Below are 288,358 nucleotides of genomic sequence, written 5' to 3' on the forward strand. Positions count from 1 at the left end.
TGGAGGTGAGAACATCTCTAATTATTTACATCAACAGGTGAAATTACTTCAGGATTACAAGCTGGAAACTCAATTGAGTCCCGTTACTTAATGAATGGCTCAAATCAAAATTAATGTCGGAAAGATTACAATCAATGGTTACAAAATGATGGGTGTGAGCAAAAATGTGGGTGTGATCCTCTGCTGGCTCAACACTTCCTCTGCTGGCTCAACAACCACCAAAGCGAAGAAGACCATCACACTCTTCTGCACGCCATAATTCAAAGAGGGATGATAAAAAGCAAGAGAAGAAAAAGGCGAGAAAGGGGACACCCTCTTCTCCATCTTCTTCATCCTCCTCCTCTTATGAAAGTGATGGTGAAGACAACGAAGATCAAGACAAGAAAAAGGCGAGAAAGAGGTCACCCTCTTCTCCACCTTCTTCAAATTCTTCACCTTCTGAAGAAAGTGATGGTGCAACCTTTGAACCATCAAAAAGAAGAGGCCACAGGAAATCCTATGCCGCATGGAAGAGGTCGTCCAAGTTGAAGAAATTCAAAGAGGGAGGGAAGAGCATCTCTTTCCTTACCTATGATGGTACCTTTGTGACCTTCAGTATTTAGGTCACATTATCTCTCAAGATGGCATCCAAATGGATCCATCAAAGTTAGAGGTAATAAAAGGATGGCCTAAACCAAGGAATCTTCATGAACTCATAAGCTTTATAGGTATGTGTGCATACTATAGACGCTTCATAGAAAAATTCTCACAAATTGAGGGACCATTACATGATCTAACAAAGAAAAACGTTAGGTATACATGGTCTGCTAAGGAGAACAATGCTTTCGAAAAGCTTAAAGAAAAGCTTATCTCTCAACCTGTGCCTACACTACCGCATCTCTCAAAACCATTTGAGGTCCAATGTGATGCTTGTGGTGATTGCCTTGGAGCTGTTTTGCTCCAAGAAGAGCAAGCCATAGGCTATGAGAGTCGAAGCCTCGACCCTGTTGAGCAAGCTCTACGCATATACAAAAAGAAACTCCTTGCAGTTCTACATGCCTTCGATTCATGGAAACACTATTTATTGGGGACTCCTTTCATTCTGCAAACGTATCACCAAAGTCTTAAGTACTTCATGACGCAGACCAAGCTCTCCGACAAACAAATGAGGTGGGTAAATTTTCTTTCACAATTTCATTTTCATATTGCTCACATTGCTGGCAAGCATAATCAAGTAGCTGATGCACTCTCAAGACGACCAAGAGTGAATGCAGTTTCCATAGGCACTCACAATGATCTATCTTCAATGATAGATGAGTACGCTATTGATCCCGATTTTAGAGATGTGATTTCAGCCCTTGCATTAGGGAGTAAAGAAGAACCATTTACTTTACAAGATGGTTATCTTCTCTATGGCAATAGACTATGCGTTACTAACTCACTACATGAGAAAGTAATGTATGAATCTCATGCTCCACCGTATGCGGGGCATAGAGGGATTCAGTCTACCTTAAAGGGAACTGAAACATATTTCTATTGGCCTACCATGAAAGTGAACATACAAGAGTATGTTTCTAAATGTGTGGTATGTTTCTAAATGTGTGGTATGCCAAAAGACAAAATTTGATAGAGGGAAGCAACTTGGATTGCTTCAACCCTTGTTAATCCGTAATTCACCATGGGAGAGCATATCCATGGATTTTATCTTTGGATTGCCTAACTCTATCCATGGGAATACGGGAATATGGACGATAGTAGACATGTTCAGTAAACAAGCTCATTTTATAGCTGTCAAAAAGACTATCAAAGCCCATCAAATGGAAACCCTCTTCATTTCACAAATTTTCAAGTACCATGGCTTGCCAATGTCTATAGTGTCGGATAGAGATCCTAGAATGACCAGTAATTTCTGGAAGGGTCTCTTTGAGAATTTAGGAACAAGGCTAAACTTCTCTTCGGCCTATCATCCACAAACGGATGGCCAAAGTGAAATAGCTAACCTAACAATTCTCGATCTACTAAAAGCCTATGTAAGGGAAGTAGATCAAAGATCCCAATGGGAGAAGTACTTACCCTTAGTGGAGTATGCTTACAATAACACTATACATACTTCCACGGGAAAAGCACCTTTCGAGGTAATTGAGGGAAGATCAAATAGTCCTTTTGCTACTTAAAGTACATGGGAAGATCTTCGCTGCAGATGAGTATAGCCGAGACCTACAAGAATCTTTTCAAAAGATTAAGGATGCTATCTCTATCTCGCAGCAAAGGCAAAAGGCTGCTGCTGACAAGCAAAGAAGAGCCCAAGGCTTTAAATAAAATGATTGGGTCTTATTAAAGTTTTCCAAGGCTCGATTATAGCACACGATGGGCAAGAATCCTACGGGCCACCAAAAGTACTATGCTAAACTAGCAAAAAGGTACTATGGTCCCTTCCAGATTCTTAGGCCAATCAATGAGATTGCCTATCAACTCAAGTTGCCCAATCATTGGCTCATACACAATGCTTTCCATGTGAGCCTATTAAAGCCTTACAAAGGAGAGCCACCTCAAGAACCAACTATTGAAGACCCACCGGAGATCAACGACCAAGAGGAGGTGCTGCAGCCCGAGTCCATTCTCCGACATGAAGACAAGGTACTAAGAGGCGGTAAGACTATCCGACGATATCGTATTAAGTTTAAGAATTATCCTTTTGAAGATGCTAGATGGATGCAAGGCATACAATTAAAGGATAACCTAAACCTTGTCAATGCTTACAATGCTTCCCAAGAGTAAGCAAATGTACAAAATGTTCAGAATGAACAAAGATTTCTTTTGTCTTATAAGACTCTCTTTTTCTTTATTGTGCACAAAAATGAAGCAGTATGCATGCTTAGATCAAGTTTGCGGAGACGGCGTCTCCCAAACACCAAGCACAGCTTGTCACTCTACTATGGAAGATTGATAGGACTAATGTGAAGACATGCTTGCGGCAGCCTCAGGCTCTGAAGTGCCAAATGGACTAGTCATCCATTGTGGAATGATGTCGTAGCGTAATATAGGGATCCTCTACCCGCTAAGAAAATGACTCATGAATATGCTTTATCTTCTCTACACCATAGTCGAGGACGACTATGATTTCAAGAGAGAGGTAATGTCATAATAATCAATATCTAATTCTCCTAAATGATTTTCTCATATTAAACTGATCATTTAATGTGGGGAAGTGCCAGGGGAGAAAAAGCTAGAATATTGGTTAAGCTAGCAGACCAGCCACTGTAGGGATCCAAAGGAGGGAAAATAGGGATCCAAAAGGGGGGCCATCTGCAAAGTAGCCATGTGCAACAATGGGGTAAATAGATCCTAAGATTCAGCCCATTAAGACTTGCAAAATGCTAAGGTTCCAAAATTCAAAGGTTGTGTCCAAAGGTCAACCTTAAGGGAATTGGATGCTTTGTGTGTGACCAAAAAAGTCTTTGTATATCCCTACATAGGAGGGGGCGAGCCTAGCATGTAGGGGATGAGAGAGAAAGCCACACACACACACACAAGCCCCCTTTACACAAAGGGAATGAGGGACACATGGCATCTCCCTAGGCCAGATGCCCACAAGGTGTACCCAATTCCTATTGGATGTCCTTGGAGGTGGACCAATGAGAATTAGGCTAGAGTAAATCTAGTTTAATTAATTTAAAAACACTTGATAAAAGAACCAATGAGAATTAAGTCCTCTAGAAGACTATTGGACAGTCTCCCAAGGGTTCCAATGAGCATTCAGCAGCCCAATGGCTTGCCTGATTCCTATTGGCCAGGAGGCAAAGGGGTCCAATGAGAGTTTAATTGAATTATTAATTAACCTAAAGCTCTCACAAAAGGGGAAAGGGGGACACATGTCAGAAGGCTATCACTTATGCTGCTTAATAGTTATTGGCTTGACTTGGGGAGGGCCAATGAGGGTTGAGCAAGAGAAAATAGCAAGAGGGCTCGCCCAAGAGAGAGAGGGGGGCTGATTTTTGGAAGGCATTATCACACACACACACTCACACAATCTCATGTGTGAAGAAAGAGAAGACTATCTCTTCCCAAGCTTTAATGGAGAGCTCATCACCTACTCCAAGCTTGTGAGATAGAAGCCGACATCGACACACTCTTGGCATGTGGATGCAAATCCAACCAAGAGCCAAGCTTCAATGCATGCTCATCTCCTCTACCAAGCTAAGTACTAAGCTAAGCTATGCTAATATGAGTGATTACGTGAGGAGATGTACATCTTTCTCGTAAGATACTCCTTCTTCCTCTCAATCTACTCTCATACCCTGCTAGCTCTCACCATCTTCGAAGGTGTGTGAGGTCTTGGGTCTGAGAACGGGGATAATTGATGTTGTGTTTGCTAAGTGTTTTGCTTAGTGCATGAAGCTTTCATCTTCATTGCACTAGCTAGTCTTGAAGGAACACAAAGAATTTTATTGTACAATGTCTCTCTTGATGGTAGAAACCATAATACAAAAGCCTTTTGGAGGGGGGACCGGCTCCATGCAAATCCGGTCCTCAACTGTTGTCAATTGCTTAATTTCTCTCTCTTTTTAAAGTATTGTTGATGCTATCTAACTAGGTGTTATGCTTTTTGTTGCTCTTTCCACCCAAGCACTCTTGTACTTCTCATTAGGAATCTATTCTAATGAAATTGCCCACTATGTTCATGCTAATTTCCGCTACACACAAGTTATTAGGCCATTAAATGTTACATTGGTATCAGAGCACAAGATTTCTCTGATAGAGTTAAAAATGTTAACAAAGTCTTTTTTTGTCTTATAAGACTCTCTTTTTCTTTATTGTGCACAAAATGAAGTAGTATGCATGCTTAGATCAAGTTTGTGGAGACGACGTCTCCCAAACACCAAGCAGAGCTTGTCACTCTACTATCGAATATTGATAGGACTAATGTGCAGACATGCTGCAAAAGACGTAAATACATGTATTTGGGAGCTTTCCAAAGTGGTTTCAAGTTTGAAAAACATGCAACGTGTACACATTGTGAATAGTCAGGTTCACGTGTACCAGTAGTCGGGCGCATGTACATGCTTGGATAGGGTATCAGGCCCTTGGATATGGTTCTTTGTTGCTTCTTTTAGATTATGTAATGTATTTGATCTTTCTAGAATGTGAATAATGCAAGTGGAAGGTGTGGGCACCCTCATCCTGCCCGAGAAGTTTGGCACATGCGGTAATTGTCTATTTGTGGTGCCTGATCTGTGGTGATGCGTGCACTGCCCTAGAAGTGATCAAAAATGGAATGTGGGGGTGTGGAAAATGAATTTGAGTATCAAGGATCAAGCGTACAAAATTTGGTGAATTTTGGAGTCCGTTTGAGGTTTCGCCTGCAAAAAATGGGGGGTCAAAATTGGCCAAAATGGGTCAAAAAAGGAAACAAAATGGGTAAAAAAGGGTGTGAAAAGGGGGTAAATTTCCACATCACTCACGGTGCCGTGAGTGTTCAAGATGAGAGAGAATTTTTGAAGCCGATTCTTATTACTTTTACCTCTCTGTGCGTGGGAGAAAGAAGGGTTCCTACAGGTGGTCTAGTGTTGTCCCATCGTGTTCGCGTCCTGTTTTTGAGTGTGTGGAGGAGTGAATGAGAGCTTTCTCTCTTCAATTTTGTACTTGGGAGATTCTATGGAAGTTTTGAGCTTTCCCTGGGGATGTGTGTGTGCGCGGAATTAAGGGAAAATGGTGCGGCTTTCTGCAAGACTATGTGACCCTGTATCGGTGCCATTAGGGTTGACACTACTCCAAAGAGTCCAACAAAGTGGAGTTTAGTGAAGGATTTGCAATGGTTTGAGAGAGGTCTTTTGTGGATGGAGCTTTTGATGGTTTTTCTTGTTTATTTGTGTCACCGTCAAGTGTAATTTCAAGTGTTGATCAACTCGACTCACCTTGTAGTGTCTGCCAGGCAGATAGGCATGGCCTTGTAGGTCGAGGTGTTTGGAGTTTTAATTTGAGCTTCTGGGTAGTATTTTTATTGATCTCTTGAGTGGTGGTGTGTGTGGGTTGGTATTTAAGTAAATTCCTTGTGTGGTGTTGAGTGGTCACTGGTTTGGGTGGTGTGAGTATGCGCACAACGTCTTCTGCCCCATCAACGACAACTCGGCAACATAGATAGAGTGTTCATCGACACTTGAAACAAACATAGACTAAATGGATCCATTTCTACGACCTTTAATCATGACAAGGCTGTTCTTGTAGATTAGCCAAGAAAACTTATTAAGAACTTTATTGTAGCCAAGATCATCCAATTGCCCTATAGAAAGCAAGCTCTTTGTAATCTTGGGCACATGTCTGACGTTCTATAACACAAAAATAGTGCCATTATGCATCTAAAATTTCACATCACAAATGCCAATAATGTCAGCTCATAGGAATCACCAAGATTGACTATGCCATGCATGGATGCATGGAGAAAAACCACTCTCTATGCGGTGTGACATGAAAACTTGCACCAGAATCAAGAATCCAATTCTGTGCATAACTCGTGTGAAACCAAAGCATCTGGAGTGAGATCTGAAGTGAAAATGAGAACATCTGAGGGATATGCTATCACCTCTGCATGAATCTCTATTGGCATAATGTTCATCACTATGGAGGAGGAGTATCTTCTACTACAGTGGTAGGTATGGGAGACTCAACCACATTGAGCTCCTCAATCTTTATCGTACTATTGCCTTTGCCAAAATTATCTTTTCCATGTTTTTTTTATCTCTTAAGAAATTGCAACAATCCTTTTTGCAATGGCCCTTCTTATGGCAATAGTAACACTCCACATTTTTGACATTGTGGTCTCTACTTGAGTTCCTGTTGTCTGCTAGGACTATGAGGATTTCCCTCTCTACTTTTGCTTTTGTATTTGTTCTTGTCACGGCCTCTTACCTTCATTGAACTGCCAACCATATATGCATCTCCATGACTAGAACTGTCAAGAGATTTACGTTGAATTTCTTAGTGAGCAACGCATTTGTGACGTCATTGAACACTAACTTTCCATTCAGAGCCGAATTGCTAATGGTTGTGCAAAAGATGTCCCATGAACTGGATAGAGAGCATAGCAAGAATATAGACTTGAGTTTGTTGTCAAACTCCGAGATGTCAACTGTCTGAACAAGAAGACTAGAACTGTCAAGAGATTTACATCAAATTTCTACAGTGAGCAACACATTTGTGACGTCATTGAACACTAACTTGCCATTCAAAGTCGAATTGCTAATGGCTGTGCAAAAGATGTCCCATGAACTGGGTAGAGAGCATAATAAGAATATAGACTTGAGTTTGTCGTCAAAATCCTTAAAGCCCTGAGATGTCAACTGATCCCAAAGTTCCTTGGTTGTTGTCTTCCGTTCCTTGGTTGTTGTCTTACCTATGATAGTGAAGAACACTAACTCGGCTAGATGTAGACATATCGTAGCCATGGCTCTTGCATCCAAAAGCTCCCACTAAGCTTGCGTTTAGTCATCTTTCATGTGCTCTTTCCACATGGTGAAGCTGCCCCTTTTTTCTGAAGAAGAAGCCGTCACCGACAAGAGGGTTTGAGGGGTGCCAAACTATGGTGAGAAGCTGCAAAAATTTGGGTAGAGTAACCTTTGTATCGGGAGTAAAATCTCAACCGAAATAGGCACAAAGCTGCCAACAATGAAAGTCACGACTCGCGTGGAGGAAATCCGGCAAAGTCTCCTTTGTATGAGGAGTCAAAACTCAACTAAAAATACACATAAATGTGCCAATTTCACTACTTGGGCATCATAAAACTGATACTTTCATTGCCAAAGTGATCGCCAACTCGGCATCAAAAGCATATGAAACCGTCTAGATATATTTTCTATGGCGAGGGTACCAAAAGTGGGGAACTCCAACTACCTGTCTCAACATTCGAGCACACCCCAACTCAAAGAAAATTTCATGCTAGTGACTCTCCAAAGGCTAATACAGACACAAATGGACTAGCCACAATCTCACAAAGGGCTCTTTTGGTCCGAGTGTCAGAAACGGTCGGGAAAAACTACCAAAATAGTCAAAAGTGGCTCCACATGTAGTACAGTGGGCAGTGTCCGCAACTCAGCTTACATGGGTGAACAGCGCTCAAACAAGAACCAAGAACTGCTGCATGCAATAAAAGTGATCCTTGAGAGGATATCTACTCTCAAAAAAGCTCAATAGCACTAGATGTGCTCGCACAAAAAAATGCATCTATCAACGCATCTGTCCGTACTGTCAAAAAGACTGCTAAATCGCCTGTGAAAGCGTTGTGTCTAGAAACCTGGAGAATCTATGTGTAAACCGATTGAAAAGCCTCCTGTAACCTGTAACCTGCGTGTCAATGTTGTTATGTGCGAATTTCCATCGCTGGTCAAAATTGCGCTAGTCGAATAGCCACCAAAGGTGTAGTAACTGAAAATCATGCCGTAGAGTGTGATCGATGCACTTGGTGCCAATGCCGGGTGTCACTCCTCTATGATAGAGGTACCTTACCCGTGCGTGTGGAAAGCACAGCTATCGATCATGAGAAAATGTCATCCGTGTGAAACCAATGTCAAGTCGGATATCGAGAAATCCACAACAATGTGTAAGGATGTCAAGCTGGTGCGCTAGAAATGATGTAGAGACGTCGAGGTTGTTAAGAGTCTGAGTCGATACCAAAAGTTGAAAGCAATGTCATCTTTTGCTGTCGGATGGAAGTGGCTAGCCAAGTAGCCATAGACGCCTATGCTCGAAGCCGCCTCCTGCCGGCAAACGAGAGTCTCCGATGTCGAGGAGAACGCCAAAAAATTGGGCGAAGCTGGGTGATGCTTGGGCTTCTCATCAAAGCTCTGTCTGACTCGATGCTTGCTTTCAAAGTCGATGTTGTCTCTCTATTCTCTCTCTTCACACTCTCTCTCTCTAAATCTCTCAAATCACATGGTCACTCTCTTTCACTCGCACTCTCTCTTGATTCTTCCGAGCCTCGTAGTTTTGTTGAATCCCAAGTCCAAGCTGGGTCAAGGTGTTAGCGTCTTGTGGTGGGAGCGTGGAAACAAAGCCTTGCACACAAGTTGTGAAAGTAAAAACTTTTGAATTGCCTGCTCTGTCAAAATCTAACAAGTTGCAGAGCGCTGCCTGGCAAGTATGACGGTAGGGGGAGGGGGAGTGTATACACACCACCCACTCGCTCCAAGTCTTCAAAACCCCTGCTCAATTTTGTAGGTCACGACCTTGTTCAACGCTACACGCCTGCCCAATTCGAATTTTCTACAGTATCTTTCCCTTGCTAATCTTGCAATGGCTTCGATTCCCCCCAATTTGCACCTGTAGCAATGATCACACGAGCTTTGACCTCCCTCGTCACTATATGGCACGGTTCTAGGCCAGAGGGGATCTAGGGCCCAAGTTTGGGGGTGTGAGGCGGCTTTAATCTCGGCCGTCGGATCACGCAGTGAACTGGGGGTGAACTCGGGGCAAAAATGGCACCCCAAGTTCACCCCCCTCCTAGTTCACCCCTAGTTCACCTGCCTTACGGGGTGTGGGTCGAACCTGGAACGTCTCGGTTGCCACACGAATGCTCTACCACCACGCTAGCGCGCGTCGATGTCCATGTTGGCATGACACATGATCACACCCTAGTTTAGGCGCCCCTAGTTCACCCTCAGTTCACCCACCCCTAGCTTATCCGCCCCTAGTTCACCGTTAGTTCACCCTCAGTTCACCCATCCCTAGTTCACCCCTAGTTCACTTTGTGATCCGATGGCGGAGATTAAAGCCACCTCGCGCCCCCAAATTTGGGCCCTAGATCCCCTCTGGCCTAGAACCGTGCCATATAGTGACGAGGCTTTTACCTCCTTTGTGGCTGACTCTATTGATTGCACGGACGAGGCTTAATTTTTGACAGTTGAAGCTAGCCCTGGTTCTTGGTCTTTTTTTTATATGCTCAGCTGCTTCTGGACTGCTTAGCTGCTTCTGGACTGCTTAGTTTTGCTTCGCTCACTATGCACACCGTGTTTGTGTGTGTTCAACAGAGCACACTGCCCTTGCTGCGCTTTCTAGCCCCGAATTCTCTCTCTTGCGGACCGCTATATGGCCGGCTGTCGAGCCTTATCCATTGGCTGATTCAGCCTTGATTTCTACTCAGTCCATATGTTGCTATGGCTGCTCCTAGCTTCTTATGTGATCTACTTCAGCTCTACAATCAGACCTCTTGACCACTCCACGATTGTCCTCAGCCACAATATGCTTCTAGTAGAGATGCAATCACTGCTTGTAAACCATTTGAGTTCAAAGTATGACCTTCACACATGGTATCTGCCCTTGCTTCCAATCTACTTCCATTGTGGTGGTGATCTGCTACACACACAAACCTTGATTTTCCATTCAATGTTGCTCCATTTATTACCAATCATAAGATGTGTGTGTGTGAGGAACTACGCACATGACAAATGGCTTTGGCATTTTGATTCTACTCTCTTTCGCTCCGATGTGCTTCCAATGCTTTTGAGAACACCGCCAAAGTACTAAGTCTTCTCTCTCCTTGTCTTGTTTTTAGATGGATCTTTTTAATTGTCTAAATGAACTCCCAAGTGATTTTGTACGAAAAGCCTTTTTCAACTATGTGGTCGGATTCAATATTCATTGGGGAGTTGAAGTGATTCGAGCTTCAAAGGGACTGGTTACCTTGTTCCGAACACTTATGTAGCATGGGAGTTGTATTTTGAAGCCCAACTTGAACATTGGACTCAAGTGCCTGGTAGGTATATGACGATCCACAAATCTAGGTCAAGGAAAATATCCAAGAAGGCGACATCAAAGTATAGGGATGTGTTCTTTACCTTAACCTATGCTCGCTTTTGGACATACCAAGTGAAGAGATCATTCTTAGCAAGAAGGCCCTCAAGTTGAATCAAAGATACAGCTTCTGTGAAAAAGTCATAATCAGAGTTTGGAAGAAGTCAAATAGCAGCAACCGTTTCTATTATGTACCTCAAGATTGGTTTAATAGAGTCCACGAACCTATTCTTAAATACAATCCTCAAAATATCACTATTACCTTTGATGAATATGAAAGGCCTAGATGCATTAGTGACTTTGCTTAGGCATATCCAATAGCAATGAACTTGAGTAGATATTTCTATAGAGATGATGTAACTGAATGACATGCTCATGTAAACTGCTTTAATGAAATACCGCCTACGGACACAAGGGGAAGAATGGTATGAGAAGGAGGATGTCAAATCTTACTGCACAAGTCGAAGTTCTAAACTTTGAAGCTCAATATGTAAACGAGTACAAGGGTAGAACCTTGATTATAGAAACCAGGAGTTGGTTCATAGGACCCTTTTGCGTTTATGTATATTATCATAAGCACCATGTATATTTTTTACTCTTACGGCTATATTTTTTTTTTAAAATATGATTCATGTTGTTTTCAGGTCATAATGTTTGGATTTTCTATTTTGTCATTCTAACTATCTTGAGTGATCAGTGTGTGTGTGTGTGTGTGTAGATGGCTGACATCTTACCTCGAGGGATATGACGAATATACTCTCTCTCCTTATGGTGGAAGAGCATATTCTTCAGCTAGGAGTGGAAGTGCAAGAACTTGTCATGACCACGCATGCTGAGAAAGAGAAGAGAAGGTTACTATCTATGGACTATATTGTGGGTAATACATTCCGAGCTTGGTACCAGTCTACTTCAAGAAACCCCAAATTTTGACCACCCAAATATAAACCCTCAACCGTTGGGATTATTGAATGGATTCAATCCAAGTTGGGAAAGAAGATCATTGTTACTAACCAGATCTTGTATATAAATGTTTATGAACTTACCTTGAGACTGACAAAGGAAAATTGGATGGCTAGGAACATACTTCCTTAGTAATGGCTATGGGATGTTTCAGCATTGTCATGTTCAATGTATGGGGCCGTCAATGCCAGACCAATGACCAACATTCCTTTAGTCCGGTACCTTGGAAGTTTTTCTTTGACTTGTTTGGAAAGTCCATAATCCACAATTCTCACCATGTAAAAATTTTGTACAATGCCTACAACAGACCCCAGTGCCTCACAGATTGCGCAAACGTACACATCTCTAATGGATGGGACACATCAAACGTGTTTCCTAAAGACTTTGCCTACTTTGACGATTACTTTGATTACAGAAAGGCAATAACTTACCACAAAATGGGAGTACATGTAACTAACCAATTACTTACTCAGTATTGGTTCGATTTCCATGCCACTGAGAAAATGTTTTAACCAAAGCTACAGAAGGATTATTGGGATCAATTGTTTGATATACTCAAAGAATGGGATATCTATGATCCATTGGTGGAAGGATGTCACAATGGCTACTTCTGGGTGCATTACATCAGAGCCATTAGAATTTATTAGAAACTTTCGAGACACTTGTAGCTTTTTGAAACCTGTTGACCGCTGGGTCAACAACACAACATAACTCAAGTTTCGTACCAAAGTCTTATCTTTTGTGAGTTATGAAATGCTACGGATTATGGCTATAAACGTCATTTGTAATGAGTAGTTATTCTAGTTTCAGAAGTCGGGGTGCAATGGCACTTCCAGATTGTAAATACAAAGCCATTTGACCCTTTCAACCCCATTTTTGGTTAAACCTAAGGTAGCCTTAGTATATAAGGTACCTAGGTCATTTTGTAAAGGAGACTTTTTATCATAATAAAAGATTTAGCGCTGCCGTCTACTGTGTGTGAGAGAGAAAGAGAGTGAGCGTGAGCTTTATCCTCTCGCTACGCCCGGCTCGCTCAACACATTGGAGATCCGACTGCACCATTTTTGTAGGCTCGAGGAGAGCTACGCGACAACACCAAGCATTCCACGCGAGACGAAGCGCACACGCCGACGCATCTACGAGCTATTTGTGGTCGTAAGTGTATCAAACGATGTCTGTTTTCTGCATGCTAGTAGTCTATAGAATCGTGGCGACATAAGCTACGCATAGGTACCCATAAATTTCAATTTCGGGCACTTTCAAAATTCAGCTCTGTCACCCTACGCATTTTCCGCAGATGGATTTAGAGTGAGGGTTTTGAGTGTAGAAGCTTAGGGACAGGTGTATCCTAGTGAGGGGATGGTGTTCTTTAAGTTTCGTACGATTCTGGCATGATTAGGTGAGTTACCTTCCGTATGTGTGTATGTGGCTAGGTGGTGTAGTTGAGAGCAGTGAGGTTCTTGATTGTGGTTTAGTTGGCCTTCCAGAGTGTTGTATGTGTAGGATGGTCTCAGCCTGACAAGCTAAAGAGATTTCTCCGTGTGCCTATCGTGTCATCTGTGTCCTCGATTGACATTATGTTGATCTAGGTAGTGTTTACATGCACTTCATGGGTGTGTGAGTCGCTCCTCCAACATTGGCGCCGCTGCCGGGGACACAAGGACCTAAGTAGGTTTCCTACTAACACTCGTGTGATGGTTGCTTGATTTAGTTTTGGCTAAAGAAAGCGTTTTTCTTAAGTGGATCCGGAAGAGGATATTCCGTGATCAAGTGGATAGCCAGGAAGCGTGTGTCTTGCTGAGGGTCTGCGACTAGATAGGTTTAGTTAGGATCTGTGGATTAGAGTAGTTGTTGGTGGTCGAGGGATTTGTGAGGTGATAAAAGCGTTTACTAGTCCGTGTGTGGCAGTGAAGCGTTTTTCTACTCATAGATGGAAAACCCCATATGATTTGTAGGAGTAGCTTTAGGTAAGTGATCCGATTCTGATCTAGAGCTATTCAGCACTGAATTATTTGCTAAAGTGCTTGATTGCATTTGAAATCACGGAAAAGTGTGCTTTTGAGGGTAAAAATGCATTAAACAAGCTTTTATGGATATTTTTGTATGACTGACTGATGCTCTGCATATAAAAGAGCATTTGCAAGGGTTCTGTGAAGAAAACCTGCAATTCTGTAAACATAGACATCCTACGCGTAGGATGTCTCAAGGGGGTTCTGGAGACCAAATTTGAAAATTCTGACTGCACCAGTGGGTTCAGAGGGTAGGGTTTACCCTATTTTCATATTGACTTGGGTGTTTTTCCCTATTTTTGTTGACCAAAAGCCAAAAGGCAGAGTCAGAAAACGTAAAATTTCAGAAAAGGCTTAAATTGAGTGATTTTTGCATGTATTTGCAATTGTGAAGCATACTTGCACTTGCTGAGAGCATAAGGAGGCATCAGGGACACTTCAGTCTAAAAAAATAAGCAGTAGACATCCTAAGCGTAGGATGTCTACAGGGTGATCTGGGCTTTTTTTTTGAAAATCTGAGGTTACCAGTGTGTTCAGAAGGTAGGTTTTACCCTATTTTCACCTGGAAAGGGGAACTTGACCATATCTTGATAGGATAAGACCAAAAGACGAAAATTGTCAGAGATCCTACCCAAATTGTGTCCAAGGCCTAATTTTGAGACCAAACCATAGGATGACTCCATAGGCATGTTCTAAATGTTGTATTGAGTGCATGTGATAAATTTCATCTCATTTGGGTCAGTGAAAGGAAGATTGAACAGACTTTAGCGTTTTTGGACAGACAAAAGGCAAGCATAGCTAGTTTTGGGGTCTTTTGACATCCAAATTAAAATCTAAGCATAGCATTGGGTTGCTGACATCAAGGGGAAGCTGTGGCTCAAGTTTGGGGCAATTCTAAGCACTTAGACATCCTACGCGTAGGATGTCTTCACCATGATTTATCACTCCAAATCAACCTCTGAGCATACCACATTGATCAGCACCTTAAGGAGAGTCTGTGGTTCAAATTTGGGGCAATTCTGAGTAGTTAGACATCCTATGCGTAGGATGTCTAAGGCATGATTTAGAGGCCAAATTCAAACTGTGGACATAGCAGGGTGTTGTATAGTCTTAGGCAAGCCTCTTAGGCAAGCCTCTTAGGCAAATTTGGTCCAATTTGGAGTTGATTTGACTTAGGCATTCATCAAAACAGACATCAGGCTTTTGGAACAGATTCTTGATCATTTGAGCAACCTATAGGTGTCAGAATCAAAAAGTAAAAATAGCTGTGAGCTTAACTTATGGTTCCTGCATTCATATGGCATCATGCAAGTACAGGAAAAAATGGGGGAGTCAGTACCAGATGCCGACTACGGGAAGTTTTTCCATGATGTGTATGCCAGATGTGGCAATCCACAGGCCAAGCATTTCTTTTTAATCTCTAATAATTGAAATGCTCACACTTGCAGGGAATTTGCTCTCTGGCTACTCTATGGTTCAATTATTTGGCCATGGGGTTCTTTTTGTAGGACTATTTCACTTAAGTATTGAACGAGGCTATTTGTCGTGATTACGTCAAGTTCGGGGTGGTCAACACTTGGAGTGGCCGCCACTATCGACAAATGACAGAGCAGGTGAAGTGCGACTCCAATGGGGCAGCCAGGGTTACTTGAAGCCAAGAGTATTTGGACTCGGCGACCGTGTATACATAATGTTTTTCTTTGTTAGGTCATGTAATGGTCCTGCTATTAGTGAGAACTTTTCTATGAAGCATCTATAGTATGCACACATACCTATAAAGCTTCTTAGTTCATGAAGTTTCCTTGGATTAGGCCATCCTTTTATTACCTCTAACTTTGATGGATCCATTTGGATGCCATCTTGAGACATAATGTGACCTAAATACTGAATCTCTTGTAGGAAAAACTCACTTTTCTTTCGATTAACATAAAGTTTATTCTCTCTTAAAACTTGAAATATTACCTAGAGGTGTTGCTTGTGTTAGTCTAGTGAATTAGAGTAGATGATAATATCATCAAAGAACACTCCAATAAAGGTTCGGTGAGGCTTGAATAGCTTCTCCATCAAGCGGTTGCATGTGGCTGGTGCATTGGTCAAGACAAAAGGTATGACAATGTATTTGTAAAGACCAAACGTAGGGCAAAATGCGGTCTTTACAATATCTTGATCAACTATCCTTATTTGATGTAAGCCACTTTTTAGGTCAATTCTACCAAAGTAGGTCGATCCTTGTAGCTTATCAAATAGGTCTTCTACCCGTGGAACGGGAAACCTATTTTTGATAGTGACCCTATTTAGTGCTCTATAGTTGACACACATGCGATATGTGTCGTCTTTCATTTGCACTAATAGCACGAGTGAACAAAATGGAGATGAGCTAGGCCTAGCCATGACCTTCTCAACTAACTCGTGCACTTGCTGCATAATCTCCTCTTGTTGAGCTTGAGAAACTCTATAAGGAGGTTTGTTAGGTGGTGTACTTCCTAGAAGAAGTTCAATTGCATGGTCATCATTGCCTCGTTTAGGAGGTAATTCACAAGGGATGTCATCAATAAAGACATCTTGAAATCCCTTGAGAAATTTGGATACCTCTAATTCTTTGTGATTGTTTATATTTTCTTTTGCTAAAGCATTAGGTTCATTTTGACATTCTTTAACAAAAATCATGTACACATAAATAGAGCTCTTTATTGACTTATTGAAAGCTTGCGTATGTACAATGGGTATGGTGTTACCCATCTCTTTGGCATCTATGTACATATCTTTTTCCCTAAACCTAAAGTAGATTTTCCTTTCAGAGAATTTAACATTGGCAGCCATGCTATCAAGCCACGGTGCCCCTAGGATTACATCCTCGTGCTTGAGAGGAGAGATAAAGAAGTCCTCTTTGTCCACATAGCTTTGGACATGGAGCCTCAATTTCCCGGTTAAGGGAGTGACTAAAGCTTCTTGCCCCTTGAAAGCACCATCTTCGGGTAGGACATCTCCCATCTCATAAGCTTGGATGCCTAGCTTGGTAGCTAACTCTGTGGATATGAAAATGTGAGTAGAACCAGGGTCAAAGAGAATAAAAGCATCATGTTCTCTTATCTTTCCTCAAGCATGGCATAGAGAAGATCCTTTGTGGTGAGCATCCTCTTCTTGGATTTTGACCAAGGTAGCTCTAGGAGGCTCATGGCGGGTGTTCTTTTGGGGACAAGCGCGGTACACATGCCCTTGCTCGCCACACTTGAAACAACGGTTATCCTTGCGATAACGCTCAAGATCTTCAAGAGAGAGTTTGTTTTTGCCTTTGTAAACTCCCTTCTCCTTAGCTTTGTTGTTATTGGAATTGCCCTTAGGAGACTTTTGGACATTGTCCTTCCCCTTAGGCTCATTGGAACCCTTGTTTTCCGTGGCCTTAAGATTTCTCTTAGCCCTTGTATGGAACTTGATTCGAGAAGCCACCATAGTATGGTGTATAACTGCAGATATAGTGCGTGGCCTTTGGGAGTTGACATACTCTGCCATTTCTTTAGTTAACCCCGCACAAAATTGTTGCTTTTTCTTTCCAAAATCCATCTTTTTAATGACGGTGGCTTTGAGATGTAAGTCCCAAAACTTGTCTACATATTAATGAATGGATTCGTAGGGAGAGAGCTTCAAGCTTCTCCATTCGGTGAGTACTTTTTCTTTGGCATTGGTGGCCAAAAACTGCTTCATAATGGAAGCTCTTAGAGCTTTCCATGTCCGTGGAGCTTCACTGTTGGCCCGTAGGCTAGACCACCATTGCCTGGCAGACTTTCTAAAGTGCATGGATACATGGTGTAGCTTAGAGGACTCCGTGAAGCCCTCATCTCCAAACGTCGCATTGAATTGTTGGATAAAGGCCAAGACTTTGTCCGTAGCACCAAAGGTGCCATCGTAGGTAAGGAAAGAGATGCTCTTTCCTCCCTCTTTGAACTTCTTGAGCTTGGACGACCTCTTCCACGTGGCGTAGGATTTCCTATGGCCTCTTACTTTTTATGGTTCAAAAGTTGCACCATCGCTTTCTTCAGAAGATGAAGAATTTGAGGAAGATGGAGAAGAGGGTGACCTCTTTCTTGCCTTTTTCTTGCCTTTGTGCTCCTTGTCTGCACCATCACTTTCTTCATAAGAGGAAGAGGATGAAGAAGATGGAGAAGAGGGTGATCTATTTCTCGCCTTTTTCTTCTCTTGCTTTTTATCATCCCTCTTTGAATTATGGTGTGGAGAGGTGTCTGATGGTCTTCTCCGTTTAGGAGGTGATGGAGAGCGTTTTTCCCGCCGTCTTCGTGGAGCCATCTCCGCCGAGGTGGCAGGAGACTCACTTCTTTCTCATTCCTTTGGTGGGGGCTCTTGAGTTCTCCTTTGAGAAGGGTGTGCATCATCAAGAAGCAAAATTTTGAGCCCTTCGTATGGATCCTCTTCTTCTTCCCGAATCCGAGAGAGGCCTCTTTTGGGAGTCTCGCAAGGAGGAATGTATGTAGGAGCAATGTGCAATAAGTGCTTCTAGACTTATCTCAGCAAGGGACCAAGAGGAGAGATGATTACATATCGATATGGGTCCAAAAGGAGGTAGTCTATCAAAGAGCAATGTGCATCTAATGATGCTTTAAAGACCTTAGAGTTAGCTTCATTAAAGACCTCCAAAGGTTAATGTTAAAAGTCCTTTGACCTTAGGTAAGCTAGGACCGAGCTTGAGGTGAGAACCCGACCTAAGCTTGAGGTGCTTGTCGTGCTTGATGACTAAGGTGCTTGTCATGCTTGATGACTAAGGTGCTTGAGGTGCTTGTCATACTTGATGAGGAAGGTGCTTCAGAAGCTTCTCATGCATGGGGGGTAAGGTTCTTGAGTCAAAAAGAGACCCTACAAAGGAGAGAAAATCCCCAAATTTAGGGGAATCTTTGACTTAACCTCCCACTCACCCAAAGGGCACCCCCTTTTTCAAGGGACACACGGACACATGTCAGGCTTTCCCTATGCTTAGCCACATGGGGTGCTGGAATCCTATTGGTTGGACTAAAGAGGGGTCCAATGAGCTTCTAGTTCAATTCAACAAATATCTAGATATTTCAAGCTCTCTCTCACAAAGGGGTAAGGAGGACACTTGTCTAAAGGCTACCCAGGTGCTTGAAATGCATTGTGCATGTGATTGGCTAGGATGAGAGGGGTCCAATGAGCTTCAAGCTTGAGCTAAAAAGAGGGATCGACCAAGGCAAGCAAGGGGTGTGCTTGGGGATATACACCCTCTCACACACTCATTTTTACAGATTCTCACTTGGTGAAAGTGGAGAAAATCCATCTCCTTCTCCAAGCTTATTGAGAAGTTGAGAGCCTACACCAACACTGTACCAAGTCTCTCTTGATGGGAGAAACTATAATACAAATGCCTATTGGAGGGGAGACGGGCTCCGCATGAATCCGGTCCTCAATGGTTGTCATGTTCTCTAAACTCTCTCTCTTGCAAAAGTATTGTTCATGCCAAGTTAACTAAGTACCATGTTTATGTTGCTACCATCAATTAAGTTCACCCGCTATGTTCACAAAGTAATCTCACAAAAGTGCTTTATCTAATTTCCTAATTCCGCTACTCTCATTGGTATCAGAGCATTTGGTTTCTCTTTTCTTTCTTAAGAAGAGAGGTCCTTAAAAAGCCTACTAACGGTTGATTTTGTTAATTATATTAGGGTAAGGGGGACTAGGATCTATTATCGGTTTTGTTTGAGCCCACAATGTGGGGTATGGTGCACGCCTCGAGAGATTTGGTCTTAATAGTGGAGTCTTTTTATACTTGCCTATGGCTTTACCATTATTGATCCATAAGAAGTCTGAAAGGAGCTATCCCTCAACAACTCTGCTATGTTAGACCCGCTCCACTACTCTTTATAATTAACCAATTCGAGCCATGGGTATAGATACTTAAGTGTCTATTTTCAAAGGCTAAGAGGAGTAGCAACTAAGGTTTTGAATTTCCAAAGAATACACTAAGTAAACACACAAATTTTGTTAACATGGCTGACAATAACCAAAAGAGTAGAATGAACATTGATAACTTTGGTTTTGCACATGAAGGTGCTAATGATGATGCCCCCATGTTTGTTACTTATGTTGTTACTAGGTTGCAACAAGCTATGGGCAACACTGCTTTGCAAGCCAAAATTACTCAATAACTTCGTGCTTATGGGATTTCCCTGCCTCTCCAAGAGGAGAGAGAACTTAGGAGGCCTCTTGATGAGACCCCTAAAAGAAGACTCTCTCCCATACGAGAGGAGGAATCGAAAGAACGAGAAATTAAAGAATCCCTAAGTTCCTCTGAAGATGTGGCTCCACGAAGATGGCGGGCTAAACGATCACCAACTCCTCCTAAGAGGAAACGATCAACCCATAGTCCTTCTCCTCGTCACTCTGAAAGGGAAGAGAGGAAACAAAGGAAGGAAAGGACAAGAAAGAGGTCACCCTCTTCTCCTTCGTCTTCACCTTCCTCCTCTTCAGACAAAAGCAATAGCTATTCTCCTAGAGAATACAAGAGGGGAGGACATCAAAAATCTTACCCTGCATAGCGAAGGTCCCAAAAGCTCAAGAAGTTCAAAGAGCGAGGAAAGAGTATCTCTTTCCTTACCCATGATGGCACCTTTGGTGCTACAAACAAATTATTGACCTTCATCTATTAATTTGATGCAGCCTTGATTTTTACTTGATTCAATAGTGATCTGCTTAAATCAATAAGAGGGAAATGTCAGGCTAACAGATGGGAAACTATCCAAGAAGGGGATCCATTCCAATGAAAATGAAGCATCGATTGGTGCTTTAGACGGATTCAAGTGGAAGAATTTTGCCATAGATGAGGTCTATTTACTCTACAAATGTAAGAAACTAGGCAACTAGGCTCTCTGGATCCTCCTCCCAACCTCCCTTTATAGGTGGGCTCCTAGCCCCTTGCCCTAGACGGATCCCCTGTCCACACTGCCTAGCCCGGCCCTTGGCTGTAGTCCTTGCCTAGCCTAGTTCTTAGGGTACAGGACCCGTGTCTTGACATTACTTCCCCCTTAAGGAAGAGTTTTCGTCCTCGAAAACACAAGTAGTAACATCTTCTTAAGAATATTGGTGTTTTATTGACGTCCCATAAGTGAGCCAATTGTCTGTATGACCGATAATTGGTGTAGTGAGGAGGTTCAATGAAACCAAGAGGAATATCTTGATTTTCAACATTGTTGTCCGTTTGCAACCACTTGGGTTAAATGGTAACTCCATTTAAAACTCACTTGAGTGCTGTAAAGGAGTAACCACAACTAAAAGTCACTTGGGTTTAAATGGTGACTCCATTTATAACTCACTTGAGTACTGTAAAGGAGTAACCACAACTAAGAGTTTTCCAAAGGCATAACCAGTTTTCAGATCTTCTGAAGGTATCGGAATAATGCAAGGAAACCTTGGCGTAACTTTCCATGCAGTTGTGAGCCAGATTTTCTACTCGCCTGAGTATCTTAAACAGTCCGTTACATGTTCATCCCTAATGAAGATGACTTTCCAACATGCTCTGTCAGCACACCTGGTAAGTCCTTGACGTATGAAAGTATTGACACAATCTCCAACCCCACCACAAGAGGTGTTCAAAGTCGAAAATCGTACTTAAGCAAATCCTAGAATAGGGAGAAAATCATCTATTTAAAAATGCGTTGTGCTAACGTATGCTCTTAGCAAATCCTTTAGCACAAGATTACTCTTTGTAATCTTTGTAATCTGCCTATCCCCTTGGATAACTGACAGTCTCTGAGGCGTGTTGTCCTCACTGTTTACAGACAGTCATCCCAGATGACTGGTAAATGGGAAGTCACAATAGTATTTAACATTGGTGAAGAATCAACAATGTCCGAAATAACCATCGTGGTTAACCTGAATAAAATCCAGAAACGCCCAAACCGAGCCATGACCTCTATTGGTGAGTAGTGGATTTAAAAGTAATCTCATAGAGATAGTGCACATAGAGTGCAAAATGCTTCATAAGCAACAACCTGTGGAATATGCATGCCGTTCCAAATCAGCCTTTGCTAAACACTAGGGCCCATAACACCTAGTGTGCATGCATTTAGCAAAAACAGATCCGAACCTGTATATCCATGGTGATCCTTGCCTTCAACTTGTGGCAAATGTGATGCACCTAGCACACATTAAAGAGGATTGTAAATAGTTTTGAAAAGAAAGTAAATACTTTCAGTTGCAATCTTTTGCAAGCCTTGCTAAAATGTCTGAACCATAATAGACGGTGAAATAGTGATCACGTCTAGGTACAAACAATGAAACTTTTTCATTTGCTATATATGTGTAAACAACCATCTGTAATGTTGTTTAGCAATACTTGTACCTTAACAAGTCATTCTAAGTATCCGACAATTTCTGGGCACGAAATTGTTCCTGATACGTCGTGCTAAAAATGGTCTAGAAAACAGATGTGACCAGCACTTAGGGACTTTGTCGTGACACATATTTGAAATAGGGGCGCCAGTGTCAGTCCCAGAGACTCATATTCGCCACATATGGAATATGTCTCAACTAAGGATGTCTGAAAAAGAACATCGTACAAGTACAAGATGTACTTGTGTGTGGAGGTAGCTCTAAACACTTTACGACAGGAGTGAGAGGGACCCTCATTCATTGCTCCACACTGGCTAAACCGAACTCCTTGAGTTCCTAGACCATGTTGTATCCCATGTGACAACATGTGCCAAATTGAACCCTACAAGTAGGTTCGTAACAGCATAAGGCATAAAGATAGATTGGCTACTTGGCCCAAAATACTTTGTGCCGACATGTCCTTGGCATGACTCTGTAACATTTAAGTGTACTTATACGTCTTGAAAAACCAAGCAAAGCATACCAAAAATGGAATAACACCAAATCAATAGATGCATACCTGGAGATTCGAACGTAATGTTCACTTACCCATATTCAAATGGGGAGGAGCACGTCCCCTACCTGAAAAAACAAATAGCATTGCACTGGGAAGCCTGGTTGTTGCCTATGCAATCCAAGCTCTTGGTAGTCAAACCCCTTGAGAAGACTCTTTGTAGAAACTGCTCAACTAGCACATAACGGTAACCAACATAGTTAACCGTGTACAGATTGAGTGGAATCAACTTGAAAAGTGTGTTCGTCTGCTACCGCGTGGTAGATTGCGGAATTCTTTCCTTGAAAGTTTAACTGGGAGAGATCAACTGTGATCCTCAATGCAGATCAAATTGTGATCCTTGATGCCTATGGGGTGATGTAGCAATCACCTGTCAGGTCTTACCCCAAAACAGTATGTTCATAGACACTCCATAGTGCTATAGAGAGAGCAGGAGACCCACACAAGTGAACTACCGATCTCTTATGGACAGCCATGCGGTCACAAATGATTGCTGCGTCTATACTCCGTGGTAGAGAGCAGCTGGTGTGAGTTTAAGATTATCAAAAACTCAACTTGAGTGTCACACTGAAAACATGTAGTGCAAAAATGACACCCTAAACATCCGTAATGACAAGACTCTTGCTTGTCCATTAATGGCGATGTGTACTTCCATGGGTATATCTTGAAAACAATCACCCAAAGAATGCCAATAGTTGGGTCTTACCCTTATCCTAACATCGGCTCTTAGCCCTTATGCAAAATAGTGTTCAATCAACAAACCAATGAAGACTAGTTTGAGTAGCATCTTAGCCACGTGCTAACTGTGAGTTAGAGCACCTTGGCTCAAGTTGACTCACGAGCAGAATATGTAGCAAAAGCTTCTTAGAAGAGTTTTGTTATTCGTGAAAGAAATAAGAAAAAGAGACAAAAGAAGAGCATGTTGGGTTGAGAACTTTCCTTAAATTTGTAGAGTGCGTGCCCAAAATGTGTGCTCTTAGACATCTTATGTCTGAATTGCAGCTTATCCTATAAGCATTCCACAATCTGTCCGTATGACGCTCTCATCGAGAGAGGCAATAAAAAACACAAGTTGAATCTTGACCATCTACCGTGTAGGGTCGTGACTGTATGGGGATGACTTGAAAGGGCACCTTGCACAATTGAAACTGGTAAGGATTCTATGAGTTGAGATCCCCTATTTTGCCAGTTCCCTGAAGCCGTGCTTCCTATAAAATTTCCAAGTAAAGTGAAAACAAAAAAAAAACATAAACTTGGCTAACCTGGTCTTTGTTGCTGCAACCAGTTGTCATGAAATTTGGAAGGAAAAACTCATGCCAAAATGGCTTATAGCCATATCTGCATAGACGCCGTCGTATATCCTATACACCCGCCTGGTACATAATGAAATAACCTGCAATATGAATTAACCTGCAAACACATTGCCTATGTCTTCGCAATTTTGTATGCTCATAGCATACGACAAAGACTCATAGTTGCCACATACCCATGCTTCACACATGAACCAACTCTCCAACATAAGGAGTAAGAGACATAGCACTGAGCCTAGTCTCACATTGGACAAGCCTTATGTGTCTAACCTTACTCATGCCCTGCACAATTAGGTAGCACAATCTAGTGTCCTTGCATCGTACATGCCATCACCATGCCATGCATGTGACGCATGATCTGACACCTTGCATACCTCAAGCTCTGCTTGATAACTGCCTTTGAGACATGTGTGTATGCCCTGCACACCTTCATGATCTCCTAGGCATGCTTACTGCTGCTTAGGCAAATATGGTGCCTGCTAGGCACACTTTTTCTGCCTTCGAGACATAGGGGTTACCTCGAGGATGGCCCTATCACCGGTTAGGCATAAGGATACCTCTTAGGCTTACCCTAGTGTGTCCCAGACATAAGGGTTACAACTTGCCTCAAGCAAGTCAACAACATGCTCTACAGATATGACACATGCATTGATCGAGTAGACTAGAGTAGATGCAAGTACTAAGGACATCCCCGCATCATGCTACCAAAGCCATACCCTCCGCAAGAACACATGGTTATGTCCCTTCCTCGAGAGGCATGTACATGTCGTACATGTAGGGTAGAAGTCGTGACACACATGAAGTGTATTCCAAAGTTATTTGAAACCCACATCCATCTACTACGACTCAACCAAGTGCTCCACCGTAAGCATACCATATCAAGCATACAAGGTCATATGCCTTCTCTAAGGGCATTTCTTGTTATGTATGATATCAAAACATTTAATGTACACTATACTTGTAGTTGTGTGCAAAGTTTGTGCACATGTACATTGCACTCATGGAGAGATATACATATATCCAACACTATACTTGCCGTTGGCAAACAACATGCTCTACACATGCATCAACACATTGCATAGCTCAAGCCTTGTTTGACTTATTGTGGGTCAGGTTCACAACCTTGTGTCAATACATGAGCTCTAGAGCATGACCAAGGAGACCATCCTATGTGTTACTATGAGCGACATCTCTGCATCTCTACGACTACGCAAGCGTAACTGCTTGTGTCAAATGCATACGTGAAAGAAGAAAACATAACTTTAAAAAGTTTCATGGATTTCGTTTTTTTGGATTTCATTAATTCCAAGAGTAGGCGGTGCTTGTAGTAAACTTGAGCTGGCAAAGAACCCTGCATAGACTCGGGAACTGCATGATTTCTCATACATGCTTTGCAAGTATCTTTCTGGAGCTTGTGTGTTCCTTGAAGAGCTCGAGGCTTGCAACCGTATTGAAATTGCAAAACTGTTTGCATCAAGATCATTCCCCTTGGGAAATCTCATGCATGCGGCCCCGAGGACCGTCTTCATGGTGTAGGCAAAGGCCTTGCTCGAAGCCGAGGTGTTGTAGGCCATCTCCTTGGTGGGATGGGCCCCTTGCCCTAGGGCATCCAAAAGTTTTTTTAAAAAAATAAAATAAAAAAATAACGCCTCACCTCACTGCGATGGCGGCCGTCGTCTGCAAAGAAGAAGAAGAAGCCCATGTTGCACTGTACAGGCCAAACCAGGGGGCGACCTAGTGTCGAAAAAGAGCCCCATGGGGTATGGCGAACATAACGAGGGAGAGAAATCCCGATTTGATGATGGTCGTCGCCACCCCGTTCCTCGACTAAGAACCCCTTCCCGCGAGCTTCCATGTCGGCCTTGCTCGGCTCTACAGGGGCCGTTTCCTGCGGCCGGGAGAGACAAAGTTTTCGAGGAGAGGAAGAGACCATCTGACCACGACCCTACCTTGCCATGCATGGCCATCCAACCACGTCCCCTCCATAGAGAGAGAGAGAGAGAGAGAGAGAGAGAGAGAGAGAGAGAGAGAGAGAGAGAGAGAGAGAGAGAGAGAGAGAGTACATGCCTTGAGAAGAAAACCATGCCTTCTTCCCCGCCATGGCTTCACCCTCCTTCCTCCTCTCCACCTTGCTCTGATACCAGTGTAAGAAACTAGGCAACTAGGCTCTCTGGATCCTCCTCCCAACCTCCCTTTATAGGTGGGCTCCTAGCCCCTTGCCCTAGACGGATCCCCTGTCCACACTGCCTAGCCCGGCCCTTGGCTGTAGTCCTTGCCTAGCCTAGTTCTTAGGGTACAGGACCCGTGTCCTGACAACAAAGGTAGAGTATGTGTCCCAAAAGATGAAGAGATTAGGCAAGAGATACTCTATGAGCGTCATGATTGTCCAACTCCAGGACACCCAAGTTTTAACAAGACTCGTAGTCTTGTTAAGAGACAGTTTTTTTGGTTTGGAATGTATAAGAACGTCCTAGAATATGTGGTTAAATGTGATAAATGCCGGAACAATAGGCTTAAGATAAGAGGACTACTCCATCCATTGGACATTCCTTCAGGGAAATGGGAGAGTATCTCCATGGATTTTATAATTGGTTTAGCTAACATAGAGACATGACTCTTTTTGGGTAATAGTGGATATATTAACTGTTAGGAAATATGACGTAGCTAAGTAGATAAGTGAGTAGATTACTTAATGGAGAGAGATAATTTTCACACACAAGAGATTATAGAGTAGAGAGAGAGAGAGTTAATTTTCACACACAAGAGATTATAGAGTAGAGAGAGAGAGAGAGAGAGAGAGAAAGAGAGAGAGAGAGTACACACGTTATACATGGTTCACCCAATGTGGGCTACGTCCACGGGAAAGCAGCCACTCGAAGGCTTTTAGTACTTCAAAACAAAAAGTAGATTACAAAGGGATTATACCCTTTTGAAGCTCCCGCCTTGCTTCACTTTCACCACCTCACATCAACTTCACAATGCACCACAATGCTTTCACAATCCGTTTTTGTGTGTAGAAGAGGCCTCCTTTCATAGGCCTCGAGGGCTGCCCTCTCTCATGAGAGGCAGCCGTGTGTAGCCGCCCTTGTGTTGACAAGTCCAAATCGGACCCTCCAATCCGCCCATGTGCGGCCGCCCTTGAGAAGACAAGTCCATCTTTGAAATCGGCCACCGACCATTGACTTTCGACCACCGGCCATTGACTTACAGGCCACCGTGGCCAACCGTCCAAACGATCGGCCGTTTTTCGATCACTTTTCGATCGTCGTCCTGCCATAATATTCCGGCGAAGCCAATCTCGAGCTTTGGTCGTGAAAATTTTGGTTTTCGATGAGTGATTTTTCTTCACGCACGATGGAATCTCCTTATAACGGGGGCCTTACAAATGTGCGTTTTTAACACAAAAAATTACAAGGGGTAAATCATGCTCCATATTTAACATTAACCAAAATGACAGAGTTTATTCAAACCAAATATGATGTTAAAACTCTTGAATTGGCTAGATTATTTGTAGAAAATCTCTATCAACTATATGGTTTATAGCAAATATTGTCTGATAGAGACAGGAAGTTTAATAGCCATTTTTGGAGAGCCGTCTTTAAGAGGTTGGATACTAAACTAAGCATAAGTACAACTAAGCATCCTTAAACAGATGGTCAAACTAAAAGTGTTAATCAAATACTAAAAGAAATTCTACGAGCATGAATAAGCAAACAAAAAACTAATTGGGAAGAGTACTTACCTATAGGAGAATTTGCATATAATAGTGCCAAGCACTCTTCCACTGGATATAGTCCATTTATGTTAATATATGGGTTTCAACCCAGAGCCCCTTACGAAGTAGGTTTGCAAAAGGAAAATGTTCAGGCAGCTAAAGACTTTTTAGAAGATAGGAATGAAATGCCTAAACTTGCAAAATACAGTATTAAGAAGGGGGCCCAAGATAGAGCAAGGACATGTACTGATATGCATAGAAGGCGCCTTACCTTTGAGGAAGAGGAGCAAGTCTATTTAAAAGTGCCCGAAGATTCTGAAACCATGAAGACAAGACCATGTCCAAAATTATCACCAAGGTATTGTGGACCTTACACGAAAGTTGGAGATATGGCTTATAAATTCCAATTAGTAGAGACAAGTGGCATACATCCAACATTCCAAGTTAGCAGACTCAAAAAGAAGTTGGGTCAATCTAATAATCTTATTTAAGATGATCAAATAGTGGAACTCATCAATACTCAATCTCTTCCACGTGAACCAGAGAAAATACTAAACGCTAAAGAAAAAAAAACTAGATATACAATTTACAAAGAGTGTTTAGTTAAATGGAAAATTTTGCTAAAGAGAGTTCAATATGGGACCGTGTAAGCATTATTCAGAAGAGATTTCCCAATTTTACGATTACTCTTTCCAATCAAATTTTTGAGGACAAAAATTCTTCTCAAGGGGGAAGGAATGTGACGTATCCTAAATTTGCACATGCACGCCTACACTAGAAGCTAGGGGACATGGCCGAATGAACCACGTTTATGGATTTAATCAATGGAGCTTAAAAATAATTAAGCCAGGTGTCTAGCGGGGAGTGAGATTACCCATGCAGAGGGCGGCACTCATCCGGGAGCCATGAGGGGGAGTGGTGGAGCTTCGTGTATAGGAGCTGAACCCTTAGGAGCTCAAGTCTGGTCTTTGCCATAGCCAGAGCTCAACACACTCTTAAATGTGTTTAACTCAACATGTGGAAGATTGTTCCATTACGCTCCATCGAAACTTCACATTACTCAAAGGAATAAATCAATTTACGTGTGGTTTTGGCCTAAGAGTTGATTTATTTGTCGCTTTTTTGGTGACTTTGTTATGCAAAATTCGAATGAGAGGTGTATAAGAAATGTAAAACAAAGAGGATCTCATAGCAAGGAGAGTAGAAAGAGATACGATGCAAAGTAGATTAACGACAAATCAAATTTAGATGAATACTATTACAAGTCATGGTGTCATCCACCCATGCGCTCTCAAGATAGAGATGTCGATATAGATAACTAGAGCTAGTAGGCAGGAATACAAAGGACTAGTTATCCTTCAACATGGGATGCAATGGTTCATGAAGATGGCCTCCTTATATAATGATACGGGTGGGTGGTAGATGTTTATGTGTGGAATATGCGGTATTGACTATGTCAGCCCACCCGCAGCCATTGACCATTGATCACCGGCCATAGTACTAATGGCATGGACATATAGTTTAGTATCATAGGCAATAATTTAGAAATATATTTCTAAATTTTTCCTTGAGAACAAATGTGTAGGGTAAAAGGACCAGTTTAGAGGTGCCCAACTTGTGTGACGAATTGCACACGATACACTGAACCGATTTGAGCTTGAAGGGGCACAAAAGAAAGCTGTGTGCATGAGGTACTTGCTGGAGAAATGACAACGCGAATGACAGTCCGAAGAGGAAGAAGATCGTCTCGTTTAATTTCCCCAGCTAAAAATTTTGGCTGTGCCCATGAGGTACTTGCTGGAGAAACGAAAACGTGAATGACAGTCTGAAGAGGAAGAAGAACGTCTCGTTCAATTCCCCCAGGTAAAATTTTTGGTACTAGATGGAAATTTGACGGGAGGTATTTAGAACCGTTTTTGCTAGCAAGGCTCGAATGCACGATTCAAGGGTTTGACTGTAGCTCACGTTTGGAGTAGGGGTGGAAGGGTCCCGAAAAAGCGCCGTCTTTTTTCATATGGATTATACTGGTTACTTCGTTAATATATTCAATTCTACACAGATTCTTTGCAGATCTCATCGGTGACCCTTCTGTCTTCAGAGCCTATAAAAGGACAACTAAAGTAGTCGAACTCAACCCCCTGAGCAGAGAAAACCTACAAGCTTCTAGCCTAACCAACCGAGCCACCACCTCGAGCTGCAATTTAGGCGATTCGTAAAATTTTAGAAAAACCAAAGCCTCCTGTCCTGTCGACCTTCTCAACTGCTCGTTCTCTGCCCCGTCATCCCTCGTGAACCCTGCGCTCCTACCTAGGCCTGGTTGCCTACGCTTTATCTCCTTTTTGCCTCTGTATGCTCGCCAGAGCGGCATCTAGGCAGCAGCGCCAGAGCAACAAACCCCACGGGCCTCAGGAGACTCCAACTCGTCGCAATACAAACTCACCAACAAAAGTTTTCGCTTGTTTAGCTGACAAGAAGGAATATTCATTTTTTTGAAAGCATTTTCTTTTTTGAAATGCGTTCGACTGGTCCCTCTAAGCACACAGATTTTTGTGAGGGATTTTAAATTGATACGCGCGCACTTCTCACTAAGTATTTTAGGAAGCAGACATACGAGAAAAACAAGGAGCATCTCCAGGTTCTCTCTCCTCCCCTCCCTCCTCTGTCTCTCTCTCTCACCCACCCGCCACGCACACATTGCGCACATGATTGCATGGCTGCGGAACAGTATTTCCGTCTCGCCAAGAGGTTGCCGGGCTGTAGACCCCCCGAAGCTCAGTAAGCGCTCCCTGCTTTTGAGCGTGACGGCTCTGTTACAGAGCAACAGCCCCGTAGCAGCTCCGTGGGCGCGTTCACAAATCAGCAGCTCCGACCTAAGCCTCTATGGTGGAAGAGTTGAAGGCACCTTGCTTCTTGCTAGTTGAGTACTCGCTGAACTTTCTTGTTGCGAGAACATCTTTCAGCTGCTCATCTTTTGGTAATGCCATCTATAGAACATCTGCCAATCTGTATCTATTCGAGTCTGCATGCAAGAGCTTGATTCAGATACTCGTGTTCCTGTAGTCTCGCATTGCTTGCATGCTTTGATTTTAGATTCTTATTGACCTGATCTCTACATGCTCCCTTTTTGCAGGGATTCATGCAAGTCACCCATTCACAAGTGCCTGCTTCAATCAATTTGGTCTCTTTTTCTTTGAGAACACAACACAGATCTTTGTTTATCGGCAAACGGCATCATGACGAGGTAAGCCATTGTAAATGATTTTGCTTTGCCCTTCGTAATTAGTTTAGAGCTCAAATGGAGTAAAGTAATGGTTGTTTGACATGCCTACAATCTCTTGTGCTACCAGGCATTGGCACGACACACGTTAGTGAGAAAACAACAAAGCTATCTACATAGAAAGTTATTCTGCTCGGCATATCCAGCTCGATCCCTTGCCCCACTTACTAAAGAAGAGGAATATGAATGTTTTGCAGATGTTCAGGTAGATATATAGCTCAAATTGAACTTCTTTATGCTTATCTATTTGTGAGTGATAGTTACCAAAACCTTAATTTCCTTTGTGTCTTCTAGGACCTTATTGCTCTTGAAAAGAAGAAAACCGAATTAGAGGGCAAGCTCGGTCGAGTTCCAAGCTACGAAGAATGGGCGGCTCATGTAGGGTGCTCCGATTGTCACTTATATGCAAGGTATTTTCATAGATTAGCTTGATGTCTCTTCTACAAATTTTTATTGCATGTCATCTCTTTCAGCTTTGGGTGTTAAGAGTTAGCATAAAATGATATCCCTTTTATCTATCTAAGGGTTGGAAAAGCACGAGCAGCGAGAAGGAAGATGATAGCTGCTAATCTACCGTTGGTTTCCTTTGTGGCTAAGGAGTTCCATGGTCGTGGACTTTCTCACCAAGAGCTATGTCAGGTACATGATTTGTGCTCAGATATCCTTCTTTAAAACGACTCATTGTGCTCCTTTTGGCAACTTAGTTAGAAGGTCAGCAATTTAAACTTTGGGATCCATAGAAGTTTGGTCCGTATGTAATTTTGGTGTCATGTGAATACTTTGTTGGCTAAACAGGAAGGTGCAAAGGGACTGATGAAAAGTACTGAGAAGTTTGATATATCACATAACACCAAATTCTCTACATATTCATACTTTTGGATTCGTGAGGTACTATTAAATGCTTCAAATGATTTTTTAATTTACTTTTTACGTCACATCTTCATGCATTGTAGCATTGTCGGCTTATGTTGAGATGTTTTGAGTAAGCAACATTTGCTCTGGATGAGGCAAGGCCTCAAGTCCCTTGTGGAGTCTAGGCAATGGTGGTCTAGTTTTTTGGTTGAAGCTATGGTTTTGAATTTTGAAGCTACCACATCAATATGATTCATGATGCAATCTGCAACCTATGCAACAAAGAGATGGTTTTGTCTATTTGGAGTGTGCTTATAAATTGAAAAGTTGGACCTTCTTAATTTATTGGTGTTGCGAGGATGAAGTTATTATAGATTGGCACTCTAGGGATGAGCTTCTCGATTGGATCATATATTTGAATTACTGTTATAGACTAATTCAAAAAGCTTTGTGGTGACAAAGTTTTTGCAACATTTGATGCCTTGGAATTTTCTCTAATGGCTACCTTGCCTAAGCTATTGGCTATGGGCATGCATTCGTAAGTGAATAATGTGCATTGTGTGCAATATGGCTTTCTTATGAGAAGGTAACACACAAAGATGGTGACGAAAATACAAGATACCGTTATGAATGAGAGACTCAAAAAATGGTTGCTAAATAGACTATTTTCTTATTTTCTCAAGTAAATTCTTTTTATTGAAATTAGGATATTTAAATATGTGCACTTGAACCGTAAGGTTAGGAACTATAGATCTACTGGAATTATTAAAAGCCATCAGGAACGGAAAACTCTATGCGTCATATGATGGGTGACATTAAGCATCACGAAGGGGTTGTACCGTTAGTTCGGTAGGAGAGACCGGGAAACGGATATTCCCGATGCGTCACGTGATGGGTGATGGGAGCATCGAAAAGGGAATATTCCGTGGGTATGGCAGGAACCCGAACTGAAAAAAGGAATATACGTAAAGACGCAAGCACAAGAATAAAGATGGGTTCTCAAAAGCCTTTTCTAAAAAGCGGAATATTTTAACGTGTTTTCTGGGAAAAGCAACACTTTCTCGTGTTTGTATTGCATTTGTGCTTGAGAACTGCACCCTGGGACGCACGGTGCCTATGTAGCATCAATTTTCAGCTCATTGCGTTTTATTGAGTTTTGTCCAGGTTCACATAATTTTTTAAAAAAGTAACCGGCCGCCCACGTAATAAGTGGGCAGCCCATTAAAAATAAAGCAAGAACTTACATAAAAAAAGCCAGCGATCTTTGTACGGGCAACAAAAACAGCCAGCGCAAGACTCTCCTCTCTCTAGTTGTCAGCGCCACCCCTCACTCTCTCTCTCTCTCTCTCTCTCTCGGTTATCTTTGGCCGGGTTCGGACTGGTTATTCTTGCCGGTCCTTGAAACCTATAAAGGCAACACTCGCCCCCTCTCTGGGATAGAATTTTGCCAGCGCTAGCTTGGGAAGGAGCTCTGCTGGGAAGCAGAAGAGAGTGATCGTGAGACTACGGAGTATGGACGTCGCTTTTTCGTGCAAAGAGCGATAGGTATCAATTGTGGATTCGCCATGCAAATTGTTGTTCCGTGTTTGTGTGTATTTGTAGGAACTTCATCGTGAAGGAGAAGCGGGAAGGCCTTCGGGAATTCTGTTCGGAAATTGTCTGCGGAGCCTCGACTCCGAGTACAGATAGAAAACGGATTGAGAGCTCGTCTCTCGGATTTCCCTCACGGGAAGGAACGACCATCGAGTCTGAGAATTAGAACGGAGGGTTTTTCTCTAGTTCTTGTGCTTGTCACAAAGTGATGACGTGTCTGCCAGAGAAACCCTAATTTTTGCCAGAAATCCTAATTTCTGAAACCCTAACCCTAGCGGCAAAATTGACACGTGGCAGGCAGCGGAATTTGTGCTGGCTTTTACGGCAGTTTTTGGATATTGCTTTTTCTACGCAATTTGAAAGAGAGAAAGGAGAACTCTTTGCCTTTGAATTTTAGGGCAAGAAAGAGAGAGAACTTGAGAGAAAAGAAAAGCACAGCTTTTGAGCTTTTGATTTTAAGCTTTTGGTATCCCTTGTAACTCTTTATAAGTGAAGTTTGTCTCTCACTTCTCAGAGCATCTGGACGCAGAGTCTGAGAGTGAGACCCAACCACTCTTGTACTTTGAACTCAAATTAATACAAAAAGAAATTCCGAAAGGGGCGTCAGTCTTTGGGGCCAATATCTCTAGGCATGGAACTCTGTCGGGCCAGTGTAAATCAATTGTGAACTGTGAACTGTGAACTGTGAACTGTTTTGAAGTGGTTATTTGGTGCTGTCGCAGTAGATTCTTGACTTGGAGTGTCCAAGTCTGTTACAGTGGTATCAGAGCATGCCCGATTTCTCTTCTACGGGAAATCCAATCCCAACTTTTTTTCCGCGGCACCTATGGCTTCACGCAAGGATTAGTCGACTCCATCTGCATCCGGAGATGCGGGAAGGGATCACAACGAAGATTCCGGCAAGAAGTATGGCCCGTCTCTGCCTACTCAGGCGGAGCGACGAGAGATGGAGCGTCGTCAATTGATCGGCGATGCAACAAAGATGATGCTTAATTTTGTGAAGGACCCAAAATTTGCAAAATATATGAGCGAGACTTTTTTTCAGGAAGTGCACGAGCAGTGGCAGAAAACCACAACACCACCCCCGAAACCCGCTCTCAAGAAACCTTCTGCTCACAAGAAATATTTAGAGAAGGAATTAGAAGAGGTGGTTGATGTCACGTGGACAAGCTACAACACGACTAGGGTTCAATCAGTCAAGTCAGTCTAGAATAGGAAGTGATCTGGCACTTTTGTGAGTCTGTTCGCAGACCGTGAATGTCCAGACACTTAGATTAGATACATATCCTCTGGTTGCACACAGCACGACCATCAGATTTCCATCAGAAGCCATCAGGAGCCTTTTTACAGTGCATAGACCTATTTTTCCTATTTTTGATATTTTTCACTTATTATTTTTAAGTGACTTTTGTTGGAAAGTAGGTAGGGCAAATTTACTAAGTTTATATAAGTGGAAACCTAGCGCTAGCACTTTCTGGCAGAAGAGGCAACAGGAACTAGTGTGTTCAACAGGCATCTTCTCAGCAAGACCCGCCACATGAGCAGGGCTAGCGTTTTTGCATCTGCAAGGACCTAGCGTTTTCATCCACACGCAGCCTTGCATTTTGTGCACAGCAGATTAGCCTCGGCAGCAGCAAGAGAGAACAAGAAGCATAGCGTTTTCCATTCGAAGGACATTCGCCAGTAGTAGGAGGATTTTCAGCCCTAGCGTTTTTGCATCTGCAAGGCCTTTTAGCGTTTTTGCAGATCTTCGCGACGGAATCTCCACAAGCACCAGCGTTTTTAGTTTTCAGCAGTCAGACTCCGCAATAGAAGTCCCGAACCTCGCAGATCTCACCTTCCCGCAGTAGATCGTCGCCGCACGGTCGGATCCATCGAAGTTTGTAGTTTCAGCCCGGAAAATGCAGATTTCAGCATGTGCGTTTTCAGCGCGTTGTCGTTGCATCGTCGTCATCGCCGTCGCGGCCGACATAGAGACATAATGCAGCAGATAAAGATTTACAAATTTCAGCCATTAGCAGTCTCAGATTTCAGCCTGTCTCGTCGTCGTCCTCATCGTTGTCGACATCGTCGGCAAGTCCAAGCATTGTAGAGATTTGTGCAATCATAAGTAGACCGCTCTCGCCATAGAGAGTGGGGCCTTCGGAGGAGGGTTTTACGTCTCTGGGTCGTATTCTCTTCTATATCTCTCAGTCTCATGCACCTTCATTCACAGTGTTCATCACTTTGTTTGTGTCCATTGCACTCTCTCACTAAAGGAACGGAATGTTCTCCCTTCCGTTAGTAAAAGGAACCCTTGAGCACAGTTCGGAGCACTCATCTTGAGCAAAGTTCAACATTCATTGCGCTGCACCTTACATTGGTATCAAAGCTTTGGCAGTGTTTTGTATCACTCAAGGAAAGAACCACATAATTTTTTTTTTGGCTTGTTGAGGCACGTAACCCAAGTCCTCTTGGGCGTATCGATTCCTAATCGTGTTTTTGAAGAGTGACAGGAAACCAAAGAAAGAAGGGCCCGTCGAGCCTCCCCTTGTGCCTCTTTTCACTCATTAAGAGCGGACCGTGCATAGCGTCCGGCCAATCGACGTGAGGTGGGAAAAAGCAACCTTGGTGTGAGCGCAAGGCCGCTAAGGGGTGCGCCCGTGGAAAAGAGCAGAACTCGGGTGAAGAGAAGATACTTCTCTAACACAGATTGCAAGCGAAAGAAGAACCCCAAGAACCTCAAGACCCGCAAGAACCTCAAGAACTCAAGAACCCCAAGAACCAAGAATTCCAAGAACCCAAGTTCCTCGTGAACTTAAGAACCCAAGACCACAAGAACCCACGACTTCAGTGGATGGTCATCACTCGAAGCGGAATGGATACTTCGTTTGGAGGTGATGAACATGAGAGAGGTGAAGAATTTTACCCACCAGGAGGTTTTTTCGACCCTCCCCCTTCCCCATCTACGACAAGGATTGCAGTAACTCCTATGGAGGCTTTCGACAAGAGGATGATGGACAGGGAGTTTGAACGCAAAGCAAGAAACGCAGAAAGAATGGCAGTGAATCCGCAGAAAGAAGGGCAGCCATAGATCGTGAATACGAAGCAAGAATGGAAGCCATAGAGTGTGAACATGAGCAAGCACGCCCGGAAAGACAAGCAGAATTTGATCGTTAGACCAAAGCAAGAAAAGAAAAGAGTGACCAACACATGAAAGAGTTCTTGCGACTCTTTTCTCAAGTACAGACACAGATGCAAGAGATTCGGGAAAAGGATACTCTCTCCGTCTCTTCTTCTCCAACACATGACACAGGATTTGCATGATGATAAGCATGATGACTTGAATGATAATGATAAGCATGCTGATTTGAATGACAATGACAAGCATGATGATTTGCTTGATCAAGATGTGATTTTTCACAAGCATGATGATTTGTATGACCACGGTGTGATTGTTCACAAGAATGATGGGTTAGTTGATACTTTCTCTAGTGAAGCTAACCTCATTGCAGATTTGGTCAATCACGAAGACCCGATCTGGCTCTCAAGTCGAGGTCCAAAGAACCCGCATAGGATGATTCGACCAATCAGGAAGAACCGATCTTGGCTCTCGAGCCTAGGTCCAAAGAAACCCCTCAAGAAGAACCGATCTTGGCTCTTGAGTCGAGGTCCAAAGAACCCTCACAGGAAGTACTATGTGTTCACATGATTAGCCAGCACGCATTGTTCGAGTGTATCATTCGTGATCGTTTTCTGTATATTAGTCACCGTCCTTATGTGATCCCTTTTCATAGGCATGCCATATTGTACGATGAGCACGATTCACTCATGAATGAGCACGGACGTATGCGCATTTCTCATGAAAAGTTGAAAAGTATGCATTCAAGGAAGGCACATTCCATGTCTCTCCCTTGGCACGACACAATCGTAGAAAGAGCACAAGAAAGTATGAGCACCAAGCATGGGCATTTCCATTGTGAATTGCCACAGTTGATCGATTTAGATCAGAAGAGAGATTCTATCTCATTGTTTGCGTGTGTGTGGTGAACGGTTTGGCACTCCGTCTCTTTGTTCATCTACATTGCATGCACAGTCTTTGAGGAAGACGAGATTTTTTCCACTCATTTTACATGGAATAGGTATATTCATGGTTTTGTGCTGGAAGTGGTTTCAGGAATTTTCAGCCATGGAGATTCTTGAAGAAGGAAGAAGCATGCCTCTAGACGACGTTGAAGCATTGAAGGAGCCACAGAAGACTGTGTCGCTTTCGGCGCGGCCCAAAGAAGCAAGCGTTGTAGACCTTTATGAAGTTCAAGTATCGCACGACCCACACATCAGAGTGGGCCTGCGAAGAGTCCTTTCAAGGATACAGATGTTATTGGCCATCTCCCTTGACGCCATACAGTTCAGTACCAGTATCTCACTTTGAAAAGGAGGGGATGTCACGTGACACATCCAACCCTATGTGTCCGTGGACAAGCTACAACACGATCAGGGTTCAGTCAGTCCAGTCAGTCTATAGGAAGTGATCTGGCACTTTTGTGAGTCTGTTCGCAGACCGTGCATGTGCAAACACTTAAATTAGATGCATATCCTCTGGTTGCACAAAGCATGTGCATCAGATTCCATCAGAAGCCAATAGTTGCAGATGTTGTCAAGGCCACCACATTCTTTTGCAAGAAACATCAGGCTCTTGCTATCTTCCGCAGCCATAGCACTTTGGATATGGTGCGACCTTCAAAAACCAGGTTTGCCTACAGTTACTTGGTTTTATAGAGGCTCTACAAACTTAGAGATCCACTACTCCAGGTAGTGGTGGATCCAAAATGGCGAGACATGTCAAGATCGCAGGATGAATCTACAAAATACTTGCAGAGGCGGATCCTTAATGAGAGCTTTTGGCAGGAAGTGCACGCTCTTTCCGTGGCACTCAAGCCAGTCTACGTCCTCCTTCGATTGACGGATATGGAGGGGATCGACCTTCGGACTAGTCTATCATCTGTTTATGCAGATGAAAGACCACGTTTCCAAATGCTCTCTGTTGACTATTGATCGGTAAGGGGTTCCTCATGTTCTAATGGTTGGTTGTTTTAATCATCTAAGTTCTAACTTGTATTGACAAGTTGTTTTGATATTTCAGCCGATCAGATTTATTGGGATGTGTTGAGAGCTGTTGGACTTTCATGAGCCGTCCCATACATGCGATGGCTGCCATGCTTCATCCTTTCTACAGGTCGCTGGAGCTATGGAGTGATACCTTGCTCAACACAAAACAATCAGAGTATGTTGGGCTCATGGTTTCAGAGGATGATCAGCTTGGGATAGACAAGGAATTCACCAACTACATGAATGGCATTGGCGTTTCTTTCACGAGAGCAGTTTCTTTGAGAAAGGAAGCCACAAAGTATCCTTTGACGTGGTGGCACTCGTATGGGAGAGTTGGTCTTCCCAACCTCTCACGCATTGCTCTTCGTATTCAGGTTAGAAAATTGCCATCCATGATTCCATTGTATATACTACTTTTAACTTCATCTTTATATTACTTTTGTGTGCATTGATGATTGCGCTCTTGCTTGAGCACTGAGCAGGATTGCTCGGTTGGAGCATGGGAGCGCAATTGAGTGCTTACTCTCTCATACACATGAAGATTCGAAATCGTCTTAGCACTTCTCAGTTGGAGAAGTTGGTGTATTGCAAAGCCAACATGAGGCTCGTGCGGAGTTACCATTCTTTGGGGCAACCCAAACAGGTAAATTATCTCGATGTTGCCCACTTTAAACTCAACCTGCAAGCATATGCCATAAATAAGTCATTTAAACTTTATTTTACTCTTCAACAGGTGGATGCGACATAGCTGAAAATGGTGGATGATCCTAGACCAAAGGAGGTGGACCGACAGATCCAGATTCTCAGAGAGCTGCATAGAGAGCTTGAGAGCGTGGATCGTCGTGTGACTAGATTACGTGCACGAGCTCTTAGTCTTCCTCTACGCACGGTGGGAGGAGATCCAGGCATTGTGAGACGAGAGAGTATTCGCAGGGGGAAGCTTCCTATTCGCTCCAATCGCAGGCAAGCCAATGAAGCTGTCCAGCTCATCCATGCAGAGATTGCTGATATGCTTGAGGAGGCTTGTGGTACAGAGGTGCTTTTACCAGAGTTGACATATGCTGAGCCTGACCCTGAGTTTGATGAGGAGGGCAATGTCCTTGATGATGGGGGCTTGCTCTCTACCGACGATTCATCTTCCTCATCTCACGCAGACTTTTGAGGCTGCACGTCTTAGTGCACACTGGTGACTGCATGCTTTGGAGGACATGTTGCAACAGACTTTTATTGTTATTATGGCATTGTAGTATTTCACAGTACTTTGTGTTGGATCTTGATTCATTTTGTATGGTATATGCCAACTTCTGGTTGATGCCATGGACATGCTGTTTGTAGTTGTTATTTGGTTTTATGATTTATGGTCATTGGTTTTCTCATTGAGTATTGAGTCTTGAGTCATTAAGTTTTATGAACAATATGTTCATTTTAAGCATTGCATTGTTACTTTGTTAATGAGGTTGAATTTTGAAAGGTCTGTGAACTTAAATTTAGTGTAATTTTCTTTTTTTACAAATGGTACGTACTTATCACGTACCTAAAGGCTGGTTCAGTACGGAAGTACGTTCCGTACGTACCTAAACGTACTGTACACTACGTACCTTTCCACCTTGGAAGCAGCTATCAGAAAAGCAGATGCGGTGGGCGAGAACATCTTGTCGCAGTTTCACTTCCAGATTGTCCATGTTCAGGGATAGAAGAATATGGTGGCAGATGCTTTGTCTCGGAAGCCGTTGGTTTTGGCTATTTCCGCGATACATCATAGGAGCTTCGAGGATATGGACGACCAGTATGCCACAGATACAGATTTTGCAGACGTTTTTACACGGATACGGGATGGGGAGACAGTAGCCGGATATTCCATTCTGGATGGCTACTTGATGAGAAAAACCATGTTGTGCGTTACACAACCGTTGAGGGAAAAAGGTTATGACTGAATGCCACTGTCCACCTTTTATGGGTCACCGCGGCATCGCTACCACCATGAAAGGGGTAGAGAAATACTTCTATTTGCCGAGACTCAAGAAGGATGTGGAAGAGTTTCTGCGCAGTTGCTTGGTATGCGAGAAGATCAAGTTTGACAGGCATAAAGCACAGGGATTGTTACAGCCTTTGCCCATACCCACCCGCCCCTGGGAAAGTATTGCAATGGATTTCATTTTTGATCTCTCGAGAACACAGACTGGTCACGATGGTATTTGGACTGTTATTGACAGATTTAGCAAGCAGGCTCATTTCATTCCAGTGAAGAAAACAGTCAAGCCGGATCACTTAGCGAGATTGTTTGTGGCCCAGATTTTCAGATTACATGGCATGCCTGAGACGATTGTCTCCGACAGGGACCCCAGATTTACGAGTTTGTTTTGGAATACAATTTGGAAGAACATTGGCACGTAGTTGCAGTTCTCATCATCGTTCCACGTGCAGACTGACAGGCAATCTGAGATTGCCAATTCAGTGGTTTTAGATGTATTGAAGTCTTATATCTCGACTCAGAAGACTCAATGGGAAAAGTACCTACCTTTGGTGGAATTTGCCTACAATAACACGTTACACTCTTCGACGGGGAAGGCGCCATTTGAGATTGTTGAAGGTGCTACGAAGGATCCACCCTTCCTAAGCACGAAGAATAAGATTTTTGAAGCGGATGAGTATACGCGCGACTTAGACACGGCTTTTGCCAAGGTCCGCGAGGCTTTGCAGAAATCTCAAGAACGACAGAAAAAGGCAGCGGATCGCCATCGTCACGATTTGAAATTGAAGGAGGATGATTGGGTGCTCTTACATTTTGAGAAGGCATGCCTGAGAAAGAAGAAGGGAAAGGAGAGGCTTTTTCCAAAGCTTAGTATGCGATACTATGGACCTTTCCAGATCTTTAGAAAGATCAATGATGTCTCCTTTCGACTGAAACTGCTTGACACTTGGAGCATTCACAATGCATTTCATGTGAGTCTCTTGAAACCTTTTAAAGGTGATGTGCTTGATGATGGGGAGCCTGATGAGCAACCCGAAGTGGAAGAAAACGAGGAATTTTAGTTCCTGAACAGATTTTGGCACATAAAGATACGAAGAATAAAGGTAAAGTCCGAAGGCGGTTCTTGGTTAAGTTCAAAAACTATCCTGCATTGGATGTGAAGTGGATGGAGGAGGAGTACCTAGCAGATACTCCTCAGATTGTGAAACTTTACCTCGAAGCTTTTGGTTTAGCATAGTCTACTCCAAATGGAACCCATAATTCAGCTTGGCCAGAGATTTGGTGCAGTGGGATGCACAAGAGGGGAGTTACTCCGCTCCTTTGTCAACAGATGCCTCTATTTTGATACTAGTCACTGGTGTCTCTTTGAGCTTCAGGGATACTGAGAGCTGACAGTATTCTGCTGTATGACTTTATGAAATGGAATTCTTGAATATGAAACTGATTTGTTCTTGACTTCTTTTTAAGTGCAGGAACTGATAGACGAAATGATTGCAGCATTTTGGTCTAATTGATCTCGAATAGACATGGTTGCATAGGGGTTAGTCAATCGGGCATCAATGAGGTCTCGATTGGGTCTAGATGCGATTGCTAGCTACATTGCCGATAAATCATGGTCTAAGATCCGAATGAATGTTGAATGTCATGTGATGTCCTGTGATGTGACTGTCGATTGGTACATGTGCTAGATGTGTGGTCCTAGTGGGTAGGTGCTAACAGTCAGTGTCTGTTAAGACGGTTTATGGCCTTTGTCTGTTTTGTAGGCGTAATCAAGGGCGATTACAATGCTTTCAAGACGGGGGTATGTCAGAAAGTGATGACGTGGCTGCCAAAGAAACCCTAATTGTAGAAACCCTTATTTCTGAAATCCTAACCCTAATTGCAAAAACCTAACCCTAGCGGCACAATTGACACGTGGTAGGCATCGGAATTTGCGCTGGCTTTTACGGCAGTTTTTGGATATTGCTTTTTCTACGCAAAGGAGAACTCTTTTGCTTTAAATTTTAGGACAAGAAAGAGAGAGAACTTGAGAGAAAAGAAAAGCACAGCTTTTGAGCTTTTGGGGCTCTGCTTTTGGCATCCCTTGTAACTCTTTATAGTGAGACCCAACCACTCTTGTACTTTGAACTCAGATTAATACGAAAAGAAATACCGAAAGGGACGCCAGTCTTTGGGGCCAATATCTCTAGGCACGGAACTTCGTCGGGCCAATGTAAATCAATTGTGAACCGTGAAATGTTTTGAAGTGGTTATTTGGTGCTGTCGCGGTAAATTCTTGATTTGGAAAGTCCAAGTCTGTTACAGTGCTTGTAAAAAGATTCTCCTTAATAAAGATTCTCTTTAAGGGGGGGGGGAACCAACCCATCTTATGGTCCCAAATACTGTGTCGAACTTCTCCCTCAACTCTATTTAGTTTAAATTATTTATTTTCAGCTTGTGGATTATTTGTGTGCGCTCTCGTTTGTGACAATGGTATTAGAGCTCAGATTCATCTCATTCTTTGCAAAGAAGGACGATTTCGGCAGGAATGGGAATAACCATGTTGGACCGAGGGAGAAGTGCTGAAGAGGTACTTCAGCAAGTGCGAGCTCAACTTGCGTAATTGCAACAACTTCTCAAGCTGCCAAATGTCCAAAACGTTTTGGACGGACTTCAGAACATGCAAGGAACAGATGTTGATGGGCACTTGAACCGTAAGGTTAGGAATTGTAGATCTACTGGAATTATTAAAAGCCATTAGGAATGGAAAACTCTGATGCGTCATATGATGGGTGACATTAAGCATCACGAAGGGGTTGTAACGTTAGTTCGGTAGGAGAGATGGGGAAATGGATATTCCCGATGCGTCACGTGATGGGTGACGGGAGCATTGGGAAGGAAATATTCCGTGGGTCTTGCAGGGAACACGAACTAGGAAAAGGAATACGCGTAAAGATGCAAGGACAAGAATAAAGATGGGTTTTGAGAAGCTTTTTCTAAAAAGCGGAATAGTTTAACGTGTGTTTCGGGAAAAGCAGACGCTTTCCCGCGAGGAATCTGTGTTTGCATTGCATTTGTGCCTGAGAATTGCACCCCGGGACGCCCGGAATGTGCATGTGTAGCATCAATTGTAAGGTGTAGCGGAATGAATGTTGTTCTTTGTCAAGATGAGTGATCCATATTGCTCAAGGTTCCTTTTAGTTCTTATGGAAGGGAGAGCCTTCCGTTCTTAATGGAGAGTGCTATGATCACAAACAAAGTGAATAGACACTGTGCGTGCAAGTGTATGAGACTGAGAGATAGAGAGAAGAGAGATACGACACTAGAGACGTTGTAAAACCCTCCTCCGAAGGCCCCACTCTCGTCGGCGAGAGTGGTCTACTTATGATTGCACAAACTCGTACAAACTGAATGCATGTGACTGATGCAAGTCTAGGCTATGTCGGCGATGACGATGGGGACGGCGACGATGACCTAAGGGCTGGAATCTGCAACCTTCTAACTGCTGAAAATCTGCTGAACTTGGGGCTGTTTTGGGTGGCTGAAAAACGGAGGCGTTGGTTGAGAAAAACGCTGGTTTTGGCTGCGTTTTTCGAGGCTGAATTTGCTGTTTTGTTGCTGCGATTTTAGGCTGAATTTGCTCCAATCTGCTACTGCTCCATGCACCCTTGCTACTGCTGTAAAACGCTGGGCTGAGATGCTCTCCAGGCAAAAACGCCAGTAGTTGCACAAGGCTGAAAAACGCTGGCTGATCTGCGAGGCTTCACAACTTGAAAAACGCTGAAGGGACTGCTGAATCTGTAAATGCTAGGGCAAGTGTAACTAAGTCAGACTTTGTAAATAATTAATTTATTTACGAGAACAGAATCATCTAATTAGTTGTGTGTACACCAGAATAGACCTAGCAGTTCTAAGGCCTCAGGTGAGCCTAAATGCGGGCCACAACACCTCAGAGTGACCTTAGCAGAAATTACCCTGAAGCCCTAGTGATTGGGAAATCGGGTCTTCAGAAAGGGATAAGCAGTAGCCTCAGATTTTAGGCTCAGGAAAATACGCGCGTCAGTACAAGCACATGAATGAGATGGGGTCCTTAGAACAGTGACCCTAAGGCTAATAAAGCTAATAAAGCCTTAGGGTAAGTTTCGTTAAATTAAATTTAACGGTTCGTGTCCGGGCAGGCGGCCGGACAAGTGTGAACAGGTAAAGGCGGTGCAGTGCCAGTGCAGCATTGCGCCGGCGGACCTTTGGTGTTCTCATAAAAGAATCATTGGTAGCATTTGTTAGTTAGTTGCACATTTTTAATTAATGAGCTAGAAGTTTTTAAAGTCAAAAGTTGAATGGTTTTTAAGTTTTTAAAGTAAGTGTGCCAAGTAGCACACTTACCAATGCAAACTAACTCTCTCTCACTCTCACTCTCACCCTCTCTCTCTTCCTAGCACCCCCTCTCCCTGATGGTTATTTAGGAGCCCCCCCTCCCCCATTTTCAGGGCTGGCAGTGCACCTACCCCCCCAAATGTAAGCGTGCTCTACGCGGTGGAGCCCTCCATTGAAGCTTGAGAGCAGCCCCTTGCGACATATGTGGTAGCCTTGTGCTCCCATTGTCAAGAACAAGGGATCTCACAGTCATAGACACCTTCTGGTGAAGTTTCATCGCGAGAAGCTGCCGTAGACGCTCTCTTAGCAGAGTGCGGCTGCTGTAATTCTCTGTTTTCAGCCCCTAATCACCCTTATTAGGGTTGTTTTCAACGGATCAGTCATAGAAATTCTCTTCTCTCTCCTTATCCCAAGTCTACATCAAGTTTGGCGCGATTCCATTGCGAAGAAGACCTCTGTTTCGGCATAGGGGTGTGCACAGGTAAGAATTTCAGGTTATGTGCAGAAAATTACAGCAAGCATGTGCGTGTGCACTTTGCTTGTTTCTCTTTTGTGTTCGATGCATGAATGAATGAGCATGAAGGCAACACATAACGGAAGATGGACTCTCCTCTGTGAGTGCTTCCGATGAGCTGTTTTGGAAGATAGACTCTCTTTTCGAGAGCTTCCAACCAGTTTCGCAGAAGAGGGGAAATCCCCTAAGCAGAAAGAAAGTGGAAACACTTTCTCAGTCAGTAGTCAGAACAGAACAGAAGAAAGAATAGAGGACGGGCGTATGCCCCGTTCCTGTGCTTGTAAAGATTCTCCCTTAGTAATAAAGATATTCTCTTTATGGGGAGGGACCAACCCATCTTCTGGTCCCCAATGGAGTGTCAAGTTTTCTCTCTCCCTCTAATTCTCTTGAGTATTTGAAGTGCAATTAAAGGTCAATTTACGCTTCTGTATTTTTTTTTTGTGACAGTGGTATCAGAGCAAGGTACTCTCTCTCTTCCTGAAGGGATTGACGACTCTTGGCAGACTGCAGAAATGGGAGGACGCGAGATAGAGTTCTCTCTCCTTCAACAGGCGGTGGAAGAGTTGTAGAAAGCTCTCTCCCATCCAGAAGTCCAAAAAATTCTCCATACTCTTGAAAAAGGGAAGGAGAAAATGCCGATGGGGTCGGGAGAAATCCCGCAGAACCCAAAGGCGCCACAACCAAGGAAAGATCCTTTGATTGGAACCTCCCACATGGACGAGAGGCAGAAGAAACCTCTAGAACGTCATGTGCGGTTTAATCCAAAAGTTCAAGAGCAGGATCTCCCTGATTCCCCTCAGTTCTCTTTCATGAAGGATCTGGATGACATCGTTGCTCTGGAAGACATGTTTCTCGACGATCCGTCGCAGCAAGAAGTGCATTCAAGGGAAAGGACTCCTGTCCACAAGGAGTCTAAGCATAGAAAGAAGGAGCACCATAAGAAGAAACACCATAGGCAAAAAACATTCAAGTCGGGAGATAAAGATGTGAAATTCGACACCTACAATGGACGGTGTGATAATGACAAAGCTTTGGCTTTCATCCGCCAATTTGAAGTTGCATTTGCAGAAGGGAATTTCAAGGAAAGATCCAAGCTTCGCCATGTCAATTTGTACCTGAAAGGCACTGCCAGCAATTGGTGGTTAACCCTTATCCTGGAAGATCGCAAACCCCAAGATTGGACTGCCTTCAAGAAGGAGTTCTACGCATAGTTCCTTCCTCCAGACTATGAGGAAGAGGTAAAGAAAGAATGGGATCGACTTTCACAGTCAGAGAATGAAACTGTTCCACGCTATGTGGATAGGTTTTGGGACGTTCTCTTGAAAGTCACTCCTTTCAAGAAGATTGACGATTCGGAGAAGATGCGCAAGTTTGAAGCAGGTTTGCATGAAGCCTTGCAAAAGGCTATGAAGCTTTACCCTCGAGGTAACTTGCAGATACTTATGGAATCAGCCCGCATAGCTGATGGAATACACGACAAGGGTACTCCCAGGAAGATGGAGCAAAGCACTTACCATGCCAAGTAGAAGGCTCTCCATGAGCAGCCTACCTCTTCTACTTCTTCTCAGAAGAAGAAAAGAACCGCCTCCGAAGCAGAAGCAAAGCCAAATCAGCCCAAGAAAGGGAGATATCTCTCTCCTGCTGAGTTGCGAACCTACATTAGTGAAGGAAGATGCTTCAAGTGCGGACAAGTTGGTCATATGAAGGGTGACTGTCCAACCAAACCTCCACAACCACCCTCTTTCAATGCAGTCCCAGATGTACAGGGAAATACAACCAAGGATGGAAAAGAAAGAGCTCTTCTCAAAGCATGGGGTAGTATCAACAACCAGCGGGCTCTTATTTTGTTTGACCCTGGTAGTACAAACAACTTCATCTCTACCAAGCTAGCTGATGACCTGAACTTGCAGCCCAATCGTTTTGGAGTCTCCATTCAAGCGCAATCTGCTTTCAAAGGGCAGAACTCAAACTCTACTCCAATCATAGGGAAGTTGAATCTAAAGGTCGACGACTACAAGGATCAAGAGTCTTTCTTTCTAGCTTCACTTGAAGGATGCGATGTTATCTTGGGAATGCCTTGGCACTACAAGATGCATCCCATTCCTAACTATGTTCAGAAAACCTTATCTTTTGCTCATAAAGGAAAGGAGTATCTTGTACTTGCAGATGCAGGTGATTGGCGTATTCCTATCGCCAATCACATTGCCATCAAGAAAGAAATGAAAAAGTGTGTTTCAGCGTACTTGGTTTTTGCAAGAGAGAGAGATGTGTCTGTTTCACAACTTTCTTCCTCTCTAGAGCAAAAAAGATTTAAGTTAATAGAAAGATATAAAGATTGTTTTGCAGATGAACTTCCAAATGAACTCCCACCTTCGCGACCTGAGGATCATACAATTGATTTGATCCCAGGAAGTTCTCCTCCAAATCAGCCCCCTTATCGAGTTAGTCTAATGCAGCAAGAGGAAATTCTCAAGCAGGTTAACGAACTTTTGGAGAAGGGCTTAATAAGGCCTAGTACTTCTCCATATTGTTCACCTGTCTTGCTAGTACAGAAAAAGGATGGCACATTCCGCATGTGCATAGACTATAGATCTCTAAACAAGATCACAATCAAGAATCGATTTCCAATCCCTCGGATTGACGACATTCTTGATAAGTTACAAGGAGCCAGTGTCTTTAGTCGTATACACTTGAAGAGCGGTTATCATCAAATCCGCATAGCTCCTCAGGATGTGCATAAGACTTCATTTAGAACAACCTTCGGGTTGTATGAATTTCTAGTGATGCCTTTTGGGCTCACTAATGCACCAGCTACATTCAACAGAATGATGGATAGAATCTTCCACTCATACAGAAGCTTTACAAGCGTTTTCTTTGATGACGTCTTAATCTTGTCAGAGACGGAAGACGAACACTATAAGCATCTCGCCTTAGTGTTTGAAGAATTACGCAAACACAAATTATTTGTGAATGCTAAGAAGAGTGAGTTGTTTGTAAAAGAAATCCACTATTTGGGCCATATAGTATCTCACAACCAGGTGAGAATGGACCCTGATAAGATTCAAGCAGTTGTAGAATGGCCTACGCCAACTACAGTATATAATGTACGAAGTTTCCTTGGCCTCTGTTCTTATTATCGGCGTTTCATTTGAGCTTTTGCCGCGATAGCAGGTCCCCTCCATGACTTGACAAAGAAGCGGATTCCATTCCATTGGGGGTCTGGACAAAAACAAGCTTTCGAAAAGCTTAAGTATCTACTCAGTCACGGACCTGTTCTCACCGTCCCTGATCTTCGCAAACCTTTCGAGGTATACTGCGATGCATCTGGAGATTGTGTAGGAGCAGTTTTGAACCAAGAGGGTCACGCAATAGCCTATGAAAGTCGGCGCCTTAAAGATGCAGAGTTGCATGCCTTCATATACGAAAAAGAGCTAATGGCAGTAATTCATGCTCTTTCCATTTGGAAACACTATCTATTAGGAGCTGATTTTATTATCAAGACAGATCATCAAAGTCTTCGCTACTTTCTCACACAGAGAAAGTTATCAGAAAAGCAGATGAGATGGGCCAACTTTCTTTCAATGTTTCATTTTCAGATTTTACACACTTTTGGAACAAAGAATGCAGTTGCAGATGCTCTCTCCAGGCATCCAAAGATCAATGCACTAACAACAATTTATCATGAGGAACTAGAATCTCTCAGCGAGATGTATCCTCAAGATCCAGACTTCGCCACAATTTGGGCAGATCTTCAAGCTGGTCACTCAAAGCCACCTTATTCTATCAGGGATAATACACTCTATCGTCAACAAGCAATATGCATAGCTCAGCCCTTACGACAAAAGGTGATGGATGAAGCACATAATTCTCCTTATGCCGGGCATCGGGGAATTGCTTCCACCACTAGTGCCCTCGAAAGGTATTTCTTTTGGCCAACACTCCGTGCGGACATTGAAAAACATGTACGTGAGTGTTTAGTCTGTCAAAAGGTAAAATATGACAGACATAAAGTTTATGGCAAGCTTTAGCCGCTCCCTGTGCCTAACACGCCATGGGAAAGTATTGCCATGGATTTTATTACGGATCTTCCTCGATCCAAGAATGGAAATGATGCAATCTGGACTATAGTAGACAGATTCCGTAAGCAAGCCCATTTTCTTCCAGTAAAGAAGACGATCAAAGCTGATCACATGGCTAGAATATTTCTAGCTCAGATTTTTAAACACCATGGATTGCCAAAGACTATTGTGAGCGACAGAGATCCCCGCATGACTAGTCTATTTTGGCAGGCATTGTTCGAAAACTTGGGAACTAAGCTTGATTTTTCATCAGCTTATCATCCTCAAACAGATGGTCAAAGCGAAATCGCTAATGCCATTGTTTTAGATCTCCTCAAGTGCTATGTTTCGGAACGACAATCCGAATGGGAACAGTACTTACCAATAGTTGAGTTTGCGTATAATAATACCATACATTCCTCAACTGGTAAAGCCCCTTTCGAAATTATTTATGGGAAGCCACTCTTACTTCCTATTATGGTGACCAAAGAAAACATCTTCGCCGCAGATGAATTTGTGCGCAATATTGATATTGCCATCAACAAGTAAAGCAAGCGATTCTTCGTACTCAAGAGCAACAGAAGAGAAAAGCAGACAAGCACAGAAGGAATCTCAATCTTGAAAAAGGACAATATGTCCTGCTTCGGTTTGAGAAAGCTAGATTGAAAAAGCGGGTCGGCAAAGGGAAAGTTGTCAAACTTTCCCATAGATTTTACGGCCCTTTCAAAATTACAGATAAAGTCAATGGTGTGACTTTGAGATTGGATTTGCCTTCTAACTGGCGCATCCACAATGCTTTTCATGTCAGTCTCCTCCGACCATATGTTGGACCTCCTCCAGTGGCGCCCGTACAAGAAGATCCTCTAGAAGTCGAAGAGACTGAGGAAATCCTTCAACCTGAACAGATAATACACCACTCGGAGAGACAACTTAAGTCGGGGAGTCTACATCGAAAGTATTTAGTCAAGTTCAAGAATTACACTCCTTTAGATGCAAAGTGGATGACTGAGTCCGATCTTAAGGACTACCCTGACATCTTGCACAGTTATGTTGACGCTCTACAGTTGAGGTCAACTGTTTAGAACCAAGAGGGATGTAACTAAGTCAGACTTTGTAAATAATTAATTTATTTACGAGAACAGAATCATCTAATTAGTTGTGCGTACACCAGAATAGACCTAGCAGTTCTAAGGCCTCAGGTGAGCCTAAATGCGGGCCACAACACCTCAGAGGGACCATAGCGGAAATTACCCTGAAGCCCTAGTGATTGGGAAATCGGGTCTTCAGAAAGGGATAAGCAGTAGCCTCAGATTTTAGGCTCAGGAAAAATACGCGCGTCAGTATAAGCACATGAATGAGATGGGATCCTTAGAACAGTGACCCTAAGGCTAATAAAGCTAATAAAGCCTTAGGGTAAGTTTCGTTAAATTAAATTTAACGGTCCGTGCCCGGGCAGGCGGTCGGACAAGTGTGAACAGGTAAAGGCGGTGCAGTGCCAGTGCGGCATTGCGCCGGCGGACCTTTGGTGTTCTCATAAAAGAATCATTGGTAGCATTTGTTAGTTAGTTGCACATGTTTAATTAATGAGCTAGAAGTTTTTAAAGTCAAAAGTTGAATGGTTTTTAAGTTTTTAAAGTAAGTGTGCCAAGTAGCACACTTACCAATGCAAACTAACTCTCTCTCACTCTCACTCTCATCCTCTCTCTCTTCCTAGCGCCCCCTCTCCCTGATGGTTATTTAGGAGCCCCCCCTTCCCCATTTTCAGGGCTGGCAGTGCACCTACCCCCCCAAATGTGAGCGTGCTCTACGCGGTGGAGCCCTCCATTGAAGCTTGAGAGCAGCACCTTGCGACATATGTGGTAGCCTTGTGCTCCCATTGTCAAGAACAAGGGATCTCACAGTCATAGACACCTTCTGGTGAAGTTTCATCGCGAGAAGCTGCCGTAGACGCTCTCTTAGCAGAGTGCGGCTGTTGTAATTCTCTGTTTTCAGCCCCTAATCACCTCGAATAAGGCTGTTTTCAGCAGATGAGCCATAGAAATTCTCTTCTCTCTCCTTATCCTAAGTCTACATCAAGTTTGGCGCAATTCCATCGCGAAGAAGACCTCTGTTTCGGCGTAGGGGTGTGCACAGGTAAGAATTTCAGGTTATGTGCAGAAAACTACAGCAAGCATGTGCGTGTGCACTTTGCTTGTTTCTCTTTTGTGTTCGATGCATGAATGAATGAGCATGAAGGCAACACATAACGGAAGATGGACTCTCCTCTGTGAGAGCTTCCGATGAGCTGTTTTGGAAGATAGACTCTCTTTTCGAGAGCTTCCAACCAGTCTCGCAGAAGAGGGGAAATCCCCTAAGCAAAAAGAAAGTGGAAACACTTTCTCAGTCAGTAGTCAGAACAGAACAGAAGAAAGAATAGAGGACGGGCGTATGCCCCGTTCCTGTGCTTGTAAAGATTCTCCCTTAGTAATAAAGATATTCTCTTTATGGGGGGGGGGGACCAACCCATCTTCTGGTCCCCAATGGAGTGTCAAGTTTTCTCTCTCCCTCTAATTCTCTTGAGTATTTGAAGTGCAATTAAAGGTCAGTTTACGCTTCCGTATTTTTTTTTTGTGACAGCAAGGGATGTTTGCCGTCAATCCAATGCTGAAAATGCCAAGGCAAGGTGGGGGGGCTGGCGATGATAAAAAACGCTAGGGCTGATGGGGTCCTTGAGGGGTTCTTGCTGAGAGAGAGGGAGTACCTGCTGCCAAAGGCCTGTTGTGCTCCTTGCTCATCTGCAAAAGAGTGCTAGCTTTGGTTTGCTTATATATTTTCTTAGCAAAATTGCCCTACCTACTTTTGTTGAAAAGTCACTTAAAAATAATAAGTGAAAAATGTCAAAAATAGGGAAAATAGGTAAATGCAATGGAAAAATCCCCTGATGGAAACTGATGGATTCTGATGGGAATATTGATGATCATGCTGTGTGCAACCAGAGGATATGCATCTACACTAAGTGACTGGGCATGAATGGTCTACGAATAGACTCACAAAAGTGCCAGATCACTTCTAATCTAGACTGACTGGACTGACTGAATCCTGATCATGCTGTAGCTTGTCCACGGACACATAGGTTGGATGTGTCATGTGACATCAATTTTCAGCGCACTGAGTTTTATTGAGTTTTGTCCAAGTTCTCATATTTGTTTTAAAAGTGACCGCCCACTTAATAAGTGGGCAGCCCATTAAAAATAAAGCAATAACTTATAAAAGAAAAGCCAGCAATCTCTGTACGTGTCACAAAATGGCGACGTGGCAAACCCTAACACACATAGACACGTTGCCAATATGGGGCAGTAGAATCGGTGAGCAAGGCAGCCTCGTGAAACGCGGAAATTCCGTACACCTGCTTACGTGGCAGCCCGCAAAACGCGGCGGAAGTTGCGGAACTGAAGGCTGCGGCAGTTCGCTTTTTGGCATGCTTTTTAGGCTACGCAAATTGCAAGAGAGAGATGGAGAGAGAGCCCTTTTTGATTTTCTATGCAATTAAAGAGAGAGAGAAAGAGCTCTTCTGGTTTATTTTTAGAAAGCTTTTGATTTTCAGCTTTTGGCGCTCTGCTTTTGGCATCCCTTGTAATCTTTAAATATGTGAGCAGGCCACTCACAACTCAGAGCATCTAGACGCAGAGTCTGAGTGTGAGCGCCTGCCTGCACCCTTGTACTTTGAACACAGATTAATACAAAAAGAAATACCGAAAGGGGCGCCAGTCTTTGGGGCCAATATCTCTAGGCATGGAACTCCGCCGGGCCAGCGTCGAATAAATTGTAAACTGTGAACTGTTTTGAAGTGGTTATTTGGTGCTTTCGCGGTAGATTCGTGACTTGGAGTGTACAAGTATGTTACAATGGTATTAGAGCACAGCCGATTTCTCTTCTACGAAAAATCCGATCCCTAATTTTTTTTCCGCGGCACCTATGGCTTTAGGCAAGGATTAGTCGACTCCCTCTGCATCCAAAGATGCGGGAAGGGATCGCAACGAAGATTCACGCGAGGAGTATGGCCCGCCTCGACCTACTCAGGCAAAGCGTCAAGAGATGGAGCGCCGACAATTGATCGGCGATGCCACAAAGATGATGCTTAATTTTGCCAAGGATCCGAAACTGGCAAATTATATGAGCAAGACCTCTTTGGAGGAGGTGCACACGCAGTGGCAAAAAGCCACAGCATCACCCCCAAAACCCGCTCTCAAGAAACTTCCTACTCCCAAGAAATATACAGAGAAGGAATTAGAAGAGGTGGTTGATGCACGAATTGCTCAGCTTTTTGAAGCGCAGAACAAAGCTAAAAAGTGCGGCAAAAAGCAGAAGAAAGGCACTGACTTCCCGAGTTATTTGGGTCGTCAGTCTACTTTTGAAAAAGCAAGAAAGCAGAAGAAGCGTGTTCGATTTGAAGGAGTATCCAGTTCTTCCTCTTCTTCTTCTTCTTCTTCTGACAGTTCTTCTAGCTCATCTGACTCGAGCGAAGAAGACTGACAAGGCAAAAAGCGAAGCAAGAAGCAACGCTTCTGAAAGGGCAAGAAAAAGGCAAAGAAGTCTAAATCTCGCCCCATGAGTGAGAGTTCTACAGAGGACTCGTCTACAGACAGTTCAGGCTCTGACAAAAGCAAGAAAGTCTGAGAGTTTAAGGAAGGTGGACAGTCAATTAAATTTGACAAGTTTTCTGGATATAGAGATGCTTCGAAGGCTTTGTCCTTTGTACAGCAGTTTGACATCGCTTTTGCGAGAGGGCGTTACTCAGAGCACTCTAAGATTCAGAGAGCTGCCTCTTACTTTAGGGGAATGCTCGAACTTGGTGGTCCACGCTTCTATTAAGCAAGACTGCACCAGTTAAATGGCTGAAATTCAAGACGCTTCTTATTTCTTCTTGGCTGACGCGAGAGTATGAACGTGATATACGAACTGCTTGGAACCATCTTTGGATGACCAAGAAAGATACAGTGGACGCTTCTTGCGAGAGATTCTGGAGCTCTTTTCTACCCACCTCTTTATGTAAGAAGATCTCGTTTAAGGAACAGATTGAGCGGTTTACCTTGGGTCTACCTACAGAGATCCGAGATCACTGCTTGAAACAGAAGTCAGCTTCTATTCAGGACTTGATGAGTCATGCAAAACGGGGTTTTGCCATTCACTCTGGCAGTCTGACCTAGCCCACCGATGAGATCATGACACAGAGCCGAATAGACTTTGACAAATGAAACTAGAAAGAGAAAGAGTAACCCAGAAAAGAAAGATGCACCCAAGCTTCCTCTCAGGATAGAGCTCGCTTCATTAGGGAAGAGAAGTGCTTTGGATGTGGGGGAACTGGACATATCTCCGTGAAGTGTCCTTAATAGGCACAGAAAGAACAGAACGACAAGGACGACGAAAGGCTTGGGAGTTCGAGAGCAGTTGAGGAACATGGACGAAAAGGCAAGATGAAAACAGGACTGGTTCCAGATTGCGTGGGTACCGATCCCAACACAGTGCACGAGAGTACAAAACTTTGTCGAGCTTGGGGCAAAGTGAAAGACCAAGAAGCCTTGACCTTCTTGGATGGAGGAGCCAAGGCCAACTTCATTTCACCGGAATTGGCGACGCGGCTCGAGATCACTCTCGATCGGATGGGACCACTTGCGGAGGCTGTTCTAGTGGCACCCGGCAGGGACGTAGCCATTACACCTGTCATTGGCAAACATCGGCTGCATTGTCAAGGGTATTTGAGGCATGAGGACTTTTACATAATGCCTTTGGAAGGTTGTGATGTCCTCTTGCGAATTCCCCGGTACCACAAGAACAACGCCGTGGTTGACTATCGGGCGAGGAAAGCGACATTCACCACAGAGAAGGGTAGAACCATTGTACTTGATATTAAACTTAAGGGCGAGTCTGCCCCTATCGTATCGGCTTTGGCCATTTCCAAATCAATGAAATCCACTCTATTTGTTTACTCCATCTTCATGAAAGAGTTGAGTGATGAGGATAGGACAAATATGTCTAAACTTGATAAAGAATGCCAAGATTTTCTCCACTCTCATGCCGATTGCTTCTCAGAGGGCCTGCCAGGCCAGTTACCACCCGCTCGTCCTGAAGATCATACCATTTATCTGATACCTGGAAGCACACCACCGAAACCGGCCACCTTATCGTGTGAGCCGAGCACAGAATGAAGAGATTATGAACCAAGTGAAAGACCTCTTGGGAAAGGGTCTTGTCCAGCCTAGTACTTCACCGTATTGCTCTCCAGTGTTGTTGGTTTTGAAGAAAGACGGATCTTGGAGAATGTGCATCGATTATAGAGCTCTCAACAAAATCACCATCAAGAACAGATTTCCGATTCTTAGGATCGATGATATAACAGATTACAGGGATCCTCGTGCTTTAGGAGGATCAATTTGAAGAGTGGATATCATCAGATCCGAATCGTGCCGAGAGATGTCTACAAGACAGCCTTTTGGACGACTTTTGGGTTATTTGAGTTTTTGGTGATGGCTTTTGGCTTAACCAATGCTCGACGACATTTAATCCGATGATGGATATGATTTTTCGAGAATACAGGCTATTTGTTGGCACTTTCTTTGAAGATATAATTGTTTTCTCCAAGAATGAGGCAGAACATAGAGATCATTTGCTTCAGGTCTTTTAGGCATTACGAGATCACAAGTTGGTGATTAATACAAAGAAAAGTGATTTTTTGCTACCAGAGATGCACTTTTTGGGACACATTGTGTTAGCAGCAAGAGTGCAAATGGATCCGGCCAAGATAGAGACTATCCGTGATTGGCCCGATTCGAAGAATGTCCATGAAGTTAGAAGCTTCTTTGGATTGTGTTCGTACTACATGTGGTTCATTCGGAAGTTTGCAGAGGTTGCTTCCCCTTTGCATATCTTGACACAGAAAGGAGTCCCTTTCTCGTGGCAACCCACAGAGGTGACTGCCTTTCAGACTTTCAAAGAGAAATTGACTACGGAACCAGTTTTGACTTTGCCGGACTTGCAGAAGTCATTTGAAGTATATTGTGATGCTTGTGGTTGTAGTCTAGGTGCAGTCTTAATGCAAGAAGGCCATGTCATTGCTTACGAGAGCCGATTGTTCTCAAGGCCGGAATTGACAACACAGATTTATGAGAAAGAGCTTTTGGCTGTTATCCATGCTCTTACTCAGTGGTGGCACTCCCTACTCAAAGTGGATTTTACTGTCTTTACAGACCATCAGAGTTTACGCTACTTCTTGTCACAAAAGCAGCTATCAAAAAAGCAAATGTGGTGGGCGAACATCTTGTCACAGTTTCACCTCCAGATTGTCCATGTTCAGGGACAGAAGAATTTGCTGGCAGACGCTTTGTCTCGGAAGCCGTTGGTTCTTGCTATTTCCGCGATACATCATAGGAGCTTCGAGGATGTGGTCCACCAATATGCCACATATCCAGATTTTGCTGACGTTTTCACACGGATACGGGATGGGGAGACAATAGCGGGATATTCCATTCGGGATGGCTACTTGATGAGAAAAACCATGTTGTGCGTTACACAGCCGTTGAGGGAAAAGGTTATGACTGAATGCCACTGTCCGCCTTTTACGGGTCATTGCGGCATTGCTACCACCAGGAAAGGGGTAGAGAGATACTTCTTTTGGCCGAGACTCAAGAAGGATGTGGACGAGTTTGTGCGCAGTTGCTTGGTATGCCAGAAGGTCAAGTTTGGCAGGCATAAAGCATAGGGATTGTTACAGCCTTTGCCCATACCCACCTGCACCTGGGAAAGTATTGCAATGGATTTCATTTTTGATCTCCCGAGAACACAGGGTGGTCACGATGGTATCTTGACTGTTATTGACAGATTTAGCAAGCAGGCTCATTTCATTCCAGTGAAGAAAACAGTAAAGCCGGATCACTTAGCGAGACTGTTTGTGGCCCAGATTTTCAGATTACGCGGTTGCAGTTCTCATCATCTTTCCACCCGTAGATTGACGGGCAATTTGAGATTGCCAATTCAGTGGTTTTAGATTTATTGAAGTATTATATCTCGGATCAGAAGACTCAATGAGAAAAGTATCTACCTTTGGTGGAATTTGCCTACATTAACATGATACACTCTTCAATGGGGAAGGCGCCATTTGAGATTGTTGAAGGTGCTGCGAAGGTTTCACCCTTCCTAAGCACAAAAGGTAAGGATTTTGAAGCTGATGAGTATACGCGCGACTTAGACACGACTTTTGCCAAGGTCCGCAAGGCTTTGCAAAAATCTCAAGAACGACAGAAAAAGGCAGCGGATTGCCATCGTCGCAATTTGAAATTGAAGGAGGATGATTGGGTGCTCTTACGTTTTGAGAAGGCACGCCTGAGAAAGAAAAGGGAAAGGAAAGGCTTTTTTCAAAGCTTATTATGAGATACTACGGACCTTTCCAGATCTCTGAAAAGATCAATGATGTCTCCTTCCGACTGAAACTGCTTGACACTTGGAGCATTCCCAATGCATTTCATGTGAGTCTCTTGAAACCTTTTAAAGGTGATGTGCCTGATGATGGGGAGCCTGATGAGCAACCCGAAGTGGAAGAAAACGAGGAGATTCTAGTTCCTGAACAGATTTTGGCACATAAGGATACGAAGAATAAAGGTAAAGTCCGAAGGCGGTTCTTGGTTAAGTTCAAAAACTATCCTGCATTGGATGCGAAGTGGATGGAGGAGGAGTATCTAGCAGATACTCCTCAGATTGTGAAACTTTACCTCGAAGCTTTTGGTTTAGCATAGTCTACTCCAAATGGAACCTAGAATTCAGCTTGGCTGCATATCTGGTGCAGTGGGATGGACAAGAGGGGAGTTACTCCACTCCTTTGTCAATGGATGCCTTGGTTTTTAGAGTACTAGAGTCATTGATGTCTCTTTGAGCTTGAGGGATACTGAGAGCTGACAGTATTTTGCTGTATGACTTTATGAAATGGAATTCCGGAATATGAAACTGATTTGTCCTTGACTTGTTTTTAAGTGCAGGAACTGATAGACGAAATGACTGCAGCATTTTGGTCTAATTGATCTCGAATAGACATGGTTGCAATAGGGGTTAGTCAATCGGGCATCTATAAGGTCCCTACTGGATCGAGATGCGATTGCTAATTGCATTGCTTATAAATCATGGTCTAAGATCTGAATGAATGTTGAATGTCATGTGATGTCCTGTGATGTCGTGTGATGTGACTTTCGATTGGTACATGTGCTAGATATGTGTTCCTAGTGTGTAGGTACTAACAATCAGTGTCTGCTAAGACAGTTTATGGCTTTTGTCTGTTTTGCAGGCGTAATCGAGGGCGATTACAATGCTTTCAAGAGGGGGGTATGTCACAAAATGGTGGCGTGGCAAATCCTAACACACATAGACACATTGCCAATATGGGGCAGTAGCAGTGCAGCCCCGTGAAACGCAGAAATTTCGTACACTTGCTGACGTGGCAGCCCACCGTACGACTGCAGATGTGGTAGTCCGTAAAACGCGGCGGAAATTGTGGAACTGAAAGCTGCGGCAGTTTGCTTTTTGGCATGCTTTTTAGGCTACGCAAATTGCAATAGAGATGGAGAGAGAGCCCTTTTTGCTTTTCTATGCAATTAAAGAGAGAGAGAAAGAGCTCTTCTGCTTTATTTTTGGAAAGCTTTTAATTTCCAGCTTTTGGGGCTCTGCTTTTGGCATCCCTTGTAATCTTCAAATATGTGAGCAGGTCACTCACAACTAAGAGCGTCTGGACGCATAGTCTGAGTGTGAGCGCTTGCCCACACTCTTGTACTTTGAACAGAAATTAATACAAAAAGAAATACCGAAAGGGGCGCCAGTCTTTGGAGCCAATATCTCTAGACACGGAACTCTGTTGGGCCAGTGTCGAATAAATTGTGAACTGTGAACTGTTTTGAAGTGGTTATTTGGTGCTGTCGTGGTAGATTCTTGACTTGGAGTGTCCAACTCTGTTACAATAAGGGCAGCAAAATCAGCCAGCGCAAGACTCTCTCCTCTCTCTAGCTGCCAGCACCAGTCCTCACACTTTCTCTCTCGATTATCTATGGCCGGTTTCAGGCCGGCTATTCCTGCTGGTCCTCAAAACATATAAAAGCAACACTTGCCCCCTCTCTGGGACAGAATTTTGCCAGTGCTAGCTTGGGAAGGAGCTCTGCCGGGAAGAAGAAGAGAGTGATTCCAAGATTATGTAACAGACTTGGACACTCCAAGGCAAGATTCTACCGCGACATAACAAGAATTCACTTCAAAACAGCTCACAGTTCACAATTGATTCGACACGGCCCGGCGGAGTTCCGTGCCTAGAAATATTGGCCACAAAGACTAGCGCCCCTTTTGGTATTACTTTTTGTATTAATCTGTTGCACAAAGTACACGGAGTGGTTGGGTCTCACTCTCAGACTCTGCGTCCAGATGCTCTGAGAAGTGGGAGCCCAACAACACTTATAAAGAGTTACAAGGGATGCCAAAAGCAGAGCCCTAAAAGCGTCCCAAAAGTTGGCCATAAAAAACACTAAAAAATAATGCATCTCCTCTCACAAGGCTTGGTAAAAAATAAAGCAAAGCTTAAAAAATTAAAAAATAAAGCTCTCTCTCTCTCTCTCTCTCTCTCTCTCTCTCTCTCTCTCTCTCTCTCTCAAGCATTGCGTAAGAACTGCGTAGCCAAAAGCAGGCCCAAAACTGCTGCAAAAAATTGCTTTCCGTACGTTTTCTGCCACGTCAGCCTTACGCGTTTTCAGCCGGATTTTGCGCTGCAAATGGCGGGAGTCCGTACATTGCTGCCACATCAGCATTTCAGCGGGTAGTGTGTATGTGTGTACCGGGCAGCCACATCACCAAGTTTGTGACAGATTACGGAGCACGGAGATCGCTTTTCCGTGCAAAGAGTGACAGGTATCAATTGTGGATTCGCCATACGAATTGTTGTCCCGTGTTTGTGTGTATTTGCAGGTACTTCATCACGAAGTAGAAGCGGGAAGGCCTCGGCCTACGCTTGGGAATTCCGTGCGGAATTCGAAAATTGTTTGCGGAGCATCGACGGAAAAAGCATTGAGAGCTTGTCTCTCGGATGTCCCTCACGCGGGAAGGAATGACCATCGAGTCTGAGAGTTAGAACGGAAGGGTTTTCTCCGGTTCTCGTGCTTGTAAAAAGATTCTCTATAAGGGGGGCCGAGGGGGGGGAGGGGGGGGGGGGGGGGAACAACCCATCTACTGGTCCCAAATACTATGTCGAACTTCTCCCTCAACTCTATTTAGTTGAAAGATTATTATTTTCAGCTTGTTGATTATTCGTGTGCGCTCCCATTTGTGACAGTGGTATCCGAGCTCGGATTTCTCTCATTCTCTACAAGGAAGAACGATTTTGGGAGGAATGGAAATAACCTTGTCGGGCCAAGGGAGAAGCGTTGAAGAGGATAATCTCTAATCACTAATCACTAATCACATCATGCATACTGTCAAGATCAAACAAGACCACAATGCGCTGACCATTCACATGCCCATAACTATCACAAGACGGGCACCAATGTGCCAATAGAAAAGAACAGATTGAACAACTTTAAGCACTTCAAATAACAATTGGACTGAAAAAGATGCACGACACGAGACGGGGAGTGGCGAAGTTCCACCCCAAGATAGCATTGGCCCCAAATGTTGGCGTCCCTTTCGGTATTTCTTTATTATTGCTAATTCGCAAAGTACAACAGCCAAGGAGCACCTCCTCTGCAATCTGCACAGTGAAGAGTGCCAGAGAGGGCCCCAAGGCTCATATTTAAAGGCCCAAAGCCTAAAAGCATCAAATATGAAAAGCTGACCCCAAAAAAACACTTTCCTAATCCGCCGTGAATTACGCAACGTCCGTACAGGTGCCACGTCATCATATTTTGCTGTGCAAGCTTATGAGTGTGTTTTGCTTTATTTTGAATGCCTTTACGTCACTTGGACCCCATCGGACGGGGTTTTGTAAGTTGGTCTTAAAAAATAGGCCACTCTTCAAGACTTTGTAAGTCTATAAAAATTCTTCTTCTTCTTCTTCTTCTTCTTCTTCTGCTTCTTCTAAGGGTTTTGGCCCCTTGGTCGGGATCTAAAGGTTGGCTCTCTTCTTTAGTGGCTTGACACGTCAGCAGTTTGTGACATCCCCCCTTCTTGAAAGAAAGTAATGGTCCGCGATTACAACATACGAGCAAAACAACTCAAGTTAGCTCAAAAATTTCCGAGGGTCATTCTGAGGGACAATCCGTTTGCTCTTTTTTTTGTTAAGGAGTTGGCTTCTCCTTTTGTCCAGATCAGAACTCTTGATATTCCGTCATAGTAAAATTAGCCATCACACCTAGACTGCACTGATCTTTCATGGGTGCCTTGATGCACTACAATTACTTACCCAGGCAATCTCATCCAATTAGGAATATTCAGTGGTTGGCACATCACAATGAAACACAAATGCTCACATATGCATGTTACAAGACATAGAATCATAAAGCCGCCGATGAACACTCTCCCTGCAAATAACCATCGAGGTCCGGGCCATGAGCTGTTCAACGACTCCCTGATCACTCCTCCCGCAAATAACCTAAAAAGGTCCGGATCATGAGATATAGGGGCCTTTTACAACCAAACGCCCCCCAGACCGTAGCTTGCGACGTTTGGAGGTGCTAAGAGTAACACTGCTCAGACTTCTTAATACTCCCCCTGTAAATAACCACAACGGTCCGGGCCATGAGTACAACAACAATACTCCCCCCGTAAATAACCACAAGGGTCCGGGCCATGAGTAACAACAACATTTTTCAATCATTCAATACTCCCCCCGCAAATAACCACAAGGGTCCGTGCCATGAGTATGAACAAGCATTCTCAAACATCATTTCTCACTACTCTATCCGGGAGTAAAATCACCAATCATTGAAACCATTACTAAAACAAGAGTCAAACAATTCAAATCGGCACCAAAACAGGTTCATAACAGATACCATCCATTTCAAACAAATTCCAAACAGGATCACCAAACAAGTCCTCGGATAGAACTCAAACTTAAAAAGCAATCTCGACATCAATCGAGCTCGAAAAGTCGACTGACTTCCCGTCCTAAAACCTGCACCAAAAAAATTAGGGTTAGGTGTAACAGACTTGGACACTCCAAGTCGAGAATCTACCGCGACAGCACAAATAACCACTTCAAAACAGTTCACAGTTCACAATTGATTCGACACTGGCCCAACGGAGTTCCGTGCATAGAGTTATTGGCCCCAAAGACTGGCGCCCCTTTCGGTATTTCTTTTTGTATTAGTCTGAGCTCAAAGTACAAGAGTGCGGGCAGGCGCTCACACTCAGACTCTGTGTCCAAATGCTCTGAGTTGTGAGAGGCCTACCTGCTTATTTATAGATTACAAGGGATGGTAAAAGCAGAGCCCACGAGCTGAAAATCAAAAGCCTTTTGAAAATAAAGGATCAAGGCTCTCTTTCTCTCTCTTGCATAAAAAATAAAGCAAAGGACTTTTCTCTCTTTCTCAACTTGCGTAGCCTGCTAAAAGCAAAATCCCACGCAATCTGCTGCCCTGTTTTTGCTGCCGTAATTTCTGCCGTAAATTCCGGGCGTCTGTACCGCCTGCCATGTGTCAGCCAGAGCGCAATTTTCGGGCCTGCCGTACAGAAACTTGCCACGTCAGCAATTCAGCATTTCTTGCAGAGGGTGTATGGGCAGCCACGTCATCAATGCAGCCAACAATGAATATATATGTGTGTGTTGTGGCACACTACGTCACCGGCTTGTGACATACCCCCCTCTTAAAAGCATTGTAATCGCCCTCGATTATGCCTGCAAAACAGATAGAAGCCATAAACTGCCTTAGTAGACACTGACTGTTAGTACCTACGCACTAGGAACACACATCTAGCACATGTACTAATCGACAGTCACATCACACAACATCACAGGACATCACATGACATTCAACATTCATTCGGATCTTAGACCATGATTTATCGGCAATGTAACTACTAGCAATCGCATCTAGATCCACTCAGGACCTCCTCGATGCCCGATTGACTAACCCCTATTGCAACCATGTCTATTCGAGATCATTCAGACCAAAATGCTGCAATCATTTCGTCTATTACTTCCTGCACTTAAAGACAAGTCAAGAACAAATCAATTTCGTATTCCAGAATTCCATTTCATAAAGTCATCCAGTAGAATATTGTCAGCTCTGAGTATCCATGAAGCTCAAAGAGACATCATTGACTCTAGTATTCAAAAAACAAGGCATCTGTTGACAAAGGATCGGAGTAACTCCCCTCTTGTGCATCCCACTGCACCAGATCTACGGCCAAGCAAAGGTTTCAAGAGACTCACATGAAATGCATTGTGAATCTTGCAAGTGTCAGGCAGTTTCAGTCGGAAGGAGACATCATTGATCTTTTCTGAGATTTGGAAAGGTCCGTAGTATCGCATACTAAGCTTTGGAAAAAGCCTCTCCTTTCCCGTCTTCTTTCTCAGGCGTGTCTTCTCAAAACGTAAGAGCACCCAATCATCCTCCTTCAATTTCAAATCGCGACGATGGCGATCCGCTGCCTTTTTCTGTCTTTCTTGAGATTTCTGCAAAGCCTCGCGAACCTTGGCAAAAGCCGTGTCTAAGTCGCACGTATACTCATCAGCTTCAAAAATCTTATCTTTTGTGCTTAGGAAGGGTGGAACCTTCGCAGCACCTTCAACAATCTCAAATGGCGCCTTTCGCGTCGAAGAGTTTATCGTGTTGTTGTAGGCAATTTCCACCAAAGGTAGATACTTTTCCCATTGAGTCTTTTGATCCGAGATATAAGACTTCAATAAATCTAAAACCATTGAATTGGCAATCTCAGATTGCCCGTCAGTCTACGGGTGGAAAGATGATGAGAACTGCAACCGTGTGCCAATGTTCTTTCAAATTGCCTTCTAAAACAAACTCATAAATATGGGGTCCCTGTCGAAAAGAATCGTCTTAGGCGTGCCATGCAATCTGAAAATCTGGGCCACAAACAGTCTCGCTAAGTGATCCGGCTTGACTGTTTTCTTCACTGGAATGAAATGAGCCTGCTTGCTAAATCTGTCAATAACAGTCCAGATACCATCGTGACCACTCTGTGTTCTCGGGAGATAAAAAATGAAATCCATTGCAATACTTTCCCAGGGGCGGGTGGGTATGGGCAAAGGCTGTAACAATCCCTGTGCTTTATGCCTTTCAAACTTGACCTTCTGGCATACCAAGCACCTGCGCACAAACTCGTCCACATCCTTCTTGAGTCTCGGCCAAAAGAAGTATCTGTTTACCCCTTTCATGGTGGTAGCAATGCCGCGATCACCCGTAAACGGCGGACAATGGAATTCAGTCATAACCTTTTCCCTCAATGGCTGTGTAACGCACAACATGTTTTTTTTCATCAAGTAGCCATCTCGAATGGAATATCCCGCTACTATCTCCCCATCCCGTATCCGTGTGAAAACGTCTGCAAAATCCGGATCTGTGGCATATTGGTCGACCATATCCTCGAAGTTCCTATGATGTATCGCGGAAATAGCGAGAACCAACGGCTTCCGAGACAAAGTATCTACCACCAAATTTTTCTGTCCATGTACATGGACAATCTGGAAGTGAAACTGTGACAAGATGTTCGCCCATAACATCTGCTTTTCTGATAGCCGCTTCTGTGACAAGAAGTAGCGTAAACTCTCATGGTATGAAAAGATAGTAAAATCCGCTCCGAGTAGGTAATGCCGCCACTGAGTAAGACCATCGATAACCGCCAAAAGCTCTTTCTCATAAATCTTCGCTGTCAATCCTGGCCTTGAGAACAATCGTCTCTCTTAAGCAATGACATGGCCTTCTTGCATTAAGACTGCACCTAGACTACGACCACAAGCTTCACAATATACTTCAAATGACTTTTGCAAGTCCGGCAAAGTCAAAATTGGTCCCGTAGTCAATTTCTCTTTGAAAGTTTGAAAGGCAGTCACCTCTGTGGGTTGCCACGAGAAAGGGACTCCTTTCTGTGTCAAGATATGCAAAGGGGAAGCAACCTCTGCAAACTTTCGAATGAACTGCCTGTAGTACAAACACAATCCCAAGAAGCTTCTAACTTCATGGATATTCGTCAAATCGGGCCAATCACGGATAGTCTCTATCTTGGCCGGATCCATTTGCACTCTTGCTGCTGACACAACGTGTCCCAAAAAGTGTATCTCTGGTAGGAAAGATTCACTTTTCTTTGCATTAATCACTAACTTGTGATCTCGTAATGCATGAAAGACCTGAAGCAGATGATCTCTATGTTCTGCCTCATTCTTGGAGAAAACAATTATATCTTCAAAGAAAGTGCCAACAAATAGCCTGTACTCTCGAAAAATCATGTCCATCATCCGATTAAATGTCGCACGAGCATTGGTTAAGCCAAAAGGCATCACCAAAAACTCAAATAACCCAAAAGTCGTCCGAAAGGCTGATTGTAGACGTCTCCCGACGCGATTCGGATCTGATGATATCCACTCTTCAAATCGATCCTGCGAAAGCACAAGGATCCCTGTAATTTGTCGAGTATATCATCGATCCTAGGAATCGGAAATCTGTTCTTGATGGTGATTTTGTTGAGAGTTCTATAATTGATGCACATTCTCCAAGATCCGTCTTTCCTTAAAACCAACAACACTGGAGAGCAATGCGGTGAAGTACTAGGCTAGACAAGACCGTTTTCCAAGAGGTCTTTCACTTGGTTCATAATCTCTTCGTTCTGTCCTTGGCTCACACAATAAGGTGTCCTGTTTTGGTGGTGTGCTTCCAGGTATCAGATCAATGGTATGATCTTCAGGACGAGCGGGTGGTAACTGGCTTGGCCGGCCCTCTGAGAAGCAATTGGCATGAGAGTGGAGAAAATCTTGGCGTTCTTTATCAAGTTTATACATATTTGTCCTATCCTCATCACTCAACTCTTTCATGAAGATGGAGTAAACAAACTGAGTGGATTTTATTAATTTGGAAATTGCCGAAGCCGATACAATAGGGACAGACTTGCCCTGTATCCTACTTGGTCATCGAAAGATGGTTCCAAGCAGTTCGTATGTCGCGTTCATACTCTCGAGTCAGCCAAGAAGAAATAAAAAGCCTCTTGAATTTCAGCCATTTAACTGGTGCAGTCTTGTTTAATAGAAGCGTCGACCACCAAGTTCGAGCATTCCCCTTAAAGTAAGAGGCAGCTCTACGAATCTTAGAGTGCTCTGAGTAACGCCCTCCTGCGAAAGCGATGTCAAACTGCTGTGTAAAAGACAAAGCCTTCGAAGCATCTCTATATCCAAAAAACATGTCAAATTTAATTGACTGTCCACCTTCCTTAAGTCTCGAACTTTCTTGCTTTTGTCTTCCAGAAAGTCATACTGGTTGGCTATGTAAAAATTCTTCTTCTTTGCATAAAAGCTGTTGTCATCAGAGTCTGAACTGTTTCGAGATGAGTCCTTTGTAGAATTGTCAATCACGGGGCGAGATTTAGACTTCTTTGCCTTTTTCTTGCCCTTTTCGAAGCGTTGCTTCTTTCTTCGCTGAGCAATTCGTGCATCAACCACCTCTTCTAATTCCTTCTCTGTATACTTCTTGGGAGTAGGAGGTTTCTTGAGAGCGGGTTTTGGAGGTGGTTTTGTGGTTTTTTTCCACTGCGTGTGCACCTCTTCGAAAGAAGTCTTGCTCATATACTTAGCCAATTTCGGGTCCTTGGCAAAATTAAGCATCATCTTTGTTGCATCGCCGATCAATTGTCGGTGCTCCATCTCTTGACGCTCCACTTGAGTAGGCCGAGGCGGGCCATACTCCTTGCCGGAATCTTCGTTGTGATCCCTTCCCGCATCTCCGGATGCAGAGGGAGTCGACTGATCTTTGCCAAAAGCCATACGTAGAAAGAAAATTTAGGGATCGGATTTCCCGTAGAAGAGAAATCGGCCGTGCTCTGATACCACTGTAACAGACTTGGACACTCCAAGTCGAGAATCTACCCCGACAGTAGAAATAACCAATTCAAAACAGTTCACAGTTCACAATTGATTCGAGACTGGCCCAGCGGAGTTCCGTGCCTAGAGTTATTGGCCCCAAAGGTTGGCGCCTCTTTCGGTTTTTCTTTTTGTATTAGTTTTAGTTCAAAGTACAAGAGTGCGCGCAAACGCTCACACTCAGACTCTGCGTCCAGATGCTCTGAGTTGTGAGAGGCCTACCTGCTTATTTATAGATTACAAGGGATGGTAAAAGCAGAGCCCAAAAGCTGAAAATCAAAAGTCTTCTGAAAATAAAGGATCAAGGCTCTCTTTCTCTCTCTTGCATAAAAAATAAACCAAAGGAGTTCTCTCTTTCTCAACTTGCAGCCTGCTAAAAGCAAAATCCCACGCAATCTGCGGCCCGGTTTTATCTGCCGTAATTTCCGCCGTAAATTCCGAGCGTCCGTACAGCTTGCCACGTGTCAGCCAGAGCGCAATTTTCGGGTCCGCCGTACAGAAACCTGCCACGTCAGTAATTCGGAATTTCTTGCAGAGGGTGTACGGGCAGCCACGTTATCAATGCAGCCAGTAGTGAATATATGTGTGTGTGTTGTGGCACGCCACGTCACCGGCTTGTGACGTTAGGTTTCTTCCATAAGGTCATAGCTGACCGCACCATGGTCCATTAGCTCTCTGACAGACAGTGTTCCTGTGTCGGTGATGGTAGTCCCAAGACATAGCAGTCACACCGGACCTTCGAGGTTATCAACAAGAGACACTTGCTGACAGATGTCTAGAAATTTCAAGTTATAATCTGGTAGGGTTTCCATGGCAAGCATTTCAGGATACCCTACTCTGCCAGAAGTTGCACTCCGAAGGAAGATGTCAGAAACCATATAACTTCGGGCAAAAATTTTCTTGAAAGCTTGCCAAGTCCTTGGAGTGTGCGGCTTGGTAGCTATAGACATCAACATCTGCATGGAATTGCTTTTGAGAAAAATAGTGACTCCAAACAAATCTTGGATCCTTCTCTTGCAAGTGATCTTTTTGGCTTATGCCCTGTAAGACATGAGCGATGAAGACGTGAGCATGTCCGATGCGCTATGAAGTAAGGGTGGGAATGCCTAATAAGTCTGGAGTCTGGACCCGAAGATACTTCAAATAAAATTCCAATAGTCTCTAGTTTGCTTTGTCTGCTCTTTTGTAGGACTGGTATGCTTTCAAAAAAGCACACGCCCGATGCTCTAATACCATTGTCACAAGACGGACACCAACATGCCAATAGAAAAGAACTGAACATCTTTAAGCACTTCAAATAACAACTGAACTGAAAAAGATGCATGACACGAGACGGCGAGTGGCGAAGTTCCACCCCAAGAGAGCACTTTTCGATATTTCTTTATGATTGCTAATTAGCAAAGTACAACAGCCCGGGAGCACCTCCTTTGCAATCTGCGCGCTGAAGAGTGCCAGAGAGGGCCCCCAAGGCTCATATTTAAAGGCCCAAAGCCTAAAAGCAACAAATATGAAAAGCTGACCCCAAAAAAACACTTTCCTAAAATTTTTGGATTTTCCTAAAAATATGCCACGAATTGCGGAACGTCTGTACAGGAGCCATGTCATCATATTTTGCTGTGCAAAGTCTTTTGAGTGTGTTTTGCTTTATTTTTAATGCCTTTACGTCACTTGGGCCTCATCGGATGGGGTCCCGTAAGTTGGTGGGAACTCTTCTTTAAAAATAGGCCACTTGTCAAGACTTTGTAAGTGTGTAAAACTTCTTCTTCTTTGTCTGCTGCTTCTTCTTAGGGTTTTGGCCCTTTGGCCGGAATTTGAAGGTTGGCTCTGTTCTTCAGTGGCTTGACACGTCAGCAGTCTGTGACAATAACACTTCATGAGAGACTCATCTAGATGATCATTAGAAACTTGGGGCACATTAGTTTGCTCGTTTATGACACTAATAGAAGATGTGGATTTTGTGGGTTCTTATGTGGGTTCTTTCTTAGGATAATCTCTTTTCATGTGACCTTTAAAGTTTATTGTGACACTTAAAACATCTTCCTTCTTTTCCATACTCGGTTCTTTCTTCAAGACATAACCAACCTCCTACTATTCCTTGAGCAGATTTTTCATGAGGTGTCAACTTAGGGATTTCCATTAGTTTTACCCTTTCCTTTATTATCACTATTAGGTGAAGTGCCGCGAGACCGCAGCACGTGCCAAAGAAAAAAACAGACTGAACAACTTTAAGCACTTTAAATAAGAATTGAACTGAGAGAGATAGACGACACAAGACGGGGAGTGGCGGAATTCCATCCCAAGAGAGCACTGGCCCCAAATCTTGGCGGCCCTTTTGGTATTTCTTTATATTGCTTGAACTTGATACAATGCCGATACTCACACTGTGCACCGTCACTCGGAAGAGTCCCAGAGAATGAGCCCTTATCACATATTTAAAGGCCCTTGGCCTTGAAAAACAGGTACATGAAAAGCAGTCAAACTCAAAATCATCTGGCCCCAAAAGCGCTTGAGCCTAAAAGTTGCCGGTGCGTTTTGCGAAATCCGTATAGGCGCCACATCAGCACAGCTAGTGCAAATCGCGGAAATCCGTACTGTTGTCACGTCATCACATCCATCACAAATTGCAGAAATCCGTACAGATTTGCCACATCAGCAGCTCTCCGCACATGTGTGTGGGCTTGCTTTATTTTTAATGCCTTTATGTCACTTGAGCCCCATCGGATGGGGTCCGATAAGTTGGTGGGAACTCTTCTTAAAAAATAGGCCACTCGGCAAGTTTTGTAAGTCGGTAAAACTTCTTATGTTGCTTCATGTAAGGTGCAGCGGAAGTGAATGCTGAACTTTGCTCAAGATGAGTGCTTTGAACTTGCTCAAGGGTTCCTTTTACTTACGGAAGGGAGAGCCTTCCGTTCCTTCAGTGAGAGAGTGCAATGATCACAAACAAAGTGAATGACACTGTGAATGAAGGTGCTGAGACTGAGAGAGAGAGAGAGAGAGAGAGAAGAATACGACACCAGACGGTTGTCAAACCCTGCTCCAAGGGCCCCCCTCTCTATGGCGAGAGAGGTCTATGCTATTGATTGCACAAATCTGGTACAATGGTTTGGATGCAATTGACTTGCCGACGATGTCGACGACAATGATGACGGTGACGAGATGGGCTGAAATATGAAAATGCTAGGGGCTGAAATCTGCAAATCTGCTAACTGCTAAATTTTGATATTGTGTTGGTGAGGACGGCAATGGTGACGACTCGACGACGATGTGCTGAACACGTAGATGCTGAAATCTGCGGGCAGCGGGCTGAATCTGAAAATGCTGGCTGATCTGACCGTGCGGCGAGGATTTGCTGCCGGTAGGTGAGATCCGCGAGGCTAGGTGTGGGATCTGTTGTGTCTAAGTGCTGAAAACAGAAAACGCTGATGCTAGGGACTGATCTGACGCTGGGAATCTGCAAAACGCTGATGCTATCTGCAATTTGCAAAAACGCTAGGCTTGATCTGGGATCTGCAAAACGCCGGGGCTGATCTGGTACTGCTGAAAACGCTAGGCTAAAACTGAAGCCAAACGCTGGTCTGGATCTGTTGTTGACGGGAAACGCTAGGTCACTTGCCGGTCTTGTTGAGAAGGTGCACTGTAAGTTGGTGGACTTGTTTTGCCTCTTCTGCCAAAAAGTGCTAGCGCTAGGTTTTCTTATATATTGTCTTGGCAAAATTGCCCTACCCAGTTTCTCAACAAAGTCACTTATTAATAATATGTGAAAAAAGGATAAATAGGGAAAATGGGTTTTGTGCATTGTAAAATGCTCATGATGGTTATTGACTGTCATGTTGATGATCATGCTCCGTGCAACCAAAGGATATGCAACTACTCTAAGTGCTTGGACATGCACGGCCTGTGCACAGGCTCACAAAGGTGCCAGAACACTTTCTAAGCTGACCTGAATCCTAGACCTGAAGTAGCTTGTCCACATGCACATAGGGTTAGACGTGCACGTGACACTTCAGCTTCTTCAATTAGGGTTTAGGCCTTTGAGCCGGGATCTGCACGTTGGTTCTGTTCTTCAGTGGATTGACACGTCAGTAGTTTGTGACATGAAGAGTTCTGTGCTCTAGGTGTAGTGGAAGATTGAGAACTGTAGTTCTTGCCATTGTTCTTACCGTTTTGCTGATTTTGCGGGATACATAACTTGTTTTCCTTAGGCCTACCTTTGTTGTTCTTCATTTCTTGCTCGAGAGCAATCTTGGCGGCGTTAGTGGGTTGTAAGACTTTCACATCGTATTTGATGTCTTCGTCTAAACCAAAAAGGAAAGTCTCCTTGCAATCCTTATCCGAGTTACGCAAAGACATAATGAGAGTGCCATTTTGCTTGAGACCTCGAGAATCCTCTTCAAGGTACCGCGGTGGCATAAAGCGAGCCTTGAGGTTGTCTCGGAAGTCGGACCACTGTAAGACAATAGTGTGCCATCCGCGGCACGATCAAGATGCTCAATCAATTGTACTCCTTGCCAGGCTTGATACCAATTAATGGCATCACCCAATAGATACATGGCGACTATCAAAACTTTACTGTTACTGTTTTTCTTGTTAGTTGCAAAGTAAGCATTAAATTGATGCAACCAATAATAAATTACAAAAGCATCCATCTAACCATCATACTTTCTGAAGTCAACTTCTCAGTGACTGGGTGGTTGGCAAAGACGAAATGATTGCAGCATTTCGGTCTTGAGATTCTATGGACATGATCGCAATATGAATTAGTTAATCCGACATTAGTGAGGTCCGGTGTGGATCTAGATGCGATTGCTAAATAAACACGTTGCCAGGAATCATGGTCCTAGATCTCGATGGCTTCTATGTGATCTGATATGAATGTGATTTGATGTTCAATGACTGTGGTCTTTGTGCAAGTAATGGATTTGTGTCGTCTAGTGCGTCGGTACTTAGAGTCAGTGTCTAATGATTTGGTTTATGGCTTATGTCTGATTTTGTAGGCGTAATCAAGCGTGATTACAATACTTTGAAGAGGGGGTAATGTCACAAAATGGTGACGTGGCATGACCATTTGGTAGAGAAATAGCCAGGTTGACAAGAGAAACTGAACGGACTAACTTGGAGAACTCATGAACCATTGGCCGTGGGTCTCGAAACCCTAAAAGACAGAAGCTTGAACCCTGAAAGGGATTTTCGTAAAATACTCTTACATACCTACGTGGTAGGGCCGTACGAAATTTTTGCGATTTGCACTGTAGGTGCCACGTGGTGGGCTGTACGAATTTCCGCAAATTGCGTTGGCTGCTTTTGGGTGAAAGTGCTTTTGAACTGATTGCTTTTTGGGCTCTGCTTTTGGGCATCCCATGCACTGTTTATAAGAGCTCGTGGGGCCTTAGTCTGGAGAGCATCTAGAAGTAGAGCCTGAGAACAGAGGTCCCTCGGGAGTTGTACTTTGTAATGATTAATGATAAAGAAATACCGAAAGGGGTGTTGGACTTTGGGACCAATACCTTTGGGCACAGAACTACGCTTGTCACAAATTGCTGACGTGTCAAGCCACTGAAGAACGGAACCAACCTATAGATCTCGACCGAGAAGCCTAAACCCTAAGAAGCAGTAGCAGTAGAAGAAGAAGCAGAAGAAGTTCCCACCATCTTATGGAACCCCGTCCAATGGGGCCCAAGTGAACTAAAGATATTAAAATAAAGCAGGACCAACACGCGCACACACACATAGGCTCATTTGCGTAAAAGCTGATGACGTGGCAGCAATACGGATTTTTGGATTTCGTGCTAACATGATGACGTGGCAGATTGTACGGACAGTCTCAGATTTTCTGTTGACAGGCTGTACGGATTTCCAAAAATTGCATTGATAGCTTTTGGGTGCCAGCTTTTGGACCAATGGCTTTTGAGTTTGAAGCTTTTCATGTAACTACTTTTCATAGGTCAAGGGCCTTTAAATATATGCAGAGGGCTCATTCTTTGGCACTCTTCCAGGTGAAGGTGCAGGCGCGAGTACCAGCATTGTACTGCGTTCAAGTAATATAAAGGAATACCGAAAGGGACGCTAAGGTTTGGGGTCAGTACTCTCTGGGGTGGAATTCTGCCACTCCGTGTCCCGTGTGCTCTCTCTCTTTCAGTTCAGTTTTATTTAAGTGCTAAAATTCTGTTCAGGCACGTGATGCCCCGTCCTGTGAGAGTGGGATCAGAGCTTCAGGCGTGTGCTTACCGGTCCTACCAAAGAGCAGACGAAGCAAGATGACGCTTCTAAGATGACACTAAAGAAGCTTCGTGCCTAAGAAAGAAAAGGGAAAGCAATAGCTTTTTCCAAAGCTTAGCATGAGGTACTATTGGCCTTTCCAGATAAAAGAAAAGATAAATGATGTCGCCTTTGGACTGAAGTTGCCCGATACTTGGAAGATTCACAATGCATTTTATGTGAGTCTATTGAAGCCTTTTAAAGGCGATGTGCCCGATGATGGGGAGCTAGATGAGCAACCCGAAGTGGAGGAAAGCGACTAGATACTCGTTCCAAAACAGATATTGGCACACAAGGATAGGTGGCAGTTGATACGATATCCGTGATTTGTGCTGGTTGTTTCACGTTGGCTGATTTTTTGGCAACTTTTAGAGCAAAGCTTTTGAGTTTAATATGTCACAATTTGCTGACGTGTCAAGTCATTAACGAGCAGAGCCAACCTTCAGATCACGGTCGAGGGGCCTAAACCCTAAGAAGAACAAGTAACATAAGAAGTCCTACCAACTTATGGGGACCCCGTTCAATGGGGTCCCAATGACGTAAATGAATTAAAATAAAGCAGGACCAACACACACACACACACACACACACACACACACACAGCAAGACTTGCACAAAAATTGATGACGTGGCAGTTGTACGGAATTCCGTGATTTACGTTGGCAGCTTTTTGGGATTGCTTTTGGACTAGAAGTCTTTGAGTTTAAAGGCTTTTCATGTAAACTGCTTTTGGGGCCTAGGGCCTTTAAATATGAGGCCATGGCTCATTCTCTGGCATGCTTCCTGGAGAAGGTGCAGAGTCTTGAGTACCGGCTTGTACTGTGTTGATGCAATATAAAGAAATACCGACAGGGACACCAAAGTTTGGGGCCAATACTCTCTGGGGTGGAATTCCGCCACTCCGTGTCACATTTTGTCTCTCTCTCTCTCTCTCTCTCTCTCTCTCTCTCTCTCAGTTCAGTTGTTATTGAAGTGCTAAAAGTCTGTTCAGTCAGTTTTTTTCTATTGGCACGTGGTGCCCGTCTTGTGATAGTGGTATCAGAGTTGAAAGAAGAAGCCAACTCCTTGATCAAAAGGGCCGAGAGGAGAAGCCAACTCCTTAACAAAAAAAATAGCAAACTGATTGTCCCTCGGAATGACTCTCGAAATTTTTAAAAAAGCTAACTTGAGATGTTTTGCAGATATGCTGTAATCGCGGACGAATACTCTCTTTCAAGAAGGGGGGATGTGACAAACTACTGATGCGTCAAGTCACTAAAGAGAAGAGCCAACCTTCAGATCACGGCCGAGGGGTTTAAACCCTAGGAAGAACAAGTAATAGAAGAAGAAGTCCTACCAACTTATGGGGACCCCGCTCGATGGGGCCCTAGTGACATAAAGGAATTAAAATAAAGCAGGACCCACACACACACACACACACACACACACACACACACACACACACACACACACTAAGACTTGTGCAAGAACTGATGACGTGGCAGCTGTACGGACAGCTCGGATTTTGTGTTGACAATGCTGACGTGGCAGATTTCTGCAAAACGCGTTGACAATGTTGACGTGGTAGTTGTACGGAATTCCGTGATTTACGTTGGCAGCTTTTTGGCATTGCTTTTGGACCATAAGCTTTTGAGTTTGAAGGCTTTTCATGTAAACTGCTTTTGGGGCCTAGGGCCTTTAAATATGAGGCCATGGGCTCATTTTTTGGCATGCTTATTGGAGAAGGTGCAGAGTCTAGAGTACCGGCTTGTATTGTGTTGATGCAATATAAAGAAATATCGAAAGGGGCGCCGAGGTTTGGGGCCAATACTCTCTGGGGTGGAATTCGACCACTTCCTCTTGCAAGTCGTCTCTCTTTCTCTCAATTCAGTTGTTATTGAAGTGCTAAAAGGATGTTCATACTGTTATTTTCTATTGGCACGTGGTGCTAGTCTTGTGACATAGTAAGCTTTTGAGTTTGAGATTTTGGGGCTCTGCTTTTGGGGCAAACCTTGTTACAATAAATTGGTCTTTTGGGCCTTATTACTTAGAGCATCTGGACGCAGAGTTTGACTGTGAGTTCCCAGGGACTTCCTCGAACTTTGCACACAGATTAATATAAAAAGAAATACCGAAAGCAGTGCCAGTCTTTGGGGCCAATATGTCTTGGCACGGAACTACGCCGGGCGTGTCATAATTTGTGAACTGTTTAAAGTGAATCTCTGTTGTGTCGCGGTAGAATTTAGACTTGGGGTGTCCAAGTTTGTTACATTTACTCCCCGGTGGAGTAATGAGAAATGATGTTTGAGAATGCTTGTTCACACTCATGGCCCGAACCCTTGTAGTTATTTGAGGGGGAGTATTGAATGTATGAAAAGTGTTGTTTTCACTCATGGTCAGACATCAACATCTGCATGGAATTGCTTTTGAGAAAAATAGTGACTCCAAACAAATCTTGGATCCTTCTCTTGCAAGTGATCTTTTTGGCTTATGCCCTGTAAGACATGAGCGATGAAGACGTGAGCATGTTCGATGCGCTATGAAGTAAGGGTGGGAATGCCTAATAAGTCTCGAGTCTGGACCCGAAGATACTTCAAATAAAATTCCAATAGTCTCTAGTTTGCTTTGTTTGCTCTTTTGTAGGACTGGTATGCTTTCAAAAAAGCACACGCCCGATGCTCTGATACCATTGTCACAAGACGGACACCAACATGCCAATAGAAAAGAACTGAACATCTTTAAGCACTTCAAATAACAGCTGAACTGAAAAAGATGCATGACACGAGACGGCGAGTGGCGAAGTTCCACCCCAAGAGAGCACTTTTCGATATATCTTTATGATTGCTAATTAGCAAAGTACAACAGCCCGAGAGCACCTCCTTTGCAATCTGCGCGCTGAAGAGTGCCAGAGAGGGCCCCCAAGGCTCATATTTAAAGGCCCAAAGCCTAAAAGCAACAAATATGAAAAGCTGACCCCAAAAAAACACTTTCCTAAAATTTTTGGATTTTCCTAAAAATATGCCACGAATTGTGGAACGTCTGTACAGGAGCCATGTCATCATATTTTGCTGTGCAAAGTCTTTTGAGTGTGTTCTGCTTTATTTTTAATGCCTTTACGTCACTTGGGCCTCATCGGATGGGGTCCCGTAAGTTGGTGGGAACTCTTCTTTAAAAATAGGCCACTTGTCAAGACTTTGTAAGTGTGTAAAACTTCTTCTTCTTTGTCTGCTGCTTCTTCTTAGGGTTTTGGCCCTTTGGCCGGAATTTGAAGGCTGGCTCTGTTCTTCAGTGGCTTGACACGTCAGCAGACTGTGACAATAACACTTCATGAGAGACTCATCTAGATGATCATTAGAACTACGCCGGGCGTGTCATAATTTGTGAACTGTTTAAAGTGAATCTCTGTTGTGTCGCGGTAGAATTTAGACTTGGGGTGTCCAAGTTTGTTACATTTACTCCCGGGTGGAGTAATGAGAAATGATGTTTGAGAATGCTTGTTCACACTCATGGCCCGAACCCTTGTAGTTATTTGAGGGGGAGTATTGAATGTATGAAAAGTGTTGTTTTCACTCATGGTCAGACCCTTGTGGTTATTTACGGGGGAAGTATTAAGAAGTCTGAACAATGGTTACTTTCAACACCTCCAAAGGACGCAGGCTGGGTTTGGTTGTAAAAGGCCTCTATATTTCCTGGCCCGGACCTTTTTAGGTTATGCGGGAGGAGTGATGAGGGAGTAGTTGAACAGCTCATGGCCCGGACCAAGATGGTTATTTATGGGGGGAGTGTTCATCGGCGGCTTTATGTTTGTATGTCTTGTAACATGCATATGTGAGCATTTGTGTTGCATTGTGATGTGCCAACCAGTGAATATTCCTTATTGGATGAGATACTTGTGGGAAACCAATGACCCAAGATATCAAGAACTCGAATCTGGAATGAGACTCCTTATTGGATGAGTTTCTTCTATTGGATGAGATTCTTCTGGGAAGTCAACGACCCTGGATGAGATTCTTTTGGGAAACCAACGACGAGGAAATCAAGAGTTCCGATTTAGAATGAGAAAACTGATTTTTCTTGAAGCCCAACTAGTGGGCATTACCGTATGTGCAAAGGGAAGAGAGAGATGCGTGAGAGCAAATCATCGCGCTACATGAGACAAAGGAGAAGGCAAGCTTTCCATTAGAGCTGTGAACCTGCACCCACTACTCTCTCTCACACACACACACACACACACACACACACACACACACACACACACACACACAGTGTAGGTCACTTATGCTTCAAAAATCAGTCTCCCCTCTTTGGATGAGAGTTTGGAGTGTGTGTTAACCTGCAGGTTGCTCTCCTATTGCCATGTGTCCATTTTGCCTCTTCTGAGTTAACTCCTTTTACCCACCAACTTATAAAATTGTAAGTGACTTGCCGAGTGGCCCAAATTTCATCTGGCGCACACAAGATTCCATACTCATGAGAATTCAATGCTAATTGGCCCAACCAGTCCCAGACCAATCGACTGACCTAGATTCTCGATGTGAGAAACCCGTTCGGCCGCAACTGTTTTACATTGGCCATGCAATGTCCACTTGCGTCTTTTCAAGGGTTCCGGGGAAAACAAGTAAAAATAAAATAGATAAAATATGTAATACATATTTAAAGAAGGCAACACCTCCTTGTGACACACCCCACCCTTGAAATATTGCAAGCGACCTCGCTTGCATGCCAATAATACATGTTGATATCTCCCGATATCACATAAATTCTATAATGGGAATCCAAGATATACATGCTTCTGGAAATGTAGCGTTGGACGATTATACAATCCCACCAACCTGGCTACCACACATATATCAAGCATAGAAGTCTTCTAGTGTACTCTCAAGCACAAACTTCTTTAGCCAAATTCTGTATGGAAAGAGTAGATACAATTGCTTAACTGCTCCTTTGAGCATCATGAACCATGCTCTTACCTTGCTCCAAAGGGCTACTTGTAACCGGGACGGCACCGCGTGCCAATAAAAAAAGAATAGACTTTTAGCACTTCAATAACAACTAAATCGAAAGAGAGAGCACACGCGACATGGAGTGGCGGAATTCTACCCCAGAGAGTCCCAAACCGTGAGCTACTTCAATTCAAACAAGTATTCCTTGTTTGAGGAAAATATTCACTTGTAAGCTTGTCAAGCTGAATAGCTCAACAGCTAATGACTTTCCTTTAATTGCATGCATTCTCAGCTAGTTTAAACAACCAGTACTACGCAGAGGCAAGAGATACCAAAGTCGCCTCTTCATTTCTTCCCAGGAATACTTTGGCAACCTTGAACTTTTCTACCCTGGTATGGAACATTAGCTGTGGCTGGAGGGTTTTCCCAGTCCATCGACATGCGGATCATTCTCATGCATTGGCTCTTTGGGCCACTACTACTTTAAGCCCCATTCATTCACTTTGATAGCATTTATCGATTTCTTGACTGATAAAGCACATATATTACCACCGTCAATCTTCCTAATTGTCATGATATTACTTGCTGTGGCATATATTTGCCAATATCCACTGCTAGAGCATCCTTGTGAAATGGTTCTTTGGGCAATAGCTTAAGAAGACAACATGAACAACATCAATGATGTGAGCACATTCCAAATAACAACAATAGGGTGTGACCTATTTTACGAAAGTTTCATTTATGCTCTCTTTGTAAACAAGTGTATTTCAAAGAGCTCTTTGAAATGTGGTCTTCCTAAGCTTCAGACTTTGGCATGGATATTCTGATGTTTTTCTTATCGTGTTTACAGAGAATGTCAGCTGCGGTTCAAAAATTTCAAAGTATCTGGATGGCTGGAAGATCTTTACAGAGAAAGGTCTCTTTTGTTTTGCGATGCAGAGATGTAAGTTGATTATCCCGTCTTTCTTTTGTGGAAGATTATATGGACATGCCCTATTATTGCCAGTTGGTAGCATCTTGTGTGGAAAACGAGCACCTTGCTTGAAAGCTGCAATCCATAGGGATCTGCAAGTTTCCTTAAGTTTTGTTTTCCCTGCATTGCTTTCTCATCATTCGAAAATCGCATTGGTAATCATCTGGGGAATTCAATCAGCTTCTCCTGTTACCAAAGAGGGACCACATCTGAAATGGCTCTGTGCGCCATAGGGATGTGCTATTGCTACTCTAGAGCCAAGTTAAGTCTAGGATGGCCCAAGTGATCTTAGTCTGGCACCCTATTTGCAGGAACTGCAGACCGGACGGGTCCATTAATTAGATACTGACTGTGCATAACCCTCTTTTCATAGACGATAGCATGAGGCATAGTTAGGGTGTTGCTAGTAACCAGTCTTGTGCCATTTGGCTTGGAAGCATGAGATGTGTATGATTATGTTCTAGAAATCCTTAATTTCTGGAGGTAGTTAAAAAAAGGGTTAAATGTGAATGGCCACTTGTATGTAGAGGACTGTTGGTCAAATGAAAAAGTGTGTTTCTGCTTACTCAAGAGTTGATATTTGCACGAGAAAGGGATGTGTCCAAGGAAAGTGTGGCTCTCAAGTCTGGATAAGAGTAGAACTCAGTTTCTTGATTGCTTTCCTACTCTTTGTGAGATGAGTTGCCTCTTGAATGCCTGGAAGATCATAAGATAGATCTGGTATGTTGCAGTTCCTCCCAAAACCAACCTCCTTATCGGGTAAACTTTTCCCAACAAGAGGAAATACTCAAGCAAGTGATAGAGCTTCACCTTGCTTCAGATAGGTTTCGTGAAGTTGTTGATACATAATGTCTACAACAGAGCATTTTGACACTAGATACATATATATGTTAATCGAACTAACTTTTAAGGTCATCACATTATAAAATTCGTGAGTTTAGAACCACATAGGTTCATGACTAGCCATCGGTAACATGCGATGATGTGCGATGAATGAAGCTGTAACATGCCACAAGTCCTTGTTAGCTTTAAATATGTGTGAGCGCTAGAAAGTTTATTCAGCTATAAGAAAAAAACAAGCTTTCAGAAGTCTTGATGCCTTTGTGCTGTAGCTCTCACTTGAGAGAAAAGGAAACACGATGTCACTTCCTTACATAGTTGTTTCGTCACCTTGTTTCATCCTTATCTAGAAACGTTTTAGGTGTTTCGAGTTTGGCTTTATTCTTTTCCCCCCGAGAATAAGATCCTTCCATTGGTTAATAAAACTGCCCCTAGGGCTACAACCACCTTTACTAGAGAGGGCTATAACAACATGTAAGGTGCAGCGGAAGTGAATGTTGAACTTTGCTCAAGATGAGTGCTCCGAACTATGCTCAAGGGTTCCTTACGGAAGGGAGAGCCTTCCGTTCCTTTAATGAGAGAGTGCAAATGATCACAAACAAAGTGAATGAAACTGTGAATGAAGGTGCTGAGACTGCGAGAGAGAGAGAGAGAGAGAGAAGAATACGCCACCAGACGGTTGTCAAACCCTCCTCCAAGGGCCCCCCTCTCTATGGAGAGAGAGGTCTATGCTATTGATTGCACAGATCTGGTACAATGGTCTAGATGCAATGGACTTGCCGACGATGTCGACGACAATGATGACGGCGATGAGACGGGCTGAAATCTGAAAATGCTAGGGGTTGAAATTTGAAAATCTGCTTATTGCTGAATTCTGACACTGTGTCGGCAAGGACGGCGATGGCGACGACGCGATGACGATGCGCCGAAAACGCAGATGCTAAAATCTTTGAACAGCGGGCTGAAACTGAAAACCCTGGCTGATCTGACCGTGCGGAGAGGATCTGCTGCGTGGAGGTGAGATCTGTGAGGTTTGGGGCTGGACTTGCGGAGTCTAAGTGCTGAAAACAGAAAACGCTGATGCTAGGGATTGTTCTGATGCCGGAAAACTGCAAAACGCCCATGTTGATCTAAGATCTGCAATAAAAGCTAGGCTGATCTGGGATCTGCAAAAACACCAGGCTGAGCTGGGGATCTGTAAACCGCCAGGGGTCTTGAGGGTTGAAAACGCTAAGGAGTTCTGCCGGTCTCACTGAGAAGGTGCACTGCAAGTTGTAGGACTTCTGCTGCCTCTTCTGCCAGAAAATGCTAGCGCTAGGTTTCTTTTATAGAACTTAGCAAATTTGCCCTACCCAATTTCCCAACAAAATCACTTATTAATAATACGTGAAAAATGGATAAAATAGGAAAAATGGGTTCTGTGCACTGTAAAATGCTCCTGATGGGTACTGACTGTCATGCTGATGATCATACTGTGTGCAACCAGAGGATATGTAGCTAACTCTAAGTACCTGGACATGCACGGCCTGCGCACTGGCTCACAAAGGTGCCAGAACACTTCCTAAGCTGACTTGAACCCTAGACTTGAAGTAGCTTGTCCACATGTACATAGGGTTAGATGTGCACGTGACATCCCCTCCTTTTCAAAGTGGGGTACTAGTACCGAATTGTATGGCGTCGAGGGAGAGTGCCAACAACGTTTGGAATCATGGGAAGGACTCTTCGCCGGCCCACTCTGATGTGTGGGTCATGCGGTGCTTGAACTTCATGAAGGTCTGCAGCGCTTGCTTCTTTGGGCCACGCCGAAAGCGACACAAAGTGATCTATGTTGCTTTAGTGGTCCAACTGCGTCTATGGATGTAGGTCTATCTTCATCAAGAATCTTCGAGAAGGAAAATTTCTGAAACCACTTTCAACACAAAATCATGAACATACCATTCCAAAGTGACTGGAAAAATACGATGCTTCGTAAATGACTGTGCATGCAACTTAGATGAACCAAGTGACGGAGTGCCAAACCGTTCATCAAACACACGCAAAAAGTGAGATCGAATCTTGACTTTCTGATCTAAATCTATCAACTGTGGCAAATCACACTGGAAATGCCAATGCTTGATGGACAATCTTTCTTGTGCTCTTTATGAGATTGTCTCATGCCAAGGAAGAGACATGGAATGTGAATTCCTTGAACGCAAACTTTTCTTCTTGTCGAGAGTGATCCGCATACATTCGTGTTCATCCATGAGTGAATCATGTGCATCGTACAATACGGCATACCTATCAAAAGGGAACACGTAAGGACGGTGACGAAAATACAAGAAACCGTCACGGATGAAACACTCGAACAATGCATGCTGACTAATCTTGCAAACACTCAATACTTCTTGAGTGGGTTCTTTGAACCTCAGGACGCTTGTTGAATAATGAATAACACATCAAGGCACTCTTGTGTAATGAGAGAGCCCATACCGGGAGCAAAGCCTGACACCTCGAAAGGAGATGTGTTACGAACCTCCAAGCGGGCTCTTTCGACAAGAGTCACCAATCACATTATGCATACTACCATAATCAAACAAGATCACCATGTGTTGACCATTCACATGACCATAACACTTCATGAGAGACTCATCATTGAGAGGATCATGAGAAACTTGGGACACACTAGGGTGCTCATTTATGGCATTAACAGAGGGTGTGGGTTCTTTAGATTCCTTAGATTCAATCTTAGGACATGTTTTCTTTATATGACCCTTGACGTGACAGCGATGACATCGACCTTCCTTATAATAAATGACTTGTTCTTCTGCCGTTATGTATCCTCGTATAATTTCTTTTGTGGCTTTTTCATCTGGGGTGAGCTTAGGTTTTCCGAAGGACTAGAGGAAGATTGGCTAGAAGAGTTACCATTCTTACCATTCTTAGCGTTCTTACGGTTCTAAGGAGTCTGAAATGTACTGTGAGAAGCCTTGTTCTCCTTAGGATTTCCTTTGTTGTGCTTCATCTCCTGTGCGAGAGCAATAGCTACCGCCTTGTTGAGATCTATTGGATGGAGTACTTTGACATTTATGTAACAAAATTGGACACTCCAAGTCAAGATTCTACTGCAACACTGCAAAGGTTCACTTCAAAACAGTTCACAGTTTACAATTGATTCAACACGGACTGGCAGAGTTCCGTGCCTAGAGATATTGGCCCCAAAGATTGGCGCCCCTTTCGGTATTTCTTTTTGTATTAATACGTGTTCAAAATACAAGAGAGTGGGAGGGGTCTCACTCTCAGACTCTGCGTCCAGATGCTTTGCAGAGTGGGAGCCCTGCCCACTTATTTATAAGTTTACAAGGGATGCTAAAAGCAGAGCCCCAAAAGTTGCCATATTTTTAAAATATGTTTTCAAAAATAAAGCAAAGCCCAAAAGCTGCCACAAATTTGCGTAGAGCTCAACCCTGCTTTTTCCGTACAATCTGCCATAGAGTCAACACAAAAAGCGGGTTCCGTACGCTTTGCCACGTCATTATTTCTACCGCTTTTTCCGAGACTTCTTGCTAGAGAGAGTGTGTGTGTATCTGCTGTCACCACCAGTTTGTGACATACCCCCCTCTTGAAAGCATTGTAATCGCTCTCGGTTACGCTTGCAAAAGAGATAGAGGCCATAAATTGTCTTATCAGACACTGACTGTTAGTACTGACGCACTAGAAACACACATGTAGCACATGTACCAATCGAGAGTCATATCACAGGACATCACAAGACATCATAGGAGATCACATGACAAATCACATTAAAAAAATGCATTCGGATCTCAGACCATGATTAATCGGCAACGTATTTTAGCAATCGCATCTAGATCCAGTCGGGACCTCATAGAAGCCCAATTAACTAATCCTTATTGCAATCACGTCTATCGAGATCTTTCAGACCGAAATGTTGCAATCATTTCGTCTATCAGTTCCTGCACTTAGACAAGTTAAGAACAAATCAGTATCATATTATCAAGAATTCCAGTTCATAAAGCCATATAGCAGAATACTGTCAACTCAAAGTATCCCTAAAACTCAAAAGAGACATCGGTGACTTCAATATCAAAAATCGGGGTAGTCTGTTGACAAAGGAGTGGAGCGACTCCCCTCTTGTGCATACCCGCTGCACCAAATTCCACCGAGTTGAGTTTGGGGTTCTATTTGGAATAGACTATGCTAAACCAAAAGCTTCAAGGTAAAGGTTCACAATATGAGGAGTAACTGCCACGTCCTCCTGCTCCATTCACTTCGTATCCAATGCGGGATAGTTCTTGAATTTAACCAAGAACCGCCTTATCATTTCACCTTTTACCTTTCTATCTTTATGTGCCAAAATCTGTTCTGGAACAAGTATCTCCTCGTATTCCTCCACTTCGAGTTGCTCATCAGGCTCCCCATCATCGGGCACATCGCCTTTAAAAGGCTTCAGGAGACTCACATGAAAAGCATTGTAAATCCTCCCAAGTATCGGGCAGCTTCAGTCTAAAAGAGACATCATTTATCTTTTTGGAAATTTGGAAAGGTCAATAGTATCTCATGCTAAGCTTTGGAAAAAGCCGCTCCTTTCCCTTTTTCTTTCTCAGGCGTGCCTTCTTAAAACGTAAGAGCACCCAATCATTCTCCTTTAATTTCAAGTCGCGACGGTGTCGATCTGCTGTCTTTTTGTGTCTTTCTTGAGATTTCTGCAAAGCCTCCCGGACCTTGGCAAAAAGCCGTGTCCAAGTCTCGTGTGTACTTGTCACCTTGAAAAATCTTATCTTTCATGCTTAGGAAGGGTGGAACCTTCGTAGCACCTTCAATAATCTCAAATGGCGTTGTGAGCGGGATGGAAATACACACAACACCACTCTGGGGATAATACACACACACACACTATGGGGCACCACTCGGCTTACACAACCCGCCTGACCGAGACAGGGAACACATCGATGGAGTGAGAGGAGAGAGACTTCCCATTTGCCCACTCAATACACACACACACATAGACACAAATCAGCTCAAAGGAGGAAGATTTATGATGCTTAGATACAATTGAGCTTGAGCCGAAAGCAATGGGGCAAATAGCTCACACCATATGGATGAAATATGCTAGATACAATCACAAATTTGAAGAGAGGCTTCGGAGAAAATAACACAAAAAAAACAGAAGGAAAACAGTGAGGAATTTGGCAAAATGGACAACGCCATTGTGTCTAGAACGGCCAAAAACCCTAGTCTACAGTATCAAAGTGCTCAAATCCGAGCTCGGATGAGCAGTTTATGGCCAAAACAGGCTCCAAAAACAACAAAAACTGAGTTGCGGCTGTTCCTCCTCTTCTCTCTACGGTTTTCTGGTTTCTTTTTCAGGTTTTTAGTGTCCACACTTCACTTTATCCCTTGGGCACCTTTGGCCTTTTGATTGACCTCAAACGAACCTCGAACAGGCCAAAAAGTGGTCACGCAGTGCGTTTTTGTTACCCTTCTACATCCATCCGCACACCTGGCACTCAACTTTTCTCAATAATGCATCCCGCAAGCACGTGAAGTGGCCCCCAAATATAGTTCTCATGATGATCTTTTTGCATAATTCATCACAAGAAAACACTCCTGTTGTGTCCTCACTTATCCACGTGCAAGTCTTGATCCCATTCTTCCTCCTGGTGACGCCATTGGATGCCACTTGACGCACCTGCTTACCTCATGGTGTCGGCCCGTTGATAGCTTCCTCGAGAAGTTTTACGCTCTACCAACTCCTCATTATTATAGAAAAACACATTGATACTGGTGACGATGAAAATCGATGTACTATGTACACGCTGTCCTACCTGTACACATGTGGACTCCACGTAACCACCTGGCTCTGGACAATCGGCAATTTTTTTATTTGATGCACCATGCATGTGTATGTACATATGCGCAATCACTTCTTCCAAAAAACTCCTAACATAATTTGCCCATCCCCTAGCCTGCTAGATCATTCATGATCAGCAGCCGCAAAAAGAGATATGAGACTCGCCGCGTCACAGATCTCCTCATCCCTCACAGAAATTACTTGTTGTGCAGACAACTCATCTTGCTCCACCATCATTAATCTAGCATGATATAATTTAAGACGCAATCCATTTACCCTTGACTTATGTAACTAGGAACACACATCTAGCACATTTACCAATCGACAGTCACATCGCACGACATCACAAGACATTGAACATTCATTCGGATCTTAGACCATGATTTATCGGCAATGTAGCTAGCAATCACATCTAGATCCAGTCGGGACCTCATAGATGTCCGATTGACTAACCCCTATTGCAACCATGTCCATTCGAGATCATTTAGACCAAAATGCTGCAATCATTTCGTCTATCAGTTCCTGCACTTAAAAAACAAGTCAAGAACAAATCGGTTTCATATTCCGGAATTCTATTTCATAAAGTCATTCAACAGAATATTGTCAGGCTCTTAGTATCCCTGAAGCTCAAAGAGACATTATTGACTCTGGTATTCAAAAATCGAAGCATCTGTTGACAAAGGAGCAGATTAACTCCCCTCTTGTGCAAACCCACTGCACTAGATCTCCAGCCAAGCTGAATTCTGGGTTCCATTTGGAATAGACTATGCTAAACCAAAAGCTTCAAGGTAAAGATTCTCATTTCGAGGAATATTTGCTAGGTCTTCCTCCTACATTCGCTTCGCAACCATTGCGAAGTAGGTCTTGAATTTAACCAAGAACCGTCGGTTCGCTTTGCCTTCTTTCTTTCTTTGTGTGCCAATTTTTATTCTGGAACGAGTATCTGCTCGTTTTCGTCCAATTCGGGTTGCACCTTTGGCTTCCCATCATCGGGCACATCGCCTTCAAAAGGCTTTGAGAGTGAAACGAACGAGGAGAGAGGATCTCCCGGCTACACAGACCGCCTACAGATACGCGTCGGACGAACCACCCGACCATAGCCACCATCCGGCAGCTCTCCCGTGCTGGGGCCAATGTTCCGAGGACGTAGGCGTGCACCTGTAAGACCGGGCGTTCCATACTACCCGGCCTCACCTCCTCGAGGTGACCTCGCGTACTCCTAGCCTCGCAGGCTAACCACTGGCACCGTGCCAGTGGGGATCGATCACTCCAAATGAGGCCTTGGCCTCCCTTTTATAATAATGGCCGGACATTGGACGCCCATCCCGACGGCATCTGGGCTAGATCCCCTCTCTTGTGAGCCATACTTCCCCCCTTAAGAATCATTGATGTCCTCAGTGCAGTGGGGATACTGAGCCTTCAAGGCTCTTAAGAGGTTCCCAAGTAGCAAACCTTTCAGATTGACCCTTCCATTTAATTAAGTATTCGTCATAAGCCTTTTGACGTGAATGACGGGTACGATGATCTAAAACTGCCTCTGGTTCTTGAGGAATATACTCAGTTTGCATATCATGCCATACATTTTCCTCGATAGGCACAACAACGTCAGCTTCGCCCATTTTCACTTTAAGGCGGCTGACATGAAACACTGGATGTACACTAACATCCGAAGAAAGAGCCAGTTTGTAGGCAACTTGGCCAATTTTCATTGTGATCAAGAACGGACCACAATATCTAGTTGAAAGCTTATAATGCTTTCCTGTTCGCATAGTCTTGGAATCCTTGGGTATCTTCAGATAGACCCATTGTCCCATATCTAGAGTCCTTGAAGATCTCTTTTGATTAGCATAAGTAGTGACTTGATCATGAGCCGTTCTTATACTATCCTTAGCCAATTCGAGCATTTTCTGCATGTCATAGAGGAAATCACGAGCTTGGCGTTCCTTGACTTTCTCTAAGCCAATGGCAATTGGGGATTTAGGCTCAAATCCATACATCAGCATGAACGGGCTAAATCCAGTAGCAGAATGCTTGCTACTGTTATAGGCAAATTCTAATTGTGGAAGATACCTTTCCCAATCAGATTGCCTGTGAGAGACATAGGCTCTCAACATGTCCTCTAACGTCTGGTTCATCCTCTTAGTTTGTCTGTCGGACTCAGGATGGTCAGAAGACGACATACTCAACTTCGTTTGAAGATGAGCAAAGACATCCTGCCAAAATCGGCGAGTGAACTTAGTATCTCGATCACTGACGATATCCTCTGGAAGACCATACAGCTTATGAAGCTGATCGACAAATAAAACCGCCAACTCATGGCTTTTTATTGTCGACTTTGTTGGTATAAACTTGGCCATTTTTGTGAGTCTATCGACCACAACCCAAATAGCGTCATTGCCCCGACTAGTATTTGGCAAACCAACGATGAAGTCCATGGAAATACTCTGCCACTTGGCATCGGGGATTTCCAATGGATGTAGCAGGCCAGCTTTCCTAAGGTGCTTTGCCTTATTGACCTGACACTGAGCGCATCTCTTCACATAGCTCTGTATGTAAGAGCGCATTCTTAGCCAATAGAAATATCGTTTGACCAAAGCCAAAGTTCTATGGATGCCTGGGTGTCCAACGCTAGGAACATCGTGGCATTCGCACAAAATCCTTTGTCGAACCTCATCGATTTCCGGCACGCAGACGTTACCATTTCTGAACAATAGTCCACCTCTAATGGAATGTTGTCGCTGTCTCATCTCTCCAGCACGACTCATTTGGGTCTCCGGATCACCCAAGCCAGTATGCGAGTCATGCCCCACTTTGACCTCGTTCCATATCTTGCCAAAATGGCCATCGGAACGGCACAACCCTCGGAGAGAGAGATAGAAATCCGTCGAGATTTCAGCCATAGACAAGGCATTAACCTCAGGAATCCTGCTGAGGGCATCGACAACTCGATTGCTGGATCCTTTTCTATAACGGATGTCAAAGTCAAACTCTTGCATAAGCTCAACCCATCTAGCCTCCGGCCCCTGAGATCACCCTGATCACAGATATAGCGCAAGGAGTGATGATCTGTCCATGCAACAAACGTAGAGCAATACAAGTAGTGCCGCCATTTCCTCAGGGTGTGGACTACAACATAAAGCTCCTTCTCGTGCGTTGGATAACGCATTTCAGCGTCAGAAAGCTTCTTACTTTCAAACGCAACAGGACGTCCATCCTGGTATAATGCCGCACCAATAGCATAATCACTAGCATCCGTCTCAACCACAAATGGTTTACTAGGATCCACAATGTGCAATATTGGCGCAGTAGTCACCAAGTGCTTTAGTGTTCGAAAGCTCTCGTCGAGACGCTCATTCCAAACAACAGGGGGATTACCCCTACGGTGAGGACCCGAAGTCTTCGGCCCTTTCACCCTTCCTTTTAAAAGTTGCGTAAGCGGAGCAGCAACTTTAGAATAATCCTTGATAAACTTGCGAAAGAATCCAGTAAAGCCTAAAAAGGACTTTACTTGCGTAGATTCTTCATAATGGGCCAATTTCACACTTTATCCAACTTTTCAGGGTCAACGCGAATACCATCGCGAGTAATGGTATGACCCAAGTACAGAAGCTCTTTCCTAAAGATTTCACACTTAGAAGCCTTAGTCCTCAGTACTTCGAGAACAGTGCGTATATGTGCTAGGTGCTCAGACAAACTTCGGTTGTAGATCAAGATATCATCGAGAAATACAACAACGAAGTTGCCTAAAAATGGTCTCAGCAGATCATTCATCATCTGCTAGAACGTAGCTGGAGCATTGGTCAAACCAAAAGGCAAGACCAAAAACTCGTAGTGACCATAACGCGTATGGAAGCTTGTCTTAGGAATATCTTCCAGTTTGATCTGTATCTGATGATAGCTTGATCGCAGGTCTATCTTCGTAAAATACAATGCTCCATGGAGCCGATCTATCAGATCGTCTATGCGCGGGAGCGGATACTTGTTCTTGACAGTGAGCTTGTTCAACCCTTTGTAATCGACGCAGAAGCGCATAGTGTTATCCTTCTTTCGGGAAAGTAACCCTGGCGCTCCCCACGGGGACTTACTTGGCCGAACAAAACCCTTGTCAAGATAATCTTTCAGCTGTTGCTGAATCTCGTTCTCCTCGGTTTTACTAAACCGATAGGGTTGCTTTGAGAAGGGCTGACTACCAACCATCAACTCAATGCCATGATCTACTCCTCTCGAAGGCGGCAAGCCAAGAGGTAGATCATCAGGAAAAACATCCTCGAAATTAGTCATGATTTCTTGGATAAGGTTGGATACGTCGGAATCCCCAAGTTCAATAGAAGAACATGAAACATTTTTACGAAATTCAGTGAGACAGAAGTACCAAGCACTAATGAATCAAACCAAGCAGATGGTACACATTGATAAAAGTCAACATCAGAAGACTTTTTTTCTTTATACATTTCCAAAGCAATAATAACTGGTATTGCAAAACCATTATTTACAGATTTCTGATTACAAAGCGAAACAGATACACGAGGCATGTCTTGCTTAACAAAAACAAGAGAGTGATGTACATAGTCTATATACAATGAGTCTTGTTTATCATAAAACCATGGAATTCCTAAAATAACATCTGCTCTGTCCAGGCGCATGATGTGGAAATCCAGGTTCTCTTTGTAATCAACTAGCTCGAGCGACAATTCTGGAACCATCCGATACCATACATCCGTATCCACGCCACGAGCCATCTTCACGCGATACTCATGGTCACTGTCACGCGTCCGCAGGCTCGGTTTCTGCACCAATTTTACATCCACAAAATTGTGTGAGCTTCCATTATCAAGGAGTACGGTCATGTCGTGACAATTGATCTTCCCGAGGAAACGGAGAAGATCGTGCTTATCAAACACTTTGGTGCTAAAAGTACAATTAGTGCATGAACTGTGCGCTAAATGATGGATTTCAACTTGAATGACATCAGAGTTACCTGAGATCTCGTGAATCTGAACCGAAGGGCGGCCTTGCGATTTCTTTGTCTTCTTCTTGGGGCAATCCTTGATTTGGTGACCCGTCTGGCCACATCCGAAGCAAGCCCCCTTCTTCACTGCATCAGCAACTGAAGCTTTTTCTTCTCCTGAGAAGATCTCGGCGGTGATTTGGACTTATGCTGGAATCGGGGTCGCTTCCTTGAAGCACCCTCACCGGATTGCTGGTCTGCAGTTCTTTTCTTCTCATAATTCACTCCATTTATTAAATGGAACGTCCTGGCCTTTGCCACTGCATCCTCGACATCAATCGGGACTTTGTCCTTAATTAAGGCCCAACGGTAATCCTCATGCAATCCCAGCAGGTACATGTGCGCAGCGTGCGTAGAATCCACCTTGAAGAAGGTGAGCGCCTCCTTGAAAGCTGTCATATACTTATCGAAAGACCGAGTTTTCATCGAAAGACTTTGCAGTTTGGCATAAGCTTTCAAAGGATCCATTTTGGCGAAATCCCTCTTGAATTTCACACAAAAGTCAGCCCACATCATAGGCTTCTCTGTCATGTCGCGCCACCAGGTAAGCGCCTTACTGCGCAGATAGAGAGGAATGGTCTGAATCCTCCATTCATCATGCTCCCCATGGAGATCAAAGTATTGGTCCACTGGTGCAGCCAGTTATTTACTGCCAGTTCCGTACACTCCTCTTCCCTTGAGGAATTCGTAGTTTTGTACGGAATCGTGGCAGTCGGACCACCTTGTGAACGTCCAAAAGCAGCAATCCGCATCCGCAATTGCTGGAGATGGGTTTCGCCCTCGGAAATACGCGCAATCGTCGACTGAGCCATATTTTCGATAGTAGAGAGTCGGGAACTGAGCCCTTGCACGACCCCTTTGAGAGAGGCAAAGCGAAGGTTCGTCTGAACATTCGCGTTTTCCAGAGCAATAACACGCTGGTTGAAACTTTGCAAAGTACTTGTAATCCATGTGTAGAGAGCATGTGTGAATGGAATTTGGCGTTGTCATGCTGCACCTCTGAGTTGGAGGAATCCATGGCAAAGTGCGTGAAAAACTAGAAATTTCACGCGAAACTGGGCCTTTTCTGCACTTTTCGTTCACGAAAAGTTGAAGTTTGAGGAGCTCTACGTGTCGGCGTGAGCGTCTGAAGGCGAGCAAGTGATGGCGGGAGCACGAGCAAGTGAGAGAGAGTAGGCTTGAGAGAGGAGCAAGAGAGCTAAAATTGAGTTCTCTGTAAGCTCTGCAGCTCTGTAAGTGAGTTTTTAATAAAGCACAGGTTTTAGACCATACTTTAAAAAACTCAAAATGTCCAGGCCTTTATTAACATAAAGCTTAAATACATGAGTAAAAAAAAACTCAAAAGAGGGCAGCATTAGAAAAAAATCCGAACGCTGGCTATTCGTACAGCTTGCTGCGTGGAGTGAGGGAGAGAGCGCATGCGCATGGCTTGGGAAATCTTGTGCTCGCATGTGTTAAGCACACGATGCGTTGCCAACTGAGCACCACGTTGGAAAAAAAAAAACACACGCTGGAAGCCGGCACTGGCAGGAAGGATCTTCTCTCTCGCTCTCTGCGATCCACCTTGGAGGTAACAGAGAGGAGAGGCTCTCTCTCTCTCTCTCGCTCTCTCGCTCGCTCTCAGAGAGGTTTTTTTTAAAAAGCTATTGTATGTTAGCTTTAAGCCAAAACTAACAGAAATACGCTGATTTTCATAAAAAATAAGTAAAAAAATGATAAAAATCCTATAATTTGCAGCACTTTCACCTGCCAATTTGCTGATTTTTATCAAAAATCAGCAATTGAACATTATTTTCTTACCCTGCAGACATGCTTTCGAGAAGAAAAGTAAGTAATTTCAGCAAATTAATCACTAACAATTACATGAAATTGAGGTTACCCGACTCAAACGGATCCGTAGGTGTGCACACGGTCCCTCATGTAGCCAAGCCGGCTCTAATACCATGAAACGAACGAGCAGAGAGGATCTCCCGGCTACATAGACCGCCTACAGATACGCGTCGGACGAACCACCCGACCATAGCCACCATTCGGCAGCTCCCTCGTGCTGGGGCCAGCGTCCGAGGACGTAGGCGTGCACCTGTAAGACCGGGCGTCCCATACCACCCGGCCTCACCTCCTTGAGGTGACCTCGCGCACTCCTAGCCTCGCGGGCTAACCACTGGCACTCTGCTAGTGGGGGTTGATCACTCCAAATGAGGCCTTGGCCTCCCTTTTATAATAATGGCCGGCCACATTGATTGTGTTCACACTATGTCCGCCCGGACACTGGATGCCCATCCTGACGGCATCTGGGCTAGATCCCCTCTCCTGTGATGAGCGGGACATAACAAAGAGACTCACATGAAAAACATTGTGAATCCTTCAAGTATTCTGGCAGCTTCAGTCCAAAGGAGATATCATTTATCTTTTCGAAAAATCTGGAAAGGTCCACACTATCTCATGCTAAGCTTTCAAAGAAGCCTCTCCTTTCCCTTTTTCTTTTCTTTCTTAGGCGTGCCTTTCCAAAATGTAAGAGCATCTAATCGTTCTCCTTCAATTTCAAGTCACGACAAAGTTGATCTGCTGTCTTTTTCTATCTTTCTTGAAATTTCTGCAAAGCCTTCCAGACGAAGTCCCTCGTGAACTGGTTGGCTTCAAAGAAAAATCTTGTCTTTTGTGCTAAGGAAGGGTGAAACCTTCGTAGCAAATTAGAGAATCTCAAATGGCACAAAGAGTTAAACGTGTTTCACTGAATTAGCAATCTTTGATTGCCCGTCAGTCTGTGGGTGGAACAATGACGAGAACTGCAACCGCGTGCCTATGTTCTTCCAAATAGCCGTCCGAAACAAACTCGTGAACCTGGGGTCCCTATCGAAGACAATTGTCTCTGGCATGCCATGTAATCTAAAGACTTGGGCAATAAAGAGTCGTGCCCATGGTGTGCTCTTTGGAGATGAAATCCATTGTAATACTTTCCCAAGGGCGGGTGGGTATGGGCAAAGGCTGTAACAATTCCTCTGCTTTATGCCTGTCAAACTTGACCTTTTGGCATACCAAGCAACTGCGCACAAACTCGTCCACATCCTTCTTGAGTCTCGGCCAAAAGAAGTATCTCTCTACCTCTTTCAAGGTGGTAGCAATGCCGCGGTGACCCAAAAAAGACGAACAATGGCATTCGGTTAGAACCTTTTCCCTCAATGGTTGTGTAACGCGCAACATGGTTTTCTTCATCAAGTAGCCATCCCGAATGGAATAGTCCGCTACTATCTCCTCTTTCTGTATTCAACTGAATACATCTGCAAAATCTGTTGTGTGGCGTACTGACCGACCATATCCTCAAAGTTCCCATGATGTATCGCGGAAATAGCCAGAACCAATAGCTTTCGGGATTGTCACAAAGTGATGACGTGGCTCCTTAGAAATTGAAACCCTAATTGCTGCTGAAAACCCTAAGTGTAGAAACCCTAACCCTAAAACATGTAAACCCTAAAACCCTAACCCTAAATTCTGCCCTGACCTAATCCTAACCCTAACCCTAAAATGGAGCAAGGGCAGACCCCTTAAGTTACGCAACATGTTGACGTGGCACCGTGCGGCAGTCCCGTAATTTGCGGCAGATTTCTAGCTTTTGCGGCAGCTTGCTTTTCTCTACGTAAGTATGAGAAAGAGAGAGAAAGAGAAGTCTTTTGCTTTAATTTAAAACTGAAGAGAGCTTGAGAGAGAGGAAAGAGCCTTTGCTTTTATTTAGGCTTTTGATTTGAAGCTTTTCGCGGCTCTGCTTTTGGCATCCCTTGGAATCATTAAATAAGTGGTTTGGGCTCCCACTTTGCAGAGCATCTGGACGCAGAGTCTGAGAGTGAGACCCGAACCACTCTTGTACTTTGAACTAATTAATACATAAAGAAATACCGAAAGGGGCGCCAGTCTTTGGGTCCAATATCTCTAGGCAGTGCAAATCTATTGTGAACTGTGAATTGTTTTGAAGTGGTTATTTGGTGCTGTTGTGATTGATTCTTGACTTGGAGTGTCCAAGTCTGTTACAGGGGACAAAGTATTTGCCACCAATTTCTTCTGTCCCTACACATGGACAATCCGGAAGTAAACTGTGACAAGATGTTTGCCCACCGCGTCTGCTTTTCCGATAGCTGCTTCCATGACAAGAAGTAGCATAAACTCGCATCATCTGTGAATATTGTAAAATCGGCTCCGAGTAGGTAATGTCGCCACTGAATAAGAGCATGGATAGCCGCCAAAAGCTCTTTCTCACAAAGGCCTTGAGAACAATCGGCTCTCATAGGCAATGACATTCGCCTTCTTGCATTAAGACCGCATCCAGACTATGACCACAAGTATCACAATATATTTCAAACGACTTCTGCAAGTCCGGCAAAGTCAAAACTGGTCCCGTAGTCAATTTCTCTTTCAGAGTCTGAAAGGCAGTCACCTCTGTGGGTCCACACGAGAAAGGGACTCCTTTCTGTGTCAAGAAATGCAAAGGGGAAGCAACCTCTGCAAAGTTTCTAATGAACCGCCTGTAATACGAACACAGTCCTAAGAAGCTTCTAACTTCATGGACATTCTTCAAATCGGGCCAGTTTCGGATAGTCTCTATCTTGGCCGGATCCATTTGCACTCTTGTTGCTGACACAATGTGTCCCAAAAAGTCTATCTCTGGTAGGAAAAATTCACTTTTCTTCGCATTAATCACTAACTTGTGATCTCGTAATGCCTGAAAGACCTGAAGCAAATGATCTCTATGTTCTGCCTCATTCTTGGAGAAAACAATGATATCGTCAAAGAAAGTGCCAACAAATAGCCTGTACTCTCAAAAAATCCTGTCCATCATTCGGTTAAATGTCGCAGGAGCATTGGTTAAGCCAAAAGGCATCACCAAAAACTCAAATAACCCAAAAGTCGTCCGAAAGGCTGTCTTATAGACGTCTCCTAGTGCAATTCTGATCTGATGATATCCACTCTTCAAATCGATCCTGCTAAAGCACGAGGATCCCTGTAATCTGTCGAGTATATCATCGATCCTAGGAATCGGAAATCTGTTCTTGATGGTGATTTTATTGGAGCTCTATAATCAATGCACATTCTCCAAGATCCGTCTTTCTTCAAAACCAACAACACTGGAGAGCAATACGGTGAAGTACTAGGCTGGACAAGACCCTTTTTCAAGAGGTCTTTCACTTGGTTCATAATCTCTTCGTTCTGTGCTCGGCTCACACGATAAGGTGGCCGGTTCGTTGGTGTGCTTCCAGGAATCAGATCAATGGTATGATCTTCAGGACGAGCAGGTGTAACTCGCCTGGTAGGCCCTCTGAGAAGCAATCGGCGTGAGAGTGGAGAAAATCTTGGCGTTCTTTATGAAGTTTAGACATATTTGTCCTATCCTCATCACTCAATTCCTTCATCAAGATCGAGTAAACAAACAGACTGGATTTCATTAATTTAGAAAGGGCCGAAGCCAATACAATAGGGACAGACTCGCCCTTCAGTCTAATGTCAAGTACAATGGTTCTGCCCTTCTCTGTAGTCAATGTCACTTTCCTCGCCCGATAGTCGACCACGGCATTCTTCTTGTGGTACCAGGGAATTCCCAAGAGAACATCACAACCTTCCAAAGGCATTATGTAAAAGTCCTCATGCCCCAAATACCCCTCACAATGCAACCGAAGTTTGCCAATGATAGGTGTAATGGCTACGTCCCTGCCGGGTGCCTCTAGAACAACCTCCGCAAGTGGTCCCATCCGATCGGGAGTGATCTTGAGCCGCGCCGCCAATTCCGGTAAAATGAAGTTGGCCTTGGCTCCTCGATCAAAGAAGATCAGGGCTTCTTGGTCTTTCACTTTGCCTCAAGCTCGGCAAAGTTCTGTACTCTCGTCCATCGTGCTGGGATCGGCAATCTGGAACCAGTCTTGTTTTCATCTTGCCTTTTCTTCCACGTCCCTCAGTTGGTTTCGAACTCTCAAGCCTTTCGGCGTCTTTGTCATTCTATTCTTTCTGTGCCTTTTTAGGGCACTTCGCGGAGATATGTCGACTTTGTCCGCAGCGAGCCCGCTCCTGAGGAGTAAGCTTGGGTCGTGCATCTTTCTTTTCTGAGTTGCTCTTTCTCTTTCTACTTTCATTTGTCGAAGTTTGTTCAGCCTTTTGTGTCACGATCTCATCGGTGGGGTTAGTCATACTGGTAGAGTGGATGGCAAAACCCCGTTTCGCATGACTCATCAACTCCTGATTAGAAGTTGACTTCTGTTCCAAGCAGTGATCTCGGATCTCTGTAGGTAGACCCAAGGTAAACCGCTCAATCAGTTCCTTGAACGAGATCTTCTTAAATGAAGAGGCGGGTAGAAAAGAGCTCCAAAATCTCTCGCAAGAAGCGTCCATTGTATCTTTCTTGGTCATTCGAAGATGGTTCCAAGCAGTTCGTATATCACGTTCTTACTCTCGAGTCAGCCAAGAAGAAATAAAAAGCCTCTCGATTTCAACCATTTCACTGGCGCAGTCTTGCTTAATAGAAGCGTGGACCACCAAGTTCGAGCATTCCCCTTGAAATAAGAGGCAACTCTCTGAATCTTAGAGTGCATTGAGTAACGCCCTCCCGCGAAAGCGATGTCAAACTGCTGTACAAAAGACAAAGCCTTCGAAGCATCTCTATAACCAAAAAAAGTGTCAAATTTAATTGACTGTCCACCTTCCTTAAACGCTCGGACTTTGTTGCTTTTGTCTTCCAGAAAGTTGTACTGGTTGGCTTTATAAAAATTCTTCTTCTTTGCATAAAAGTTGCTGTTGTCAGAGTCGGAACTGTTTGTAGACGAGTCCTTTGTAGAACTGTCACTCACGGGGTGAGATTTTGGCTTCTTTGCCTTTTTCTTGCCCTTTCCGAAGCGTTGCTTCTTGCTTCGCTTTTTGCCTTTTCGGTCTTCTTCGCTCTAGTCAAATGAGCTAGAAGAACTATTAGAAGAAGAAGAAGAAGAAGAAGAAGAAGAAGAAGAAGAAGAAGAAGAACTGGGTACTCCTTCAAATCGAACACTCTTCTTCTGTTTCTTTGACTTTTCCAAAGTAGAGTGACGACCCAAATATCTCGGGAAGTCAGTGCCCTTCTTCTGCTTTTTGCCGGGCTTTTCAGCTTTGTTCTACGCGTGAAAAAGCTGAGGAATTCTTGCAGCAACCACCTCTACTAATTCCTTCTCTGTATACTTCTTGGGAATAGGAGGTTTCTTGAGAGGGGGTATGGGGGGTGGTTTTGTGGTCTTCTGCCGTATGCACTTCCTCTAAAGAGGTCTTGCTCATATATTTTGCCATTTTCGAGGCCTTGGCAAAATTAAGCATCATCTTTGTTGCGTCGCCAATCAATCGTTGACGCTCCATCTCTCCATGCTCCGCCGAAGTAGGCCGAGGCGGGCCATACTCCTTGCCTGAATCTTCGTTGTGATCCCTTCTCGCATCTCTGGATGTAGGGAGAGTTAAGTGATCCTTGCCTGAAGCCATAGATGCCGCGGAAAAAAAATTGGGATCGGATTTCCCCTAGAAGAGAAATCGGCCGTGCTCTGATACCAAGTCAAGAATCTACCACGACAACAAAAATAACCACTTCAAAAACAGTTCACAGGTCACAATTGATTCAACACTAGCCCGGCGGAGTTCCGTGCTAAAGGGTATTGGCCCCAAAGACTGGCGCCCCTTTCGGTATTTCTTTTTGTATTAATCTGAGTTCAAAGTACAAGAGTGCGGGCAGGCGCTCACACTCAGACTCTGCGTCCAGATGCTCTGAGTTGTGAGAGGCCAGCCCGTTAATTTAAAGGTTACATGGGATGCCAAAAGCAGAGCCCCCAAAAGCTGAAAATCAAAAGATTTCTAAAAATAAAGCAGAAGATTTTTCTCTCTTTCTCTCTCTTGCTTAATAAAAATAAAGCAAAGAGTCTTTCTCTTCCTCTCCCAATTGCGTGGAGCAAATAAAGCAAAGGCTGCCAAAAATTGCCGCACAAAAGCTGCCGTACAGCATTGCCACGTCAGCAGTATGGAATTCCGCAATTTGCGCCGCGTTTTGCGTTGACATCCGTACAACCTGCTACGTGTCATTTCTGCAGCCAGCCAGCCAAGTCACCTTGTAGGGTTTCTTGCAGGGTGTACTGGCACGCCACGTCACGAGTTTGTGACATCTGGCTTCAACACTCTCTTCCCAAATGCTTGAATCTATTGCAAGACCTACACCAATGGTGAACATCCTTGTGCAAAGTAGGCCATATTGTAAGGTACAGCGGAAGTGAATGTTGAACTTTGCTGAAGATGAGTGCTCCGAACTGTGCTCAAGGTTCCTTTTACTTACGGAAGGGAGAGCCTTCCGTTCCTTTAGCGAGAAAGTGTAGATGACCGCAAACAAAGTGAATGACACTGTGAATGAAGGTGCTGACTGAGAGATAGAGAGAGAAGAATACGACACCTGAAAAGTTGTCAAACCCTCCTCTGAAGGCCCCACTCTCTATGGCAGGAGTGGTCTACTATTGATTGCACAAATCTGGTACAAGATGCCGATGCAAGTTGCGAGGCTATGATGCAATGTGGATCTAAGACTGTAGACGACGTGGACGACGAGAACGGCGACGGCGACGGCTGAAAATACTACCTACGGGACTATTCTTCTTCTGCTGAATTGTGCTGTGCAAAACGCTGAATGTGCTGAGTCTACACGCTGAATTTACTGCTGCAAAGACGCTGTCTCTACTGCGTGTAAAAACGCTGGTATGCTGGGTATGAAACTGCTGACATGCTGGCTATGAAAACGCTGATGTCAAGGCTATGAAAAACGCTGATATCCTGGCTGAAAAACGCTGAGTTTCCAATGCTTCAAACGCTGATCTGCTCGATACAAAGCGCTGGTTCTGCTGTCTCTAAAAACGCTGAAGTTTCTATGCTGAAAAACCCCAGGTTCTGCTGCTTAGGACACGCTGAATTGGCTGCTTGAAAACGCTGCAGAAGATGGCTGAAATCGCTGATCTATGGGGCTGAAAACGCTGATGGTTTTAGGCTGGTTCTTGCTTGAGAAGGTGCTCCAGCGGGCCTGTTGCACTGGGTGCCTATTGCTCTCCTTCCTCCTCTTGCCAAAAATGCTAGTGCTAGGGTTTCCTTATATATTAACTTAGTCATTTTGCCGTACCCAGTTCCCAACAAAAGTCACTTAAAAATAATAAGTGAAAAATGTCAAAAATAGGAAAAATAGGTTTAATGCATTGGAAAATGATCCTGATGGAATCTGATGGGAATGCTGATGATCATGGTGTGTGCAACCAGAGGATATGCATCTAATCTAAGTGTCTGGACATGCACAGTCTGCAAACAGACTCACAAAAGTGCCAGATCACTTTCTATTCTAGACTGACTTGATTGAACTGAACCCTGGTCATGCTGTAGCTTGTCCACGGACGCATAGGGTTGGATGTGTCACGTGACATCCCCTCCTTTTCAAAGTGAGGTACTGGTAGCGAACTGTATGGCGTCGAGGGAGATCGCCAACAGAGTCCGGAATCCTGGAAAGGAATCTTCGCCGGCCCACTTTGATGCATGGGTCATGCGATACTTGAACTTCATAAAGGTCTGCAACGCTTGCTTCTTTGGGCCATGCCGAAAGCGACACAAAGTGTCCTGTGGCTCCTTCAATGCTTGAACTTCATCTATAGTCATGCTTCATCCTTCTTCAAGAATCTTCGAGGCTGAAAATTCTTGAAACCACTTCCAACACAAAACATTAACATACCTATTCCATGTAAAGTGACTGGAAAAATATTACTCTTCTGTAGAGCCTGTGCATGGAATGTAAATGAACATAGAGACGGAGTGCCAAACCGTTCATCAAACACACGCAAACAATGAGATCGAATCTTGACTTTCTGAGTCAATTGTGGCAAATCACAATGGAAATGCCGATGCTTGATGCTCAATCCTTCTTGTGCTCTTTCTACGACTGTGTCGTGCCAAGGAAGGGACATGGAATGTGAATTCCTTGGGTGCAAACATTTCAGTTTTTCATGAGTAATCCGCATACATCCGTGCTCATTCATGAGTGAACCGTGCTCAATGTACAATATGGCATGCCTATGAAAAGGGATCACATAAAGACGCTGACTAAAATACAGGAAACGATCACGAATAAAACACTCGATCAATGCGTGTTGACTAATGATGCGAACACATAAAACTTCTTGTGGGGGTTCTTTGGACCTTGACTCGAGAGCCAAGATCGGTTCCTTGTGATAGATCGAATCTGCAATGAGGTTAGCTTCACTAGACAAAGTATCAACTAAACCATCATGCTTGTGAACAATCACATCATCTTCTTGCAAATCCTCATGCTTGTGAGAAATCCCATCTTGATCATGCAAATCATTATACTCGTGAGAAATCACATCTTGATTATGCAAATCATCATGCTTATCATTATCATGCAATTCATCATGCTTGTCATTATCATTGAAATCCTGTGTGCCATGCTTTGGAGAAGACGAGATAGTCTCCTTCTCCTGAATCCTGTCAATCTTCGCCTGCAGATTAGAAATGAGAGATGAAGAATGAACAACTTGCTCCCCACGAATGACAACGGGAGAGTCACTCTTAGCATTGAAAGTGAACGTACTGCCCAATCAATGAGAGGGTTATGCTCACGAAACCATCGAATGCCTAAAAGCATATCACATCTTGAGAGAGGAGAGACTACAAATTTTCCGCGGCAGGACACTTGTTGAACAGTGAACAAAACATCAAGGCACTCTTGTGTGATGAGAGAGTCCATACCGGGAGAGAAGCCAGACACCTTGAAAGGAGATGTCTTGCGAACCTCCAAGCGGGCTCTTTCGACAAGAGAGTCACTAATCAAATCATGCATACTGCTTGGGTTAAACAATATGACAAAAACGCTGACCATTCACATGACCATAACACTTAATGAGAGACTCATCAATGGGAGGATCATGAGAGACTTGGGTTACACTTGTGTTCTCATATATTGCATTGACAGAGGAAGTGGGTTCTGTGGGTTCTTTAGATTCATTAGATTTAAGCTTAGGACATGTTCTTTTTATATGACCCTTGATGTGACAATGGAAACAACGACCTTCCTTAGAATAAGTGCTTTGCTCTTCCGACGTGATATATCCTCCTAAAATTCCTTGTTTTGCCTTTTCATATGGAGTGAGCTTAGGTTTAGGAATTGCGTTAGCTTTACCCTTAGGTTCATTTGGAGAGTTATTTTCTGAGAGACTATTGGAAGATTGGTTAGAAGAGTTACCGTTCTTACCAGTCTTACCATTCAGAGGGTTCTGAGAGGTCTCAGAGGTACTTGTGGAAGTCTTGTTTTCCTTAGCCTTTCCCTTGTTGTGCTTCATCTCCTGTGCGAGAGCAATCGCTACCACCTTGTTGAGATCGATTGGATCGAGCACCTTGACATCATACTTGATATACTCGTCCAATCCATTAAGGAAGGCCTCTTTGCGCTCCGCATCGGATTTGCGTAATTGAGTGCCGAGCTGCAAAACATGATTAGAGAAAGACATAATTGGCATACCGTTTTGCTTGAGTCTGCGCCGATCGTCCTTCAATCGTGCGAGGTACTGGGGTGGCATAAACTGCGCCTGAGCTTGTCTTGGAAGTCGGCCCAATTGAAAGAAAGGGGCACGCCATCCTCGGCTTCCTCTAGGTGCGTGGCCAACTGTGCCTCTTGCCATGCGTGGTACCAATTGATGGCATCACCGGCAAGGTACATAGTTGCCATCAAAACCTTGCTATTTCCTGTCTTCTTAGTTGTCGCAAAATAAGCATTAAATTGATGCAACCAAGAATCAGTGTAACAGGGGACGGGGGGAATACAACCCAAACGTTCCGAAACGGCGTTCCGGACGAGTCCCGTTCCCGAAACGGAGTCGGGAATGGAATGCCGTTCCGGAACGGTGTTCCGCAATGGGGGGAACGAGGCGGAACGGAAAAACGCGGGGCGGAATGAGCAAAAGTAGACATTTGGGGGCAGATTTGGGGCTGAGGGAACATATTTGGTGCAGTTTGAGGGCAAGTTAGAGGGAAGATTTGGGGGCAGTTTTGGGGTTGTTTAGGAGTTTATTTGGGACTAAGCTGAATGGGGGTCATTTAAGCCTCACTCTAGTTGACCGTTCCGGCCTTGGCCCCGTTCCCGTTCCAACCCCCCCTCCTCCCCGTTCCCGTCTCGTTCCGGACCCTCCAGTTCCCGTTCCCCATTTCCGTTCCGAGTAACTATGTCAAGAATGAATAATCGTAGCATCCATCTTACCATCATACTTACTGAACTCGATCTTCTCTGTAACAGGGTTGTTGGAGTCCAAATCTCGGCGTGAGCCACTTGATAAACCACCAACATCTTTGTCCGGCGCGGGTCTCGAGGTGAGAGCCTGTCAAACCAACTCTTGCATGCGCATGTCTCTCTGCACCTTGCGTCTGTCTTCGGCTTCCAAGCGCGCTTGCTCATAGCCGCCTTTCTTTCTGCTTTTCTTTCTTTTCGTTCATCGCTCTCGCGTTCCAAGGCAACATGAGTCGCTTCTTGTCGTGCCATCATGTCCATCATCGACTTGACCAAAGCCTCCATAGGATTTGGTGCAAACCGAGGCGTAGATGGGGAAGGGGGAGGGTCAGAAAAACCTCCTGGTACGGAAAATTCTTCTTCACCTTCTTCATGCCCATCACCTTCATGCAAAGTATCCATTCCGCTACGGGTGATGACCATACAGTGAGATCTTTGGTTCTTAAGGTCACGAGGAACTTGGGTTCTTGTGGGTCTTGGGTTCTTGGGTTCTTGGGGGTCTTGAGGTTCTTGAGGTTCTTGAGGGTCTTGGGGTTCTTGAGGTTCTTACAGTTCTTCTTTCGCTTGCAATCTGTGCTAGAAGGATCTTCTCTTTACCTGAGTTCTGCTCTTTTCCGCGGGTGCACCCCTTGGAGGCCTTGCGCTCACACCAAGGTTGCTTTTTCCCCCGTCACGTCGATTGGCCGGTCGCTAAGTGCACGTCCGCTCTCAATGAGTGAAAAGAGGCACAAGAAGAGGTTGGACAAGCCCTCCTTTCTTGGGTTTCCTGTCACTCTTCAAAAACATGATTAGGAATCGACACGCCCAAGAGGACTTGGGTTACGTGCGACCGCAACAAACAAAAAAAGTTCTGTGGTTCTTTCCTTGAGCGATACAGAACACTGCCAAAGCTCTGATACCAATGTAAGGTGCAGCGGAAGTGAATGTTGAACTTTGCTCAAGATGAGTGCTCCGAACTTTGCTCAAGGTGCGCTTTACTTACGGAAGGGAGAGCCTTCCGTTCCTTTAGTGAGAAAGTGCAAATGACCACAAACAAAGTGAATGACACTGTGAATGAAGGTGCTGAGACTGAGAGATAGAGAGAGAAGAATACGACACCAGAAAAGTTGTCAAACTCTCTTCCGAAGGCCCCACTCTCTATGGCGGGAGTGGTCTACTATTTATTGCACAAATTTGGTACAAGATGCCGATGCAAGTTGCGAGGCTATGATGCAATGTGGATCTAAGACTGTAGACGATGAGAACGGCGACGACGACGGTGTTAAGAAGTGCATAGTGCGACTAGGAAAGCCCCGTGCCTCTTACTCTGAGGATTCGTAGCAAATTCAAGCAGGGCGCAGATGATTTGTAGCCAAAAACACACTAAAAAAGAACAAAACTCCAGCCATGAAAGCTCCACTTTGAAAATGAACCAAGACCAACTCAAAATTCTTGTGTGTGTGAAGATTAGGTGTAGCCTCGCTCCCAATTTTACAGATGTAGTGCTGATTCGACCTGTCAAAAACCCTAAATTTACGCTTTTATTCTTCGTCGTGACCATTTCATGGAAGCTTTAGTACTTCATTGGAGAAGCCCAAGTAGTTATTTGAGGAGGGGAAACCCTAATTGGAGGCTTCACAAGCTCAACCATGTACTGGAAGTAGCACGGGACTGCACTAGCACCCTGTAAAGAAATGGCTGTATCTCCTTGCTCATATGCCCAAATGGGCTCATTCTTGGCTCTAAAACTTCCCACAACTTGAGCAACGACGGCACGGTCGTTGATGTGGCATTTTGAGCTATTTTTGACCATTTTTAGCCCAAAAATGTCCCTTTTTGTCCGTAAAAAGCCCAAACGAGCTGGGAAAAATCCCTAAATTTGTGAAAAAATCCCATTGGGCTCAAATTTCATGTTGAACCTCATTTTCCTAGTTGGTAAGCACTTTGGACACGTCTTTTATGCCCGCGCACGAAACCTGCTATTTTTGGCCGAGATTGCCCGCATTGAACTTTCTAGGCAAAACGAGCATGCCACTTCGAAACACTTGACATTTGTACATTCCTAAAGCAAAATAGACATTCTTTAATGTGGTAAAACATGCAACGGTGCCACGTCCTTGGCCTCGCCTGCTTGGCAAGGTATGTACACGCCTGCAACCATGGCATCCGTTTTCGCATATATCACACTATTTACATCATAGCATTTGGTCCCACATAACAAAAGCATTGAGAGTGAGGTAGATATTGTAATTTTACAATATGCACGTGCCATGGCACGACATCCACCTCCTCTTAACCTGCACATCCTCCGGCATCTGCCACACATATCTTTTGCAGGTTCAGTTTTCATTTAAGTCAACATACATATCAATTTCGTCATCACTTGCAACAAAATCTAACGCATTATCCTCTTGTTATTCATCCACATCCATAACATTTTCATCAGAGCCTTCATTGTGACTTTCTTGTGAATCAAAGGGATCTGTATCACCTCTTCTTTTGAATAACTTGTTCGTTTCCTTGCGATGGGAATCTTCATTTTTGTCCCATCTAATTCATGCAAGGTGTAAGTCGCATTCCCATGTACATGTTGAACCACATAAGGACCAAACCATCTCTTTGAAAGCTTTCTTATTGTTGAATGCTGGTTGTCAAGACTACTGTCATACACCAACACCCAATTACCTTCCTCAATAGCTTTAGGTCTGAGTCTATGTCTCTTATCAAATCTGTTTTTATTCTTCAACTTTGCATCTTTCAATCGTGCTACTGCAATCTCAATATCTTGGGACCTTCTTTCTAACTATTGTATGCGCAAAGCAAGAAGGTCTTCCCTACTCATTCCATCTTCCCAAGGCAATATATTCCATGTTGGAATTACATCCTCAATTCGCATTTTAGGTTTCTGACCATACATAAACTCAAAAAGCATATAACCAGTAATAACTGAGCTATGAGTTGTACGATCAGCCCATAAAGCATAAGGCAATAACCATGGCCACTCTCCCATTTTACCTTTGCACGCCTTAGCCAAAGCTTGAATGGTAGGAGGATGCACACTCTCTGATTTACCTATATGCAGTAGTGAGAGCAAGTTTAATGCCCAACCTAGAGAAAAACTCCCTTGCTTTGTCAGCATCCAACTCACCCCTGTCCGCTGTTATTTTCCCAACACAACAAGAACGGCTATTACATCATCTAAGAGGAACTTACATACCTCTTCTGGCCTTTTGTTCTTAGAGTACGACTTTCAACTTGGTTGGTTAAATCTTCCCGTGCAAGCACTATGTATCTCATTTGCCATAAGCCCAATGCCATTGTAACAAGATCTACTACCGACTTATAATGCATGGCCAATGGGTAAGTAGGGTGCAACCCATTACGATGACGTACATTTGAATACATTTGACATGTTTCACAAGACTCCACAAAGTGAGATACATCTTTGTACATACCTTTCCACCATTATCTCTCTTTCATTTTAGTAAAGGTGGACGTCTGTGTCCAGCATAAAGACTCTCATGAAACTTTTTCATAAGCTCATTTTGAGCGTCCTTATCATTCACGACTCTCAACGGCATTCCATTTCTTTGTTTTGGACGCTTTCATAAGTACCCATCTTTCAAAAAGTATCCATAGGTCTTTCTCCGTATTCTTTTGAACTCTTGATGAGTCCACCCTTCTTACCTTGTCAAAGTGATCAGATAGCGTCCAATGAGCAACCAGTCACCTTGATATAGGTCCTCTGTAAATGACTCTAGTGGATTTGACAGACAAACATGATCACCCTTGGCATGAGAGATACTATAGAACTATGTGCCTACATCATCGCCCTCAACAACCATGTCTTCTTCATTTTCATACCTTGCTTTTGAAAGCATATCCGCAATTGGATTATCTTTCCGTGCAATATGCTTAAATTCTGGATTCAAGGACTTTATGTAGGCAATCCATCTCAATATAGCAATGCTGGGAGTTGAGCAGCTTGTGATCATTCCAAGAAGGGGTAGACAATCAGTCTTCACTATTACATTTGCTCCTATCAAATACTCTTTGTCACATTGCAAAGCTGTGACTACTCTCTATAACTCTCTTTTTACCTGTGGATAGTTGCGTTGACGAGCACTTAGAACCTTTGCTCCAAATCTCACCACATATCGCTTGCCATCATTATCATCTTGCCCAATCGCCCATCCAATTCCTGCGTGGCTAGTATCCACTGTCACAATTACATATCTTCCACATTCATAAATTCTTTAATTTTCTCATGGCATGGGTATGCATTTCTTCCCATTGAAACTTTTGGTTCTTTCTCAAAAGCTGATACCAAGGCTCTGCCACATGTGCATAATGCGGAATCCAGATAACATAAAACACATGCACCTAAGAACCTTCGAACCTCAATGACATTTATACATTTCCCTTTCATTTTCTGAATTACATCAATCTTTGCAGGACAAGGCCTTCTACCATATGGCCCACACATATGTCCTACAATAAGAACTTAGAACTTCATTCGCACCAAACACTGACTTTTGGCCAGACAAGGTAAGGTTCACTTCTTCCAACCTTGACAAGATCTTATAACAATCATTGATATGGTTTGCCACATACTTGCGGCACCCCCTCGAGTTCAGAGCCACATCTATATCACTTACATCACATCCTTTGATTGGCACATTATCAAGGAAAGGCATTGTAGTTTGCTGTATAAAGTCACGTAGGACTTTGTTCATACCATTCATCATATGTGCAACTGAATTCGTTGCCCCCTGAGGTAAGGTGCACATCCTTACTAAACCCAAGGGTGTCCTCATGGTAGTCAGGTCCTTGCTTTCCATTGCTAGTTGGAACTGATCATACCTTGAGTACAAATCTTCCATAGAATATATTGCCCTTCTTGCAAATGGCTCTGCAAACTCATCGACAACTGGCCCTATACCCACATTTCTGATTGTCACCTTATTTACAGGTTGCATATCCTGAATAAAGCATAAAGAACCATTTTTCTTCGGAACTGTGAACCACCTGTTTGAATATGGAGCACAAGAAGGCTCCAAGAGCATCTTGATCTTTTTATTAAGCAACTCAATGAGTTTTGGCAAATGAGCCTTTGGAACAGGAATAGGCAACAAGTTCCAAGGTACATGAGGGATAGTGAAGATCACCATAGGAGCAACAATGGATGGATCAACACACACCCTATCTCATAAGGCTCAAATGCAAAAGCTTTTCCGTGTTTAGCAAGAATGTCTTCAAAGCATATCTTTTAAGCTTTTGTCAAACTATCCTCGCAACCAACCTTTAACTCCTTCAAAGAATCCTGTGTGAACTTGTGTCCAATCTTGCTTGGGTCACGAAGGCTAGGTTGCAAAGCAGCTTGTTCCATCTTATTTGTGCAATCTTTTGGTAGAGGTAATGCCACTGGTTTCACTTTCTTTGCCACAGACTTATACTTAGTCTCCACTCGTACATCAACACATTGAGTATTTTTGAAATCCTCAATGACCTTGTACATTTCTATTGAGCATACTTTCACGACCTCACTTCCCATACGCAAATTGCAATCTACTAAAGACTCCAAGTCTTGCATAGTATCCACAAACGAACACTCATCAAACACACCTGCAATGCATTCACCATCTTCTAGCAAACCATTCATCTGCAAACCTCTTTGTACACTATTTACATGTTGTCGTTCACCCCGCTTTGAGTCCTCACACTTTGTAAAAGCAATAGATCCATAGGTTGTTAATCTTACAAAACCTGTAGAAAATGTTTCCTTTGCATATACATCATGCGAGAACATTTCTCTTCTTGTACCATTGCAATCCCGCTCTACAATGGTGCATGGCGAAAACCCCTCATATCCCTGTAGTCCCTTGAACTCTTTGTTTGTCTTTGGCAAGGGTTGCTCTCTAAGACTTTTACGGTTTCTTTCGTGGTCCATACAAATAGTAAGGAATTGTACTGCGCGCTTTCCGTCCCTGCTTCTTATCCTAGCATAAGCTGACCCATCGTCCATTGGCTTGGTTTCCATGCGAGTAGTAGTGATATATGGTTGCCCAAGGATAAGAGGGTATGCAGACATCTCCTGCAGAAAGAAGTTTTGGTCATCTTTCACATCCCCTATAGTCACCTTTAGATTTGGACAAGCTGCGTACAGCTCCCCTGATGAGTTGTTTGCTGCACGAATCATCCATCCATGATTTATATCGATTGGCTATTTTCCTTTTTATAAAGACTCTTTGACATGAGGTTAATTTCTGACCCATGATCTATCAACGCAATGTATGGCTCTTCTAAGTCTCCCACTTTTACCAGGGTCTCGGTAGTTGCTCTTGCCTAGTGACTCTTCAAGTAGTGGCTCTTGTGAGTGGTCTCCACTTCATCTTCATCATCCAAGAAGCGAACGTGTTTTACTCCTCCCCTAGACTTGTAGCATCCAACAACAGTTTCTTCACCTTGCTTGCCATAGACCGTACACCCTGCGCATTTAAAGTCTCTCCTTCGCCTTGTACATGTATAGATCCAGTAAGAGATTGTTGCTTCCTCTTTATGATATCAATTACTTCTTCGTGGAATTCCCGCTTTGCTATACCAAGGACCTCACCCAAGGTAGATTCCACCTTGCTGTTTCAAATCTTCTCTTCCAAAACCTTTTTGAGATCTGTCGTTGCCTCTATATCGGATTGGAGCTTGTAGGCCGAACCCTTTGCTTTAGCTTTCGTTGCTTCTTTCTTCTTGTGTTTAGAGGCTTCCTGCATAGGCACTTCGGGGACAGGCATCTGTTACAGGGAAGGAGATCTAGGAGGCACTGTGTCATTTCCACCTCCACTCCTCGTGGTCCGCTTTGAAGGCCCTTCATCCCTATTCTCGCGCCTACGTTTCTCTTCGACAATGGCCTCATTCGCTTGACATTTGGCAATGTACGCATGCTCTGACAAAGCATCTACAGGGTTGGTTCAACCTGTTTCTAGCCGAATGCAGTCTCCAGCTTCATGTAAAACCTCTGTAGTCATTTTACCCTTCATAGCAGATTCTATAGCGCATGGCCATAGCTCTTGAATACCATTAGATTCCTCTTCTCCAACCTTGACTCCTTTTTGCTTTATAGGCTCCACCTTCAACCCATAGGCGGCTGCCTCAACTATTGAGATGGCATGGCTAGTAGCCATGTCCTCAACTAGTTTCTTCATTCTACCTTTGCCAAAGTTTGTCCCCAAGAGCTTACTTGTTTCACTTAAGTGGATTTTGCCATCTTTAAAGAAAACAAGCTCCTTTGTCAAAGCGTCTTTAAAACTTTCACAATCCCTCCTTCCATGGTCAGTACTATCACACCATATGCATCTATTGACAAAGCCTTCTCTAGTTTGAGGTCGTTGCCCTGTAGATTGACCCGATGGTTGCCCCTTTTCTTCTAGCCTTGTAAGCTTTAACTTGAGCTCTTGCATTCCCTTGACAATATCATCTAGAATGGACTTGTCACTCTTTGGAACCACAATAACAAGCTCTATGGGACTCTCGGGAACGCTTGGGGATTGAGTAGGATTAACTATCATCTTGTCTCTCCGTCGTCGTCGCTTAGCTAGAATTGAAATTGCGTCTTCAACTTCATTCCAATTAGTCTTTAAGCCTTGTTCCGTATCCTTATCCTCAAGTAGTAGCTCTAACTTCTCTTGAATCTCTTTACGTGCGGCCTGCAAGAAGAGCTCTGTCTTCTCCGAGCTTAGAGTAGCCTTTTCAGTCCTTGAAAGTTGATCATAACGGCGTTCGAATTCCCTTAGTAGTTCGATAGGCGAAAGCCCCTCTTTTAGCCGAACTACCCACTCTAAAAAGTCCTCTTTGCTACCCTTCCAGAGTCCTCCATGAAATACTAAGGCTAACTTGAATGCTTCCCAAGTTGCCCCATACTCATTTCTAGTTCCCCTTACATGCTCTTTGATCTCGGGAACCACGGCTAGTTCAAAACTTTGCACCATCTCTGCTTCGGGCACTCGATGTAGCTCCGTCTCCTTTACATACCCACAAAGATACTTTGTTACATCTTTACCTTTAAATTGGTCCATTTTCTTCAACACAGATTGAAGCGCTTTGGTTGAGGAAAGCTCCTTCCTTTCTGCAGCTTGCTGTTGCTGCATAAACACTGCAACAACTTGAAACATTTGCATTGTGACTGGATCAAACCGAACCCCCTGTTGCTCTTGTTGCTCCATAGCTTTAAAGCTTTAGTTTGAAACCTTCAATGAAGCTTTTGAACCATCACCCTAGCCTACTTCACGTCGGGTTCACACAAAAATGTGTCAAGAAGTGCGCAGTGCGACTAGGAAAGTGCCAGGCCTGTGACTGTGAGGATTCGTAGCAAATTCAAGCAAGGCGTAGATGATTTGAAGCCAAAAACAAACTAAAAAAGAACAAAACTCCAGCCATGAAAGCTCCACTTTGAAAATGAACGAAGATCAACTCGAAATTCTTGTGTGTGTGAAGATTAGGTGTAGCCTCGCTCCCAATTTCACAGTTGCAGTGCTCATTCGACTTGTTAAAAACCCTAAATTTACGCTTCAATTCTTCGTCGTGACTATCTTATGGAAGCTTCAGTACTTCATTGGAGTAGCCCAAGTAGTTATTTGAGAAGGGGAAACCCTAATTGGAGGCTTCACAACCTTAACCATGTAGTGGAAGCTGCACGGGACTGCATTAGCACCCTGTAAAGGAATGGCTGTATCTCCTTGCTTATATGCCCAAATGAGCTCATTCTTGGCTCTAAAACTTTCCACACAACTTGAGCAACGAGGACACCGTCGTTGATGTGGCATTTGGAGCTATTTTGACTACTTTTAGGCTATTTTTGACCATTAAAAGGCCATTTGTAGCCATTTTTAGCCCAAAAATGCCCCTTTTGGTCCGTTAAAAACCCAAACGAGCCGGGAAAAATCCAATTGGGCTCAAATTTCATGTTGAATCTCATTTTCCCACTTGGTAAGCACTATGGACACGTCTTTTACGCCCGCGCACGAAACCTGCTTTTTTTGGCCGAGATTGCCCGCATTGAACTTTCTAGGCAAAACGAGCATTCCACTTCGAAACACTTGACATTTGTACATTCCTAAAGCAAAATAGACATTCTTTAATGTGGTAAAACATGCAACGATGCCACGTCCTTGGCCTCGCCTGCCTGGCAAGGTATGTACACGCCTGTAACCATGGCATCCGTTTTCGCCATAGTAACAGGAAATGGCCATTTTTAGGTCTCCGTTCCCCGTTCCCATCCCAATTTCCCGTTCCGGATTCCCGTTCCGTGTTTCAGACGTGAGTATCCGAAACAGGGAATGGCATTTCATGCATGTTGCCATTCCCCGTTCCCGTTCCGATTTCACGTTCTGGGTAACTATGGTTTGCGCATATATCACACTATGTACATGTCACAAGACGGGCACCACGTGCCAATAAAAAAGAGTAGACTGAACAGACTTTTAACACTTCAATAACAACTGAATTGAAAGAGAGAGAGAGACGACACGGAGTGGGGGAATTCCACCCCAAAGAGTATTGGCCCCAAACCTTGTTACCCCTTTCGGTATTTCTTTATATTGCATCAACATAGTACAAGCCGGAACTCCAGACTCTGCACCTTCGCTAGGAAGCATGCCAGAGAATGAGCCCTAACCTCATATTTGAAGGCCCTTGGCCTGAAAAGCAGTTACAGTAAAAAGCCTTTAAAACTCAAAAGCTTCTGGTCCAAAAGTAAAGCCAAAAAGTTGCCAGCATAAATCACGGAAATCTATACAGCGTGCCACGTCATCAGCCAGTGCAAAACACGGAATTCCGTACAGCTTGCCACATCATTATGATAGCGCAATTTTCGGAAAATCTGCCACGTGATCAGTTTGTGTGTGTGTGCGGGTCCTGCTTTATTTGAATCCTTTATGTCACTTGGGGCCCCATCGAACGGGGTCCCCATAAGTTGGTAGGACTTCTTCTTCTGTTACTTGTTCTTCTTACGGTTTAGGCCCCTTAGCCACATCTGTAAGTTGGCTCCATTCTTTAGGCTTTGACACGTCAGCAGTTTGTTACATCTCCCCTTCTGGAAAGAGAGTAATCGTCCGCGATTACAACATATCTGCAAAACAACTCAAGTTAGCTCAAAAATGTCTGAGGGTCATTCCGAGGGACAATCAATTTGCTCTTTTTATTAAGGAGTTAGCTTCTCCTTTCTGCTCTTTTGATCAAGGAGTTAGCTTCTCCTTTCGGCTGTTTTAATCAAGGAGTTAGCTTCTCCTTTCTGCTCTTTTGATCGAGGAGTTAGCTTCTCCTTTCTGCTCTTTTTATGAAGGAGTTAGCTTCTCCTTTCGTATAGATCGGAACTCTTGATATTCCGGCGTAGTAAAATTAGCCATCACTCCCGGATCGTACTGATCTTCCGCGGGTGTCTTGATGCACTAAAATTACATACGAACAGGCAATCTCATCCAATTAGGAATATTTAGTAATTGGTTACATATGCATGTTACAAGACACAACAAACAGCGCCGCTGAGCACTCCCCCGAGACAAACGTTTTGCGGTATGAAGCTACTGAACGACTACCTCGTCACTCCCCCTGCAAATAACCTAAAAAGGTCCGGGCCATGAGCTCAGAGGACTGTACAACCAAACGCTCCCCAGACCGCAGTCTGCGCCGCTTGGACGTTCAAGCATACAACCAAACGCTCCCCAGGCATCGGCCTGCGTCGTTCGGAGGTTTTCTAGCATACAACGGAACGCTCCCCAGGGATCGACCTGCGTCGTTCCGAGGTTTTCAAACATACAACGAAACGCTCCCCAAGCAGAGGTGTTTTCTGAGAGGATAGGGGTGCTGTGGATACCCTAAGCTAGCAGGTGTGTTCCCCCATTCCCCCTTTCCAACGATTACTCTTCTTTCAATGGCGGGGTATGTCACAAAGTGATGATGTGGCTTATTCGATTGAAGGGAACTTGTTTTAAGTGCTCAAAAGTGGCCGGATCAAGTCACACAAGTTTGTAACCTAAAAATATGGTGACGTGGCACCTATACGGACATCTAAAAAATGGCGCCACAATCTATAGAACTGTATGGAAATCCTGATTTTCGGAACTAGCCTAGAGGGTGCCAATTTTTTATATCTGATGCTTTTTGGCTTGGGGCATTTAAATATGAGCTTTGAGAGCCCCTTCTGGCATTGCAGTGTTTGCAGTTGTAGAGAAGGGGTTTCTGGCAATTGTACCTTTGTCTGAGCAATAAAAGAAATACCGAAAGGGGTACCAGGGTTTGGGGTGTGATAAACTTGTACACTCCAAGACAAAGATCTAATGCAACACATGCAAGAGAAACTGAAATGAAATGAACAAAACTGAGAGAGATACAACACGGCACGGCGAGGTTCCGTGCCTGGAGGTATTGGCCCCAAAGATTGGTGCCCCATCTCGATATTTCTTTATTATTATGCTTCAAAAGATATAGTGTTTGAGGGTCCTCTTATCTCCGCAGTGTTCCCAAGCATAACTGTTCGAGAATGAGTTCGTGGCAATTTATTTATAGGCACTTGGACATCCAAAAGCAGTCTACATGATAAGCGTCAAGTCTAAAAGCATCCTTCCCCAAAAGCAAGCACTCAAGGTCACCGAGGCAAATTGCGGAAATCCGTACAACTGTCACGTAAGCAGTCAATGTGAATCGAGGACGTCATCAATCTCCATGCGATTTGGGGATTTTGCTTTATTTTTAAGGTGTTTAGGCCCCTCAACAGGGTTCCATAAGTTGGGCGGGTTAGGGTTTTCAACTCTAGTTCCTTCGGGCCCCTCGATAGGAACTTGCAAATTGGGTAAAACTTCTTCTAACTCTTTCGTAGTTGCAGCCTGTTTGGTGCAGGTCGTTCCTCCTCCTGCGGCACCAGAAAGCACAAGGGCTTCAAATCGACAACCTACCCAAGTCTTCGATTCCGATTGGGGGAGTTTTCAGGAATATGGTTCAAATGCCTGACGTGTACCTAGTGTCCCCGCCTCCTCCGCCGTCATTGCCACCACCTCCACTCACCGCTCAGACACAATGGTTGGAGTGTGTATGGTTTCCCCTATTATTATCCACATCCTAGAGTTGCACCAAATCAACCAAAGGATTTCAAGGATGGGCGAACTACTAAAATCTTTCACGTTTTTTGGAGTGAAAGATAAGAAGAAAGCCTTGCAGTTCCTGCAATAATTTGAGAACATCTATGTCTTGGGGACTACACAGAAGAATCCAAGATCTCTCGAGCCGCGGGATTTCTCAAAGATAATGTGATGCAATGGTGGAGTTCAATTGCTACCCAGTCGCATGCTCCAAGGACTTGGTAGGCTTTCAAGACTATTTTGGCACGAAGCTACATGGCCTTCTTGTTCGAGGTACAGGTTCTGTCAGAATGGGGCAACTTGAAAATGCTTGCCATGGAAACCATGAAAGACTACAATCAAAGGTTCCTTGATGTTTACTTTCCGATGTCTTTCTTCAAGATGATTCCCTTGGAAGAGGACCAATGCAAGCGCTGTACGATTGGAATGCCATTACCATTACAAGAATATTATCTCTCTAAACAGGTATATACTATTCAAGAACTCATGGACCATGTTGCGGTTCGTTACAAACTTAAGGAAGATCGGACTTTGTTACGGAAGTGCAACCGATCAACACTCAGAATCCTCGACCCCAGCGACCCATCCACTCCTCGGGATTCTCATGACACCTCGACTCTAGTAGCTAGACCTTGTTTGACTCTACGCCAACGAGATGCCCTACTATAGGAAAGTCATTGCTTTGAATGCTTCCAGATAGGACACACAACAATTGTCCTACTAGAGGGAAAACGCCTCCGGAATAACCACCTACTAAGAGAGCTAGAATTGCGGTGGGGCTTGTCCCCAACGTTTATGGCCATCGCTCTGGCAGGCTCCAACAAATTTAAGTAGTATGCATGCTTAGAATCATGTTTGTGATGACGATGTCCAAGTAGAATTATGGAAAGATAAATGGTTTCAAGGCACTTATCTTCTTCAACCCAAGAGCCACCAAAATTTGATCCATCCCAAATTCCTAAAACAGATGGATTTTGAGTACGATCAACAAGCTAGAGAACTTGAAGCCGAGCTAGCCACCGTGCAAACTCAAAAAGTTGTACTTCTCATTAATGCTCTTCTAGTCACCATCCAAGGACACCATGGCAAAGCAGATTTTCACATCATGAAGTTGGGCAATTGTGATGCTCTTTTGGGCATGCCTTGGCACGACAAGAACGATGTGACCATCCAGATTCGGAATCTCACCGTCACTTTGCAGCAAAATGACAAGCCAATTGTCCTTAAAATTTGACTAGCAGAAACCAACCTCGAATGATTTCAAGATTGAATTGTATTAAGGTACTTTTTGAACTTCGTTTGACAATACTAAATTTGTTTGAAATAGAAATGAATTGTTTTGAACTTGTTTTGGTGCCTATTTGAGAATGCTTGGTTTTTGATGCTGTCTATTGAATATCTTCGGCTTGGGCTTTCCTAAGATGAGTGTTCTTGTCTGAAACATCTGAACACAGGCCGGTGGTCAAGGGAGCGTTTAGTTGTTTGTGAGCCTCCAAGCGACGCAGACTGCAGTTTGGGGAGCGTGCAGGCTTTCCTAGGAGGAGTGTTCTTGTCTGAAACTTTTGATCGACGCAGGCCGGTGGTCAAGGGAGCGTTTAGTTGTGTTTGTGAGCCTCCAAGCGACGTAGGCTGCATTTTGGGGAGCGTTCGGTTGTATCGGTCCTTCGAACTCATGGCCCGAACCGTTTTAGGTTATTTGCGGGGGGGATGAGGAGGTAGTCGTTGAGTAGCTTCATGCCTAAGACCGTCTGTTTGGGAGGAGTGATGAGCAATGCTATTTGTTGTGTCTTGTAACATGCATATATATGAATTTCTGTTGCATCGTGATGTGCCAACTATTGAATATTCCTTATTGGGTGAGATTGCCTGCATCAAGACACCTGTTACAGCTCAACGATCTGGGTGTGATGGCTAATTTTGCTACTCCAGAATACCAAGAGCTCCCATATGGAATGAGAAAACTGAATGACCCCTCGGGATTGACCCTCGAAATGACCCTTGGATATGTTTGAGCTAACTTGAGTTGTTTTGCTGATATAATTACGGACTATTACTCTTCTTACAAGAAGGGGGGATGTCACAAATTGCTGACGTGTCAAGCCATTGAAGACCCAAAGGGTTAGGACTCCCTGGCCCTAACCCTAGCCGACTTGCAGATCCCCACTGAGGGGCCTAAACCCTAGCAGAAGTGGATGAAGAAGTCCTCACCAACTTACAGATCCTTGTTGAGTGGCCCAATTATTAAAATGGGTTTGGATTTTAATCCTAACCCCCAACAATTAATGGACCCCTCCCGATGGGACCTAAAAATAAAACACACACACTCTTTTTTTCTTGTAAATATGCTTTGATTAATTTAGAAGTGGGAAACCTCAAAGCGAGGAAAACCCACAAAAAGAAAGGGATACAGAAACGGAGCACTACGAGGCTCCAAAGGCTAGAAACAGTCAAAGTAAATCCTGTAGGTATCAAGAGTGATGTCTCCAATGCCATAAGCAAAATGCTGTGCTTGACCAAGAGATAATTTGAAATAGGCAAAGGGGTCAGCATAAGTGCCTTGGAACATTAAGGAGTTCCTATGGTGCCAGATGGCCCATAGAGTCCAAAATCTGACCCAGGTGAAGAACACCGCAAACTGAGATTGCGGTGATTGGAGCACCCCAAAAAGCCAAAAGCGTTTGTGGAAAGAGCCAGAAGGAAAACGCAGCCGAAGAGCAGTCGATACTTGCCGAATGAAGGCTCTGGAGTGGCGACAACGCCACAACAAGTGTGGCACGGTCTCCTCAACTTCAAGGCATCTGAGGCAGCGGGAAGGCGCAATATGCCGAGCATGTAACACACTACCAACAGGTAGAGCTCCCACCAAGCAGCGCCGCAAGAAAACAGACTCCTTCAAAGGTAGATGACTCTGCCAAATGCAAGACAATGTGTGTTGCCACCACAAGGATGACTCGGAAAGCGACCACAGCTGATTACCATGATGCACAATCCATACATCAAACTGAAGCATGGCATAGACACTGCCAGCTGAGATGCAGTCCAATCTGGTAGAAGCCAAATTCCAATCAGAGAAGCGAGAGTCCACATCCAAAGGAGGAATGGGTGAGTGATCAACAAGCATCCTTTGAATTTCCCGCTAGAGAGGAGAATAGTGAAGACCCAACCGAAAGCGGGACACTGCATTAGCGAACAAAAGAACATAACCGAGTCATCAACCACCTGATGCACCTGATAGGTTCCTTTTTGGGAAAGAAAATACACTTGGCGAGGAGACCGTTGAACCAAAGTCGGAGGGAAGGCCCTGCTCCAATGCAGACTCTCCAAACGAAGGGAGTTACTCGCAGAGGATTGTCGACCGTTCCAACCCAAATGCGAAGTGACAACCTTCCAATCAACAATGAGAGAAGAAGTAAAGAGACATCCAGGGATGTGTCCTTCAAGCTTCCCGAAAACAACATCCCAATAAGTCGATTTCCAATGACCAAAAGATGGGGTGACAATGTGCGTACACAAATGTGTGACCATGAGAGCCCAGGGTTGCTGCTGGTCCACCAAAACTGGCAACAACATAGCTTTTCGAGCCAAAAGATGATGTCACAAGTCCAAAATATTTAACCCTCCAAGCCGCTTGGGAGAACACAGCTTGTCCATAGATAGCAGTTGTCACAAAGTGATGATGTGGTGGACAACAGAAACCCTAATTTTTGCCAAAAACCCTAAAATTCCTGCAAACCCTAATTTCTGCTAGAAACCCTAATTTCCGAAAATCGCGGAGCCTTTTTTTTTTTTTTTGGGGGCAAATTTTGAGCGACGCAAATCTCAGCTTTTCGCTTTGATTTGGGAGAAAGAAAGAGAAAAAGAGAACTTGCTTTTTACTGACTCTCATTGAGAGAGAGAGAATCTGCTTTTGCTTTGAAGCTTTTGGGGCTCTGCTTTTGGGCATCCCTTGTAACCTTTAAATTAGTGGTGAGGGCCTCACTTCTCAGAGCATCTGGACGCAGAGTCTGAGAGTGAAACCCTAACCGCTCTCTTGTACTTTGATGATTGATTAATACAAAAAGAAATACCGAAAGGGGCGCCAGTCTTTGGGGCCAATATCTCTAGGCACGGAACTCCGCCGGGCCAGTTCAAATCTATTGTGATCTGTGAATTGTTTTGAAGTGGTTATTTGGTGCTGTCGCGGTTGATTCTTGACTTGGAGTGTCCAAGTCCGTTACAGCCATAGTAACAAGGGATGCCCTTTTTCGGGCTTCCCGTCCCCACTTTTCCGTCCCCACTTGCTGTCCCACCCTCTTTTTTACACTAAAAATCCATTTGAGCCCCGTCCCCCGACCCCCGTTCCCCGTCCCGGAATGCGTCCCTTGTGACTATGGTTACAGCAGCCGAAGACCCTTCGTGCTAGACGAGGTCCACCGAAAATGCTCTAAAATATTGGACATGAGGGACTGCAAGCGCAACCGAGGCCAGGATAACACACACACACACACAAGAAATTGTGTGGACATGCTGATGTGGCAGCCTGTTGTACGCGTGCGCGCAATTCGCACTGACATGCTGACGTGGCAGCTGTACGGATCTGCATGATTTCTGCTGGCAGCTTTTGGCGCCCAGGTTTTGGACTAGATGCTTTTAGACTTCATGCTTTTCATGTAAACGGCTTTTGGATGGCCAAGGGTCTCTAAATATGAAGTGAGGACTCTCTCTCTAGCATTCTACAAGGTGGAGAAGCAAAGCAGAGCCATATAGCTGTTCCTTGTTGAAGTATCATAATGAAATACCAAAAGGGGCGCCATCATTTGGGGCCTCTGGAGTTTGGGTGTGGAACTCCGCCACTCCGTGTCTCGTGTGGATTCTCTTTGTCTTTCTGTTCAATTGTTTGAAGTGATAAACGTCTCTCTCTCAATTTGTTCTTTTCAGTTGGCACGTGGTGCCCATTTGTGTACAATAGGAGAGGGATCTAGTTTGGGGACATGGTTGAGATGGGTTCAAGGGCATGTTAGTGCGAACGCATTGGCTAGTGTGGTCAGCCACTTAGAGGGGTACAAGCCCCATTAGCAGAGCGGCAATATGTTATTGTGGCACACGGGCATCCTTAGGGGGTGTGGCTGGTGGTTTGGGATGCTTAGTCTTATTGGTGCACATGCTACATCCTAGGATTCTTACCCCAAGTAGGGGTGCTATTGGATGGTGGCTGTCTTTTTTGCTCCTCGGTGTAACAATATCTCAGTAAACCATGGTTGCAATTGTTGTACTCTAGGCACGGTAGAGTACAGTAACTACAAACTAGCGTGTGAATCCAGTTGGCAGATGTGCCGTCATGTGGATTGCATATGACAACTAAATACTGGGGTTGGAAGGCAGGTGGCAAAATGTGCAGTCATGTCAATCATATCTTGCTTGTTTGCTAAATCTCACAGATTGTATTTCAGCTACTTTTCAGTCCATAATTTTGCTAGAGATGTCTTCAGATTTTTTTTCGATCCACTGGCTGGTGTTTGTTTCTTGGTTATTTCTATCTCGTGAATGTACGTTAATCCACGGTGAAGACTGAATATGAACTATTTGTCAGGAGTTTTGCAAGCTCAGTGGGAGAAATCCTTCAATGGACGAGTTGTCGGCTGCCTCAAATATTGACAAAGTCAAAGTGAGTGTGATTAAGCTAAACATTTTCATCTAGGTACCTTTGTTGTCTTGCCTGTAGAACACTCTAGATGTATTTGTTCTTAATTCTGGTGCATGTTTTTCCCTATACCAAGTAGTCACCCAAGCTGCAGAGTCTGTCTGAACTTTGACTGTTTCTTTGATCTTAGATTAGACAGGCCTTTTTTGCAATGAGGCCCATGAGAACACCCACTGAGAATAAGCACAAAGATGAGTACATGGACATGAAAGAAATCCAGCTTTTGGAAAATGATTCACCATGGAGGGTAAGTTTGAGAAACTTGACTGTATAAGTTTTTGTGCAAATGGTTTGCTTGTGGTCTCTTGTTGGACATAGTGATCCCCTGATTGAGGGGTATTAAGCCATTTAAGCGCAAGAGTGAAATTGAGTTATTTAGACTTTTGTTCAGAGCCATGAGAAAAACTTAAGTCGCACCCCCCCCCCCCCCCCCCCCCCCCCCCCCAAACTTTAAAAAAAAAATGTCAGATTGAATTACCAATGGGAAACCTCAAGACGAGGAAAACCCATGAAAAATACTACAAAGAGGAAATCAGAAACAGTCAAAGTAGAGCTCGAAATGGCTAGCGGGAAGCTCGTCCAAGTCATAGGCAACTCGGAGACACTGTCGGAGAGATGTCTTGAAGAAGGAAACATACTCCACTTGAATCTGTTGAAACATGAGGGAATTATACCAAACAAGGCGCTCGCTGCTGCTGTGCACCCACCCTCGCTGCGCCATCGCCATCGCCACCCAGGCCCCCCCCCCCCGTGCTGCCCGCTGCCCTCCCTTGCTCTGCCCTCAGCCCCCGCTCGCCTGTCCCCTTCCGCCTGCCCTCAGCCCCTGCCTCCCCCCCCTCGCGCTGCCCTGTCCCAGCCCATCCGCCCGCCCTCAGCCCCTGCTGCCGCCGCACGCCCTCAGCCCCAGCTTTCTCGCCGCTGGCCCGCTTGCCCCAGCCCGCTTTATCCCCCCCCGACTCGGCCCGCTTGCCCGTCAATTTGGGCCCTCCGCCTTGGTTACTCCCTGCAGATTCGGCACTTTCGGCATTTGTTTCAACTCCTTGGAGCAGTGTTGGCGTGCCCTTTTGCAGCACCCTCCCGTCGTCCTCTTCTTACGTCACAGTAGTAGACACAGATGGAGGCTCCAGCTTCGGCACAGAGGGACTCGCCAGAAGCCCCCTCGCCCGACCCCGCTGAGCCCACCATTCGACTTGCTCTCTCGCCTACTGAGCAAGCGAGCCTTGCCGCCGAGGTAGAGCGATTGCTGGCGACCTCAATCATTTGCAAGATTCTCGGCACCCGACCTAGTAGAAGAGAGCTGCGAGACCTTCTCCAGGCCCACCTTCTTGCAGAGGTGGGAAAGATTTTGGATGTCTAGATTCTCGGACGGGGGTACTATTAGATCGAGTTTGAGTCCTCCGAGATGGCGTCCAAGGTCATAGCTATGAGTCCACTGGTCATCCGAGCCTCACGTGCCCACTTTCGACAGTGGCGACATGGTTTTGACCTAGCTTCGGATGTTCTAGTAGAGGAGGCAGACATCCCCATCTCAGTCTGCTTTCTGGGTTTACAGAGAGAGTACCTACCACTTCTTTCCAGGATCGGTTTCGCCATTGGGACTGTCCTGGAGACACCTCTCACGGCAGCATCAGTAGCTACCAAGGCGGCTGGCATTCCCTCCGTTCGAGTTTTGGTCAGAGATACCCACACTCTCCCGAAGGTTATCCTTTTACCTCAGGTGAGCGGGGGTTGGTTTCGACAGAGTGTGGAGTACTCGGGCCTCCCGAACCAGTGTTTCATTTGCCGACAGATGGGCCATCTAGCGAAGGCCTGTCCACGGAGGAGGCCGCGACCTGCACCACAGCCTCAGCCTCAGCCTGCCAGGGCTGGCCCGCAACCACAGCTAGCGGCACAGCGTACAGATGCAGAGCCACCCTCCGAGCCCGGGGCTCCAGTGGAGGAGGGGTGGCAACAGGCCCGTGGCCGCCGACGCCAGGGGCCACAACGTCAGCCTGACACTCAGAGTGGCCCTCAGGTGCCTACTCAGCAGCAGTGGGTTTCCACGGGGAACCGTTTTGGTCCTCTCCAGCTGAGTGGCTCACGCCTCTCGAGCCAGTAGCACCCCGGTGGATGGGAGCCTTCACACGATTGGAGGTTCTCATTTAAGTTAGGGCCTGCTTAGAGACAGTCCCAGCCCTGTTCTTCGAGCTTCAAGGTGGGGGACGATTATAGCGAGTTGCAGTAGAGGCCCCGCAGGTAGCAGAGTGCTGTTTTCAGAGGATCCGAGTTGTGGGCATCTGTGGGAGGACTTGCGTCATAGACCCTGACCTAGCAGCTCTTGAGACTGGACACTGGAGGCTATGGGCTTGGGAGTGCTGTCCATTGGCACGAGTACAGTGGGATCCTGGTGAGTGGCTATGGGGGGACCCCTTCTCTTCTGCAGACCACCCAGGAGTCCCCTTCTTTCAGTACACTGTTCGGCTTGGACGTCATATACTTGTAGCATAGAGAGAGGCCCGCCCCGCTGCAGCACGTCATTGGGAGGAGGAGGGCCTCACAGTCGAGTTCTTGGCAGCCTTTTGGCAGAGGCTGTGGGACTCCGGACAGTCGATGTGTGTCACTTTGTTCCAGTGGTTGGTTGCACACAGAGCTATAGCAGTAGGGAGCTGGCTTGTTCATAGTGGTCTTTCGGCCGCATGTGCAGCCTGTGACCAGTTGGTGGAGAGTTAGCGTCAGTCTTTGGGACTGTCCCTCGGCCCAGCAGGTGTGGCTACGAGTTCTTAGGCTGATGCAGACTCTCTCCACGACTAGACAGTACACTTGGGGGGCAGCGGCTTGGTCCACTCTCACGGGCCCGCCACTTCAGTTTGAGCTATCCTCCACTAGCAGGATGATAGTGATACAGGGGGGGCGTCCTACACTCCAGCCTGCCATAGAGCTTACTCCATAGGAGTGTAGTGAGAGAGAGGAGTGTTGGGAGCTCATCAGTGGCCTGACACTGTGGTTCATCTGGCGGGCCCGCTTTTTCCGCATTTTTGAGGCCCGCTCTGTGCCCCCAGCAGAGACTGTTCGTGACTTTTGGCTAGAGCTGATCCATACTCTCAGAGGACGGCTTGAGGGACTTCAGGGCAGCTCCGACCGCATGCTGGAGCGTCGCGAGGCTTTTCTTCGACTCCGGTGCCCTGGGCCTTTCTACACCATTGTCCAGGGTGTGCTCAGATGGCACTACCGACTACCTGTGTGTCTCTTCCCTCCTCCCATCCCCTGATTTAGCCTCATTGTACATATGTTGTTCTTTCATTGGGAGAGTCTCCCCATCATGTTTGTTGTAGCCCTCTCTTGCAGAGGTGGTTGTAGCCCTACGGGCAGCTTTCATTAACTAATAGAAGGATCTTTTTCTCGGAAAAAAAAAACATGAGGGAATTACGTGTTCTCCACATCGTCCAGAGCACCCAGAATCTGACCCAGCCAAAAAAGTATGCATACGACGGAAGAAATTGTTGAAGTACTGCAAAGATCCAGAAAGGTCTACCAAAATGGATGCCAGGGAAACGCATGCGAAGAGCTGTGCCAGGGAAACGCATGCGAAGAGCTGTAGAGATGCAGTCCGCGTACGAGGACAAGACCACAATAAATGTGAAATGTTCTCAACGGCTGCACCATATCGAACACATCGCGAACAGGCCAATCTTCTAGATCGCAAGAATTTGCCAATTGGGAGAACCCCAACGATGCATCTCCACATAAACAGTCGCTCCTTCAGAGGCAACTTCGCATGCCACACTTTCATGACTCTACTCCCCCACCATGAAACACTCTTGCTCATATTCCATACCTTATTACAGTGTTCGTGGATCTAGGAGGATGACTGCAAATGATAGTACACTTTCCGTGCAGAAATCAAAGAGAAGGAAGAGCCAGCGTAGCACCAATCACAAATTCGATTTTCCATAACCAGTTGTGGAACAAGAGATATTGAACCAACCAGATTTTTAATGGTGTCCTACATGCGCCTATAGTGCATCCCAAGCCCAAAGATAAGAGCAGCCTGTCTAAACAAGAACACCAGTCCATCAGCATCCGTCACATCAATTATCCTGCCAATACCTTTCTGGGAGAGAAAATAAGCCTGTCTACGAGAGCGTTGAACAAGAGTTTGATCAAAAACTCGACTCCAATGTAAACTTTCTAATCGAAGCGAGTTTCCAGAGGCATTATCTCTACCATGGCACAACAATTCTTGCGTGACCAATTTCCAATCTCTAGAAGACTGGAAGCAAAGGGGCATCCAGGTATTGTGGCTTCAAACTTACCAAAAACCACATCCCAATATGACGGCTGCCAATGGGCAAAAACTGGTGCAGCAACCGCATGAGAGCTCTGAAACGCAAACATTTGCGCCCAAGGCTGCTGTTGCTCAACCAACACAAACAACAAAGTGGCCTTTGTTGCTGTTACCTGAGAACACAAATGCAGAATATTCAGACCACCACAATGCTTTGGAGTACATAACTTACCTATTGTAAGCAAACGCAGACCCTTTTTAAAGTAGACCAGACGTGCTCTAGTATAGTATACATCAAGGCTCGAAGACGACGAGGTGGCCAATGCAACATAGGTAGGAAAAATTGCATGTATGTCAGCAAAATAGACTGTACTATTCTGAGTCTTACATGTAACGGCCAAGTAGATAATTTCCAATAGTGCAATTTAGACCTCAATTTGTTCTCAACCCAGTCCAATTATTTTGCATTGTTAATCGACCAAGCCAATGAATATCCAAGATGTCTCACAATTTGATCAGGGTTCACTATGTCACCTGGCCATAATACCGAGTGCCAATCCATTTGATGCAACGATAACAATTTAGATTTACGAAAATTACACTTGCAGACCTGCAGCCAACGCATAAAGATGCAGTGCTTCCATGATACATTGAACATCTTCAGGTCTATTTCTAGGCCAAAACATGGAGTCATTCGCATATGCTTGCGCCACAAAATGAGCACGAGACGGCAGTTCCAATCCATGTAAATGTCCTGATACGGTTAAGGAATCCACATACAACAACAGAGGGTGTGTAGCAATAGTGTACAACATAGCACTCAAAGGGCAGCCTTGCCTAATCGATCTATCGAGATCCCATAGCCGAGTTAGCTCACCATCAAGAATTTCAGCAGATTGACTATTCTCATAAAGAAAATAGACCACCCGACGCATTCTGGAACCAAAGCCCAGAGCTATGATGATCTGAGCAATGAAGTCCCAATGAACAGTGTCAAATGCTTTCTCTATATTGACCTGCATGATAAGTACATCCTGTCCAGTATATTTTGCATACTCAATTCCAAAGAAAGCATTAGCAATATTATCCATAATTTGTCGACGAGGGATGAATTCATATTGAGCCGGATGTATGCCTGAGAACAAATGATCATTAATACGAGCAACAATCATTTTTGACAACAATTTGTAAACGACCGGCATAAGCGTGATGGGATGCCAATGTGAGAAGTATTCACATAATGTTTGCTTGGGCAACAATTTCACCAATCCTTCTTTCTACGACTGCGGCGGCAGAGATTGCGTAGTCCATGCATGATTGATCATGAAAAGTAGAGGCTGCTAAGGGGCTCCCAAAAAAGCGAAGGAAAAATTCAATGGTAAGACCATCCCATCCAAGAGATTTCCAACGACCAAGATGCAACAAGCTGTCATGCAGCTCAACCTCAATAAAACTAGCCTCAAGGGTAACTGCATCATTCATTGTCAATATAGGATGCACATATGATAGCAGTAGCTGTCTGGCTTGCAAAACCTCACTCGAGGGGGCATCATGCTTTGCAAAAACCCGTTGAAAATGATCCACCATAAATTCCTCCAGTTGACTTTTATTGGCCGTCCATTGCCCACTATCGACCTTAACCCTTTTCATAGATACAGATTGCCTCGAATGATGCAGATGCTTAAAGAGCTGCTTCGATGAACGGCCATTATCCATAAAAGTATACTGTCTTGATCTAACCTTCCATTTATCAAGTTTCCTCCCGTTATTATGCATCAAAGAGGCTTTAGCTGCACATGGTTCCTCTTGTTCCGACTGAGTAGGCCGTCTAGTGTCTGCAAGACTTTCCAAGGCTTGACTAGTCGCCTTATCTTCCTGCACTTTGTCTCTCAACCGGTGCCATGTACCACAAACCACAATCCTTAGTGACTGCTTGGATCCGCATGACAAAACGATACCAAGCCATCCTCCCTCCCCTCCCCCCCCCCTCCCCAACACACACACACACACACTCTTTCAATCTTTTTTTGTCAGTCGATATTTAATTGTGGGAAACCTCGGGAAGACGAAAACCCACCACAAAGAAAAGAGTATACAAGCGAAGAGGCCTATGCATCAAAACGATGCAAGCCTAAACAGAGCTCTAGAAACAGATGAAGAAGAGCTTGAGAGCGGCAGCGGGAAAGGAGAGAACTTGCCTTGAGTTATCCACCACTTGATCCACCTGGCACACCCTTTGTGTGAAAGAAAATATGCTTGTCGAGGAGAGTGCTGAATGAAAGTGAGAGAACGCTTTACTTACTCCAGTGAATGCTCTCCAACCGGAGGGAGTTACCCTGAGAGGATTGGCGACCATGTGAGGACAAGTGCAAGGTAAAAGCCTTTCAATCACCACCAAGAGACAAAGTAAAGGGACATCTTGGAATATGACCATCAAGCTGCCCAAAGATGACATCCCAATACGAAGGGTGCTAGTGACCAAAGGAAGGCGACAATACCACCACGTAAATGTGACACCATAAGCATCCAGGGCTATTGCTGTTCCACCAAAACAGGCAGGAGCATGGCTTTCTTGGCGAGAACATGGAGACATAAATTAAATATTAAGCCCTCCCAATCACTTAGGTGTGCATAACTTATCCATAGATAAAAATTGCAACGCTTTCTTATGGGAGGATGTGCACTAGAAATGCTCCAGTATGTCAGACATAAGAGACCCAAGGCACCGCTGATACCATGATAAAAGCGGTAAATAGCATTGTACATAGGCCATCATAATGCATTGGACAATTTTGAGACGTACATGCCAGACTGACAATTTCCAATAGCTTAGCTTTAATTGCAATCTTTGGAGCACCCAGTCTAACTTCTGTGTCCGCAGAGACATTCTAGTCAATTGGATAGACCAGATGATGTACTATGTCGTGAGGAGGACCAATTTCCCCTAGCAAGAGAAGCTTGTGCCAATCGAATTCTTTTAAAGGCAATAACTTGGGTTTATGAAACTTGACACCAGCTGTTGCCAAACCAAATAAATGTAGGGCATGCATAATCTGTTGTACATCCTCCTTAAAGGACAATACTCCGGGGAACTCCGCGATTGTAGCAGCAGTCTTGGGTGTCCCAACCGCCAAGAAATGTAACACACTTGGACACTCCAAGTCAAAGATTTTACCGCGACACGACATAAATTCACTTCAAAACAGTTCACAATTTGATTCAACACTGGCCCGGCGGAGTTTCGTGCCTAGAGATATTGGCCCCATAGACTGGCGCCCCTTTCGGTATTTCTTTTTGTATTAAATCTGTTGCCAAAGTACAATAGAGTGGTTGGGTCTCACTCTCAGACTTTGCGTCTAGATGCTTTGAGAAGTGAGAGGCCAACTGCACTTATAAAGGATTTACAAGGGATGCCAAAAGTTAAAGCATCAAGGCTCTCTCTCTCTCTCTCTCTCTCTCTCTCTCTCTCTCTCTCTCTCTCTCTCTCTTAAAATAAAGCAAGAACTTGCGTAGAATCGAGCTCCTTGCGTAGAAAAAGCAGCCCACGCAAAAGCTTGCCTTCCGTGCAGTCCCGCGTTTTGCGCCGGATTTTCCGGGCCAGTCTGTACAGGCATGCCACGTCTGCATTTTCAGCGGGCTGTTTTCAATAGTAGTGTGTGTGTGTGTGTGTGTGAATTGGGCAACCACTTCACCAGTTTGTGACATACCCCCCTCTCGAAAGCATTGTAATCGCCCTCGATTATGCCTACAAAACAGACAGAAGCCATAAACTGTCTTAGCAGACACTGACTCTTAGTACGGACGCACTAGGAAAACACATCTAGCACATGTACCAATCGACAGTCACATCACACGACATCACATGACATCACTTGACATCACATGACAAATCACATTCAAAATTCATTCGGATCTCAGACCATGATTTATCGGCAACGCAATTAGCAATCACATCTAGATCCACTCAGGACCTCATAGAGGCCTGATTGACTAATCCCTATTGCAACCATGTCTATCGAGATCATTCAGACCAAAATGCCGGAGTCATTTTGTCTATCAGTTTCTCCACTTAAACAAGTCAAGAACAAATCAGTATCATATTATCGGGAATTCCAGTTCATAAAGTCATACAACAGAATACTGTCAGCTCACAGTATCCCTGAAACTCAAAGAGACATCAATGACTTTAGTATCAAAAATCGAGGCAATCTGTTGACAAAGGAGCGGAGCAACTCCCCTCTTGTGCATACCCACTGCACCAGATTTTACCCAAGCTGAGTTCGGGGTTCCATTTGGAATAGACTATGCTAAACGAAAAGCTTCAAGGTAAAGATTCACAATCTGAGGAGTATCTGCTAGGTCCTCCTCCTCCATCCACTTCGCATCCAATGCAGGATAGTTCTTGAATTTAACCAAGAACCGCCTTATCACTTTAGCCTTAATCTTTCTGTCTTTATGTGCCAATATCTGTTCGGGAAGAAGGATCTCCTGGTTTTCTTCCACTTCGGGTTGCTCATCAGGCTCCCCCTCTAAAACGTAAGAGCACCCAATCGTTCTTCTTCAATTTCAAATCACGACGATGGCGATCTGTTGCCTTTTTTTGTCTTTCTTGAGATTTCTGCAAAGCCTCGCGGACCTTGGCAAAAGCCATGTCCAAGTCCCGCGTGTACTCATCGGCTTCAAAAATCTTATCTTTCGTGCTTAGGAAGGGTGGAACCTTCGTAGCACCTTCAATTATCTCAAATGGCGCCTTCCCCGTCGAAGAGTGTATTTTGTTATTGTAAGAAAATTCCACCAAAGGTAAGTACTTTTCCCATTGAGTCTTCTGATCCGAGATGTAAGACTTCAATAAATCTAGTACCACTGAATTTGCAATCTCAGATTGCCCGTTATTCTGCGGGTGGAAAGATGACGAGAACTGCAACCGCGTGTCAATGTTCTCTCAAATAGCCTTCCAAAACGAACTTGTGAATTTGAGGTCCCTGTTGGAGACAATCGTCTTGGGCATGCCATGTAAAATGAAGATATGGGCCACAAACAGTCTCGCTAAGTGATCCGGCTTGATTGTTTTCTTCTCTGGAATGAAATGAGCTTGTTTGCTAAATCTGTCAATAACAGTCCAGATACCATCGTGACCACTTTGTGTTCTCGAGAGATAAAAAATGAAATCCATTGCAATACTTTCCCAGGGGCGGGTGGGTATGGGCAAAGGCTGTAACAATCCGTGTGCTTTGTCTGTCAAACTTGACCTTTTGGTATACCAAGCAATTGTGCACAACAAGGTTGGATCAAAATGTACGTACGGATCGGGTCCGTCCCGTACAGATGTTCTGTACGGATCCGTACCATACGGAACGATCTGTACGCCTTTTTTCTAAAAAAATAAAAATAAAAATAAATAAATAAATAAATAAATAAATATCTTTGACGGAGGGAAGCCCGTATGGTGCTGATTTAAAATAAAATTCCAAGTCTCTTGCAATAGTTACACATTATGTGGTTGTCTTATAAAACGTGTCTTTGAATGTCTGTATAAGTTGTTGGCTTCTCTCTTGTTTTTTTATTGGCTCTTGTTTTTTATTGGAAATGTCCTAGAAAATTTAGTAGTTTGCGGTTTTTTTACAAGAGTATGTATTTTTACGTACTTAAAATTTTTTCCTGTACGGAACAACGTACAGTACATACATATACGCCACGTACAGTACGTTTGGTACCACCTTGGTGCACAAACTCGTCCACATCCTTCTTGAGTCTCGGCCAACAAAAGTATCTCTCTACCCCTTTAAAGGTGGTAGCAATGCTGCGGTAACCCGTAAAAGGTGGACATTGGCATTCGGTCATAACCTTTTTCCTCAACGGCTGTGTAATGCACAACATGGTTTTCCTCATCAAGTAGCCATCCCGTATGGAATATCCCGCTACTATCTCCCCATTCCGTATCCGAGTGAAAATATTTGCAAAATCTGTATTTGTGGCATACTGATCGACCATATCCTCGAAGCTCCTTTGATGAATCGCGAAAATAGCCAGAATCAACGGTTTTTGGGAGAAAGCATCTGCCAGCAAATTCTACTGTCCCTACACATGGACAATTTGGAAGTGAAATTGTGACAAGATGTTCGCCCACCGTATCTGCTTTCCGATAGCTGCTTCTGTGACAAGAAGTAGCGTAAACTCTGATGTTCTGTGACGACAGTAAAATCCGCTCCTAGTAGGTAATGTCGCCACCGAGTAAGAGCATGGATAACTGCCAAAAGCTCTTTCTCATAAATCTGTGCTGTCAATTCTGGGCTTGAGAACAATCGGCTCTCGTAGGCAATGCCATGGCCTTCTTGCATTAAGACCGCACCTAGACTACGACCACAAGTATCAAAATATACTTCAAATGACTTTTGCAAGTCCGACAAAGTCAAAACGGGTGCTGTAGTCAAGTTCTCTTTCAATGTGAGAAAGACATTGAAAAATGTCAAAAAGTTCTCTCCGTGCGGACATTGAAAAACATGTACGTGAGTGTTTAGTCTGCCAAAAAGTAAAATATGACAAACATAAAGTTTATGGCAAGCTTAAGCCGCTGCCTGTGCTTAACACGTCATGGGAAAGTATTGCCATGGATTTTATTACTGATCTTCCTAGATCCAAGAATGGAAATGATGCAATCTGGACTATAGTAGACAGATTCAGTAAGCAAGCACATTTTCTTCCAGTAAAGAAGACGATCAAAGCTGATCACATGGCTAGAATATTTCTAGCTCAGATTTTTAAACACCATGGATTGCCAAAGACTATTGTCAGCAATAGAGATCCCCGCATGACTAGTCTATTTTGGCAGGCATTGTTCGAAAACTTGGGAACTAAGCTTGATTTTTCATCAGCTTATCATCCTCAAACAGATGGTCAAAGCGAAATCGCTAATGCCACTATTTTAGATCTCCTCAAGTGCTATGTTTCGGAACGACAATCCGAATGGGAACAGTACTTACCAATAGTTGAGTTTGCGTATAATAATACCATACATTCCTCAACTGGTAAAGCTCCCTTCGAAATTATTTATGGGAAGCCACTCTTACTTCCTATTATGGTGACCAAAGAAAACATCTTCGCCGCAGATGAATTTGTGCGCAATATTGATATTGCCCATCAACAAGTAAAGCAAGCGATTCTTCGTACTCAAGAGCAACAGAAGAGAAAAGCAGACAAGCACAGAAGGAATCTCAATCTTGAAAAAGGACAATATGTCCTGCTTCGGTTTGAGAAAGCTAGATTGAAAAAGCGGGTCGGCAAAGGGAAAGTTGTCAAACTTTCCTATAGATTTTACGGCCCTTTCAAAATTACAGATAAAGTCAATGACGTGACTTTCAGATTGGATTTGCCTTCTAATTGGCGCATCCATAATGCTATTGGCGCATCCATAATGCTTTTCATGTTAGTCTCCTCCGACGATATGTTGGACCTCCTCCAGTGGCGCCACTACAAGAAGATCCTCCTGAAGTCGAAGAGACTGAGGAAATCCTTCAACTTGAACAAATAATACACCACTCGGAGAGACAACTCAAGTCGGGGAGTCTACATCGAAAGTATTTAGTCAAGTTCAAGAATTACCTTTAGATGCAAAGTGGATGACTGAGTCCGATCTTAAGGACTACCCTGACATCTTGCACAGTTATGTTGACGCTCTACAGTTGAGGTCAACTGTTTAGAACCAAGAGGGATGTAACTATGTCAGACTTTGTAAATAATTAATTTATTTACGAGAAAAGAATTATCTAGTTAGTTGTGTGCACATCAAAATAGATCTAGCAGTTTCTGGGGCCTTAGGTGCGCCCAAGTTTGGGCTAGAGCACCTCCGGGAGACCCTAGCAGAAAATACCTTGAAGCCCTAGCGATTGGGAAATCCGGTCTTCAATAAAGAGGTAGATAGTAGCCTTAGATTTCAGGCTCAGAAAATTACGTGCGCTAGTGCAAGCACAGGAATGAGATGGGGTCCTTATACTATTAACCCTAAGGCTTGATTCTTTTACGGCCTTAGGATAAGTTAGTTAAAAGTATTCTTAAATGATTTGCGCTGGACCAAATGGCCGGACAAGTGTGAACATGTAATGGGAGAGCATTGCTGGCACGGCAATGTGCTAGGGAGCAGCTAACGTTTTAATTTGTTGCATCTATGTGTGCAATTGTGCACTTAATTGCACATTTCGTTAACTAGCATAGGATTTTTAAAGTCAAAAGTTGAATGGTTTTTAAATTTTAAAGTAAGTGTGCCACTTGGCACACTTTCCCATGCAATCTCTCTCTCTCTCTCTCTCTCTCTCTCTCTCTCTCTCTCTCTCTTCATGCTAGCGCCCCCTCTTCTGGGAGGCTATAAGAGAGCAGCCCCTCCCCCTCTTGCCAGGTTGGCAGTGCACTACCCCCCCAAGTTGACCATCCTCTACGCAGTGACGCTCTCCATTGAAGATTGAGAGCAACACCTTGTGGTGTATGTGGAGCCTCTGAGCACCCATCACCTAGAACAAGGCCTCTCATGGTTGCTTGCAGCTTTGGGAGAAGTTTCATCGCGTAAAGTAGTAGAAAACTCTCTTTCTCCCTTGTCTAGCTGCTACAAATTCCCTGTTTTGAGCCCCTAATCACTTGTATTAGGATGAATTTCAGCAAAGTCTTAATAGAATCTCATTCCCCACTACCTACTCTACACATACACCAAGTTTAGAGCATTTCCATCGCGGAAAGGACCTCCAATTTGGCATTGGAACACGCTCAGGTAACAATTTCTGGTTATGTGCAGAAAATTACAGCAAGCGTGTGTGTGTGTGTGTGTGTTTTGCATGTTTCTGTGGTTGGTTAATTGCAGGTATGATTACGTCCAAAGTGGCACAGTTAGCGGAAGATAGACTCTCATTCGTGAGAGCTTCCGATGAGTTTTGTGGAAGGTAGACTCTCCCCTACGAGAGCTTCTCAAAATCTCGCAGAAGAGGATAGATCCTCTCAGTAGTCAGAGAGCAGTTCTTCTACTCTCTCAGTCAGAAGCAGAAAAAGGCCAAGAAAGAATAGGGACGGGCTTTTGCCCCGTTCCCGTGCTTGTAAAGATTCTCCCTTAGTAATAAAGATATTCTCTTTATGGGGGGGGACCAGCCCATCTTCTGGTCCCCAATGAAGTGTCAAGCTTTCTCTCTCTCTCTCTCTCTCTCTCTCTCTCTCTCTCTCTCTAATTCTCTTGAGTATTTGAAGTGCAATTAAACGTCAGATTACGCTTCCGTATTTTTGTGACAGTGGTATCAGAGCAAGGTCATCTCTCTCTTCCTTAAGGGATTGACGACTCTTGGAAGACTGCAGAAATGGGAGGACGCGAGATAGAGTTCTCTCCTTCAACAGCAGGTGGAAGAGTTGCAAAAAGCTCTCTCCCATCCAGAAGTCCAAAAGATTCTCCATACTCTTGAGAAAGGGAAGGAGAAAATGCCGATGGGGTCGGGAGAAATCCCGCAGAACCCAAAGGCGCCAGAACCAAGGAAAGATCCTTTGATTGGAACCTCCCGCATTCACGAGAAGCAAAGGAAACCTCGAGAACGTCATGTGCGGTTTAACCCAAAGGTTCAAGAGCAGGATCCCCCTGATTCCCCGCATCTTTCATGAAGGATATGGATGACATCGTCGCTCCAGAGGACATGTTTTTGGACGACCCACTGCAGCAAGAAGTGCATTAAAGGGAAAAGACTCCTGTCCATAAGGAGTCTAAGCATAGAAAGAAGGAGCACCATAAGAAGAAGCACCACAGGCAGAAAACATTCAAGTCGGGAGACAAAGATGTGAAATTCGACACCTACAATGGGCGGCGTGATAATGACAAAGCGTTGGCTTTCATCCGCCAATTCGAAGTTGCATTTGCTGAAGGGAATTTTAAAGAAAGATACAAGCTTGGCCATGTCAGTATGTACCTGAAAGGCACAGCCAGCAGTTGGTGGTTAACCCTTATCTTGGAAGATCGCAAACCCCAAGATTGGACTGCTTTCAAGGAGTTCTACGCACAGTTCCTTCCTCCAGACTATGAGGAAGAGGTAAAGAAAGAATGGGATCGACTTTCACAGTCGGAGAACGAAACTGTTCCACGCTATGTGGATAGGTTTTGGGACGTTCTCTTGAAAGTCACTCCATTCAAGAAGATTGACGATTCGGAAAAGATGCGCAAGTTTGAAGCAAGATTGCATGAAGCCTTGCAAAAGGCTATGAAGCTTTACCCTCGAGATAACTTGCAGATACTTATGGAATCAGCCTGCATAGCTGATGGAATACATGACAAGGGTACTCCCAGGAAGATGGAGCAAAGCACTTACCATGCCAAGTAGAAGGCTCTCCATGAGTAGCCTACCTCTACTTCTTCTCAAAAGAAGAAAATAACCGCCTTTGAAGCAGAAGCAAAGCCAAGAACTCAGCTGTGAGTCCCTCCTCCTGCCAATGAGGTGCTGCACAGCAGGGCGAGTCTCTCTTTGTGCTGCCAGTATGTGACGTCCCGGTCGAACAGTGTACTGAAAGAAAGGGACACCTAGGTGGTCTACAGAGGAGAAAGGGTCCCTCTAAAGCCACTCTCCAGGATCCCAATGTACTCGTGCCAGTGGACAGCTCTCCCAAGCATACAGCCTGCAATGACTAGTCTCAAGAGCTGTTGGGTCAGGATCGATGACACAAGTCTTCCCACAGATGCCCACCACTCAGATCCTCTGAAAACAACACTCTGCCACCTGTGGGGCCTCTACTGCAACTTGGTGTAAGCGTCCCTTACCTTGTAACTCGAAAAACAGGGAGGGTACAGTCTTTGAGCAAGCCCGAACTGAGATGAGAACCTCCAGTCACGTGAAGGCTCCCATCCATCTAGGCGCCGCTGGCTCGAGAGGTGTGAGCCACTCAGCTGGTACTGTCGCTGAGATGTCCTGGCACATGCTCTGCACCCCTCTCATGCCCTGTAAAACTGAAAGCCCTGCAGCTCCTCTGATAAGCCTGAAAACTGTAACTCGTCACCTAAGGAGCGTGTTGGACATGCTTCCATGGGACCCCAAGAAACATCAGGCCGACTACCAACCAAGTGGCCTCTCTGAGTGCTAACCATGGGGTTCCAAACAAGGGGCTTTCTTAGACACTCCTTCGTGCAAGTAGGCTGACACTGCTCCAAGCCTCGCCGCAAGTGCTCCCAAGATCGAAGCAAACTCACAGCGAAGCGGTCCTCCAGTCTCTTGCTCAAGCCAACTCTGCGCATCTCTGTGAAGATCCATCTGGTCGAAGGTCGCTAGGGGCCTTTAGCCTGAGGCACCCTAGCACGAAGCCGATGTAGTAAGAACTCCTTCCAGGGCTCTTCACCTGGAAGAAGTCTGACGATGAACTTCCCAAGAAGGGCTCTACTCTGTTGTGTTGGGTCTATGATCCCAAGCCCTCCCTGAGAACAAGGAAGAGTGATGACCTGCCAAGCCACTCTGGCTCGGGCTATTTGAGTGTCGCACCTTGACCAAAGGAAGTTCCTGATCAACCTCTCTACCTTGCTGATACAAGAACTCGAGAAGATCCAGCAAGAAGTGATGTACCACATAGTAGCCAACAACACCTGGTTGGCCACTAGAACTTTGCTTGCCAGAGAAAGTCGTGCGGAGCTCCAATGTAACAACTTCCTCTTGATAGACAGGAGGAGGGGAGTAATCTGCTGCTCGAGAGACAAGTCCAAACCAACATGACAGCCCAAGTACCAAACTGCAGTCCCTAGGGGAATCCACCTGAAACCCTCACCTGGCATCCAATCGGGCATAAGAGTAGTATCAACTAAGAAAGCCACTGTCTTTCTCCAGTTGATCAGTGCGCCAGATGCACAACAGAAGGTCTCTAGAGCCTGCTCATACCTGCGAAGGTTGGCCTCCTGGCCATCCAAGTACAAGGCTAAGTCGTCTGCAAACTCAACGTCCAGTAGCTCATCTCCCCGAATAGGAAGTGCTAAGCCCCGTAAACCAACCTGCTGTGACATCAAAAACTTCCTCATCGCGTCTGCATAGAAAAGAAAGAGGAAGGGCAAGAGGGCAGCCCTGTGTGACCGAATGTGTGAGCATGAAACGATCACCTCTACCTCCTGACAAAAGTACTTGACTGTGTGCCCGTCTGTACAAAGCTGATACCCCTGTAATCCAAGCATCTGAGAAGTTGATCCTGCTTAGAGTGCCCTCCAGAAAGTCCTAGTCAACTCTGTCGTAGGCCTTCTCAAAATCGAGAAGAAGAATCGCCAGATCCTCACCATGGAGCCGCGCTAGGGCAGAGGCCTCCCAAAAAGTAAAGATGTTGTCAAGGATACTACGCTCCTTGACAAAACCTGTATGAGTCCCATGCATTTCCTGTGTGCAAGATGTACTGAAATGCACTACAAAGATCTGGGCCAAGCAAGTCCCAGTACTCCAAGAAAAAACTGGGAGTCAGCCCATCCTCACTTGGACAGCTAGCACGGGGAGGTGCACTAAGAGCCGTGTGCAACTCCTCAAGCTGAAGTGGCAGCTCAAGCCTCTGACGCATCTCCTCAGTCACAAGACAAGGCATCTGTGCCCACACTTGCTCTCTGCATGCATCCTGACGCTCTGACTGAGGCTTTGCAGACAGTGACTCACGGTAAAAGTCAGTAGCAACTGCACGCATGTCCTCTGGCTCAGAAGCAATTGACCCGTCGGGCCTCCTCAACTGATTGACCTTGGCATGCGTATGTCGAGGTCCCACTGCCTCAAAGAAAGCACCAATCACTCTGTCACCCACTTGTGTCCACTGAGATGCATGTCGATGGTAAGCAAACTCATGGCGCCACTCCTCTGTGCTAACAAGCTCCAAGAGAGCCTACTGTAACTGCTCCTCCAACCAAGACTGTCTGGATGCCGCTCCTGCATCCTCTGCAAGGAAGCAACGCCCCGTTGGAGACACTGCTCCTCTCTCGCTGCAGCCAGGCGAGCCAAAGACTCCTGAAGAAAGTATCGACTAAGTTGAGCTAGTCCTGAGGCCACTCTGTAAGCAGGAGAATCGTGCATGTCTAACCTCTCTGTCCAAAGAGTCTCCACTTGCTCACTGAGTGTAGAGTCCAGCAAGACCCTCTTAGGGATGTGAAGCATCGTACTCCCCCTCCTCTGCCTAAGTGTCTCACTGTGAGGATCACTAGTGCATGGTCCGTGAAGGAAGTCCCCGCCAGAAAACTGTCCCACCCAAGTCACGGAAGTGGTCACTAGTGTAGAAGCAATCTATCCGTGATAAATTCACTCCTCCCACTTTGCAGTTGAACGAGAGAAGCCCAGGCTGTCTGGGGGCCTCACAAAGCTAGAATGCTGTCACACATCTGAAATCCTCAGAGTGATACAAAACCTCTCCCAAGCTTCCAGCTCAACTCCATGCACAATAGCATGGCTACCACCAATCCTGTCAGAGGGGTCCTCCAACATGTGGAAGTCACCCCCTATGCACCATTGCTCTGCCTGCCGCAAAGACTCAACAATCTGTGACGAAAACTCTGCTCGTGCTCTCGCCACATTGGGCGCATAGATGTTCAGGAAGCCCACAAGGCAACCCTGAACCTGGATAGTGATCCACTGAGCCTTGCCTGGCACAATAATCCCTCTGCTCACAATTGCTACTGCAAAGAATCCGCAATAGTCATACATACCCCACCTTGGATGCCTCCGGGTCCAAAAGCAGCTGATCAAAAAGTATCATATGGTCCACGCAAACGCTGACAACAACGTCTAATGCGGCTCTCACACAGATGATGCTCCTGTAGCATAAGAAGGTCTATCTCTCCTCCCACAAGGCATCGCTGAAGCTCCTGACGCAGTCGGACCCTCTGATGCTGAAACTGCAGCCCACCTAATCCTTGCACGTTCCATGAGACGATCCCTCATGGGGAGCAAGAGAGAACAGATGCTGCCGCAACAGCTAAACGTGCTATCTTCGAGGCTAGCTTGGATGGGGAGTAATCTGCATTCCAGCACCCTCTAGAAAGGCGTGACTGCAAAGAGTGCTTGGCCCAAGCCCAAGTAGAGCGAGCCGTGCGTAAAGCAACTTCCTTAGTCCAGGAGTCCTCATGAATGTGTACATAGCATGGCGGGCACTGTGTATCAGCAAAGAAGTGAACCACAATGTGTCTACATCCTGCTGCATCTGGAGGGGTCACAACAAACTTGGCCAAGGGCCAAAGACTTTGAAGCATGTCTGTAACTCCTAGGTCTGCCATGTGATGAGAGAACTCTAGGGCCTGTGTTTGTAGCCACTCCAACACTGAGTCGAGAGTCCACTCAGTCTTCTGGTCCCTGCCACAAAGGGGAAAAGAGAAGCCAACCGCCGAGTCCAAGGCCTGTGTCCCCCTAGCTGCAAGGAACAGAACATGAACCCTGAAGCAGGCTGTCTCAAGGTCTGATGAGGAGTCGCCGAGAAAGCGTGTAAAGTCGTAGACAAAGAAGTCCCATCAGCGTCGAATGTTGAAGCTCGTCGAACCACGAGGGATTGCTGCAAAGGGAGACGTCTATACCAGAAGAGGGGGTCGCAAGAAAGGCTGTCCCTCTCTCACCAAGTGACTCGTGGCAAAGGCGTTGCCAAGAGGTCTCCTAGCAGTCGAGGATGGCTCTGCCCCTTGGGTCCACTGTGGGACTGGAGCGGGAGGGGGGGGGGGGGGGGGGGAGAAGAGGGGTAAGGGGGATCGGCAAAGGTAGGGGGGCGAGGAGGAGAGGCGGAGGGAGCAGGAGGCCGGGGGGGGAGGGGGGGAGGGCTGAAGAGGAGGGGGGGAACTCGGGGGGAGGGGGGGCTGTCGAGGGTGAAGCTGAGGTGGAGGCTCGAGCAAGGACCTCAGCCTGCTCAGGAGGACCGAATCGGTTGCCCGTGGAAACCCACTGCTACTGGGCAGGCACCTGTGGACCACTCCAAGTGCCAGGCTGTCGCTGTGGCCCCTGTCGTGGTCTACCACAAACGTGCTGCCATCCCTCCTCCGCAAGAGCCCTAGGCTCGAAGGGTGGCTTTGCCTGTGTGCTCTGTGTCTCTGCCTGCTGCTGCTGGCCAGCCCTTGAAGGCTGGGGTTGGGCCTGAGGTGTAGTTCGGGCTCTAACTCAGTGGAGGAATCACTTGGAGCAAATTTCCCAGTGCTTACAAATCATCGGAGTTTGAGATACTTCTTGTCCTAGATATAACTTTCAAACAAGGAGATGAGATGGGCGAACATTTTATTGCAGTTCCATTTTAGATTGTTCAGGAAAGAAGAATCTAGTGGCAGATGTGTTGTCTGGAAAGCCATAGATGTTGGCCATCTCAGCCATACATTATCAGAATTTTGAAGAAATGCTCGATCAATATGCTACAGATCTCGATTTTGCAAACATCTTTAACCGGATATAGAGTGGGGAGATATCATTCTCATTCAACCCCAAGTCGCATCGATGCTTGTTTACTACCTTCTTATGCCATGCTTGAAACTTCTCCAACGCCTCCTTTACTCTAGCAAAAGCAATCCCCAAATCCTGTGTATTGATCTACTTCAAAAATCTTTTCCTTGGTGCACAGGATTGGTCGAAGTTTTTTGTCAGCTCGACAATCCTAAATGGCGCCTTCCCTGTAGACGTGTCAACAATGTTGTTGTAAGCAAACTTCACCAAAGGCAAATACTTCTCCCAATGAGTCTTGTGATCAGAGATATAAGACTTCAACAAGTCGAAAACCACTAAGTTGGCTATCTCTGATTGCCAATCTGTTTGTGAAGAATTTAAGCTAGGTGCTTGTATTCTCCCACATTGCTCTCCAAAATAAACTTGTGAATGTGGGGTCTCTATGTGATACTATAGAAGTAGGCATACCATGTAATCTAAAAATCTGTGAGACAAACAACTGGCCAAATGATCGGCTTTCACTGTGTAACAAACTTGGACGCTCCAAGTCAAGATTCTACCGTGGCACAACGAAGATTCACTTCAAAACAGTTTACAATTCATAGTTGAGTCGACACGGCCCGGCTATTTCTGTGCCTAGAGATATTGGCCCCAAAGACTGGTGCCCCTTTCGGTATTTCTTTTTGTATTAATCTGTGTCAAAGTACAAGAGAGTGGGAGGGTGCTCACTCTAAGACTCTGGGTCCATATACTTTGAGAAGTGAGGCCCTTCCCGCTTATTTCTTGGTTACAAGGGATGCCCAAAAGCAGAGCCCCAAAAGCTTCTAAAATAAAGCAATTTATCCCCAAAGGCTTGCTAAAATTAAAGCAATAGGCTCCAAAAGGAACTCAGCGCCAATCCAGGGATTTTCGTACGTTGTCACGTCATCAGCCCGTAATTTGTGGAAAAATCTGTACAGACGCCACGTTAGCTTGTTAGCGGGTTTGCCGCTGGAAAATCCGGGACTGCCACATCATCACTATCTCCGCATTTTGCGGGCGTGCTGTGAATGTGTCCGGGCATGCCATGTCACTAGTTTGTGACATACCCCCCTCTTGAAAGCATTGTAATCGCCCTAGATTACGTCTTCAAAACAGACAGAGGCCATAAACTGTCTTAGCAGACATTGACTGTTAGTACTGATGCACTAGGAACAACACATCTAGCACATGTACCAATCGACAGACACATCACAGGACATCACTTGACATCACATGACAAATCACATTCAAATATGATTCCAAATCTCAGACCATGATTAATCGGCAACCTATTTAGCAATCGCATCTAGATTCAGTCGAGACCTCACAGATGCCCGATTAACTAATCCATATTGCAATCATGTCTATAGAGATATATGAGACCGATATGCTGTAGTCATTTTGTCTATCAGTTCCTGCACTCAAACAAGGCAAGTACAAATCAATCAGTATCATTTTCATTATCGAGAATTCCAATTCATAAAGTCATACAGCAAAATACTGTCAGCTCAGCAGTATCCCTGAAACCCAATGGGACATCATATCAAATCAAAGTATCGGGGAAATCTGTCGACAAAGGACTGGAGAGACTCCCCTCTTGTGCATACCCGTTGCACTAGATTCACCCATGCTGAAATCGGGGTTCTATCGGAGTAGACTATGCTTAACCGAATGCTTCAAGGTAAAGGTTCACAATCTGAGGAGTATCTGCCAGGTCCTCCTCCTCCTCCATCCACTTCTCATCCAATGCGGGATAGTTCTTGAATTTAACCAAGAACCGCCTTATCACTTTACCTTTTATCTTTCGATCTTTATGTGCCTGAGTGCCAGTATCTGTTCTGGAACGAGCATCTCCTCGCTTTCCTCCACTTCAGGTTGCTCATCTAGCTCCTCATCATCGGGCACATCGCCTTTTAAAGGCTTCAAGAGACTCACATGAAAAGCTTTGTGAAGTCTCCCAGTATCGGGCAGCTTCAGTCTAAAGGAGACATCATTTATCTTTGCTTGTATCTGGAAAGGTCCATAGTATCTCATGCTAAGCTTTGGAAAAAGCCGTTTCTTTCTCGTTTTCTTTCTCAGGCGTGCCTTCTCAAAACGTAAAGAGCACCCAATCGTCTTCCTTTAATTTCAAATCGTGACGGTGTCGATCTGCTGCCTTTTTGTGTCTTACCTGAGATTTTTCTAAAGCCTCTCGGACCTTGGCAAAAGCAGTGTCCAAGTCCCATATGTACTGATCGGCTTCAAAAATCTTATCTTTCGTGCTTAAGAAGGGTCCATGGAACCTTCGGAGCACCTTCAATAATCTCATATGGAGTCTTCCCCGTCGAAGAGTGGATCGTGTTATTGTAGGCAAATTCCACCAAAGGTAAAAATCTTTCCTATTGAGTCGTCTGGTCCAAAATGTAAGACTTCAAATAATCCAATACGACTGAATTTGCAATCCTAGATTGCCCATTTGTCTGCGGGTGGAAAGATGACGAGAACTGCAACCGTGTGGCAATGTTCTCCCAAATAGCCTTCCAAAACAAACTCGTGAATTGGGAATCTCTGTCGGAGACAATCGTCTCAGGGATGCCATGTAATGTGAATATCTGGGCAATGAACAGTCTCGCTAAATGCTCCGGCTTGACTGTTATCTTCACTAGAATGAAATGAGCTTGCTTGCTAAATCTGTCAATAATAGTCCTGATACCATCCTGCTAACCCTGTGTCTTCGAGAGGTCAAAAATGAAATCTTTCCCAGGGGCGAGTGAGAATGGGTAAAGGCTGTAACAATCCCTATGCTTTATGCCTTTTAAACTTGACCTTTTGGCATACCAAGCATCTGTGTACAAAATCGTCGACGTCCTTCTTGAGTCTCGGTCAAAGGAAGTATCGCTCCACACCTTTCAAGGTGGTATCAATGCCGCGGTTACCCGTAAATGGTGGACAATGGCATTCGGTTAGAACCTTTTCTCTCAACGATTGTGTTACGCACAACATCGTTGTCTTCATCAAGTAGCCATCCTGAATGGAATATCCCACTACTACCTCCCCATTCTGTATTCGACTGAATACAACTACAAAATCTAGATCTGTGGCGTACTGATCGGCCATATCGTGGAAGCTTCTATGATGTATCGCGGAAATAGCGAAGACCAACGGCTTCCGGGACAAAACATCTGCCACCAAGTTCTTCTGTCTGTGCACATGGACAATCTGGAAGCGAAATTGTGACAAGATGTTTTCCCACTGCATTTGATTTTCCAATAGCTGCTTCTGTGCCAAGGAGTAGCGTAAACTCTGGTGATCTATGAAGACCGTAAAATTGGGTCCCAATAGGTAATGTCGTCACTGAGTAAGAGCATGGATAACCGCCAAAAGTTCTTTCTTATATATGTGTTGTCAATTCCGGCCTTGTAAACAATCAGCTCTCATAGGCAATGACATGGCCTTCTTGTATTGAGACCGCACCCAGACTACGACCGTAAGCATCACAATATACTTCGAAAGACTCTTGCAAATCCGGCGAAGTCAAAACTGGTCCTGTAGTCAATTTCTCTTTCAATGTCTGAAAGGCAGTCACCTTTGTGGGTCCCCATGAGAAAGGGACTCCTTTCTTTGTCAAGATATGCAAAGAGGAAGCAACCTCTACAAACTTTCTAATGAACCGCCGATAGTAAGAACATAAGCCCAAGAAGCTTTTAACTTCATGGACATTCTTCAGATCGGGCCAATCATGTATAGTCTCAATCTTGCGACCCATCTGCACTCCTGGCACTTGTTGCTGAGACGATGTGTCCCAAAAAGTGTATCTCTAATAAGAAAAATTCACTCTTCTTTGCATTGATCACCAACTTGTGATCCCACAATGCCTGAAAGACCTGTAGTAGATGCTCTCTGTGTTCTGCCTCATCCTTGGAGAAGACAATAATGTCAGCAAAGAAAGTGCCAACAAAATATCTGTACTCTTTGAAAATCCTGTCTATCATTCGGTTAAAGGTTGTTGTAGCATTGATAAGGCCAAAAGGCATCACCAAAAATTCAGATAAATCGAAGGTCGTTCGAAAAGCTGTCTGGTAGACATCTCCCGACGCGATTCGAATATGATGTTATCCTCTCTTCAAATCGATCCTGCTGAAACAAGAGGATTTCTGTTAATCGGTCAACAATATCATTGATCGTGGGAATCGGAAATTTGTTCTTGATGGTGATTTTGTTGAGAGCTCTATAATCAATCCACATTCTCCAAGATCCATCTTTCTTCAAAACCAACAACATTGGAGAGCAGTAAGGTGAAGAGACCCTTTTCCAAGAGGTCTTTCACTTGGTTCATAATCTCTTCATTCTGGGCTCGGCTCACACGATAAGGTGGCCGGTTCGGTGGTGTGCTTCCAGGTATCAGATCAATGGTATGATCCTCAGGACGAGCTGCTGGCAACTCGCCTGGCTGGCCTTCAGAAAAGAAATCAGCATGAGTGGAGAAAATCTTTGCGTTCTTTACCAAGTTCAGACATATTTGTCCTATGTTCATCATTCAACTCTTTGAAAAAGATCGAGTAAACAAATAGACTGGATTTTATTAATTTCGAAACAGCCAAAGCCAATACAATAAGGACAGACTCTCCCTTCAGTTTCACATCAAGTACAATGTTTTGGCTCTTTTCAGTAGTCAATGTCGCTTTCTTCGCCGATAATCGTCCACGGCGTTGTTCTTATGATACCAAGGGACTCCCAGGAGAACACCACAACCTTCCAAGGGAATTTTGTAGAAGTCCTCGTGCCCCAAATATCCTTGACAATGCAACCGAAGTTTGCCAATGACAAGTGTAATGGCCACGTCCTTTCCGGGTGCCGCTAGAACTGCCTCTGCTTGTGGTCCCATCCGATCGGGTGTAATCTGGAGCCACGCCGCCAATTCAGGTGAAATGAAGTTGGCCTTGGCTTCTCCATCAAAGAAAATCAGGGCTTCTTGATCTTTCACTTTGCCCCAAGCTCGGCAAAGTTCTGTATTTTCATCAATCGTGCTTGGGTCAGTACCCATGCAATCTGGAACCAGTCCTGCTTTCATCTTGCCTTTTCGTCCACGTTCCTGAGCTGCTTTCGAACATTCTGGCCTTTCTTCATTCTGTCCTTGCTGTGCCTTTTTAGGGTACTTTGTGGAGATGTGCCCATGTTCCCCGCATCCAAAACACTTCCCCTCTTTGATGTAGTTGGTCGTCTCCCGAAGAGTGATCCGGGGTCGTGAATCCTTATCTTTCTTTTCTTGGGGGCTCTTCTTCTTTCTTCTTTCATTATTAGAAGTCTGTTCGGTTCTTTGAGTCATGATCTCATCTGTGGGCTAAGTCAAATTGCCTGAATGTATGGCAAAACCCCGTTTTGCATGACTCATCAATTCTTGAATAGAATGTGACTTTTGCTCTATGCTGTGCTCTCAGATCTCTGTAAGAAGTCCGCAGCAAAACCGCTCAATCTGTTCTTGAAACGAGATCTTCTTAAATGAAGAAGCTGCTAGAAAAGAGCTCCAAAATCTCTCGCAATACGCGTCTTGAGAATCTCTCTTGGTCATCCGAAGATGATTCCAAGCAGTTTGTATTTCTCGGTCATACTCTCGAGTGGCGCCATTTAACCTTTTGAATTTCAGCCATTTAATTGGCGCTTCCTTGTTCTGTAGAAGAGTGGATCACCATGTTCGAGCATTGCCCTTGAAGAAAGAGGTAGCCCTCCGAATCTTGGAGTGCTCTGAGTAATGCCCTCCAAAGAAAGCTATATCAAAGCGATGTATGAAGGCCAAAGCCCTCTCTCGGAATCCATAAAAAGTGTCAAACTTAATTGACTGTCCACCTACTTTAAATTCTTTAACTTTCTTGCTTTTATCCTCAAGGAAGTCATTCTCGTTGGCTTTAGAAATGCTTCCTCTTTGCATAAAATCTTTGATCGTCGGAGTCCGAAGTATCTGAGGATGAGTCCTATGTAGAACTGTCAGAAACTGGGCGAAACTTACGCTTCTTTACCTATTTCTTGCCATTTCCGAACCTTTGCTTTTTACTTCGCTTTTTCCCTTTTCTGTCTTCTTCGCTTGTGTTAGAAGAGCTAGGATTGTCAAAAGAAGAAGAAGAAGAAGAACTGGATACTCCCTTAAATTGCACACGCTTCTTCTGCTTTCTTGCAGAGGCAAAAGTAGATTGACGACCCAAATAACCCGGGAAGTCAGTTCCTTTCTTCTGCTTTTTGTCGTGCTTTTTGGGTTTGTTCTTCACATCAAAAAGGTGACTAATCCGTGTATGAATCATCTCTTCCAATTCTTGCTCTGTAAACATCCTCGGAGCAAGAGGTTTCTTGAGTGCCGGTTTGATGGGTGGCTCTGTGGCCTTCTGCCACTGCGTGTACACTTCTTCGAAGGATGTCTAAGACAAAAATTTTGCAAATTTCAGATCCTTCGCAATGTTGATCATCATCTTTGTCCCGTCGTCAACCAATTAAGGACGTTGTATCTCTTCAATCCCTGGCTGAGTAGGCCGAGGTGGGCCGTACTCTTCGTGAGAATCTTCTTCGTGATCTCTTCCCGCATCCTTAGATGCAGAAGAATTCGATTGTTCTTTGTTGGACTCCATAAGTGTCGCGAGAAAAGGATCGGATATGCCGGTAGAAGAGAAATCGGCCACGCTCTGATACCACTGTAACAAACTTGGACACTCCCAAGTCCAGATTCTACCGCGACACAGCAGGGATTCACTTCAAAACAATTCACAATTGTGAGGGCCATACCTAGACTTGACCCTACTCACCTCCCTCAGTTGTCTAGACTGCTCGAGGGAATGACGTAGATCTATCTGCAGGTATCCCTCCCACTTGGGACCGACACCCAGACAAGACTCCGGCCTATCTCGAATGCCAACTCAAGGGGGTAAATCCCATCAATTTGACGACTCTATCCGCTTATCATAATTTAATCCGTCCTTGACATCTTTTAGTCATCCACACCCGAAATCGTGGTCGTTAGTCTTGATTCTCTTGATCTTTAACTTTAGGATTTGCTCTTGCTTTCTTGTTCTCCCTTGGTTCATGGCGATAACCTCTTTTTCCTGACAAGCAGGCACGGCAGTTATCGCTTTCCCTTAAGAAGAGGGATCTTGTAATCCTATTTGGTCTCGCTCGTTCTCGCTTACCCGTTTTTATCCCGCATAGTCCTAGCGTTTAACATAAAATTTTTATTCAACATCCGGCCATCTGACCCTCCGGATCCGCCCACCCACCGAACCATTTCATGAAAATCCCTTTCCGGGGTAGTACTTAACTACTACAAAATTAGGAAGACAGTCTATCAAACATCGTCAGACAACAAGCAACATACAATCTGTTGCGTATCCTCGTTCAAGGAAATTCATTTGGTTGTTCTCATCAGATCTTTATTTAGAAACTTTTAATTCATTTCTTTACCTTTATCTGCTATAATTAGCTTGTAACTAGTTTCCTAACTAATCATGCAACACATATAGTTTCAACCAATTCATCTCGCTTTACTCAGGACCAAGATAATCGGTTATAAGTCATCAAAATGGCAGCACCTTTACAGTATTTCCTAGAATTAAGTGTTTGAGAAAGGCTCGTCAAGTAATCTAATCATTCCTTCTTAAGCATTTTATTTCGAGAGGTATAGCACCATCTGGTGACAGATGCACATGATAGTCCCTATATTCTTAGCCTTTCCAGTTCCTTTTTACGCAACCAAATTGAACAAATTTTCTTAATTCAATTCACATCATCCTCCTTGAGTATGACCTTCTCATCCAACTATTGTCAACTTTTTAAGTTCAATCTCCGTTTTGTACGATTCTCAGGTTTTTGCAATCCTTTGTCATTCATAGGGCATCTCCATGGAAGGTTGTAGAGTTTTCGTTTCAAAACAACACGGAGATCAATTCTAGCGAAGTTATCACCTATCTCTTCCATCTCGTATTTGCAAACAAACTTGAAATTAAAAACTTTAGAAATACTCTTCAATACCAAAAATTGAACTACTTCTATCGAGCTTAGACAACTACTCTTTTCTTATGATGTTTAGCTTTCCATTTAGGAAGCTAGAAAATTGTCCTATAATTTATGAGTGTTCGAGCTTTCCATTAAAGCTCGCTTTGGGAATAAAATGGGAATCTAGAGCTTTCTATTAAAGCTTTGAAGAGAGGATTATAACCATACATTCTTCCTACCGTAAAGAAACATACAAACCTTAAGCTTGATTACTATAATGAGACTAAACCTTTCTCTCTTTAATGATACAAGGTTTTCATGGAAGCTTAACCTTAATCACACAAGATCACCATGGAAGCTAAATCGTAATCACACAAGATCACCATAGAAGCTTAATCTTAATCACACACAAGGTCACCATGAAAGCTAAACCCTAAATTGCAAGCTTGTCTTTCAAAGCTTTTCCTAAGTGTAAAGTTACCATCAAAGCTTAGCTTAAGGATGTAAATCTACCTTTGAAGCTTAACTTAATGATGCATAGATACTCTTAGCACTTAACCCTAATTGCCAGGTTACCATTAAAGCTTAAGGTAATCACTAAAGATTACACCTAAGTGCAAAGTTACCATTAAAGCTTAGCTTTAGAGTGCAAATCTATCTTTGAAGTTTAACTGAATGATGCATAGATACTCTTAGCACTTAACCCTAATTGCGAGGTTACGATTAAAGCTTAAACCTAAAATACAAGGTAATCACGAAAGCTTACACCTAAATGCAAAGTTACCATTAAAGCTTAACTTAAGAGTGAAAATCTACCTTTGAAGTAATGAGTGCGCGGCGGTGTGTGCAAGTGAAAGAGCACGCGAGGAAGTGCAGTGTGTGTGCAGAGAGGAGGCGAAGGCCAGCAGGAGAGGAAGTGCTAGCAGAAGAGAGAGGGCACGCTACACGTGAGATGAGGGGAAATGATAAGTGAGTTCATTTACTCATTTGTTCCCTTTATTGAAAGTATAAGACCAATTTATAAGTTAGTGGCAAAGTTCAATGTGAACTTGGCCAAAGGTTAGTACCTTTAAAATATACATTAAAAGGGGGCCATTTGGGCCTTTAACCCAACAACCTTTCACTTAAAGGCATAAATGGCGCCTTTAAGCTACGTGACTCCCACCATCTCTATGCATAGATGATGATGTGCTTTGGGTAAGCACTTAGTGAGAGCATCGACTGGATTTTGTGATGTATGGACCTTAACTAATGTTATAAGGCCATCCTCAAGCACTTCTCGTATGAAGCGATACCGCACATCAATATGCTTTGTGCGTGCATGAAACATGGCGTTCTTTGCCAGACCTATGGCACTCTGGCTATCACAACTGTCACCAGGAGGTGTATTTTTTCTGTTGTCTTCCGTAAATAAGTACTATATATTTTTATTTATTTTATTTTTACTTGTTTACCCCGGAACCTTTGAAAAGGTGCAAGTGGACATTGCATGGTCAGTGTGAAACGGCCGCGGCCGAATAGGTTTCTCACAGCGGGAGTTTCGGTCGGTCAGTCTGGGACTGGTCGAGCCAGTTAGCACTGAATTCTGATGAGTATGGAAGCCTGTGTGCGCCAAATGAAGTCTGGGCCACTCGGAAAGTCACTTATAACTTTATAAGTCAGTGGGAACTAGAGAATTAAGTCAAAAGGGGCAAACTGGACACATGGCGGCTCCAGGTAGTTTTGCCACTTCTAGCATGAAGAGGGGGCGCCCAATTTGAGAGAGGAGGCTGATTATTGAACACAAGTGACCTACAGTGTGTGTGTGAGTAGTGGGTGCAGGTCTACAGCTTTAATGGAAAGCTTGCCTTCTTCTCTGTCTCATGTAGCGCGATGATTTGCTCTCGTGCATCTCTCTCTCCCCTTTGGCACATATGGTAATGCCCCACTAGTTGGGTTACTCAGATGAACATGTACAGTTCTGGGGGTTTATGCGCGTTTGCCAAGGCAAGAGCCTTCTGAACAGGAACCGGAGTAGCTAATTGCTAATCCCTCACAGGTACGCACAGTTCCATCGCGAAAGATTGCGAGCTCGGAGAGTTTTCTCGCGTGAAAACTCGTCCAATTCACAGGGGAACTGTCCAATTGCGTGCGGGAGCCCTTGGGACACGCGTAGGCGTGTTCGCTCCGCTAAAAACGATCCGAAGTAGCGAATTACAGCCTGCTGTGTTTTTCTGCAGGCTTAGGGTTTCGCACCTAAACTGCAAGGGAACCCCGGGGGAGCCTCGTGAGAGCCTTGGGATGCATGTACAGGCTTTTGGGCACCCGGCAATGAAAAACAGGGAATTACAGCCCGCTGAATTTCTGTGACAGCTCACCAGAAAGCTTCCAGATAGCGAGGGAATCCGTCCTAGACAGGTGCTCTTGACCTACAGGGGTTTTTGCGCCGTATGTTGCCAAAATCAGGTTGAAAACCTGCGTTTTCAGCCCTCGCCAGGTTTGGACAGCTTTGTGAAAGCTTGTGCTAAGTGGTCGTATCGTCTACCTTAATTTGAATAAAGAAATACCGAAAGGGGCGCCAGTCTTTGTGGCCTACAGGGTGTGGGTCTCGTGTGCGCAGTGACATTCTAGTCGCTGGACGCAACTATGTTCTCTTCCCTTCTCAGTGCTCTGTGTAAAGTAAACAGGTAATTGAAATAGTACCGTCCTCTACGTTGTACAGGCCGGTTATAACAACCAAGCATAGGTGCCTTGGTAGGCAAACCAAACTCACTGCATAGGCGTGCTAACCAAATAGCTTCTTTGGAAGCCTCAATGGCTGAAATATATTCAGCCTCTGTCGTAGACAATGCAACAATCTTTTGCAATCTAGAACACCATGAAACAACACCTCCCGCAAGAGTCTTTTTCGAGACGAGGACAAGGACAAAAGAGGCATTTTTCTGGCAAAACTTTTGAAGAACAGAAAGCTCTTAGGGAGGCCAAGAAATGCTACATTTGTGAACAGGAAGGACATTTTGCAAATGAATGCCCACAGAAGAAGTCACAGGATAAGGATGACAAGTCAGACCCTAAAGGGAAGAAGCCAAAGCCAAGTGCAGGACTTGTTTTAGATTTGGTTGGAGACCAGCCTAACACAGATGCCACGGAGCTGTGCAGAGCTTGGGGCAAAGTTAGAGACCAGACAGTGCTGGTTTTCTTTGATCCAGGAGCCCGTGCAAATTTCATATCACCAGAATTCGCATCAAAGTTGGGCATTCGTGCAGAGGAGATGGGTATGACAGGGGAAGCAGGTTTGGCATGCCTAGGTCATTCAGAGCCCGTTACTCCCATTTTGGGGAAGCTTCGTCTGCACATTCAGAGTTATGTCGATGCGGAAGAGTTTCATATTATGCCACTTGAGGGCTGTGATGTGTTATTGGGTATCCCATGGTGTTACAGGTTGCATGCTATGGTGGATACTTACAACAAAAAGATTACCCTTGTACATAGAGGAAAGACTCATGTCCTTGATGTAAAGCTTAAAGGCGAGTGTTCCAGTTGTTTCTGCTTCTGCTATTTCATATGTAGTAAAGAATCATCTTTCTGCGTACTTGATCTTTGCAAAAGAAGTACCTCAAGTTGTATCTAATTTGTCTACCTTAGATAAAGACAGGTCAACATTTTTGAGTGGTTTCAGTGATTGTTTTTCGGACTCTTTGCCAGAGGAGTTACCTCCTGAGAGACGTGAGGATCATACCATAGATCTTGTGCCAGGTTCTAGTCCACCGAATAGACCACCATACAGGGTTAGTGGAGGCCAGCAGAAAGAGATTATGAGTCAGGTCAACGAGCTTTTAGAGAAGGGGCTGATTGAGCCCAGTTCATCCCCTTTTTGTTCGCCTGTACTCTTAATGCAGAAGAAGGATGGTTCATGGGACATGTGCATTGACTATCGCGCCTTGAATAAGAATACAATCAAGAACAGGTTCCCCACACCGAGGATAGATGACATTCTTGATCGGCTTGAGGGAGCGTCATTGTTTACAAGAATAGACCTAAAGAGTGGGTACCATTAGATACGCATTAGGCCAGAAGATGTCCATAAGACTGCGTTCAGGACAACATTTGGTCTCTATGAGTTTCTTGTCATGCCATTCGGTCTCACAAATGCTCCTGCCACGTTTAATAGAATGATGGACAGAATTTTTAGACCACATGGGAACTTTGTGGGTACCTTCTTTGATGACATGATTGTCTATTCGAAGTCTGAAGAGGAGCATAGGGATCACTTGCTGCAGTTTTCGATGAGTTACGTAAGAACAGGCTACTCATTAATGCGAAGAAGAGTGAATTCTTTTTGCAAGAAATTCACTTCCTTGGGCACGTTGTTTCAAAGGATGGGGTACAAATCGATCCCGCTAAAGTGGAAGCAATTAGATCATTGCCAGACTTGAAGTCCGTACATGACATTCGAAGCTTTCTAGGCTTATGTTCCTACTATAGGAGGTTAATTCGAAATTTTGCTGAGATTGCTTCTCCACTCCATGCACTACAAGGAAAAGGAGTTACTTTCAAGTGGACAGCCAAGGAAATTTTAGCGTTCAAACACTTGAAAGAGAAGCTGACTTCAGATCCAGTAATCATTTTGCCAGATCTTTCAAAACCTTTTGTGGTTCAGTGTGATGCGTGTGGCCATAGTCTTGGTGCAGTTCTAATGCAGAATGGCCGAGTAGTTGCATATGAAAGCAGAATTCTTTTGAAGATTGAAAGGAACTTGCAAGTCTACGAGAAAGAATTGTTGGCAGTAATTCATGCTCTCACTAGTTGGAAACACTATCTGCTAGGGGCTGATTTTGTTGTCCAAACGGATCATCAAACCTTGCGATATTTTCTCACACAGACGAAGTTGTCTGAGAAGCACATGCAATGGGCAAACATCTTGTCAATGTTCCATTTTCAGATTGTGCATGTGCAAGGGAAAAAGAATGTGGTGGCTGATGCGTTGTTACGAAAGCCCCAAATTTCAACAGTGTCAATTCCGTACCATTGTGAACTAGACGAAATGAAGACACAATATGCTGAAGATTCAGATTTTGCAAGGATCTATGACCAGCTTGTTGATGGGCAACATCATGAACACTATATGCTTAAGAATGACTTTCTCATGATGCATGGAAAGTTATGCGTTACTAAACAGTTCCGGCCAAAGATTTTGATGAAAAGTCATGCTCCACCTTATGCTGGGCATCGTGGAATTGATGCGACAGTGAAAGGGCTTGAGGCATTCTTCTATTGGCCAGCTTTGCGTCAAGATGTTGACACATTTGTAAGATCATGCTTAGTATGCCAAAAAGTCAAATTTGACAGACAAAAGCAACCGGGATTGTTGCAACCGGGATTGTTGCAGCCATTGCCGATCCCAGATAGGCCATGGGAAAGCATAGCAATGGACTTTATCTTTCATCTTCCAAGGATGCAAACAGGCAATGATGGGATTTGGACTATTATTTGTAGGTTCAGTAAGCAGGCCCATTTCATTCCTGTGAGGAAGAAGATAAAGCCAGAACACATGGTCACGATATTCATGAGGAATATCTTTAAATATCACGGGATGCCTCAGTCAATTGTCAGTGACAGGGATCCACGTATGACGAGTCTTTTCTGGAAGGCATTGTTTGAGAACATGGACAGTACGCTAAAGTTCTCTTCTTCGTTTCATCCACAAACTGATGGACAGTCAGAAGAGGCAAATTCTACCGTTTTGGACTTGCTCAAATGTTATGTGTCAGAGCACAAGGCAACTTGGGAACACCATCTTCCATTGGTTGAATATGCTTATAATAACACTGTGCATACGTCAACAGGTAAGGCACCATTTGAGATAGTGGAAGGAGGGAAGAAAGTCCCACCCATTTTGCAGACTAAGGACAAGATTTTTGAGGCAGACAAGTATGGGCAAGATATGGATGAAACATACAGGAAGATAAAGATTGCTCTTGAGAAGACCCAGGCTAAGCAAAAGAAAGCTGCTGATCGTCACCGTCGTGAACTTGTATTTTCACTTGGTGATTGGGTGCTTTTGCGCTTTGAAAAGGCGAGGTTAAGGAAAAGGAAAGGCAAGGAACGCTTGTTTCCTAAGCTCAGTATGTGATATTATGGTCCTTTTCAGATTTCAGAAAAGATCAGCGATGTAGCTTACAGGTTGAAGCTACCCGTAGGCTGAAAAATACATAATGCTTTTCATGTTAGCCTTCTAAGACCCTTTGTTGGTGATGTGCCAGAGAATATGCTTGATGAGGAACAACCTGAAGTGGAAGAATCGGATGAAATCCTTGTTCTTGAACAAATATTGGCACATAAAGAAAGAAAGGTTAGAGGAAAGGTTGCAAGACGCTATTTCGTGAAGTTCAAGAACTATCCATCATTGGATGCCAAATGGATAAGAGAGTCTGAATTGCTTGATTCACCTCAGCTATTGCAATTGTATCTTGTAGCCTTTCAGATGGAACCCACAGTGACTTGATGTAGCCTTTTTGGAGCAAGGCAAGAGCATGCTTCATGATGCTCAAGAGAGTAGTTAAGCAATTGTATCTACTCTTTCCATACAGAATTTAGCTAGAGAAGTTTGTGCTTCAGAGTACACTAGAAGGCTACTATGCTTGATATATGTGTCGTAGCCAGGTTGGTGGGATTGTTTTATCGTCCAACGCTACATTTCCGGAAGCATGTGTATCTTGGATTCCCATCATAGAATATATGTGATATCAGGGGATACTGCATGTATTATTGGCATGCAAGCAAGGTCGCTTGCAGTATTTCAAGGGTGGGGTGTGTCACCAGGAGGTGTATTTTTCCTCTTGCCTTCCGTAAATAAGTACTAGATATTTTTATTTATTTTCATTTTTACTTGTTTTCCCCGGAACCCTTGAAAAGGTGCAAGTGGACATTGCATGGCCAGTGTGAAACGGCCGCGGCCGAATAGGTTTCTCACAGCGGGAGTTTGGGTCGGTCAGTGTGGGACTAGTCGGGCAAGTTAGCACTGAATTCTGATGAGTATGGAAGCCTGTGTGCGCCAAATGAAGTCTGGGCCACTCGAAAAGTCACTTATAACTTTATAAGTCAGTGGGAACTAGAGAATTAACTCAAAAGGGGCAAACTGGACACATGGCAGCTCCAGGCAGTTTTGCCACTTCCAGCATGAAGAGGGGGCGCCCAATTTGAGAGAGGAGGCTGATTTTTGAACACAAGTGACCTACAGTGTGTGTGTGAGTAGTGGGTGCAGGTCTACAACTTTAATGGAAAGCTTGCCTTCTCCTCTGTCTCATGTAGCGCGATGACTTGCTCTCGTGCATCTCTCTCTCCTTTGGCACATATGGTAATGTCCCACTAGTTGGGTTACTCAGATGAACATGTACAGTTCTAGGGGTTTATGCGCGTTTGCCAAGGCAAGAGCCTTCTAAACGGGAACCGGATTAGCTAATTGCTAATCCCCCACAGGTACGCACAGTTCCATCGCGAAAGATTGCGAGTTCGGAGAGTTTTCTCGCGTGAAAACTCGTCCAATTCATAGGGGAACTGTCCAATTGCATGCGGGAGCCCTTGGGACACGCGTAGGCGTGTTCGCTCCGCTAAAAACGATCTGAAGCAGCGAATTACAGCCTACTGTGTTTTTCTGCAGGTTTAGGGTTTCGCACCTAAACTGCAAGGGAACCTCGGGGGAGCGTCGTGAGAGCCTTGGGATACGTGTGCAGGCTTTTGGGCACGCGGCAATGAAAAACAGGGAATTACAGCCCGCTGAATTTCTGTGACAGCTCACCAGAAAGCTTCCAGATAGTGAGGGAATCCGTCCTAGACAGGTGCTCTTGACCTACAGGGGTTTTTGCGTCGTTATGTTGCCAAATTCAGGTCGAAAACCTGCGTTTTCAGCCCTCGCCAGGTTTGGACAGCTTTGTGAAAGCTTGTGCTAAGTGGTCGGATCGTCTACCTTAATTTGAATAAAGAAATACCGAAAGGGGCGCCAGTCTTTGGGGCCTACAGGGTGTGGGTCTCGTGTGCGCAGTGACATTCTAGTCGCTGGACGCAACTATGTTCTCTTCCCTTCTCAGTGCTCTGTGTAAAGTAAACAGGTAATTGAAATAGTACCGCCCTCTACGTTGTACAGGCCGGTTGTAACAACCACCTTGGCAGGCAAACCAAACTCACTGCATAGGCGTGCTAACCAAATAGCTTCTTTGGAAGCTTGAGTGGTGGTTGGAATATATTCAGCCTCTGTCGTAGACAATTGCAACAATCTTTTGCAACCTACAGTCACAGGCCGTCTTTGACGAGTAGACGGCCTCACCCAATGATCCACATTATCCGGCAATGGGTTTACATCAGGTGGCACTACAAAATCATCAACAATGGGTTGGTGTACATCATTTTCAGCATTGTTTCTTGGTTGCAAATGCCCTTCAGGAGCCTCAATTTTCTGTCCAACGTCATCTGGCTCAAACACCACTGGATCATCTACATTGTCAGCCATTTCTTATGCATGCTGAGGGTCAAAAATAGGCATAACAGGTGGCTGGTCATGCTGAAATTTCACCCTTTTATGGTCATGCTTTGAGGCACAATTGTTTTGAGGCTGCCTTGCCTCATTAAAAACAACATCCCGGCTGCGTAGAACCCTTTTGAGCTGAGGTAACCAAATCCTATAACCCATTTCGCCTTTTTCACCATATCCCATGAAGAGGCCTTTAATGGACTTCGCATCTAGCTTTGTGCCTTTAGCATCAAGCTTGTTCAAAGTACAAAGCTTAGAAAAGCCCTTTTGGCTCATATGGCCAAGCCTCTTGTGCCACAACTCCATGTGAGAGTTAATTTTAGCCAATGCAATAAACTTGCCCAACACGGCCTTTCCATGCATGCAGTAAAGTGTCCCTTTCTTTGTGCCCTTTACAATGAGCCTTGAGCCTTTGGTCATTTTCCATGATCCTCTCTCAAACAAGATGCTGTAACCATGCAGATCCATCTGACCAACAGAAAGCAGACTCTTCTTGATTCCCGGCACATATCTAACATCATGCAAGACAAGCTCATTTGTGCCATCTATGGAGAGATGCACAGTGCCAATACCCTCAATGGAACATGCATGATTGTTTCCAAGGTATACATGGCTAGGCTTGCCTACATCAAAAGTAGAGAAACACTCCTTGATAGGAGGCACATGAAATGAAGCACCGGAATCAACAATCCAAGTCTGGGACAATGCATCATTGACAATCAACAAAGCATCAATAAGATCACTCTTGGTGATCTGCATGTCCTGTGAATGAACATTTAGAGAGGCATCAAAGTCATAAGCATCATCATCTGACAAAGTGGCACACAAGATGTCCTCTACATCTGACAGCTCCTCAATCACGATACTAGAAGCCACATTGGCCTTCTCTTTGTCCTTTGAGCCATCTTGTGCATCTGCCTTGACTTCCTTCTTCTCTTTCTTTTTGTCTCCGCGATTCTTTTTCCTTTCTAACTCGGCTTTATAGTACCTGCAATCGGGTTTCTTGTGACCTTTCCTGCCACATTGATAGCAAGTCACATCACCCTTGCCTTTGCTTGCATTTCCCCTTTCTTTACCCTTACTCTTACTCCTTTGTGCATAAGCATTCTTCTTTTCTGTCCTGCCTCTAACCATGTTGGCAGAGCTGCCTCCCTCTCCACTTGCTTTCCTCCTGATTTCTTCATTCAAAATAGAACCCCTAACACCATCAAAGGTCAAATTGGGGTTATTGGACAACGAAACCACCAAAGCAAGAAGATAGCTTTCAGCTTATCATCAAAAGGGGGCAAGCGAGAATCCTTTAATTGCGACAAAGTACTTGCGAACAATGACAAGTGCTGTGCCGCGCTCTTGGACTCATCTAGTTGCATGCCAACAAGTTTTCGCATCAAGTGCACCTGGTTGACAGGCGTTGTATTTTCATACATTCCATTTTAACTTCTTCCACACATCAAAAGCAGTCGTGAGACCTTTCACATCAATGACGGTCTCATCTGTCATGGCCATTTTAATGTATGTAACGGCTTTCCCATTCATGCTAACCCATGCTTTATCTGTCATATTCTGTGGCTTCACCTGGTCAAGTGCCGCTTCGCAATCCTTAAGAAATAGGATTCCCTGAATCCTGTCTTTCCAAAGATCAAAACCTGTTCCATCGAACCTCCTAATCTCGAAGAGGTTCTTCACATCCGAAGAAGATGAGCCCATAGTTGCATGAAATAAGAGGGATAATACGCTGAATTTTTGGGCAAAATGCGCAAAAATCAGAGTATAGCCTCACAGAGATGTGCACTACAGCTCCAAATAGTCACATGAGCAATTTGGGGCAAAATAGGACGATTTGGGCACAAAATTCAATTTCTGAAATTTTTGCGCAGGAAATTTCAGCGAGCGAATTTGTGCTCGAAAACAACAAATTTAGTTGTTTTAACCTCAGAAGACATACATAAGGCTAATACACAGCCTTTAGAAGCATGTAAGCGCAAAAGCCCCAATTTGTAGCATCAAAATTGTATGAAATTGAGCCACAAATGGTCATACATCGACAAAATTTGTGAAATGTGCGTGGATTGCATCTATTTGCACTTTCTTCAATGTAATCGCACCATAAAAACACTTGCAAAAACGTGCGTACATCTGAAATTTGCTTAAAACACTTGTTTTAGGGCTTGTTTTTCGGCAATTTCAAGGTTTTCGGGTAGCGGAGACTTAGCAAAAGTAATCCCACACCTTAATACATCATTTGCAAAACCTGTATTTTGCTGTCATAACTTGTAATTTCTTGTTTTTGACCTGATTTCAGCCTGTTTTAGGTCAATTTTGGTTGCCGGGAACTCTCCAGTGTCCGGGGAGGAGTCCTTTGGTGACGAAATTGTAAAATCTCGCGTGAAAGTTGATCTTCTTGGCTTAAATTCAACGTTTGCAGGTTTAGGGAGGGGCCTTACAACAATTCACCCTTGATTCGATACGACCCGGAGGAGTTCCGTGCCTAGAGTTATTGGCTCTCCTCTCGGTATTTCTTTTTGTATTAATTTGTGTTCAAAGTACAAGAGAGTGGGATGGTGCTCACTCTCTGACTCTGCGTGCAGATGCTCTGAGAAGTGAGGCCTTGCCCACTTATTTATTGGTTACAAGGGATGCCTAAAAGCAAAGCCCCAAAAGCTTCTGAACTCAAAAGTTTCTAAAATAAAGCAGTTTATGACCAAAGCCTTGCTAAAATTAAAGGAATAGGCTCCAAAAGCAAATCAAAGCCAATCCAGGGATTTTCGTATGCTGCCAAGTCATCAACTCGTAATTTGCGGAAAAATCTTTATGGACGCCACTTTAGCCTCTCAACGGGTTTTCTGTTGGAAAATCCAGGACTGCCACATTAGCACCATCTCCACGTTCTGCTGGCCTGCTGTGAATGTGTCTGGGCATGCCACGTCACTAGTTTGTGACAATGTTTTCTTACCGGTACGAAGTGAGCCTGCTTTCTAAATTTGTCGATTATTGTCCATGCTGACTCTCAGTCATCGAAAGATCAAAGATAAAATCCATTGCTATACTTTTCCAAGGTCAGTTAGAAATAAGTAAAGGCTGTAGAAGCCCTTCCAATTCCTCTCTGTCAAACTTTACCTTTTGATACACCAAATAAGCACACACAAACTCATTGACATCCTTCTTGAGTTGAGGCCACGTGGAAATACTTTTCCATGCCTTTCAAGGTACCCTCGATGCCTCTATGCCTAACAAAAGAACGAATGTAGCACTCCGTCAACACCCTTTTTCCTTCAACCAGGCATCAGACACAACATGGTTTTCCGACCTTCCTTGGTGGTATATCCTGTAATTCACATTGCATCCCGAGCTTGATAATTTGTGAACTTGACTAAACACTTGCGGACCAACTTACCCTTGAATTTCCTTTCCTTGTGCACTAGGACCTGTTTCGGTATAAGTATCTCCCCAATTTCTTCTACCTTTGGTTGCTCCTTTGGCTCCACACCCTTGAAAGGTCTCAATAGACTCACACGAAAAGCATTGTGAATTTTCCAAGTATCTTGCAATTTTAGTTTGAAGGATACATCATTGATCTCTTCCGTAACCTAGAAGGGCCCATACTTAGCTTTGGGAAAAGCTTCTCCCTACCCTTCCTCTGCCTAAGGCGTGTCTTCTCAAACCTAAGAAGCACCCAATTATTCTCCTTCAATTGCAAGTCGTGTTGATGCTTGTGTGGTGCTTTCTTATGCCGTTCTTGAGACTTCTGCAAAGCCTCCTTAACCTTGGCACAAGCACACTCTAGATGAACATGATCTTGTTCTTGACGTTGATCTTATCAAGAAGCCTGTACTCGATGCAAATTCTCCACGATCCATCTTTCAAAAGGTCTTCCACGTGGCTCATGATTTCTTCATTATGGGCTTTGGGTGGTCGGTTTGGTGGAGTACTACTTGGGATCAAATCAGTGGTATGATCTTCTAGTCTATTAGGAGGTAATTCGCCAAGCAAACCCTTTGAGAAACAATTGGCTTGAGCATGAAGTATTTTTTTTGCTTTTGACTCTAAATTTCATGTCTCATACTTTCAGTAGCTTGGGTATTGGTTTGTGGAAACTGTGGCAAGCATGCTCTATAAAATTGTTGGTCTTTGTTTTCCTCTTGGGTATTGGTGGTGGTATTTATGAGTCATGGCATGGTTACTTCAAGAGCTATGTGAAAGAATAGTTAAGACATGGTTATTATCCTTGGTCCTGTGCGTAAATAGAAAGCTGGTTAAGACATGGCTATTGTACTCGTTCTTGTGTGTAAGTTATTTGTGTAACAATTTTACTAGAATGTTGATGTATGATGTACGTTTCAAACGTTTTTCGACACGTGTATCATACCTATGAAACCCCGTTTTGTACGTACGTATCAAAACGACCTGGCAACACTGACTTCTTGACATAATAATGGAATAGGCATGTGAAGTTAATAATGATTATAACTTATTCTTAATGGCACGTGAGAAAAGCAGTTAGAGGCAAGCTCACAGAGGGTGTGTGTTTTCAGTTCAAAGTAATGCTGGTGAAGCTATCACTTAAGTATAATCCACACTATACTGTGGAATTCCAATATGTTGTAATCTGTTGAAAGCTATTGCAGGTCTTACGTTGTGTATGCATCCTTTAGGGCTGGTTTAGACTGCTCTGATCCAGCTCTGTATTTGTGAAAGATTTCTCGAGTATTTCAATAGCAGATGCCACTGACAGCAATTTTAAGGAAATGATACTAGCTTTGTCTTGTGCTGCTGCTAGGATGCTAACTATTTTAGCTGCTGTTTCTCGTGTTTAATTGTTTGCTTTTGCTTCCCTCTAGACAATATGGCAGGATGAACTGAAAGCTGAGTTTCAAATGCTTTTCCACGCTTTGAGTCCACGTGAATCACAGGCATGTCTTCTGTTTTATTGACTATATAGCAGTGTGCCTTTTAGGGTTATTAATGGTAAAACTTCTGTCTGCATACCTCTGAAAATATATTCAATTTTAAAGTGTGCCCCTGCATGCTGGTGTGCATTGCTTCTGTGCTACCCTGCTGGACATTTCTAACTGATGTTTCTGCTAATCTAATCTGGCTCTTATCTTTGCTACTGCTCATGACAAGCAACTTTCTGCAATAGTTTTTTGGCTAAAACTAATCTATTTGAGCACCTCCTTCAATAGCAATGTGCCCTTGAGGGATGTCTCTCTTCATGGAGTCTAGACATGTACTGCCTGGGACCAGGGCAAGATGACGCAGACCTGTCAATGCCTACAGAACACAGACTTATGTCAAGACGACGCAGACCTGTCAATGCCTACAGAACACAGACTTGAATTAAATTCATCTTGGAATGAGTAGTCCCTCAGAAAAACACACAAAAGCTCTTAGGCTACATGGTTGTGGCCTCGCAAACACACAATCAGGCACTACATATGAGTAGGAATTTAATGCTATTTATAACACACAGACTGGTCTCAAATTAGGCATTGCATTTGCTCTTGTCGACTTCTTTCTTGGCATTCGAAGTCTTTCATTCTGAGTGTATGTGTACTGGTTCACAAATCAGTTTGGAGCATCATGCTTTATTTTGTGGTCGTGTTGTACCTTTCACCTCATATCGTCTCTTATTGTAGAGGCTTCATAGCATCTCTCCTTGAAGCTTTTACCAAAAGCTCCACGACCTCGCAAGACAACTGAATTTTGGCATTAATGGATGTGTGGATGAGAAAATTTGCACATAGTAATTTAGAAGATGGAAGAAGATGCATTCCGTGCATTGGGATGCTTGAGCCCATCATAAAAAAGAAAAGACCATACATACATATGATGTATGTATGGTGTGGAGTTGGCACCATTCTCCACATTTATAAAAATACCATAAAGAATGTGCCCCTATGGTCCCTGCAACATAGGGGGACTTTCTTATTTCAAAAATCTTGCAACTGCACGAGGAAGAACTCATTACCGCTGATTTATGTCCGCTTGTGATATTCTGAATTGCCACACCGTGGTGTACTCTCCAAGTGTCCCTTTGTTTCGTTGTTCCACACCTAGCCACTGGTATGTGCGTTGATGATATACCCATCAAAGCACAAACTTGGATGTATCAAATGTGGGTGCCTTATCAAATGAATCCTTCTTCCAACCTGACATGTCATACGTAGAGAATCCTAGACCACAAAGTTCTTGAGCGAGATGTTGCTCTCCTGATAGAAACATGGGATCTTCCCAAGGACGATTTAGATCCCTTGGGATGGAATCAAGCATGCCCTTTGCTGCTGCTTTTGCAATTCTCTCCTCTCTTTGGGTAAAGCTGATTGTGTCATTGCAGCTTTCGGAAGTGAACCATCTGGATTTCTTACAAGTGATGTATCAATGGAGTACCTTGTGTGCCCTCTTAAGAAGGTTGGTGCATCCTATATGAGCTCAATTTCAAGATCCTCTTTAGCACCTTAGTCTTGATACTTGAGTCCAGATCCGTCAACATCATATTTGGGGTAATCTCTCATATCCAAGACCCTTGGCGTTATTAGCTGTTTAGCTTCCCATCTCTTAGGTGAACTCGTTCTCTTTAGTGGTCACCTACAAGGGCCATGTTCATCCTCTTCATCCAAAGATCTTCCTTTCATGAGTAGACGATCTTGCCTTGTCGTTTGGTCCACATCCCTCATGGAAAGGCTAATTTTATTCCCTTGGTGAGTGCTTGCTGCCTATTGTGTCCTGCTTAGGACCAGGAAAGTTAGGCTAAGAATCTCATCATGAATGTTAGCGTCTTGCGTAATGCCACATGCCTGCAAAATGTAAGCATAGCTTTCAAGATGAAAGTATAGGTGACCGAATTTGGAGAGATACACTCGCTTTGCATCTGCTGAAAACAACCTAGAGCTTTCTGGCCCTGCTCTTGTTGCGCGTACTCCACAATCAATGCGTTCCAAGAGATGACATTTGGAACAAGAAGCTCCTCAAGCACTTATTTTGCTTTCTGAAGCACACCACATTTGGCATACATATCGACCAAGGCAATGCCAAATAGGACATCTTTTTTCAACAACCTCTGACTAACAATATAATTGTGAATTTTGGTGCCCATATTAGCATCTTGCATAAAGCCGCATGCCTTGAAGATGCATGCGTAGGTGATTGCATCTGGAGAGAGGCCCTCACTTTGCATCTGCTGAAAACAGACTACAGCTTTCTGGCCCTGCCCCTGTGGGGCAAATCCTGCAATCAGTGCATTCCAGGAGTCCACACTCCGATTAGGAAGCTCCTCAAGCACTTTTTATTCTCTCTGAAGTGCACCACAATTAGCAAACATGTCAACCAAGGCATTGCCAAGCACGACATCTTTTTTCAACAGCCCCTGACTAACAATATAATTGTGAATTTAGTGCATTGCAAGAGACGACATTCTGGGACAGGAAGCTCCTCAAGCACTTTTTGTGCTTTTTGAAGCGCACCTTATTCGGCATACATATCGACCAAGGCAGTGCCAAGCAGGACATCTTTTCTCAACAACCTCTGACTAACAATATAATTGTGAATTTTTGTGCCATATTAGCATCTTGCGTAGAGCCACATACCTTCAAGATGCATGCATAGGTGGTTGTATCTAGAAAGAGGCCCCTCGCTTCGCATCTGCTGAAAGTAGACTAGAGATTTCTGGCCCTGCCCCTGTGGGGCAAATCCTGCAATCAGTGCATTCCAAGAGTCCACACTCCGGGAAGCTCCTCAAGCACTTTTTATGCTCTCTGAAGTGCACCACATTTAGCAAACATGTCAACCAAGGCATTGCCAAGGACATCTTTTTCCAACAGCCCCTGACTAACAATATCAATGTGAATTTTTATGCCCATATCAGCATCTTGCAGAGAGCCACATGCCTTCAAGCTGCACGCATATGTGATCGCATCTGGAGAGAAGCCCTCCCTTTGCGTCCTCTGAAAACAGCCTAGAGCTTTCTGGCCCTGCTCCTGTTGCACGTATCCTGCAATCAGTGCCATTGGCAAGCACGACAATTTTGTGCAACAGCCCCTGACTAACAATTTTATAATGAATATTCAAGCCCATATCAGCATCTTGCGTAGAGCCACGTGCCTTCAAGATGCACGTGTAGGTGATTGCATGACAGAGGCCCTCAGTTTTATCCGCTGAAAACAGCCTAGAGCTTTCTGGCCCTGCCCCTGTTGTGTGTATCCCGCAATCAGGTCACGCCATTCCGAACAGTAAGCTTCTCAAGCAATTTTTGTGCTCTCTGAAGTTCACCACATTTGGCATACATACTACCAAGGCAGTGCCAAGCATGACATCTCTTTTCAACAGCATCTTGCGTAGAGCCACATGCCTTCAAGATGCATGCGTAGGTGATAGCGTCTGGAGAGAGGCCCTCGCTCCGCGTCTGCTGAAAACAGCCCAGAGCTTCCTGCCCCTGCCCCTGTTGGGCATATCCTGCAATCAGTGCATTCCAAGAGACGACATCCCGCACAGGAAGCTCGTCAAAGACTTGTTGTGCCCTGACAGGTGCACCACACTTTACATACATACTGACCAACACGTTCCCCAAGTCTTGCCTGCACGCCTGACCACCTATAGCCAGCAACAACACAAGGCATAATTTGCAGAAAAGGCTGCACTCCTCTTGACATGCCAAGTCGAAGAGCTTGCCCTCTGCATATTCCCCAGGATTCTATGTGCTCTTCAAGGGAAGGCACTGGCAGGGTTGGAAAGATGCCATAGAGGCCTCCTCCATGAACCAGCTTAGGAGGAGCAGCTTGAGGATGGCACGACACAAAGACAAGAGTCAGGCTTGGATGTGGGGCTGGGCAGCAGACAAAGGCAGAGCATGGTAGTAGTTGCTGCTAGATTGGAGAGGACAGTAACGTAGATGTGGCATCCGATGCCTTAGGCCCCAAGACTTGCAGCCCTTCGCCGTCCATGACCGCCGCCAATTTGTCTACTCCTGCCAACTCCTGTTCCTCCTCCTTACCTCGCTAGGTTGCTTCCACTATCATCATGGGCAGGATGCATGGAGCTTCCCTGGCACACCTACATTCAACGCTTCATTTAGTTCCTCCATGCAATCCACGTTAGCTTTATCTTCTATCTCCAATGAAATATTGCCAAGTGGCCACGCTGCCCTTGCTTCATTGTCTAAATTGATCTTAGACAATCAAGGTAAACAATGTCAAATTTTGTGGGATGATGCTTTTCAGATCATAAGGCTGTATTTTATTTGCCCATCTGAGTGGTATCCATTGGAAGCTCTCTTTGTTCTAGAACCCATTGCTACTTAACTAAATTTGGCTTTCCAACAGTCAATCTTGTGAACTTCCATTGGTGTGTATCTTAAAGAAAACTTTAACATGAAAAGTTGTTCTCTGTAGCTACATTGAAGGTTTTTAACAATTTATTCTTGAACAGGTATTAAGGATGAGGTACGGATTCTATGAAGGCAAACCTTTAAGTCTTTATCAGGTAATATTTTTTGGGGTTTCAGCTTCCAGGAGGACCTTCATTGTTTCTAATTTTTTTTTTCTTTAGACTTTCTGATCCCTGTAGTGTGCCCCAATTGAACCAAAAGTAAACTAGTGAATGCTAACCTTGGCTTTCGCGTTATAATTACAGTATCAAGAACACGTGATAGCTTAGTGGTAGGGGATTGACCTCACACTTCAAGGTGCCAAGTTCAAGCCTAAGGGAGCCGTGGAAGGCACTTTTTTATGCCATTCTCAAAATAGATGGACAATGATCCAATCCTCTTATGAAAGAGACTACAGATACAGACGCAAACAAGACCCTAGAGATAGGGGTTTCTTAAAAATTGGGAGGCCTAGTCTTATCTTCTTGATCTAAGGTATAGATTGTAGAGACCCTTCAAATATTTTTGGGGTAGCCTTAGATAGCCAATTATCCCCCTTTAAGGCCAACTCAAGCATTTGAGAGTATGGGGTGCAATTTTGTAGGATAGAAAGTCGTGAAGGATGCATATGAATTTACTGTCACAAACTGTTGACGTGTCAAAGCCCTGAAGAATGGAGCCAACTTGCAGATCTTGGCCGAGGGGCCTAAACCTAAGAAGCAGAAGCAGTAGAAGGAGATGGCTTGGGAGCAGTACTGATTCACAGAATTCACGCTGACAGGCTGTACGAAAAACCCGAATTTTGCGTTGACATGATGACATGGCAGACTGTATGTATTTCCGCGTTTTGCATTGACTGCTGACATGGCAGTTGTACGGATTTTCGTGATTTACGCTGGTGCTTCTGGGCATTGCTTTTGGATTAGATGCTTTTGAGTTTGAAGGCTTTTCATGTAAATTTCTTTTGGGCCTAGGGCCTTTAAATATGAGGCCATGGGCTCTTTTTTTAGCATGCTTCCTAGAGAAGGTGCAGAATCTGGAGTACCGGCTTGTACCGTGTTGATGCAATATAAAGAAATACCGAAAGGGGCACCAAGGTTTGGGGCCAATACTCTCTGGGGTGGAATTCCGCCACTCCGTGTCGCGTGTCGTCTCTCTCTCAGTTCAGTTGTTATTGAAGTGCTAAAAGTCTGTTCAGTTTGTTCTTTTCTATTGGCACGTGGTGCCCGTCTTGTGACAGTGGTATCAGAGCGTCAGGCGTGTGCTTTTCTGAAAGTATATCGGTCCTACCAAAGAGTAGACAGAGCAAGATGGCACTTCTCAAGTTCATTGGAAATTATATCTTCATGCTCCGACCCTGGGCTTATTAGCCACTCCCATCCTTACTTCATCGCCACGCATCGGGCGCGCTCCTGTCTTCACCGCTCATGTCTTACAGTGCATAAGCCATAAAGAAGAGAAGGATCCAAGATTTGTTTTGAGTTGCTGTTTTCTCAGAGGTAGTGCCATGCACATGTTGATCTTTATAGCTACCAAGCCGCACACTCCAAGGACTTGGCAAGCTTTCAAGAAAATTTTTGTCTGAATTTATTAGGTTTCTAACATCTTCTTTCGGAGTGCAACTTCTGGCAGAGTAAGGTATCTTGAAATGCTTGCCATGGAAACCCTAGCAGATTATAACTTGAAATTTCTCAAGTTGATGACCTTAGAGGTCCAATGTAATTGCTATGTCTTGGGACTACCATCGCCGCTAGAGGAACATTGTCTGTCCAAGAGCTGATGGACCATGATGTGGTTGGCTACGACCTTATGGAAGAAACCTAACCCTAATTTTTGGTGCAGGTTTCAGGATGGAAAGTCAATCGACTTTTTGAGCTCGGCTGATGTCGAGATTGCTTTTTAAGTGTGAGTTCTGTTTGAACTTGTTTGATGATCTTGTTTGAAATTTGTTTGAAATGGATGGTATTTGTTTTGAGCCTGTCTTGGTGCCGATTTGAACTGTTTGACCGTGGTTTTGATACTGATTTCATTGATTGGTGATTTTTACTCCCGGGTGGAGAAGTGAGAAATATTGTTTTGGTATTGTTTGAACCTTGGAACAATGCAGGCCGATGCTTGGGGAGCGTTCCGTTGTATGCTAGAAAATCTCCAAACGACGCAGGCCGATGCTTGGGGAGCGTTTGATTGTATGCTTGAACCTCCAAGCGATGCAGACTGCGGTTTGGGGAGCGCAGTCCTCTGAGCTCATGGCCCGGACCCCTGGAAGATCAATGCGGTCTGGGTGTGATGGCTAATTTTACTACGCCAGCATATCAACAGTTCCGATCTGGACGAAAGGAGAAACCAACGCCTTGATCAAAAGAGTCGAAAGGAGAAGCCAACTCCTTGATCAAAAGAGCCGAAAGGAGAAGCTAACTCCTTAACAAAAAGAGCAAACTGATTGTCCCTCAGAATGTCCCTCGGAAACTTTTGAGCTAACTTGAGCCGTTTTGCAGATATGTTGTAATCGCGGATGATTACTTTCTTTCAAGAAGGGGGGATGTCGCAAATTTCTGACGTGTTAAAGCCCTGAAGAATGGAGCCAACTTGCAGATCCTAGTCGAGGGGCCTAAACCCTAAGAAGAAGCAATAGAAGGAGATGACCTGGCAGTTGTACGGATTTATGGAATCCACGCTAACAGGCTGTACGGAAACCCGGATTTTGCGTTGACATGATGATGTGGCAAACTGTACGGATTTCTGCGTTTTGCATTGACCGCTGATGTGGTAGTTGTACGAATTTCCGTGATTTACACTGGCACTTTGGGGCATTGCTTTTGGAAACAGATGTTTTTGAGTTTGAAGGCTTTTCATGTAAATTGCTTATGGGCCTAGGGCCTTTAAATATGAGGCCATGGGCTCATTCTTTAGCATGCTTCCTGGAGAAGGTGTAGAATCTGGAGTATTGGCTTGTACCGTGTTGATGCAATATAAAGAAATACCGAAAGGGGCGCCAAGGTTTGGGGCCAATACTCTCTGGGGTGGAATTCCGCCACTCCGTGTCCCGTGTCGTCTCTCTCTCTCTCTCTCTCTCTCTCTCTCTCTCTCTCTCTCTCTCTCTCAGTTCAATTGTTATTGAAGTGCTAAAAGTCTGTTCAATCTATTCTTTTCTATTGGCACGTGGTGCCTGTCTTGTGACATTTACTTAGTTTTAGACTTGGGGAACACATCCGGTTGATTAAGTTCCTACGCACATCTTCACATATGCTATTGTGACAGCAGGTCTTGACCTCAGACTTTGAGGTCAGTGGCTATCCCTTTGGTTACAAAAAGATGAGTTTAATGCAGAGTGATGTGTGGTCTTACCATATGCATATGATATGGCGAGTTTCTAAACCTAATCATCACACGATTATGACTACACCTAAAAGCTAAGAGGATACGTTAAAAGACATAGCATCTTGAGAACTTCCTTTTTAACCATTGTTTCAGCTGACTTTAAAGCATAAATTTTGCAATTTTAGTAATGTGGTCCTTTCTTGCTACAGAAAGGATGTTTTTACCAGTATACACAGCAAGACTAACTGTGAAAGTTTGACTTGGAACTTTTGGTTTGCCTTTCTTCACCAAGCAAGATTGCCAAAAGTATATATGGATCCATTTTTGGTGAAAGACTTTGCTTTGACAAGCTTTGGGAATTGAGATTCTCCGCTTGAAAGTAGAATCACATCATCATTTTCAAAACTTGATTTGAGGCTGTTTTTCTGAGAGTAGATTTACTTGATTCTTCGACTCAACTATTTAGCAGACACATTGTCTTTGAGGCTGAGCTTAGACTAAACAATTTTATTTTTATTTTTATTTTTTTGCAAGAAAAGGGACTGTATCTTGTGTACATAGGAGACCTCTGGAGACGCTCAATGGCCTATCATCCAGAGGAAGTACAAAAGCAGGGTAACAATGTGTAGGGTATGTAAACATCAAGGTGGTTTGTATGATGAGTGTAGAATGAACCACTATGGGTGTTCATAATGCCATGTTATGTGGGCATGATCTCGATTGAAAAGAACTAACGATCTTGCCCACGTGTGAAGAAAGACGCATCGATGCTGCTCCGTTGCCTTGAAGGAGCTGGTTGAAAAATCCCATTGACTGCGAATAGTATGCAGTAGCTCAGTCCAAATGGCTGTCAAAATGGTGGACGTAGGAGAAGACTGAGAGCCCAAAATGTAGGCACATCGAGCCTTCCACATGGTCCAAAGTGTGATACTGCATATCGTGTTGAAAACTGTATCCTGTTGTTAGAAATCCCACTAGTGACCTGTATTTGGGGACCATCCGTAGAGTGTCCAGTCTATATCCTAAGTAAGCATGAAGACTGGATCTGATGACAGGCCTTGAAAAAAGGTGTGTGACCACGGAAATTGCAAAAACCATGCAACTGCCCCCACATCACGAGCCCATCATGGATGCCCACTCTAATCAACAAACAACAAATTGCCATCCACAATGGCTGCGCATATGGACAAACCCAAAAAAAGTGCTTCAAGGACTCATGCTCTAAAGTACATCTTCGACAAGTCGGATAATGACCCGTGATTGCAGTCCTAGTGCCAATTGACAATCTTGCGTGTGCTATCATCCACATGAAAAAAGATACCCTGCGGTTGATCCAAAGGGTCTAGATGGTGCGACCGAAAATGTCGCTGGAAAGCTAGGAGGATGCGTTGATCCTCCCATACCTCTTACTAGCGTGGACGGTGAGGTGGGTGTTGGGTGTGCAAAAGAAGCCTCCTCCCAAGGGATACAATGTACTCAGAAAAGCTCCATCATCACTCAACGAAGGCCACTACCACTCACCAGGATCCCAGTCTAACTGAATAAGGGGCTTTCCTTGCCAAATCCACAATCTCCATAGCGGTGCCTCTTCAATAGTGAAAATAGGAGAAACACATTATCTCCTCTTGAAAGATCCTACCACCTGATAGGTTGCTCAGAAAGGGACTCTAGTCTTTAGCATTGCTGATACTGCCATCATGGACGTCACATCAGATTGGAGTTTCAAGGTGAGGTTCCTCCTGAGATCAGCAAGGCACAATTCTTGCTTCAAAAGATTTTCAGGAGTAGCGAATTATGCTCCAAATAAAGACTCTGTATTCCCAAGGTTCTTTAACTGTCATCATGTGTTGAACAAGAATTTTACCCTAGACTTCAACTGTAACAAACGTGGACAACCCAAGTCTGGAATCTATCACGATACACGAGAGAAAATAACTTCAAAATACTTCACACATAATTCACAATTCAATTGAGTCGACACGGCCCGGCGTAGTTCCGTGCCCAGAGAGATTGGCTCCAAAGACTGATGCCCCTTTTGGTATTTCTATTTGTATTAAAGCTTGAGCAAAGTAAAGTTGCCCTTGGGACTCCTCTGCTCGTTGGCTTGTCAGCACACACTGAGCGAGAGAGCCCAAGGGACTTATTTAAAGGCCCTTGGCCTTGGGAAAAAGCAATATATGAAAAGCCTTCAACTGAAAAGCATTAGGCTCCCAAAAACAGGCAGCACAAAAAGCAGAATTCCGTATGGCCTACCATGTTAGCACAGCCAGCGCGATATGCGGAAATCCGTACGGAAAGCCACGTCAACACCTCAACGTGAATTGCGGGAATTCTGTACAGCAGCCACTCTGGCATCTCTCTTAATTATCCTAGTCTCCCTAGGGCCCTGTCGGCAGGTGCCCTATAAGTTAGGCACACTTATGGACATGCCACGTCATCAGTTTGTGACATACCCCCCTCTTGAAAGAATTGTAATCGCCCTCGATTACGCCTGCAAACAAACAAGTTCAGTAGACAGTGACTCTAAGTACCGACGCCTATGACCAACACAAATGTAGCACTTGCACAAAGACGACTTAGTCAGTGCACATTCACATCATATCAATCACACAGAAATTGATTCTAGATCTAAGACCATGATTCTTGGCAATGTATTTAGCAATCGCATCTAGATCCATCCCGGACCTCACTGATGTCGTTTTAGCTAATTTTGATTGCGATCATGTCTATAGATTCCCAAGACCGAAATGATGTAATCATTTTGTCTTTCAATCCTGCACTCAAACAAAATTACATGAGAGAGTACACATCAATCAGAGAGTAGAAGTTCAGAAATTCCCATTTTCAATATTCGTAAAGGCATACAACAATATACTATCAGCAAAGCAGTATCCTTGAAATCCAAAGGGAAATTAGTGACTTTATTCCATCCACGTCATTTGTGACAAAGGTTTTAGGAGTGACTCCCCTCTCGTATAGTCCCGTCTGCACCAGATTCAACCCTGCTCATATGCGGGATCTTTCGGGATAGACACAACTAATTTAAAAGCCTCAAGGTAAAGTTTCAAATTTTGAGAAGTATCTGCTAGGTCCTCCTCCATCCACTTCGCATCCAATGCCAGATAGTTCTTAAATTTCACTAAGAACTGGCGAATCACTTTACCCTTTTCTTTTCTTTCCTTATGGGCCATTATCTATTCTGGAACGAGTATCTCCTCGCTCTCTTTCACTTCAAGTTGCTCATCCGACTCCCCATCAACTGGCACCTCACCCTTTAAGGGTTTCAAGAGACTCACATGAAACGCATTGTAAATGTTCCAAGTATCTGGCACCCGATCATCTTCCTTCAACTTCAAGTCGTGTCGTTGCTTTCTTGTGCCGTGCTTGAGACTTCTCTAGAGCCTCGCGAACCTTGGCAAAAAGCAGTGTCCAAATCCCTCGTGTACTGATCGGATTCAGAAATCTTGTCCTTGGTACTTAGAAAGGAAGGGACCTTCTTAGCACCTTCGATTACCTCAAATAGCGCCTTCCCCGTTTAGAGCGAACCGTGTTATTGTAGGCAAATTCCACCAAAGACAAATATTTTTCCCATTGAGTCTTCTGATACGAGATGTAAGACTTGAATGAATCCAAAACCACTAAATTGGTTGTCTTAGATTGCCCATCTGTCTGCGGGTGGAATGACGATGAGAATTGCAACCGCATGCCAATGTTCTCCCGAATTGCCCTCCAAGACAACTCGTGAATCGGGGATCTCTGTTTGACACTATCGTCTCAGGCATTCCATGTATCCGAAAAATTTGAGCAATAAACAGTCTTGCTAAATGATAGTCCAAATGCCATCTTGCCCACTTTGAGTCTTGGGGAGATCAAAGATAAAATCCATAGCAATGCGTTCCCAGCGGCGGGTGGGGACGGGTAAAAGCTGTAGTAGTTCCTGTGCCTTATACCTGTCAAACTTGACCTTTTGCAATACTAAACAACCGCGAACAAAGTCATCCACATCCTTTTTAAGCCTCGGCCAATAGAAATAACGCTCCACACCCCTCAAGGTGGTATCTATGCGGTGGTGGCCTGTAAAAGGTGGACAATGGCACTCTGTCAAGACCTTTTCCCACAAAGGCTGGGTAACACAACATCGTTTTCCGCATCAAATAGTCATCCCGTATGGAAGAACATGAAACTGTCTCCCCAATCCGAGTAAAAATGTTAGCAAAGTCAGGATCTGTGGCGTACTGGTCAACCATATCCTCGAATCTTTTGTGATGAATTGCGGGAATAGCTCGAACCAAGTGCTTCAGAGACAATGCATCTGCCAGTAAATTCTTCTGTCCCTGAACATGGACAATCTGGAAGTGAAACTGTGACAGGTTGTTAGCCCATTGCATCTGCTTTTTTGAGAGCTACTTTTGTGACAAGAAGTAGCGTAAACTCTGATGATCCGTAAAGACTGTAAAATCAGCTCCGAGTAAATAGTGTAGCCACTGTGTAAGAGCATGGATCACTACCAATAGCTCTTTCTCATATACCTGCTGTCACAAACTGGTGACGTGTCATGGGGCAACAGTTACACACGCAGTCGGCATGCCCGGAAAGTACAGAGATTTGCTGATGTGGCATGCTGTACGGACACGCGTGAATCGCGACGGGATTCGGTTGACAATGCTAACCTTGTTGGTCGTACGGGCCCCCGCTTTTTTGCGCTGAAGTGTACGGAAAATTCCAACTTTTGCTTTATGAAAATCCTACGCAAATTGCTTGGAGAAGCTTTTGGGAAAAAGATGCTTTATTTTAAGTTGAAGCTTTTGATTTTGAAGCTTCTGGGAATTTGAGTTTAGCATCCCTTGTAACTTTTATAATAAACCCAAGGGGGCTTCCTCTGCAGAGCATCTGGATGCAAAGTTTGACAGCGAGCACCCGTTGGAGTTGTACTTTGCTCAAAGATAAATACAAAAAGAAATACCGAAAGGGGCACCGGTCTTTGGGGCCAATATCTCTAGGCACGGAACTCCGTCGGGCCGTGTCGAATCAACTGTGAACTATGAATTGTTTTGAAGTGAATTCATGTCGCGGTAGAATCTTGACTTGAGTGTCCAAGTCTGTTACTGTGGTATCAGAACGCGGCCGGTTTCTCTTCTACCGGGAAATCCGATCCTTTTTACGCAGCACTTCTGGATTCTGACAGAGATCAGTCGACTTCCTCTGCATCTGGAGATGCGGGAAGAGATCACGAAGAAGATTCTCACAAGGAGTATGGCCCGCCTCGGCCTACCCAAGCAGAGATTGAAGAGATGGAGCGTCGACGATTGATTGACAATGCAACAAAGATGATGATAAATTTTGCGAAGGACCCAAAATTTGCAAAATTTATGACCTAGACCTCCTGCGACGAGGTGCTCTCACAGTGGCGGCAAACCACGGAACCACCCCTCAAACCGGCACTCAAGGAACCTCCTACTCCAAGGATGTTTACATAGCAAGAATTAGAAGAGGTGGTTGATACACAGATTTGTCAGCTTTCTGACACGCAGAACAAAGTTGAAAAGCACGACAAAAAGCAGAAGAAAGGAACTGACTTCCCGGGTTATTTGGATCGTCAATCTGCTTTTGCCTTGGCAAGAAAGCAGAAAAAGCTTGTCAGATTTGAAGGAGTGTCCAGTTCTTCTTCTGACTGTTCTTCTAGCTCTTCTGACTCGAGCGAAGAAAACAGAAAAGGGAAAAAGAGAAGCAAAAAGCAAAGCTTCGAAAAGGACAAGACAAAGGCAAAGAAGCCTAAATTTCGCCCAGTTTTTGACAGTTCTACAGAGGAATCGTCTTCAGACAGTTCGGACTCCGATGATCACAGATTCTATGCAAAGAAGAAGAATTTTTATAAAGCCAACCAGTATGACTTTATGGAAGATACAAGCAAGAAAGTCCGAGAGTTTAAAGAAGGTGGACAGTCAATTAAATTCGACACGTTTTCTGGATTTCGAGAAGCTGCGAAGGCTTTGGCCTTCATACAACAGTTTGACATAGCTTTCTCTCTGGAGGACATTACTGAGAGCACTCCAAGATTCGGAGGGCTACCTCTTGACATTACTGAGAGCACTCCAAGATTCGGAGGGCTACCTCTTACTTCACGGGAAATGCTCGAACTTGGTGGTCCACTCTTCTATTGAACAAGAAAGCACCACTTAAATGGCTTAAATTTAAAAGGCTTTTTATTTCTTCTTGGTTGACTTCGGAGTACGAATGCGACATACGAACTGCTTGGAACCATCTTCAGATGACCAAGAAGGATACATTGGACGCATATTGCGAGAAATTTTGGAGCTCTTTTCTACCAGCCTCTTCATTTAAGATCTCGTTCAAAGAACAGATTGAGCGGTTTACCTTGGGACTTCCTCCAAAGATCCGCCATCACTGCTTAGAGCAAAAGTTAGATTCCATTCAGGAACTCATGAGTCATGCGAAACGGGGTTTTGCCATTCATTCAGGCAGTTTGACCTACCCGACATATGAAATCATGACGCAAAGGACCGAACAGACTTCGAACAATGAAAGTAGAAAGAAGAAGAGCAACCCAGAAAAGAAAGAAAAGAATGCACGACCCCAGCTCACTCTTCGAGAGAGGATCAGCTACATCAAAGAGGGGAAGTGTCTAACAGACTTGGACACCCCAAGTCAAGAATCTACCGCGACAACACCAAATAACCACTCCAAAACAGTTCACAGTTCACAATGTATTTAACACTGGCCCGGCGAAGTTCGGTGCCTAGAGATATTGGCCCCAAAGATTGGCGCCCCTTTCGGTATTCTTTTTGTATTAATCTGAGTTCAAAGTACAAGAGTGCGGACCGGCGCTCACACTCAGACTCTGCGTCCAGATGCTCTGAGTTATGAGGCCGTGGCCACGAATTTAAAGACTACAAGGGGTGCTAAAAGCAGAGCCCCAAAAGCTCAAATCAAAAGCGTCAAAAACTTCAAGTTAAAAGCTCCTTGAAAAATAAGCAAGAGACTCTCTCATTCTTGCCTAGAGTAATAAAGCAAAAAGCTTCTCTCTCTTTCTCAACTTGCGTAGGAAAAGCAAGTCCAAAAAGCTGGCCAAAAGTTGAATTGCCGCAGTTGTAGCCTTCCGCAATATGCACCGCAAAACGCGGGCTGCCACGTCAGCTTCGTGATTCGCGGGATCCGTACACAACAGGGCCACGTCAGCAATTTCAACGTGTGTCGAGTGGGCACTCCAAGTGTGTACCGGCAACAGCCACGTCACCCATTTGTGACATTGCCGAATAATCATGTCTAAGATCTGAATGAATTTTGAATGTGATTTGTCATGTGATGTCAAGTGATGTCCTGTAATGTCCTGTGATGTGACTGTCGATTGGTACATGTGCTAGATGTGTGTTCCTAGTGCATCGGTACTAATAGTCCATGTCTAGTAACATAGTTTATGGCCTCTGTCTGTTTTGTAGGCATAATCGAGGGCGATTACAATGCTTGCAAGAGGGGGGTATGTCACAAACGGGTGACGTGTCGTGGGGCAACAATTACACATGCAATCGGCAGGCCCGAAAAATACGGAGATTTGCTGACGTGGCATGCTGTATGGACACCCGTGAATTTCGTCGGGAAATTCGCTGACAGTGCTGACGTGGCTGGCCGTACGGACCCCTGCTTTTCGCGCTGAAGTGTACAGGAAATTCCAGCTTTTTCTTTATGAAAATCCTACGGAAATTGCTTGGATAAGCTTTTGGGAAAAAGATGCTTTATTTTAAGTTGAAGCTTTTGGGGGCTCTGCTTTTAGCATCCCTTGTAACCTTCATAATAAACCCAAGGGGGATCCCTCTGTAGCGCATCTGGACACGTGGGAGTTGTACTTAGCTCAAAGATAAATACAAAAAGAAATACCAAAAGGGGCGCCAGTCTTTGGGACCGATATCTCTAGGCACGGAACTCCACCGGGCTGTCTCGAATCAATTGTGAACTGTGAACTGTTTTGAAGTAAATTCCGGTCCTGTCACGGTAGAATCTTGACTTGGAGTGTCCAAGTCTGTTACACCTGCGCTACCAACTTTGGCTATGAAAACATCTTGTTTTCGGAAGCAATGGCATGGCCTTCTTGCATAAAAACTGCTTCCAGACTACGACCACAAGCATCACAATAAACTTCGAATGGCTTTTGCAAGTTTGGCAAAGCCAATAATAGTCCGGTAGTCAATTTTTCTTTGATCGTCTGAAAAGCAGTCGCCTTTGTCGATCCCCACTCCAAAGGGACTGCTTTTTGAGTCAGTAAATGCCAAGGTGAAGCTATCTTTGCAAACATCGGAATGAACCACTGATAATAAGAGCACGAGCTGAAAAAGTTTCAAACTTCGTGAACATTCTTTAGGTTAGGCCAATTGCGGATAGTTTCGATTTTGGCCGGGTCCATGTGCACTCCTACTGCTGAGACGATGTGCCCTAAGAAATGCATCTTTAGTAAGAAAACCTCACTCTTTTTGGCATTGATAACCAATCTATGCTTGCGCAATGCTTGAAACACCTATACCAGATGATGTCTGTGTTTTGCTTTGTTCTTGGAGAAAACAATAATGTTGTCAAAGAAAGTGCCCACAAAAGATCGATACTTTCCATAAATCCTATCCATCATCCAAAAGGTATCACCAAATATTCATATAAACCAAAAGTTGTCTGAAAGACTGTCTTGTAGACATCTCTGAAGCGATTCGGATCTGATGATATCCACTTTTTAAATCAATTCTCTTGAAACAAGAGGATCCCTGAAGTCTGTGGAGAATATCATCGATCCTTGCAATAGGGAATCTGTTCTTGATGGTGATTTTATTGAGAACTCTATAATCAATGCACATTCTCAAGATCCGTCTTTCTTTAGTACAAGCAAAACTGGAGGAGTAAGGTGATGTGCTAGGTTGGATGAGACCATTTTCTAGAAGTTCTTTTACTTGGTTCATTATTTCTTCATTCTGGGCTTAGCTAACTCGATAAAATGGCCAATTCGGTGGTGTACTTCTAGGAATTAAATCAATCGTATGGTCCTCAGAACGAGGTGGAAGTAACTTGCCTGGTAGGCCTTCAAAGAAGCAATCCTATTTGTGTAGAAATTCTTGTCGTTCTTTATTCAATTTAGACATGTTGGTTCTTTGTTTATCATTCAATTCTTTCAAGTAGATCAAGTAAACAAAAAGATTGGATTTCATTGATTTTGAAATGGCCGAAGCCGATATAATAGGGACGAACTCGCCCTTCAATTTTGCATCAGGCACAATTTTCTCGTCCTCCTCATTCGTCAAAGTCGCTTTCTTAGCCCGATAGTCAACCACGGCGTTGTTCTTGTGGTACCAAGGAATTCCTAGGGGGACGTCACATCCTTCCAAAGGCATGATGTAAAAGTCCTCGTGCCTCGAATACCCCTGACAATGCAAACGAAGTTTGCCAATGATAGGTGTAATAGCAACATCCCGTCCGGGTGCCACTAGAATTGCCTCCGCTTGTGGCCCCATCCCGTCGGGTGTAATTTCAAGTCCAGCCGCCAATTCAGGTGAAATGAAGTTGGCCTTGGCTCCTCCGTCGAAGAAGATAAGGGCTTCTTGATCTCTTACTTTGCCCCATGCGCGTCAAAAGTTTTGTGCTTTCGTTCATCTGATTCGGGTCGGTCCCCATACGATCTGGTACCAGTCTTGCTTTTATCTTTCCTTTTTTGCCACGTTCTTCAGCTGCTTTAGAACTCTCTGGCCTGTCTTCTGATTGTCTTCGCTGTGCCTTTATGGGCACCTTGCAAAGATGTGTCCTTGTTCTCCGTAGTCAAAACACTTTCCCTCCTTGAGGTAGTCTGTTCTCTGTTCCCCGGTCAATCGGGGTTGTGCGTCCTTCTTTTTCTGGAACTTCCTTTCTTCTATTATCATTTGGCGAATTCTGTCCGGTCCTTGGTGTCGAAACTTCAGTGGGGTAAGTCAGGTTACCCGAATGCACGGAAAATCCCCGCTTAGTATGTCCCATCAATTGTTGTATGGACTCAGACTTCTGCTCAAGGCAGTAATCTCGGATCTCTTTGGGAAGTCCTCAACAAAATCGCTCGATTTGTTGCTTAAAAAGTGACCTTGAAAGAAGAGGCCGTTAGAAAAGCATCCCAAAATCTTTCACAATAAGCATCCAAAGTGTCAGCCTTGGTCATCCGAAGATGGTTCCAAGCAGTCATCACATCTCGTTCGTACTCCTGAGTCAGCCAAGAAGAAATAAAGAGTCATTTGAACTTTAACCACTTAGAAGGGGCTTCTTTCTGTAAAAGAAGAGTGTACCACCATGTTCGTTCATTTCCTTTCAAGAATGATGCTGCCCTTCTAAACTTGGAGTGCTCTGAGTAGTGCCGTCCGGAGAGTGCTATATCAAACTGCTGAATAAAGGCTAAAGTCTTGGGAGCATCTCGAATACCTGACTTGGATTTAAGTTCTTCTTCAGTAAATATCCTTGGAATAGGAGGTTTCTTGAGGGCTGGTTTTAATGGTGAATCAATGGCTTTTTGCCAATGCGTATGCACTTCGTCAATCGGGTGCCGGGTCAAAAATTTGGCATACTATGGATCCTTTGCAAACTGGAGCATCTGATTTGCCCACTCATCAACCTGCTGTTGACGTTGCATCTCCATTAACTGATACTACGTAGGCCGAGATGGCCTATATTCGTGATCTGCTAATCCATTCGAATTTTCCGTGCCGCCTCCCATTCTCGAGGTGGTAGGAGGAGTCGTCTGATTCTTGCCAGAATCCATGAGTGTCACGAGAAAATGGATCGGATTTCTCAGTAGAAGAGAAATTGATTGAGCTCTGATACCACTGTAACAAACTTGGACACCCCAAGTCTGGAATCTAACACGACACACGAGAGAAAATAACTTCAAAATACTTCACACTAATTCACAATTCAACTGACTCGACACGGCCCTTCCGTGCCCAGAGAGATTGGCGCCCCTTTTGGTATTTCTTTTTGTATTAAAGTTTGAGCAAAGTACAGTTGCCCTTGGGATTCCTCTTCTGCCCGTCAGCACACATTGAGCTAGAGAGCCCAAGGGACTTATTTAAAGGCCCTTGGCCTTGGGGAAAAGCAGTACATGAAAAGCCTTCAACTCAAAAACATTAGGCTCCCAAAAATAGGCAGTGCAAAAAGCGGAATTCCGTACGGCTTGCCACGTCAACACAACCAGCACAATATGCAGAAATCCGTACAGACAGCCACGTCAGCACCTCAACGTGAATTGCGAGAATTCCATACAGCAGCCAGTCCGACAGCTCTTTTAATTATCCTAGTGTCCCTAGGGCCGTGTCGGTAGGTGCCCTATAAGTTGGGTACACTTATGGACATGCCATGACTCCAGACTCCGCACCTTCTCCAGGAAGCATGCTAGAGAATGAGCCCTAATCTCATATTTAAAGGCCCTTGGCCTGAAAAGCATCTACAGTGAAAAGCTTTTAAACTCAAAAGCATCTGGTCCAAAAGCGATGCCCAAAAGCTGCCAGCGGGATTTACGAAAATCCGTATGGCCTGCCACATTAGCACTGTCAGCGTAGTTTCGAGAGCGTCTGTACTGCTTCCACGTCATCAGCTGCGCGCGCGTGTGTGTGGGTCCTGCTTTATTTTAATTCCTTTATGTCATTGGGGCCCCATCGGACGGGGCCCCCATAAGTTGGTAGGACTTCTTCTTCTGTTACTTGTTCTTCTTAGGGTTTAGGCCCCTCGGCCGTGATGTGAAAGTTGGCTCCATTATTCAGGGCTTTGACACTTCAGCAGTTTGTGACATAGAGTTTAAGAAAACTCTCAAAATAGATGGATGTGAAGAAATTATGAAAGAATTTACTTGCTAGATTAAAAAAAGATGCTCAAAAGGAGTTGTCTTGTCATTATTGGGAGGTCTAGTTCTTATCCTCTTCATCTAAGGTATAGAGACTCTTACCATATTATTGTGTTGGATTAGATAGCCAACATGACTCTCTTCGCTGTGGAATAAACAAATACCTACTAGGTGTTGACAATTGTGGTTTAGGGCACCCGATCTGTGCATTAGGTGCTCTAGCTCCATGTGTCATGACTTGTATCCTCTTCTCTTCCTATCGGTATACTAAAAATGTTTAATGGAAACGATGCTGCATAAATTCTGCAAATTCGTCGTTCATAACGCAGTATTCCGTTTGTGTACGTATTGACTATCCAGTACAAAACTATTGGCTGTTTTTACTCGAATTGCTTAATTTTCCTTTTTTTTATAAGAAAATTGGAACGCTAAATCTATTTTGCTTGCTATGAAAGTATGCAATTGTATTATGTTTGTGAGTTTCTATACTTAGCAAACATATACTACACGAACTGCTTAGGCAAATCTGATACAGTTTGTGGGACCTCCAGCGCTTGACATGCACATGGCCAGTGGCTACCCTCTTCACACTCACACTCATTAGTCGTGATGCCTACACAGGATCAAAACATGATGGCATCTTCACAAGGAGGTGCACCCTCAACACCAAGGACCCATTCATATGCGGTCACCCACAAGGTGGACCCATTCGACCACCTCCAAGCCCAAGTCAAGGAGTTGAAGAACAAGAAGGACGAACTCAAAATGCGCCTTGCCGACCTCGAGCCACGCATCTGATCGCTCGAAAGCTAGTGGATATCGACCGCATCCTGGCGAAGTCCAAAGAGGTGGAGCATACCATACATTCACCCAAAATGTGGCCTCACTAGCCACCCAAATCCAAGAGAATGCTGCCACCATCCCCTCCAAAGTAGAGGAGTGCTTCGTCGCCGTGTCGGTCTTGCATTGACTTGTACGCATCGATGGCTTGCCCCCCACTTGGTCTGAGGAGAGCAACGATTTCCCCGCTACCCTAACCAAGCTCAACGAGGCTATCCAACCCGTCAACATCCCCACCATCGAGTTCGTAGATCGCGATCCTCGTACCAATCAATAGAGCCTTGTTTTCAAGACCAAAGAGGATTGTATGGCACTCTTAAAGTAGACGTGTCTTCTCAAGGGTACAACCATATGGATTAGTGAGGCTCTAACCCCCGCCCAACTCAAGATGAACAAGCAAGAGCGGTAGAAGGTATTGGAGGCACGGACCGCAGGCAAATACGCCATCTATCGTGGCGGTAGAGCCATCTTTGAGGAATTTTGAACACAAATCCCTCCCCCCCCTTCCCCCCTTCCTGCCCTGCCACATCCGTTTGTGCCATTGTGGACAAGGTACCCTCTTATAGCCAAAGGAGCCCTTTTGTACAGACGTTTTCTTGGTCCCATAGGTCATATTTGAACTATGGGGACGATAATGGAATCTCTCTCTAGAAAAGGCCAAAAAATGGATTGAGGCTGCCAAGAAACGAAACGGTGTAAGGAAGCTCCTTGTACACCTACTCTTACTAACATGACCCTCGAAGAGGAACAAAGAAAGAGGATGCGGGCTCTATATGTGAGGGTAACCGGCTTGAAGGACATAAACAATGTGGAAAAAGAGGTTACAATCCTCACATCCATGATGTGGGTGGACAAGCCTCCACAAACAAAGGCATGGAGAGTGGGCAAGAAGAGTGATGGCCCGTGAGAATCTTCAAAAGGGAGAGCTCTCATACTACGCTTCCCCTCCTTGGAGGAATTCTTGAGAAAGAGGCCTACTCTCAAGAAGAAAGGTATTTTCCTCGTTGATGTTCTCACTCTCTCACAGCTTGTGCATATGAAAGAGGTAATGCGAGAGATTACGGCGGCAAGGGAGAAGGGAAATATGGCCTTTTACAGAGATGGTCGGGTGGTGATTGTAGAGCGGCGCTCTACATGACGGTGTGAGACCTATGCGACCACGCTACTTGGAATTGTAATGGATCTATGAGGTTGGATGTTGGTGCCTTTCAGGACAGTTTCAAAGACAAGGACATTGGTTTCTTCTCAAGGACTCATCAGGCCCTTGGACAGCTTATGCCCCATGTGGTGGGATACAGCCAACAGGACAGTTGCGAGATCTGAGGATGGGAGTAGAGGTTCAAGAGGAGTAGCAATGCTATTTAGAGAGGTATTACAACCACTACTACATATTGTACGAAGAGATGATCATGCTAGATACATGTGGGTGAGGCTGAGAGCTGACACAAGCCGATTTCTATACATTGCCATATATTACTTCCCCCCAGCATCCAGAGGACAATCACCTTTCTCTATACTAGATGATTATATGGGAGTTTTCTAGGGATGGTGATATCATCCTCCTAGGGGACTTCAAATCCCGAACGGGCAACTCTTAGACAGTCTTCTACTTCACTTCAGATGAGATGTGGGTGAGTTGGGGCTTGACAGATGCTCACATGATAGAGAGCAGACGGAGTATGGGAGATACCTCACGAAGATGACAACTACACATGGGTTAGCCATACTTGATGGCTTACAACGATTTCCTGGAGCTTCCGGTTTCACATGCTTTCCACACAAACACGGGGCTAGTATAGTGGACTATGTTATGGCATAGCCGAGCTTTATTCTTTGTATTCAGGATTTCATAGTGGGAGCCAGACGAGTGGACGTAGCAGTGGATCATGCACTTTTGACATTATCTGTTTCATTTCAGTATAGTACAACCCAGATATCAGGAGGCAAGTCACATACCCATTATACATTTACACCAGAGACTGACTCGGTTTATACAAAGGAGATTTATAGCTGTCTATGCACAGCTGGTCCTGGCCTCTCAGTGGAGAAGTGCACCACTTTACTGAGTGAGACATTGCATGGTGCAGCATCTGAGTCATACCCACACACTCAGCCGGGTCGGAGGCGATATTTTGGGAGCATGCCCCAGAATGGTTGGTATGTTGAGGAGTGCAGAGAGATGAGAGCCCAGCTTCAGAGGGATCTTCGTTTAGGAGTCATCACTTACAGACAATCTCGGATTGCTTCCCGGTGCCTTGTGCGACAGAAGAAACGAGCTTACTTGGCCCAAATGGAGCGAGACTTGTATCAGCTCTTCTTGAGTGTAGAGACTCAGGAGAGGCATGGCGATTCTTTCATGAGCACTCCCCTCCCCTTGTGATTACTTCTCTTGATGTGTGGGGCCAATATGCGTCATTGTATTATACGGTTCTTGGATAGGATCCCCTTCCAGATCCTACAGAGCCATGCCCACCTACCAGCACCTTCTTTACCATTGAGATGGTACAGAGAGTCATTGACAGAATGAGAACCAGCAGGGCATATGATCATGATGGCATATGATCATGACGGTCTAGTAGCAGAGCACTTTATACATGCTAGAGATATGCTGGTAGAGGTTCTTGTAGTGTTGTTCAATCGTGTCATGTGTGAGGGGTTACCTAAGACTTGGAGGTTGTCTACTATTATGCCTATGTTCAAAGCAGGTGATCCTACAGAGCGCTGCACTATTATGGTTGGGCACACTTTGGCACGGTTGTATGCATCCATTCTTGAGCAGCAGTTGAGTAATTGGGCAGAGGGTGAGGGTGTACGAGCAAAGGGCCAGGCCGGTTTCAAGAGGGGTTTCTCCACTCTTGATCATATTCTGACACTCAAAGCCATCATTAAGGAGGGCATATCACATGGGAGACGGATTTATTGTAGCTTTGTGGATTTTCGCAAAGCATTTGACATGGTACCGAGAGCTTGAATGATGCGCAGACTGCAGGTGATGGGGGTGCCCATAGTGCTGATTTGGGGGGTTATGGCTCTATACAGATCAGTGATGGGACGTGTATGCACTCCGGAGGGGATATGTGATTTAGTTAACTCCACCATTGGGGTGAAACATGGTTGCCCATTGTCTCCTACTCTATTGTTATGTATGTTGATGAAATGTCTGATTACATTGACAGAGAGGGTGATAGAGGTGCCCAGCTGCAGCAACGTGGATCCCATTGTTGTTATATGCTGATTATATTGTGTTGATCTCTGACTCACCAGAGGGTATGCAACGACAGTTGGATGCATTACACAGTTTTGCAGAGGATAGTGGATTGTCTGTAAACCTTGGTAAAACCAAGGTTATGGTGTTTAAACCACACCACAGTGGATCAGGAGATCGACACCGACTTTCACATATGATAAGGAGATTATAGAGTACACAGATGCATACACTTACCGTGGGGTTGTCTTCACTGGGCCGAGGTTTTCTTTGGGGAGAGCAGCAGAGACTAGACTGATTAGAGCTTTTGCGGCCTTGGGAGGCTTGGAGAGGATGTGTTCGCAGGTTCAGTTCCAAGAACCTGGACAAAGTTATGCCTCTTTGATACTTTAGTAACCACAACTATGTTGTATGGCGTGCAGATATGGGGACCTTCTGTAGGCCAGGATGGTTGGAGACATATGGAGAGGCCCTTGGTATCTATGATCTCTCAACTAATCAGAGCCAAGGCCTTTCTACCCCACGCTATCATTCGAGCAGAGCTAGCTGCCCCTCCATGGAGATTGAGGCGCTTACGAGATCAGTCTCCTTTGTGCACAGCTTGTGGGATACTACTACAGACAGATATGCTAGATTGGCCTTTGAGTCTTCCAGACAGTTGGCTCTTCAGGGGGAAACTTCATGCTGGTATGGACAGATGACATCATGGTTCCAGACGCATGGCTTCACCATGGAGAAGCTGCCTCCTTTCCAGTACTCTCTTCAAGCACCCTCGATGTCTCTTACACGGGTGGAGATTACTAGACTCATTCGTCGGGACCTGATCCAGCTGGATACCAAGAGGACATGGATAGAGCTGCCACAGGAGTTGGGCACAAAGATGGCTTTCTATAGAGAGCATCTTCTCCACCTCACAGGAGATGGGTTTGTGATTTGACCCAGCTACATGGACACACTTATGTCTCATGGTTTGCGGTGTGCCATTGGTCAGATACGCACATCCTCACATCAACTGGAGATTGAGATTGGTAAATTGAGAGGGATACCATCAGACAACAGGATATGCCGCTTATGCTAGCTAGAGCCAGAGAGAGAGAGCTACATTACATATGTCATTGCACAGTGTACTATGAGATATGGGGCCGTTTCCATTGCTTGTTCAAAGAGGGTTTCGGTCCTTTCTCTAGGGTCATGAGTTATGAGGATCAAAGATCCTTTGGGCTATATCTACTTTTTTTTTTTTCCGAGAAAGAGATCCTTCTATTAGTTAATGAAAACTGCCCACAGGGCTACATCCACCTGCAAGAGAGGGCTACAACAAGCATGATGGGGAGACTCTCCCAATGAAAAAACTGCATATATACAATGAGGCTAAATCAAGAGATGGGAGGAGGGAAGAGCCACACAGGTGGACAGTAGTGCCATCTGAGCACCCCCTGGACTATGGTGTAGAAAGGCCCAGGGCGCCAGAGTCAAAGGAAAGCCTCGCGGCGCTTCCGCATGCGGTCGGAGCTACCCTGTAGTCCCTCAAGCTGTCCTCTGAGAGTATGGATCATCTCTAGCCAAAAGTCACGAACAGTCTCTGCTGGTGGCCCAGGGCGAGCCTCAAAGATGCGGAAACAGCGGGTCCGCCAGATGAACCAAAGTGTCAGGCCACTGATGAGCTCCCAGCACTCCTCTCTCTCACTGCACCACTCCTGTGGAGTAAGCTCTGTAGCAGGCTGGAGTGTAGGTCGCCCCCCCTGCATCACTATCATCCTGCTGGTGGAAGATAGCTCAAACTGAAGTGCCGGGTCGGTGAGTGTGGACCAGGCCGCTGCCCCCTAAGTGTACTGTCGAGCCGTGGAGAGAGCAGGCATCAGCCGAAGAACTCGGAGCCACACCTGCTGGGCCGAGGGACTGTCCCAAAGACAATGACGCTGACTCTCCACCAACTGGTCACAGGCTGCACATGCGGCCGAGAGACCACAATGCACAAGCCAACTCCCTACTGCCGTAGCTTTGTGTGCAACCAACCACTGAAACAAAGTGACGCACCTCGGCTGTTTGGAGTCCCACAGCCTCTGCCAAAAGTCTGGCAAGAACTCGACTGTGAGGCCCTCCTCCTGCCAATGACGTGCTGCAGCGGGGCGGGCCTCTCTCTATGCTACAAGTATATGACGTCCAAGCCGAACAGTGTACTGAAAGAAGGGGACTCCCGGGCGGTCTGTAGAAGAGAGGGGGTCCCTCCATAGCCACTCACTAGGATCCCACTGTACTCGTGCCAGTGGACAACACTCCCAAGCCCATAGCCTCTAGTGTCCAGTCTCAAGAGCTGTTGGGTCAGGGTCTATGACTCAAGTCCTCCCACAGATGCCCAAAACTCGGATCCTCTGGAAACAGCACTCTGCTACCTGCGGTGCCTCTACTGTAACTCGCTGTAATCGTCCCCCACCCTGAAGCTCGAAGAACAAGGCTGGGACAGTATCTGAGCAGGCCCTGACTGAAATGAGAACCTCCAGTCGTGTGAAGGCTTCCATCCACCGGGGTGCTACTGGCTCGAGAGGCGTGAGCCACTCAGCTGGAATTGACTCTGAGATGTCTTGACACATACTCTGCACCCCCCATGCCCTGTAGCTGTAAACCCTGCACCTCCTCTGACAAACCTGTGAACTCTAGCCAGTCACCTAGAGAGCACGCTGGACCTGCTGCCATGGGACCCCAAGAAACATGAGGCCGACTCTCAACCAAGTGGCCTCTGTGAGTGCTAACCATGGGGTTCCAGACGAGGGGCTGCCGTAGGCGCTCCTCCGTGCACGTCTGCTGTCTCTGCTCTAGGCCACGCCGTAAGAGCTCCCAAGATCGAAGCAAACTCACAGCGAAGCGGTCCTCCAGTCTCCTGCTCAAACCAACTTGGCGCAACTCTGTAAAGATCCATCTGGTCGAAGGTTGCCAAGGGCCTCCTGACTGAGGCACCCTGGCACGAAGCCTCTGCAACAAGAACTCCTTCCAGGGCTCCTCGCCTGGAAGAAGTCCTCTCACGACGAACTTCCCAAGAAGGGCTCTGCTCTGCTGTGTTGGATCAATGATCCCAAGCCCTCCCTGAGAACAAGGAAGTGTGATGACCGACCAAGCCACCTTGGCTTGGGCAATCTGAGTGTCACGACCCGACCAAAGGAAGTTCCCGATCAGCCTCTCAACCTGACTGATACAAGAACTCGAGAAGATCCAGCAAGAAGTGATGTACCACATAGTCGCCAACAACACCTGGTTGGCAACTACTGCTCTACCAGCCAGCGAAAGTCGTGCTGAGCTCCAATGTAATAGCTTTCTCCTGATGGACAGGAGAAGAGGAGCAATCTGCTGCTCGGGGGACAAGTCCAAACCAACCTGACAACCCAAGAACTGAACTGCACTTTCTGGGAGGCTTCTGCCTTGGCACGGCTCCGTGGGGAGGACCTTGTGATTCTTCTCGATTTTGAGAAGGCATACGACAGAGTTGACTGGGACTTTCTAGAGGGCACTCTACGCAGGATGGGCTTCTCACATGCTTGGATCAGAGGGGTGTCAGCTTTCTACAGACAGGCTCACAGTCAGGTGCTTTTGGTAGGAGGTAGAGGTGAGCGCTTCATGCTCACACGATTGGTCAGACAGGGTTGTCCTCTTGCCCCCTTTCTCTTTCTATTCTATGCGGAGGCGATGAGCAGATTTTTGGTGTCACAGCAGGTTGGTCTGAGGGGCTTAGCACTCCCTATACGAGGGGATGAGCTTCTGGACGCTGAGTTTGCTGAAGATGTTGTCAAGGATACTGTGTTCCTTGACAAAACCTGTCTGAGTCCCATGTATAAGGCTCTCCAAGAGTGGCTGAATCCTCAAACTCAGAGCCTTGGCAAGAATTTTGTAGGCTGAGTTGAGGATGGTGATGGGGCGCCACTGTCGAATCTCATCCAAGGAGCCACCCTCCTTTGGAATGAGGTAAATCAGGCCCTCACTCATGCTATCCGACATCACTCCTGTGTGCAGAATGTACTGAAAGGCACTACAAAGATCTGGGCCAAGCAGGTCCCAGTACTCCAAGAAGAAGCTGGGAGTCAGTCCATCCTCACCTCGACAGCTACCACGAGGGAGGGCCCTAAGAGCCGTGTGCAGCTCCTCAAGCTGAAGAGGCATCTCTAGCCTCTGCTGATCTCCTCAGTCCCAAGACAAGGCATCTGTGCCCAAACCTGCTCCCTGCATGCATCCTGCCGCTCTGACTGGGGCTCAGCCGACAGTAACTCACGGTAAAAGTCAGTAGCAACTGCATGCATATCCTCGGGCTGACAAACAACTGACCCATTGGGACTCCTCAAATGATTGACCTTGGCATGCGAGTGCCGAGGTTCCAATGTCTCAAAGAAAGCACCTGTCACTCTGTCACCCACCTGAGTCCACTGAGATGCCTGTCGGTGAAATGCAAACTCATGACGCCTCCCCTCTGTGCAAGCAAGCTCCTGTTGAGCCTGCTGTAACTGCTCCTCCAACCATGGACTGTCTGGATGCTGCTCCTACATCCTCTGTAGTGAAGCAATTCCTCGTCTGAGACGTTGCTCCTCTCTCGCTGCAGCCCGTCGAGCCAGAGACTCCTGGAGAAGAAAGTGGCTAAGCTGAGCTAGGCTTAAGGCCACTTTGTCTGCAGGTAGAGCCTGGCTGTCCATGCCCTCTGTCCAGAGAGCCTGTACCCTCTCTCTGAGTGTTGAGTCCAACAAGACCCGCTCTGCGATGCGAAGCATCGTGCTCCCACTCCTCTGCCTGTCTGCCATTGTGAGGAGCACTGGTGCATGGTCCGAGAAGGATGTCCTTGCCAGGATGCCCACTGATCCCCCCAAGTCATTGAAGTGGTCACTAGCGTAGAAGCGATCTATCCGCGATAGATTCACTCCTCCCATTCTGCGGTCCGATCTAGAGAAGGCAAGACTCTCTGGAGGCCTCACAAAGCCAGAATGCTGCCATGTATCCGAGACCCTCAAAGTCATACACAACCTCTCCCAAGCTGCTAACTCGACTGCATGCACAGTAGCATGGCTGCCTCTGATCCTGTCAAAAGGGTCCTCCAACATGTTGAAGTCCCCTCCTACACACCAATGGTCAGCCTGTGGCAAAGACTCAACAATCTGTGACCAAAACTCTGCACGAGCACTCGCCACATTGGGCGCATAGATGTTCAGGAAGCCCACAAGGCCAAAGGCCACCCTGAACCTGCAGATTGGTTGGTATGTTGAGGAGTGCATAGAGATGAGAGCCCAGCTTCAGAGGGATCTTCCTTTAGGAGTCATCACTTACAGACAATCTCGGATTGCTTCCCGATGCCTTGTGCGACAGAAGAAACGAGCTTACTTGGCCCAAATGGAGCGAGACTTGTATCAGCTCTTCTTGAGTGTAGAGACTCAGGAGAGGCATGGCGATTCTTTCATGAGCACTCCCCTCCCTTGTGATTACTTCTCCTGATGTGTGGGGCCAATACGCGTCATCGTTTTATACGGTTCCTGGATAGGATCCCCTTCCAGATCCTACAGAGCCATGCCCACCTACCAGCACCTTCTTTACCATTGAGATGGTAAAGAGAGTCATTGACAGAATGAGAACCAGAAGGGCATATGATCATGATGGCATATGATCATGACGGTCTAGTAGCAGAGCACTTTATACATGCTAGAGATATGTTGGTAGAGGTTCTTGTAGTGTTGTTCAATCGTGCCATGTGTGAGGGGTTACCTAAGACTTGGAGGTTGTCTACTATTATGCCTATGTTCAAAGCAGGTGATCCTACAGAGCGCTGCACTATTATGGTTGGGCACACTTTGGCACGGTTGTATGCATCCATTCTTGAGCAGCAGTTGAGTAATTGGGCAGAGGGTGAGGGTGTACGAGCAAAGGGCCAGGCCGGTTACAGGAGGGGTTTGTCTACTCTTGATCATATTCTGACACTCAAAGCCATCATTAAGGAGGGCATGTCACATGGGAGACGGATTTATTGTAGCTTTGTGGATTTTCGCAAAGCATTTGACATGGTACCGAGAGCTTGAATGATGCGCAGACTGGAGGTGATGGGGGTGCCCATAGTGCTGATTTGGGGGGTTATGGCTCTATACAGATCAGTGATGGGACATGTATGCACTCCGGAGGGGATATGTGATTTAGTTAACTCCACCATTGGGGTGATACAGGGTTGCCCATTGTCTCCTACTCTATGTGTTATGTATGTTGATGAAATGTCTGATTACATTGACAGAGAGGGTGATAGAGGTGCCCAACTGGCAGCAACGTGGATCCCATTGTTGTTATATGCTGATTATATTGTGTTGATCTCTGACTCACCAGAGGGTATGCAACGACAGTTGATGCATTACACAGTTTTGCAGAGGATAGTGGATTGTCTGTAAACCTTGGTAAAACCAAGGTTATGGTGTTTAAACCACACCACAGTGGATCAGGAAATCAGCACCGACTTTCACATATGGTAAGGAGATTATAGAGTATACAGATGCATACACTTACCTTGGGGTTGTCTTCACTGGGCCGAGGTTTTCTTTGGGGAGAGCAGCAGAGACTAGACTGATTAGAGCTTTTGCGGCCTTGGGAGGCTTGGAGAGGATGTGTTCGCAGGTTCAATTCCAAGAACCTCGGACAAAGTTATGGCTCTTTGATACTTTAGTAACCACAACTATGTTGTATGGGGTGCAGATATGGGGACCTTCTGTAGGCCAGGATGGTTGGAGACATATGGAGAGGCCCTTGGTATCTATGATCTCTCGACTAATCAGAGCCAAGGCCTTTCTACCCCACGCTATCATTCGAGCAGAGCTTGTTGCCCCTCCATGGAGATTGAGGCGCTTACCAATTCAGTCTCCTTTGTGCACAGCTTGTGGGATACTACTACAGACAGATATGCTAGACTGGCTTCCAGACAGTTGGCTCTTTAGGGGGAAACTTCATGCTGGTATGGACAAATGACATCATGGTTCCAGACGCATGGCTTCACCATGGACAAGCTGCCCCCTTTCCAGTACTCTCTTCAAGCACCCTCGATGTCTCTTACACGGGTGGAGATTACTAAGACTCATTCGTCAGGACCTGATCGAGCTGGATACCAAGAGGACATGGATAGAGCTGCCACAGGAGCTGGGCACAAAGATGGTTTTCTATAGAGAGCATCTTCTCCACCTCACAGAAGATGGGTTTGTGATTTGATCCAGCTACATGGACACACTTATGTCTCATGGTTTGCGGTGTGCCATTGGTCAGATACGCACATCCTCACATCAGCTGGAGATTGAGACTGGTAGATTCAGAGGGATACCAACAGACAGCAGGATATGCCGCTTATGCTAGCTAGAGCCAGAGAGAGAGAGAGCTACATTACATATGTCATTGCACAGTGTACTATGAGATATGGGGCCGTTTCCATTGCTTGTTCAAAGAGGGTTTCGGTCCTTTCTCTAGGGTCATGAGTTATGAGGATCAGAGATCCCTTGGGCTATATCTACTTGAGTTACACAGACATAGAGACACTTTAGTGGGGAGAGATAGAGAGAGACAGTCCCAGAGACAGATTACAGATTTCTTTTCATTAGATATGGAACAGCCAGAGGAGCAGCCATCACTGCAGAGCTCGGCCCACACTCATTCAACCACTACCGTACTCTCATCGACCAAGCACTAGAGCTACGGAGATCCAGACGGCTACGATTGAAGAGAGGGGCTACACAGCATCGACGGAGACTACAGCAGAGTATTCGAGCCATACTCTCTCGACATCTAGAGTGTAGATGAGGATGGATTCTAGTAGTAGTATCTTTGTTCTAGTTCTTCTGTACTCCCCCCCCCCCCCGCGCGCGCGCGTGTGCTCACACACAACACATCTTCCACAAATTTCTCCTTCCAATTACTACTCTCGGTTGTGTGTGCAGATTGCAGGATTGCTGAAGGTGACCCATGAAGCGGTTCGAAAAACTGAGGTTTTTATAGACTTCAAAAGTAGAATTTTTTTGGTTGGTTAATATCATGTGTATGCATTTAAATCTCTCATATAAACTGCTGCAGAAAAGTGCTTTTAAGAAACTAAGGAAATCAGCAACAGAAAATGGTCTTCAACATTATCTCTCTTGGATCCCAAATTAAATTTCTTGAGACTTGTTAGCAGAGGGACTTTCAGTCTCAAAGCATCGGGTGAAACCCATTGACATGTGATGGTCGGTGATGACTGGCTATACATTAAATTCACACATTGAATGGGACATATACACCCTAATCCCACTTTAGCTGGCATACTTAATAGTTTGCTGTTGGCGGTATTCTGAAGCTATAGGATGTTACAGTTTCATAAAAGCGGGAAGTGGTCAAGTAAAAGAAGCGTCTTCTTTCAGTAAATCGGCAGGGAAGATGGATTTGAATTGATTATTACACACCCCCCCCCCCGAAATGAAGGGAAACATTGTCATTTTCACCACATTCTCAGTAACTACAAGTATATTCTTGGATGTATTACATAATTTGTATTTCTAAAAGAACGTTGTTATACCTTTTCCAGAGCTATAGCAATCTGAAATAGAGCATTTGTGAGCAGTTTTCTGACTCATACCGTGCATGACGTATATTCACTGTCATTTCAAGCCCTTTGCATATGGTAGCTTAAAGGAAAGTGGCTCTAAGTAGCAGACCCTATGTACTTTCACTCACACATGCTTGTTAATTGAATCAATGGGTATGAACGTATGGGTATGGCCTTTTCTGCAAAAATCTGAGTTGTGTAATGTGTTTTTATGGCAAATTGTGGCTGTGGCCATTTGCTCTCTCTCTCTCTCTCTCTCTCTCTCTCTCTCTCTCTCTCTCTCCCCCCCTCTGTGTGTGTGTGTGTGTGTGTGTGTGTGTGTGTGTGTGGAAAAGGAGGTGTCTAATGTGTACTTGTAGACCTTTAGGGATGCCTGTGGTAAGCCTTTCACCAAGAGGGAGTATGAGGTATTAAGGCAAACCAGTGTGAAAGAGCTCAAGGGGGCACGTGTGAAAGAGTGTGGCATCTTATATAACTCTTCCCAAACTCACCCTTGAATTTAGACTCACTTTTCCTTGTGGAATGAGAAGTGCCTAGGTTATGATAAGTAAAGGGGAATCTTTACAAACAAAAGTTGGCCCTTTATTTAAACCTTTCATGTGTTCCTTCTGCAAATTTATTCTTTTTTTTTTTTCGACACACCGTAGGGCCCACAGGGGGAGGTGCTTATCCCTTCCAAATATTAGCCATGTTACATGGTCGGGCAAGGGCCGCATACCATCGGGCAAGAGCCATGCGTAGGCATCACCATGGCCACCTAATTGATGCACCACATGCTGGGAACGGCGGAGAGAACTCGTAGGAATGAGCTAGGAACCTCCTCCTCGTGTGACCCACCTCAGGAGAAGGATGCACTCGTGTGTCCAAGGGCAAGAGCCCTAGCAACGTGAACACCAGGTGAGCACAAGGTGTCCCTCTAGAGTGTGACCCAACGGGGGATTTGAACCCACAACCCATAGGTTGAGAGGCCAAAGCCTTACCGTTCGACCAACTCTTTGGGGACAAAAGGCAAAAGTTAGTGAAATGGAATGCCCTCCCGATAGCTCATCGTGTGAAGGACAAGTTTGAAAACTATTTCATGTCCCAAACTCACTGTATGGAAACCCTCTTAGAAGAGCCGGTTGATAGTGCAATAGCTCTCACCATAAACCTCAACCAAGATGCCCCACAGAAGAGGAAGGAGTGTCACTTGTCCCAAATAATGTTATCGCCACAGAGACAGTACCACGGGTGGGGATCAAGGTCATGGACAATAGAAGGAAGCATGTCTAACGTGCCCCACTTATATCCCTAGTTTGTGAGCATGAAAAGTAGATCTATTGATGCCCCTCATATAGCATGATGGTTGAGGCCAAGTGTCAACCCAAAGTCACAAACCATTCTGCAAACCAGCTTGGAATAGAAATTGTTGTCGTAGACATAGAAGTTTCCAAGCAATGTGCAAACATCCATATTGTGTAAATACGGCATATTCTTATGACCTTATTGTATTACGATACAATACAATGATGATATGGAATGGTTCATAAGAGATCTTTCAAAAGAATGCACCATTCCATTCTAAATTGTATGACATATTCTAATACATTGCATTTTTCGGTACGAAACCATATTGTACGCCGTACAATGATAACATTGATCGTTGATAAGTTTAATTGGCATTCATGCAATTTAACTTTTTCCCTTGTTACTACCTTGATAGGTATCATTGGTTCACCCTCCGATGAGATTTCATGGAATCACTTATACCAAATTCATAGGTACTTTTCCTTCGTTACTAGGACTTTTTGGATAATTTTTAGTGAAATGTCCTCTCGTTTGCTACATTGTGCAGTAGAGTGATGGTTGCATCAATCCCTCTTAGTTCTATGGATATCCGTTTACATTCGTTTTTCTAGTGGTCAAGTGCTCCAATAATACATGGCCAAAATTGCAAGAGGAAAGCATATGAAGTCTTTTGGTCAGGCATATGGCAGGGATAAATTAGAATAGGTAGCCCCATCATGATGAGGAAGAATAGTCCTATCAATATGCGCAGTGTACTAAAAAGGATGCAATATCCCCCGGTGTTTGACAAGAAGGCCACAACCACTGTCCCCATTCTCAAGTCAGTTGTCGCAAAGGGTGGCGGCTTCACATCCAAAATTGCCAAGAGGGACATCCTTAAAAGGAGCCCATTGATATACCACAAGAGTAGACTACTTGAATATGCATCATAATGAGAGGAGGAATATATGAAGGAAGTTGTGACCTTTGAAATCTCAACCTGGAGTGACCTCGATGCAGGAAGGATAAAAAAATCACAGAACCACGTTATGCCAAGTTAGAATGAGTGGGACATATATCCAGTGCATGTCAATCATTTGGCGTAGATGCCTCAATCTTAACCACATGAAGAACAATGACTCCAAACTCTCGGCATATAAATACAACATCTATCAGCGTAGCCTTTGACGCGAAGCATAGATAGAGCAAGGTTGTCATCTCATTGGTCTAATCAATACAAGTTCTTTCTCGCAATTGATGGCTATCTTGATCCTTGACATGGGCAGTCCAACCTCAAGGGTTGTCTCTCAATCTCCTACAAACATCTCTTTATTTTTATTTCTTCATTTGGAGCCACGGTTGAGGAGATATGATCAAAATGGTGGACCCTAGTCTGTCCACATCATGCATGGACAACTCATTTCAAACATTGCAAGGTTTTGTTCACACTGGCTCTTCTCTTTCTTGTGTAACCCTTGTGGGTTCCTTTCACCTATAAAACGGGTTCTCTTTTTCCTTGAAAACCATTGGAGGAGTGAGAGGATTCATGTCAAATTAACTTTTAACCATACACTTGCCTTTGAGGAAGGCTAGCTAAACTTGAAAGGATCCTTGTAAATATCAACTCTAATCAATTAAAGCCGAAGTCTTCTATCTCTTGCCATCTTCATCAAATTGGCAAATACTCTCGAAGGGGTTGATAGGTTTGGTGTTTTTGCTTTATTATTTTGTTGATTTTTTGTTTTTCATCTCCAAGCCCAACCTATAGCTCTATGTATTCTACTACTTCTACTTCTACTCATATCTCCATCTCTCTTGAATCTTGATTGTTTCTCTTGAAGGCATTCGAGCAACAACGCTCTATCAACAACCTTGTTGTGAAGAAATACAAGTGCACAAGGTATATCTCTCCCCGCTAAAGGTACCTCTCTCCTCGAAGTATTCTTATTGCCTACGGACAAGAATAGAGCTTGGGAGAAAAACTTCTCATCTCTTCACTTCTCTCATATCTACATTTTTCACATACTAGAGTTATCATAAATAAATAATGCACATGATTTGAATTTCTATCGCTTCAAGTCTATGCGATCTATTGCAATTAACGTATGGATTAGCCGTAAAATACACTTTCGACAACGTATAGTGTTTCTCTTTGGCACAGAAAAGCTCAATGAAATACTCTTTTATCAAATCCCATCATACTATCCCTTATAGACTATAACTTTTCTTGTGACATAAGTGTCGTTATCTTGCTATGAACTAAAAGGATTTGTACACACAATTAATCCCAATCACTCGATAAAACATATATAGTATGATAAGCACCAAATTACAATATCAGAGAACAATTCATAGCCTGTTTGGTCGGCAAAGATTGAACGCCATTAACTCATCTATTAATCCTTTCATATTACCCATGCTACAATACAAACATAGCCTTGATGTTTTTATCTTTATATTGTTTTGATATGCTTTTTTGTGTTCTTTCTTTGTGTGTGTGAGTCCAAGAGAGAAAGAGTGGGGCTTCTTTGATTTCACTTCCTTCGAAACCCTATACTTCATAGTATCTATGGTATAACTCCTTCATATAGTTTTTTGGACTTCTCTCACAAACTCTCACAGCCAAAAGCCCGGTGCTCAAGCTCATGTGTGAAGAAGGAGAAGACTATCTCTTCCCATGCTTTAATAGAGAACTCATCACCTACTCCAAGCTTGTGAGATAGAATCCTACATCAACACTCTCTTGGCATGTGGATGCAAATCCAACCAAGAGACAAGCTTCAATGCATGCTCATTCCTCTACCAAGCTAATTACTAAGCTAAGCTATGCTACATATGAGTGATTATGTGAGGAGATGTACATCTTTCTCGTAAGATACTACTTCTTCCTCTCAATCTACTCTCATACCCTGCTAGCTCTCACCATCTTCGAAGGTGTGTGAGGTCTTGGGTCTGAGAACGGGGATAATTCAAGTTGTGTTTGTTAAGTGTTTTGCTTAGTGCATGAAGTTTCCATATTCATTGCACTAGCTAGTCTTGAAGGAACACAAAGAATTGTATTGTACAATGTCTCTCTTGATGGGAGAAACCATAATACAAAGCCTTTTGTAGGGGGGACCGGCTCCATGAAAATCCGGTCCTCAACTGTTGTCAATAGCTTAATTTCTCTCTCTTTTGAAGGGGGGACCGGCTCCATGGGTGATCATTGGAGCAATAGGGTATGCATTTTGACATAGCAACAATGCTCGAGGGGTTGACCATTCGGTATCCCCTATAGAAGGTGCGTTCGGAGGGTATTAGGAAAACCCCTCTTTTAGCTTGTCAGAATGAATAAAATGATCCTTATTTTAGGAAAATTTTATAAAATTGAATATAAAAATCCTTTATTTTAATGTATCTCTGTTAAAATTGCTTAATTTTTTTTTTACGAGAGTGGGTATGCTCTTGTTGCATGTGCTTAACTGCAATTGGGATAGCTGGCTTAATGGTTAATTATGTGTTGTCTATTTGAATTTTACTAACAGTGAGTGCATGATAGTTTGTAGATTTGAACTCTTAGAGTTTATGAGGAGAGGCCCGCAAATAATAATTATTTCAGTCATTTTATCATAGTACAATATTTTAAAAATAAGCCACTATGGCTCCCTTGTAAATAGGATAGTGAGAACTCACCCTAAGAGGGCCATGCAATAAGTAATGTGTACCACTCATAACTAAAGTATGACTAAAGTGTAAAACAAGGGGCCACCAATTTTGACACCAATAATAAATCAAAATATCACATACCAAACTCCACAAGAGAGGTGCCGCGGAGTGTGGGACTATGATTTTAGGCATTCCTTGTGTAGATACTCTCAATTTTTCATCTCCTCTCTCTTAATCTATTTTGTGTTTTCTGTGTACTCCCTAATTAAGTCTACATCTTCTCTTCCATGTTCTTACACCCTCTTATAGCTTGTCTTTGTCAATTTTATGTTTTTAGTGTGTGTGTGTGTGTGTGTGTGTGTGTGTGTGTATAGGTGTGTGTGTACGCTTGGAAATTGGGGAAAGAGGTTGATAGGTTGTGGTGATATATGTGAGCAAGTGTTGAATTGTTCTAAGCAAACGGTCTCCCCCTACTCCCAACAATGTTGAAGCGAGGTGCGAGTTAATCGGCACGGGATTTCAAATTTTTGAAGGAATTCTCAAATTGGCAAATTAATCCGCAATCGAATTTTAAATTTTGAGGAGCAAACTACAAATCTATAGCATCGAGTTAGCCAATCAAGCAATCAATCGACGAATGTACTAATTAATTCCACTTAGGAACATCGATATTTGGTATGCCCAATTTAAATTTTAATTGATGGCTAATTCTTGTCGATTGGTGAAGGCGAGAGAGAGCAAGAGTCGAAGAAAGCAGAGGAACTTGAAGATTTTAAAGAGCCTTGGGTTCAAAATAATTGGCAATCGAAGTCGATTTTAAAGAGAAATTTATTAATCAATGACATCAATTTCGTAAACTAAGACGAATTTGCGAGGGTTTGCAAAGAAGGATTTGAGAAGACTTTGAATTTTAAGGAGTTTGAATTAAGTCAGCGATTCGGTCTTGACATTGGGAAGGCTTAGAAGGAGTTTGAGAGGAAGTTGAGACAAGAAATTCTGGATCGAGAGGCATAAAGGAACTTACATATACATCCTTGCTTGAAGTGACCATCACCATCCTGTGTAGGGAAGGTGTCAAAGGGAGCACCCTCTACTTGGCATCAAGATCTTCTCCTGCCTCGAAGCCTGAAACGGATTGCAGAAGTCGCTAGTCCTCATCTCTCTTTGAACGTTGTTGCTTTCGCTGCATGCACGCTGCTTGCCTCCAAGTTCACACCTTTTTTTATCAAAATGTGAGCTTATAAAGCTCCTGAAGTGGTTGGCCATCCAATTAAACCCCAAAATCATCCAATTTTAAGAAACAATTCACCCCTTTCGACCCCTTTAGTCGATCACCTTGAACACAAGCAAAAAAGAAAAGGAAAAAAAATTGACCGTCCATTATCTGTAGCCTTCGCATGCCGCATTCATAGGTCTTTTCAAATTTTCTCAGCAGCCCACTTCTCAATTACCTTTTGGCTACCATTACAAATTCAAAGGCAAGCATTAATTGAAAATTACTTCGCCCATCATCAACTACCATACCACTTCAAAGCTTGCTCAAGCTACGCAGTTTGCAACTACCAATGACCCTACCAATTCAATTTTACGGTGAACAATAACATAAATTGCTTATAGTATTGCCCTTGTTTTTGTGATAAGCGAGATTGGACGCCGGGAACTTGATCGAGTTGTAGACCAACCGTCTGACCGCTCACTGTTTTTGGCAATTTCCTGGCACATCGCCATTTTGGAATAGACGCTGACGCGATCTTTAAGCTAAGTACATTTTATTTCTGCCATTTCTTTTACTCTCTCTCACTTATTTTTTGCATACTGCATCTGTAAATATCTCCATATAGCCATTTAAATTTTAAAAACACAAAAAAAAGAAAAAGAAAGAAAGAAAAGCAAGCAATCATGGCATACCTTCCTCAAGCACCCACAATTGTTGAGCAGCTTACCAATCTGCAACAATCTCTCACGTATAATTGCATGCGAAGGCAAGAGCTTGAAGATAAATTATTGCATTCTGCACGCATAGAATCTGCACCGGCCCTCAAGCAAAACAAAATTTACAGAAAAGCCTTCACTTTCAAGGTTTTTGATGGAACTAAAGATGCTAGCATGGTTCTAGCATGGGTTAGTCAATTAAATGACTATTTTTATAATGAAGACTTTCTTGAACGTGAAATGGTAAAATGTGTATCAAATCATCTCACCAATAGCACTGCATTATGGTGGAACGCCACCAAACATTACAAAAAAAGACCACATACCTGTCATGCAATCAAAAAGCTGTTTTTGCCTCAATTTTTGCCCACACAATATAAAGCTAAAGCACGGCACTTGTGGGATTTAATTTGTCAGGTTCAAAATGAAGATGTCCAAGTCTATACTGATCGTTTTTGGAACTGTTTAATTCAATTGCAAGCTATTGAACATGTCAATCGCAGGAATATAAAGCATAAATATATATATGGCTTAGTACTACAAAGTGGTGTTGAGGTAGGTATGTTTGAACCGGATTCATTGTCAAAGGCTATTAATTTGGGCCCTTAATGCGGAGAAGAAGAAAGGTGTACAATCCTCTCACACCGAACAAACTGCTAACACTAACCGTAACAAGAGATCTTCTTTCTCTCCTAACTTTGACAGGAACAAACATCAAAGCCGTACCATTTTCAAGAGACGCGGATTTGATAATTTTGCTACAACTTCTCAACCTCATAGCAATAACAATAACAACATGCCGTAACGAGGTAACCAAAATTCTTTCAACCAACGTCCTGCTCAAAACTCTAATGGTAATAAAAAGGTGAAGTGTTTCAAATGTTTTCAATATGGTCATCATGCAGATAAGTGCCTAAAAGGTCCTGTTAATGGTAATGGCCAACCCAATGGAGTCACCCAAAATCTAGGCCCAAAACCCTTCAACAACAATCGTCCCAACAGTGCTATTGTTAACCTCATTGAAGATGCTAATCCCGGCGACAATGAAGTGAAAGCTAATTACGGTGAGGGATATAATCTGAGTATGATCACGATGACAACCCATCTTCGGGTACTCCTATTTCTCCTCACACTTTGTTTAAAGTGGAAGTCACAGTCAAGGGTGAAAGTGTCACCATTCTTTTAATGATGGCAATAGTCATGATTTTATTTCTGCAGGATTGGCACAACAACTCTCTCTCTCTCTCTGAAATTTCTTCACCTCACAAAGTCAAAATTGTTTTTAATAATCAACATTTTAATTGCAAAACCCAAGTCAGTGTTGAAGTTTGCATTGGTGAATTTACACAAGCACATACATTTCTAGTAGCACCATTGCATAGTCTTGATATGATCTTAGGAATGCCATTTTGTCATGAATTTGATCCGTTGATTAATTATAAGGCAAGTACCATGTCTCTCACTCATAATAAAAAATTTATCTATCCAAACAACACTAGCACACCAAAAAATTCCACTTCTCTCTCACACTCAAGCTAAAAGACCCATTCGAAAACAAGTGAAAACATATCTAGTGTTGGTAAATCAAATTTCCGTTGAACCGAAGCCTCACATAACTCTTCACATGATGATTTTCTCTCACAATTTCAAAATTGTTTTATGCATAATCTACCATTTGGAATACCACCTTCATACCCAAAAGACCACAAAATAGATATTATACCAAGTAGTGAACCTCCTTATAGAGCACCCTATTGTGTAAATCCAACGGCACACAGGGAGATTTTGACTCGAATCACTGACTTATCAGACCTAGTAGTTCACCATACGGAGCTCCTATCCTTCTTATTAAGAACAAAATTGAGACTTTTCGTATGTGTAATGACTAGAGGGCTTTAAACAAGATCACTATCGAGAATAGGTTTCCTATTCCTAGAGTGGATGATCTATTAGACAAACTAAAAGGGGCAAACATCTTTAGTAAAATTGACCTCAAATCAGGGTATCACCAAGTCAAAATGTTTGATCAAGATATATACAAAACTGCTTTCAGAAAACAAATGACACACTATGAATTTCTTGTCATGCCATTTGGTTTGACAAATGCACCAGCCACATTCACACGCATCATGAACAGCATTTTCATTGACCAACAAAATTTTGCGATTGTATTCTTTGATGACACTCTTGTATTCAATGAATCAGAACAAGAACATAAAGAGAATTTAACACGTATATTTAAACTCCTTGCACACAACCACTTGTATCTGAATCCTGAAAGGAGTTCATTTTTCCAATTTGGAATTGAATATTTGGGACACATTGTATCGGGTAAGGAAATACATGTAGACCGCAAGAAAATTGAAGCCAGTCATGGCCTAGATCCAGAAATTTGCACAAACTTCGTTCTTTTATTAGTCTCTGCAGCTATTACACGAAGTTTATACATAACTTTGCTTACAAATCATTACCTCACTCTCCTATCAAAGAAATTTCTCCTTATGTATGGACTAATTTGCAAGAAATTTTCTTTAATGCACTCAAGAATGCTTTGATAGATGCACCAGTACTGCAATTGCCTGATTTTGATAGACCATTCTTTGTCGTAGTCATTGATGCTAGTGAAAAAGGTGTCGGTGCAGTCCTTATGCAAGATAACCATCCACTCGCATTTGAAAGTCATAGTTTTAAACCATCTGAAGCAAAATTTAGTACATATGACAAAGAGTTAACTGTTGTCGTACATGCTTTGAAAATTTGGAAACACTATTTGATGGGTACTAATTTAATCATCAAAACTGATCAACAAAGTATCAAGTATTTACTGTCTCAACCCTTAATAGATGATAAACATATTAAGTGGGCTGCCTGCATTCAAAGTTTTCAACCGAACATTCAATACCAACCTGGTAAGGAGAATGTTGTAGCTGATACTTTGAGTCAAAGAACCTCTCTTAATAGTCTATCAAGCATTACGGGTACTTCATTTGATTCAATGCCTGACACTTATGCACAAGATGATGATTTCAAAACCACATGGTTGCATATGACTGAGAACTATGTGAAAACATGTTTGGAATATACTATTCAAGGAAAATTTCTTTATTTCAAAAAAAAATGTGTGTGACTAAACCTTTTTGTACATTGATCATTGAAGAGTTTGCACAAACCACCCTATGTTGGACATAGAGGATTTTTTGCCACTTTTCAAAACTTATGTCGTGATTTCTTTTGCCTACTATGAAAACTGATGTTAAACAGTATTTTTCAACTTGTTTAATTTTTCAAAAGGTCAAAGTAGCAACATGTAAGAATTGGGACTTTTACACCCTCTTCCTATTCCTGGAAAACCTTGGAAATATATTTCAATGGATTTTGTTACCGGATTTCCACTAAATGTTCACAAGCATGATATGATTTGGATTGTCATTGATCATTTTTCTAAACAAGAATACTTCATTTCTTGTAAGAAAACACTCACAGCACATCAAGTTGCACTTCTATTTCTTAAAGTTGTCTTTCCACATCAATAATATTTGATCGAGATTCCAAATTTTGTAGTGCTTTTTGGACTACTGTTTTTGAAAATCTTGGAACCACACTTGATTTTACTTCTGATTTCATCTTGAGTCTAATGGAAAAATCGAAGTCGCTGATCGCACCATCATTGACATATTAAAAGCTTATGTTTCTTCTCAACCCAAGAAATGGGATGATTACCTGCATATTCTACAATTTGCATATAACAACACCACTCACACTCTCACAAGTAAATCTCCATTTGAAATTTTTTATGGTCATTCTCTATATAATCTTGCTTCACGTCTTTCCAATACTGTGCTTGTCCGTTGATGATTTTACTGCTAATTTTGATGATATTTATGCAAGTGTGCATTCTTCCATTAAACACTCTCAAGAACTTTACACTAAGCATGCGCCAATGGACATAGAACATGGTTGGATGGTGAGAGTGGCAAACAATTCATCAGGTGAATTGTATGAAGCATGTCCAAGTGTAAAGGTGACAATAGGTGATGTAAAGGTTGATCAAAACTTCTTTATACAGGACACATCTTCATATCATCTTATCCTTGGCCAGCCCTACATTGTGGGAGTTTGAATGGAAACAAAGGTAATGGATGATGGTTCAGTTTATGCTAGGATTTGAAGCAAAGATGGTAAACGTCCTGTTCAATTTTTCACAGTTTGTGTAAACCATGAAAGAAATCGTGACAACCTCAGAGATCATCCTCTACCAAAGGTGAGTAAAGAGTTTCATGATCATAGGAAAATGATGGGTTTTGTCCAAGTACCACCGTAAAGCGGGATTGCAGTGGTACAGAAATAAAAAGGGTATCGCCTGATCCAAAAATAGATGAAACTTGGTAACAAGGAATGGATCAGTATGTTTTACAAAACTTGAAGATTTGAAGAGATATCAGAGGCAATATATACATAATGTACAAATATGCATGAAAGAGAGTGGGAGCTAGAGCCCATTGATTTTTTTTTGGGTTTGTGTGAACAAGTTTATTTTGTAGATACTATGGGTGAGCTTGATGCTATAATGGAGTCTAGTTTGCATCTTGAAAATGAAGTTGTGGAAGTATGCTCTATGGATATATATCAAGTCATAGAAGCCTTTAAAGAAAACCAATGTTTTAAGCAAATAGTTGGCCCATATTTCCATGTTGAAACTACATACAAGAGTGTAGCAAAGAAGGTGAAACCAGTAGCTTCACCCTTACCACCCAATAACAAGGAAAAGATTGAGCAGGCTTCTTTGCAAACAAGTTTGAGGAATCCTAAAAAGATTCAGAACACCTTCACAAAGGAGTCTTTTCAAGAGTTGCAGATTGGTTGCGAGGAGTTTCTAACACAGGAGGAGACAAAGCGCTTTAAAGAAATGCTTTTAAAGCATGGTAAGGATTTTGCCACATGAGATAGGATGTGTTGATCCTTCTATTGTAGCTCCTATGGTAATTTTTACAATACCTCATGTACCTTGAGATCTAAGGCCTATTCCAATTACAAAGGCTCATTTGCCAAAGTTAGTAGAGCTATCGAATGAAAAGATCAAAATGGGGATTTTGGAGCCTTCTTATGCTCTATACTCAAACAGATGGTTCACACTTCTAAGAAGAATGGTGCTCTACGTTTCATCCAAGATATTTAACCAGCGAACAAGGTGACAATTAGAAATGGAGGTACAAGTCTAATTGTGGATGAGTTTGCAGAGGCATTTGCAGGGAGGTCAATCTACTCAATGGGGGATCTCTACTCAAGGTATGATCAATTTCAGCTTGCAATAAAAAGCAGAGACTTGACAACCATGAGGACACCTTTAGGTTTGGTAAAGATATGTACCTTGCCACCGGGAGGAACCAACTTGGTTGCACATATGATGAATAGGATGAATAAGGTCTTACGGGACTTTATTTCTCAAATCACAATGCCTTTCATTGACGATTTGCCTATCAAAGGATGCGAAGAAGGTGGGAAAGATGAAGCTTTGGATATCAGGGGGTGCCGCAGGTTAGTGGAAAATCACATAAATGATTGTGATAAAATTCTATCTAGATTGGAGGATGTGAATCTCACTTTGTCAGGGAAAAAGTCCATGTTTGGTGTCAGTGAAGTGCTCATTGTGGGACACATGTGGGGGCCATATGGTAGGAAACCTCGTCCAATAAAGGCAGATTCCATCCAGAGAATGAAAGAAACATGCACTAGCATTACTGAGATTGAAAGGTTTCTGGGAGCATGTGTCTTTTATGTTATTTGGATTCCACACTATGCACATGTAGCTAATCCTCTTTATCAATTTCTTAGAAAGAATCAAAAGTCTAAATGGACATAAACACATGTAAAAGCCATGAAAAAGATACAAGTGTTGCTCCAATCAGAACCAATTTTAAGAAAGGTAGACTATGAGTGTAAAAGGCCAGTAATTATGACAATAGACACCAATCCTATAGGAATTGGATGGGCAATAAAGCAAGATGATGATGAAGGACACATGTATGCAGTGAGATTTGGAGCAAAGGTACTGAGTGCTCGCCAAAGAAACTATACACAAATAAAGAGAGAGTTATGGGGTATGGATACTCCCTTGAAAAATGGGAAAGAGTATCTAATTGATGCATTTGTGGTTGTAGAAAAATATTGTCTACCACTTCTTGGGATGATTATAAGCTACTCAACGCCAGACATTGCTATGTTGCGGTGGATTTCCTACATTAAGTCCTTAAATCCCGAGTTTAAGAACATTGCACGTAAAGACAATACAGTGGTAGATATGCTGTCAAGGGCAATGTATGAAGATGAGTCATAGCTGATTGATGAGGGAGATGATGTGGACACAAAGTTCTATTATATCTCTCATGTCAAAGGTAACAATGTTTGCATGACTAATCCACTTGAATTGTTCTTGAAAGAGATTTATGAAGGTGATTGGCTTCTTATTGGAAGCTACTTGAGTACCCTAACAAAACAAGATGATTCGTATGAACAAGAATTCAGGAGGATACACAAGAAAGCATCTGGTACTTTTTGAGGGATGGTTACTTATGGAAGCATCATAAACAAAAGGGTGCTACACTACAAAGGGTTATATGTAAAAAAGAGACTTAAGGAAAGCTCATGCAAGAGTTTCATGAGTCTATGGGCTGGACACAGGGGTGTGTGGGCAACCTTCTCCACGTTGAAAGAAAAATTCTGGTGGAAGGGTATGTATAAAGATGTATCTCAATTCGTGGAGTCGTGTGTAACTTGACAAATGTATTCAAATGTCCGATATCGTGATGGATTGAACCCTACATATCCACTAGCCATGCACTATAAATGGGTTGTGAATCTAGTCACAATGCCTTTAGGACTCTGGCAAATGAGCTACTTAGTTCTTGCACGAGAGGACCTAACTAACCAGGTTCAAGGGCGAGCATTAAGAGCTAAAATCACAGAAGATGTATGAAAATTCCTTCTTGATGAGGTGATTTGCCATTATGGTTGTGTGCGAAAGATCACTGCAATCAGAGGTAAATTGGATGCCGACGAAGCAAGGGAGTTCTTTTTCAGATTAGGAATCAAGCTCTCTCTTACTACAGCTTACAACCTTGAAGGAAATGGAAAGAGTGAAAAAGGGCATCTTCCTATCATCAAAGCTTTGGCCAAGGCTTGCAAAGGAAGATTTGGTGAGTGGCCAAAACTATTGCCATATGCTTTATGGACTGATCGTACAACACATAGCTCAATAACTAGCTATATGCCTACAGAGCTGATGTATGGTTTAAAGCCAGTGATACCGATTGAAGATACAATCAGTGATACCGATTGATGTATGGTTTAAAGCCAGTGATACCGATGGAATATACTACCTTGGCAAGAGGGGCTTAGCAGGAAAGGTCTCCTTACATTACGTATACGGCAACCAGAGAGAAGACCTAGAGACATTGAGGCTGCAAAAGAGCGCCTGAAAAATGTAAGGTTGAAAAACAAGGACTACTTTGATAAGCGACATCGGCTCAGGAGCAAAGCAATTGACAAAGGTGACTGGGTTTTAGTGTATAATAGTAGCCTTGCTAACCAACACAGAGTCATACGTAAGTTTTCAAAAATATGGTTTGGACCGTATGTTGTAAAGCATGTGCATGAAAATGCTACTTACAGCTTGACTGAACTAGAGGTACATAAGTAAAGGTTCCCATTGCAGGAAAAAGGATCAAAGTGTTTAAAAGGAGAGGAAAAGTGATCCAGAAGATGTTAAGGGGGAGGAAGAGCAAAACACATGTAAAGATCAAAATGAAGATGAGATCATGGAAGATCTACAAGGGAATTGAAACTGCAAAAAATCATATGTGGCACATACCAAAGGATGTCCAGGTTTAGAGGGGGTGGATATCGTGTTGTGACACGTACATAGTGAGAACGAATCCTTTAAGATATATCTTGCAACTTTTTAAATACATAAGTATATTTCTTATAATGTATATATGCATATCAAAGTATAATAATAAGCTTTCTATCTCATCCTATTATTTATCTCAAGGATAACATATTCTTACTTTACCGTCAAAAAGTACTATGGAAAAAAAAGTCAATAGCTCTGCCTCTTTAACTTGGGGAAAAAAGAATTGGTTCTTTCTTTCTATCTCATTATCATCTCACACCCTAGCTAGATCCTATATCTAGGGTAACTTCCTATATATATATATATATATATATATATATATATATATATATATATATTCTATGTATTTTTTAATATATTTCTTAGATTTCTTTTTAATAGCTACTAGGAAGGAATCAAATCCTAGTGGGACACTAGCCTGCATGATTTTCAAAAGTGCACTGATTTTAATTCATTACTAAGAGGATGCTTATAAAACTTTGTCAAGGAGCAATGTCATGCTTTCATATTGCATGAGGTGTCCATTCAAATCAAGTGGAAGTCTAAGCTAAGAGGATCACAAGAAGACTTTTGCTACCAGAAAGATATCCTATTTTGGTAAATGTTTTACACAAGGTTCTAATCCGACGTGGAAAAAGTATATAAAATGGGAGTCGGAGCTCATGAGCTAAATTTCTTGATTCTATTTTTATTCTTTAATTTGGAGCCATGATTGAGGATATATGATCAAAATGGTGGACCCCAGTCTGTCCACATCATGGAAGGCCAACTCATTTCAAATTTTGCTTGTTTTTATTCACACTGGCTCTTCTCTTTCTTGTGTAAACCTTGAGGGTTCCCTTCACCTATAAAATGGGACCTCTTCTTTCTTGAACCATTCAAGAGGGAGCGAGAGGATTCATGCCAAATTAGCCTTTAGTCCTACACTTGCCTTTGAGGAAGGCTAGCTAAACTTGAAAGCATCCTTGTAAACATTAACTCTAGTCAATCAAGGCCGAAGTCTTCTATCTCTTGCCATCTTCATCAAATTGGAAAATACTCTTGAAGGAGTTGATAAGTAAGGTGTTTTTTGCTTTGTTATTTTGTTGATTTTTTGTTTTTCATCTCCAAACCCAACATATACCTCTATGTCTTCTACTACTTCTACCTCTACTCATATCTCCATCTCTGTTGCATCCTAAGTTTTTCTCTTAAAGGCAATCAAGCAATAACGATCTATCAGCAACCTTCTTGTGAAGAAATACTAGTGCACAAGGTACATCTCTCCCCGCTAAAGGTACATCTCTCCTCGAAATATCCTTATTGCCTACGTGCAAGAATAGGGCTCGGGAGGAAAAATTCTCATCTCTTCACTTCTCTCATATCTACATTTTTCACATACTAGAGTTATCCTAGATGAATAATCCACATGATGTGTATTTCTATCACTTTCACTCTATGCGATCTATTACAATTAATGTATAGATTAGCCGTAAAATACACTTTCAACAACCTATAGTGTTTTTCTTAGGCCCAAAAAGGCTCAATAAAATACTTCTTTCACTGGCTCCCATCATTCTACCCCTTATAGACTATAACTTTTATTTTCAAATAGTGTAGCTATCTTGCTATGAACCAAGAGGATTTGTACACACAATCACTAGACAAAACCTTGGAGGGTGCACTATGTAATCATGTTAATGTAAAATGTGAGTTCGAAAGGAGGGGTTTTAAAATACAAAAATTATAGGCAATTTAACAGAGATACATTAAAATAAAGGGTTTTTATATTCAATTTAAAAAAAAAAACATAAAATAAGGGGTCATTTTATTCATTCAAACATGTTAAAAGAGGGATTTTTTTAATACCCTGTGAATGCACGTTATATAGTGGGTATTGAACGGTGAACCCCTCGATGACAAAACATATATATTATGATAAGCACAAAATTACAATTCCAAAGAACAATTCATAGCATGTTTGGTCGGCAAAGATTGAATGCCATTAACTCATCTATTAACCCTTTCATATTACCCATGATACGATACGACCTTAGTCTTGATGTTTTCATCTTTGTGTTGTTTTGATATGCTCTTTTGTGTTTTTTCTTTGTGTACATGAGTGCAAGAGAGAAAGAGTGGGTCTTCTTTGATTGCACTTCCTTACAAACCCTATACTTCATGGCATCTATGATATAACTCCTTCATATAGTTTTTTGGAGTTCTCTTAATACCTAATATGTAAGCCGTTACCTCAAACTAGGAGGTTAATAAAAGAAAGACAAAGCTAGGTTTTTTCGGTGTAGACAAAAGCCCGATGATTTCTTGAAAAGACCGCAAACTTCTCGACAGCATAAAGATCTGGAGTCAAAAATTATGCATGAGGAAGATGATATGGACACTTTCCTTGCTGGTGTCAAGGATATCAATGAGCAAATTATTTTTGCAGATGAAGTTATTTTAGACAGTTCCCTTGTGCAGACTCTTCTTGACACCTTGCCAGATTCTTACTAGACTTTTGCTAGTCACTTGGAGACTCATGACCCAAGGAAATTATGAACTTGTCAAGTTTGATGCATTGTGCACATTGCTTTTGCAAGAGTCACTTTCCAGAAAAAAAGGGACTAGACAGCGTGCAGTTGAACATGCTTTTACTGCTGCTCAAACAAAAGGTGGTAACAACAATGTAACCACTTCTCATGGTTTTTTTGCGAGTGGAAAATCACCTGTTTTTAATGCTTCTGCTGGTAGAAATTCATATGGGAATTTTGGTGATAAGGGAAAAAAGAAGACGCGTTCCATTACTGTAAAGCTAATGGTCACCTGCTCAAGCAACGTCCTAAGTTGAAGGCCAAAGAGGCTAAGAAGAAAGAGGTTGGCTCCACTATTGATGCTGGTTCCACTACAAATGCAGCTATTGTTGAGTCTTCGGTGAAAGGAGACTGTGATGCTGATGTTGATGCAGAATGGACTTTTAGTGTAGAGTGTACCTGTAATCCTATTGTCCATGTTGCATGCATGGAAGTTGTTGCAGATTCACATGTGTGGTATTTTGACAGTGGTGCTACAAAGCACATTACCTCACATCGTGATTTGTTCACCTCTCTTGAGTTTGTCCCTACAATGCTTCTTATCTAGTTCAGGGAGTTCGAAAGATCGTGCTTACTGCTGCAAATGGCAGTTCTTTCACACTTGTTCATGCACTTTATGTACTTGGGATTAAGAAGAATATTTTTCTCTATATGTGCACTTGCTAGACTTGGACTTGTAGTCAAGTTTGTGGATGACAGATGTGCAATACATGATCCCAGGTTTGGTGATGAAATTATTGCATCTGGCATTTTATGTCATGGACTGTATAATCTCACTTTGTATGACAAGTGTCGGTAGAATTTTGCAAATGCAATTGTGGATTTTAAGGCTATTTCACATGCAAAGCTTTGGCATGCACGTTTTGGACATCTCAATTTTGCCAATTTGCTACATTTGTAGAAATCTGATACGGTTGCTTCTTTGCCGCCTCTTGAAGCACCTGTCAAACATATTTATGAAGGTTGTATTTTGGGTAAGCTGTAGCGTTCAAAGTATTTAAAGGATGGTTCAGTTAGAGCCACATGCAGGTTGCAGCTTGCACATAGTGATGTTTGTGGGCCCATGCAAACTTCTTCCTTGGGAAATTACCTTAACTTTGTGACTTTCATTGATGATTGCTCCAAGCATGCATGGGTATATCCGCTTAAAGAAAAGTTTGAAATATTTATGTGCTTCAGAAAATTTCTGCATATGGCTAAAAATGTCTCAAAATGTACTATGGGAACCCTCTGTTCCGATCGAGGGGGGAGTATATGTCTCATGAGTTTAATGCATTTTTGTCTAGTCGTGGGATAAAACACCAATGTACAGTGCCTTATACACCTCAACAAAATGGTGTTGCTGAGAGGAAATATAGGTCACTTACGAAAATGGTGTTGCTGAGAGGAAATATAGGTCACTTACGAAAATGGCACAATGTATCGTCAAGAGTCAAGCTTTACCGCATTCGTTTTGGCTTGATGCCATCATATGTGCCACTTGTGTACTAAAAAGGTCTCCTACAAAAGCTTTGTAATCTATGACTCCATATAAAGCATGGCATGATAGAAAGACTTCTATTGAGCACATGCTTGTTTTTGGATGTTTTGCATATGCTTTGATGCCACAAATGCAACACAGGAAATTGGATGATAAGGCTGTCAAATGTATTTTTGTTGGTTATAGTGTTGAAAGCAAAGGTTACAGGTTGTATCATCTGCAAACAAAGTGTATCTTGATCTCACGAGATGTTGTGTTTGTGGAAGATCCTGTTCAGCCCTTGTTGTCATGTACTAGAGATAGTAATGTAGCTCACAAGACATTTATGACAATGTTGCCTCTTTTCACTAGTGGAAGTTCAAATGTAAATTCCAATGAGGCAAATGTATAGCCTATGGGGTGTTTTGAAAATGTTATAGATCAGCCTATTACTGATGCACATGTACATGATGTACTTAATGAGGAAAGGGTTGAGAATGAGCAGGCTAGACGTATGCCAAAATGGTTGCTGCATATTTTGCGTTATAGTAAATTGGATGCACCTTTGTCTAGTCGTACTCGTTCAGGTTCTCACCATGCATCTTATGCATTAGATTGTTATGCTTTGGCTGTGTCTAGCTTACATGATGTTAAGGAACCTCTATCTTTTGATGAAGCACATAATTCAAAAAATTGGATGGCTGCCATGCAATCAGAATATGATGCACTTCTAGAAAATGACACATGGACTTATGTGATTTGCCTCCTGGCAAAAAGGCTATTGGTACGAAGTGGGTTTACAAGTTGAAACGCAATCCGGATGGTGAGATTGATCACTACAAGGCTCAACTTGTTGCAAAGGGCTATGCACATCAGAAAGGCATAGATTATGAAGAGAATTTTTCTCCCACTTGTCACATAACTACTGTGCATTGGAATCTCATTTTGGTTGGGATGTACATCAATCAGACATTGTTACTCCTTTCTTGAATGGTCACACATTTGAGAAAGTTTATGTAACACAGCCTTGCGATTTGTCAAGAAAGAACAAGAGGATAAAGTTTGCAGATGTAAGAAAGTTTTGTATGGGTTGAAGCAATCTCCTCCTGCTTGGTATGAGAAAGCTGACACTCATTTGGTCAAACGAGGCTTTTGTAACAGCCCAACAAAAAGCAAATTGTATGTAAAGCGTGAGGGTGATGTACTTCTCATTGTGGTTCTTTATGTGGATGATTTGCTGATTATTGGACCAAATGAGAGACATATTGCTGAATTTAAGGCTGATTTGAATGCTACTTTCAAGATGAAAGATTTGGGGCTATTGCATCATTACTTGGGTGGTATACAATTTAAGCAGTGTGATGGTGGTACTTCCTTGTGTCAAAAAAGTTACATAGAGACATTGCTATGCAAGTTGGAGTTGAGGATTTCAAACCTATTGCCACTCCCATGGAAACAGGTTTGAAATTGAGTCTTCATGATGCTAGTGATCTTGCAGATGTCACTCTTTACCAAACTATTGTTGGATGCCTCATTTATGTATGCAACACCAGGCTGCATATTCAGTTTGGAGTCTCACAGGTCAACCAATTTATGCATAGCCCAGGGTATAAGGATTGGCAGGCTTTCAAGAATATTTTTCACTACTTGAGTGCACTTTACATCTTGGCTTTTTTTATCCCAAGATGGGATCATTGCCGCCATACTTACATGCTTTTTTGGACTCAGATTGAGCTGGTTGTTTTGACATGCAAGTGTCCACAAGTGGTTTTTGTTTCATGCTTGTCAGTTCATGTATATGAGCAAGAAGCAACCTATTGTGGCCACTTCTAGTTGTGAGGCTGAGTACAGGGCAGTCTTCAAAGCTACGGTTGAGTGTGTATGGCTCAGACTCCTTATGGCTGATTTGGATGTTGGACATGACACTGCTAACACTATCTACACGAACAGTTAGAGCGCATTGGCAGTTGTGCGAGGAGGCATTTTTTCATGCTCGCACAAAGCACATTGAAGTGCATTACCACTATGTCAAGGAGAGTCTCTCAGCAAGAGAGATCATCTTGGCTTATGTGCCAACACAGGACAACCTTGCAGATATTTTCACAAAGGCATTGTCTTGTGAGAAGTTCGAATCTTTCTGCAAAGCTTTGGACTTACTCCCCTTTGTGGACTGATTGAGTCCTCAAGGCCATGGCACTTCTCTTTACTCTATGTGCCATCTCTCATTCACCGCATCACTCCCTGGGGGGATTTGTTACCATATACATGTGGTAATGATGTGTGTGAACACACTTAGGACTGTTGAGGCTTTTTTTCCCTCACTAGGAGGTTTTTTTCCCCGTGCATTGTATATACGCCCATCATTCTAGGGCTATCTATCTTTTCCATTGCACACTAAGTAGTACACTCTTTGTTGTGTGCCATGAGCTTCCTTCGTCTTCTCCAAGCTAAGTGTGTTTTCTTGCAACCCTAATTCCAACACCCCTTTGGAGAAAGAAATAGTTTGAGAAGCAACCATAGGATGATAAATTTTATAGAAATTCACCACATCATTTCAGGATTGACCCTACTTTCTGTCCCATCAATAGAAGGCGATCCTAGGATAGCTTCTACACTTGGCAAAGAAATAGGCCGCTAGTACTAAACTATCCTGTCTTATCCAAGCCAACCTATAACTTTCCACCATTAGAAAGGTACATGGTGTCACGTAGATGAGGGGTATTCCAGATATCACATGTCAGATATTGGTTAACACTAGGTTGGTAACCTAACAGGACATAAAAGTGTCCTTTCAAGGTTTTGAAAAAAACCTCCAAAACCATAGTAAATCCACTCATTTTGTAAAATCCTTTCATGAGGTTATAGTTCAAGGCCTACTACACATGGAAAAAAAAAGAAACTTGTAAAATTTCTTATCTGTTGGTCACACCAAGCCTCCAAAGTTGATGAACCAGTACATTTTCATCAAAACAGTCATTTCTTACGTTTTGTTGCATAACAATAAGATTAGGGATTTTTGTAGGACTTGAGATAAATTCCCTACTTAACTTCAATGGGTTGGTGATCAGAACATATGATTGCTTCTCACTCACTATTTTTTGTTTTGCCAAAAGAAATAGGTACAAAAAAGTTGAATTTTTACCATTCTGCAAACCTATCATCAAAGTTTCTATAGCCACGCTCAATACAAATAATATATGCATGTTTTCTTAGTTCCCTATTTTCCTTTAGGTTCATAAGGAGCCATGGAGCATGTAAAAAGAATAATACATCTCTTACCAAGGGGAATATTGAGGACAAAGATGAAGTGCTAAATACAGCAAACATGAAAAAACTGGGTTCAACATTACGAGTTGTAGAATTCCATAGAAACTATTCAATATCTAGCCAAATTTGATCCTTATGACTAGATATGGTTACTACCTACAAAATGCATGTAGTTGTCACAAGATACTAACAATATTGAAAAAGCTATACTTGATATACTAGAATGTTTTGTTTTCTTCTATAATTGAAAAAATCAACCATCGTTGTCTACTATGAAAAATAGGGTATTAGGTGCCCCAAAACTCAAGGAATATTAGCTTTATGTTATAATATGCGACATAGAAAATCATAAGTGCATTTGGATATCATGAAAGCCACCAAAAAAATCATAGAAGAGCTCAAATTGACTAAAACACAGGATTTGACAAATTTTGTAATTTTGTCATAACTTACAACTTTAACATTTATTTCTCCCTAGAAGCATCAGGACATGTTGAGGACTACTAAAGATAGTTCTCTAGCATTATAGACCTCACAAACATGAATTCTAGAGTTGTATAGATGGAAAAAGTTGAAAAAAGCAAAAACAGGACCCGTTTTTTCACACAGTTTAGGTTGTGAAATGTTGTGCAAGGACAAGGTTAAAGATGGAATTGCTATTCCAAAAAAATGTCGAGTTTTTTTCACCTCATGAGACAACTTTCTAGACATATAGCACCTCAAAATCCATTTTGAAACTCTTGACATAATTCAAGGAAAATGGTCACTTAACAGGACATAAAATTGTCCCAGGACATAAAAGTGTCCCATTACCAACCTAGTAATAAGATTGCAAAAATGTTGATCACCTGTATCAATTTGAGGACATCAAGGCAGTAGAACACCCTTGGTAAGTGTTCCTAGAGGGCACCAGAGGCTTGAATGTGAAAACAAAGATTCCCAACCAAAATGTGATCATGGGTTTGTATGCTTGCGTCATGTTTCTACCCTCTGAGTATTTGCAAACATTTAAGGAGGCGTTCATGACTAGGTTTTTTGAGATAGATTCTACAATCTTGAACCCCATGACCAAAGATTTGCTTGCCCATCACATTGCCTATCAAAGCACCATAATGAAAAACCCTTTCAAGGAGTTGGCAGCCAAGATAGAGATAGGGACTCAGGCAGATAATTGTTCAATCTTCTCACATAGATGCTGCAATGCCGAACATTTGACTACTAAAGACTCCAGCAAATCAGGGTGACAACCAACTACTGCCAAAGCCCAAAGCAAAAGACCAAGATGAAGACCAAGAAAAAGTTTGCACGAGGACACACAAAGACTAAGAAGGGGGGCATGTTGCCAAATGGACCAGATGGGCACCCTCCTAGTCAACCCCTTCTTCAAGAGCCCTAAAATTTTGATGTCCCTCATTATTTTTCTAGAAAGCTTTGTAATTATTTGAGAGCCTCTCATTGTAATCAAATAATTTCAAAGCCAATTGTGCCTACTTTGAGTTGTAAAGTTTGTAAATGAGTCTGAGCCATACAAAGCCAGCCGTTTGCCAAAAAGCCCTAGGTATAAAGCTCATTCTTGTAAGGGAAAAGAACACTTATCATTACCACAAGGTTTTATGAGTTTGGAGCGTACGACTGAGAGCGGCTACTCTCACGTGCATGTAATCAATCTTTCTTGCGCTCTGGTAATCCATTTTTTTAAAAAAAACTTGCATTGTGCTTTGTATACCGCTCTTTCTAGTAAGTGTAATCATTGTTAATTCCGTTGTGGTTTGTGACTATGCGTTAGTGAGCTAAATCGACTATTTTGAGTACTTTAATGGTTGTTTTTTGATGTTTTGACCATAGGAGAGTGTTCCTAGGCCATAAGGCAACCTTTTTGGTATGTTTTGTTGCAATTTTTTGGACCTTAATCATGATGGATCATGATTTTGGTACCTTATTGAATTGCGACCAAACTTGGTAGGATTGTGTCCTTAGGTGTCTTAGATCTCCTCCTAAAGTTTCATAGCAATTTGACTTTGTTTGAGTGTTGAAATGGTGTGACGAGACTGAGTGCAAGGACATAGGACATAGGCATTTTGCCAGGTTTGAGGGTGATAGATTTTCTAGTGCAAGAGATGACTTTTTTTTGTAGGTTCACTTCTTGATGTTGACACCCTCAAAGAGTTTTTGTGCCCCATCCAAGTCGCTTCCCTGAGTATTGACATTATGTTAGTGCTAGATATCTTTGCTACAGATGCCTATCATGGCAAACTGCTAACACACTTTCATTGTCCATGTAGATAGGGGTCCCTACTACGATGTCAAGAGTTGGCGTGGCATGCCTCTATGATTCGTTCAACTTCCATAGAGAAGATGTTCCAAGCTGATGTGGTAAGCTTATGCATAGAGGGGTACACTCAAAAATATATAGAATAGCAGGTGATTTAACAGAAGGGGTTAATTTCTCTAGTGAGATTACAAAACATATACATACAAAAGGGTTTTCTTTAATTGAAAAAGTGGAAATTTTGGTACATAAGGGGTCTTTTTATTGAGAAAAGTGGTACATAAGGGATCTCTATACACCTCAAAACATGTAGAATAAGGGGTTTAATAAATACCTTTTGAACTCACGTGCTATACAAGATCTCTATATAGTGACCTCCCTCCAAGGCTTATGCTCATCTGCACTGGAATTGATGGTAGCCACATCACTGCCCCTAGTGCCAAAATGAGGGGGAGAGAGAGAGAGAGAGAGAGAGAGAGAGAGAGAGAGAGAGAGAGAGAGAGTCTTGCACTTGTGTTGAAGGATTCAAGAAGAGGCCAAAAGCTACATGCAGAACACTCAAAGCTTGGCCTCATCCAAATTTTACATAGAACTCTACCAAAGTAATACCTATAAAAATATCTTTTTGAAGAGGTAGAAAAAGAGATTTGTTGAAAGAAACCAATCTTTGAGTGACATGACATTAGGGTATTGTGGTTCAGCTCTATCAAGTTCATCCTCACAATCCTCGCCACATCTTTGCTTTGTATATTGATATGCACCTCCACTGCTTTGGCTTTTGCGATGGTGGAGTTTGCCATCATCTTGATCCTGGTCTCAAGTGCGCTAAAGTGTTGTTTGAGGTCCTGATTTCCTCAAGTACCTTGTCGAGGGAGGCTTGGAGCCTCTCAAGTCGGTCATGCTAGCTTGGTTCCACAAGGATTGAAGCAAAGGATGGTCTATTGGCAATTGTTACCATATACATGTGGTAGTGATGTGTGTGAACACACTAGGACCGCCGGGGCATTTTTTCCCTCTTTAGGAGGTTTTTTCCCCCGTGCATTTATATACGCCCATCACTCTAGGGCTATCTATCTTTCCATTGCACACTAAGTAACACACTCTCTATTGTGTGCCTTGAGCTTCCTTCGTCTTCTCCAAGCTGTGTGTGTTTCTCTGCAACCCTAATTCCAACAATTGGTATCAGAGCAGGTCACGTCCTCTCGGGCTTAGTCGCCAGTTGCTCCAGCACACGCCTGCTCACTTTCTCCGATTTCAGTGAGCTTTGGCGAGCGTTCGCAAGTCGACAAAAATTTTGGGACAACTGGTAGAGCTTAGTCTGCTTAGATTTTTGATTCGGGCTCATTTCGGCCACCGTTTCCACTACAGGTAGTACTGCACAGGCTATTTCTTCATTCTGTGTAGAATTTTTGTCAGTGCCGTTTTCTGCATAACAGGTGCCTTATAGTCTTCTACAGTTTGTGCTATATAGCACAGCTTGTTCCCGATCTGTTTCTCCTATTTTCGGGCAGTTTTCACATCAGGTGCAGCATTTACCATGGCTGACAACAACAACACAGATGTGTTCAAGATGTTTGCTGCTGAGGACAGGTTGGATGGGGACAACTACCCTATGTGGGCTTATATGATGCAACATGTTCTTGTGTCAAAGGGTGTCTGGAACATTGTGCAAGGCATTGATGTACGTCCTGGTTCTGAGAATGTAGGCGATGTTGAGGATGTTGCAGGTCTTGCTGCAAGGATTGCAGCTATTAGAGTTGTTTTGCCTACGGCAGAACAAGCTCGTTGGGATGTTAAGGATGCGCAGGCTCATGCATTGATTGTGTTGTCTGTGAAGCGCACCATTGTTCCTCACATCCGTTCAACAAAATCTGCAAAACAGGCTTGGGATATTTTAGCAGGTCTTTATGCAAGCCGCAATGAGGCTAAAATTGCTTTTCTGCGTAAAGAGCTGGAGTCGAAGATTATGCATGAGGAAGATGATATGGACACTTTCCTTGCTAGTGTCAAGGATATCAATGAGCAGCTTATTTCTGCAGGTGAAGTCATTTCAGACAGTTCCCTTGTGCAGACTGTTCTTGATGCCTTACCAGATTCCTACTAGACTTTTGCTAGTACTTGGAGACTGATGACCCAAGGAAATCCTGAAGTTGTCAAGTTTGATGCATTATGCACATTGCTGTTGCAAGAGTCACTTTCCAGAAAAAACAGGACTAGGCAGTGTGCAGTTGAACATGCTTTTATTGCTTCTCAAAGAAAGGGTGGTAATAGTAATGCAACCACTTCTTATGGTTCTGCTGCGAGTGGCAAAAATTCTATTCCTAATGCTTCTGCTGGCAGTACTTCGTCTGGAAATTCTGGTGATAAGGGAAAAAAGAAGATGCATTGCCATTATTGTAAAGCCAATGATCACTTGATCAAGTCGTGTCCTAAGTTGAAGGCCAAAGAGGCTAAGAAGAAAGAGGGTGGTTCCACTGCAAATGCTGGTTCCACTACAAATGCAGCCATTGTTGAGTCTTCTGTGAAAGGAGACTGTGTTGCTGATGTTGATGCAGAATGGGCTTTTAGCGCAGAGTACACTTACAATCCTGCTATCCATGATGCATGCTTGTCAGTTGCTGCAGATTCACGTGTGTGGTATTTCGACAGTGGTGCTACAAAGCACATTACCTCACATCGTGAATTGTTTACCTCTCTTGAGTCTGTCCCTCATGGGAATTCAGTCACTTGTGCCAACAACGCCTCTTATCCAGTTCAGGGAGTTGGAAAGATTGTGCTCACTGCTGCTAATGGCAGTTCTTTCACACTTGTTGATGCACTTTATGTACCTGGGATCAAGAAGAATCTCTTGTCTGTATCCGCACTTGCTAGACTTGGACTTGTAGTCAAATTTGTGGATGACAGATGTACAGTTCATGATCTCAGTTTTGGTGATGAAATTGTTGCATCTGGGCTTTTGTGCCGTGGGCTGTATAAGCTCACTTTGTATGACAAGTGTGGACAAAACTTTGCAAATGCTGTTGCAGATTCAAGGGCTATTTCAGATGCAAAACTTTGGTATGCACGTTTTGGTCATCTGAATTTTGCCAGTTTGCTGCGTTTGCAGAAATCTGATATGGTTGCTTTTTTGCCGCCTCTTGAAGCACCTGTCGAACATGTTTGTGAAGGCTGTATTTTGGGTAAGATGCAGCATTCTAAATTTCCAAAGGATGGTTCAATTCGGGCCACATGCAGGTTGCAGCTTGTGCATAGTGATGTTTGTGGGCCCATGCAAACTCCGTCCTTGGGCAATTACCTGTACTTCGTGACTTTCATTGATGATTACTCAAGGCATACATGGGTATTTCCGCTTAAAGTGAAGTCCGAAGTTTTTATGTGCTTCAAACAATTTCTGGCTATGGCTGAAAATGTGTCGAAATGTACTATGGGCACCCTCCGTTCCGATAGAGGGGGGGAGTATATGTCTCATGAATTTAATGCATTTCTGGCTGGTCGTGGGATAAAACACCAATGTACAGTGCCTTATACGCCTCAGCAAAATGGTGTTGCTGAGAGGAAAAACAGGTCACTGACGGAAATGGCACGATGTATGGTCAAAAGTCAAGCTTTACCCCATTCTTTTTGGCTTGAGGCCATCATGTGTTCCACTTATGTACTTAACAGGTGTCCTACGAAAGCTTTGCAGTCTATTACTCCATATGAAGCATGGCATGATAGAAAGCCTTCTATTGAGCACATGCATGTTTTTGGCTGTTTGGCATATGCTTTGGTGCCACAAGTGCAGCGCAAAAAATTGGATGATAAGGCTGTCAAATGTATTTTTGTTGGTTATAGTGTTGAAAGCAAAGGTTACAGGTTGTATCATCCGCAAACAAAACGTATTTTGGTTTCTCGAGATATAGTGTTTGTGGAAGATTCTGTTCAGCCCTTGCTGTCATGTACTAGAGACAGTAATGTAAGCTCATAGGACATTTATGACACTTTGTTGCCTCTTTTCAGTGGTGGAAATACGAATGTAAGTTCCAATGAGGCAAATGTACAGCCTATGGGGGTTTCTGAAAATGTTCTAGATCAGCCTATTACTGATGTAGATGTACATGATGTACTTGATGAGGAAAGGGCTGAAAATGAGCAGGCTAGAGGTATGCCAAAATGGCTGGTGCACACTTTGCGTGACAGTAAATTGGATGCACCTTTGTCTAGTCGTACTCGTTCAGGCTCTTGCCATGCATCTTATGCATCAGATTGTTATGCTTTGGCTGTGTCTAGCTTACATGATGTTGAGGAGCCTCTGACTTTTGATGAAGCACAAAATTCAAAAAATTGGATGGCTGCCATGCAATCAGAATATGATGCACTTATAAAGAATGACACATGGACTTTATGTGATTTGCCTCCTGGAAAAAAGGCCATTGGTACGAAGTGGGTTTACAAGTTGAAACGCAAGCCGGATGGTGAGATCGATCGCCATAAGGCTCGACTTGTTGCAAAGGGCTATGCACAACCAAAAGGCATAGATTATGAAGAGACTTTTTCTCCCACTTGTCGTATGACTACTGTGCATTTTCTATGTGCATTGGCAGCTCATTTTGGTTGGGATGTACATCAATCAGACATTGTTACTGCTTTCTTGAATGGTGACATATTTGAGGAAGTTTATGTAACGCAGCCTCGCGGTTTTGTCATGAAAGGACAAGAGGACAAAGTGTGCAAATGTAACAAGGCTTTTTATGGGTTGAAGCAATCTCCTCGTGCTTGGTATGAGAAATCTGACACTCATTTGGTCAAACAAGGCTTTCGTAACAATCTAACAGAAAGCACATTGTATGTAAAGCGTGAGGGTGATGTACTTCTCATTGTGGTTCTTTATGTTGATGATTTGCTGATCACTGGACCAAATGAGAGACATATTTCTGAATTTAAGGCTGATTTGAATGCTACTTTCAAGATGAAAGATTTGGGGCTGTTGCATCATTATTTGGGTATACACTTTAAGGAGTGTGATGGTGGTATTGCCTTGTGTCAGAAAAGTTATATAGAGACATTGCTATGTAAGTTTGGACTTGAGGATTGCAAACCTATTGCCACTCCCATGGAAACAGGTTTGAAGTTGAGTCTACATGATGCTGGTGATCCTACTGACGTCACTCTTTGCCAAACTGTTGTTGGTTGCCTCATTTATGTATGCAACACGAGGCCGGATATTCAGTTTGCAGTCTCACAGGTCAGCAGATTTATGCATAGCCCAGGGTCTAAGCATTGGCAGGCTGTCAAGAGGATTTTCCACTACCTTAGTGGCACTTTACATCTTGGTTTGTTTTATCCCAAGGGGGGATCATTGCCGCCATACTTACATGCTTTTTCGGACTCAGATTGGGCTGGTTGTTTTGACACGCGAGTGTCCACAAGTGGTTTTTGTTTCATCTTGGCAGTTCATGTATATCATGGTTGAGCAAGAAGCTACCTACTGTGGCCACTTCGAGTTGTGAGGCTGAGTACAGGGCAGTCTTCACAGCTATTGTTGAGTGTGTATGGCTTAGACGCCTTATGGCTGATTTGGGTATTGGACAGGACATTGCCAACACTATCTACACTGACAGTCAGAGCGCATTGGCAGTTGCGAGGAACCTAGTTTTTCATGCTCACACAATGCACATTGAGGTGCATTACCACTATGTCAGGGAGAGGCTCTCAGCAGGAGAGATCAGCTTGGCTTATGTGCCAACACAGGACAACCTTGCAGATCTTTTCACAAAGGCAGTGTCTCGTGAGAAGCTTGAAGCTTTCCGCAAAGCTTTGGGCTTACTCCCCTTTGTGGACTGATCCTGTCCTCTGGGCATGGCACTTCCCTTTACTCATGTGCCAGCTCTCGTTCACCGCATCACTCCAGGGGGGATTTGTTACCATATACATGTGGTAGTGATGTGTGTGAACACACTAGGACCGCCGGGGCATTTTTTCCCTCTTTAGGAGGTTTTTTCCCCCGTGCATTGTATATACGCCCATCACTCTCGGGCTATCTATCTTTCCATTGCACACTAAGTAACACACTCTCTATTGTGTGCCTTGAGCTTCCTTCGTCTTCTCCAAGCTGTGTGTGTTTCTCTGCAACCTTAATTCCAACAGCAATGGGGGTTGGGTGGTGTGAGAAGCTTTGCACTTCATTTTGACTCTTGCCCGTCGCCCGTGGGGGAGACATCGGTAAATTGATAGGGTTTCTTCATCGACTCTAGGGTTTGAGAGAGAGAGAGAGAGAGAGAGAGAGAGAGAGAGAGAGAGAGAGAGAGAGAGAGAGAGAGAGAGAGAGGAGAGAGAGAAAGAGATATGTGTGGTGATGAGAGAGCCCACACTATGGCTGGTAAAGGAAAGTATCTAGGTCTAATTCATGGCTAAAAATGCAAGGGAAGCAAGTTCAAACGCAACCAAAAGCCTAGCACTCTAGTAGTGTGTGGTGCTAAGACTCTTGAACTTGAAGTGAGCATAATGTTCACAATCAATTTTACTCTTCTCCATTATCCCAACACCCAGAGAGAGAGAGAGAGAGAGAGAGAGAGAGAGAGAGAGAGAGAGAGAGAGAGAGAGAGAGAGAGAGAGAGAGAGAGAGAGAGAGAGAGAGAGAGAGAGAGAGAGAGAGAGAGAGAGAGAGTAGATAGAGGGAGGAGAGAGAGAGAGAGAAAGAGATATGTGTGGTGATGAGAGAGCCCACACTATGGCTGGCAAAGGAAAGTGTCTAGGTCTAAGTCATGGCTAAAAATGCGAGTGAAGTAAGTTCAAACGTGACCAAAAGCTTAGCACTCTAGTAGTGTGTGGTCCTGAGACTCTTGAACTTGAAGTGAGCATAATGTCCACAATCAATTTGACTCTTCTCCATTACCCCAACACCCTATCTCCCATCGAAGGGATTGGGAGCTAAGTTGAATGGCTGTGACAGTGTGTATTGCTGACAAGGGGAAAGGCTCAAGCATATAAGGGTGAGTATGGTTTCCTCTTTCAACAAAGAATATGGTTTTGTGTATGGGGGAACATGGGTGGTGTAATGTACGAAGCGTGAGCCATCGTAATTCTTCTAAGCTCTAATACATTCGCATTGTAGAAAAGCTTCATTTTCTTGGGAGTCTATTGAAGCTTCATATAGCAAGTGAAATGCATCCCATATCCCAAACGACTTCTTTATGTCTTGCATCCATCACGTGCTCAAGATCTTGCTTTTATGCAATTTTTGACCTATATTGCTTGCTTCCCATGCAATTGTAGGAAGTCAATGTGAGAAGAGAGAGAAAGAGAGAGAGAGAGAGAGAGAGAGAGAGAGAAAGGAGAGACAGAGAAAACTACAAAAAGACTCGCTCCAAATGATCGCTCTAGAATATTTTGGAGCGAGCTATAAAATGTAAGCAAAAAGAGGAAAAAGCTCACTGCAAGCTTTGTTTAAGTTGCTCACTCGCATGTTGCAACTCTATTTCTAAGGTGGTCTTCTCTTTCAACCTTTTTTCTTTCATTTTGTCTCGTTTTTCCTTCCATGATTTTTGGTGAGTCCTCTTGATTTCGCTGATAAGCTCTTGATTTCTAAAGGCTCTAGGACTTTGTCTACTCTAGGACTGAATCTCTCAATGATATCTTGGCTGACACCACTCCTCCTATTTGATTGTTGCTTTCCCTTTCATGTTTAATTGCTCCCTGGCCTGTTGCAACTCTCTTTATAAGGTGGTTTTCTCTTTCAACCTTTTTGATTTCATTTTGTCTTGTTTTTCCTTGCATGATTTTCAATGAGTCCTTGCTGATAAGCTCTCAATTTCTGTTTGAATAGGCAGCGTGTTTGCTCTTGAAAGGTGTACTTTTTCTAGCTTCTTGAGCTTGAGCAATGGCTGATTGCACATGATTCTGGCTTCAAAACGTATTTCAATCATCTCTCTGAACTGAGGTTCAGAGGATGCCTTGTTGACCAGCTCTTTTTATAGTATATTGGATGCTTCCATTGTAAGCTATAGTAGTAGATTGGTAATCTTTATCAGCCACTGTGAATTTGAACTCTCCACTGACCCATTTTTAGTTGAAAATCTTGGAGTTCTAATGAGGTCAGTTGTCTGGTCCGCCTAAGAAACCACCTAATTCCAAGCCGTTCACTTAGTATTGGCTACCTCATACCAGTCAGAGAGCTCATGGACTATGATATAGCTGTTGGTTCAAGATGTGTAGATGATAGAGTGTTGAGAAAATTGTTGGAAGCTCTACCTCCTCATTTGGAATAGCATATACGAAAATCAGGGAGTATAGAACAAATTCCAAAAAGTTCAAAACTCTTTGGTTTTCCTGTCGCATCATCTTTTTGGTAATTTGAACTAGATGAAATAAAATCTTGAGTTTTTCTCATGTTCCCTAAGGGTCATCCGAGTCTTCAGCCCTCTACTGTGGGTAGCATTGTTTTCAAGAAAGGACTTAATCTTTGATCTAACACTCCTCTGACACTCATTTGAATCAACACCGCTTTGAGTTGAACCCTGATATCCTTCATACACTGACAAGTGGGTTTTGTACCTAGTAGCATCTCTAACTGCGATCCTAGAGACTTCAAATTATCAGTGGGCAAGGTCTTTTAGAATAGGGTTGACCACCAAGTCATCAATGGTTATGCACCACTTTCGGACTTGTTCCAGTACCTGTACATAGTTTGGATATGAAGGCAATTTACAAAGTAGTTGATTGTGGTACCTCATTGCCTTCCAATCCAGCACCATCCTCCTGGCTCCCACATATAGCATTTGGAATCTCTCCAGGTTAGAGTATACAGGCTCATCATGCAAGAATTCTTGCATCTAGATGTTTTTTTGCTTTCTTAGGCTTTTGTTGAGTGTCAGCACCTCATTGGAGTGCGTACGATCAAACTCATAATTATAGTCAAGGACAATATGATTTTTGAGAGTTGTGAGCACCAACCATCATGCTGCTGGTTGTTTGGTGGATTCTGTTGCTAGGAGTCGCCAACATCAAATGGCTGTTGGTGTCCAATATTTCCATCTTTGCTTGATCCAAAATTGGGCCTCTAGCGGGCGTCGACCCTCTTGCAGTTGAGCTTAGAGATGGGGATGAAGTATCATCCATCATTGTCATCATCATCATGGATCACTAATTCATACTCTTTCTTGTCCTCATATTTATCATAATCTTCATCTTTTTATTTCTAATTATTGAGGTACTAAAGATTAGCTTCGTTCACCAATGCAGTAGTATACTCCTTGTTATTATCTTGTAGATATGAGTGGATCGATTCCATGATTGTTTCTAGATCAGTTGGATTGATAGTTAAGTTTCCATCCACATCCACTATCTAGACCAAGGAGTGGTAAATGTGCTTCTCAATGATGGAGTTTTTTTGTAAGTCATGATTTTAATGAAGGCTCCTATGGTCAGTCCTTTTTGCATTCAACGTGGACTTGAAGCGCTTGGTTGCTGCCTCTTGAGCAATGTTCTTTTCTTCCGGAATCATAGCATTTTCAACTATGAGTTTGTCAATTTTCTTCTCTAGAGTTGATTTCATCCTTGCATTCTGATGTTGTTCAATCTGGTTCTAAAGAATCTGCTTCAGCCATTCAACTCTCTCCTTTCTCAGTGCTTCTAAATTTGCTTGAGTCTTGTGTAGATCCTCTTTCAAAGTGTTCAGTTTTGTGTTGGAAATACATACTTGGGCCTCCATCATTTGCCCAGAGTTAATCATAGTATTCTAGTAAGACTAATTGTCTGTTACACATCCTTGTGTGATGATATTGCGGTCTGTCTGGTCCCTCTCGTATGCTGTCATCAAAAATTCATAATGTATAGACCTCTATGTGGCTTTTTCATTAATAATCACCTCTTTAGAGGTTGCTGTTGGAGGCAATGTAACTTGTCTAGTTTGACTAAGGGTAGTGGTGTCTAGTCTTCTCAATGTATGTACTGCAAGGTGTATGGACATGTCTAAAAGAATTGCAGGATTAGAATCGATCGGTTCAATGAGGGTAAAGATTTTTTAATGATTTTAGTGACCAACCTAGAGGTGGTGAAGAAAAATGGAGCATCTATCTCTAGAGAATGAGGCCATTACGAGTGTTAGACCTCGCAGAGGAAGGTATTAGGGGGGCAATGGCCAAGGGCAAGGTAGGGATGATTTTGGAAAGGTAACTTCAGTTGCTTTACTTGTGGAAAATATGGTCATTTTGTAGCCCATTGCCTTGATAATGTGATATTATCAAGGAGCTAAGTCGAAGCTAGCAGAGCTAGTCCCAGTTTGTCTTATCACCAGAAGCAGAGGAGTGGTGGTTGAGGACCTCCCACACGTGTTTGAAACGGAAGTGAAGCAGATTGAAGAAACGACTAAATGGGAACAGCAGAGATAGACCTAGAAGGCAAAAGTCAAGGTAAGGTGTTCCATAAATGGCAGGAGAAAAGGACTTGCAGCCTTAAATATTATAGGAAATATGGACAAGAATATACCGAAGTAGTCTGAGTGCTCGGAGGCTAGGACCATCTAGAGGTTGCTGCCGTAGTCTTTAGTGGCTCAAGAGGATAAGCCCATTAGAGTATCTAGTGAGGAAGAGGTCAAAAATGGGTTGGGTTAGATGACACAATAGCAGTGGTTGTAGAAATTCTAGCTAAGGAAGTAAGTCCAAAGAGCATCCAAATCTTCATCAAAGGGTCAACCAACCACCGAATGCATGAGACTAGCTGAGTGGCACTACAAAGATAATCAATTGGAAGAGAGGTCTTCCAACTTAGACATCAGTATTGGTAATGATAAGGATGAAATGTAAGTTAAGGTGTGTGAGCGGATTAGAAGCTCACACTTGAATTGGATGATATCATAAGAACCTTACCAAAAAGGTGCAAAGATCATTAGAAAGAAGAGAAAACAAGTAGCAAAATCCATGGAAATGGATTTATCAACCATCAAAGATGATGCGGTCCCTGTTATCCAAGTTTATTATAAAATAAAAGAACAATGTAAACCCTTGTCAATAGTTATATTGGATGGTGGGGCACTCAATGCATCAAGGATCCATTATCACTCCGATTCACAAACATGTTGTTAGATGAGATAGGAGGCCACAAAATGTATAGTTTCATGGATGGATATAGTGGCTACTATCAGATCAAAATCACACCAAAAGATCGATCAAAAACACCCCTAATCACTGAATGAGGAGCATGCATGTACCTGGGAATGCCATTTGGATTGTGCAATACTCTAGCTACTTTTTAAAGATGTATGATGGATATCTTCAGTGAGTTTTTACATAAGTTACTGGCTATCTTTATGGATGATTTTACAATCTATTCAACTAAATAAATGCATCTACTATTTGTCAAAATGGTCTTTGAGAGATGCAAAGAAAAGAAAATTTGTATGAACCCATTTGAGTCAGTACTCATGGTTTGGAAAGGCCACCTTCTAGGACACATCATTTCTAGAAATGGTATTGAGATGGTTGAAGATAAGATTAAGTGTGTTCACAAGCGAGAGCATCAATGAATGTACCTGAACTGAGTTCATTCCTAGGGTATGTCAATTTTTATCGTTGTTTCATTCACATGTTTGCAACAAAGGATCCTCCCTTGTATGAGTTGACCCAAAAGGGGAAGAAGTTCATCTGAACCTTAGACTGTGAAGAAAGTTTCCGATGCTTGAAGGAGGTGATTAGTAGGAAGCCAATCCTTCGTCAACCAGATTGGGATGTCATTTTCCATGTACATGTGGATGCGTCTGGAATGGCGATCAGAGCTATATTGGCCCAGCCTGATGCGAAGATGGATACCATGTCTACGTTGCTTGTTGTTGATTCAGTTTAGCTTAACAAGGATATTTCACAATCAAGGGAAGCGTTGCAAGATGGTCCACCAGATGCTGAGCTATTTTAAAATTTGACAGTGGATGGGTGAGATCCATAATGGCAAGATGTTTATGATTTCCTTTAGTTTGAGGGAGTTTTAGAGTGTTGATCCCAAGCAAATAAGAAGACACTCATATTGAAAGTCTGAAGTTCACCATCATAAGAGGGGATTTGTATAGATTAGGCATTGATGGGGTACTTTGAAGATGTGTTCATATGCATGAGAGAATGCAAGTGATTACAAAAGAGCTCACAATGGGAGTTCAGGATGCCATTTCTCCACTAAGATCACATATATACAAGTAGGGCTATGGTGCCAGAGTATGATGGCTAATGTTAGGGCCTTTTGTAAGAGATGTAATTGTTGTCGGAGAAAGGAAAGGTCAACAATAGTAGACATGACACCTCTGACTCCCATCCAACCATTAGTGGTGTTTATGAAATGAGGATTGGACTTCATGGGTCCATTCAAGAAGGTGACCCCTAGGGAGAACAAATACATTGTAATGGAAACATGCCATATCAGTAAGTGGGTTGAGGCTAAGAATTACCCACCAATAAGACTGCAAAATCAACAGCACGATTCTTGCATGAGCATGTGATTTGTAGATTTGACTGTTCAATTGAGATTATTTCACATTAGAGAACTCATTTCATCAACAATACAATTTAGATACTGACTGAAATCTTCTCCATCAAGAATCAAAAATCAACACCGTACTATCCTAGATGCATGGACAAGCTGAAAGTAGAAATAAGACAATCAAGATCATACTAACAAAGATTGTCCAGAGAGAGCCTCATCATTGGGATGAGGAGCTTCAGATAGCACTATGGGCATATAGAAGTACTCACAAGGTTACCACTGGTATGACCCCATTCATGATGGTTTATAGAATAGAATCAATTGTGCCAATGGAATTTGCAATTCACAGTCTCAGATTGGCCATCAAACACAAAATAAATTTCAATACAAATTCAAAGCACAAAGTAGATGAATTGCTGAAGGTGGATGAAATCAAACAAAGGGCTATGTTAGAGTAGGAAGTAGTCTAGCAGAGGAGAAAGTATTGGCACGATAGCAAGATAAAGGTTTGAAAATTCAAAAAGGGGGATTTGGTTTTAATCTATCAGTCAGAGCTAGGCCCAAATAAGTCTAATCTAAAGATTGCACAATCAAGACCGTATGAATTGATTAGGTTTTCTCCAATGCCATGATTAGGCTTAAGGATTTATTATGGCTACTATTGCCAGGAGTGTATATCTCAAAGTTGATGATGCAAAAGCATATAGACCAAGGAGAGAGAGAGAGAGAGAGAGAGAGAGAGAGAGAGAGAGAGAGAGAGAGAGAGAGAGAGAGAGAGAGAGAGAGAGAGAGAGAGAGAGAGAGAGAGTCTCATGAACCAACCAAACTTGGCAATGAGTAACTTGATGTGTATACAATGGAGGCAAGGGGTTGCTTATAAAGCAACTTCAGTGAATTTTCCTTTGCAAACTTTGACAAATAAGTAAAATAAATCCCTAAAAGCCAAAAGAAATAATAGAATCGCATTGGTTAGTTCATTGAGATTCCAAAACTCTAACAATATAATGGACGTAAAATCAAGTTGTATAATGCTAGATCACATGAACCCCCAGCACCAGTAGCTCATGGCACCAGTACTTTAGAATCAGAGGAAGAACCTTTAAACTTGTTCAATATCATGCCAAAAGTGTTGGAAGTGGAGGGAAGTCAAAAACCAGTAGAGCTATTGGGTATGGTTCCACCAGTTCAAATCCAATCAATGAGGAATCAAAGGAGTTTGAATTGCATAACGATAATTGGTAAGTCATTAATGATCAAATCCTTTTGGGAATCTTGTCCCAGTAATCATTACAAAGATCGACCAATGCATGCGTGCCACATCAAAAACATGGGCATAACTTTGAGGTTGAAGGAGAGTGGTGCATTCATGGCTCAACTTGTATAACTATGTGGCATGTGTGTGACCCAACGTTAGTCCCTCAGTGTCTTTCATGATTAGCACCTTGGCATACAGAGATTCGTACGCCATCACCTGCGTCAAGATTGTCTACACAACTTACTGTGCGCGCATCGTCGACTCCTTCACCTTCGACACATCGCTGCAGAACCAAATATTTCAAAGTGTTCCTGTTTTGACTTTCCATCCTCATCGAGTGTGTTCTCCTTCCTTGCACAGGGTCTTTCACAAGGTTTAGAAATGGGCAAGACTAGCAGTCGATGTCCAGGCCATCCAAGAGGCAATTGATACTACGACTGCAAACCTTGAAGAATTGCTAGATCCAGTTGAACAAGAATGTTTTTGTACCCCATCATAAAATAGGAAAGTATGTATTCCACCAAAATGAAAGGACATTAATCATGTTGTGGCATAAACGTGATGTTGTAAGCCACCAAACTCAATTTTGATAAAAATTATTCAACAATTTGTGGATATATTCAATCTAGATGTTGGTATTATTGAGATCAATGGAAAACTAGTACGCGCAATAGTAGTAACACTCTCTTATGTTTTGCACTTACCATTTTCAGCCAAGGCATACTTTATGCCCAAATTTACTCTCTTTCTATTTTATGTTTTTTTAATGCACCATTAGGGTCGAGTTTTCATTGCTTGTACAAAGAAGATTGTCAGGTTTTTCCTTGGGTCACCTTGCATTTTATGACACTTTGATCACTATATTGTGGCTTGAGATTCTGATCTTGTTACAAAGGAGGTATTGTTAAAATCTTGCCATATTTTCTCACCATAAATTTTAGCATTCCTGCCATAGTGCTGAAGTCTTGCAAAAATGGCATTCTTGCCATAGTGTTGAAGTCTTGCAAAAAAGGCCTCTTGAGAAGGACATTTACAATATTAGAAAATACAATGACATGAATTTTTATATGTGCAAAGAAATGTGTTAATCCAAAAGGGCCAACTGGGGTCTATCTCTAAGCGCACAAAGGGACATCGCTATATAAAAGAACAATGGAAGGTGCTAGATGCAAAAGGCAGGTCCACTATTTGCTCACACATTAGCCAAATTTGTGTATTTCACCATGTGGGTGAAGCTACTACTAGATCCTTATGGGACAAGCTATGCAATATATATGAGAGAAAAAGAGCAAGTAACAAAGTTTACTTAATGAAGAAGCTTTTTGAGCTTTACATGAAACAAGGTGACACAGTTTTTTGAGCACTTGAATGCACTCAATTTTCAATCACCATAATGGGTGAAGCTACTACTAAATCATTATGGGACAAGCTATGCAATATACACGAGAGAAAAAGCACAAATAACAAAGTTTATTTGATGAAGAAGCTTCTCGAGCTTTGAATGAAACAAGGTGACACAGTATTTGAGCACTTGAATGCATTCAATGTACTTTTCAATCAAATGACATCATAGGGACTAGAGTTTGACAATGAGTGTGATCTATCTCCTTATTGTGCTCTCTATCCTCTTCATGGGACATATTTTTACAACAATTATCAACTCTACACTTAGGGAAAACTGGCCTATGATGTTGTATTTTACAATCTATTCAATGAAGAGATACACCGGAAGTCCATGGAGTCTACAAAGCAAGGTGATGCATATATTTGCTAGTGGAAAAGGTCAAAGAGGTCACACTCATAACTGTGCCAAAAGTAAGGATCATTGAAATTCTCAAAGACAGTCTAGAGGTTCTTTGACCAATGTTGAGTGCTACCATTGCCATAAGAAAGGATATTTAAAGTAATATTGTCATTCATGGAAAAGAGACAAGAAAAGTCTTAAGATAGCTGGAAGTCTAACAATGACGGCATGAGTAAATCTAATATTGAAAAATTAAATGTGATAGAGTCTCCTAAGATTGTAGATATATCTAAAATTCAAACTTCCTTAGATGTTCTATTCCTTACATTAGATCTTAGTCCAAATGCCCTAATTGCACCATATGCTACCTTTAATGAAAATTGGGTCATACATTCTTGAGCAAGTTTCCATGTAGCACCTCATAGAGAATGGTTCTCTGCATATGCACATATTCATGGTGGAAAAGTCAAGCTCAATGATTCCTATGATCTTGAGATCCATGGCATTGGAATCATCAAGCTAGTTTTGCACAACAGAAAATAATTTATAGTAAAAAATGTCATACATGTTTCCAAGTTAGCAAAGGGTCTGATTTTTGTTGGTCAACTTGATCAGTTGGTTTCAACAACCAATTTTGAGAATGGATCATGGATGATCAAGAAGGGGAATCTTGTGAATATTAGGTCAAAATCATGGAGTACTTGACTCCGTGTTTGCTTTGTGTGAAAGAGGATTTTATATCCATAGCCAAGGTGTTGTCTATTGAGTTGTGGCATAGTCGGCTAGGCTATATGAGCCAAAAAGAAATGAAAACACTAGATCATTTTGGTCACTTTTCTATGTTATTCTATGTGTGAGCATTACATCTATGGTAAACAAACTAAAAAAACATCATCACCATTGAATAAGAGGCGTTTGCAGCCACTAGAGTTTTTCAATAACGATGTTTGTGGTCCTATGTAGAACAAGTTTCTAGGAGGGAGCTAGCTATTTTGTGACTTTTCATTGATGATTCCACTAGGAAGGTGTGGGTTTATCCTTTGTTTCATAAGGATCAAGTCCTCTCTACTTTCCATAAATTCTCAGCGTTGGTGGAGAATTAGTCTAGTAAGAAGATCAAAAGTTGGATTGATAATGTCTAAGAATACATCTCCAAGGATTTTGAGAATTTCTATAGCAAGAGAGGTATTAAGAGGTAGCTTGCTACACCTCACACACCTAATAAAAATGGATTTGTAGAAAAGATGAATTGAAAATTTCAAAAGTGCGTCACAACCATGCTTTCTATAGAAATCTGACTCAAGAGTTGTGGGTAGAGTACTGACAATATTACATATCATCAATAGGTTACCTAGTATGCCATTGATTTACCAGATTCAAAAGGAACTGTGGTCCAATAAGAAGTCACATTACGATCATTTGTGTGTCTTTGGCTATGCTAGGCATATGCACATCTGTCCAATGAGCTTCAACAAAAGATAGATCAAAAGTCAACAAAGTGCATTTTACTTGGTTATGGTGCAGATGGAGAGAAAATCTTGCAAAGTCATTCGCAGTTCACATGCTACTTTCAACAAAATTGAAGATGCACAAGAAACCTATAAAAGACGTTATACAAAAAAGTCACATTGAGAAAATTGCCTCAGGATTTGTTAAACTCAAAAGACTAGTGATGTACCTTCCACTAGCAGCAGTCCAGTTGATAGGGTAGAGAGTAGTAGTCAGGCTTTGAGACGATCTAGTAGATCTTCACCTCCATATGAGCGGTTTTAGCTTGGGTTGGCTTATATCATATTGACAGACTACAATGGGCCATCTTGCTATAAAGAAGCGATGTGCAAATGGATGACAAGGTCAAGTGTGAGGAGGCCATACAACATAAGTACAACTTGATTGTCAAAACAATGAGACACAGGTCTTAGTTGAATTGCCAAAAGGAAAGCAGGCCTTACCTTGTAGATGGCATTTGATGATCCCAAGCCTAAGTACAAAGCTAGATTGGTTGCTAAGGGACTCAATCACTAGAAGGAAATTGATTTTGACAAAATCTTCTTGCTTGTGGTCAAGATGACTACATTACGCACATTGCTTGGCCTAATAGCCATTGAGGACATGGAGCTTGTCCAAATGGATGTGGATACATCTCCTCTTCACGGGGATCTTGAAGAGAATGTTTAATGAAGAAACCTGAAGGTTTTTGAATAGCCTAGTAGGGGGGAGCTTGTATATAAACTCAAGAAATTGCTTTATGGCTTAAATGAGGATTCAAGGTAGTGGTCTCAAGAAATTTCTTTATGGCTTAAATCAGGATTCAAGGGATTGGTCTCAAAAATTTGACGCTTTTATGTCGTCCTAGGTTTTTAGGAGGAGTCAAGAGGATCATTGCTTGTATACAAAGATGGTTCTTTGGCCATTCTCATTTTATATGTAGATAACATTCTCATTGCAGGAAATTCCACTGAGGAGATTGCCAAATTGAAGCAAATGTTGAGCCAAAACTTTGCTATGAAGGATTTGGGTGATAAAAACCATTTTTTTGGTATGCATATCAAGAGAAATAGGGAAAAGGGATTTCTTGAGCTGACTTAGGAATCTTATATCCACAAGGTATTGCAGTGTTTCAATATGCAGGGGGGAAAGGCACTACCATCATATTTGAAATTAAGTAACAATTTCTCCCAAGTTAGATGTTGAGAGAGCAAAAATGGCTAGTGTGCCATACTCTTTAGCCATAGGCAGTTTTATGTAAGCTATGGTAGCTACAAGGCCAGACATTGCATTTGCTAGATTTTAATTCTTATGGATTACTTGGAAACGCTCTTGCGTGGCACAATCCAAACCGCTAGTAGCCTGTGCCTGTGACGCTAGTGCATCCAGAGGGAAGAACGTGAAGGCGTGCAGTAACCAACCTACCGTGCTTGGAGGGCCAATAAATCCTGTGTGTCTCTCTCTCTCTCTCTCTCTCTCTCTCTCTCTCTCTCTCTCTCTCTCTCTCTCTCTCTCTCTCTCTCTCTCTCTCTCTCTCTCTCTCTCTCTCTCTCTCTCTCTCTCTCTCTCTCTCTCTCTCTCTCTCTCTCTCTCTCTCTCTCTGAATGCAAAATTTCAAACCGGTTATGGCATGGCGCTCAATCTCTAGGTGGTAGCGTGAGTAGCGTAGTAACTTGGGCATGATCACAACAATACCTCGATAACTGCTTTTATATTTAAATTTGAGATTAGTAGGCGTAGTTATCAATTATTGATAGTATACACCTCAGGTGACTATGCTCCAAGATGATTCCTAGAATCATGATACATTAGAGACAACATGCAACAAGAACTGAGAAGGAGAGTAGAAACTTCAAAGGTGAATCTAGTGAAGCTCAAAGGTAGTGGATGCTCAAAGTTTATAGTTGTTTGAGCTTTGTGTGTGTGTGTGTGTGTGTGTGTGTGTGTGTGTGTGTGTGTGTGTGTGTGTGTGTGTGTGTGTGTGTGTGTGTGTGTGTGTGTGTGTGTGAGAGAGAGAGAGAGAGAGAGAGAGAGAGAACACTTGGAGGGGCCCTGCCACGAGATTAATGGGCAAGCACACTTTGTCATAAAATCTAATATCTAACCAACCCAAAGAATTTTCTCCTATTAAACTAATCATTTAATGTGGGAGAATAAATTAGAACGAGGGTTAGAATATAGGTATGTGCTTTAGATGCATCTCAGCACGGGACCAAAGGTAATGGGTCCAAATGGGAGATGTCTATCAAAAAGCAATGATAATGGAGCTAAAATACCCTAGGGGATGGAAAGCGTGTAGTACAGTTCCTTATTGTTTGTGTGGACCACGAAAGGAACCGTGAAAGCCTTAGAGAGCAACCCTTGCCAAAAACAAACAAAGAATTCAAGGATTACAGGGATATGAGGGGTTTTGGCCATGTACCATTGTAGATCGGGGATTGCAAAGGTACAAGAAGAGAAAATTTCTTGGATGATGTATATTCAAAGGAAACATTTTCTACAGGTTTTGTAGGATTATCAGACTATGGATCTATTGCTTTTACAAATTGTGAGGACTTAAAGCGAGGTGAACAACAACATGTAAATAGTGTACAAAGAGGTTTGAAGATGAATGGTTTGCTAGAAGATGGTGAATGCATTGTAGATGTGTTTGATGAGTGTTCGTTGCAGATACTATGCAAGACTTGGAGTCTTTAGTGGATTGAAATTTGTGTATGGGAAGTGAGGTCGTGAAATTGTGCTATCTCATGTGGCTCGAATGCAAAATCCTTTCCATGTTTGGAAAGCATTTCTTCAAAGAATACTCTTTAAAAATCTGTCAAACTGTCCTTGCAACCAGTCTTTTTTAACTCCTTCAAAGTATCATCTATAAACTTATGTCCAATAGTGCTCGGCTCCCAAAGACTAGGTTGCAAAGCAGCTTGATCCATCTTAGCTGTGCATTCTTTAGGTAGAGTTAATGCCACTAATTTCACTTTATTTGCCACAGACTTGTACTTGGTCTCCACTCGTACATCAACACCTTGAGCATTTTTGAAATTCTCAATGACCTTGTACATTTCTATTGAGGGTGTGTTGATCCATCCATTGTTTCTCCTATGGTGATCTTCATTATCCCTCATGTACCTTGGAACTTGAGGCCTATTCCGGTTCCAAAGGCCCATTTGCAAAAGCTCATTGTGTTGCTTAATGAAAAGATTAAGATGGGTATCTTGGAGCCTTCTTGTGCTCCATATTCAAACAAGTGGTTCACAGTTCCAAAGAAAAATGGTTCTTTACACTTTATCCAGGATATGCAACCTGTCAACAAGGTTACAATTAGAAATGTGGGTACAGGGACATTTGCAGATGAATTTGCAGAGGCATTCACAGGAAGGGCAATATATTCTATGGGGGATTTGTACTCAGGGTATGATCGGTTCCAACTAGCAATGGAAAGCAGGGACTGATTATCATGAGGACACCTTTGGGTCTAGTAAGGATGTGCACCTTACCTCAAGGAGAAACTAATTTAGGTGCACATATGATGAATGGTATGACAAAGTCCTACGTGACTTCATACTGCAAACTACAATGCCTTTCCTTGATGATGTGCTTATCAAAGGATGTGATGTAAGTGATATAGATGTGGCCTTGGACTCGAGGGGGTGCCGAAAGTATGTGGAAAACCATATCAATGATTGTGATAATATCTTGTCAAGGTTGGAAGAGGTGAACCTTACCATGTCTGGCCAAAAGTCAATGTTTGGTGTAAGCGAAGTTCTTATTGTGGGACATATGTGCATGCCATATGGTAGAAGGCCTTGTCTAGAAAAGATGGATGTGATTCAAAGAATGAAAGAGACATGTATCGATGTAGCTGAGGTTCAAAGGTTCTTGGGTGCATGTGTGTTCTATGTTATCTGGATTCCACATTATGTGTATGTGGAAGAACCTTTGTATCAAATTTTTACAAAGAACCAAAAGTTTTAATGGGAAGAAATTCATACCCATGCCATGAGAAAATTAAAGAAGTTGTTGCTTATGTCTCCAACTTTGAGGAAAGTAAACTATGAACATGGAAGATATGTAATTGTGACAGAGGATACTAGCCCCATAGGAATTGGATGGGTGATTGGACAAGATGATGATGATGGCAAGCGATATGTGGTGAGATTTGGAGCAAAGGTCCTAAGTGATCGTCAATGCAACTATCCATAGGTAAAAAGAGAGTTATGGAGAGTAGTCACAACTTTGAAATGTGACAAAGAGTATTTGATAGGAGCAAATGTAATAGTGGAGAAAGACTGATTGTCTACCCCTTTTTGGAATGATCACAAGCTGCTCAACTCCTCACACTGCTATCTTGAGATAGATTGCCTACATAAAGTCCTTAAATCTAGAATTTAAGCATATTGCAAGGAAAGATAATCCAGTTGTAGATATGCTTTCAAGAGCAAGGTATGAAAATGAAGAAGACATGATTGTCGAGGGCAATGATGTAAGCACAAGGTTCTATAGTATCTCTCATGCCAAAGCTAATCATGTTTTTCTGTCAAATGCACTTAAGTCATTTACAGAGGACATATACCAAGGTGATTGGTTGCTCATTGGACACTATCTAAGCACTTTGACAAGGCAAGAAGGGTGGACTAACCAAGAGTTCAAAAGAATATGGAGAAAAGACTATGGATACTTTTTGAAAGATGCGTATGTATGGAAGCATCCAAAACAAATAAATGGAATTCCGTTGAGATTCATGAATGATAAATACGCTCAAAATGAGCTTATGAAAAAGTTTCATGAGAGTCTTTATGCTAAACATAGAGGTGTATGGGCCACGTTTACTAAAATGAAAGAGAGATATTGGTGGAAAGGTACGTACACAGATGTATCTCACTTTGTGGAGCCTTGTGAAACATGTCAAATGTACGTCATCGTGATGGGTTACACCCTACTTACCCATTGGCCATGCACTATAAGTGGGTAGTAGATCTGGTTACAATGCCATTGGGCTTATGGTAAATGAGATACATAGTGCTAGCACGAGAAGACTTAACCAACCAAGTTGAAGGTCATTCTCTAAGAACAAAAAGCACAAAAGGGGTCTGTAAGTTCCTCTTGGATGATGTAATTAGCCGTTATGGATGTGTTGGGAAAATAACAGCGGACACGGGTGAGTTGGATGATGACAAAGTTGAAATGGCACGCTCGTTTTGCCTAGAAAGTTCAATGTGGCTGATCTTGGCCAAAAATAGCATGTTTCATGTGCGGGCGTAAAAGACGTGTCCAAAGTGCTTAGCAAGTGGGAAAATGAGGTTCAACATGAAATTTGAGCCCAATAGGATTTTTCCACAAATTTAGGGATTTTTCCCAGCTTGTTTGGGCTTTTTACGGACAAAAAGGGGACATTTTTGGGTGAAAAATGGCCTTAAAATGATTAAAATAGCCTAAAAATAGCCACATCAATCATGGTGCCATCCACCTAAGTAGAGAGGGAATTTTTAGAGCCAAGAATGAGCTCATTTGGGCAGATAAGCAAGGAAATATAGCCATTCCAAGCCAGGGTGATAGTACAGTCCCATGCTGCTTCCACTACATGGTTGAGGCTGTGAGGCCACCAATTAGGGTTTCCTCTTCAAATAACTACTTGGGCTTCTCCATTGAAGTTCTGAAGCTTCCATGAAATGATCACAACGAAGAATTGAAGTGCCAATTTAGGGTTTTTAACAGGCCGAAAGAGCACTGCATCTGCGCAATTGGGAGCGAGGCTACACCTAATCTTCACACACATAGGAGTTTTGAGTTAATCTTGGTTCTTTTTCAAAGAGGAGCTTTCATGGATGAAGTTTTGTTCTTTTTTAGTGTGTTTTTAGCTTCAAATCATCTCGCCTTGCTTGATTTTGCTACGAATCCTCACAGTCAGAGGCCCGACGCTTTCCTAGCCGCACTGCACACTTCTTGACAACAGGAGCCTTGAGGAGTATTTAGAGGCCGCTTCTCTTGTTGCCCGCCCCGGACGGCCTCACCATATGTGTATGGACTATCGCGCACTAGATCATATCACTATCAAAAACAGATTTCCCGTGCCTTGGGTAGAAGATCTGTTTGATAAGGTACAAGGCTCTACCTACTTTAGTAGGATTGACCTTAAAAGTGGCTATCATCAAATAACGATAGTGGATGAAGATATGCTAAAGACCGCATTTCACACAATGTTTGGTCTTTATGAATATCTAGTCATGCCTTTTGGCTTGATTAATGCACCGGCCATGTTCAATCGATTAATGGACAAAATCTTTAGACCCTACCGCAAATTCACTGGAGTGTTCTTTGATGATATCATCATCTACTCCAAGTCCTTGGAGGAACATAAGAAACATATCCAAGTGATCTTTTAAGCATTAAGGGAGAACAAGCTTTTTCTCAACCAAAAGAAAAACGAATTTTTTCCTCCAAGAGACTCAATACTTAGGTCATATTATCTCTCAAGATGGTATCCGGATGAATCCATCGAAGGTAGAGGTAATAAAAGCGAATTTTTTCTCTAAGAGATTCAATACTTAGGTCATATTATCTCTCAAGATGGTATCCGAATGGATCCATAGAAGTTAGAGGTAATAAAAGCATGGCATAATCCAAGGAATCTACATGAGCTAAGAAGCTCTATTGGTATGTGTGTATTCTATAGACGCTTCATAGAAAAATTCTCTCACATAGCAGGACCATTACATGATTTAACAAAGAAGAATGTTAAGTATTTATGGACTCCTAAGGAGAAAAATGCTTTTGACAAGCTCAAAGAGAAGCTTACCTCCCGACCAGTCCTCATGCTTTTGGATCTCTCAAATCCATTTGAGGTCCAATGTGATGCTTGTGATGATTGCCTTGGAGCAGTCTTGCTTCAAGAGGGCATGCCGTAGCATATAAGAGCCGAAGGCTCAATATGGATGAACGGGTCTTGGGCATTTATGAGAAACAGCTTTTAGTTGTTCTACATGCCCTAGACACATGGAAACACTATTTATTGGGGGCTCCATTCATTTTACGAATAGACCACCAAAGTTTCAAGTACTTCATGACGCAAACCATGCTTTCAGTTAAACAAATGAGGTGGCCAAATTTTCTTTCGCAATTTAATTTTCATATTGCTCACATTGCGAGTAAGCACATTCAAGTGGCCGATGCACTTTCGCGACGACCAAAAGTTAATGCGGTGTCTATAGCTACTCACAATGACCTATCTTCTATGATAGGTGAGTATGTTACTGACCCTAACTATAGAGACATAATGTCAGCCCTTGCTTTGGGGAAGAAAGAGGATCCGTTCACCTTGTAGGATGGTTATCTTCTCCACGGCAATAGGCTATGTGTTACCCACTCCCTTCGTGAGAAAGTCATGTATAAATACCTTCCTATGCGGAGCAACCTACTCTCCGAGGAGTAGAGACATATTTCTATTGGCCTACCATGAAAGTGGACATACAAGAGTATGTTCCAAAATGTGTGGCATGCCAAAAGACCAAGTATGATAGAGGGAAGCAACCTGGATTACTTCAGTCATTACCTATCCAAAATTCACCATGGGAGAGCATATCCATGGATTTCATCTTTGGATTACCCAAGTCTATCCATGGGAATACGGGAATATGGACAATAGTTGATAGGTTTAGCAAGCAAGCACACTTTATTCCTGTTAAAAAGACTATTAAGGCACACCAAATGGCAACTCTCTTCCTATCACAGATTTTCAAACACCATGGATTGCCAACATCCATCATCTCAGATAGAAATCCTAGAATGACCAGTAATTTTTGGAAAGGTCTCTTTGAAATCTAGGAGCAAAATTGAATTTCTCTTTGACATATCACCCACAAACGGATGGCCAAAGTGAGATAGCCTATCTTACGATACTCGATCTACTAAAACCTTATGTTACGGAAGTAGATCAACGCTCACAACGAAAAAAGTACTTACCTCTTGTAGAGTATGCATACAATCATACTTCTACGGGAAAAAAACCTTTTGAAATAATTGAGGGAAGACCTAAAAGTCCCTTGCTACTTAAAGTACATGGGAAGATCTTCATTGCCGATGAGTATAGCCGTGACCTAGAATAATCTTTTCAAAAGATTAAGGAGGCTATATCCATCTCTCAACGAAGGCAAAAGGTTGTTGCTGACAAGCACAGAAGGTCCTTAATGTTCAAAGAAAATGATTAGGTCTTACTTAAGTTTCCTGAGGCTCGATTGGGGCAAACGCTGGGCAAAAATCCTATGAGCCATCAAAAGTATTATGCTAAGCTAGAAAAAATATACTACGGTCTTTTTCAAATTTTGAAGCCAATCAATGAGATGACTTATCAACTCAAGTTGCCCAACCATTGGCTTATACACAATGCTTTTCATGCGAGCCTACTTAAGCCCTACAAAGGAGAGCCACCAAGTGAACCAATTATTGAAGACCCTACCAAAATCAAAGACCAAGAAGAGGTGCTACAACCTGAAGCTATCCTTCGGCATAAAGACAAGGTACTACGACATGGTAAGATTATCCGACAGTATCTTATTAAGTTCAAAAATTATCCTTTTGAAGATGCTAGATGGATGCAAGGAATACAACTTAAGGATAGTATGAACCTCGTCAATGCTTACAATGCTACATTAGAGTAAGCAAATGTGCAAATTTCTTTCAAATGATCAATGTTTTTGTCTTATATGACTTATTCTCTTTTTATTGTGCACAAATTTAAATAGCATGCATGCTTAGTATCATGTTTGTGATGATGACGTCTCTCAAACACCAAGTAGAATTTGTCATTCTACTTGGGAGAATGAAATGGACTAAAGAGCAGACATGCTTGCGGCAGCTATGTCTCCCAAGCACCAAATGGATTAGTCATCCATCTTGGAAAGATGTCGTAGGGTAAAAAGGGATCATTTACTCGCTAAGAAAAATAGACTAATGACTAAGGCTTTATCTCTTTTACCTCATAGTCGAGGACGACTATGATTTCAAGAGAGAGGTAATGTCATAAAATCTAATATCTAACCAACCCAAGTGATTTTCTCATATTAAAATGATCATTTAATGTGGAAGAATAAACGGGAACAAGGGTTAGAATATAGGTATGTGCTTTAGATGCATCTCAACACGAGATCAAAGGTAATGGGTCCAAACGGGAGAAGGTCTATCAAAGAGCAATGCTAATGGAGCTTAAAGACCCTAGGGTTAGCTTCATTAAAGACCTCCCAAGGTTAGTGTTAAAAAGTCCTTTGAACTTAGGTAAGCTAGGACTGAGCTTGAGGTGGGAACCCGGTCCAAGCTTGAGGTGCTTGTCGTGCTTGATGGCTAAGATGCTTGAGGTGCTTATTGTGCTTGATGACTAAGGTGCTTGAGGTGCTTGATGGCTAAGATTCTTGATGTGCTTTGTCATGCTTGTTGACTAAGGTGCTTGGGAATAAGGTGTCCAAAAAGTCTTTATCCTATGAAATGTTTCTTCTTCCTCTTCCCTACCCTCACTCCCCGCTAGCTCTTTCCACCTTCGAAGGTGTTTGAGGCCTTGGGACTGAGGCTTGGGATAGTTAATGCTTTCCACAAAGTTTATGTTATGCTCGTGATGCATGAAGCTTTCCATCTTCATTGCATCACCTAGGTCACAAGGAACACAAAGATTGTATTGTACCAAGTCTCTCTTGATGGGAGAAACTATACTACAAATGCCTATTGGAGGGGGGACCAACTCCACATAAATCCGGTCCTCAACTTTTTTCATGTTCTCTAAACTCTCTCTTTTGCAAAAGTATTGTTCATGCCGAGTTAACTAAATGCTATGTTCACTCTCTATGCTCACAAAGTAATTCCACAAAAGTGCTATCTCTAATTTCCGCTATTCTCAAAGTTTATAAGCCATTTCCATTACTTACGTTGAATCTCAAGGACAATGGATGTTAGGCAAAAATGCATTGGTCAATGCCTCCCCCTAGATTTAAACCCACCACCTAGGCTATGGTAGCACAACAAGGTAACCATGCGGGCGTGAGCACTTTGTTGTACACAAAGCCCAAATAAAAAGCTATAAAGTATTCCCTGCAAGGGAAAGTAAACTAGAACAGAAAAGGTAAACTTGGAAACATCCTTTTAAAGTTGTGGACGACCAAGTCTACCTAGCATCTCTTGCGTCTAGCTTCCTATCGTAGATCCCATCAATGAAGACCTCGTGTTCTCTAGTCCTAGGGGGGGTATGGAGGCATGTTTTTATACGCAAGGCCTCGAATTCATTGCAGCGACACGTGCTAGTTGGGATGGATAGAGTGCAACTTTGTGGAGGGGCAGGTCAGAGGTTCAACGGGTAGCCGTGACGCGATGTAACCCTAAATTTTTTGATCAACAAAACTTGATCAATGGCGGATTAAACTTCTGCCGTTGATCCCTACACTTTCAACGTCACTTGTGGTCGAGGGCCTGGCATCCACGACACTAAAGACCATGTGCTATTAAATGAAGTGAAGCGGTAGGATCAATGAACCCTAGCAGGTGCCGTCTAAGGCATGTGGCCTATCTAACCCTCCCATGCTCGTGTGGTGATTAGGATTTAGGATGGGAAACATATGCATTATATGTAAACTTGAACACGGACAAAAGTAAACTGAAACAAAAAAGGTAAACTCTGACATACCAGATAAAATTGAACGACCGAGCCTACCTCGCATCGTGCGTGCCTAGTTCTTCGCCGTAGATTCCATGATGAGATCTTCATTAAAGATCCTGTGGGATTTAGGAACAAGGACCGGGGACGGTCTCGATCCAAAACTTGGAATGTAGAACGACCCACTTTATTGTTACAATTTTCAACAACCGCCTCCCTTCCACGGCAGTCACTACCCTTCTCAATTTCTCCCTTTTAAAGACAGTCAATAATGAAGATTGCATATCTGTATCCAAAGCCCCTCCTCTTCTTGCCTAGAGGCGACTTCTAGAGAGAGAGAGAGAGAGAGAGAGAGCAAAAGAGAGAGTCTGTCATCCAAGAAAGAGACAGAGTGTTTGAGAGAATGTGCCTTGACCCTTAATGCATGCAGCCGCATTGCAGCGTGAGCTCTTGGGGATGGTAAAAGTGCCGCTTCCTGCAGCGTTATTTGCAGGTCTCCTGTCGTTGTATGTAAGTGATGGACGCGTGTGGCCATGTTGAGAGAGAGAGAGAGAGAGGGGGGGGGGGAGGGGTTAGTTTTGACTCTTGAGCTTATTTTTCTATGATGTTGATGTAGGGCGCATACGTTGTACAACGTCCTTTCTCTGTGTGTGTGTGTGTGTGTGTGTGAGAGAGAGAGAGAGAGAGGAAGAGAAGAAGAGCATTTTAACGTCGAAACTATCCCGAGAGAGAGAGAGAGAGAGAGACTCAATGGTGGCTCTCATAGCACCATCCCTGATCTCATCATGGGGGACATGCATTGTTGATTCTTCCAAGTGCTCCTCACTCTTTACCTTGCTGCTCACAATATGCTCAATGGCACTGTTTTTATTTCTGATAAAAATTCGACGCAAGCCTGCAGTATACGTCATCGACTACAGCTGTGCAAAGTGCCCCGACGACACCAAGACAAGCTTGGAGACCATGTTCTATTTTCTCAAGGGCTTGGGTAATATTAGAGACAGGGATATACTGTTTCAAAGCAAAGTCTTCCTCAAGTCCGGCATCGGCGAAGAGGCACATGTGCCTCGTGCTAACCTTACAAAAGGTAACTACCTATCCATGGAAGACTCTTACAACCAAGCCCACATTATTGTTGTGGGTGCTGTAAATATGGTGCTTAAAAAGGCCGGCATCTCTCCCCGGAAAATCGATATTCTTGTTGTCAATTGTGGCTTATTCAACCCCACCCCATCCTTGTCAGCCCTCTTGGTGAACTACTTCAAGATGAGATCAGATGTCAAAACCTTCCATTTGGCAGGTATGGGTTGCAGTGCTAGCTTGATCTCTCTTGGATTGGCCCGGGATTTGTTACAAGTGCATCGGAATACTGCTCGATACGCCCTAATTGCAAGCTCGGAGGTCATCCAGGCCCTCTATGTTGGGAAGGAAAGGCCGATGATGGTAACCAACTGCCTTTTCCGGAGCGCAGGGAATGCAGTGGTCCTTTCAAATAGGAGAGAAGACAAGAAGAGAGCAAAGATGGAAGTAATGCATGTGGTAAGAGTTAACACGGCTCGGCATGATGATGCACATCATGTGGTTGAGATGCGAGAAGATGAGGAAGGGATATGTGGAGCTAGTTTGAGCCCGCAGTTAGTCAAGATTGCAAGCGACGCATTGACAGCGAACATCGAGAGGCTCGCCCCCAGGGTTCTGCCACTAACTGAGCTTTGCAAAGCAGGGTGGAACATGGTGCAGAAAAATGTACTGAAGAAGAAAGCAGTGCAGCCATTTGTGCCCAACTTCAAGCTTGCATTTGAGCATTTTTGCATACACCCAGGCGGGCGGGCAGTGATAGAAGGGGTAGGGAAGGGGCTGAAGTTGAGCCCCTACGATATAGAGCCATCGGCAATGGCATTGCACAGGTTCGGAAACACATCTTGCTCTGGAGTGTGGTACACATTAGCTTACATGGAAGCCAAGGAGAGGTTAAAGAGAGGAGATAGAGTTTGGCAAATAGGGCTCGGATCGGGGTTTAAGTGCACATCGGCGGTGCTGAGGGTGTTGAAAGACCTTCACTGTGAGCATAACAATCCATGGTCTGATTGCGTGCATCGGTATCCCGTGTGTGAGGACCTTCAAATGCAACCACACATTGCCTCTCTGATAGCATCTATGCACAAATATTTAGATGTTCCACCTCCTAAGGTGAGTTGATGGGGTGGGTAATGCTTTTTCTTGCCAATGTTCTGGTATCACAAGGGATGTGGAGTAGCCAGAGTAGGCAATCTTGTTTTCTCTCTGATGCTACAGAAAGAAAAAGTTATGGATTGAAGGAGCTAATTAGTACTTGGAAGTGTAGTCATTTATGTAATAAGAGTTTTTTTTTGTAAGAATGGGCCCTCAATGTATCTCTGCCCCAATGAGAACCTCTTCCTTGGGTCTTCTCTTTCTAATACAGTTCTCCGTGCTCTTATCGATTAAATAAAAAAGAAAAGTGCTTGGTTTCTGTTCATGGATAGGGTTAAAAGCAGCATGATTGCTTTATTTTTTTGTTTGCTAAAATCTTGCTACAAAATGTGTTAACTAGGAAGGGACTACATGATAGATCTTCTGAGCCCAAGGAAAGGGGCTCAGGGATTTATTGATTACAAAGATACAAAAATAGGGGGTAAGGGCGTGGTCATGCGAGGCTTAGTTACCCGTAAGCCTGGCGAGCGTCTGACAAGAGTGTAGAGCGAAGACCGGGAGCAGCAAGTAGAGAGAGGGAGAGCCGGGCGCAGGCAAGAGAGAGAAACTCAACGCAAAGCTGTGGCGACCGGCATTGTTTTTGCAACTATGCCTTTTTAGGCATAGTTAAGCTACTAAGCAAGTCAAAAGCTGCAGCATGTCAGAGCTCGTGACCGAAACTAAGCCTCGCATGACCATAGCCTAAGATGAACAAGCCACTACCATAATCTAATCATTATTACAATACCCGGGACAATATGCGCCTAGTGCTAATTAGGTGGAAGGGTAATGTAAGTCCTCAAATGGATTGCCCTTTCTCCAAAACGCACATCCACTCTTTGATCTAGAGTGATTGAACTAAGATGGCCTTCACATAGAACTACCAAAATGGAGGGCCATCTAAATTGGAAGCCCTCTCTTCAAAACTAGACCAGTCCCATAGGTCAACCTTTAGCAAGTTAGTGGGTGGGCCAACTTTTTAAACTATAAGAAAAGGACAAAAAGTAAATTTTGTGATTTTAGGTGGGAAGGTATAGTTGACTTGCACTAGCAGATCACTCCTCATTTAGAGGGTGGTCTAAAATCTAGAGGGTGGTCCAAAAGCCCTCTAAGGTGCATCACATTTAATGCAATGCCACGACACTAAGTAACACCTAGCATTGGGGGGGGGGGGGGGGGGGACTGTCGGGATTCAAGGGCAGATCTCAAGATGCACTAAACCCAGGGTGGCACAGGGACCTAGCCACCTCTCCATGACTCGGATTTGAACCCATGACCTCGTATCCCGGGTTGTGTGTCACATGGGCCAACCACCTCAACCACACACACATCTTGTATCCCCATTTGTTTTTATGAGGCTATATTGTGAGTTAACATGCATTGCCTGGGTTTTTGGGGTCTAATGCGTGTTTGGGTTTAGTTTGGGTTTAGTTTTGATCTGACATGCATGGTTGCAATCTCCCCGGCCTTCATGTGTAAAACAAACACCCCCCAACCCCCCCCCCCCCCCCCCCAACCCACGACCCCCTTTTTCTTTAATGCTAGGTGCTACTTGGTGTTGAGGAATGCACTCTTGAAGGTCTATGAGTACACAATTTATAATTTGGAAGGCCCTATTAAACCACAGCTATCCAAATCAAACAGCTCCCAAGAAGTCCTTTTGTTATGATGCTTTGCTCATAGAGAGATCATTGAAAGCCTCTACAGCATGTTATGTGACATTTTGTCCCTCTCAACCTTTTTGTGTCTTCTTCTGGGGCTTTTGCAAAGCATGTCATGTGACATTTTGTCCCCCTCAACCATTCCTTGTCTTCTGTTGGGGCTTTTGCAAAGTTTTACTGGTATAAAAAAATGCTTGTCCTGGACAATGTTTTTTACCTTTAATCGTGAGGGAAATTTTCAATGGTTCAAACTATTTTTTGGAAATTAGTACATAAAAATGAGTATATACTAATGGTTCAAACTATTTTTGGAAATTAGTATGTAAAATAATGGAAACACATCTAGTTTCACTTCTATCAAGTGCTCGAAAAGAACATAGTGATTTAGTGTAATCCCACCTAGTCCAGTTTTGGTATCAAGAAGGACCTTGAATAGGCAATCTTGTTTCCTCCCTCATGCAATATCAAAGAAGCTAAGGGTTTGAAGGACTTAGTAGGGGGTACCATTTGGGAGAAATTCATAAAATCATACATTAGTAGAGTAGATTCCCTCGACTTCACAAGGTAAATGGAAGGGGCAAGGGCTAGCGACGAAGGACGGGAAGGGCAGATGCTCACGACGTAGCAAGCAGCAGGCGACCAACATGTTGTCAGGATGGACAAAGAGACAGAATATGGGTACAATGCTAGGATATGATGACACCTTGCTCACACAGGTTGCGCATTGACAATTTTCTTTTATAAATTTTCTTGTTGAAAGTGTATGCATTTATGTAATACTCGGGGTAACACTAGTATGTGACCCACCTATTTGCTATGGCTAAGAAGAAGCAACTATGGCACTCTCCTCCCTCACCTTCCCCCGAAGGTGGCAACATGTGCAAACATTCTCTATACATCAATAAGGTCCTTCATCATTAAATAAGATCATCCTCCAAAGCTATGATAAGGCAACTCTAGTTAACTATCAATAGTGATATCTCGTGTAGAACAATGGAGGAGATGACATCGAAACCCTCTCAAAAGACAATCCAATGAAGATCCACCCACGTCAATGTGTTTAACCGATCCTTATGACTTTCTTGAAACATAAAGTAATTGTTGGTTGCTTTAAGTTACTATATGGTTCCATTGAACTGGCTATTGTTTGATGTCTATTGGTTAGCAAGTGACTTATAGGTAATGCATGGTCCAATTGTTTTAGGACCTATAGATACGACGTATAACCTTGGTATACGTGGTGTATAATTTATGAGGATTTGTAGATGTGCATATCATATGATATTACAATCATAATTTATAAGAGTGTTGATGCTTGATTAGCCAAGAAATGGCCTTTGCTCTTATCAAAAAGCGGATACATGACTTTCTCTCTCTCTCTCTCTAAACGAAAAGGGATGTTCACATACTACACTGTTCTTTACAAATGAAGACACATAGTTGTATAACATGCCATTGATAATTTTCTTTAACCATGTTTTGAAGTAATTGTACCCAAAAGATGCATGCTAACCTAAATCTATTCGCTTATGTGCTAGGCTAGGTAGTAGACATATTTGATGCATTGTGTGTGTGTATTGTAGGAGGATTTGTTAATGCCACGGATAGGCTCAAGCTAGCCTTATTTTTCTATTAATGCCATAAATAGACTCATGCTAGCCTTATTTCTCTACTTTTCATCGTTTGAAAAAAAAAAAGACATTCTTTCTTTCTTAATAACTTTGTATATTAACAAAAGTAAAAGAGATTGTTTTCATAATTGTTTTGCAATTGTAGCTTGAACTTAAACACAATTCAACCCCAAGTCATTACTACACTCCAACTTGTCTATTCATATCAACATAGCCTAGCATAATGCTCACAACTCTCCCCATTGCTACCCTAGCCCACTCACTCTTACCGAGATCCATTATAACATCATCTCTACCCTTGCAAAATTCTACGTTTGAGGATCCAAAATACCACGGGGATAACCACATGTAAAAAATTATATGGAGCTTAGTCTACTAATAGAGAGTGAGGGAAAAAAGCATTGATTTTGAACATTGACTCTCCACTCTCCCTTTCCGTCTCTCTGTTGTGTATGTATGTGCATGTGCACACACGTGTATGTGTACATGTGTGTGTGCACATGCACGTGTGTGTGTGTGTGTGTGTGTGTGTGTGTGTGTGTGTGTGTGTGTGTGTGTGTGTGTGTGTGAGAGAGAGAGAGAGAGAGAGAGAGAGAGAAGGAAATGCAAACTTGAAGACCTTACAAAATGGGAGATAGAATTGTAACTTGGTTGGTGTGACCAAAATCAATCAAATTTCACAAGTTTAAAACTAAATGTGATTGCAAGAGAAGGAAATTGGAGGATCCTAGCATCATTTCATCACTTCAATACACCAAAGTAGGAGAGCCATGTCATTGGAGCTTGAACTTTCATACCTACGAAGAAAAAAATTGTCTTTAAAAGTAATGACTCACCTTTCATCATCATCTCCATAGTCTTAATAATGCTTTGGTGATGAATGATGATCTAATAGAGTGACATTGAATCATGATAGCCTTCATCATGCTACGGTGATGATTGAAGAGTTCAAACATGAAGCTTAAATAGTAGGTTATGACAACTTATAAAAATCTACATTACCACATTTCCATCAATTGCTAAAGCATGTTAATTTCTGAGAGATGATCTATTGAACTCACCCATAGATGCTTGAACTTATCTCCCCATCCACACTTTGCACCTTAGCAGCCTTAGCTTCACATACCCTACTTGAATGCTTGGATTTTATCATAGTTGAGCTTGATTTTCTCACATTTCCAGCCTCCCAGCTACTTCATGGATGCTCAATTGCCACCCTCATGCCCACAATCCTCAAGCATCAAGAGTCATTGATCAATTTAGCATAGAGCATATGACATGTTTGATTTGGTCCCATGGGTCACATTATAACCTTTGAGATGATAATACTTTCTCTCTCTTTCTCTGTACTCACGAACACACACACACACACACACACGCACACAAACACAATACACGCACACACATACACTCACATACAAATCTTTTGGTCTTGTTGGCTCTGTAGGAGCGCCCTCTCTCTTTAAGATCATGTATGTTTGGCTCTATGGGATATGGGAGCAACCTTATATATTTATATATATTCCACTCTCGTTGGCTATTTGGGAGCATTCTCTCTCACACACACACTCTCATTTGATTGTAGCATACATTTAAATTTATTTACCTTCCACTCCCATTGGCTCATGAGAGCCTTCTCTCTCTCTCTCTCTCTCTCTCTCTCTCTCTCTCTCTCTCTCTCTCTCTCTCTCTCTCTCTCTCTCTCTCTCTCTTTGAGTAACAGATCTTGAGTTCAATTTTTTCAATTGATCTCTAAGGTGCCCCTCCAGCTTAAGTAATAGATTTTGAGCTTGACAAATCAAACTCTAAGGTCTCTTGGGATTTTTTCTACATCATTAGAAATTCTCCTCATGGGTGTATGAGTATGTGATATATATATATATATATATTTGTGCGTGTGTGTGTATATATATATATTTGTCTATCTATATCTACATATATGTATATGTACCTATATATGCATATACACAGATATATGTGTGTGTGTGTGTGTGTGTGTGTGTGTGTGTGTGTGTGTGTGTTTATATGTATCTATATATATAAATAGACACACACACATACACACACACACACACACACACACACATATTTGTATATATACATATATAGATACATATACATATATATAGATATAGATAGATACATGCAACACATATATGTATATATTTGTATCTCTCTCTCTAAATGAATAAATAAATAAATATATAGAAAGAGAGAGAGAGAGAGAGAGAGAGAGAGAGAGTGGTTTTGGTGAAAGGGCCTATCTTTTAAAGATTGTTACATTCATACACTCTCCATTTGCTTACCAAGAAGAATTTTACTATCTTTAGGAGAGGCTTTTCTTCTAGTTTCTGGTTTTTTCATTTTTCACATGTGGCTAGTTGTACTCTATTCTCACAGTTACAATTTGTTGCTTTAGTGCCCTCAAATTCATCACCATGTGTGTGTGTGTGTGTGTGTGTGTGTGTGTGTGTGTGTGTATACATACATACACACACACACACACACACACACATATATATATATATATATATATATATATATATATAGAGAGAGAGAGAGAGAGAGAGAGAGAGTGGTTTTGGTGGAAGGGCCTATCTTTTAAAGTTTGTTACAATCATCCACTCTCCATTTTGCTTACCAAGGAGAATTTTACTATCTTTAGGAGAGGCTTTTCTTTTAGTTTTTGGCTTTTTCATTTTGCACATGTGGCTAGTTGTACTCTATTCTCATAGTTACAATTTGTTGCTTTAGTGCCCTCAAATTCATCACCATTTGGGCATTCTTAAAATATTTCAAGGGTTATCTAAATGTTCTAACTTAGACCGGATGTAAACAAGTATGGCATCCAAAAATACCACTACAAATATACCCAAGTAAGGCCGTAGGACCATGTCCATAAATGTCATAAATGAAGTAAAAGCATTTTCCAACCCAAAGGGAAGTACAAGAAATCAAAATCTTTAAACCATGTTTGGAAATTTAGGAATGTCGTTGAAATCAATCTGTAATTGATGATATATGGATCGTAAATCAATCTTTGTAAAATATATTGTTCAATAAGTTTATCAAAAAGCTCATCAATTTGGGCATATGATACTTATTATTTGTGGTAACCTTGTTGAGACCTCAATGTTACCATCATTAGGAAGAGACTAGTGTCTAGGAGGGCCTCTTTATTTGGTAGTTTAAGGGACTCAAACCTCTAGTATAAGAAAGTAATAAAAGGACAACTTTTGAATTCAAATAGGCAAAACGGCTAGTTTATTTGAATTCAAAAATTTTCCCAAAATGAAATTTAAATTTTAACAAGTAAAACCATATTAGGCAACATATCTACAAAAAGAGCTTGGCACGTAGATCAGATATCTATAATCTCCGCTCAAATCAGAGATCATATATAGAAGTTATGACCAAAAATCATAAAATTCTCCACCCCTTTTTGGAGGGAAGTCAAAATCTCATGGAAAATAAAGAGGCTCTCCTAGACTCCAACCTCTTCCTAATGTATACATGTGGTAGTGGCGTGTGTGACTCACACTTAGGATTGCCGATGCATTTTTCCCTCACTAGGAGGGTTTTTCCTCCGTGCATTGTATATACGCCCATCATTCTTAGGCTAACTTATCTTTCTATTGCACACTAAGTAATACTACTCTTTGTTGTGTGGCTTGAGCTTCTTCATCATCTCCAAGCTATGTGTGTTTCCCTACAACCCTATGTCCAACAATTGGTATTAGAGTAGATTGCATCCTCCCGGGCATAGTTGCCAGCATCGCCAGCACACACTTGCTCACTTTCTTTGATTTCGGTGAGCTTTGGTGAGCGTCAGCAGAGCGGGTCAAAAAATATTTAAGCAGTACTGCACAGTCAATTTTATCCTTTTGTGCAAAACTTCTATCAATGCCATTTTTTTCATAACAGGTCCCTTACAATCTTGTACGGGTTGTGCTACATAGCAAGTATTGGTCTCGCTTCATTTCTCCTCTTTTCGGGCAGTTTTCACATCAGGTGCAGGCGCTCGCCATGGCTGACAACAACATAGGTGTGTTCAAGATGTTTGTTGTGCTGAGGATAAATTGGATGGGGGAAATTACCCAATATGGACTTACATGATGTAACAGGTTCTTGTGTCAAAGAGCGTTTTGGCATTAGGAGAACTTTGGACTCACTTTTGGGCCCTGTAAGAAGTTCCACGTCATCTTAGAGAGAGAAAATGAAAATGTTAAATAGTATATTATAAGTGATGCTTTTTTGCACCAACAAACAATCAAAATGACATTCACTGTTAGGGTAGCCACCGTCTTCTTTTCTTGTCCTTCGTTCTCTTGTCAGTAATCTGAATAACTATATGACTAATGATTTGAAACACCAATTTACAAGAGTTCCCTCCAAAAACGTAAGCTATAGGAATTCTATCAACTCTAAACATGGGACTACATTGATTTCAAACACGAGCTTCCAAGCCTTCGCTGCCAAAACTTGAGATATTTTGTTAGTCATAGGAATGGACAACACTTATTTTCTTGATGAAAACATCAATTTGAACTTGCAATCCTCAACCCCTTCGTCTTTAACACTTACCCGAAGAAAGAACACACATCATCTTCACGTTGATGAATTGTAAGAGTACGTACCATTGCAAAAATAGAGGAAGGAGTCTTTCTTATCCCAACGGGAGAAAGAACTTAGAAGGATAAACAAGGAACATCATTTGGATTTGTGGACCGATAAGTCTATTTACCCAAAGGATCCTACAACAAATGCACCACCTTTCTTTGCTAATATCACTAACCTTTTACATTTCATAGGCGATGGCAAGGATGGGCTACTCGGATACACTGAACATTTGGAAATTCGAGGATTGAATGCAGAAAAGAAAATAAACCTCCTAGCGATGGAGAACATGCAATTGAAGAAACTTAATGAAGCATGCACTCAGAAGATTTCATCAAATAGAGAGACAATCCACATCCTTGAGAAGAAGATCACAAGTTTGAATGTGAAAGACAGCATGCTTGGGAGTCAAAAAAGAAAATGAGATCTATGTAACATAGAGAATATGAAGATTGGTAGTGGCAGCTTGAAAACATGAATACGAGCTTTAATGTAACTCAAAGTTTAGTGCAAGCAATACTTGATGAGAGTGGCATCTCGTAGATGGGATACAGGGTTCTCTTCACAGCATTAGCTAAAAAGTCTCAAAATAAATTTTAGAGAGGATCATTGCTTCCAAACACATCACATGTAAAGGCTGCACGTCGACACGTAAATGATGAGGTGTTTGAGAAACTTGGATCACCATTCCATATTGAAGCAACATTCCTAGGTAAGGGGGGGAGAGAGGTACAACATAACGAGCATAACAACCTCTTTGTTGATCTTGAAGAATTGCAAAGGTATGCAGTTCACTTCTTTGATATGAGTCAAGAGGAGTGCAATGGGGTTCTCAAGTTTGATTTGAAGCGTGATGAGTGCGAGGTTCTGAAGGACAGGAAGCTAGAGCCCAGGGAGGTCACCTAATAAAAATGTAACCTATCACGTGAGTTCAACAGAAGGGTATTTAAAGTTCTTGAAACTTACAGAAATATATATACAGAAGGGCATTATTTTTTTCAAAATTGAAAAAAACTTACAGATTTTAAAAGAAAAGGGTACATTATATTCTTAACAAAATTCACAGATAAGGGGTTTTACAAACATGTCTTGAACGCACGTGAGATGGTAGTTTTACACATAGTGAACCCCCCGAGAGCTAGAGAGAGTCACCATTACCCTCATGAACAGAGCTTTGGATCCATCAATAACCAAAGAGGACCCACAATATTTCAGTGTGCAGTTTGAAAATAATATTTTGACGCTAGGTTCATTTGAGATATACTTAGTTCAATCTATAATAACAAAAATATTGCATGTATGGTTCTTGGCTTTATGTCCTCTTTTACATATAGGTCGATAAAGAAGATTTTGAAATCCTCCATTGGGTTTTTAGTCAGACCCTGATTCCTTCTATCATTAGTGACCAAAAAAATGAAGGTGTGCTTTTAGTGGAAGGATTTGGTGACTACAAAGTCAAATGGCACAAACCCTGATTCCTTCTATCATTAGTGACCAAAGAAATGAAGGTGTGCTTTTAGCGGAAGGATTTGGTGACTACAAAGTCAAATAGCACAGGTGACTTAAAGACTCTTAAGTGCATGTACAACATAACACACAATGCATCTGTGGCAAATCCATGTTTATACTACATGGCCAATGCACAACCTCTTGAGACTGTACAACAAAGTAGAGCTCCCAATAGACATCTTCAAGATAAATCTTTTTGGTCAGTGCTTGATATTCCTCTATGTAGATTTCACGCGTTTGTACACTCCATGCACTCTACAAAATAATTGAAAAGGTGGTTCATTTGTACATATGTTTTGCATGGACCTTAAAGCCAGTGAGTGAGTCAAAAAGAGTCATCAAAGCATTAGAGTAAGTGCTCCTAGACATTGGTTTTCATGGAGGCAATGTCATAATTGAAGAGGACCCTAAGATGTCTCAAGGTCATTACAAGGTACCAAGGAAAGCATCGATAGGCAGCGTGAAGGCCATAAGGTTTCTTGGGTTTAGCCTCAAAGAGTCTGATAGAGAGGAGAAGAGAAACTTGTTCAATGAATGGAAACAGTTACATAGAGTGCTTAAAGACAATGTTGGTGGTGTGGCAATCCAAAATCACAAGACAAACGTGTGGAAATCACTTGATAAAATATTCCACTACATTGAGCAGCATTCGTGGGAATAAAGGAATCTCACATCATTTCAAGCAACCTCGATGGATTGGAAGAAGGCATACCTAGCCGGGTGGGGTGAGCAACATATCACTCATTACATGGTGAGTTAGCATGTTCCATATGCTAACAACATATGCTTCATAAATCCCTACTCTATTCACCACTTTGTTTATTCCAATGCAGCACATACTGCTCAACAATGGTCCATATTTTGCCAAAACATATAGCTCGTTGTCAATATGGGCCACACAAGGCATGGAAAAGACCCACTACATGGCAAGAATAGGTTACTTTAAGCACACCAGACACTAGGGAGGCAAAATAGCCTATTAGAGTTACACCAATGGACTTATAGACGACTTATACATAGAGCAAGGCAGAAGTATCTTCTTAAGTGTTCAAAAATTACATGTTCTTTACAACTCATCCACAAAGAGAGGAGGCAAAGGGCTTGGAGAAACTCATATGCGAGGGAGCGTTGCAAGGTGACGACAGTCACGAGTCTGGAGTGAGAGAAGATGGGCCTGATCCCGTTGTTTTTATTCTCTTTGCTACACCCCCTTATTCCTCACTGTGTACCTCTTCTGACGTGCACACTCCTTAGCCAAACTCTTTCCTCTGTTGATGGCAACATCCCCGCGGGCATCAAGCATCTTCTATCCCTTAAAAATAGCCTTTTTTGTATGGATCCAGTCTCTTCAGGTCTTTGACTCTTGTTGCCAAGGCATGGGCTGTGTACGACATGAAATAGGGGGCCCTAAGTGCTTGGAACCCATACCCAATGCCAAAACCGCACAGAGCAAACTGTTTCTCTATCAGAATTATCCTTTCTATGTTAAGTGGCATGGGATACCCACCACACAATTTTATAATAACTTTCATTGCAAACAAAGGGAAATTTGTATTGTTCTCGGAGTATTCCTTGTGGAATATTATGTTCTACAAAACAATATTAAAACATTCATTGGTTATTATGGATATGAGTACAATAGTGTCAAGTACTTGAATTGTTTCTACAAACCTTTTTGTGGTTAAAATTCCTGATGTAGTGAAACAACACCACATCCTTGCCACAGGGGTACCCATGTTTTCTAAGCCAAGTTGTGTTGTGGTCGATTGGAGCTGCTCTTCTATTGGCAATTCGGCTTGTCCAGACTATGCTTCATTGAATATATCTTTGATCAATTGACCCCTTTAAGTGAACTATGTGTCATGGACAAATGTGTCAGCAAGGAGATATTTGTCCACTCCATCATCCACAAATCTCATGTCTGTCTCACAAAAAAATGCAATTGCAGCTAGGCAATAGTCCACTTGTATATTCAGCTCATGCCTAATATCCGTGAGGAGAATGTAGTGAATGTTGTTGTCCATAGAAAGATTGGGAGCACAATTCAAATGCAAATACCCTTCCTCATTCAGGCTTTCTTGCTTGCATCCAAGTGCTGCATTCACAAGAGAAGCAAGAGTTAATCCTGCGTCAAATGTCTCCTTCAATACCTTTACCCACTATTCTTCTGGTCAAACTGTAACTCCATGTCCTCTACCTGTTCCTTCGGTGCCAAAAGGCAACTACCAAAATTTGATTTCTGGTAAGTCTTTGACTCACCATCCATCAATAGGTACAAGTAACACACAAAACCGTGGTTGAATTCCACTAAGCAACACTTTTTAGAGTGCCTACAACATCTTTCTTTGACAAGCAGTGCATTGGAGGGACACTTTTCCAGACAGTGATTCAACCTGCTTGCAACACGCTTCTCAGGGTCAAGATAGGTTGGGTGCACAAATTGCATGCCATCAATTTTCAGCGAGCTATCACAAATAATTGCTTCGCACTTTTGCAAATGCGTTTTGTAGGTACTCCATTGAGCAATTAACAATCTTTTGGATACAAAACTCTACATTAAACATTTTTGATAGCTCTAGAGCACGATGATGGGCACGGGTGCTATATAGGAACATGTACAATTTTCCTTCACATGTATCCTCCCCTACATTGTCCGTCTCTAGTACTATGTTCTGCATCTCTAAAAGAAACATCAAGACAAAGCGACTATTATATAATGAACAATATTTGGCCCAAAACCAAGCAAATAGTGAGCCTTGGGATTCCCTAAAGGTCTTTATTTTCTTGGTTTTGACCCGCTTGTTTAGTACAATTGGTGGCATTGTAAGTGTCAGAACCAAGCGAGTAAGGGCATGAAGAATACCCCAGGGCCCATATTCGCTTGGTTCTTACCAACATGATCATCTTGGTATTATCCACACTGTACTTGCGCCCTTTTTGGGTGAGAACCAAGCAAAGAGAGGCCTTGAAGGATTTTATCATGCCCTTCTTTGCTTGGTTTTGACCCAAGAGAATATATGAGTACCATTCACAGTACATCCACGTCCATTTGGCACAAAGGGTTTGAACCAAGTGAAGGGAAAATTATTAAGGCCCCTATTCACCTGGTTTTGACCTGTGCGTTGAGAGGCTTGGTCAGAACCATGCAAGAGGCTTGGTTATTCATTTAATACTTTGTCTAGGCATAGTTGGCTTAGTTATCAATAACTGATAAACGAAGCCTCGTGTGACCATAGCCTATCTAAGCCCACTCACTCATGATTCCCAAATGTAGCATTAAATGAGAAACCATATAGCCTTGCACGGTCAGACAAGGGGTCATTATTCCATTATGCTTTAAACCTCACAACAATGCATGGAGAATCTCAACCAATTGTTATGAATTATAACTACACAAATTTTGGTGTTGCATGACCATAAAAAAAATTACCGTGATCCAACCCTAATGACTACTCTCCCCTTGTGCCCTAACTCTGTGATGAAGGTGTGCACATATGTGTGATGGATATTTTTCTATGCCTGGGCCATGGAGCAGGACCAGACAAGAAAAACCAAGCAAAGACAAAAAAAAAACAAACTCCCAACCCAAGCCCAGCAACAAGGAACTATGGCTGGGGAGATGTGCGCCTAAAATCTACTACCACGGAATGTGCAATGCAGTCTCGGTGCCAGATTGTATCAATCATTATCCACGAGCATGATCATTTAATAGTTCAGCAAAAAGGAAGAGAGAGAATGTTGTCTTTACTTTGAAAGAGAGAGACGAAAATCGAGACGCGAACGAGATATTGTGAAATTATTGAGCAATTTGAATAGTGAAAATATTGTTTTTACAGCAAGCTTTACAAAACTTATCTTTGGCTTCAAAACATTTCGTCGATGCAGTTTCGTAGGCTTCCACTTTGCTTGAAGGTATCAGGGCTTACACCCTATAGGGCAGCGTGACAACAGGCTTACACCCTATAGGGTAGCGCAGTAATTTTTCTTTCTTCTCTCTCTCTCTCTCTCTCTCTCTCTCTCTCTCTCTCTCTCTCTCTCTCTCTCTCTCTCTCTCTCTCTCTCTCTCTCATAACAACCTCATGAAAAACTCACTCACTCTCTGTCAACAGTAGCCCCAAACAGGCATCCCAAGCATCCTCTTTATCTCTCTAGCTCGAGTTGCAGCAACAACAAATCTCTCTTTCTCTTCAATCCTCCTCGAATCCATTCTTATGAGAGCACCCCCTAGTGGGTTTTAATAAAGCCAAAGGCTTCGAAGAAAGAAAGCATCTCTCCCTCTCTCTTTCGGTAGCAACCATTATTTTATCCATCTCATCTTTCTCTTTCACTCACGACCTAAAGAGAGTTCTCTTCTCTCTCGTCATCATCTCGCAGGAAGCCTCTCTCCCCTCAATTTTGGTAGCCTAGAGAGGCTCGCCTGCCCTCCCTTTGGTTACCCACACCAAGAGATCTCTCTCTCCTCACTCGTTTAATCCTCTGCAGTGCTGAGTACACTCTCTCTCTTGCTTCGCAACAGGGCAACACCCTCTCGCTCTTTGATTATGCACACAGAGAGATATCTCTCCCTAATTCATGGTGCAGCCAGCAAAGGCTCCTGTCCTCTTCTTCTCTCGGCGTAGCCCGAGCCTCAATCAACAACCCCTCTCATGGCGACCCTCTGGCACCTCGCGACTCCTGCTTGCGACCAAAACCGGCGCCCCTTCCTGCTCACGGCTCTCGTGGCCTGCTCGGTATGGCTTCCATAAGCCCTTGTCTCCCTGCAGCGCATCTCTACCCCTAGAAAAACACTCTATGCTCCCTCCTTGGCATGGCGACCAATCAGGTTGTTGGGGGTATAAAGCCCAATGTGGTCGCCCAGGTAAGTGGGCGGGCCGCCATGTATGTACACATATTCTTTTGTAAAAACCTAATAAGAACTCACTATGCTCTACACATTACAGTAGAGCGAGTTCACCATATCGTCGTGCTCTTCTTCTCGCACTTTCTCTCGCGCCGCACTTTCGCTCGTACTCCTTCAACTGGTATCAGAGCTCAGATCGAGGCTCGGGGCAACACTGCAGGAGGCTAGAGTCACCAGCTCAGATTGGAGTGAAATTCGACAGGCGAAGACACGGCCCCAAATCCTGTGGGTGGGCCATAAGGGCTCGGTGTTGTCTAACCTATGCCTAACCTATCTCTAGGGGGAGCTTCTTACTTTATGACATTTATAGATGATTACTCGAGGAAAGTATGGGTTTACTTTCTCAATCACAAGGATGAAGCATTTAGTGTTTTCAAAACGTTTGTGACACTTGTGGAGAATCAGAGTGGCAAGAAGCTTAAATGCTTACGCACTGACAATGGTGGAGAGTATGTTTCAAAGGCCTTTCAGGACTTTTGTGAGTCAAAAGGTATAAAACGTGAAGTTACTGCTCCTTACAATCCTCCTCAAAATGGTGTTGATGAGAGGATGAATAGGACCATACAAGAGAAGGTCAGAAGTATGTTGTCTAATGCACAGCTACCAAATGGGTTTTGGGCTGAAGCTGTATCAACAGCTGTTCATCTTGTAAATAGATCTCCTAGCAAGGTTTTGCATAAGGATTCAGTGCCAGAGATGGTATGGTCAGGCAAAATGCCCTCATACAAGCATCTCAGAGTCTTTGGCCGTGAGGCATATACTCACGTTCCAAAGGAATTTAGGAACAAACTTGAGCCAAAGAGTAGAAAGTGCATCTTTCTAGGCTATGGTAATTCTGGTGAGATGGGGTACAGACTTTGGGATCCCGAATCCAGAAAGGTTTTCCGCAGCAATGATGTTCACTTTAATGAATCCAAATATCATTCTAAACCAGAGAGGGTTGAGGAGATTAGAAGAGTTGTCTTCCAAGAAGATGCACCTGCACGTGCAAGACAAAATTCCAGGGCTCAAGAGGAGCAAGGACAGGATAGAGTGGAACCACAGGTTGTGGCTGAGCCTGAGCCACCTATTGTGCGTAGATCTGGACGTGTCACGTGACCTCCTGATAGGTTTGTTCCATCTATGAATTATGTCATGTTGACTGATTGCAATGAGCCTTCATGTTACAAGGAAGCAGTGCAATGAAGGACTCCGGGAATTGGCAATTGGCCATGCAGTCAGAGATGACAGCTCTGCATAAAAACCAGACATGGAAGCTAGTTAAATTACCACGGGGCAAAAAGACTCTACCCTGTAAATGGGTTTACAGGTATAAGATCATCGCTCATGATAGTCAGCCAAAGTACAAAGCAAGGCTTGTTGCCAAGGGATTTAAGCAAGAACAAGGCATTGACTTTCATGAAGTCTTCTCTCCGGTGGTCAAGATGACTACATTGAGATGCTTTCTTGCATTGGTTGCCATATTAGATTTGGTGTTACACCAAATGGATGTCAAAACATCGTTCTTGCATGGTGATTTAGATGTGGAAATTTACATGCAGCAGCCAGAAGGGTTTGTTGAGAAAGGCAAGGAAGATTCGGTATGCCAGTTGTTAAAGAGTCTTTATGGCTTAAAACAATCACCAAGGGCATGGTACCATAAATTCCACAAGTTTATGCTTTCTCAAGGCTACAAACGTAGTGAGTTCAATCACTGTCTATATACAAAGAAGGCTAAGGATGGCAGTTGGCTGATCCTTATTTTGTATGTGGATGACATGTTGATTGCTGGCAAGCACTTGGAAGAAATTTCAGCTTTGAAGTCAAAGATGGCAAAATCGTTTGACATGAAAGACATGGGTGAGGTAAGTCATATACTTAGTATACGCATTGAGAGAGACAGATCAAAGAAGTTGATTTGGTTATCTCAAACAGAGTATATTGACAAGGTTTGCAACGTTTCAATATGGAGAAGGGAAAGGCATTGAGTGTTCCATTGCCACTATATGTGAAACTTAGCAAACAAGATTGTCCTGTGTCTGAGGAAGAACAGGCTGAAATGGATAAGATTCCATATGCGTCTGCATTGGGTAGTTTGATGTATGCAATGGTTGCTACTCGCCCAGACATTGCATTTGCAGTGGGAGTAGTAAGTCGATACATGTCAAACCCAGGCAAGAAACATTGGGAGGCAGTGAAAGGAATATTGAGATACCTGAAAGCTACAAAGAGTATGCGTATATGCTATGGGAATCAGGAGCTAAGTGTAAAGGGTTTTACAGACTCAAATTATGCATGTGACTTAGACAACCGAAGGTCTACGTCAGGGTATGTCTTTACATTGGCTGGTGGAGCAGTATCATGGCGTTCTAGATTACAAGATTGTGTTACTCAATCTACTACAGAGGCTGAATATGTCGCAGCATCAGAGGCATGCAAATAATCAATTTGGCTTAATCGACTAGTAACAGATTTGGGAATCAAAGAAGAGATGCCTGTGTTATATTGTGATAGTCAAAGTGCTATACAATTGGCTCGCAATCCAGTTTATCACTCAAAGACAAAGCATGTGGATGTGAAGTATCATTTCATCAGGGAAATAATCGAGGATAAGCAAATTCAGCTTGTCAAAGTTCACACCACAGAAAATCCTGCTGATCTACTTACAAAAGGACTTCCCTCAGAGAGCTTTGCGCATTTTCGCAAGCAGTTAGGTGTAGGGTAGTACATCACTTCTCTACATCTCTTGTATATTAGCTTGTATAGTAGCTTCTCTCACACCTAAAGTACCACATTGGACTTTAAGTGGGAGGTTGTTGGGGTATAAAGCCCAATGTGGTCGCCGAGGTAAGTGGGCGGGCCGCCAGGTATGTACACATATTCTTTTGTAAAAACCTAATAAGAACTCACTATGCTCTACACATTACAGTAGAGCGAGTTCACCATATCGTCGTGCTCTTCTTCTCGCACACTCTCTCGCGTCGCACTTCCGCTCGTACTCCTTCAACGTCCCCCCCGGTTGTCAATAGGGTTGAGCCCTCTCTCTGTATGCCGGCAACCTTGCTCGGAATCTCCTCATCATGGCTTGGTAACCAAAACGAAGGTACGCTCGGCCTGGCTTGCTCTCTTGCTTCCTCGCCCTCCAGAACCCCTTGCAACCCGCGGTGCCTCTCTATCCCCTCAGTACTCGGCGGTCTGCTGCAATCAACACACCCCCTCCGTCTTTTTGGTCTCCTCCACCCCCTCGTCATTCGAAAAATAACAAATAACCTCATTAAAAAAAAGACAAGTGCGGGTTCACACCCCCACTCTCGACTCTTTGCCCCTCTCATGTTGCTAATGGAAACTAAAATTCCCCTATCTCATGGCCTCCTCGGACCCTCCTTGTCTTGCAAAAAGAGTTGCCGCTCTCATAAGCTTGGTGGACCCCACCAGGCGACACTCGGCCTCCCTCAGCACATTCAACACCATCCCCGTAGCACATTAAACAGACATATAAGAGCACATTTTTTATATTTGACAAAGGCTTCTCGGAACTCCCTTTGACAAACACACACACTCTTGCACTCACACACTCGCACAATACGATAAAGTCACAGATGATATGCAAAAAAATAATAAGCAGCCATTGGTGGCCATCCTCTTCAAAGTCTTGCCGAGCTTCCTTTATACACCTCTAGCAATGACCGATCTCGATCTTTAGTCGTCAAGGTCGTGGACTTCATTGTAGCATTTCCAAGCATATCTGTATACCCTGTCAAAACAACTCCTTAAAGTAGACCAAGTGAGACCCGTAAGAAAACATTCCAACAAAACTCTCTCATCAAAACAATGGGGATCACATTGCTTCATCTTGAAAGTTTGAAAACGCTTAACATACTCATCAATTGGTTCACCCTACCCTTGGAAGAATTCTAACAGGGTCCCAAAGACTAAACAAGAAGGAAAAATAGGAGAGAATCTGGCAACAAAAGCTCTACACAATCCATCCCAAGTCTGCAGCAAATGTGGAGAATGACGCATCATACTAAGGTACCATTGCATAGCTACCCCAGTGAGAAAAACAGGAAAGAACCTCATGAGATCTTTAGGTGTGTCATAACCCTCAAACCAACAAGCTTACACAAACTGCAGTAAATGGGAGTCAGTTGTCACAACCCCAACGCCATCAAAGGGTGTCAGGTGCACAATCCACTGGTCAATAGGTCGCTCCCTAGCTTTGGGAATAGGTGGTGGGCTACAAGCATCATAACCATTAGTAACCACAGGATCTGCAACTAGAGAAGCATGCTGCTCTCTCAAAAAAACATTTTCAATAGGAACCACATCGCCATCAGAAACAATATCAAGATTGCTAACACTAGAACCATCACAAACATATTCAATAAGGACAATGTCGTCAAAATGTGTGGCTGCAATCACAGACTTATCCCCTGTGACAAACCCGACCCCTTCTAAAGGCTGCATCTCGTCATCGATATGCTCAGAAGAATGTGTAAACCCCACTCCATACAACACCTCCTCAACAAGGGTGGGAGGGTGGGAAAGAACAAGAGGTAAATAACCATTCTCCTCTTGAAGAAAACATTCAATGAAAGTGGCATCATCCACTACATTGGCCAAAAAGCCATCCCATATGCACTCGTCAAGAGTCGTATTCTCTCTCAATGCTTCGCTCCAAGCAATATCCTCAAGGGAAATGCCCTTGTCTTCATCCACTTCATCTCTCAAATGGGCTAAAAACTCATCCCAAATTTTATAAAAGCCTAAAGGCTCACCAACATCATCATCAATATTCAAGGTCTGGGTAGCAACAAACGTCAAAATAACCCTTTTTCTGGAATCCCCCCGCCTAGATATGAATGCATCCCAGATGGCCGAGAGGAAAGAAACCAACCTAAAAATCAAATACAAGCAAAAAGGAAAAACTAGCTCCATCTTTGAGAATTGTAGATACTTCGCTCAAGCGACAACGCTAGAAGCTGGGTCCCACCGGGCGTGCCACTGATGGATATTTTTCTATGCCTGGGCCATGGAGCAGGACCAGACAAGAAAAACCAAGCAAAGACCAAAAAAACAAACTCCCAACCCAAGCCCACCAACAAGGAACTATGGTTGGGGAGATGTGCTGCTAAAATCTGCTACCAAGGAATGTGCATGCAGTCTCGCTGCCAGATTGTATCAATGATTATCCACGAGCATGATCATTTAATAGTTCAGCAAAAAGGAAGAGAGAGAATGTTGTCTTTACTTTGAAAGAGAGAGACGATAATCGAGACGCGAACGAGATATTGTGAAATTATTGAGCAATTTGAATAGTGAAAATATTGTTTTTACAGCAAGCTTTACAAAACTTCTCTTTGGCTTCAAAACATTTCGTCAATGCAGCTTCGTAGGCTTCCACTTTGCTTGAAGGTATCAGGGCTTACACCCTATAGGGCAGCGCAGTAACTTTTCTTTCTTCCCTCTCTCTCTCTCTCTCTCTCTCTCTCTCTCTCTCTCTCTCTCTCTCTCTCTCTCTCTCTCATAACAGCCTCATGAAAAACTCACTCACTCTGTCAACAATAGCCCCAAACAGGCGTCCCAAGCATCCTCTTTCTCTCTCTAGCTCGAGTTGCAGCGACAACAAATCGCTCTTTATCTTCAATCCTCCTCGAATCCCTTCCTATGAGAGCACCCCCTAGTGGGTTTTAATAAAGCCAAAGGCTTCGAAGAAAGAAAGCATCTCTCACTCTCTCTTTCGGTAGCAACCATTATTTTAGCCATCTCATCTTTCTCTTTCACTCACGACCTGAAGAGAGTTCTCTTCTCTCTCGTCATCATCTCGCAGGAAGCCTCTCTCCCCTCGATTTGGGTAGCCTAGAGAGGCTCGCCTGCCCTCTCTTTGGTTACCCACACCAAGAGATCTCTCTCTCCTCACTCGTTTACTCCTCAGCAGGGCTGAGTACACTCTCTCTCTTGCTTCGCAACAGGGCAGCACCCTCTCGCTCTTTGATTATGCACACAGAGAGATATCTCTCCCTAATTCATGGTGCAGCCAGCGAAGGCTCCCCTCCTCTTCTGCTCTCGGCGTAGCCCGAGCCTCAATCAACAACCCCTCTCATGGCGACCCTCTGGCACCTCGCGACTCCTCCTTGCGACCAAAACCGGCGCCCCTTCCTGCTCACGGCTCTCGTGGCCTGCTCGGTATGGCTTCGATAAGCCCTTGTCTCCCTGCAGCGCATCTCTACCCCTAACAAAACACTCTATGCTCCCTCCTTGGCATGGCGACCAATCATGTCCCCCCCGGTTGTCAATAGGGTTGAGCCCTCTCTCTGTATGCCGGCAACCTCGCTCGGAATCTCCTCATCATGGCTTGGTAACCAAAACGAAGGTACGCTCGGCCTGGATTGCTCTCTTGCTTCCTCGCCCTCCAGAACCCCTTGCAACCCGCGGTGCCTCTCTATCCCCTCAGTACCCGGCGGTCTGCTGCAATCGACACACCCCCTCCGTCTTTTTGGTCTCCGCCAACCCCTCGTCATTCCAAAAATAACAATTAACCTCATTAAAAAAAAGACAAGCGTGGGTTCACACCCCCACTCTCGACTCTTTGCCCCTCTCATGTTGCTAATGGAAACTAACATTCCCCTATCTCATGGCCTTCTCGGACCCTCCTTGTCTTGCAAAAAGAGTTGCCCCTCTCATAAGCTTGGTGGACCCCACCAGGCGACACTCGGCCTCCCTCAGCACATTCAACACCATCCCCGTAGCACATTAAACAGACATATAAGAGCACATTTTTTATATTTGACAAAGGCTTCTCGGAACTCCCTTTGACAAACACACACACTCTTGCACTCACACACTCGCGCAATACGATAAAGTCACAGATGATATGCAAAAAAAATAATAAGCAGCCATTGGTGGCCATCCTCTTCAAAGTCTTGCCGAGCTTCCTTTATACACCTCTAGCAATGACCGATCTCGATCTTTAGTCGTCAAGGTCGTGGACTTCATTGTAGCATTTCCAAGCATATCATACCCTGTCAAAACAACTCCTTAAAGCAGACCAAGTGAGATCATCGCCGTGAAAATTATGATAAAACAACCTTTCAAGCTCGCTTCAACACTCAAATCTCATGAAGATGCTTTGTTTCTCTGTCAAAATCCCCATGCCCTTGGCCAAAAAAAAAAAGTGCAACAACGTGAAATGCACATGCATAGGTAGGAGAGAGAGAGAGAGAGAGAATGTGTCTTTGCAATATCCAACAGCATCGGGGTGGATGGGGATGCGGCAGGTAACATACACAAAACTTTGGAGGTCACTAAGAGCACGATCACGAGAGGTCGCTGAGAGCAAGATTGCAAAAAGATGAAGGTAAGGGTGATGGCGATGCGGCAATAACAGACTCAAAGCTTTGGAGGTCGCTAAGAGAAAGATCAAGAGAGGTGGTTGAGAGCAAGATCATTAAAAAGGCAAGGCTAATCTGTTTCTCCTATTTGGAGATGGAGATGCCAACCCCGACGGTGATTGATGTCTGACGCCCAACGGTAACTCCAAAAGGACACGTGGGTTGTCCTCACAGAAGGACAACTAGTGTAAATGCAATAAATAGACTTTGATTCTCATGTAGTACGATTGACCAACCACCATGAAACTAGAAACGATGCTCATTAAAGAGGCGCATGGTCCAAAGTTTAGAGATAGCTAACCCCACCTTCAAGCGTCAGCCTGTCATTCACCGACTCGCATTTTAACTCTACCCCTCCCTAGTTGAGCCTTCACAAAATGTGGAACCAAGAAAAGGACAAGAACTTTTGCCCACTTGCCGCGTCCTTTTTTGCCTTGCTTTGTCAACGCAGATCTCTCCAGGTATCCTATCATTCTTTTTTGCAGTTCAAATTTGCAAGGTCAGTACCAAGCAAATAGGGGTGGTAGAACTGTGTTTTAGGCTCTGATTTGCTTGGTACTGACCATATTCCTTGCAGTTGTGTTTTCCGCTTGGAGCCCCTTATGTAAAAGGGACATTCGCTCACAAAATGTGGTTGGTTTTTCATTGTGCTGTTTGTAGATCTATTATTATTTTTTGCAATTCAAATTTTCAAAGTCAGTACCAAGCAAATAGGGGCGTCATTACTATATCTGGTGCTCTGGTTTGCTTGATATTGACCATATTTTTTGCAACTATGTTTGACATGTGGATCCCCTTATGTGAAAGTAACATTCTCTCACATAATGTGGTTGTTTTTTTCTTATGCTATTTGTAGAGATGGCTCATGGAAAGGCCACAACAAAAAGAGCGACAGTTGAATCCTTGCATGCTCAAGCAAGCAGATGTCAATACGAGGCACACAAATGTGTCCTATATGAGCTACGTAGGATCAAAAGGCATATGCAACCGGCCATTCCAAGACTTCCCTTTCAACGAGTGGTGCGAGAGATATGCAAGAATTGGAGAGTGGGCATGTGATGGGCCGACAATGCTCTTCTATGCTTGCACGAGATTGCAGAAGATTACCTCGTTGAATTATTCAATGATGGCTACATCCTGGAGGCCCATGTGCATCGTGTCGTGATTATGCCGAGGGATTTTGACATCCTCTGTAGGCTGCATTTTCCTCTACGATGGGCTGCTTCATCCAGTGACAATCCGGGACAATAGGATAATGGATATTTTAACATCCCCCCCCTCCATCCTTGTGCACAATAGGTAGAGTCTTCAAGGGTTGAGAGCAACAAATGCACATGATCACAAGTTATCTACAATTCTGATCTGGAAGTAGCCTAAGACCCCGTCACACACTGTGTACCTTTCATGACCAGCCACTTCATTTTGTATCTCATCTTGGAAAGGCAAAGGAAAATGGTCCCTTTTTGTGGCTGCATTTAGAGACTTGTAATCAACACACAACCTTCACTTCCCATTTTTCTTTGGTGTTACCACAACCGGGGACACCCACTCGGAATCTTCCACTGGGTAGATAAATCCTGCATTGAGTAATCTTTTCACTTCCTTTAAGAGCGCATCTTGTTGCACAACCCCTATCTCCTAAGTCTTTGCACCACTGGCTTGGCACCTTCTTTCAATTGGATATGGTTTTGAGTCACTGTTACTCCCTTAATGTGTTCATAATCAGTTATGAAGAGACTAGCATGCTTCTTTAGTACCTGCAAATAGGGTCCTTTTTCTTCTTCTTGTAGGTCTTTAGCTAACATCTCCTCTAGGCCTGTGACTTCCTCCTTGTTTAGAGAGTCTTGACTATGCTCTCCTTCAGGGTCTCATAGTACTATACCCATTACATCCAAAGAACTAGCATCCTCCTTAGATGACTCACCCTCAGACGAAGAGTAGTTTCCTGTGCTCAATTCCTCCACCGAAGTCTCCATATCCAGGTCTTGTTGTCTACCCTGCTTCATGTCATACACAATTTTTTGTTACTTGCCACCGGCCTTATGACTTGGGCGCAACTCAAGGGAACCTGTCTCCCAATCTTGCCTGGCCTTCATAGCCATAAGCTAAGGTCTTCCAAGAATTAATGGGTAGCCCTCCCCCTTAGTTGGGATCACATAAGAATTAGTTGAGACTACCACACCAAAATCGGAATCCTTCAGTCCATTAACCTTTCCCACACAAGCCACCCTTACATTATTTGCCATCTTAGCTTGTAAGGAAGTCTGCTCGTTTACTTCCAAACCCAACCTGTGCATCAATTTCTCTGTCATAACACAAATCTCGGCTCCACCATCCACATACACATTGGAGACTCGCTGACTCTTAATCTCTGCATCAATGACTGGCACAATATCCTTCATGCCTCTTGCACTAATGGACCCAACTAACTTTGCCTTAGCCCTCCTAGTGCTAACCATCTTAGACCAGGTTCTACGCATCTTTGGGGAAAGGTGGAGGAGTTGCTGCCATGAGATCTTTGGTCCTTCCTTACTCACATCTGTTATGAGGTCATAGGGTATGGATCCCACCCCAAGTGGAAAGTCTTCTACTCCTATGTGCTTCCTTGACCTACTCTTCCTTTTCTTGTCTCCTATCACTTGGGAGAAACCCTCATTCCCTTTATCCGGCTCTAAAGCTTCCATTTCATCAGTTCTTTGTCTCCTAACTCTCTTTATTGGCATGGAAATAGCTTCCTCCATTTTTTCTTTCCCTTTATCCTTACCATTGTCAAGACTTATGATAGAGACAACCCTATCCTCCCCACCTGATGGTAGTGGAGGGATATCTGCTGGTGCTTGTGGTGGTGGAGGAGGGGGTCTCAATATTTGAATTGGTGCAGCCACATGTGTATTTTGTCCATTTGGCGGCCTTGCTTGAGGAGAGGTGACTTGTTGGCGGGGAGGTCTTCTTTGATTACCATTTCCTTGATAGCGTTGTGGGTGAGGGCAATAATACATGCCGTGACCTACCTCTCCACAATTGTAGCAAACGTACTCACGGGTTTGCCTTTGTCCTTCTTGTCTATTTCGTTCATTTCCTGGATGGGGAGCCCTTACACCTTGAACCAAATTGATGGGCAGGCTCTCTAGCTGATTGGTGATTCGTTGAAGCAGCTCTTGTTGAGAGGACTCTTGGTATGTTGCTCCTGTCCCTGCTACTACCCTTGTTGTAGGTTGAGCTAGCGGCGGAGGCTCCATTCCTCCTTGTAGCTGAGCTTGAAAATTTAATTTCCTATCATTCTCCCTTGCATAATTCATAGCTTTCTCAAAGGTGTCTCGGAATTTACCTTTAAACTTTTCTCAAAGGATGGGGTAAAGCCCTGCTAGGAAACAATCCTTCTTTAGGCACTCTGGCGCCCTTTTCCCTTCGCCTAGTGATGCACACCACTTCTCCCATAGGTGGAAAACTTCCCTTCATAGCTTCTATAGTCATTGGGTGATGTTTGGGTGATGCTTGGCGTAGCTCTAAGAGTTGTCTCCATATCCCCTCCGGAGGCTCATGATGGCGAAATTCTTCGATGAAGGCCATTTTTAAGGCTTCATAGTCTCTTCTTTCTTCGGGTGCCAAAGTTTGATACCATACTTTAGCACCTTCTCTTAATACTAGTGGAAAGGCCCTTAGCTTTGTGGCCTCATTATCCCTTCCTGACACTAAAAATGCCATTTCCAAACTATCCAAAAAGTCTGAAGCAACCTCCCCAGGCTTACCATGAAAATTAGGGAAGGCCATAATGTAACTGAGAGAGTACACAATTACGCAAACAACTCCAATTTATTGAAAGTAGAGTATGATAAGTACAATTTGGAGCTTTAGCATAGCTAGCTCAAAATAGGATGAATATTGACACATCAAAGGAGTGGTATAATCTACTAAGGGTAGAATGACAGGGTGAGGAGAGCGCAAGATTTCCCCAAGTCTTTCAGCTCCAAACAACAAGGCTATTCTTTGCTGATAGAATAATTTCCTATCAATACATATATTAACACACATATGACGCACAAAATGGAAAGGAAACATCTGTGGATCATTATTGTCATTATTGGCATCCATACCTACCCACACAAATAGACTAGCTTAGTTGCACCATCTTTGGACCAATGAGCCTGATCATCCACAGAAGGTCGGCACCTCGGATCACTTCTACTCTTCCTGACGCGTCTGTGAAGATGTAGGGGGTGATGGCAACACTTCTTACTATGCCGAGCCTTTTTACAAGTAGTAGTTGGATGCTATTGCCATAATCAACATGACGAACAAAAGTTACACCATTAATATGCAAAACATCATCAACAAGGACAGTCTCTTTAGATTGAGATAACTTCTTGAAAATTAGCAAAAAAGGTAAAGCGGGAAGGCTCTTCACCCGATCACCAAAGCACTTTGGACAACATCCAAATAAATCTTCGCGTGGACATGAGGTTGGCTTAGGACTGGTGGCGTCTGGATTCACAAAGTGTACTGGGCGCACATGCATATGAGCGGAAATCTTATAGGCAAGCCTCCGCCTCTTTGCTTCATGAGGGTTTAGGGGTGAAATTCATGGTTGCAGGTTTGATGTTGAAGCTGGTTGCTCACTGGCCTTTTTCTTGCCAAAAGTGGTCATGTAACCCCCACTAAATGAGATGGGACCAAATGTCACCTTCACGCTTGAGCACATGCTGCAGCTTTAGGCCACTTAGGTGTGGATGTGATCTTCCTTTTCTTAATTACCTTTTTAGGAAAGAGAGGTCTAGTAGTACTCTTTCTTCCTTTAATGTGCATTACGGTACTTTCGTGTGTATTGATGTAGAGAATTTCAACTGTGTGTGCATCGGGGGTTATTGGAGCATTCATAGGTTAAGAGGAGAGGTAAATCAAGCTCTTCTCCTCATTCTTCTTCGTTGGCGAGACGATCACAAACAAGGCAAGGAGAGGGACTTACTTCTTGAATGTCGATGACGCTACAGCCAGGCAACAAGATCTCGATGAAATCTTTCAGGGCCTCTAGAGCCTCCTCCTCTTCTGTCCTCCAATTTGCAAACTCCTCACACCACTCGTCCATGTTGAAAATTGCACACCTTCATTGTCTGTGAACTGAAGGTCTATGTAGCCCTCCTCAGTGGGGGCACCAAAATGAAGCACACAAAGCACACCCGGTGGCCTCTACACCAAGGTACTACTGTGATGCCTCACGGTGAGGGGGTATTGAAGGGGCACCACCTACCATTTAATGCGCTTAGGACGCGACCAAGAGCTAGTAGAGTTGACGCTCTATTGTTGAGAATGACATCTTTATGGGAGAGAATCACCTTGATCATATGGAAGGAGTTGTGCTCACACACACCTTCAACCAACCTTAATGGAGAGAGAGAGAGAGAGAGATCGGAAGAGAGCCACCAACAAGGATCCAAGGAATGAATTATTGGAGTGAGAGGTTTGAAGGGGTGCCTATTTCCAAAACCTCTCTTGGCTAACCGTATGAATGGTTGCAATTATACATGCGGAGCAAATATACGTATGAGGGTGATGGAGAGAGGAAGGAAAAGGGAGAAAGGAAACAGAAGAGAAAGTGGGGAATAAATGTGCTTGATAATGGATGTGGGAGAAGGATGAAACACATATAACTAGAATTGCCTTGATCAAGCCTTAACAAAACTTGCTACACGCGCCCATGCCAATGTAAATGCATTCTTCACAACAAAATAAAAACTTGAGCGTTAATCATTCATTAAGGGGAAATCAAATAGAAAACCTTCACACCTCCACCAAGGGAGTGATTACACACACAAAGCATCCACACAAATCAAGCATGCTAGCTACAATCATGGGAATGTAAACACTATCACCCTGCCAAAATGATGGTAGCCTAGAGGTGCACAAAGAGCCTAATTAGGGCATGCTACAATGGAAAGGAGCTCCCGTGTCTTTGGGCTGAGATGGGGGGCTCTTTATATAGCCTCTCCCACCCCATTACAATTAGTGAAAATTACAATTAAGGGCTTGAATTGGGGGACAAATTGGGATGCCCTAGGAGCCGCCACCTTGACCTTCTTGATGCCTTCACCTTGAAGCTTCACCTTGCCACTTGAGAGATTGATTCTTGGTCATTATTTGCAGCAATTCACCTTCTTCTTTGGAGGTTGTGGAATGACTGGCACCTATCTCACAAATTGTGGTAAAAAGGAGAGAGAAACGGGCCATACTTAGAGGAATAGATACACGTGTGTGAGGATGAATGAGAATTGGGTGGAAAGGGGTGAAGCTATGGAGTTGTTTTAAGGTTTTTTGTGGCTGATTTTGATGCAATTAGGTAGACGTTATAATAGAAAATAGAAATCCATTATGGATCCTCAATATGTGTAGGATTTTAGTGATAGTGTGTGCAATTAACTAGTGCATACACATACTAGTAAGAGGAGGAAGATGAAGTGCAACGATGGAATCTTGAGAGGGCTGATTAGGAGTGGAAAATGATAGAATTTTGAATAATGTAAAGTGTGTGTGTGTGAGCAAGAAGGTGGCTAGGGTGAAAGGGGGAAAGACTGGGTGATGAATATGACAAAAAAAAAAAGACTTTTGCCACCACAAATGGCTCCAATATGGGGGCCCACTTGCTTTGCCCAAATTTTGTTGATAGAGGACAAAGGGAGGACGTGGAGGGGGGTCTAGGGTGACCTTTGGGGGGTGGGGGAATCATTTCCCTCAAGAAAATGGAGAAAAATGAAGAAAATTGGCTTGGCATTTCCCTCTTTTCCTTATGAGCCAAAAGTGAGGTGACCCACTATGCATGATGCTCCTTTTGGACTTCTTCATTATGCATCCCATGTGTGATGACACCTCAAGATCCCCCATGGGCCCATGATGTCACTATGGCATCTTATTTGTAAGATTAGTAGATATTATGTACACATGGCAATTACATAATAGGAAATATCTAGGTAGTGGATCCTGCCACTTGGTCCTTCAAGTTTCACTTATACCATAGGTGAAACCAACTCCAAGTTCCCTTTTTCCATGGGTTTCAACTTTCTTTAGGGCTCCTTCCCATATGAAGCTCATCCGTGTGCGAAAACCATGCCGAAATCCCTTGCCAAAAATGGACATTTTCCTAGTAATAGATCTACTGTCAAAACTTATTTTATTTTTATTTCTTGTGTTTGTACAAGGTTTAGCCAAACCTTAAGTGCCAAAAAACCCTTCTAGTGAGCACGGTTCACTCTTGTTGCTCCATTGCTTCACACTTCTTGCTGTGATCATTCTACTCGCTGTTGTAATCCTTAGTGGTGCAAGCTTAGGTGGTCGCATCTGGGAAACACTTTTACCTTGCTAATTATGATCATTACCAAGATGACTTTGTGGCAACACCCAACATTGTTATACATGCACTAGAGCCTTCTTGGTCGAGAGGAGCTTCTTTCTTTTGGTTGTTGGCAATGCCAAAATTGTGGTTTTAAGAGGGGTCATAAAAAACACGCATCAAAAACATGATACCATGAGCTCCCTAGCTTGGGAGATGCAGTATGTGCTTAGTGGTGCATGGAATGTACAGTGCATGGAGCCTGGGTGGTGCCTCTAGTGTGTTTTCTATCCCTTTGTCCTTAGTGGAGGCCTCTTTAAATAGGCCTGAGAGGTGGTCCTTACCTAATGGTCCTTGCAAATATACACTGGTCACTATAGAGAGTCTAGATGCCTCTCTATTGAGAGAGATAGAGAGCGAGAGAAGGTAGAGATAGAGAGAAGGGAGGTAAGAGTGGAGTGGGAAGTTCTTTTACAATCCACTAGCGTTGGCTAGGTTATTAGAGAAGAGTGGTGATCGGGGCATTTACAATGGGTGTTGTTGATGGTTCGGGTGGCCGGTGTGAGGTTAATGCTGTTGTTCCAGGTTTTTTGTTGATGTCGAGATGTTATACGTCACTTTTGGGTCCGATCGGGGCATGCCTTTAGTGTCAGTCTTTGATTTGTTATTGTTTTCGTGTGCTTTTGGTTGTTTTTCTCCTCTTGTTGATGGTGTGGCGTTCTTTTTTTCCTTTGCTGTACGTATTTGTGCATATGTGCTTATGCGTGCGTATATGTACATGTTGTGGGTGCATGTGCTCTAAGTGCATATGCATATTGTGTGTGTGTGTGTGTGTGTGTGTGTGTGTGTGTGTGTGTGTGTGTGTGTGTGTGTGTGTGTGTGTGTGTGTGTGTGTGTGTGTGTGTGTGGGCAAGAGTGTGTGTGTGGGAATGAGAGAAGAGAGAGATATTTAATTTATTTTTTTATATTTTTACGTACTGCCTCGCTAACTACAAAGAATGAGGGAGAGAGAGCGTGAGTGAGGAGAGAGAGAGGGTGATGGGGAGAGAGGGGTTGGGGAGTGTGTGTGTTTGTAGAGGTAGACGTGTGTGTGTGTGTGTGTGTGTGTAGGTAACGAGAGAGAGAGAGAGAGAGAGAGAGAGAGAGAGAGAGAGAGAGAGAGAGAGAGAGAGAGAGAGAGAGAGAGAGAGAGACTTTCTACGCAGCAGGGTGGGTTGGTGATTACCGACATAAAAAGAACGAGAGAGGGAGAGAGAGAGAGAGAGGGTGAGTGAGCGGGTGAGGGGCAAGGGTGTTTGTGTGTGTGTGTGTGTGTGTGTGTGTAATGGTAGAGAGAGAGTTCTATGCTGCTCGTACTCAGGAAAGGAGAGAGAGATGGCAAGAGTCTAAATAAAGGGGAGGGGGTGAATAGTGAGTGTGGGATGAGGAGAGTGTGAGGGTGTGTGTGTGATGGGGGTTGAGAGAGAGAGACGGAGAGAGAGAGAGAGAGAGAGAGAGAGAGTTGTTCGCAGGTTGGTGCCGACAGCGACTCGGACAGAGAGAGAGATTTCAATCACAATGGGAGCAATAGAGAGAGGGAGTGTTGCGGGACAGCGAGAGAGAGAACATGAGGTTGAGGGAAGGGGTGAGGGGGGAAAGATGGTGGCGGTGGGGAGTGTGTCCATGCATGGCACCCCTCCCCCCCCATCCGGGTGACGAACAAAGGAGAGAGATGGAGATATTATATTTTTTTTATTGTTTCTTTCATGCGCCCTATGGGCTTTAGTCCGTCTCACAGGTTCGAAGAGAGAGGGAGAGTGTGCGTGAGGAGGGAGTGAGAGTGTGTGTGGAGAGAGAGAGAGAGAGAGAGAGAGAGAGAGAGAGAGAGAGAGAGAGAGAGTGGGCTGAATAATCGATGAGAGGGAGAGAGTGAGAGAGTGGGTGAGGGAGTGGGTGAGGGAGTGGGGTGGCGATAATGGAGGGGAGAGGGGGGATAATGGAGGAGAGGGAGGGAGTGGTGCCAAAGGGAGGTGCGACGGCCCATTGCACGCGCACAAGCAAGGGAGGGGAGGTGGTTTGGTGGCAGTAATAATAAAAAAACATTTTTTTTTGTTTTTTACCTAATGCTCCCCAAATGGGGTCGATTCTCGCGGCCTTGGCTCCGAAGGCCGGCCATCTTCAATTTCTCTGGGTGAGCTTGAGGGTGGTGCGGCTAACCCGCTGTCAGCACTTAGGGTTAGAACCAAGCGAATAGGGACCTAACGGACCATTTCAAGAATCAGATTTGCTATGTTCTGGCCCATGTCAATGCATGCTATCTAGCTATATGGTAAGCTCTAAGTTCATTATGTCACGGTGTTGGGGTCAATACTAAGCAAACACAGACACTTGGAAATCTTTAAAGCCACTAATCGCTTAGTATTGACCAAGGTCAGAACCAAGAGATTAGGGACTTATATGACCATTTTAAGATCCGTATTCGCTTTGTTATGACCTATGTCTATATGTCTAGTAACCAATCTAATCACTATCACTTTTTCATGTTAGGCATGTTATCTCGCTTCTGCTTGCGAATATGCAAGACAAAATATATGGAATAGATCTGCTTATATCACCTATGCTTCAAAACAATGGAATGTCATTTTTGACGTTGTTGGACTGGTTTAGCAGAGTAAACTGGGATCTAGCACACTTTCTAGTCACTGCATACAATCAAAGGTGAGTTGTGTGTCGGTAGGCAAAGCTATGTTGGATTTAGTATCTTACTATTTCTCATCGTTGATAGTTTTGATGTTTTCTTTTTTTGTAGTGAACATTGGAGTCTAGTGTTATTCGACATTGAAGTGAAGGTCATCTACTATATGAAAACTCTAGGCAAAGCAGGGGATTCCATGGGCGTGTAAAGGCGTAAGGCTTATCTTTATGCTTTTTTATGTAGTGTCTGTTTCTAATGCCCTACTGAAGCAAGTACTTATGTATGTAGTTTTGGGAGAAAATATGTTTGTTGTGTGCAGTACATTTTGTTAGAACATGATCTAGGTGCTACCATTGAGCATCAGCGGGTTAGTTTGCCGACTCAGACTGGAGGACATGTATGAATGCTATGCTCATTCTAAGATAAATTCTGGATATACCAAACGTAAGTACGCATGTTGTTTTAGAGCTTGTATCATTGCAATATCTTTACGAAAAGAAGTTACTTCTTTACTTATTTTCTTATTATCATGCATCTACAGGACCTTGAATTACATGACTACAACCCCTATAATGGCCTTTCAGGACCCTTATAGAGCTTGTATCGTTGCGATGCATTTATGAAAAGAAGCTACTCCTTTACTTACTTTCGTATTATCACGCATCTACAGGACCTTGAATTACATGACTTCAGCCCCTATAATGGCCATTCAGCATATCATAATTTTGGTACATAGTCGATCAAGAGAGAAAAGCGCATGAGCTGAGGAGCTTGAACATGCCCGCATTGAAGAAATCACGTAGAGCTACCAACAGACTCAAGAGGAGGTTTGAAACATGCAAGAAGCAATCAATACGGACTCGGTAGAAGTAGAAGATTGGGTTACACATCAACGATCAGAGAGAGAACAGAGTGAAGCTTCATAGGTTCAAGATGCATGGGAAGCCATGAATGAAGCCGAGGCATTTGAGTGACACGAAAGGGCACCCGAGACCAGTATCCCCCGAGGGAAAATGAGAAAAACTTGGGGGAGATGTCACAGGAGCAGCAGGGGTAGGGGCAAGCAAGCGGTGGTAGCAATCGAGGTAGGGGGTAGGGGAGCAGTGGTAGCAACCGCAAGGGGTAGGGGAGAAGTGGTAGCAATACGAGAAGGGGGTAGTAATCATCACCACTTTGTATAAAGTTTGAATGAAAAAAATACAATGTATAAAGTCTTGAGATAATACAAAGTTTACAATTTTGAGACAATGTTTGAGCGGCACAAAATGTCTTTGTATTAATCATAATGGGGTATACATCTTGGATGGCATGGTGGTAAAACTCATTGCATGCACAGGGTATGTGACTTAGCTTTTCCGGTTGAAGCAATCAAGTGAAGTGTACTCGAGAGGGACTCCTTGCACAATGTTGTTTTCTCCTTGCATCTTGGAATCTGAGAAAAGAAAAGTGTTAGTACAATTGAAATCCATTTGGTTAGTACCTTTCTATTATTGGGATTGAATGCATACACTTTTGGCAGCAATAGCAGGTATTCATATGTAAGACCTACCCTAAGTTGTGCAAGAGTTGTACTTGACATTGTGTCCATCACAGTAACTAGGCTCTCTCAAAAGTAGATCTCCATTGCTAAAGGTTTTTTCTCATAGTTAGACTCTATATCTTGGTCAAGTGGAATAAGTTGCTTACTAAGAAGATGATATCTAAAATAGTAAAATGACACTATGAAATTTTGAGAGCTTATAATATACTTGCAAATCATGGACTTCTTTTGCAAAATATAGATTTTTCCCTTCGACTCTTTCCTATCCCAATTATCATCTAAAAAGTCCAAACAACTCTCAGAATTGCAACTGAACATTGTTGTGGTAGTTCTTATTTGCTCATCATCATTAGGAAAAATATGAACCCTCTAGGGGCCCTTTGGGATTAAGGTTAATTAGAGGTCAGCCAATAGGAAGAGGGTGGTGGACACACTCTATACCCTCAAAAAAGTAGGGGGACAAGGTAGCCTTACACCTCTTAATTGCCTCTTACCTAGTGAGAAGGTAAGGGAGGTGGCTAGGGGAAAGAGGGGGGGGGGGGACCACTTTGACCTCTTTTCCCCCACTTTTTGGCCTGGATTTAAAAATACACTAAAAATTTCAAATTTTCAAAAAAATTCAAATTTCAAGTTTTCCCTCCTTAAAAGGTCCCCAAACCTTTTTCATGGTCAAAAAAGTATTTTTGGCCTTCAAAAGTTAAAAACGTGCACTAAAAAATCCAAAAAATTGATTTTTAAAAAAAACAAATCAAAACATCATTTTCACCCTCCAAAGTCTTTCCAAACCTATTCTATAGCTAAAAAGTGTTTTTCTCTCTCTACAAACCCTTTTCCAAGCTCTCCATTGCTGCAACAACCACATGCACCCCCTATAGTCCATCATTATCTCTCTGCTAGCTTTCTCCCACCTCCATTGTAGCACCAAGCAATCTCCTCCTCTATCTCTTTCCCTTGCTCACCACATAGTTTCACACCAAGCTAGCTCCTCTCCCTTCTCTCACCTCCATTACAACATGAAACAAGATTCTACTCCTTCTACTTTCATTCACTCACACTACATGGAAACCTCTACTCCCGAAGGTGGCAAAAGTATGAGCTCACATGAGTTGCATACCACAACAATAGGAGGTGTGAATATCGCGTGGGCATTGCAAGGGTTCATCTCCAACATAAAGATAGAATGGTAAGAAAACTACCCTTGTAGCTTACATTCAGAGCTTAAATCATCTCCATCTTTAAGTTTATCATGCTGGAGAGAATTAACCTCTTTATGGCTTTCAGTGTTTAGGCTTCACACCTCATAACACTGGGTGGTGCTATTTTGTTGATGGCTTTGGTGCGCCATCTATAGTTGTGTAGCATGTGATTTGAGTCTCACAATGTAAGTAAGTTGTGTTATCTATGGAGAGTCGTCAAAGATTTTTCTTGTAATTTATTCTTAGTATAATTGTCATTAGATAATTGGAATGATATCATTTTGTACTTTATAACTTTGTGCTCACATAATCTTTTGTTTACTTACATATTCAACTTGTTTTAAGAGGACATGAGCAAGCAACCATGTGCAGAGATGGAAATAACTTTATTTTTGTTCCTTGAGGAACCTTTCACTACCATATTGTTAAAAGATTTTGATAAGAATAGTAGGTGTTTTTTAGAATCTTGAACCAATAGGGACTCTCTAGGAGCTCTCATAGAAGCCATCCATATAGTACTACTATCTTCCCTAGTGTCATAGACACACAAATACTCAAGTGTATATGAATCTCTAGATGAGGAAGACAAATACTTGTAAGAGAAGCCTAACAGCAACAACATTGTCTCCATTTGTAATTTTTTTTCATGAGGCTGGATTCCTCTATAAATGCAATATAAATATGTTTTTTTGTTAAATGGTGTCGCATTGAGTGAGAGTATTTAATTTAGATTACTGAAGTGTCATACAGATCTGAGAAATATTGTTTACTTTTATGGATATTTTGATTTGCCTGTACAATGATTCAAGTCGCAAGTCTTAATCACTCCACCTTGAAGAAATTCAAGCAATATTTTGATTTCAGTTTAATCATTAATGGTTATTCTTATTAAAGTGGATCATAAACTTTGTCAAGATGTCCTCATTTGGGGATGTTGAATATATATCATTAGCAATGTTTCACAAGTTAAGAAAGCTAAACTCTTGCTTTCCAACATGTTATTGCTTCCATACTATGCATATGCCAAGCTTGATTAGAGAAATGATCACTTGAGATGGAGGTGTCTATGTATAGGGGTGACTTATTATTGATTCTTGTTTCATCATACATATATGTAAAGCCTTTGAGTTTCCAACTTTTTGAGTAGTGTTGACAAGTTTTTGGTATGAAATCTTCTTAAATATCCCTATTCATTAGCTATTGGTAGCTATTTCTTTGGTATTGCTAAAGATGATACCAATAGCTATCACCTTGTGAACTTAACTGTTAAATTCCGGATTTTATCTTTACCATGTAGCTCATTTGGATAGAGAAATTCTAAACATAAATTATAGATACATGCATTGTTAACATAGAAGATATGTACCACTCGAGCCTATGTAAACTTCCAATCAAGAAACCTTTGGTTTGGATACTATAACAATAGGGGTCACATGTGGTTTCAAATACCAAAGAAATGGCTTAACCAAAACATTCCCAAGAACACTAGGTGGATACAAGGAAGTAAAAATTGGCTCCTTGTTTGGTCAATTTCTAGTGTTTAGTGCACAGGATTTGTGAGGCCGTTGACATGGGGAGTTCACTAAAGTATATGTAACATAGCACATGTGTTCAACAGAAGGGATTTTATATTCTTGTAAAGTTGCAGAAACATGTGTAGATAAGGCCTATAAGGGGTACTTTTAATCCATTCTAGTGAACGCACGTGATATAGGAAAATTTTACATAGTGAATGCTCCGGACCTTTGAACACAAAGAAAGGGGGGGGAGCTCTAATTACATCTGAGTGAAAAGAAGTGGAATTTGTACTGTCATGTTGCATAAAGATTTTCTTTCACTTAATCTAAAAAAAAATTGGTATCCTGGGGTGCAGACAAGGCCATATAATGCAAAAAAAGGGGTGGCCACAAGGGCGCGTAGTGAGCCATCCAAAACTGCTGGATGGGCCATATGTGGGCCCTTGTGGCCACCCTTTTTTTGCATAATTAGGCTATTGCTGCACTCCAAGACCCTGGAAAAGATGAGATGAACCTAAAATTGAACTTTTCAAGCACATTATGCCTTCCTTCAACTCAACTTACTAGTTCCCTGCACCAAAAGGGCAAATCACATTGGACAGTATAAAAATCTAGTCTCATGCTGCATAAACATCTGGTTTCATCAAATATTAACATTCTTGCTATTATAAGGGGAAGACAAGGCCATATAATGCAAAAAAAAGGGTGGCCACAAGGGCGCGCAGGTGAGCCATCCAAAACTGTTGGATGGGCCATCTGCGCGCCCTTATGGCCACCCTTTTTTTTTGCATAATTAGGCTATTGTTGTACTCCAGGACCTTGGAAAAGGTGAGATGAATGTAAAATTTAACTTTTCAAGCACATTATGCCTTCCTTCAACTCAACTTACTAGTTCCCTGCACCAAAAGGGCAAATCACATTGGACAGTATAAAAATCTAGTCTCATGCTGCATAAACATCTGGTTTCATCAAATATTAACATTCTTGCTATTATAAGGGGAAGACAAGGCCATATAATGCAAAAAAAAGGGTGGCCACAAGGGCGCGTAGGTGAGCCATCCAAAACTATTGGATGGGCCATCTGCGCGCCCTTGTGGCCACCCTTTGTTTTTGCATAATTAGGCTATTGTTGTACTCCAGGACCTTGGAAAAGGTGAGATGAATGTAAAATTTAACTTTTCAAGCACATTATGCCTTCCTTCAACTCAACTTACTAGTTCCCTGCACCAAAAGGCCAAATCACATTGGACAATATAAAAATCTAGTCTCATGCTACATAAACATCTGGAATCATCAGCTATTAACATTTTTGCTATCCTAAGGGGCAAACAAAGCTAGAAAATGCAAAAAAAAGGGTGGCCACAAGGGCGCGCAGATGAGCCATCCAAAACTGCTGGATGGGCCATCTGCACGCCCTTGTGGCCACCCTTTTTTCACATTTTCTAGCTTTTTTTGCCCCTTAGGATGGCAAAAATGTTAATATTTGATTTAAATTTAACTCTTCATGGCCAGAACCACTTAACTTAAAACACATGGATAAACCGAAAAGCCAAATCACTATGGAGACAGTAGACACAACTCTTAATCATTTTGTCATTGCAAAGTCATCTGAAATGATGTGAGCCTCTACAACTTCTTGAATAGCCTCCAACGCTATTGCTTGCATTTTATACTGATTTCCATAGCTTTGAAGCACCTCCTTCACCGTGTGAGCATATTTTTTATGCACGGCCATGATTCAAGTGTTTTCAACAGCTTCTAGATTTCAATCGGCTCCGAATCTGTCTGGGCTTGTCTCACATGAATGTGTTCATCTCATCGCGTTCTTCGACCATCATGTGATGAGAAAAAATCATATCTTGCTCGCATTCTCCAAAAATCAACGTGCAAGTTGACAATTTATTTAAAAATGATGTAAAACATACATTTTTTACTTTTTTCTTAATCTACGGGCTCCAACGAGCATTAAAACCATGGAATCTGAAAATACTCAAAGAACCATTGTTTTTTATTGTGTTAAGGACTGTATTTCGTACATATAAAACTTTCCCAAAATCTCGCCCTAACACCTTCAAAAGTGGCTTCCAAGGAGTGCACTCAGTCAAAATTTGAAACTGAAGAAAAACAATCAGAATGAACTCCTAAACTGTGTATAAACTTTAGAATAACCAAAATTTCCTTCAAAAAAAAGTTATGCTAAAAATTTGAAAATAGCCCCCCCTTGGACTTCCCACAACGATAGAAGTCAAAGGGTTCAAGGAGAGGTATGGTGTCACAAGTGCATGGTGGGAATCTCATCGAGGTTTATTCCGTCAAGATCTCTTGTACTTTATCATGTCTTCTCATGTACAATCTTACCAAAAAAAAAAAATTGACACTTTAAATGACTACAAATCTTATTTAACTTATCAAACAATCTAAAATATGGTAGACCAAGAGTGCTCTTACACATCAACAAACAAAAAGGTCCAAACTTCTTCTCATTAACTTTGATAAACATACATTCATGAACAACTTCCAAGGGGTAGTGCAGTCATAGTTTTTACATCCATTCCATGACATGGTATGCTCATGGGGTGACCTATCATATACAAATATCTCTGGTGGGGGTGCCCTCATGTTAGGAAAGGGTGTGCTGCTGATGAAAAGCTCTTGTATTGTCCTACTAGGGATCTCTCCATGTTAGCATAGTGATTTTTGGTGTAGTGGGAGCCACATTGCTTGAGGAGAGCTTTGTGCCACCGTAAAAGCTTCATGTTATGCCAGTTCCTTGAGCCATTCTTGCAAACAACGCCACTTAACTAGCATAGTAAGAGGTCACCTTGTATCATGACGCATTAGAGACATGTTCTTCAAACAAAAATATGTATGAATTCAACATTTTTAAGTTGTATAATAAAAACACTTGTTAAGTATATGTTGTACAAATTTGCAAGTATTTCCATCCAACTACTAATAAAAAATCCTAAAATATACATTAGGATGAGATTACCCACCTCTAATAAGGATGGATTTGAAGCACCTACCTGCAAGATGTAACAAAGAAGGCTGTTTTAGAGTAAAAGTGGTGACACTTGACCTCTCTAACCTTCACACATTGTTTCTTGTAATGCCATTGTTTTGAGCTGAAGAGCTTGACATTCGTGCATCCACGAATGCAAAGAAGCACCTGCACCCATACACAACCAATTGCAATAGCCTAACAAGCCTACTTCTCCCCTCCCAAGATATTGAAGAACCATACACATTCGTCTCACCGGCAGTATGGCGATCTTGGGATGACCTCTGCTCACCCTCACGTGCGGCCTTCGGTGCAAACACCGCGGACAAGCAATATGTACACTTTTGTTGTGCGGAGTACATGGTGGTGGAGGCATACGATTTGTGATGTCCGTGAGCACCATGGCAGCTGTTGCGTGAGGAAGCAAAGAATGAAAAGAAAGAGGGGGGAGGGAGAGGGAGGAACATGGGAGGAGAGAAGGGGACAGGGGGGGAGAGGGAGAGAGAGGGGAGGAGGAGGAGAGAAAGGGGTACGGAGGAAGAGGAGAGGGAGAGTGGAGGAAGGAGGAGGAGAGAACAAAGGTTTTTTTTTTTTTTGGGATTTGTTTTTTGAAAAAGTGGACTTTTAGTGTTTGTAGGTTTAAAAAAATGTCAAAAAATGATTTTTTGATGTGTATATATGTTGGGAGGGAGTTTTAAGTCAAAAATAAGTAAAAATAACTTTTTTGAAAAAAAGTCAAATTTTGGCTCTTAGTGACCCACGTTTTTGATGATGTGGCCACACCCCTTT

General features: G+C 43.3%; 2 protein-coding genes and 1 pseudogene across 4 annotated transcripts; all 3 read left to right on the plus strand.

Annotated features, from left to right (window-relative positions):
* Positions 1-30,247: 30,247 nt before the first annotated feature.
* Positions 30,248-194,574, plus strand: LOC147428365 (uncharacterized). Of its 3 annotated transcripts, XM_086497180.1 has the most exons (13): positions 30,249-30,634; positions 30,791-30,901; positions 31,008-31,142; positions 31,232-31,347; positions 31,462-31,576; positions 31,733-31,825; positions 79,411-79,503; positions 121,204-121,278; positions 121,445-121,561; positions 162,253-162,324; positions 166,835-166,888; positions 193,909-193,956; positions 194,042-194,574. In XM_086497180.1, exons 2-13 carry the CDS (start codon positions 30,797-30,799, stop codon positions 194,117-194,119), a joined length of 1,101 nt encoding a protein of 366 aa, XP_086353306.1. In that variant the 5' UTR covers positions 30,249-30,634; positions 30,791-30,796; the 3' UTR covers positions 194,120-194,574. The 3 variants fall into 3 exon arrangements, with proteins under 3 accessions (XP_086353307.1, XP_086353308.1, XP_086353306.1); XM_086497181.1 differs by lacking the exon at positions 162,253-162,324 and having other exon boundaries at positions 30,248-30,634; XM_086497182.1 differs by lacking the exon at positions 121,445-121,561 and having other exon boundaries at positions 30,248-30,634.
* Positions 38,531-39,686, plus strand: LOC147428366 (uncharacterized). Its single transcript, XM_086497665.1, has 3 exons — positions 38,531-38,844; positions 38,953-39,113; positions 39,204-39,686. The coding sequence occupies exon 3, from the start codon at positions 39,225-39,227 to the stop codon at positions 39,630-39,632; it is 408 nt and encodes a 135-aa protein (XP_086353791.1). The 5' UTR covers positions 38,531-38,844; positions 38,953-39,113; positions 39,204-39,224; the 3' UTR covers positions 39,633-39,686.
* A 52,550-nt stretch (positions 194,575-247,124) lies between the features above and the next one.
* LOC147428367 (3-ketoacyl-CoA synthase 13 pseudogene) lies at positions 247,125-248,808 on the plus strand (annotated as a pseudogene).
* The last annotated feature ends 39,550 nt before the right edge of the window (positions 248,809-288,358 follow it).

This window comes from Adiantum capillus-veneris, chromosome 23 (genome assembly GCF_014529385.1).
Source record: "Adiantum capillus-veneris isolate H3 chromosome 23, ASM1452938v2, whole genome shotgun sequence".
In the NCBI taxonomy this organism is placed as follows: Eukaryota; Viridiplantae; Streptophyta; class Polypodiopsida; order Polypodiales; family Pteridaceae; genus Adiantum; species Adiantum capillus-veneris.

What these genes read in the sequence shown, in the direction of transcription:
- LOC147428365 (XM_086497180.1), top strand. Translation starts at nt 30,797, where the DNA reads ATGCAAGTCACCCATTCACAAGTGCCTGCTTCAATCAATTTGGTCTCT. An exon ending in GCAAACGGCATCATGACGAG is followed by an intron (nt 30,902 to 31,007) that starts GTAAGCCATTGT and finishes TTGTGCTACCAG; the next exon opens with GCATTGGCACGACACACGTT. An exon ending in CAAATATTGACAAAGTCAAA is followed by an intron (nt 121,279 to 121,444) that starts GTGAGTGTGATT and finishes CTTTGATCTTAG; the next exon opens with ATTAGACAGGCCTTTTTTGC.
- LOC147428366 (XM_086497665.1), top strand. Translation starts at nt 39,225, where the DNA reads ATGGTGGATGATCCTAGACCAAAGGAGGTGGACCGACAGATCCAGATT.